Raw genomic sequence first — 286930 nt, 5'->3', positions numbered from 1 at the left:
CAATGAGACAACTGTCCACAAGACCAAAATGACACAGACATACTTTAGGTCACCGGGAGAGATCTGTTTGCGCCAAAAATGCGTCGTTTGGCGCCACAACTTTTTTCTCTAATGCTACGTTTGCGCCACCTGTTTTAAAATTACATGGTCTCATATGCGCCAAAAATAAAACATACGATTGCGCCAATTAGAAGAAAAATTACTTCCCTCCTCCTTTATTCGGACTTGGAACCGACAGTTTACACGGCAAATTTTTTCTTTTCTGAAACATACTTTCTTCTTACTGCTACTGCATGATAACTTCCCAATCAGTTAATGTATGTAGTAGCTTATATAAACTTCACTTTATTGATTAAAAAGACAAACATTGAAGGGTGAAATGCATAAGACAGTTCATAATAGTTCATGTGGAATGCTTCTGCTCCATTACTGGTACGTCTTGAGATAGATAGAGTTTCAGACCATACGGGTCATGAGAACAAAGCACTGTGTCATCAAAACATGTGGCTATAACATAATCAGCAATTTAAAACTTCTTTTCTTATTCTCTTTTGATATATCTTGTCTTAAAGATTCAGCAAAGCAATCAGTTTTTTTCTCTCTCTCTCTGTACATGGACTGTCTAATGCATTTCCAGTCATTTTTTTACAGATGCTTATCTTCATGGTGAGATATCTCCGACTCCAACATATGATACTTTTTAAGCCAAAAATAGTTAAAAATAAATACCAATCATTAATATTTATGATAGATATGTATACGGGTAAATTGGCCTTTACTCCTTTCTTTTGTGTGTCTCTCGCTACCTCTTTCCTTTCTGCCACTCCTTTCTCTGTATCTCCCTTTACTCTGTCAGCCACCTCGATTAGGGTTAGGTTTCGGTTAGAAACTTAGCTTTAATTGTTAGTTTTGTATGATTCTCATGAGTTGACCTGAGAGGAATTTGACGTTCATGGTTTCATCCTTAGCCTTCAAATTTTCGACTTTGACCGTTCCTGATGAAGGAAAATCCAGAAGAACGCTTTGGACGCATAATATTTTTTTAGAGTTGCTGTTATCATTTTTTAGGATAAAGACTAGGTTTTGAGTTTCAGGGATAAGGTATGGGGGAGTTACAGTTGGTTTGAAGTTTAGAGTAAGAGACACGTAAGTAGAGTAAGGTTTGCCTAGAGTTAAGATAGGGAAGGGTTATTTGAGTTAAATAAGTGTCGAGTTACGGTTACAGTGATAAGGAAGTGTTTAAGGTTAGTTTTTAGGGTAAATGGTAGGGTATACGTTCTATCGAGGATTTTTATTGTAAGTCTTACTACGCAAATCATTGGTTTTACACTATATTAAGTCGGGTCTAGTGTGAGGTCTACGGTTTTTGTCATGTTAATCATAAAAATAAAAGGTTGAAGTACGGCTTATGATTTGAGTCTACGGTCTAGATATAGGAAGATGTGGTACTAGCGCCAATGAGACAACTCTCCATTCAAATAGCAATTTATAAAAGTGAACCATTAGAGGTTAATGTACGGTCTTCAACACGGAGCATTGGCTCACATCGAACAGCAAGCAATAAAGGGCCCAAAAAAATACTAGTGTATAACCATTCAAACGGGAAAACCAACGGTCTAATCTATATAACAAACAAGAAGCGAGAAACACTTATGAACCACATAAGTTCAGTATTTTTGTGTTTTTACTTTTTATAAATAGACGAAACCCACTGGGGTTAGATTCCTGACTAATGACAGGTGCGAACAATTGCAGCGGGATTAAACGAATTATTAAAATGGGTTTATATTAAAGTTAGGGTTAAGGTTTGGGTTTTGGATATCCTTTCTCTATATGTTCCACCAAAAAGTATATTGAATTGAGTATGCATATGTTAATAATTTAATTTTTGATGTAACGCGTCTTCTGATTGGCTGACGTTTTTTTGTTATGCGCCCATAGACATAATTTAGTTATGTGACCGTGACGTCATCAACGTTTTTTCATGGTTTTCTACGGTTTAAAATGGAATTTAGAATTAAATTATAAGAAATAACTGTAATATTTTTTCTGTCTATTCGAAATAACATAAAAAATGTGGTGCACACTGTTAAATAACCCGCTACGCGCGTTATTCAGTGTGCACCAAATTTTTTATGTTATTTCTTCATAGACAGAAAAAATATTAGAGTCATTCCTTAAATACTTTTTTTACAAAAGTTTCTTTGAGCATAATTATTTGACATTGTTGCATTAATGTATATTGGTTAGATACAACAAAGCAGAATTAGCTATACAATTTAATGATTGTTTGTAAAACGTTTAAAAAGTAGAATAATTATGAGAACTCCGAGAAAATTCAAAACGGATAGTCCCTTATCAAATGACAAAATCAAAAACTCAAAGTATACATCAAACGAATGGATAACAACTGTTATATTCCTGACTTGGTACAGGCATTTCCTACTGTTATTCAATCCAAGACTTGAAGGAATAGAATATATTGAATCCCGAAACTTTTGTAAAATATTTCGGAATTTTATAATTGATCAGTTTCTTAAAATTTTATATTTAAACACAGAGTGTCTAAATTTTCAATCTGGGAATTATTGTGTTCTTTTCTGATTTAATGTCATTTTGATTATGCATAATATTTGCCTGCTGGTATGAAAGTATATCAAAACAAACGAAGAATAACTTCAAAGTGGCACAGAATTAGATTGTGCGATCCAAGAAATAGTGTGACCGTACGTGAATTACTGAATTTACCGTTTTGATTGCTTATGTCTTTTTTAAGATCATGTGGAAGCATGTAGAAAACGACGAAGAAACGTCTTTTTATTCGTTAAAATCGTGATTTAAAAAAAATTCAATCTTCATAAAAAAATAACATTTGAATAAAAAAAAAAAAAAACTGCGATATATATATACTGACAAAAAAAAAAAAGATTGTAAATTGCTTGATAGTTTTTTTTGTCTAATGTATATGAATACAGAGATATCTCATACATGGAGACATATAATACGTATTACTTTGTATTATATGTCTCTGAAGAATATTATAAACACTATAGGCTAGATAACATATAAATTTTCAATTTGTACTAACTGTTTATCGATGGTATTTATGTTATTTACGGTAAAGAATAGAGATTCCCCTTGACTGCCTCTCTGAAATTACCCAATGAAAAATCTCGTTTCTGTTTTTGTTCGGTGATATATCAACTTCCGGTTGGAGTTGCCATCGACGCTTTATAAAACATTCCTAAGAAAAATGTGACATGGTACAAGATTAAAGCAAAGACAGCACATAGTTTAAGACATTTGAGTATTTTACCACTATCTATCATGACGAATAGAAAGACACCTATGTGATTTCTTATAGAAATTACCCCCAAAAAAGAAACTTTACTGAAAAGTTCCAAAACCGGTTCATCAGGTTCAACCATTTCTGACTGCAATGACAAATATGTTGTAAAACCAAGATCATATGGAAATGGGCAAAATGAAAAAGTCATTGCGTATTAAAATCATCAGCATGGGAAATGCTGAAGCTGGAAAGGTAGTTTACTGTTACTGTTGTTTATTTTTATTTTGTAGAGCTGCTAGGAATCCGGGTCCTTCCGCCCTGATTCTGGTTCGCCCTAGTTTCTGTTCGCCCGAATACCTGTTCGCCTCGAGTCCGTTCGCCATGATTTTATTTTTTAGTATAGTGTTGTGTTGTGTGTATATAATTGAATGTGTTAAAGTCAGTCTTCAATTTGGCCGAATATTTACGATGTATCATGTTGTTTATAGCTAGCTACTACTAGGACTAGGTTATAAGTTTCTGTACATTTCAGGACTACAAGATATTGTGGCTTCAAGGTATTGCCTTGAGGACTAAGTTTGTATAGATCTGTATGTAATAACATTACTAGGAAATTTAAGTTTCTGTGAATTTCAGCACTACATTGTATTTTTAAATGTAAAACAACTGAAGACTAAATTATTTGTATGTAATTGAATATGTTGAAGTTTACATTCACCGAATATTTATTTATGATGTATATTCTGTGGTAATGCTATTAGAAAATAAGGTTCTCGGAATTTCAGCACTACCGTGATTGTATTTTAAAATGTGAAACAACTGAAGACTAAGTTGTTGTCTTGCTGCTACGAGGATAAGTTTCTGTGAATTCAAAGACTACAAAGTATTTGACATAAAACAACTAAAGCCGGACTAAGTCTATATTTAACTTTATTGATATATGTTAACAATATAAAAATATTCAGTAACAGTTATAACAATTAAGATCAATTCCGAACTGTACTTCGCACATCTTTATTTCCTAAACGAATATTTAAAAGCACTAAATTTGAATTACTATTAGTGAAACAAATACCAAAAACACAGTCACACTGCTGTACATTGATCACTTGTCATCAGTGTTTTTACCCATCCAAGCTGACTATTTTATTTGAGTAAATGTTATTTTCATTATTAATCCATCAAAGACAATTCATATAACAATCAGTGATATCAAAGATTTCAAATGATACCTTATCAGCAATCAAAATTTTGGCAAATATTCTGTATTGAACTTTTAATAGATATACATATGATAAATTTCAATATATATATATTTCGTTCATTAATGTAATACAAAAATGTATATACATATCATTAATGAATATAGGGCGAACGAACCCAGGGCGAACGGACTATCAGGGCGAACAAACACAGTGCGAACGAACCTAGGGCGAACATGTAATCAGGGCGAACGATCCTGATGCTAGCTGCCCCTTGCCTTGGCACAGCCTTGCACGTGGGTCTCATTGGGGTCTAAGCGTGACGCGGGATTGCCAATTTTTTTTGTAAGCATGACACGTGAAAGTCAAATTATTGTGTCGGTAAAACGGGAAATGAGGTCTTGCGGGACCCGGGAAATGACAAAAAAATGAGAATTGCTTACGTACATAGTGTAAGCGGGATACAGGAATCTTACAAAACAGTAAGCAGGACCCGGGATCGGAACTCCCCAATGAGACCCCCTTGCACAGGGGGTGCATATCATATTATAGATATTTTGGGGCAGACATATTTGCGCTATAAATACAATGTATAACACATACCAGTTGATTGGCATATATTTCTGCCTCCTCTGTTACTTGTTTTTGTAGCCCATTACACTCCATTTCTAAGCAAAATCAAATTATCTGCACTTACATGAGGCAGGAATTACCTGTGAATGGGGACGAAGTCTGTATTTTTTTTTTTTTTAATTCAATGTTGATGTTGATAAAAGAAACGGAAATACCGTAACGTTTTCGATATTGGTTCTGTTGTTAGGGATTTAGTTGTGACGTTATTTAAGTTATGATGTAATATTCAATGCAAACAAAGAAAAACTGTTATCCAGGTAATGTTTTTTCATATCAAACAATTATTAAAAATGATTGGGTGTTGAATTCCTTCCTACTTGTTGATATGTTGATAAATATACATTGTATTCAAAGTCTCATGCAAACAAGACCAGAAACGGAAGTAGATCTGAAAAAAAAAGTTAACAATTTTGAGTTCATTAGTAGAATGAAAAATTCGGGAAATTTTCCCAAATTTTTTTGTTTTTTCTATCGTAATTGGGAACCTCATCCCCATATTAACCGAACAAACTAAATCAATTGTATTATGAAATACACACCAAAAAAACCAAAACAACTTACATGACTTTTAAACATTGATAAATAGGAATTTATTTAACGATAAAAAATCGCCAGAATTTATGAAAGACATTGAATTATGATGTCTTGGGCTGAGTGGTCTAAGTCGTTACATGACAGTGTATTTCCTAGCCAAGGTGTAAGGTTGTTAGTTCGAACCCCACTGGTGTGCGCTTGACTCCAATCTTAATTGACTAGGATTGTCAGTTTTCCTATCGAAGGTTGGTGGTTTTCTCCAGGCACTCCAGTTTTCTCTACCAATAATAACTGGCCGCCACGAAATAGCCTAAATGTGGTGCTTATAAGCTATTTCAAATCAAATCAGTGTTAAACAACATGTAAAGCCTCATACTAACAGGTTCCTATGTTTTAATTCTTTGTGATTACCTTTTTTGAAATTCAGTTCAAAAGTAATTAAAATGTAATTATTTATTTTTGCAACTGAATGTAAATGTATTTTAAAATGAAACCAATCAGTTTTTATGCCCCAGTAGAGGGGCATTATGTTTTCTGGTCTGTGCGTCCGTCCGTTCGTTCGTTCGTCCGTCTGTCCCGCTTCAGGTTAAAGTTTTTGGTCAAGGTAGTTTTTGATGAAGTTGAAGTCCAATCGACTTCAAACTTGGTACACATGTTCCCTATGATATGATCTTTCTAATTTTATTGCCAAATTAGAGATTTTACCCCAATTTCACGGTCCACTGAACATAGAAAATGATAGTGCGAGTGGGGCATTCGTGTACTGAGGACACATTCTTGTTTCAAAATTTTATTTATCATAATTAATTATATTGCAAGTAATTGATCTGGAATTTACCCCATTTAAAATGATAAAATTGCTAAACAAACTGCAACCATCTGGTGTTTAAATTTAATATCAATCAAATTTGCAGAGTAAAAGTGGCACAGAAATATTCAATTCAATTTCAGACCATGGCCAGTTCAAGTGTTATTTGAAATATAAATAATATGATTTTTGTACACAAACTCATACATGTATTTCTGACATTGTTTTGCATTGTACATAAATTTATAATTCATAATGTGTTTTAAAATATATTCTCTTTTTATTTCAGAGTTGTATCATCAAAAGATATTGTGAGAAAAGATTTGTTCACAAATACCTGGCAACTATTGGAATTGATTATGGTGTTACTAAGTATGTCAATGTTACATTTCTGTAGTTTTAATTCAGCTTGATTGTCTTCATAGGGCTGTCTGCCATTTTCTAAATGACGCTGTATGCTCTTTTTTAAGACACCCTGCTTTTTTTGCAAGTCTATGCTTTTATTGTCGTATCATTTTGATGAAAATACTGTTATTTTCCTCACATTTTATTTAACTGTTCATCAAAATCTCAAACAATTTAATTTCGATGGGTAAAACTTTATCAAAAACATTAAAAAAACATTTCCCTGAGGAATCCATCTTTTGTTGATCAGAAATGTTCCCTGAAAATAGCCGAAGTGGAATTGCGAACTTGATTTCCAAATGCTTAATCTGGTCTTTATATTTAAGCGTCAAATCATGTTATAACTGCCTTCATTTACAGCATGTCTTCTTTAAAGTTACGCTAGATGCTTTTAAGTTAAAAGTGTTATACATTTGTTTCGAATGTTATTGAATTTGATATGAAAGTAATTAAACAAATTCTCACTTTTACAGAGTCAACATTAGAGATAAAGAGGTTAAAGTCAATATATTTGACATGGCTGGACATCCTATATTCTATGAGGTAAGTTAACAATATGTCAGGAACACCAGTGACGGATCCAGCCATTTTAAAAAGGGGGATTCCCAACATAGAGTAAAGGGGGGTTCCAACTATATGCTCCCATTCAAATGCATTGATCGGCCCAAAAAAAGGGGGGTTCCAACCTCCAGAACCCCTCCTGGATCCGCCACTGAACACACAATATACATTGTACATGTAGACCATGTGATATGCGGAATTAAAAATCCTTATTAACAGACTGGTATTTTCTCATGAGGTGAGTCTCTTGGTCTGTATTTCAAAAGATAACATCCAATATATGATTTACAAAACGTTTTTCAGATGGAATAAATGTTTATAAAAACGTTTTTAATGAACTTTTCTTTACTATGGTTTATTAGATTTCATATGGGGTTCATGAAGTCACATTTACTTTTAATGGTGAAATGCATCTATTAATGTTGATGCACTTCAATTACATTGTTTATTTTTTTAACAAATCTTGACAGGAAAATTCCTGTGGTTGAAATATTTGTTCTACTGTACACTTCTAACCCTCTACAAATCAATATCGGCCTCACCAAAAAAAGAAAGTAAGTAAATTTTATTTAGAGATGGCATAAACATACATAATAACAGACAAAACATGAGCCCTGATTAGCTCTTTATCCAACTTTCACATAAAAAATCATGCAGCATCATGCAAATGGAAATCGATTTTTATTTATGGGCATGTGTGAACATCTTGACACTAAATATAAAAAAGAAGATGACACTAACCATGTTAGAATGAGTGAAACTTCAATTTTTATGTTTTTTAGGTAAGAAATGAGTTTTACAAGGATACTCAGGGAGCCATTATTGTATTTGATGTATCAGACAGGAGTAGTTTTGAGGCACTGGATTCCTGGTTATTGGAGCTGCAGAATGAAGTAGGGAACCAGTCAGAAGTAGATAACATTGCAGTCTGTGTTTGTGCTAATAAGGTATTGTTATTATTTTTAGTTGTCCATTTGATAAACAATTACTCTAAATTCATTAATATTCATTGGATACCAATTTTCGTGGATTCCATGGGTACAGGAGAACCACCAGTTTAAATGTTCAATGAATTACCAATTTTTTAAAGGAAGGTATGCCGACTTTGCCAAAATCACAAAATTAAATATCTACTAATATGTAAGCTTTCCTTAAACCACAAAAATTGATACCCACAAAAATAAGAGTATTAGCCAGAGACCATTACTTATCATATTAAAATGTCACTAGGCTACAATGTAATATATTTCTCTGAATTTACAAAGTAATTTAATCAAATACAACAATTGAAGCAATGCCTTTGAATTAACATATATATATGTGCTGTTTACTATATAGGATTAAAAAAAAACGTCTAAATATAAGTACATGTATTTGGAATGTATTTTTAACCTTTGAACTCATTATTGTTCTGACAGGTGAGCCCAAATGAGTCTGTTGTATTCACATTTTATAATTTTTACATTTTGTAGTTTGATGATGTTTCCTCATTCATAATTGATATATTTCTAATCTTTTTAGACTGATAAGAAGAGAGTGGTTGATGAATCTGAAGGTAGGATATGGGCTGACACAAGAGGTTATCATTACTTTGAAACATCAGCACAAACAGGGGAAGGTGTCACAGAAATGTTTCAGGTAAAAACTTAAAATATCTATAGCTTATTGATAAGCTTTTAAACAAAAGAAATTTTAAATTTACTAAATCAACCTGCTTACAAATAACAAGATGTGATATGGTGGCCAATTAGACAACTAACACCAGACACCAAATAGCTTCCAACAATGAGCAAAACCCATATTACATAGTAAACTATAAAAGACCTCAACTTGACAAAATTTGAAAAGAGAAACCAAAACAACCGGATTTATGCCATTACAACAAACAAAATTTTTTTTTATGACAACACAACATATTATAACCTATTGCATTGGTTGCAATCATTACCATGATTTCCTAGTGAAAAAAAAAACGTGAAAAAAACTTATTTCACTCCGCCTTCAACAATAGGTGAAGTTGGTGACATAATATCAAAGCTAATTGTAAATATGTATAAAAAGATATAGTTCCCTACATTTTCTGTTTTGATTCCATTAAAAAGCTTATTGTCAATGTAATTTTGATATTGAATAACTCATCAAAGAATTCAAATATTGAAAAATACTGATAATTAACTTGTGCACTACGCACATCCATGAGGGGCGTAAAGGGGGGTATCTGCACGAAAGAACGCGAAATAAAATTGCCATTTCACGATGAACGAACAATTAAAAATGTCTTGCATGTTGATCTTTTTACCGATTTCAAGAAACACGGTGAATAACAAACCTTTTTCACGGCTGCACGTGAAATAAAAATGGCAAAACATTGCAAGAAAATAACCCTTTACCACCCTCATCCATCAATTGATGTTTTGAATATTTTTCTATACTGTGGATTCATGTAATCTTCGTGGATTGAGGAAAACTTACATTTTTGTGATATTTGATTTGGTGGATGTGCCAATCTCTGCATTCAAACCTTATAGAAGAGGGTTTGGATGGGGTGAAATGATTAAAGAATTAAAAAATGAAGATTAGAGAATAACGGGCAAAAAAAATGAAGATTAGAGAAAAAAGGGGTTAAATTTTTGAAGATTAGAGAAAAAAGGGGTTAATTTTTTAAAGATTAGAGAAAAAAGGGGTGAAAATTAAATGTTTACAGAATAACAGACCCCCCCCCCCTTCCTATCCAGACCCTCATAGAAATTTGTAATTTGTTGAATATTTGAATTTGTTGTTTATCTGTACCCAAGAAGCTCACAAATATTTTTATCCAACAAAAAATAATGAATCCCCAGATGTTGAATTCTTTCATTAGTTTTTCTATAATTTATTTGTATCTATAGAACTTATTTGAGGGCGTTGTATCGGCAGTAGAGAATGGTGGTAAGAAAGCACCTTTCACCACACAGTTAGGATATTCAAAGGATCAAGTTGAGGCTATACAGAAGCTTAAAGCAGCAAGGAGTGATTATGAGAGGCTAGGTGTTAATATAGGAGCATCAAAGTATGTAAAATATGTTTTATTGTATGTAAGAATAATTGTACTTTATGTGAGGTAATTGTCAAATAGACTGAAAATAATCAAAAACTTCTAAAGGTCAGTAGATAGTCTTCAACAAAAGACAGGGGTTAAACATGGTGTTAAGCTCTAAATCTTATCAATTCTATATAGCATTACTAATGCAGTTTCTTAGATTCCTAAGAAATGGTGTTTTATATTTTGAGTTCTGATTGAGTGAACTCTTGTTTTTTAATCATAATTTTAATAAAAAAAAAATGTGACAAATTGAAATTGAAATTAAGGTTTTAATTTTCATCAACAAAGATTAGGAGCAAACTGAAAACAATCTAATATATTAGTTTTATGACTGAGGGTGTGGATGGGGTTAAATGATTAACGAATAATCCCTTAAAAAATGAATATTAGAGAATAACAGGCAAAAAAAAATGAAGATTAGAGAAAAAAGGGGGTAATTTTTTGAAGAATAGAGAAAAAAGGGATGAAAATTAAATATTTACAGAATAACAGACCCCCCCATCCAGACCCTCATGACTTTGTGTGAGTTGAAGGATAAATTTTGGACCTATTCTACTATTATGAGGATTTTGTCACCTTCAGTGGATTCATTATTATTCGTTAGATACCAATTTTCATGGTTTTCGTTGCGACATGTGAACCAAGAATTCAAATATTTAATGAATCACACGTTTTCAACAGGTTTTGGGCCTAAATTAATATATTGTTTGTTTCCCCAATCCCGACTCTGCCAAGTGTGGCTAGGTAGTAGGGAAATGATTTTATTTTTCCAAAAAGCTTGAACATTATTGGACGATCCCGCAATTCTGAAAATCCAAAATGAATAAAATAATACTTGACTTGGTTTTGTCAATAAGATTTTATGAGTAGCACCACTTTTGCGGGGTTGGTCGGGATTGGGGAAACAAACAATATTTTATTTTAGGTCTTGTATGCAGAGATTGTCAAAGCCACTAAATCAAATAGCCATCAAATGTTTTCCTTAATCCACGAGAGTTGATACCCACAAAAATAAATGATTCCATAGTTTTACAGAAATACAAATCACTTATTATAACAATTAACTTTTTTTTCAGGGACGAAGTAAACAAAGCATACCGAAAATTGGCAGTATTGTTACACCCAGATAAAAGTGTAGCACCAGGTAGTGAAGAGGCTTTCAAACTTTTAGTAGCAGCAAGGACTACATTGTTAAAAAAATGTTCATAACACACATTCAATATTATACAATTACTGTCTTTTGATGAGGTAAATATGCGGTTTTATTGACTTTTGAAAAATGATATTCACTAAGGCCGACGGCCGAAGTGAATATCAGTTTTTCAAAAGTCAATTAAACCCCATATTTACCGAAACAAAAGACAGTTATTGCTTTATTCCATATTCCGAGAGAAGAACATGTATTTAAAGAATAAAATATACCAAAACAAATTTTACATGAAACATTTAACCGTAATGTTGCATGTAAAATCGTGTGACGTTTAACGCGGTGAATAACACTTTCTCAGGTGAATATGCTTTTTTATTCAAAATCCAATTCATATAGAGAAACCTAATAAAATAATACCAATATGGAATAATAGTTGTTGATTACCGTATATAGTGGGTTATTTTAGCAGGTGTAAAATTTCACGATTTTGAATGAATAAGGTATTCAAAATATTTTGGCGGATTCAAAACTTTTATCAATACCTTTGCATGTGCACATTTAAATTGGCTGAGTTTATTTTGGAGATTTTGTTCTATTCGCAAAAATAAGTGAAAATCTACACCTCACGAAAATAACCCCGCTATACAGTATTTTATTTATAGGTTACACAGTCATTAAACCTGTACTTAATGGATTTTGAAATTTAGAAATGATGTTAAATTTCACCAATTGTCCCAAGTATCTTTACAAATGTTTTCTAGTCCAATGAAATTTTTACATTCAAAATGCAGTTCTATTTCTCAATAGAGCAACTTGCCTTTAATGATATTAGGTTTTTAAAACAATCCTTTTAATTTAAAGTATATATAAAATGGATCTGAAGAGCAGGGAAAATATGCAAGGTCATCATCTGTGCTATTTAGATAAAAGCTATTGAAAATTGGCAGGAAATGATTCTTGTATAAATTTTTCATACAATGAACATAGGCTTATTTTTCTTTCATGAACTATAAAAATATAAGAAGATTTTAGAAAATAACAATTCAACCAACATGTAATAAATCTATGATGAAAAGAAAAAGCATTGTGTTACCAAGTAACAGTTTTAATGGCACTACATGGATAAAACCAAAATGATTAGGAATATCTGACAAAAAGGCAAAACACAAGAAAAAGGGAATATCCTTGATATTGTGCAAACAATTTGAAAGATTTTTTTTCTTTTCAAAAACTGTTAAGATTTTTGTACTTTACTATAAAATTTACAAAACTTCTCTCTGTTAGTTTCATAAACACTCTTAAGATCTCTTAGGAATAAGTTTCTACACAAAAAATAATTCCTAAACCATTTTTTTCATAACTCTAGAAGAACTGGCAACCATTATAACTGCATTCATTATAAGTTTCAATAAATCCATGAATACTGTGATATTTTGTTATACATTTTTGTTTTAAAATCGCTAATTTTATAGGTTTTAGTCATAGAAAACCACAATTAAAATATATGTTATAAATATTTGTCACAAATGAAATAAAGTGTATTTGCATGTACTAAACTGTATAATTTAACTTCTAGTTGATGTAAAAGAATTAATGAGTTATTTTATGCATTTTATTTGATCCTTTAATTGAGTGTATCATTAAATCAGAATTTGTTTCATTGTTTGTTTATCATTAAATAGTAAAATGTGTATTCTTGATAATAATTGAAATTGTTTTTTGTGAGGCGAAACAAAATCTCATTCAGGACTGAGACTTAAATAAAATATTGAATTGAATTGAAAAATTCAGGCCATTCATTAGGAGGCGGTACCCGGTACTTTTACCCTCCTATGCTATTGACAAGTACCGCCTAACTGTAGGAATTTTTTATATAAGATATTCATGGAATTAATTGAAAAGTACCACCTAGAAACGTGGAAAGTACCAGTCAACATGAAAGATAATGAAACCCCTGCTCATTTTATTTTGATGTTTAATTGTAAAGTGAGTGCTATACTATATAGAAGTTATTTTACTGCAGCTTGTGAATTGAGTTTATGGTCTTATTCTGTTTTATTCTAATACAAAATGTTGCTTATTTTATACTCGATTCAAGCTTTCTAAATTAACCTACAAGTTGTTTTGTTGCTTGGATATTGTTCAGTTGCAATTAAGTTTCATTGATTTGTTTCTTCCAATCCCTGAAAATTGGTGGAACAAAATTGCTTCGACTGGGTATTTCAACCATATCTTTGATGCATTATAATGTTATTTATAGATTATCGGTGATCATCTCAACGAGATTGTTTTTCTTGCTTGAGCCGGGACGGTGAAAGCGAGAAAGGCAATCGAGTTGAGATGAACAATGATAATCTTTTTATCGCTATTTTACCTATGACAACGTTGTCAATTTCATGTCAATTTCGTTAACGCCACGTGCATGCTTAGTTTCTAGCGATAATTTTCTATCTCAAGCGAGTAGCATGATATGAAAATGATCACAAAAAGAGATCAAAGGAAAAATGCACAAAATAGCGATAATGCCCTTTAATGATATTATTGATCCCATCAATTTGCATTTTTGCAGGAAACATCATTGGTGAAACTTTCTTACAAACTTTGATTGGAATCCATAAACAAAATATATAGTGTTATCTTTACCAGTATTCAATAATGTCTTTTGTTTGTCTATGTTTGTACTTACTAAGAAAATTTTTGCAATACAATGTACTAATTAAGTTAACTCTGTTGTGGTGTTTCACTGTTTTTGATGTATTAAACAAAAATAATATATGTAAAGAAATTCAGTGCTTTCACAGATCTTTAAGTAACATGAATTGTATACATAAGTGTAATATAAAACAATTGATTGACATTTACAATATTATATTTATTATTTGGAAAATTAAAATTAAAAATTGACAGATTATTGTAATAGTTTTTCTCATTATTGATCTTCATTGGTAAATATAAGGTGCTAAATGCCTCCACATTTAAGGTGGTACCCAACACTACAGGGAGATAACTCTTTAAAGTCAGCTAAACGTTTTAATTACATTGTGTTGTAAAAGGAATATCAAGCTTCTCAATGATCAAAATTGGTGTTTGTCAAATTGCTATATAACCAGTGTAATTTTTCTGACAAAACGGTTGGTTCAAAATTTTTATATTATTTCTAAAGTGTCAAAGTATTTACTTTGACAAAATTTTATGAAAATTAAACGAGTCAAATTAATTTTAGTGAAAGTGTTGGGTACCACCTTAAATAAGTTTACATAATTTGAGGTAGATTTATGTCCCTTTGTTTGTTAAGTTGGTGGTAAAAATGTGTAAATTCCATCATATATCAACCAAATTCAGCTTATGATACAATGCTGCTAGAGTCTAGCCTACTCTGAAATAGTTGTTCTCTAAACAATATAATTTTAATTAATAATTCATTAATATTACTTAGTTAGGCTCTTTTAGCAGATTTTAGCCTGAACCCTCCACCCCCTGGATTCGCCAATGGTACTATATTACTATTACCTGAGATTAGATGCTACTTTGTTGAAGTTTTATAATTAATTTATTGTAATGTTTTTTATATGCAAAATAAAAATGAATTATTTTATAAATTTATGTTTCTACATTGTATTACCAAGGAGGTTATAAGCAATAAGAGTATGATTTCCTACCACTTGCTGGTGTAAAACAATGGTTACTGTAAATTCAGAAATTATTGCATGTATTTTTTTTTTGCCATTTTGACATTTTAGACTAAAACACGATTTTAATCTTTTACAAAAATTTTCTCCTCTAAAACTACGCCAACAAATTTAACAAAACTTTTCCACAATCTTCAAATGGGTATCTTGTTTGAAAATAGTAAAATGTAGATTTTGGCTTATAACTCTGAAACAAAAGCATTTAGAGCAAATCTGACATGGGATAAAATTGTTTATCAAGTGAAGATCTATCTGTCCTGAAATTTTCAGATGAATCGGACAACCGGTTGTTTGGTTGCTGCCTCTGAATTGGTAATTTTAAAGACATTTTTGTCGTTTTTGGTTATTATCTTGAATATTATTATAGATAGAGATAAACTGTAAACAGTAGTAATGTTCAGCAAAGTAAGATCTACAAATAAGTCAACATGAACAAAATGGTCAGTTGACCCCTTAAGGAGTTATTGCCCTTTATAGTAAATTTTTAACAATTTTCATTAATTTAGTAAATTTTTAAAATTTTTACAAAATATTCTCCTCTGTATCTAAAGGGCCAAGTTTATTTAGATAGAGAAAATTGTAAGTTACAAGAATGTTCAGGAAAGTAAGATCTACAAACACATCACCATTACCAAAACACAATTTTGTCATGAATCCATCTGTGTCCTTTGTTTAATATGCACATGGACAAAGGTGAGCAACACAGGCTCTTTAGAGCCTCTAGTTTGCAATAATTAAAACATCACAATAATTTCTGAATTTACAGTATTCTAATTCATATATTTTCTACAAACACTTGATTTCTGTAAACCAACTTATTTTCGCAGATACTTTATTTCGCGTTTGATCTTTTCTAGTTCTCTTCGCAGCTATTTAATTTTGCGATTTTCTACTTTTTTTTATTTAGTGTAATAAGGAAAGATTTACATTTCACAGATTCGCGATATTTTCGTTATTTTTTTACTTGTGCATGTCGCAAAAATAAGTTGGTTTACAGTAATGTTTTTTTTTACCAATATGTGGTTTGCTTGATCTGAGTTCTCTATTGGTCAAAATTCAAATAAAATAGAAAAAGAAGATGTGGTATGATTGCCAAAGAGACATCATTTCACAAGAGACCAAATAACACAAAAATTTACAACCATAGGTCACTGCATGAACTTCAACAATGATCAAAGTCCATACCACATAGTCATCTATAAAAGGCCCTGAAATGAAAGTTGTAAAAGGATTCAAAAGAGAAAACAACCAGCCTTTTTATATACTAAATTATGAACAAAAAACAAAAAGGTAACACAGCAACAAACAAAAACCACTAAATGAATTGGGACACCATTTTTGTCTCGCCTTGAAGGAGTCAAAAAGCGAGACATCAGTATACTGTTTCTGGCGTCTGTGATGGCGACAGCGTCAACAATGTATTAGTTTGTGATTAGGTCTAGTTTATGGTAAACCACATGTGGTAGGTCAATCATATGTGGTATGCAGTTGTATAAGCATTGGCACATCTCATTTCAATGGAGAATATTTGGCCCTGCCCCCTCAGTCATGGTCTATTGACTTCAAAACTTTTGCTTATTTTACATGTATTAGTTTTTGATTAGGTCAGTTTATGGGAAACCACAAGTGGTAGGTCAATGATATTTGGTATGCAGTTGTATAAACATTGGCATATTTCATTTCCATGGAGATAAATTGGCCCCACCTCCTCAGTCATGGTCTATATACTTTGAAAATTTTTGTAAGTTATCATGTATTAGTTTGTGATTAGGTCAGTTCAAGGGGAACCACTAGTGGTAGGCCAATGTTAATTGGTATCCAGTTGTATAAGCACCATACAATTACTACTGAATAACAAGCTCTCTACTTGAGGTGGTACATGGAGAATATTGTTGGGTTTGTAACTTTATATAGATTACTTAAAATAAAAAAACATATTGTGTATAAGTGGTTTAAGTCTTAGATGCAATGATTTTTTTATCAGTTGTTATTGGCTTTGAGCTAGCTGTCAGTAACTGTGAGTACTTGCAGATCTGTATGTGGTGTTTCTTTGTTGTATGGATGTACAAGAGCCACTGTGTTTTTGTGTTATGCTTTTTTATTAGTTTCCATCTGATGAGTTCAGCCTTTTTAAATCGATTTTTAATATTATTCAGCAATTTTTCCATTTGTATAGGGGCATAACTGAAGATCTGTAAAAGTGACACCATTGAAATCCTTACTTGATCTGTGTTTTGTGGTAATAAGTATTGTGTATGAGATTCCTAACATTTGGTTGAGGCAAACTTAAGTTAAGAGAATGGAAACAAAAAATTCTGCTGTCTTTCCATTTGTAAAGGGTCAACTCTTAAAAGGTAAAAGTGACACCACCCACAGTGGCAGATCCAGAAATTTTCATAAGTGGGGGCCCGCTCCAGTCACGCTTCAGTGATTCCCTATATAAGCAACCAAATTTTTCCCAAAAAGGGGGGGGGGGGCTGGCCCCTTGCCCTCCCCCTAAATCCACCTGTTACCCAAATGCAAACTTAAGTTGTTCTTTGTTGTAATAAGCATTGCCTGTGCGTTTCATATCATTTGGATGAGACAAACTAAAGAGACCTGAAACCAATTTCAATATACAAGAGTGAAACTTAATGGCTCCTCGAATAGCTTCAAACAAGGGGAAGCCCATTATACCTTACAAAACCAAATGCTTGACTATATAATATTAACAAATGGAAGTAGTGGGAAACAATTGTCATATTCCCGACATTATTTAATATCTAGCCGCCAAAGTTTGTTCCCATATAGAAGTCCTCACACATTCACTTCACCTTAAAAAGTGGCTGAAATATAATAGCACTACTTGCTGATTTTTTAGAAATAAAACATTTTCATAACTTTTATATTTGTTTTAAATGCAGCTTTCTCATTTGAAACCTCTTTTATGACTATATTTGTGGGTATAAATCTTTGTTTTGTTGTATTTTTAATATTAAACTAAGTATCAACAAAAAATAAACAAATATAATAAGTTAGGTGTATTCTCTTCACATGTATTGTTTTTTTACAATAATATACAATATACATAATTTTTTTATAAAAGTTTCAAGATCAATAAAATTTGGTCCATAGTACAAATCGTACAGAAATTGCTTTAAAATTGTATCACAGTTCTAAAAATAGCCAGGTTTTCTTCATGAGCATTCAATGAATCTTCTGAAATCTTCTAATGATATTTTGCCTTCTGGATTTGATGTGCACTGTCTAACAAGCTGAAATAGAAAGAATTGAAATCTTACAATACAGAAAGACATATGATAAGGAATTTATCAACAAAACTATTCAGAAATTTGCTTCAACCAATCAGAAATGTTTAAAATAATTACGCTCTTTCACAGACCCACCAGACAAGGCTTGTAAAAATGCTGTCATGCCAGTACAAATCATCTCTAATTATTCATGTAATCTAACTAAAACTTTCATGAAAATTCAGTTTCAGGTCTGTTAATTCAAATATTTATTGAAAAGACTGTAATTGCTATTCGGAATGAGTAGTTTTTGCTGTTTATCTTTAAATCTTCAACACAGTTGTTCCATTTCATATTTATCATTTGCAAAAGTTTTTTTTATCAATAATCCAATTCACTATTTGTCACTTGGATACTCTTGTTTGCTTTTTAAGGGGAGATAACTCTTGTTTGCTATTCAAGGGGAGATAACTTACTTCATTGATAACATCATCATCTACTGGCAGTTGTAAGCTTCGGCACATTGCTCTCATGTCATCTCCACCAATATATCCTGTTCGATCTTTGTTGTATCGGAGGAACATTGTGTCAACTCTTGCCTTGTCTGTTATAGCAATCTTTTTTAGCTGAGCTCGTACTTGTTTGACTAAGATTTCTAAATCGCCAGGACTGGATAAAAAGATAATAGTTTAAATTTTATATCTCTATAAATGATCGTGATTAAGTTTATGCTCTAACTTGAAGGGCAGTATATTAATTAATTTTCAATTTGTAATCAATTTTGTTTTTTCGAGATATTAGCTAGGTAAAAATAGAAAATAATTAAATAAAATATTCATGTGTGACCATACTGGTTTTGTAAGAAATGTTGTTGATTTGTGATCATAGCATGGAAAAATAAAATTAAAGTTTGTAATATTACATTTCTTTGCCCTATGTGCCATAAGTCATAGCAAGACTAGTAATGTTACATGTATTCCATTTTAAAAGTTGATTGTAATTTCAAATAACATCCACAAAATTTGTCCCCTCACCTTCTCATGACTTTCATTGGTCCTCCTTTGACTGTTTCCATTGGTCGTGTTGTCAGTCTTTCTCTCAGTGTCTGAACTGTTTCAGCTAAAATATAAAAAATAAGATGTCAGGACAAATGTTTAAAATATTCTCTTCAGTGATCTTAATATAGGTTAATGAAGTCACAACAGTACACGAAAAAAATAAAATCAACATATGATCAATGCAAATAAGTAATGCAAAAAATAGGTACGAGATGAAGAAGGTCATAGAAATCTGAAGAATAAATATCTGTCAGATAAATGTACTAGTCCATTTAGAGAGAAGAAAAAGTTATGTTTATCAAGTGTAATATTATTCTAGACACATCTGTGATAGTGTATAATAATGTATTGCTATTTCATATAAGAAATTTTAAAATACAAGTTTACTTTAATTAAATTTCCTGAGAAAGTTATATTCACAGCTTTTTATTAGTTAGAAAACCAAGTGGATTAAAACTAAATAATCTTTTTGTGTCAAATTAAAAGTAATTGTTTTTTACCTGGGAATTGTGCAGAATGGTCCTCCATATACTTGAGCACATATTCGTCTGCGTTTGTGATGACAAATCGGTGCTTAAATACATCAATTACAGCACCAATGTAAAAGTCTTGTGGACCATAGAATACAGGTTGACCAGGGGCACAGCCTGGCTTGGCCACTCGTGTCCTCTCCAAAAACTTTCCTCCAATGATTCCAGAGTTTCGTACTGGTGGTTCATAGATTGTCATCATGTCGTCCGCTAAACGATATGAAACGATGAACCTCCTTCCTCTGTCTTCAGGTCGGACTGAATCCTAAATTAAAAATAAAGAAATATCAATTTTAATTTGCTTGGCATTACAATTCAGTAGAATTTTGTTATTTCCGATGGTCCAGAGAGACTTTTTGCACTAAATGCAATTTTGTTGATAAATAATTGAGCTGCTGAATGTTTGTATAGTGTGTTACAAGGATGTCCTATTTTGAAGAGGATTTTTTTCATGATATAAAAAAAATGCATGTAGATATCCAGTAAATGGTAGATATCTGATAGTTTCTGTTTGAATCTTTTCATATTTGTTTTAAGACATGAGACAATTTCGATGGCTTTGGATATTTGTGTCTTGGTGTGTTGTTTCAATGACTCCATAATTTACAGTCATTATGAGTATTTAAATACTTTATTCAATACTGTTTCAAACTCAACTACTAAAGCAGGTCTATATTGTGATAAAATAAAAGTAAACATTAGGTTCTCCTTCTCATTTTAATGAACAGAATGACTTACCATTGTGGCTTCAAATCTGAGTACTTTATGATCATTTTCCAACATTTTGATGAAATCTTTCTTGGGTGGTTGTGGTATAAGTGATAGACATGATTGTAAGGAATCTTCTAGTGAACCAAAATTATTGTATGGTGGAATTTCCTGCAAAATAATATTAATGGAATTATTACACAAGTAAAGAACCAATACATTGTTGAAGGGTAAATATTCATAGAATGAACAATAGGATGATTTATCTAGAAGAGAAATTACCTAGACACATTTTCATTTTGTATCTTTTATGTTCAATTTTGCTCTTTGTTGGTGAATTGTTTACTTATTATATTTTTGCACTTTAATAGCAGAGTCTGTACGTCATTTCTAGTGGAAACCATAAAACAAAGGGAGATGTTATATTTCACTTGAACATCTTTCAATAAATATTTATATTCTATTTCAAAATCCTTGCTTTGAATATTTTTTGTTTCAATCAAATATAGCTTTACTTGGAAGTATTTTTTTGGATTATTTTCACCTCTGTAGCTGTAATCCTTTCAGTACTATTGAAATTTTGAAAGTTCTATTTGGTACTTGAAATGAAATATTTTTTTACGATGTGTATGCATTGAATCTGCCTGACAATATTTTATATTAAAACCATTTAAACAAAGCCTATAGAGACATTGAATAATACATACCATTTTTGGTAGATTTTTCACTTTTTCTTGCACATCTACTGTATTAAAGTCTGTAATTCCAAAGTTTTGATAATAAAATGCCTTTGTAAAATTATCACAGTCATAGACCAAAAACCTTCTTCCATACACAGTGACAGTTTCACCGATTTTGAAGTCTTTAGGTGTATAATATTGTTTGATTTCATGGTCTGATAACTCCATTACAACAGCTGGGAAAGATGATTCTACATTATATCTATTTTTTGGAACTTTGTGTCTCCCTATTAAAACTGGGAATGGATCTCGGCCATCATTGGCATTATGTACTTCTCGGACTTCTAGGGTATCATCCACTAAGTAATACTGTAAAGGAAAAAAGACCAATAATTATTGACATAAAACAAAGATATATGTGTATAAATGGTTAAGAGAACAATCTTGATTCATAATCATTTTCATTTGTCACATAATAGCACCTTTAGTTATGTGGAAAGAATGTCCTGAATAGATAGAAAAGTCTAGTCTAGTTTTGAATAAATGAAATAGCTAGTAGAATAATATTCATACAAGTCTTTGCCTCATAGTTTTTTTCAAATCATATGTTTTTTTAAAAGAAAATTGAAAATGTGCATAAAGTTTCTAAAATTAAGATTTTAGGAAAATCTCAAAAAATTACAACAAAAACTAACAGCATACATGACTAGCTTTTTTTTTGAAAATATATCAGAGGTTGCGAAATCATACTAAACTTACATGGATAACAAATGGTCTCATTTCACCAAACATTTGATTTGTATCGTCCCAAACAACATACAATCGTAGGACTTTTCTGTCAAGTTCCAAGAACTGTTTCTTGGCATCAAATGCTGAGGCAGTGGTGTATGTTCTGAGTGCAGCTTTTTCCTTCCTTCTATCAATGTATGGATCTGAGGGTAGATTCTCTCCTGGGTTCACATCTAAACCTTCACTTTCTAGGAAATTCTGAAAGGGGAGATAAATATAACATTACATTTTATATTGATTAACAAGCATATATTATATAATGGACAAAATATTTGAAATTCATAGCTTCTTGTTTGTTATCTTTATTTGTCAATAATAAGACTGAATGTTGACCTCAGATGACCTTGTTGTAGACAAACATTGATGGGTTGTTGTCTCATTGATCTTTTTTCAACATCTCTTTTTATACAAATCAATTTTCTATATTTTCAATCAATGAATATGTTATTCATTAAAAGTTCATCAAATAAATGTAAATTACAATTGCAATGGAATTATTCCAGTCAAATCTATCACAATCTCTGCTATAAGACAATAACAATCAAAACCAAGGAGTAAACAAAGACTCACAAAACCAAATGACATTTACATCAACAATTATAAATAATAAATACGACACAAACTCCTTTAAAAACGAGGAGTGAAATCATGTGTTGCGGAAGGGAAAGCATTTCCTGCACCGACTAGGCTCATTAAAATCACATTAACCAGCTGTTTTAGTCCTTACCGTGGTGAATTGGTCACAGTTGACAATGCGGAATATTTTCCCGTAAAATGTGACATTAATACCATTGTTCAGATCCTTCCAATGCCAATTATCTCCCTGGTCATTCTTTGGTAGCCTCTGTCTCTTTATCAGCTTTCCTGAAATATGAAAATTAAATCCATTCATGTCTAGGCCATGTATATACTTAAAAATATTTTGGTTTGCCCAAACATCAAGACAGTGGGTAGGTATTTATGTTTTTATAGTAAGTAATGTTTGTTTTTGTGTTTTATTTGGTAGCAGTTTTAAATGTCTTAAATAATAACTCCTTTCTAGCAAATCGTTTATTCTTTTAACCTACCTTGTGGCATTCCTGAGTTTTCTACATGTGGCTCGACCACTGATATACTATCATCTTCTAGATAATAAAAAATATCTACTGGACGAACTCTAAAGTACTCATCTGGAGATTCATGGACTGTCTGTTTGAAATAAGCATTGAATCTCAGGACCTAAAAATATAAAGACAAAGAATACATTAATTAGAGACTTGTACTTTAATTATACTTGTACTGTTTTTTGAGTTTTTTTTTAACCAAGTTTACATACATTCATTTGTACATATACTGATAAATGCAAAAGGTACAGGTTGACAATTTCATTTTTTACTTGAAAGGCATTTAAAATTGAAAAGAAATTATAAAATAAACTTATTTTCTTCAAAAAAGTAAGAACATCTATCCCTCCATTCTATTTTAAAAATTCAACCATCACTGCTCCAGTTATTTAACGCGTGAAGAATACTTTTTGGTTTCAACCGTACCTTTTTGTCCCAAGCAACATGACCAGGAACAAAGTCTTCTGGTGGTGCTTGTTTGGCTTGACCATAAGTGAGTGTTGGACTGTAGTTGGCCAAATCATCAAGTTCCTGTTCAGACAATTGGTTGTAGACAATAGGTTCTCCACCAATTCCCACTTCTGGTCTGCCTGGGATGGAATAACCATTCTTGTAGTTCAGTGTGTGACTTCTGTGATGTTTCCATTTCTGCAAAAGATTATGAATAAAATCAATGAAAATTGGTCCTAGATACATTTTTATTTTTAAAAAAATTAGCTACATGTACAATGTACAGTGGACAAAGCCAAAGCATAAATATACCTGCCTATAATTGTAAACATTGAAGACAGTACTAGTGTCATCAATATGTTGGTGGGTTTTTGTCTGGTAGATATAATCTATTCACCTGTTTTAATCATTTGTTAAATACTTCTAAACTTTTGTCTGATTGCTTTTATTTACATTGAAAATAATTATTATTTTAATGAAGTAGAATTTCTTCAGGTAGAACCGCAAACAGAAGCAGTATCTTACAAGCATTTTATACCTACTTTTAACGCAATACGGTGTTCCTAAGATAAGAAACTTATACATCTTATCGCTATTTTGAAATCTGTGCTGCTTTTGACATTGTCGTCATACGACATCCCTTTTCCAATGTGGATTCAGATATTTTCTATTGCGACATTAATAAATTTTACGAGAGCCTTTGTGGTGTCCAGTAATGACGGACAAATAGCGTTGAGGTGTATTGTATACAGGGGTCGAATTTAAGCTTTTAGTGTACTGGCCAGCCGGACCAGTGGACTTAAAATCTACTGGTCCTGCAAAAATGACATTTATTTTTGATAACCACTAAAAGATATGACAGATGTTTAGTTTTATTTTCCTCAGCTGCTTTCCTCTTCTTTATTCCAGTAGTTTTTTGTGCTGTTCTGTTTGTTCATGAGCAAGTACAAAATCTTATTAAAATTTGAAGATACATGTACCATTACAAAATGCTTTACAATGCATTACATTACGATCGACTTTACAATTTAACCATTCAAGATCTTTTTCCCAGGATATTTTATATTTACGTTTCCCTTTGTCAGTTTGAAAAATCTTCCTATTGAATGTCACTTAATTAATTTATTTGTTTTGACAGGCGTTTTAACTCCATCCAATAATTTCCACATTTTCTGTTATTGTGTAGTGCTCCGGCACAAATTCTACTGGTCTCCGACCACCGGAACAGCGCCAATTTCGACCCCTGATTATATACAAAAGAAAGAGTATATGATTTGATTTTCCCTTCATTTCAAAGAAATGGCATTTTTGACCCAGTGTCAGAATACAAAATCACGCTTAATCACCATGATCACCAGATTTGTCACATTGTATTGTGTTGAGAATTTATTGCATTTGACTTACATCTTTACAATGCAAATAATTTATGTGTAGTGGTGATGGCAGGAAAGTTATCTTTTGTATCATCTTGTAATCATTTTTCATCTAACAAATCTCACTTTTCAGTAACATTATTTTTTTAAAGAGACTTACCGTTGGATCTCTGAAGTTATTTCCAGGGAGGAATGGTAGTCCTTCCATCTTATTTGTTGGTTGTTGTTAAATTGCAGAGTGCAATGTTAATTCTATTTGGTTTCTCACAACAACCGTACACATTCAGACACTGTTGCTGATGGTTGCTACGCAAACATATAACTCGTGAGATTTTACGAGAACGACCTGTTGACGCGACATCTATCGGTAGCCAACCTTTCTCGTCTCACATTTGAAGAGTTTACCGAAAATGAAAGTCTGGCATAAATTTTGAATATTTTGAACACCCCATGATCATATGCTATGGAAGAGGTTATTATTATTTGATTTTGACACTCGAATGTTAGGATGAAAAGTTTTATTAGGAATAAATTACAAACACGAAACACTTGATTCATGAGTAATTCCTAATTGTAAAGAATTTTGTTTCAAACTCAAATGTTTATGTTTGACAGTTTGTCTGTCAAAAATTAAAAAAGAAACTGGTGTAAGCTTGTCTCAACACTTAATGTCAGTCGTCTAGTCCGGAAATATATCTTTTGAAAAGGCAATAATATAATAACACAATCTAATTATGTCATGCACTGTTTCATCATTTTGTTTTATTAGACTGTTAGAGAACAAGAACATACATGTACATGTATCTACTCAGTCTCATAAAACAGTGTGAAAACTTTCAAAAAGATCACACTCAAGTTATTGTTTGGGAACCAAGATGTCTTTGAAGAAAATTTTTTTCCCATATATACTATTAAACCCCTACAACAAAAATAATATAGAGTATAATACACCTTCCTAAATTAATCATAACAAAATTCATTTAAGAAATGATAACTTTTCTTATGGACGAGTACACTCTACAAGTGATTTCACACAGTGTATCAAAACAATGCAAATAATTAAAGATATTCAAGAACTGCAATATAACCAGACAAATTATTGGTTGTACAATTCTAATATTAAAATTTATTTATATCTTTTAAATAATGTCAATCTTTACTTGTAAAGCCAGTTAAGCTGAAATATGCATTAAGAATTATTCACCCTTTGCAATCATTTAAATGAAATTTTCATTCCTAAATTATAATTCAGGGAATGGAAGTCGAATCTAGAATAGATATTTTAAAATTGACCTTTTTTTCCCCCATTGTAGTACCTAGCATAGGCTTAGGGCTAATTAATCTTTATGGTTAGGTTAGGGATTTTCTAAGTTAGGGTTTAATATAATTATTACATTGGTTGCAATGAAAGTTTTAGACTTTCATGACTACTTCAAAGTATTTATTTTTATTTTATTTTATCATGTTTATTTTTTCATTTTTTTTATATTAACCTCATACCTTTAATCAAACCATTACCTAATTTAACTTTCAAGGGACCATAATCAATAAAATCAATGAACAAGACTAGTGTTATCACCCCTTTGAACACGACAGGCATGTAAGGTATTGTCTAATTACCATTTTTTCAATTACCTAATTTTAATTATAGAATTTTATAAATTACATTATTAAATTACCTGTAATTACCTGATACCCAAATGAATTACTATAATAATTCCTGATTTTCAAGTATTTAAATTTTCCAACTTCTCATAATTTCTTTCCTTTATTACCTGTAAATTAATTTGAAAAAATGGAGTTATTAGAAACCTTTCATAATCATTGTACAAAATGACATAATACATTTTAAGTCAGAAAATGTTTGCATTATTGCATTCATATTCTTGCATAATTTTTTTTTTAGGTAAAATCTTAAATAAAGAACACAAAAAGAATCTAAAGTAACCTTTGACATAATTTATGATGCCCCCCCCCCCCAAAAAAAAAAAAATAAACAGTCCTAAGGAATGTCAAATTTTGTGACAAAAAATGTGTACTAGATTGATAGGAAATTGCAATTGATCCTTCAGTATGTAAAAAGAAAAAAAGGAGTTTTACTTAAAGTCATATGAAACAAGTGACTCGTGAAAAATAATGTTATTCCAATTCTTGAACCAATGCAAACATACCTCATAAACTGAGTGTTCTGTGCACGATTTTGTCATTTTTTTCGCATAAATTTTGTATAATTGTCTATTTTTTTTCAATTGGTCAGTGTTGTTGTAAAAATATGGCAGGTAATTAAAGTTTGTGTTTTTATAGCGAAGTTTAACGATTGTCACCTGTTTGTCAACAATCAACAAAAAGCATGGATATTGAGAACGTGTTTAACATGTACAATCAGATAATAGCTTATTTCAGTGACAGATCCATGCATATTGCGATCACTGTATTTTTACGAGAAGGGTCACTCTAAAGTCACTTTGCATACAGGAAATATGTCCAGCAAATTGCTTCCTAGAAGCAAGCAATTAAAAAAAAGTAAACTTCTTCTGAATGTGGAAAAATTAAAACTTTTCTTCAGAAAAAAGTATATGTACATAAGTTTGATAATGAAAACTATCCATTTTGTTGTAAAAAGACATATGCTTCATCTTTTTTAATTTCAGGTTTCATATGACTTTAAGGATATTTTTATGCCCCATTTATGGGCATTATGTTTTCTGGTATGTGTGTCTGTTTGTTCGTCAGTCTGTTCGTTCTTCCGTCTGTTCGTTTGTCCGTCAGTGCCTTTGTCCCGCTTCAGGTTAAAGTTTTTGGTTGAGGTAGTTTTTGATGAAGTTGAAGTCCAATCAACTTGAAACTTAGTAAACATGTTCCCTATGATATGATCTTTCTAATTTTAATGCTAAATAAGGGATTTTATCCAATTTCCACGGTCCACTGAACATAGAAAATGATAGTGTGGATGGGGCATCCATGTACTTGGGACACATTCTTGTTTATAAAAATGATAAAAAAAATATATTTATCATACAAAAAATAAATCATATTTGTACTTGAATAATGGCTAACTAATATGATTAATGATAAAAAATTAAAACAACAAGTTATATAATTTCATGCTTTCAAAGGGCTTTTTTGGATTTACCTTCATCAGGAACGCTCAAAGCCAAATATCATGAATAGTTGAACGTGAAAGATTTATCAGAATTAAAACAATTTAAGAGCTACATGTATGTATATATGACTTAAAAGAATCTATAAAATAGCCAATTCATTAAGGCTGACTTTGCTTAAAGGAGTTTTAAAATCTTAGTTTTATCAAAATATATAAATAGACAATATCAGAAAGGATTGTAATATTTCATGTCGGTTCCAAAGTACTGAATACAGAGCTGATGATATCCTCAGGGACTGATAGTCCACCAGCAGTATTTTCCAACAAATATTTTTCTCCAAACAAGTCAGAAACTTTACAATCATGACAGTGATGAGCTGTCACATGTGACCATTTCTCATGTCTATCACTTATTTCCTGTGTTCGAATACTTTTTATTTTTAAAAGTGTTCAATGAAGAAACAAATACTTTTTTCACATTTTTGTCACTGACTTAATATCTTTATTTTTCAGGGTATACAATCTCTACCTTTGATATATAAAACAAAATAGTTCAGTGAGGTGATCCTTGTTCAGATCCTAGCCTATTTCTATAACAGCAAAATGAATAAATTCATTTACCATACATTACTTATGTAGTGTCTATTAAAAAAAGTGTACTAAACAAGTATAGTAATTCTAATACATAGATATAGGAAGATGTGGTATGAGTGCCAATGAGACAACTCTCCATCCAAGTTACAATTTATAAAAAGTAAACAATTATAGGTCAAAGTATGGCCTTCAACATGGAACCTTGGCTCACATCGAACTGAAATTTATAAAGGGCCCCAAAAATAACCATATTGTGACTTTAAAATTGGATGAGATACATTTTCATTCAACTTATGAACAAAGGAAGATAACTCCAATTTATATTTGTGAATTTTAAAAGTATCAAACTGATAGTGCTCAATCATTACCCTCACATAGCTGAGAAGCCTTTTGTTTGTCAGAATGACTTCATATTTGGCCAGAGGCTTGACATTGATGAATTATAACATGTCAATTTTGAGCTCTTATGAAACAAATACATGAATATTAAATTTTATTTAATTTTACTGATTAATGGAATAAGCAATGATAAGTTTTTGGTCATAAACTTTTCACTTGCACTCTAACAGTAGCAGCTATAACTGTTTCTTTTTAAGCCTTTTTGATATTTTTTATGGCCCATTTATGGCCCATTTATGGGCATTATATTTTATGGTCTGTGCGTCTGTCCGTTCATTGTCTGTCTGTTCGTCTGTCTGTCCCAAAGTCCAATCAAATTGAAACTTAGTACACATGTTCCTTATGATATAATCTTTCTAATTTTAATGCCAAATTTTACCCTATGTTTACGGTCCACTGAACAGAAAATGAAAGTGCGGATGGGGCATCCATGTACTAAGGACAGTTGATGCTTGTTTGTTTTACATTTTTATTTCTTTTATTCATAGGTCAAGAGTGGAATGGTTTCTTTGCATGATGGGAAATCAAGACCCCAGCCAGTCAAATTGCATCTTACAAATGATGCCTTGATACTACTGAAGGAGGAGCTGGTTCCCATTTCACAGGAAACAGAACATCAAATGAAAGATTTGGTAATGTATTTCCAGCCTTTATGTCCAATACCTCAAATTTGAAATCCCTATCTTTTCCAAAATTTTTCAATTTTTCTTGCCATAAGAACAAAAATATATAGAACACTCAAGAATAATCGATTTTTTAGCAAGAAAATAAAATGACCTTTTTCATGCTAATTAATCTAAATTCAAAAATTGTTGTTAAATTAAAATCTGAATTAAAATAAAATTCACTCAGCCCTTTAAGAAAAAAAAGGTTATAGGATTGATTGTTGGTGTTTTAGATACTGTCAGCACTATCGGCTATGTTGTGGTGGCTATGCTGCGGAGGCTATGTTGTGGTGGCTATGTTGTGTTGGCTATGTTGTGTTGGCTATGTTGTGGTGGCTATGTTGTGGTGGCTATGTTGTGGTGGTGGCTATGTTGTGGTGGCTATGTTGTGGTGGCTTTGTTGTGGTGGCTTTGTTGTGGTGGCTATGTTGTGGTGGCTATGTTGTGGTGGCTTTGTTTTAGTTGTGGAGGAAGCTGGAGTGCATGGAGAGATCTACCAAAATTCAGCAGAAAAAATTGCAATCCTAGTCAAGTGAGAGTTAAACACATCTGCCACTTTCAGGGTTTGAATTCACAACCTTGTTGTTGACAGGATAAGTATCACAAAATTAACTACATAGATATAGGAAGATGTGGTATGAGTGCCGATGAGACAACTTTCCATCCAAGTAACAATTTATAAAAGTAAACCATTATCAAGGTATGGCCTGACCTTATTGAAATTAACTAGATATAGTTTTTCACAGGTTAGAGAAGTTTCTATCCTAAGAGAAGACAACTCTGGATTAGGATTAAGTATAAAGGGAGGAGCAGACCATAACTTACCTCCCCTGATTTCTAAGTTATTACCAGGCTCACCAGCAGCTAGGACAGAACAGTTGTTTGTTGGAGATGCAATCATAAAAGTAAGACATTTATGGTAATTAAGAGATGAAATGAGCTCTCCCTACAAATGTGGCTAGGAAATATAAAAAAGAAGATGTGGTATGATTGCCAATGAGACAACTATCCACAAAAGACCAAAATGACACAGACATTAACAACTGTAGGTCACTGTACTGCCTTCAACAATGAGCAAAGCCCATACCGCACAGTGAGCTAAAAAAGGCCCCGATAAGATAATGTAAAACAATACAAATGAGAAAACTAACGGCCTTATTTATATAAAAAAAAAAAAAAAAAAAGAACAAAAAACAAATATGTAACACATAAACAAACGACAACCACTGAATTACAGGCTCCTGACTTGGGACAGGCACAGAGGTAAATAATTTGGCGGGGTTAAACATGTTAGCTGGATCCCAACCCTCACCAATAACCCTCAGTACATGACAATCATGTTTCTTTTTCACAAATGTACCATACAAGAAAGTCTTCATACAAAAAACATAAAATGTTTTTTTGGTTTTTAAAAACCGACTTCCATCGTCTTTTTTTTAAAAGTAAAAACAGTCATCTAATTGCAGAAAAGTAAAACATAGAATACACCTGGTTAAACGATGCCAAAGAACAATTATTTTATTGAAAAAGACGTACAAATTTCTGAGTGCCGTATGTTAAATAGAAAGACTTTATTTATAATTAAAAATTAATTTATAGGCATATGTGGCTATTAAAACTCATATTGAAGGAAATATAGACAGTCAGGGGCTTTACTTAAACAAGTTATTTTTTTTAAGTTACTTATATAAGTAATTTTTGTTTTTAAAAATAATAAAATTACTTAATAGAGTTATTTCAATTTTATATAGAACATAGTCATAGACTAAATGTAGTTTTCATCAATTTTTACATCATTTAAAATAAAGAATGAATTGGATTAGATAGGAGTATAGAGATAATGGGTTACTTTAAAATTTATGACAAAAATATTACTTGAATAAGTTATTTTATACATTTTTGAAAAGAATTAATAATTAAACTTATAAGGAACACATGTAACTGATTTGGGTTACAAATTATAAATAACTTCAAGTCTTAATTAATTTATAAGTATCTTTCTATTTATATTAGTCTAACTTCAAGATTTTGGAGGAAAATGATAATTTAATAGTCCCACAAGACCAATCTTTGACCCAGAAGCTTGGTATGAAAGATAAGTGCTTCGGAAAGTTAATTAGTGTTTCAGAAGAATTAGATTTTACATGTCATAAGAAAAATAACCAGATGTCTGTGAAAATTTGTTACAGTTAGTAAAATCTGTATTATTGGACACCTATAAAAATATTATTCAGAAAAGTTACGTATATAAGTAATATTTAAAATAGCCTCGTTTTCAACATAACTTGTATAGGTAATTTTAATTGTTACTTGTTTAAGTAATGCCCCTGACTGATAGAACTCAATCCACATGTATTTAAAACCTCAAAGTTCCTCACCATTAAGGTTTTATTGATACTTAATGTCTTAGTTAATCTTTAAGAATGCAGGTGTCACACATACTCAAAATGATATTTGAATAGATACTCAAAATGATATTTGAATAGATACTCAAAATGATATTTGAATAGATTATCAAAATGGTATTTGAATAGATACTCAAAATGATATTTGAATAGATACTCAAAATGATATTTGAATAGATACTCAAAATGATATTTGAATAGATACTCAAAATGATATTTGAATAGATACTCAAAATGATATTTGAATAGATACTCAAAATGAGATTTAAATAGATACTCAAAATGAGATTTAAATAGATAATCAAAATGATATTTGAATAAATACTCAAAATGATATTTGAATAGATACTCAAAATGATATTTGAGTAGATACTCAAAATGATATTTGAATAGATACTCAAAATGATACTAAAATAAGTTCTACCTACCTATCTAAGTTTTATTAACGAGGATGGAATCATATACAAAACACATGTACTTATTTGGCTTTATGTAATGTACCTTTTACACTACTATACTATTGTATATGTTTCAGATAAATGGAGAGGCTTGTGACAAAATGACACACAGTGAAGTGATGACAACTCTAAAGAATGCTGGTTCTACTGTTAACCTAACTGTTAAATATTTTAAACCAGCAGCTCCATTCCTGAACAAGATGATGACACCAGGTATCAGACATGTGATTCTTCTGGCGGAAGTCAAAATCTCCCAATTTTTAAGCCTCTTCTGTCCCTTCCATTAATAATTCAAATGTTCCCGTTTTTTTTATTTCAAAATTTCAATACCAAAAATTTGGTTGGTCTCTATTTTCTATCACCATCAGTGTCAACATACATTATGTTTTTGTGGAACTGATGAAGGCAATTTTTACCTGTAAACTAAAGAACTTGTATAATTATATGGCTTAAATTGTCAGCTTATTTATCAACTATCTTTACCTGAGGCTTACTGCCATTCTGTAAAAAGCTTTGTGTATTTAAAAAAACTTTATAAGAAATTTCGAGTTACTTCCCTTGTTTTGTCATATTTTAAGTTACCCTCCTTAATTTAATGAAAATTGATAAAAGAATATAAATGAAATACAACTTGAACAAAAAGTCATATAAGGATGGTAAATATCTTAAACCAAATAAGAAAATATTATTTTGAAAATTCTTTGAGAGAAGGACAAAGAAGAAACTTTTTTTTTTTTGAAACTTATTTGAGAGATCTATACTTCTTTTCAATGTTTAAATTGCAATTTTTAAAACATGAATTGGCCATCTTTAGTGACAGTGCTTATTCTGGCAAAATAAAAATTTGATAGAAAAATAGAAAAATGGATTAACACTGTTAAACATGTAAACAAATATTGGATGATGCATCTGAGAAATGCACTAGAAATGACAAAGATGAGGAAAGGAAAATAATCTCTGAACAAGTCAACATTAGTAAGTGATATTCTGTCCTTTTATCAATCATTATTATATATAGCGACCTATTTCTAGTGTTAATATATTCCATTATACCTCTTACAGATAGTCCAAGTTACAACAATCAAGACAGTGGTAGTCAGGTGAGTCAAATTTATAGGTTCAAAAGAGAAACTTTGGTATTGGAAAAAAAAAATGTCTGCCTTGACTTGCAATTTCTGTCAAAATGACCCTCCTGAAGGTGGAATCTGTTTGTGAATAACAACTCAAAAGTAATTTATTCTGTTCGGGATATTCGGATAAAGGTCAAAATTTCGCTGTCAGTACGTCGACTGAGCATGCACCAAAACATGTAAGAAACGGACCAATAACAGTCTCTGAATTAGAATATTTTCTAAAATTTGCATTTTCAGTGTAAGCAAGATTGATTCAAGGACAAAGGAGAAGGTTCATGAAGGGTTAAAATTGGCCCTAAATTTTGTAAATCGGGCCAAACAATTACAAATTTCAAATAGAAATAATTGTGATAATATTGTTAAGACTAAAATATACTTTTTTGGCACCTTCCTTTAAATTTTTTTGAAGCTATAACCCCTTAATTATACATTTTTTGTATTTTAGGTTGATTTTGGTCAATTTTGTCCAAAATTTTAATTGTTTTTTGGCATTATTAACCTTGCCTGCCATCCACAATCCAAAAAGTTTTTATATTGATGAATTCTATATCACATTTGGAATCTTTTGGTTACAATACGCTTGGATCGTAGGTGGCAGCCAAATTTTTCCTAAAGCTTTTAGGTCTGAGAATTGCCCAAAGTCATCATAATTTAACAATATATTTATCATCATTTTATATACAACTGTAATCACATGACATGAGTATTAAAATTGAATTTATAATAGTATTTTATAACATATTTCAGTGTAGAGAAATGTTTCCTGGTTTAGAGAGACAATGGAGAGTCTATGTTTCAATACAGTTGTTGTTTGCCTATTTAACAAGATTCTGTCCTGGTACAGATAAACTAAGGTTAGTTATTTATTTCACAGACAATTGTTCTGTTGTTGAATTTGTTTTTAGCATATGAACTGTAAAATATAATATCGATGAAGTTATGGAATTAAAGTCAAGTATTGATGTAGATAGATTTCTGACATAAGACAAGTTTTGTTATGCACCTGTCAAAGTCTCACATAAGGTATATTTTTGTCTATCCATGCACACAAGTACGATTATTTCTTTATTTAACTCCAGTATAATTGATCTTCATAAAATTAACACCAAGTTGAGATCCACAAGGACTGGCTGCTTTTCAATTTTAACGATTTTAAAATTTATTCCAGTATTATTTTGCATACTTATTGTTTGGGTTAAATTTTTGTTTAATATGCATAGAAACTATGCTTCATTGCATAGATTTAGATACATTTCTTTCTAACTTTTCAGAACTAATGCCTTTGAAGTGATTGGTGTAGATGGTTCCTCAACAGGTGTCATTCATTGTGATGACAGTCATTCATTGGCTGATTGGATCAGAGCAATATCCAGTAATATTTCATTTCTAATTTCAAAAATGGTAAGTGCTACAACCTAGATCAGGAATTGAGTATATATATTTCTATCAAATATCAATTTTTGATATCAATTTTGCTTTCTTTTGATTCTAAATCAGTTGTTTATTTTGTTAAAATTGTAAAAGCACTACATCATTGATACAGAGTAAAGAGGGCAAAGGCTGCCAATAGCTCAAATGCCAGAAAAAGATTTTTGTTATATAAGAACTGAAAGTATATCTGATTCCAAATTCTGAACTGAGAAATGTAACGATTTGATAACAACTTTGTTATTCTAATTGCAGATAAGAATGAGTAACAGACTGTTGATACCAGAAGAACAGGTTGGTAGAAAATTTTAGGTGCCAGCATATATATATATATATATATATATAGATATAGGAAGATGTGGTGTGAGTGCCAATGAGACAACTCTCCATCCAAATAACAATTTAAAAAAAAAGGTAAACCATTATAGGTCAATGTACGGCCTTCAACACGGAGCCTTGGCTCACACCAAACAACAAGCTATAAAGGGCCCCAAAATTACTAGTGTAAAACCATTCAAACGGGAAAACCAACGGTCTAATCTATATCAGGATGTTTGTTTTCTTGTGTGAATCGTTTTACATTTGTCATTTCAAGGCCTTTTTAAGTTTGTTATAAAGTATGGGATTTGCCACTTTTTTAAGAGCATGCAGTGAACTGCATTTGTTTACATCTTGGTCATTTGGTCTCTTCTGGAGAGTGTCTCATTGGCAGTCATACCACATCTTCCTATGTTTTTATAAACCAACAATTACATTCAAAACATCTGCCACACAAATGCCTTGAATTCAGTTCCTATTTTTGATTGTTAAAAATTAGTATTTAACAATTGGTTAAGTAGTTCATTGTTTCGATGAGTTTAAGTTGCCATTCACCAATTTAAAAATCTAAAAACTGTGTTCTGTCTGACATGCCATTAATTAAATACAGGCATTGTTTTTATGTTGGAACAAAATATAAAAAGAATAGTGTAATGCTTGCCACCCATTCTTTTGCATATTAATTTCTGACTTAGACATGGTTATACAAGTGGGAGATCTAGCTAGCTATAAAACCAGGTTTAACCCACCATTTTCTGCACAAAGCCTGTAATATAACAGTTGTTTTCAATTTAGTCAGACATAGTCTAGCAAGTGGTTTTGTCAAGGTTTACAGACTTTTCCCCTTTTGAATTTACAGTGAAGATTATTTTTTTTTTTAAGGTGGTACTTAACACTACAGGGAGATAACTGTAAAATCAGCTTAACGTTTTAATTACATTGCGTTGTTAAGGGAATATAAAGCTTCTCAATGATCAATATTGGTGTTTGTCAAACTGCTATATAACCAGTGTAATATTTCTGATAAAATGGTTGGTTCAAATTTTTTGAAATTTTTACATTTTTGTCAAAGAGTCAAATTAAATACTTTGTCAAAATTTTATGAATATTAAACAAGCCAAATTAATTTTAGTGAAGGTGTTGGGTACCACCTTAAGACTATAATGGAACATTGTGTACAGATTCCCTAATCGTAATCATTAACACCCCATAAGGAAAGATTTTTCCAACATCATTGAAAACAAAAATTGAAAAATTAGTTTTGTGACTGTATAATTGTGTTTTCTATTAATAGATACTGATGATGAATTGGATGCATGAGCGAGTTTCCCCATCATTACACAGACCAGCATGGAAACCAAAATTTGTAGCTTTAAAAGGACCGGATATTTATCTCTTTGACTATCCACCAGTAAGTGGCAGAAGATTTGAAATTCATATATACACAAAGGGGTACACAGCTACTTTTGCAAAGGTACTATTTCTGTACAAAAAAACTGTAATACTGGAAATCTACTTTTAATATTCAGTACTATTTTGTTACTCAAAAATTATTGTAATAGTTAGGTACCTGTATTTTACAGTACTTGATTTGTGCTTCAAATTTAAGTACTACAGATTTTTGGTAGCAAGGTATCATTTTCAGCATATTTAAAGTTTGTCTTTAAAAATCTCCAAAAGTTATGATGTTCAAACATGGAATATTGTGATCATTGTTGGTATTATTTTTGTACCAATATTTTAAGTACAAATCAAGTACTGGAAAATACATGTACCTTAATATTACAATAATTCTAAAGTAACGAAATAGTACTAAATATTAAAAGTAAATTTCCAGTACTACAGATTTCAAGTACAGAAATAGTACCTATGCAAAAGTAGCTGTGTAGAAAAGAAAGTTTTGAAGTAGGATAGACCTAAAATATCCAGTTATGTTGGTGAAAAAATTAAACGAAACTACCTTTTTTGTATAATAAATCCTTTGACTTGCTAGATTTTCATTAACTATTTAATATTTAAAGATAGAACTTCATTAGAAAGAATGTTATTTTTAATAGGAAAAAGACAGCATGAAAAAATCATGACACTGACCATTTAAATAGATAAATTTTTGATTGTCAGTATCGTTTTGCAGACTATCCACTATGTTCCAAAAAAGACTGAAAAAAATCTTATTTGTTTGAGTGTTCAAATTAAAATGACATAGATAAAGAAAAGTTTCAGAAAATAAATTTGTTGATGCTGTAAAATTTAGCCTTATGGAGGTAGCTAAGACTACTAAAAGTTGATATAAAAAAGATTTTGCCTTTATAAATCTTAAACTTTTAGAAAAATAAGCCTATCAGTGTTTTTAGAACCTCACATACTGCATTTTCTATATTTCAAAGAATTTGAGAACTTTGTTATTACATCATGAGTTCCAAGTGGTAAATTTTAAGTTTTCACTTCCAAAGTTATACATAATTACTGTAAAACTTTATGATTTTTCAGATGCAAACGAGAGACTGGGTTAGATGTGATACAGTGTTCAAAGTTTATGAATGTATGCTGCAGATTTGTAAGGTATTGTTGGTTGGATCAAAATCCAACTCTATACTTTTTTGTTGCTTTAAAATTGTAAAAATGATAGTATTTGCAAAAAATATTTTTTCTAATGCAATTTGATTTCACCTATGATTTGATCGGCTAAAATTCTGCTTAATACGAATTGACAATCTACATGTTACAAATGTATAACAAAATGCCTAAATATTTATGTGTAAAAATATCCTAAATATTTTTTTCTTTTCCAGCAATAAATTATACACTGATTCAGTAAAGAATTTACCTGCATAATAACTGTTTATTGTTTAATTCAGTTGAAATTTAGAAAGTACAAGTCAATATATATATATATTACAATGTATTGTATTTTTTTAAGCTAACTTTTTATTCAACATATGTTCTTGAATAAAGCAAAAAGGCATTTATACAAGTAAAAGATGGGAAATCCCTTATTTTGCTCAAATTATGTTTAGGATAAAGAATTATTAGATGACAGACAACACTGTTGTAACATACTGGCTGGAACTGGAGAAAAACTTTACCTTAGTACAGAAAGCCGAGCAGAGCTACTACATCTCGAGAAGGCTTGGTACAGAACTAATCATAGCAGTATAACAAGATTAAAGGTATGTCTGAAGTACCATAAATACAATGACCTAGGTTTGCTTGGTACAGAACTTATAGAAGTATAACAAGATTAAAGGTATGTCTGAAGTACCATAAATACAGTGACCTAGGTTGGCTTGGTACAGAACTTATCATAGAAGTATAACAAGATTAAAGGTATGTCTGAAGAAGCATAAATACAATGACCTAGGTTGGCTTGGTACAGAACTTATCATAGAAGTATAACAAGATTAAAGGTATGTCTGAAGTACCATAAACACAATGACCTAGGTTGGCTTGGTACAGAACTTATCATAGAAGTATAACAAGATTAAAGGTATGTCTGAAGTACCATAAATACAATGACCTAGGTTGGCTTGGTACAGAACTTATCATAGAAGTATAACAAGATTAAAGGTATGTCGGAAGTACCATAAATACAGTGACCTAGGTTGGCTTGGTACAGAACTTATAGAAGTATAACAAGATTAAAGGTATGTCTGAAGTACCATAAATACCTAGGTTGGCTTGGTACAGAACTTATCATAGAAGTATAACAAGATTAAAGGTATGTCTGAAGTACCATAAATACAATGACCTAGGTTGGCTTGGTACAGAACTTATCATAGAAGTACAAGATTAAAGGTATGTCTGAAGTACCATAAATACAATGACCTAGGTTGGCTTGGTACAGAACTTATCATAGAAGTACAAGATTAAAGGTATGTCTGAAGTACCATAAATACCTAGGTTGGCTTGGTACAGAACTAATCATAGAAGTATAACAAGATTAAAGGTATGTCTGAAGTACCATAAATACAATGACCTAGGTTGGCTTGGTACAGAACTTATCATAGAAGTATAACAAGATTAAAGGTATGTCTGAAGTACCATAAATACAATGACCTAGGTTGGCTTGGTACAGAACTTATCATAGCAGTATAACAAGATTAAAGGTATGTCTGAAGTACCATATATACAATGACCTAGGTTGGCTTGGTACAGAACTAATCATAGCAGTATAACAAGATTAAAGGTATGTCGGAAGTACCATAAATACAGTGACCTAGGTTGGCTTGGTACAGAACTTATAGAAGTATAACAAGATTAAAGGTATGTCGGAAGTACCATAAATACAGTGACCTAGGTTGGCTTGGTACAGAACTTATAGAAGTATAACAAGATTAAAGGTATGTCGGAAGTACCATAAATACAGTGACCTAGGTTGGCTTGGTACAGAACTTATCATAGAAGTATAACAAGATTAAAGGTATGTCTGAAGTACCATAAACACAATGACCTAGGTTGGCTTGGTACAGAACTTATAGAAGTATAACAAGATTAAAGGTATGTCTGAAGTACCATAAATACAATGACCTAGGTTGGCTTGGTACAGAACTTATAGAAGTATAACAAGATTAAAGGTATGTCTGAAGTACCATAAATACAATGACCTAGGTTGGCTTGGTACAGAACTTATAGAAGTATAACAAGATTAAAGGTATGTCGGAAGTACCATAAATACAGTGACCTAGGTTGGCTTGGTACAGAACTTATCATAGAAGTATAACAAGATTAAAGGTATGTCTGAAGTACCATAAACACAATGACCTAGGTTGGCTTGGTACAGAACTTATAGAAGTATAACAAGATTAAAGGTATGTCTGAAGTACCATAAATACAATGACCTAGGTTGGCTTGGTACAGAACTTATAGAAGTATAACAAGATTAAAGGTATGTCTGAAGTACCATAAATACAATGACCTAGGTTGGCTTGGTACAGAACTTATAGAAGTATAACAAGATTAAAGGTATGTCTGAAGTACCATAAATACAGTGACCTAGGTTGGCTTGGTACAGAACTTATCATAGAAGTATAACAAGATTAAAGGTATGTTGAAAGTACCATAAATACAATGACCTAGGTTGGCTTGGTACAGAACTTATCATAGAAGTATAACAAGATTAAAGGTATGTCGGAAGTACCATAAATACAGTGACCTAGGTTGGCTTGGTACAGAACTTATCATAGAAGTATAACAAGATTAAAGGTATGTCGGAAGTACCATAAATACAGTGACCTAGGTTGGCTTGGTACAGAACTTATAGAAGTATAACAAGATTAAAGGTATGTCGGAAGTACCATAAATACAGTGACCTAGGTTGGCTTGGTACAGAACTTATAGAAGTATAACAAGATTAAAGGTATGTCTGAAGTACCATAAATACAATGACCTAGGTTGGCTTGGTACAGAACTTATCATAGAAGTACAAGATTAAAGGTATGTCTGAAGTACCATAAATACAATGACCTAGGTTGGCTTGGTACAGAACTTATCATAGAAGTATAACAAGATTAAAGGTATGTCTGAAGTACCATAAATACAATGACCTAGGTTGGCTTGGTACAGAACTTATCATAGAAGTATAACAAGATTAAAGGTATGTCTGAAGTACCATAAATACAATGACCTAGGTTGGCTTGGTACAGAACTTATCATAGAAGTATAACAAGATTAAAGGTATGTCTGAAGTACCATAAATACAATGACCTAGGTTGGCTTGGTACAGAACTTATCATAGAAGTATAACAAGATTAAAGGTATGTCTGAAGTACCATAAATACAATGACCTAGGTTGGCTTGGTACAGAACTAATCATAGAAGTATAACAAGATTAAAGGTATGTCTGAAGTACCATAAATACAATGACCTAGGTTGGCTTGGTACAGAACTAATCATAGAAGTATAACAAGATTAAAGGTATGTTGGAAGTACCATAAATACAGTGACCTAGGTTGGCTTGGTACATAACTTATCATAGTAGTATAACAAGATTAAAGGTATGTCTGAAGTACCATAAATACAGTGACCTAGGTTGGCTTGGTACATAACTTATCATAGTAGTATAACAAGATTAAAGGTATGTCTGAAGTACCATAAATACAATGACCTAGGTTGGCTTGGTACAGAACTTATCATAGAAGTATAACAAGATTAAAGGTATGTCTGAAGTACCATAAACACAATGACCTAGGTTGGCTTGGTACAGAACTTATCATAGTAGTATAACAAGATTAAAGGTATGTCTGAAGTACCATAAACACAATGACCTAGGTTGGCTTGGTACAGAACTTATCATAGAAGTATAACAAGATTAAAGGTATGTCTGAAGTACCATAAATACAATGACCTAGGTTGGCTTGGTACAGAACTAATCATAGAAGTATAACAAGATTAAAGGTATGTCTGAAGTACCATAAACACAATGACCTAGGTTGGCTTGGTACAGAACTTATCATAGAAGTATAACAAGATTAAAGGTATGTCTGAAGTACCATAAACACAATGACCTAGGTTGGCTTGGTACAGAACTTATCATAGAAGTATAACAAGATTAAAGGTATGTCTGAAGTACCATAAATACAATGACCTAGGTTGGCTTGGTACAGAACTTATCATAACAGTATAACAAGATTAAAGGTATGTCTGAAGTACCATAAATACAATGACCTAGGTTGGCTTGGTACAGAACTTATCATAGAAGTATAACAAGATTAAAGGTATGTCTGAAGTACCATAAATACAATGACCTAGGTTGGCTTGGTACAGAACTTATCATAGAAGTACAAGATTAAAGGTATGTCTGAAGTACCATAAATACAATGACCTAGGTTGGCTTGGTACAGAACTTATCATAGAAGTACAAGATTAAAGGTATGTCTGAAGTACCATAAATACCTAGGTTGGCTTGGTACAGAACTAATCATAGAAGTATAACAAGATTAAAGGTATGTCTGAAGTACCATAAATACAATGACCTAGGTTGGCTTGGTACAGAACTTATCATAGAAGTATAACAAGATTAAAGGTATGTCTGAAGTACCATAAATACAATGACCTAGGTTGGCTTGGTACAGAACTTATCATAGCAGTATAACAAGATTAAAGGTATGTCTGAAGTACCATATATACAATGACCTAGGTTGGCTTGGTACAGAACTTATCATAGAAGTATAACAAGATTAAAGGTATGTCTGAAGTACCATATATACAATGACCTAGGTTGGCTTGGTACAGAACTTATCATAGAAGTATAACAAGATTAAAGGTATGTCTGAAGTACCATATATACAATGACCTAGGTTGGCTTGGTACAGAACTTATCATAACAGTATAACAAGATTAAAGGTATGTCTGAAGTACCATAAATACCTAGGTTGGCTTGGTACAGAACTAATCATTGAAGTATAACAAGATTAAAGGTATGTCTGAAGTACCATATATACAATGACCTAGGTTGGCTTGGTACAGAACTTATCATAGAAGTATAACAAGATTAAAGGTATGTCTGAAGTACCATAAATACAATGACCTAGGTTGGCTTGGTACAGAACTTATCATAGAAGTATAACAAGATTAAAGGTATGTCTGAAGTACCATAAATACAATGACCTAGGTTGGCTTGGTACAGAACTTATCATAGAAGTATACAAGATTAAAGGTATGTCTGAAGTACCATAAATACAGTGACCTAGGTTGGCTTGGTACAGAACTTATCATAGAAGTATAACAAGATTAAAGGTATGTCTGAAGAAGCATAAATACAATGACCTAGGTTGGCTTGGTACAGAACTAATCATAGCAGTATAACAAGATTAAAGGTATGTCGGAAGTACCATAAATACAGTGACCTAGGTTGGCTTGGTACAGAACTTATAGAAGTATAACAAGATTAAAGGTATGTCTGAAGTACCATAAATACAGTGACCTAGGTTGGCTTGGTACAGAACTTATCATAGAAGTATAACAAGATTAAAGGTATGTCGGAAGTACCATAAATACAGTGACCTAGGTTGGCTTGGTACAGAACTTATAGAAGTATAACAAGATTAAAGGTATGTCGGAAGTACCATAAATACAGTGACCTAGGTTGGCTTGGTACAGAACTTATCATAGAAGTATAACAAGATTAAAGGTATGTCTGAAGTACCATAAACACAATGACCTAGGTTGGCTTGGTACAGAACTTATAGAAGTATAACAAGATTAAAGGTATGTCTGAAGTACCATAAATACAATGACCTAGGTTGGCTTGGTACAGAACTAATCATAGAAGTATAACAAGATTAAAGGTATGTCTGAAGTACCATAAATACAATGACCTAGGTTGGCTTGGTACAGAACTAATCATAGAAGTATAACAAGATTAAAGGTATGTTGGAAGTACCATAAATACAGTGACCTAGGTTGGCTTGGTACATAACTTATCATAGTAGTATAACAAGATTAAAGGTATGTCTGAAGTACCATAAATACAGTGACCTAGGTTGGCTTGGTACATAACTTATCATAGTAGTATAACAAGATTAAAGGTATGTCTGAAGTACCATAAATACAATGACCTAGGTTGGCTTGGTACAGAACTTATCATAGAAGTATAACAAGATTAAAGGTATGTCTGAAGTACCATAAACACAATGACCTAGGTTGGCTTGGTACAGAACTTATCATAGTAGTATAACAAGATTAAAGGTATGTCTGAAGTACCATAAACACAATGACCTAGGTTGGCTTGGTACAGAACTTATCATAGAAGTATAACAAGATTAAAGGTATGTCTGAAGTACCATAAATACAATGACCTAGGTTGGCTTGGTACAGAACTAATCATAGAAGTATAACAAGATTAAAGGTATGTCTGAAGTACCATAAACACAATGACCTAGGTTGGCTTGGTACAGAACTTATCATAGAAGTATAACAAGATTAAAGGTATGTCTGAAGTACCATAAACACAATGACCTAGGTTGGCTTGGTACAGAACTTATCATAGAAGTATAACAAGATTAAAGGTATGTCTGAAGTACCATAAATACAATGACCTAGGTTGGCTTGGTACAGAACTTATCATAACAGTATAACAAGATTAAAGGTATGTCTGAAGAAGCATAATCACAATGACCTAGGTTGGCTTGGTACAGAACTTATCATAGAAGTATAACAAGATTAAAGGTATGTCTGAAGTACCATAAACACAATGACCTAGGTTGGCTTGGTACAGAACTTATCATAGAAGTATAACAAGATTAAAGGTATGTCTGAAGTACCATATATACAATGACCTAGGTTGGCTTGGTACAGAACTAATCATAGAAGTATAACAAGATTAAAGGTATGTCTGAAGTACCATAAACACAATGACCTAGGTTGGCTTGGTACAGAACTTATCATAGAAGTATAACAAGATTAAAGGTATGTCTGAAGTACCATAAACACAATGACCTAGGTTGGCTTGGTACAGAACTTATCATAGAAGTATAACAAGATTAAAGGTATGTCTGAAGTACCATAAATACAATGACCTAGGTTGGCTTGGAACAGAACTTATCATAACAGTATAACAAGATTAAAGGTATGTCTGAAGAAGCATAATCACAATGACCTAGGTTGGCTTGGTACAGAACTTATAGAAGTATAACAAGATTAAAGGTATGTCTGAAGTACCATAAATACAATGACCTAGGTTGGCTTGGTACAGAACTTATCATAGAAGTACAAGATTAAAGGTATGTCTGAAGTACCATAAATACAATGACCTGGGTTGGCTTGGTACAGAACTTATCATAGAAGTACAAGATTAAAGGTATGTCTGAAGTACCATAAATACCTAGGTTGGCTTGGTACAGAACTAATCATAGAAGTATAACAAGATTAAAGGTATGTCTGAAGTACCATAAATACAATGACCTAGGTTGGCTTGGTACAGAACTTATCATAGAAGTATAACAAGATTAAAGGTATGTCTGAAGTACCATATATACAATGACCTAGGTTGGCTTGGTACAGAACTTATCATAGAAGTATAACAAGATTAAAGGTATGTCTGAAGTACCATATATACAATGACCTAGGTTGGCTTGGTACAGAACTTATCATAACAGTATAACAAGATTAAAGGTATGTCTGAAGTACCATAAATACCTAGGTTGGCTTGGTACAGAACTAATCATTGAAGTATAACAAGATTAAAGGTATGTCTGAAGTACCATATATACAATGACCTAGGTTGGCTTGGTACAGAACTTATCATAGAAGTATAACAAGATTAAAGGTATGTCTGAAGTACCATAAATACAATGACCTAGGTTGGCTTGGTACAGAACTTATCATAGAAGTATAACAAGATTAAAGGTATGTCTGAAGTACCATAAATACAATGACCTAGGTTGGCTTGGTACAGAACTTATCATAGAAGTATACAAGATTAAAGGTATGTCTGAAGTACCATAAATACAGTGACCTAGGTTGGCTTGGTACAGAACTTATCATAGAAGTATAACAAGATTAAAGGTATGTCTGAAGAAGCATAAATACAATGACCTAGGTTGGCTTGGTACAGAACTAATCATAGCAGTATAACAAGATTAAAGGTATGTTGAAAGTACCATAAATACAATGACCTAGGTTGGCTTGGTACAGAACTTATCATAGAAGTATAACAAGATTAAAGGTATGTCGGAAGTACCATAAATACAGTGACCTAGGTTGGCTTGGTACAGAACTTATCATAGAAGTATAACAAGATTAAAGGTATGTCGGAAGTACCATAAATACAGTGACCTAGGTTGGCTTGGTACAGAACTTATAGAAGTATAACAAGATTAAAGGTATGTCGGAAGTACCATAAATACAGTTACCTAGGTTGGCTTGGTACAGAACTTATAGAAGTATAACAAGATTAAAGGTATGTCTGAAGTACCATAAATACAATGACCTAGGTTGGCTTGGTACAGAACTTATCATAGAAGTACAAGATTAAAGGTATGTCTGAAGTACCATAAATACAATGACCTAGGTTGGCTTGGTACAGAACTTATCATAGAAGTATAACAAGATTAAAGGTATGTCTGAAGTACCATAAATACAATGACCTAGGTTGGCTTGGTACAGAACTTATCATAGAAGTATAACAAGATTAAAGGTATGTCTGAAGTACCATAAATACAATGACCTAGGTTGGCTTGGTACAGAACTTATCATAGAAGTATAACAAGATTAAAGGTATGTCTGAAGTACCATAAATACAATGACCTAGGTTGGCTTGGTACAGAACTTATCATAGAAGTATAACAAGATTAAAGGTATGTCTGAAGTACCATAAATACAATGACCTAGGTTGGCTTGGTACAGAACTAATCATAGAAGTATAACAAGATTAAAGGTATGTCTGAAGTACCATAAATACAATGACCTAGGTTGGCTTGGTACAGAACTAATCATAGAAGTATAACAAGATTAAAGGTATGTTGGAAGTACCATAAATACAGTGACCTAGGTTGGCTTGGTACATAACTTATCATAGTAGTATAACAAGATTAAAGGTATGTCTGAAGTACCATAAATACAGTGACCTAGGTTGGCTTGGTACATAACTTATCATAGTAGTATAACAAGATTAAAGGTATGTCTGAAGTACCATAAATACAATGACCTAGGTTGGCTTGGTACAGAACTTATCATAGAAGTATAACAAGATTAAAGGTATGTCTGAAGTACCATAAACACAATGACCTAGGTTGGCTTGGTACAGAACTTATCATAGTAGTATAACAAGATTAAAGGTATGTCTGAAGTACCATAAACACAATGACCTAGGTTGGCTTGGTACAGAACTTATCATAGAAGTATAACAAGATTAAAGGTATGTCTGAAGAAGCATAATCACAATGACCTAGGTTGGCTTGGTACAGAACTTATCATAGAAGTATAACAAGATTAAAGGTATGTCTGAAGTACCATAAACACAATGACCTAGGTTGGCTTGGTACAGAACTTATCATAGAAGTATAACAAGATTAAAGGTATGTCTGAAGTACCATAAATACAATGACCTAGGTTGGCTTGGTACAGAACTTATCATAGAAGTACAAGATTAAAGGTATGTCTGAAGTACCATAAATACCTAGGTTGGCTTGGTACAGAACTAATCATAGAAGTATAACAAGATTAAAGGTATGTCTGAAGTACCATAAATACAGTGACCTAGGTTGGCTTGGTACAGAACTTATAGAAGTATAACAAGATTAAAGGTATGTCGGAAGTACCATAAATACAGTGACCTAGGTTGGCTTGGTACAGAACTTATCATAGTAGTATAACAAGATTAAAGGTATGTCTGAAGTACCATAAATACAATGACCTAGGTTGGCTTGGTACAGAACTTATCATAACAGTATAACAAGATTAAAGGTATGTCTGAAGTACCATAAACACAATGACCTAGGTTGGCTTGGTACAGAACTTATCATAGAAGTATAACAAGATTAAAGGTATGTCTGAAGTACCATAAATACAATGACCTAGGTTGGCTTGGTACAGAACTTATCATAGAAGTACAAGATTAAAGGTATGTCTGAAGTACCATAAATACCTAGGTTGGCTTGGTACAGAACTAATCATAGAAGTATAACAAGATTAAAGGTATGTCTGAAGTACCATAAATACAGTGACCTAGGTTGGCTTGGTACAGAACTTATAGAAGTATAACAAGATTAAAGGTATGTCGGAAGTACCATAAATACAGTGACCTAGGTTGGCTTGGTACAGAACTTATCATAGTAGTATAACAAGATTAAAGGTATGTCTGAAGTACCATAAATACAATGACCTAGGTTGGCTTGGTACAGAACTTATCATAGAAGTATAACAAGATTAAAGGTATGTCTGAAGTACCATATATACAATGACCTAGGTTGGCTTGGTACAGAACTTATCATAGAAGTATAACAAGATTAAAGGTATGTCTGAAGTACCATATATACAATGACCTAGGTTGGCTTGGTACAGAACTTATCATAACAGTATAACAAGATTAAAGGTATGTCTGAAGTACCATAAATACCTAGGTTGGCTTGGTACAGAACTAATCATTGAAGTATAACAAGATTAAAGGTATGTCTGAAGTACCATATATACAATGACCTAGGTTGGCTTGGTACAGAACTTATCATAGAAGTATAACAAGATTAAAGGTATGTCTGAAGTACCATAAATACAATGACCTAGGTTGGCTTGGTACAGAACTTATCATAGAAGTATAACAAGATTAAAGGTATGTCTGAAGTACCATAAATACAATGACCTAGGTTGGCTTGGTACAGAACTTATCATAGAAGTACAAGATTAAAGGTATGTCTGAAGTACCATAAATACCTAGGTTGGCTTGGTACAGAACTAATCATAGAAGTATAACAAGATTAAAGGTATGTCTGAAGTACCATAAATACAATGACCTAGGTTGGCTTGGTACAGAACTTATCATAGAAGTATAACAAGATTAAAGGTATGTCTGAAGTACCATAAATACAATGACCTAGGTTGGCTTGGTACAGAACTTATCATAACAGTATAACAAGATTAAAGGTATGTCTGAAGAAGCATAATCACAATGACCTAGGTTGGCTTGGTACAGAACTTATCATAGAAGTATAACAAGATTAAAGGTATGTCTGAAGTACCATAAATACAATGACCTAGGTTGGCTTGGTACAGAACTTATCATAGAAGTATAACAAGATTAAAGGTATGTCTGAAGTACCATAAATACAATGACCTAGGTTGGCTTGGTACAGAACTTATCATAGAAGTACAAGATTAAAGGTATGTCTGAAGTACCATAAATACCTAGGTTGGCTTGGTACAGAACTAATCATAGAAGTATAACAAGATTAAAGGTATGTCTGAAGTACCATAAATACAATGACCTAGGTTGGCTTGGTACAGAACTTATCATAGAAGTATAACAAGATTAAAGGTATGTCTGAAGTACCATATATACAATGACCTAGGTTGGCTTGGTACAGAACTTATCATAACAGTATAACAAGATTAAAGGTATGTCTGAAGAAGCATAATCACAATGACCTAGGTTGGCTTGGTACAGAACTTATCATAGAAGTATAACAAGATTAAAGGTATGTCTGAAGTACCATAAATACAATGACCTAGGTTGGCTTGGTACAGAACTTATCATAGAAGTATAACAAGATTAAAGGTATGTCTGAAGTACCATAAATACAATGACCTAGGTTGGCTTGGTACAGAACTTATCATAGAAGTACAAGATTAAAGGTATGTTGGAAGTACCATAAATACAATGACCTAGGTTGGCTTGGTACAGAACTTATCATAACAGTATAACAAGATTAAAGGTATGTCTGAAGTACCATAAATACAATGACCTAGGTTGGCTTGGTACAGAACTTATCATAGAAGTATAACAAGATTAAAGGTATGTCTGATGAAGCATAATCACAGGTAATCATCTGCAGTAATTAGTAAGCTTATCAACTCTGAGGTTATGAGTTCAAACATTGGTCATGGCCATATGTGTTTACTCTTATCTGAATTGTCAGTTCTCCTGGCAAAGGGCGTTTTCAATAGCCGACCATGCGAGGGCTGTTTATCAAATCAAAATCATTATAAACTCCCATCATCATTGTTGTCTCTAAGAACACCAGCTTTCTCCACTAATAAAAACTATTTACAATAATAGCTGAAATTCAATTAAACACACAAACAAGCAAGTATAACATTAATTGTATTTTTATTGTATAAACCTAACATACAGTTTATAGTTTATAATTATTAAAAGCCTATTAGAATATTTCCATGATAACATTTCATATTTAATGTAAGGGGTTTCCTCTTTTCCAGCACAAGACATTTGGTTGTACATGGAGAGGGAATTTATGTGGACTGACATTAGATCTGGATTCAGGATTTTCTCTGTATGATAATAGTACTAAAGTATGTAGATTCAAATTCTATGGATTCATTGTTATTTATGGAAAACCAACTTTTGTGTATTTTGTGGGTAAAAGTAAATCACATATTTTTAAATATTTGAACAACAAAAACAAAAAAAAACACATTTTCTGCAGGCTCATATGTATTCAGACTTTGGTTAAATCAGGAAATTAAATATCCACGAAAATACAACTTTTCCTCAATCCATGCAATTTTGTATCCACAAAAATTAATGAATCCTCAGGAGCTTTATTTCAGAAAAAAATGAAAGAGGGCGCCACCAATAAATGTCGCCTGCTATAAAAAAAAATATGTCATCACTGATATAAATGACAAGTCAAACAGTACAGAGGGGGGATAGGACCTTTATCAGGACCCCTCCTACCCTCCCTCAGTACATGTAGTAAAACATTATCTTATAGACTTTCAACACAAAATCAATCATATATATAGAATAAATAGGTAGTTTCGTTTTTGATACTGACTATATCATGTGGAATATCTGGACAAGCCCGTTAGGGTGAGTTAAGATATTCCACATGATATAGTCAGTATCAAATACGAAACTACCTATTATTCTGTTTATCGGTAATTATGACGTCACACAATGTATTGCCTAATATTTTCAGTGATACAGCCAGTACGTTGATCCTCTAAAATATTAGGCAGTAAAATCAAAGGGAAAATATATGAATAACCGATAAGATCAGTATAGCAGGCAAGACATTTCAGCATGTACTCTTTTTTTTATTGTAGAGGCTGAATATTTACAAGAGTTTTATAATGTCACAAGATCATTCAGTGTTTTAAACTGTTTAACACCAAGGTCAAATTTGAATATATTAAACCTCCATGTTAAGTTCTTTCAAAGATAATAGTGTTCTAAATGTATAACTTTAAATTAGGGTGCTGTTAAAATAGTTTAGCAGTATGGTCACTCTGACCATCATTTAGGAGATAACTGTATTGTATTTTAAGCTCCGACGGCATCAATTGGGGATTTGATGGTCGCAAATTAAGTTTACTGGCGACGCGTTAGCGGAGACAGTAAACGGGTATTTGCGACCATCAAATCCCCAATTGATGCCGTCGGAGCTTAAAATACAATATTGTTATCTCCATTCTAATGAAACTGACAGAAAACAACGTTAAAACATGTATTTAAAATCTGTCATATGCCGTCTGCGCTTGCGCGTACGTCCCATAGCATCAATTGTCAATTGATGCCATGTAAGAAAGTGACGTTATCCAATCAAAATGAATGTTACAAACGTTGTTGCATTAGAATGTATGTTTGATCTCAAAGTTCAGTTGAAAGTGACCATAAAGTTCTCAGTGTAAATTGCATCTAGCGCCATGTCATAGTTGCCTAACAACTTGCAAAAACGTGTTTTTTTGCCAATAAAAAGTCTAAAATCATTTGTAAAGGAGATGTAAGGTGTACACAAAATCATTTAGATATATTCTAGATATACATTTCTATAGTTTTCAATGAATCAAGTGTTTAATATAGCATATCTTGAAGAATTTTTGTTGCCTTCAGAATTTGGCATTGATGACAGATCTCTAGTTTTGTTCACAAGTTTATAAAAATCATCTAAATTATTTAAAAATAAGGGAATATATCTCCCTCAGATGTATATTAAATCAATAAACAAAAACAAATATGGTATACAGCTATTTTTGTTTTTATGTTTTACAGAACTTTCAATGGACATACAGATTTTCCCAGCTGCGGGGCTCATCAGATGATGGGAAGACACGACTTAAACTTCATTTTAATTGTGATCCTCCTGGTTCAACAGAAATTAGGGTGAGAGTATAAAATTGAGAATGTAAATTGGGATTATGTCAAAGAGACAACAACCCATCCAAAGAGCAGATAACAGTCAAATGCTTCCAATTGGTCTTCAACACAGTGAGAAAATCCTGGACCCAGGAATTCTGAGTTCAGAATAGGTAACAAAAGAAACTAAGCAAAATGACAATGATACATAAGCTCACAAAGGACTACTAACAGTAGATGTATAATTTAAAAATGTATACTGTATGTATTATGAAATATGTTGTGATTTATATTGTGCATAATATGCTCCTGTTTCGCAGTCTTCTGCGGCTGAGTTTTCTTTAATAAACTATAAACTATAAACAGTTACTAACATGTCAGCTCTATGACTGTTTAATATCTAATTGCCTCCCCTGTTGCTTTAGACACTACAGTAAGTATGACCATATCAGACCGGGGGTCAATTACATGCCAAAGTAATAATTTATATTTCAATTACATAGATTTCTAAATGTTATTTTAAATTTCATCACAGTTTCATTGATATTCAAATGTAATTACCTATTTGAAATTATACTACAATTACATTGTCAATGTTTCTGAACCTTTATCAAGTTAAACTCAAAATAATGATTTCACTTTTTATATTGTAGGAAATAGAATGTACTGGACTCCACACATTGCTGTACTCAATGAATGCTTTCTTGTCTGCCAAACTTGCTTCTGTGGATCCAACGTTCTTATCTAGTTATTAATTCACACACTGCTAACTCAATGATGATATCTTGTCAGCCAAACCAGCTTCTGTGGATCAATTATTAATCCACACACTGAAATACTCAATAAATGGTTCTTTTAATGAAGCTGGCTGCTGTGGATCCAAAATTATTATCCAGTTATTAATCTACTATTGTGATGTTAGGGAATCCCGGCGAAACAAAACTACCCATAATTCATAGCTTCCTGTTGATGAGTGCTATTATATCTTCCAATATATTTGATAGATTTTTATATGTGTGCAGGATAGTTATCATTCGTGTTTTGCCTTTGTGTTCACTTTTACAGATTTATATGAATATAACAATAGCAGGGGGTGCAGGGTCACATTGATTTATTTATGGTGTTTAACAGCCTTTCTTGGCTATATCATGACAACTAGTTTTTAAAGATAAAGAGAGTTGTTGAACCCTTATAGAACCACAACATTGAGCAGGAAAACTAGCAATCTTAGTCAAATATACAGCTATGAGCATGGTTTGAACTCACAATCTCAGGGGGGTCTCCTTGGGGGGTTCTGATCCCAGCTCCCGCTTACTGTTTTGTCAAATTCCTGTGTCCCACTTACACTATGTACGTAAGCAATTCTCATATTTTTGCAATTTCCTGTGTCCTGCTAGACTTCATTTCCCGTTTTTCACAGCACAATAATTTGACTTTCACATGTCACGCTTACCAATAATTCGGCAATCCTGCATCACGCTTAGACTCCAATGAGACCCACTCTCAGTGTTGACAGACCAGAGTCTAATAAGATCTGAGTCAAACATACAGCTGTGAGCAAGATTTGAAACTCGTAACCTCAGTGCCGACTGGCTATCTCTGTAGATGGACTACTTATACCACAATAGCCATAGCTGAGAGAAAAACAAATAAAACAAGTATGCAGGGAATAGATACATGGTGAAAGAGTAATGCTTGATGTGACTGGTTAACATTATTGAGCTATATATAGATTTAAAAAGATGTGGTATAAGTGGTATAAGTGCCAGTGAGACAACTCTCCATCCAAGTCTTAATTTATATAAGTAAACCATTATAGGTCAAAGTATGGTCTTCAGCACAGAGCATTAGCTCATACCTAACAGTAAGCTCTTAAAGGGCCCCAAAAATTACAAGTGTAAAACCATTCAAATGGAAATAAATATTAAAATTGCTAAAAGAAAATTAGTTGCTTCCCAGTATAGCAGGGACTGTTAAACTAGTTTCGTAAATACCCAATCTTACATGTTTTTTTTTTGTAACCCAGATTTGTTTTCAAATTGATTTATGACTTTTGAACAGATCTAGAGGTATACTCTGTTACTTTTATTTACAAACCCAATTGGTGTTTATTTTTAAGATAATGAAAGAAACAGCTATTCTGATCCAACTTATATTTATGCATAATTGTTTTGTGTTAAGTCCTTTCTTGCCAGCTTTGTTATGAGTTACATTTGTTGTTATTTAATTTTGTTAAAGTATTCATATGGAAAAAGTTTCTGATTGAGAATTTTCAATATTATTTATTTTTTCTGTTATTTTTTTTTTCTTTATCTCAGACATCTTTAAGTGCAGAAATAATAAATAATTTGTATATTATTTGTATTCTGAAATATAGAGTTAAAATTAACATTTGTTTTTTTATATTTCATCCAAAATATTTATGGTTTTTGATACTTTTTAAAATTACTGATGTGTTTTAAGGGGTATGTTAAGGGTTTGTGCGGAGAAAATATTTTTTTGGTATGATATTTGTACTCTGAAATATAGAGTTAAATTTTAACATTTTGCTTTTTATATTTCTTTAAATTATTCATGGTTTTTTGATATTTTTAATTTTTTTAATTGTCTTTGAGGATACTTGTTGATAGCCATTTTGTATATGTAACTACGGCAAAATTAATGTCTATATTTTCAGAGTGAATGTTATAACATTGTTAGCTCTGTTTGTTACTTTATTAGTTAGTTTGGTTTTAATTGACATTTTGTAATACTGTATATCAGGATATTTTTAAGAGTGTAAAATTTTGTGATTTACATTGAATAAGGTATACAAAATATTTTGGCTGATGGAAAACTTTTTTTTACAAAACAATTGCATTTGCACTTTTAAATTGGTGGAATTTTACTTTTGAAATTTTGTTCTATCTTCGAAAAAAATAAGCGAATATTGACACATTCTGCCAATAACATGAGGTTGCAATAAGCTTGATTGACACTAATTATAAGTGTCAGTAGCTTTTTGCTGATAATATGAATCTGATACAAATATTTATACATATTTTACTGTAATCACAGAACATCCACAATGCAAGGACTACTGTGGATTCATTATAATTCATTGGATACTAATTTTCGTACATTTCGTGGGTACAAGGGAACCACAAATTTAAATGTTCCACAAATTATTAATTTTGAATAGAAATGTATGCAGACTTTGCCAAAAACCATGAATTAAAATCCTATGAGTATACAAGTTTTTCTCAATCCACGAAAATTGGTGCCCACAAAAATAAATGAATCCACTGTATAAGATTTCCAAAAGTGAGTTACATTATACAGATTGTCATACAAGTGAAGGTGAAAGGCAAAGATCTTTTTTATAGTAAGAACTGTTTACTTTTATATCGCTTATACAAAAGGATTGTTGAAATAATTTATTTGGTTGAGTTTTTATCATTGTTACTTGTATAATAACATTAGCATTATTTATTTACAGTATATGTTGTGAACAGGTTGTTATTCTGTACAAGTCTGACCATGACCTTCTGTCTTAAAGATTGAACAAAGTTGATGTTTTATTTTTACTAAAAAATATACTTCAACATACCATTCATCACTGTCTTCTTTGACGTAAAACCACCTTGGTGGTCTCAAAGTAGCCTGTTGGCCTCCAGTACAGCAGGTCGTGGGTTTAAAACCAAAGACTTCAAAATTGATATTTGCTGCTTCTTCATTAAGCATGCAGTATTAGGGAGTAAGAACAAAAACCTGTCAGTTAGAGTCAGAAAAAGCTGCCGGGTATTAAAGGTGATAAGTCTTCCTGTGTACTGTTTATACCTTGTTTACTATCACGTTAAAAAATACAGCTCAGTGTGTCGGTCTAATTCAATGCAGGATTGTATTTCATACTGCACTAACATGTTCTCATCCTGAATATGTACCGTAAACCAACTTATTTTCGTGACTTTCAGGAGTAGAAAAATAATGCTAATATAAATCGTCGAATATGCAGATCTTTGATCATTTCTTATCAAACTATAACAAGTTAATTAGAAAATCAGGAAATTAAATAGTCATGAAGTGGCCTAAAAAGGGTAAAAGGCAAAATATTGTATCTGTGAAAATAAGTTGATTTACAGTATAAAGTGAAACCTGGCTAAACCGAACCTCTTTGGGATTAAAGATTTTGTTCAGTTTTGGTCGCTGTTCGGTTTTATCAGGTTCGCAACGCATACAGTTTGATATAAAGGTGCTTACAATCATGTTTGGTTTATACAGGTTTTTTTCTGTTTATGCAGGATTCGGTTCAGCCAGGTTTCACCGTATTAATTTGCTGTTCAGACAATAAGCAGCCATCCATTATTATCATCATCTTTGGTATTATTGTTATTAATTCTCAGATTTTGAGTACACAAAAAATGGAAAACATCACGTTTAATAATTTCATGCATCCGAAGCGCTTTTCTGGATTTACTTTCATCAGGAATGCCCAAAGCCAAACATTTGAAATCCGAAGATGTATAAGTACTGAACCCGTTGAAGAGCTATATGACAAGATATCTTTGTATCAATTTTATGTGTACACATTAGTTTGAAGTTATTTAATATGAGGTCAATAAGATTTATCAAGGAAACAATTTTTATTGTCGTTGTGTACATGTATACCTCTTTGTTTTATCTTATTAAGTTTAGAAGTTCTCTAAAACTTATAATTGGTATACAAAATAACAACTTGTAAACAACATTTACACACAGAAGAAATGATTTTTATTTATATATATATATATATATATATATATACGAATATTGTGTACAATCATATAGTTATTGCTTTTATATGAAGTTTAGCTTTAACACTGTTTTGTTTTATAATGTTACTGATATTTTTATTGTGTTTATTTGATATTATGGATGTTATGAATAAAGATTTACACATGTAAATATTTGATTGTTTTGTGAAAAAATATATCGAGTCCGACACCGATACCAATAGTATATAACGAGGTCCAATTTGTCAGCAATCATCACGAAAAAACGATGAGTCAAAGAATTCAACTTTATATATAGCTAATATAGTACAATGGTGTTGATTAAAAATTACACCACTCTATGCCCATTTGTTTTCTACGTAATTAATATTGCCAATAATTAAGAAGTTCCGGATCGAGTCCGACACCGATACCAATAGTATATAACGAGGTCCAATTTGTCAGCTGTCATCACGAAAAAATGATGAATCAAAGAATTCAACTTTATATATAGCTAATATAGTACAATGGTGTTGATTATAAATTACACCACTCTATGCCCATTTGTTTTCCACGTAATTAATATTGCCAATAATTAAGAAGTTCCAGATCGAGTCCAACACCGATACCAATAGTATATTCACCTGTTACCTATTACCTTATCTGTACGTTCCGCATCTGACATGCGCACAACAAGAGGGTGTATTAAGAATTTTGCTGTATGCTGTTGAGTAAAAAATACTCCATTCCAGGCCCTTTTGTTTTCCAAATTATTAATATTACCAATAATTGATAAGTTCCAGGTCGATGAGTTCAAACAGAAAGATTTTGAAAGAAGAGAAAACTGTGCATGTTATAATCTGCATGACTTTATCAGATGACAATACCAATACTAAAATAAGGCATAAGCATAGTTATATACTTTAATTCAGTCATGGACCTGCGATATCACGGGTATCTTCTAGTTTCTTTATAAGAATCATATATTATTTCTTACGGGGATGTTGGGAGCATGTCTATTTATGTTTTACATAAATAAGGCCGTAAGTTTTCTCGTTTGAATTGTTTTGTGTTGTAATTTCGGGGCTTTTTATAGCTGACTCTGCAGTATGGGCTTTGCTCATTGCTGACAGCTGTACGTTGATCTACAGTTGTTAATTGCTGTGTTATTTTTATATGACCGCAAACAAATTTTTGAGTCGTATAATGCTATCATGTCGCTATCATCTGCGTCATCGTCCGAAGAGGCATTTAGTTTCCAGAAATAACTTTTAAATTAGTTTTAGTTAATGGATCTCTATAAATTTTTACCAGAAGGTTCAATACCACTTAAGGAAGGTTGGGATTGATTTTGGGGGTTATGGTCCGATTAGTTAAGTAATTAGAGGGAAAAAATGTCCTCAAATGAGCATATTTTGCAGTTTTCAAACAATAACTTGTGTTGAAGTGTATAAATCTCTCTGAAGTTTCCATACAATGAAGGGATGGTTAGTATTGTCTTTGGGGGGATTATGGCTCAAAATGTTTTACAATTAGAGGCAAAAAAGGGGGAAAACTAGGTTTGAAGAAGAAATCTTTAATTTCACAATATTGTGCAATAGATTTGTAAGATCTTAACATTTGTTTTGTGTCAGAAACTCATATTATGTATTTTTTTTTATCACAATCCAAATTCAGAGCTGTATCAAGCTTGAATGTTGTGTCCATACTTTCCCCAATTGTTCAAGGTTCGACATCTGCAGTCGTATAAAGCTGCGCCCTGCGGAGGACCTGGTTGTCTCTTGTGGAGAGTTATCTCATTGGCAATCATATATCATCTTCTTTTTTATATTGGAGGATGCTTACAGCTTTTTAAATAGGCTCTTCTTAGCATTCTTGGTTAACAGCTCTGTAAACATCTGGTCTATTCAAATACACCTTGCATGAAACTTTACAAAACTGAAATAGATAAGAAACAGAACTGGTTGAAATGTCTCCTCAAAAAGATAATGGTCATTCAGATATTTTCTAATTACAGTTACTGATTATTCTTTTTTGATTCAAAAATATAATCATATTTTATAATTAGATTATATAATTTGAAATAGTTTATACTATATAAATTGATACACAAAAGCCATCAAGACAAAAACAACAGTCAAGAGTTATTTTAAAGTTTAAAACAAAATATTCATCAATTTAAACTATGTGAAAACTATATATACAGGGGTGATTTAGTTTCCTGCCAAAAAAAAAACAATAATCATAGTAGCAGTATAAAAAGCCAATTGATGGCTTAAGTAGCATAATTGTCTAATTTTGTTTCAATATTTCAACCTATTTCAAATATTAAAGAACCTAAACACAAATTGAAGAAACTACAGTATACTCTGAAAATAGATGGCTTTCACATGCATTTACTGGTATTTCTTTTATGCTATTACTATATTTCTTTACAAATATCATATATTAATTCTTATGGGGATGTTGTGAGCATGCTTGGTGGATGCTCATAGCTTTTTAAATAGGCTCTTTTAAGGTAGATAGGGTGTCTTCCTCCATTTGGAAATACCAGAAAACAAGGTCTTGATCTTAAATAGAATGTGCGAATTTTGAGAGTAGTAGGAAACTCATGTGTAAGAACTTTCATTTCAATCTAGAAAATGACATATTTTATCATATTTATGGTTGTATTTTACAAAAAACAGAAAAACTTTTGTTTGATTAAATATTTTCAAACTTTGCCACATAAGGGGAGGCAACTCAAATGCAAGGGCAGATAATTCAGATAAAGGTACTTTTACAATATAATGTGTTAGGAATTTACGTATTTTATTATGTAGCAAGAAAACAGGTCTGGTGACCTCATTCTTTCTTTTTCTTAACTGAAAGCCTACTATTAAAGCTATATTCTCATATGTAATCTCAAAATTCTATGGTGTAGTTTACGCTTTATTGCAGAAAATTGGGTTTTCCATGCATAATCTATACAAAATCTGCCAATTTTGAACACTGTGTAGCATGAAAATAAGCCCTGTCACTCAGACCCATTATTTTTATTATTAAAAAAAAAGCATGATATAAACTACATTTTGGCAAATTATTAAAAAATTCTATGGATTATAATTTAGACACCCCATCTACCTTGAGCAGTTTTGGTTAGCACCTCTGTTAACATCTGGTCTATTCAAATACACCTTGCATGAAATTTTACAAAACTGAAAAAGATAAGAAACAGAACTGGTTGAAATGTGAAGTCTCTTCAAAAAGATAAAGGTCATTAAAATATTTTCTTATTATAGTTAATAATAATTCTTTTTTGATACAAAAATATAATCCTATTTTATAATTAAATTATGTAATTTGAAATAGTTTATACTATATAAATTGATACATAAAAGCCATCAACACACAAACAACAGTCGGGAACTATTTTTATAGTTTAAAAAAACAAACTTTTACTCAATTTAGAGGAAGCCCATTGAATATATTTTACAAAACTACTCCTATTTTAAAACATTCTATTGTAGAGTCAGACTTAAAGAGGCTCGTGGGTACAAGAATTTCAGCGAAAAATTTAACATTTGTTTTTTTCATTACAAATATTATTTATGACACTATTAGTTATTACTCTATGATATGGTACAAAAATCAAACACAAATATAGATACGGTTTGGCCCCAGATGACTTTAAAAATGTTTATATCATTGAATAAGCTTCAAATTATCTCCCTTTGGTACAAAAATGCCATGTTTTGGCATTGAAATTGAAATATCTTTTTTAACTCATCGGTGACCTATATTTTTTATTAAAGTTTTTAAATAAATCTGCAAGCCCCTTAAACACCATTTCTTTGATTATCTTTTGTACGCAGATTCACAAACCACTCCCCAATTAGACTTCCAAGATTATTTATCTAGGAATTTAGACAAAAGAGCAACAATATTCCGAGCAAAGGAAAAGGTACTTTTGTAGATGCTTGCGTTGAGACCACGACTATCTGGCTTCTAACTTCTACAGCTCAAAAGAGGGTTAAACAAAAACTAAATTAAAATGAAAGGATATTGGAAGATTTATCCAAAAACATAAATATTGTTATAAAAAAAGCCGACAAAGGTTAAGTTATAGGCATTCTAAATGATACAAATTACCATAAGAAGGCGCTGGCCCAACTCATGGATGAACGTTTTATGTTGATGCTAGCACGAACCTCACCACATTATACACATTTAAAATCAACCATACTTTACTCTCTTTACTTCGAAAACCTGAGATCCACCAATATATCTACAATTACTTTTATCAATAAAAACGAATGTATCAAAAATTTACCAGAAGGTACTATTCTGGCAACAACGAATGTCACCTCATTATGCACCAACATTTAAAACCAAGAGCCTACATTTAAACAAAATGTCTAACCAAATATCGAACTAAAGAATTATAGAATAATAGAACTACTTAAAATAGTATTTCACCGTAACACTTTTACATTTAACAATAGAACTTACCGACCAAAGTGACCATGTCTTTTGCAAATATCTTTATGGTACATTTAGAGGAGAAACTACTAAGTGGATTCGTTCTTCATCCATTCTACAATCTTAGGTTCGTTGATGATATTTTCATCATTTGGACGCATGGTAAAGAATCATTTAATTGGATCATACAACACACACACGAATGCTCAGCGAAAAGCAATCAAATTCACAAGTTGTATTCTTAGACACTTGTGAAATTCCGCAAAACACTTGGCATAGTTGAGGTTAAACTATACACGTAACCCAGTGATACCCATTCGTTCCTCTGTTAAAAGGATAATTTTGATATTATTTGTCTAATAGTCACAAGAAGTGCTATTGTATTGTGTCCGCCCGAAAATGAAGAAAAGATGAAAACTATGTGGAAAGGACCGTTCCGTGTTATACGAAGACTTAATGATGTTAACTATTAGATTAATGCTTGTGGAAGACGAGTTATCATCTTTTTTTTAGATTAATGCTTGTGGAAGACGAGGTATCATCTTTTTTTTTAGATTAATGCTTGTGGAAGACGAGGTATCATCTTTTTTTTAGATTAATGCTTGTGGAAGACGAGGTATCATCTATTTTTAGATTAATCCTTGTGGAAGACGAGTTATCATCTTTTTTAGATTAATGCTTGTGGAAGACGAGGTATCATCTTTTTTTTTTAGATTAATGCTTGTGGAAGACGAGGTATCATCTTTTTTTTAGATTAATGCTTGTGGAAGACGAGTTATCATCTTTTTTTAGATTAATGCTTGTGGAAGACGAGTTATCATCTTTTTTTAGATTAATGCTTGAGGAAGACGAGTTATCATCTTTTTTTAGATTAGTGCTTGTGGAAGACGAGTTATCATCTTTTTTTATATTAATGCTTGTGGAAGACGAGTTATCATCTTTTTTTTATATTAATGCTTGTGGAAGACGAGTTATCATCATTTTTTATATTAATGCTTGTGGAAGACGAGTTATCATCTTTTTTTTTATATTAATGGTTGTGTAAACAAAACTGGTGATATAAAACGATACAAATATTATGCCTTATGATAAGTTATAGTTTTAAACTGTTGTATTCATTATTGTTAAGAAAAAAATGCTTTTAATCTTATTTAATTTTTAGAATAACAACAAAAGAAGACACATTTAGACTACGACAATTAAAAAAAAATGACATTTTTTACATTCAAGGCTTTAAAAGGCTGGTACTACCTAACTTAAGTGAAGAAAAAAATGAGGGAAATTAAAAAAATAAATCTAGAGGAACTGTCTGACTATATGGTAAATGCAATTGAACAAACAGGCCATGGCGACAGAGAAAGTGTCTTAACACAACTTTATAACGGTTTAGAAAACAGTATTCAATTGAGTATATAAATTAAATGGGACATTAACATTCAGCTCAGTGGCCATAAAGGCAGACCAAACCTTAGCAGGAAAATTTTATGATCCTTGGCATGGGCATTGAGTGTGGATACATCCCATGGCTAATAATTATAATAGTATCCAATTTTCGAACATCATAACCACTGTTATGTTTATTGAAATATGATAAAGTCGAGAAAACGGAAAGTCAGGCCTTAAATTCCACATACGTACGTGTTTACCCTTGACTTATAAAGGTATGTATTACTAATAACATGTCTCAAGGTCATTGAACAAATGATGATTACTTGCCTACATACTTAAATATACTTTACATTTAGTAATTAACACTGTAAATATATATTTGCTTGTGTGTGCTCATGAATAAGTAGCATGCGTTTTCTGCTATACTGTATTATTTTAAATCCATTTGTTGATATTTGATTTATACCTTGTATACATGCTATATGGAGAGAGTTTTTATAGGCTGTGACTGTTGCTCAATCCTTTTCATGTCTTTATGAATAAAATATGTTTAAAATAAAACCAGATGCTCCGCAGGGCGCAGCTTTATACGACCGCAAAGGTCGAACCCCGAACAGTTAAGGCAAGTATGGACACAACATTTAAGCTTGATACAGCTCTGAATTTGGATTGTGATTAAATAGTTGACACAACATAGGTTTCTGACACAGAATGAATGTGGTCTAAGAACTTAAACTTAAAAACTTAAAAAATTTAAATTGGACATTTACCTATAATATTATGGTCCAATATCCAAAATCTAAATACATGATTAGATTCAACATATCATAGAACCCCAAGAATTCAATTTTTGATGAAATCAAATAATGTTCAATTTTAGACCCTTTAGACCTCAATGTGGACCAATTTAAAACCGGGCCCAAATATTAAAAATCTAAATACATGGTTAGATTCAGCATATTGAAGAACCCCATGTATTCAATTTTTGTTGAAATCAAACAAAGTTTAATTTTTGACCCTTTGGACCTTAATGTAGACCAATTTGAAAACGGGACAACACTGTACAATTGAATATTTCTTGCTATTGCGCAAAACTGTGCAATTGAAAATAAATTTCTTGCTATTGCGCAATACTGTGCAATTGAAGATTTCTTGCTATTGCACAATACTGTGTAATTGAAGATTTCTTGCTATTGCGCAATACTGTGCAATTGAAAATTTCTTGCTATTGCACAATACTGTGCAATTGAAAATTTCTTGCTATTGCAGAATACTGTGCAATTGAAAATTTCTTGCTATTGCACAATACTTAATATAATAATTTTGGACCCTGATTTGGACTAACTTGAAAACTGGGCCCATAATCAAAAATCTAAGTACATGTTTAGATTTGGCATATCAAAGAACCACAATAATTCATTTTTTGATGAAATCAAACAAAGTTTAATTTTGGACCCTTTTGGCCCCTAATTCGTTGGGACCAAAACTCCCAAAATCAATTCAAACCTTCTTTTTGTGGTCATAAACCTTGTGTTAAAATTTCATAGATTTCTATTAACTTATACTAAAGTTATTGTGCAAAAACCAAGAAAAATGCTTATTTGGGACCTGTTTTTGGCCCCTTATTCCGAAACTGTTGGGACTAAAACTCCCAATATCAATTCCAACCTTCCTTTTGTGGTCATAGGCCTTATGTTAAAATTTCATAGATTTCTGTTTACTTATACTAAAATTATTGTGCGAAAACGAAGAAAAATGCTTATTTGGGCCTTTTTTGGCCCCTAATTCCTAAACTGTTGGGACCAAAACACCCAAAATCAATCCCAACCTTCCTTTTATGGTCATAAACCTTGTGTTTAAATTTCATAGATTTCTATTTACTTTTACTAAAGTTACAGTGAGAAAACCAAATGTATATACGACCAAAAAAAAATCAATTTTTGCGGTCGTATAAAAATAAAAAATTAAATCAAACTCAAGACAGGTGAGGTGATCTAATTGCATACATTTTTTTCTTTATATATATATATATATATATATATATATATATATATTTTTTTTTAAATATAGTAAGTGTCTTGTTTGCATTTCTATGCAATAAACAACCGTACAGGTGGTAAATTTGCAATGGTCAATCTTTGTTAATATATTTGTTCGTTTCTTGAGTGATTAAGATAATAACACAATGTTGACTGCTCTACCCTATTAATTACATTTTTACCTATTGTGTCTGTTTTGTTCACACATTGTTGTCAATATAATGGATTTTTATGCGACTGTCATACAAGTCCTTTTAAGAAATGCTTTAGTCAGCACATCCTATTGTATTATTTTTAATATGAGAATTCATTTCCGTTTTCATATCTGACACGCTAATTATTTTGATTTTTAATGGCAGTGACGCTTATAAAAGCATCATCTAACAATAATTTGGAGTTGACAAGGAACAATAAGGGTAATGTTTTATTTGTTTTATTTGTTGATGTATATATGAAATTCATTGCACAATGTCCAAGAATTAGTTTGGTTTCATGCGCATGCGCTAATATTTATCATTAAACAGCGATAAATTTTACTCGAGATTTATATAGGATATTTTTTCATATCCTTATTTCATCTATTAACTTATGATATTTTTCTTCTGTGTGAATAAATAAAGTAGATTTAATGTTTCAACTTTATATTGGTGTGAATATGATTTTATAAACAACGGTCAAATTTGATTCGAAATTAGCTATAAAAAGCAAAATATTACGTTTAATATATATAGATTAGCATTTCCCGCAAATACTCCGACTTTTATATAAAATATAACTTGCAATTTTTATGTAGTTTTACCCTTGTCCGTCATTCCGTAATTCCGTAATTCCGTCATTCCGTCATTCCATAATACGGATTTTTGTTCTAACTAAACGCCTTCAGATATTGGGCTGTTTTTTTTTAACCATGATGAGTTACAGATCAAGTTAAAGTTTCGTTCCGCTCCGCTAATTTTTGCCGAAATTACGGGCTATGGACTTTGATAAATTGTAAGTGAAAATCACAGTTATACGGACTTTTTTTCTAAACGCTTTCAGATATTGGGCTGATTTCTGGTACGTGAGTTACTCATGATGAGTTACAGATCAAGTTTAAGTTTCGTTCCGCTCCGCTAATTTTTGCTGTTATTTCAGGATTTGGACTTTGATAAATTTTTGAAAATCGCAGTTATACGGACCTTTTTTTTTAAAATGCTTTCAGATATTGAGCTGATTTTTGGTATGTGAGCTAACCATGATGAGTTACAGATCAAGTTTAAGTTGCGTTTCGCTCCGCTAATTTTTGCCAAAATTGAGGGTTTACAACTTTGAAAATTGTTGAAAATCACAGTTATACGGACTTTTTTTCTATACGCCTCCAGATTTTGAGCTGATTTTTGATATGCGAGACAACCATCATGTGTGTGTACATGTGTTATTGAAATTGCAGATTTTTCAACTTTTTGAGAAGGGGCCATTCGTGTCTCAGTGTCTGAGCAGAAAGTTGATGAACCAGGGGTATGTCAAAGAACGTCTCGTCCTTTTTCTAAAAAAGTTCATCGGAAGGTACCCAGAACTTGTTGATAAATATTCCGTATCAACTTCACAAATAATACACGATGGTCTTGAAGTATAGATTTTGCGTACTGACGTTGTTCATCATCTTAATAACGTGTTATATTATTCATTTATTTGTCTTAATTAATATTACTTTTACTGTTAAGTCTGTTTTTTGAGATATCCTTTTGACGTAACTCTGTGCTTATGTATCCCATCATACTTGGAACGACAAAATTATTTTATGATGTGACTCTGTACCTATGTATCTTGTCATACTTTGAATGAGTTTCGTGGTCTAGTGGTTAACACCGATGGCTACAGTGCTGAAGGTCCCAAGTTCGATTCTCACTCGGGGTGCTAAAAATATCAGTACATCAGAAGGGTAATTTTTACCCTCTCACACACATCTCTGGTACCCACACCGGAGTTTAAACTAGAATGGGTACTTTGGGGGCCTCGGTTGGTCAAAGTTGTCCCCTACTTTGACCTGGAGATCAATCTTCTGATATCTCTCTGGTTTGTCTGTTTCCACCGAGTGGCCCGGTGGTTCTCTTCGAGTACTTCGGCTTCCTCCACCATAATAACAGACTTCCCGGTGTCCTTCACGTTCCCTTGGGCGGTGTCGGGTGGGGATTGTTCTGGTGGTGGGATAATATTGTAAAGGACACATCTCCATTAATCCTTAGGGAGTGTACATGGATCCGCTGTACCCTTGCAGTCAATCAAGGGCTGCGTCTAAATTGGCGGAATCTCGAGTACATACAATGACAAAATTATTTTATTTATTAATATTACTTTTACTGTTAACCCACTTTTTTTGTGATATACATTTAACGTGACTCTGTACTTATGTATCCCGTCATATTTTGAACCACACTATTATTTTATTTATTATTATTACTTTAACAGTTAAGTCAGTTTTTGTTATATCTATTTTGCGTGACTGTATTTATGCATCCCGTCATACTTTGAACGACACAATTATTTCATGTCTACCTTTGCGAATTTCAAACGCGCAATTTTACACCAGTACTGAAAACCCTCCTTTCTTGATGGGTGCATTTTACACAGACAAATAAAATCGTATAATATAATCAAAATGAGGATGTTAATTTGATGTATGCCTTTTTGTGCTTCTTCGTTACATTTGGTGTTTTTATAGTGATTAAGATGATAACACAATGTTGACTGCTGTACCCCTATTTTTGACATTTTTACCCATTGTGTCTGTTTGTTTTGTTCACGCATCGGTGACAATATAATGGAATTTGATGCGACTGTCATACAAGTGAGAGGTTTAGCTAGCTATAAAACCAGGTTCAATCCACAATTTTCTACATTTGAAAATGCCTGTACCAAGTCAGGAATATGACAGTTCTTGTCCATTCGTTTTTGATGCGTTTTGTTATTTGATTTAGCCATGTGATTATGGACTTTCCGAATTGATTTTCCTCTGAGTTCAGTATTTTTGTGATTTTACTCTTTTTTTTGACACACCTAGTTTTTTCATAAAATGATGAAATTTTAATAAGTTCAACAGATAAGAAAATAAAATGATGATTTAGCTGAAATATTTCGGTCGTTTAATGTTTGAAAATTGTAAAATTCACGACGGAGTAAAGACGTTTATATTGAATTATATGAGACTGTTTTGCAAGTGAGAGGTTTAGCTAGCTATAAAACCAGATTTTATCCACCAATTTCAACACTAAAAAATGTCTGTAACAAGTCAAGGATATGACAGTTGTTATCCATTTGTTTGATGTGTTGGAGCTTTTGATTTTGCCATTTAATTAGGAACTTTCCGATTTGAGTTTTCGTCGGAGATCAATATTTTTGTGATTTAATTTTTATTAGTATTGTTTTATCTTTTTAGAATTAAGAAAAATTAAATTTATGTGAATATACGTACATGCATGCATACAACCAAGGATTAGACAAACCCATTGTTTTATATTTTGTCTGGTCATACAGAGTTCTAGCATATATATTTCAAGAAAGAATTATATAAAAACTTTATACCAAATAACAAAACTTAACATATTCATAATTATATTCCAAATAAATTTGTCAACCGATTCCTAATAAAATTATGATAAAAACACACTTTTTAAGGTTCCTTCATCCTGTTCCCACACTATTTTGTTTGATAAAAAAAATTATTTAACAAAACTTCTATTTTCATGTTGGAATAGAAAGGATCTCTAGTGATTTAAAACTCGCGAGGAATAGGAAGAAGACACCTTTTTATACTGATGTGTTTTGCAGAGAATATGTATAACAAAGACTTTTGCTATTTTCAAAATATGAATGATTCTTATTTCATAATTTGTCCGTTACCGTGAGCTAACTAATAGTAATATCTTCCTCTAAAAACACACACACTTCTCAATGCTATACATTGTTACTGTAAATTCAGAAATTAATGCGAGGTTTTTATTATTGCGAAAAATGCGACTGAGTTGTCAACGCAATAATTTATACTTGCATTTTGAAATATTTTATATGAATTTAACAGGATTTTCTCAAAATCGTAAAAATTAAAATCGCATTTAAGTCTAAAATGACAAAATCCCAATAATAAATGCACGTAATAATTTCTGAATTTACAGTATTAAGTTTTAAGTACAATTATAACAAAAATATTTACACTTTATCTTCTTTATCAACTACATGTTCCGCATTAACCAACAATGAGCCATTTTCTTAAAACTAGAATACGATTGTATTTAACGTTTCGCTCTATGAACAAAGTGTAGTAGTCTGTCGAAAACCAGCTTATTTTCTGTAATGAGGAGCAAATATATATAATACATGCTCAGCATTACATCTGTAATAATCGTCTAACAGATGTTTTATTTTATTTTTCATATTTTTTGGAAACATTAGTCTATAGTCCATATTTGTTATGCATTTTGTATGTTAATGATGTCTGTGACATATTTTGATTTCTGTTTTTTAAAAGTTGACTTTTCGTAAATTGTACCCTTTTCACTAGAGGATTTATATTTTTGTCTATTGAGTGACCATTTAAGTAAAACATGATATGTTGTTCTTATTTAATAAATGTTTATACACAAATGTCTATACTACATCTCTATGCAATTCAAACTGGTAATTTTTAAAAAGCAATGTCCGAAAAGACAATATAATAATAATGTATTCCGTGTTATCTTTAAACATTCATATCTAAAATACGACATTAATTTACCAGTATAAAGAACCAGTCATGTTAAAAGTTCACGCTCCTAATTTTAGCCTTTCGTTATTAGCCCATATATTTGTTTCAATCAAAGATAAAAAATAGATAAAAAATGTTACAACAGTATATCATGACATATTTTACAATTTTTTATGCAGGTGAGTTAATTTTGAATTATTTCTCATAGAATATAAAATTATTGTAATGTCTTCTGTTGGTTTCTATGACAACGGTAAATAACAATTAGATACATAAAAAAGATTCAACATTTCTAAATTGGCTTTCCTGGAAAAAGTCGCGTGAATGTAGGCATACAGTTTGATAACGTATTTAGTTTGACAATCAAGTAAGTAAAGATACATTGTTAATTTTTATTTTCCATAGTATAGGAAATTATTTCTGTGGATTCATTATTATTCGTTGGATACTACTTGTCGTGGATTTTATGAAAACAGGTGAACCACGAAATTAAGTATTTATCGAATTACAAATATACAGATTTTGATAAAACCGCGAAATCAAATATCCACGATAAGCGAGTTTTCCTCAATCCACGAAAATTTTTACCCACGAAAATAAATGAATCCACAGTAGTTTAATTTGTCATTTTATTTTATGTTTTTTACCTTCAAAATATGACTTTATTTAAAGTATTTTTAAAACATATTCGTAAATTAATTTTGAAAACAATTTTTTAAACTTCAATATGGGCTTAACAATGTTAAATCCAACTGTAACTTTGATATATATTGATTTCAAAGAACTTTTGATAAATTTAACTAACAACAAGAATGTGTCCATAGTACACGGATGCCCTACTCGCACTATTGTTTTTCTATGTTCAGTAGACCGTGAAATTGGAATAAAAACTATAATTTGACATTAAATTTAAAAGATCATATCATGGGGCACATGTTGATTGGACTTCAACTTCATCAAAAACTTTAACCTGAAGTGGGACAAACGCACGGACGAACAAACAGACGAACAAACAGACGAACAAACAGACGAATGAACGCACAGACCAAAAAACATAATGCCCCTCTACTATCGTAGGGGGAACATGAAAATCTTATATTCATATATTGTGCAGGACACTGATATTATACCTGATTAAATCAATTAGCAGTAATTTTGAAAAGATAAATAGGATTCTTTAAAAAAAAATATGCAAAATTGCAAGCTCACTTAAGTTTCCTGCCTCCCAATCAAACTTAGATTTGACCCAAAATCAGCCTTGTGAAAAAAAAATAGTAAAGACATTTTTAATATGTTACAATAGGCATTAAATCCTACTTCTGCTGAATTATTCATTTGAAATTGTTGTAAAATTCACTGAAAAAAGGTTAAAAAGTTGTCATATATGTTTTAGCCTAATTCAAATGAGACTCTATAATGAAAAAAATAACAAATCAATAGTGCTGAACTCTTTTGTTTCTTGATATTAAAATATGTAGATGTGGTATGATTGCTTTAATATCGTTACTTTACAAAATTTTCCTTTGATCTTACTGGCTGATAATTTTTTATCTCAGCACAGTATTGTGGTATGAAAAATTATCGCTAGAAACTAAGGGTGCACATGCCTGTTGTCAATGTAATTAACAAAGTAGTCATAGGTAAAATAGCGATAAACAGATTATCATTGGTTCTCACTTGAATAATTTATATAACTTAATATCTGCACCTGTTGATTAGAAATATAAATGCATGAGACTATATATCTATGGCATGTTTCATAAACTTATAAGAATTGTATGTGACTGTCAATAAGTTCTATACATTTTGAAAAGAGGTACAAAATAAGTTTAAATAAGCAGAAACTGCCCATGTAAATCTTAAAGATATGCTCATTAACAACCTCATAAAAGCAAAGTTTGCCTAAGTATTAAAGACTGACCTTTTCATCTAGTTCATCAAGACATTTCTGAACATCTTTCTTTTGATTTTCTAGCTGCCATAATGTTGCCGTAATACTGTCTAATTCTCTCTGTAACATTTACTTCTTCGTTCCTTATCTTAATATCATCATGGGTCGGTAGGTCATCTCTTTCTAAGTTTAACTTCTCTCTGAAGAAAGATATGATAAATGTTAAGGAACTCTATCATTACACCTAAATCCAAAGTCATGATTTTTAGCAATTCTGGCAGACTTCTTTCTACTCAATTTCATTTAAATAATACCCCCCCCCCCCTAAATGAACACAAAAATATACCTATTTGGGTGTCAAATTTAGTATTAATGGCAAATTTACAGATGCCCAACATGAAATGTATAATAAAGGCCTTATTCAAACTAAAAAAAATGTTTCTCAGGTCATAAACCAAAAATAAAAACTCTTCTTCATGTTTTTGACCATACAGTTAAATCAGTCTTAATGTATTGCAGTGAAATATGGGGTGACATTAACCTTCATAAACTAAACACTCAAGGGAATAACTATTTCAAAAAAACTATGTGGAGACCTGGCTGTAGAGAAGGCTCATTTAAGCTTTTGTAAATTTATACTTGGAGTAAGTAAAAAAGCAACACATATTGCAGTTATGGGTGAACTGGGCAGATATCCGCTATTTTTGGAGGTTTTATTAAACATGTTTAAATACTATATACGTTTAAAAAAATCTGATGATTTATTATTGAAAGAGACTTTCAACCTCTCAAAGTCTCTATATGATGAGCAGAAAAAGAGCTGGTATACAAGTATTCAAACTTTATTTAAATACTTTAGTATCAATGAAAACTATGCACTTAATTTAAAGACAAAGTTAAAAAACTATTTATGCAAAAGGATGCAATCAAAATATGATTTAATGTGGCAAACTGAGCTTAGTAACGATTTCAGAGGCAATAAACTATATGGGAACAAGCTAAGAACTTATAGACTTTTTAAAAGCAGATTTTGCTTAGAAAATTACCTTTTGCAGGGAAATTTTAAATATAGAAATTACTTAACAAAATTCCGTATCAGTGCTCACGATTTAGAGATTGAGAGGGGAAGGTACAACATTCTGACAGTGTCAGAACGTATCTGTAGATTGTTTGGTACTGAGGTTGAGGATGAAATTCATTTTCTCCTTCAGTGCCACAAACTTTCAAGTATTCGTCTTAACTTTATAAATGAAATAAAACAACGGTTTAAAAAATATAGTGGTTTAGATATTAAATAACAATTTATTTGGCTTATGTCTTCTGAAGATATCTTCATACTCCAGAAACTCGGAGAATTATTGCAAAATTTATCCTCATTTAAGAAAGTTTCCTTAAATGATATATAGATGTAGTAATGCCCATTGAACCCCCTTTTCTTAACCTAGTTATATTATTAAACACTGTGCTTGTTGTATTATTCTACTTGTCTTAATAAATATTTTTTTTATAACATTTTGTCTTAATCATATTGAATCACTTGTAATCATTTGTATGTAATTAATGTTGATTGTTTTGCTCCTTGTGGGCGCTTTGATTAGCAATAAAATATATTTGATTTTGATTTTGTGTACTAAGTTTCAAGTTGATTGGACTTCAACTTCATCAAAAAACTGCCTCGACTAAAAACTATAAATTGAGTTTTATAGGAAGCTAAGCCTGGTTTGGCAGTATTATAGTTACATAGTGTGTTAGTGACCTAATACGATATATACAGGATCAGTGAACTCTATATTGGGTTAGAGCAAATTTATCTTACATACTATCTTTATTTGTTTAATTTAAACTAGTGTTGTCTCATTTTTAATCATACCATATCTTCTTCTTTTTATTTTAAAGTGTTCAAGTGTTCAATTTTAAGAACCTACTTCCATGTGTCTGCACCAAAAAATTAATGTCAACAATAACAATTTAACATCAACAACCTTGATATAACAATATTAAGGAGGCTCGAGGGTATAAAAATTTCAGAAAAAAATTAAACATTTGTTTTTCATTGCAAATTTTATTTATTACCTCAAGTAGTTGTTACTTTATCATATGGTACAAAAATCAATAAAAAAAATCAATCCGTGTTGGCTCCATATGATTTTTTAAATGTAGATTTCATTGAAAAAGCTACAAATTATCTCCCTTTGGTGCAAAAATGCCAGTTTTTTGCATTAGAATTGAAATATCCTTTTTAACTCATCGGTGACCTATATCTTTTATTAAAATTTTCATATAAGCTGTAGTTAAACTAAACTATTGTAAAATTTGAGCGATTTCTGTAATTAAGTTCTTTTTTATTTCAATATTACCTTTATTTCTCCTATTAGTTCAACAGAAAAAAGGCACCTTTACAAAAATGTATGCTTCTTTCGAAGGCAGATTGTGAGCATAAATGAACGGTGACCCCATTATTTTATTTTATTTTTCTATTAAGTATCATTTATAGAAAAATATAGCGAAATCCGATATTGAATAAAAAAAAAAAATGATTTAGACCCGCGAGCCCCCTTAAACTGAAATTTTAATACATTTAAATAATCAAATAGTGCCAAAATCGTAACTCAACTACTAACCGTGTATTGAAAAGCCCTGCCTCCCTACTAACCTAATATTGAATATACACGGTCTCCACGCGGACGCGTTTGACCAATCATATTCCTAGTAATGTAAAGGAGGTAAGATAATTGTTTAGAGAAAAAATATGTTCTTGAATAGAAAGTTGATATGCACTACTATTATATTCAAAGGTCAAAACACTTGGCGTGCGTCATATTTTCAACATTTATATGCCCTGAACTTGTTAGAGTTTAAACTTATACTAAAATTGTGTACTACTTTTCGCTAACTTCAGAAATAATTTTACACCGCAATAGTACTTTTCGCTTACTTCAGAAATAATTTTACACCGCAATAGTACTTTTCGCTTACTTCAGAAATAATTTTACACCGCAATAGTATGTTTTTATACTGGTAACAGTCTCAAGTTTCGTCTCTATGAGATGAAACATAGAGATTATATCTGGGAACCAGTATGTCAACAAATCAAATGATCTATTAATATTATATATCTCCCCAAAAGAAGTGTGGTTTGAGAAACAGCTGTTTTTACAAAGTGCAACCTATAATGATACTAAACAGGAACTGCGTAATCACAAAAAATATCAATATTGGATAATAATGCATTTTTAAACATGTTTCAACTGTTTATGCATGTTTCAGCTATGACATCCGTTAATTCTCGGCTTATAAATTTAATAGTCTTTTGGAATCCTTTGCCTCTCTTTGAACTTGTACATAGATATTGGAATACCTGTTGTTTGCAGTCTACAGTTGGTGAAAAAAACGATATTGAATTTGTCATTTGAAACAACATTCCTACTTTGTCATGAAATTCCACGTATATCGTCTGGTATTACAAATAGTATTTGGTTATCAAAAGCATACTTGTAAATAGTTTTTCTTAACGTCGTAACACAATATGAGCTTTGAAGTAGTAATGGTGGAATATCGGGTTCATTGATGTATGATGAGGTTAATGCGAAGATATGGGAGATAGTCAAATAACCCTGTTTGTGTCGGACCTTTCTTATAAAGCTTTGCCAGTTGAACCCCTTTTTGACCGACAAATTAAAGTGATTTTATATATTTAGTGTGGACCTTTATGGATGCGCTGCGCATTTCCGGTTCTCACCTACAATGATAAATTTAATTGTATTTTTAGGAAAACAACAATTTGTGCAATTGCTAACGTCAAGAAAATAAATCAAATTATTAAAGTTCCAAAAAGAGACCATTATAGCATTGTTTAATAGCTATAATTCTATATCGTCATGGTAAATAATTCATGATTCAATTACGACGTTCTTCTTTAGCTTTGGATACAATAAAACATGGCTGCACGTGATTGAAGTCACAATTGAAATTGAATTGATAGATGAATTTTGAACAACTCCGGTGATCAAAATGGACATTTTGTTGGTGTTTCGCGCTAGGGAAATTAAATAAAAACATTATAAAAGTAAGTTTAAATGTGTCTTTTCTTTTTCATTGTCAAACTGTCGATTTTCTATAACGTTTTTTGTTCTTCAAATCAAAATGCTGACATTGCGAGCATGTATAATAGGTCCGCATCGAAGGAAGTACAAAAGTTCAAAATATTCCTATTAGAATCGTAAAAATTAGCAAAGAACATGGCATGAACGAATTATTTCTTAATTTGAAATTTTATCTAGAAATATATACAATATATTATGCCTTTATTGAACCAGCTTCTTATTAATATTCGATCCACTGTCTGGCATAGCGGCTTAAGAGTTAAAACAAATTTACTATTGGATTATCGTCTTTCCGTGCTCTAATCCGCTTTTAAGAATCTAAAGGATTCTGGGTAATATTTTCAAATTGTACACCAAAACGTCGTGATTGGTTAAAAACGTCCTATATAATGGAAATTCATCCAATGACGTGACGTTTTTTATTTATTTTGGGATACGAACAATGAAATAACCCATTGTCCTTTAGATTCTGAAAAGACCAATTCAACGAGAGCTTCTACGTATACAGTGACCCGTAAACATGACACATCTCGGAAGAAATTTTACATCCATATAGCGCATTAATAAAGTAATCACGTGATGAAAAAGAATGGAAAAAGATAACAATCGATGTTAAAAGACAAAATTTGAATTCACCAAATCACTACACAACTGTCATCACAAAGTTTTTTCCCCTGAGAACGAGTAGAAATATAAAAAGATAAACATCACTCATCACTCATCACTAAAAAAAAAAAACCGAATGTTAAGCAGCACTTGAATATTATTTAGAAATAATTTAGTTCAACTGCATGCATTAATTTGATAATTTTCAAAACATTAAAGTTACCGAAAAATTGTTTCAAATAACTTTGAAGGAATACATTTTGAGAAACAAATCGTGTTTAAAAATCAATTTAAATCGACTTATTCTTTTTATACATCACATTTATACGAATATAACTTTATTTTAACAAAATGTGATGTCAGTATGTGTTCATCTAAACATAGTAACTTAGTACACTAACATTCTGTTTATTTAAACTTAGAAGTAAGTTTGACGTTATTTCATTGGACGAGAATGTGTTATTGAAAGGGAGTGGTTGGTCGAAGAGTTTTAAATAAACGCTCATTTCCAACCCAAACTAGCTTTATATTGATTTTTATGTTAAAAGCTCTATTGTGGTGAGTTACCTTTGGATATATACAACATAACTGATATTGTAACATTTAGGTCATCTCAAAACTAACTAATATAGTTTAATTTTTTCCAGCTCTTCAAAAGATGATTTACAGTTATCAATTGAACCTTCAGAAGAATCAATTAGTGTTATTCGGAATTCACGATGACATTATTTTATGTAGTTAAGCAATCAGAAAATTACCTTCTATCTTAAATCAGTACCATTCGGAAAAAACAATGACATTATTTTACGTAGCTACCCGAACAGAAAATTACACAACATCTGAAATCCGTGTCATTCGGAAATAACAATGACATTATTTTACATAGTTAACCGAGCATAAATTACCTAATATCTTAAATCATTTTTATTCCGAATTGACAATGACCCTGTTCTTTGTAGTTAACAGAACAACCAATTATCCGATATCTGAAATTGATAAAAACATAACAGCACGGATTGTACAATATATTTTGATTTTCTATGTTTTTCTTTACACGTTACACTTCAATACACGGATCATATATGTAATACTTAAGAATACAAAGCTACGTATTCCTGGGAACGTTATTCTATGCTTTATTCTCATCACCGATGTTGCAATAGTTACGAACTTTGGAATCACAACAGTTTGTTTTACTTTATACGAAAACGTACAGTTGTCCAAGCTGTCAGCAGGGACCATTCTGCTTTTAGAATTATTTCTTACCGGAACACAGCGTTGGTATTTAGCCTTGGCATCACTGGAGAAAATGTTTTACTTTATCAAAGTTTATCAACATACAAAAGTTTTCGGACATAGAAAGACATTGGTATATTTATTGTTAATCACTGTAGTATCATTCATATTCTCTTTTATAACTGTCATTTCAAATAATGTTGTATATAGACCTGACAGACTGATGTGCAATGTGTACTACTCATTCAAAAATGCCGCGATTACTGAAAAAATTACAATGATTATCCGACTAACCGTAGAAATATCTGTGTTTATTATTTCAAGTTTATTTTTATTGATAACTTTTGTCTTTTCTTTCATCATAGCAAAATCAGACCCCACCCTAGGTCGTAAAAGATTAGTCTGGATAAGAATGATGAGGAATTTCCTTTCCTTATTTTCTGTATCCTTTGTCATATTTATAGGAGCGATTGTCACGAAATTTTCGGCTGATTTCGATTATCCACTTTTGACGAGATCAGGTACTTTATTATATATGCTAGGGTCACCATCTCTGAATCCATTTATCATATTATACGGAAATGTACCTGTGAGAAAAGCGTTTGTTAAAAAGAAGGATTTTATTACAAATTATGACCAAAACGTCATAGGGAATTCAGTGAGTGATTGCTGATGAATGATAAAACTTTTAAATCGATTGTTGTTTGCTGATTGACAAAGATTGTACCGTGCGAAAGTGTTTGAACGTACAGCGAGTACGAAATTTTTGCAACAAGATAAATACAAATAAATCAAGTATCAATAATTCCTGAGCTTTGAAAACTGTTTTATAAACACAAAATCGTTGTGTATGATTTGTTTTTGTCTGATTTTTCGCAATATGTGGAGATTACTCAGAAAATTTTCTTTTAATGCAGAAAAGTTTGAGGAATTTCAAGGACAATATTATAAAAGTCTTTAATCTATTTTCACATACTGGTATATAAAACATTTAAAAAATAATTCAATACAGAATAAGTTGTTCAACTGTAAAATATAAACCATCAATTTTTTATTGATTAAAAAAATAAGAAGACGGGGTAATTGGCAATAAGACAACTCCCCACAAGGACGTACAAGACACAGACGTTTTTCGAATATCTTTTGAGAAATCTATTGACAAACATTTTCTGAAGCACTAATTCCATTTAAACATGACAAACATAACATGCATATCAAGACGAAAAGATGTTGAAGGAATAGGAAGATGTATTGCGATTTGTTGTAGATCAAACGCTCTACAGAGATTTAGTTCACAGACTGTATTTAGTTTAATGTTATATTTGGTAATTCTCATCGGATTTTGTCAAATTTGTTGACGTCTTTTCTATTATATTCATGTGTTAAGGTAAAGAAAATTAATCACCGCCTTCATTTATTAAATTTGATTTTGTTCAACGTAATCTGAACGATGTTTACGTTTGAAGTTAGATTCAAAACAAACCGGATATATAATATAGTTAATTGCTATTAATTACATGTAGTATTGCAATGTGCATTGTTTTTAAATGTAATATCAGTATTTAGTTCTATTATAATCTTAAATCAATCTTAATTCTATCTTATTTTTGAGATATAGTTTTTCAAATGTAGGGTGTGTCTATTTTCTGTATTTTTTGGTCTTTGTATTATGTATTCGGGTTTTGTTTTCTGTAATTAGTTAAGACTTCAGTTTTATCATGTATATCTTTTTTATTCATTTGATGAAATTTAAATGCAATAAATTGTTCTAAATAATAAGGATGTTCTTATCACAAGCAGAAACCCTAGCCGTATTTGGCACAACCTTTTTCAACTGTTGATCCTCAGTGCTGTACAATTTTGTTCCCTTTTTTGACTTTCGAACTTTTATATCTGGGCGTCACTGGCAAGTATTGTGTGGACGAGGCGCGTTTTTGACGTATTGAATTTTAAACCTGATGACTTTTGTTATCTATTATTCATGTGTTTCTTTGCCTAATACGTTCTCCTATTCATTTGTATTGTAGTCCTGTAATATTATTTTGTCACTTTAATGTTATATTTAACATTGCCATTAAAATGCGAGGTTTGGCATGCCACAAAACCAGGTTCAACCCACCATTTTTTTCTTTAAAAATGTACTGTACCAAGTCAGGAATATGGCCATTGTTATATCATAGTTCGTTTCTGTGTGTGTAACATTTTTACGTTGTGTCGTTTGTTTTCTCTTATATTTTAGTGTGAATTCACATTACTGTGAGACGTGTCACGTTACTTTTCTATCCCAAATTCATGTATTTGGTTTTGATGTTATATTTGTTATTTTCATCGGATTTTGTCTAATGCTTAGTCCGTTTCTGTGTGTGTTACATTTTAATGTTGTGTCGTTGTTCTCCTCTTATATTTAATGCGTTTCCCTCAGTTTTGGTTTGTTACCACGATTTTGTTTTTTGTCCATAGATTTACGAGTTTTGAACAGCGGTATACCACTGTTGCCTTTATTTCCCATCCGAACGCACGATTCATATTTTGAACCGAACACATGTATTCCACCTACGAAACCTAAGGCAGCAATTACCTTTCCCCTAGTCTTTGGTGTACTTAAACAATCTGTATTCACTGCCTAAAGCCTAACAACTGATTAGTGGAAGATATTAGCAAGCAAAATCAAGGGAATTGTGCAAATGATGATACAAGCATGAAAATTAGCACGAAGCATCATTATTATATACTTTTTAAGAAAAAACTGCTAGCCATAAGAAAATTTCATTTTTTAAAGATGGCCACCACCTTTTCTAAAATGGCTGATTTTTTTTCAGATTGAAATACTTATTTTTCTGGAAAACGTTTTCTTTGACCGTCTCAGAGTAAAAAATACTACCAGGTTTGATGGATACCTTCTAAACATGTGACTTTTGTACTAGAAAAAAATATTTGACATGTTCTTGGTTTGCGCATGCGTTAAAATGTAACAAAATGCACACACACACATTTGAATTATATAATTACATGCTTAGCGCTTTTGAATTTCTAATGATGTTATGAATTTCGTCTGGCGTATTAAATTATAATGCTGGTGCCTTTAGTGACTATTTTAAAATTCTGAGTGATATATTGCGTGATAGTGAATGGACATGTGTTACACGGAAGCCGATATTGCAACACATAGAATAGCAGATGCTTTTCATGTATGTTCAAATGTAATTAGGAATAGATACGCGCATCAGATAACTTCATATGTGGTTTGCTTGAATTGATAATGCCAGCCGTTATGAAAGCATTAACACAGAACATATAGTTCATGACTCTGTGACGTTCAAGTATGACTGTGATCAACGGGTGTAAGGAAAGCGAGTCATATTGACCATAGTTTATTTTTGGCGTTCAATTATGAAAAAAAAACTTCATGCTCCTTCGGTAGTACGCTCATTTCACGAGTCAGATATCGTAATTTACAAACAGTCCATATCAAGCATGATACCAATGTTGGTCTTGATCGTGTAAATACTTCCCAGCTATCCCCTTGTAACCGTGAAAAAGCAGATACACGAAAGATTGTCAATGATAAGCATACTGCTGAAAATGGTTGTAAAAAGTCATTTTAAGTATTACTGACAGAGATATAGTAGTATTAGGAATTGCAGTGCTCGCAAGATTAGGTTTGAACAAATTGTGGATAGGTTTTTGAAGGAATAAAAACTTTCGACTGCTTCCTGTATATGTCATATAAAATGCGTTTGGTCCTCATGTAGCAGCTTTCCTTTTCCTCCATGCATATAGTGAATGTGACACTGAGTCGGCATTTCATCGGAAAGTGAAAAGGTCAGCTTGGCAGACATTGGAAGTATTGTCAGATGTAACGAACATTTTTGCCCGATTTTTGTATGAAGACATAGACATGGACATCACAGAAGTATTTGTTTGCATCATATACGGAAACATCACCGTTTGCTGTTAAGGAGGCACGATTAAAATCGTTAGAAAGGAAGCAGCGGCCTTGTTATGCTATTCCGCCTACCACAAAATCATTATGATGACCTGTGGTAGGCGGAATAGCATAATCTTTTGGAGCACATCAGAGGAGAAGCATACATCAAGGTGGACATGTTTGGGCTCGTCTGGATTTATGCATTCGACAGGTCCATGTACCAAGTCCATACTTGCCAAGTGACATGATTTTCGCGTGTTATAGATGCTTTTTCAACGATTTACACGGGTGGATTTTGTCACATGGCGTGTACACGCTTTTCACCACTTTACTCGCGATTACACGCTTTTTCGTTCTTTCAATTTTTTGGTCGTTAGTGATATCGCTATTCTCGGAATTTTTCCTTATTCGGCGACAAATACCGAAAATCTCGAAGTAATTGTTTGGCTGCCATTGTTTGTTTTTCTATATGAACGAACAGCAAAAGGTAAGTAGTTTGTTATTAGTTTTAACGATTTTGTGACTTCCTTTCAAATTCACTTTTTATTGGGGAAATGTTCAAAGAAATATGTCGCTTTCAGGGTCTGTACTGTCGTCTAAACCGGTGATTATTAAGCCAAAACGATGTGTACGTACCAAAGATTCAAGATTTATAAATCATATTTTGGAGTTCGAGTTTAAATGATCGAGTGACGAATTGTGCATTTTATGTTGCAATGATATAAACAATACACATGAGAGCGGAAATACAGTTTAGCTATTGAATAAGCATGCAACATGTTTATGAATGGAAACCAAGTTATAAAACATTTTTCTTTTTCAATTTCAGTTTCAAATTTAGCCAAAAGATTTCCACAGGCCATGGGATGACAATATCGCAGAACTGTTGGATCAGCTCTCATAGTGCCAGCTATCTTCTGTTAAACTTACCAGTTTTGACAAGGCAATAGCAATGGGAGCAATTGCAGAGATGAAAGATGACATTTTGCATTGCCAAAAAAAAAAAAACAAAAAAAAACACGACATTATGACATTCTTCCAAAGCTTGATAAAACTAATTGAGTTGAGCCAAGTATCAATTCTTACTGAGAGAGAGCACTTTCAATTATAAAGAAATTTTCACTGAATTCTGATCAGAACTTGACAATGTTACATTTATATTGTGTGCTGTTACAATGTATCAAATAAATTTAACTAAACTTGAAACTGGCAGTTGTTTTCAATATGTACCTATATATAGCTAGTGGTGTTGCTTTAAAAACAACATAACAGACGACTGTAGGATACAATAAAAGTTTACAGAAGAATATATATTGTTCTTTTATAATAACACTTTTGTATAATGTGAAATAATGAACATTACCACATTCATATTAAAAAGTCTGCATCTACGTCACGCGTTTTCACACGCTTTTTGACATGTCATGTCATGTCATGACATGATTTCCTATTGTCAGAGGTTGTCAAGTATGACCAAATCATGACCACAGGAGTTGGGTTAAAGAAAAAAACCCAATGATAACTGGAAACCAAAAGTAGACTGATCCTCATGTCATGATTTTTTTAAATGCGGATGCTAGAAATTCAGCTGTCTAGGTAACTGTAAATGCTACCTTTCAGGCGTTCCGTGTACATGTTTGTGTATTTGTAACTGTAAGATAACTATAAGATAAGCAACCTGTCTTTCTAAACAAACTACATATGCATTTGAACTTACAAAAAGCAGTTATTGCTCTTGTTAAGTTGATAGAAATGATAAAATTGACATTTTCCACATTTTGCCGCCATTTTTAGACCGGAAGTCACTCTTTTTCTTCATGTAGGTATTGGTTTTTCAGTACTTTAGGAACCCTTTTTAAAGTTTTATCAAAACTGACATTGGATTATACCTTTTACATAGGTTTCTAATGACTTACGAAATATAACCAATTGGATATGACGCCATTTGCAAAATGAGAAAAAATGAAAAATTTTTATGGCCAGCAGCTGACTTTTTTTTTATTATCATTTTGTCCACCCATATACCAAATTTCATGCTTGTATCACGATTTGCACAATTATGTCCATAATATCTCCCACTATATATGATCACCGAGGCTTTTATTTAACGTGTTGGTTAATTGTGATCAGCTGCGGTCATCATGCAAACACTTTTCAATTTTTGTAAAGTATATGTGGTACATGGTGGATATTTTGTAGCTTACTTTCAAAGTCTTTATTGAAATTGTTCATGTTATTGCGTCGTAGGTTTAATCATTTACTAGAACACACCCGCGAAATCGCGGGCATATACAGCTTGTGAACTGTTGTAGGATGAATTTTTGTAAAAGATATTATGTATGGAGAATTACATAAAAGGTATCTCCCTTTTTCCAAAGTCCGATATTTGTTTCCTTTCTGTTAAATTCAATTATATTCGTGTTTCTGGCCTACGACCACAATTATTCTTCTCCTTTGCTACAATGCTTCCTTTGGTAAAAGTCAAATCAAATTAAAAATTTGCACCGATTCAAACATGAAATAAATGTAACTGCTTATATATAGACCATTATTAGTCTAAAAAATATGTTTCTATGACAATCCATCAGTGCTTTTTTTGAGAGCCTTATTAACATGCCAATGGTAGGATTTGAATCATGTATAAATGACTAATACCGACTAAGGCTAATTTGAGGGGTTGTCGATCGGAGGGGGTCCTGATCCCGAAATCCTGGGCTTAAAACCATGAAATTCAGAGATGCAGAATTTAAAGAAATTCATATCCCGAAATCGAAAAATATATTCCCGAATCCCGTAAGGATCAATCCCGAGCTTAAAAACACCCGATCCCGACGCCCCGAAAAAGGTCTGCCAAATCACTATTTTCCCTTTTAACAATACATTTTTATGCCCCAATTATGGGCATTATGTTTTCTAGTCTGTGCATCCGTGCGTTCCGGTTTGTAGGTCGTCTGTCCGTCCGTCTCGTCCGTCTGTCCCACTTCAGGTAAAAATTTTTGATCGAGGTAGTTTTAGATGAAGTTGAGCATGTTTTACTTATTTTAATATATATGCAAGTGGTATGACCCCTTAAATAGTAAACATTTCAAAGAAAACAGTAAACAGAATCAGGGACTTTCTATACTAACATAGAAATTCCCTGACAATATACAGAGTCTCTATATATTAAAGTAGTATAATCGTAGTTTACATGAAGAAAAACGCGAAAAATAATTGTCCTAAGGAGGTATAATAGTTGTGGTTCTTGCGATCTAAACACCATGATATGGAGAACACTCTGATTGGCTTATCTATTTTTCATTTTTGTTATCTATCATACGGTTGGTTGTATTTGTGCATGTTTCAAACAGGAAGTCTAATCTATGACTAAAAGTCAGTCTGATGACGGAATCATATCCGGACTCCTTTTTCGTCGTTTTTCTCCCAAAATAACTCAATCTGAAAAATCATAAGAATGGATGACAAATGCAACTATGCATGTTACCTATAGGACACAGAGGCATGATGATTGATTTATTGTGGAAGGAAGAGAAGCGACACACAAAATGAGGTCTTCTCGTTTAATAGTATAGATAATACCAATAAAATTGAGAATGGAAATGGGGAATGTGTCAAAGAGACAACAACCTGACCATAGAACAAACAATAGAAGAAGGTCACCAATAGGTCTTCAATGCAGCGAGAAACTCCCGCACCCGGAGGCGTCCTTCCTCTGGCCCCAACAGAATATCCATACTAGTTTAGTGATAATGGACGTCATACTAAACTCCGAATTATACACAAGAAACTAAAATTAATAATCACACAAGACGTACACTATGCCACGACCTGTGAGAATACATATTTCATCGTCATTTATTGTTTGTTTTTTTTCTTTTTGTCTCATTATTTAATTGAGATCAGCTACAAATATAACACACAGTGTAAATTCTATACGTTCTATTTATCTGGTATTTGTTGTGTAATGTAGAGGGTGATGAATATGTAAATAAGTGTTAAACCGTTATTTTTGTGATTCATAAAGACATGTTAAACACCTATATCTTTGTTCTTATTTTTTTTTTTCAATTTCAATATTAGTCAAAATACAATTACAATTTTTTTTAAAAAAACCTTAAAATAGTAAAATAACAAAAAAAAAAAAAAAAAAAAAAAGAGCCAAACGAACTCACATGAAAATTTAACTGTCTCGAGTGGATAAACATCGTATCGCACTAAATGCAGTGGTAGAATCTATAATTAAACTCACCTGCCGGATCTCCGACCTTTGATTCGATTAAAAGGATATTATTGATTTCAATAGGCCAGTTCCGGGAAACGATTTTCCGACAAATATGTCATGTGACTTCCATCACCACGTGACAAAAATGTATGCATAGAAATTTCAGAGCAAAGGATGAAAAAGTTTTATTTTATACTGCACAAAATATTTGGGAAATTAAAATCTAAAAGGATGGTCACCCTCCCTCAATCATACGCCAATCCCGATTATGTATTTACGGAACATTAATTATTTTTATACTACTCTACAGAATGACGATTAAAAATGTTCTGGAAACTTTTAATAGAGCAGGGATAAAGACGCGCCTTCTATCTGGTAAATGAAGTCATAAAGGCGTTCGAAATTGACGATCTTTTCCGGTGAAAGACATGATTCCAGAAATGACCTATAGGAACGATCATTGCCATTTGTTTACCAGCGTTATATGCAAAATTACAAGTTTGAATAACCCGTAAATATATGTAAGAACATGTTGGTTTATGATTAATTAGTCAAAATTCTAATGAAACTAATCAGTGTCAAGTAAATTATAAGTCAACTTCAAATGACCTCATTAGGTGACTATGAGGCAGAGAATAAGAAATTAATTTATATTTTGTGATCATTTCTATCATTACCAGAAATCATTACTTGTCTCGTTTATGTTTTTCACATATCGCATTCAATTATTAATTATGGACAGATCCTCTTCAAACTTTAAACTCTAGTAGAATGAGGTGGTCATATCTACACTGTTAGTGCTATGTTTGTATTTAATTAAATGGTCGTTTGGTAAAGCTGAATGTAGATATATTTGCAGCAACTCTTTTAAAGCCTTCTTCTCTAATGAGAAAGGTAAATATGCTAGATATAACTACTGGAGATGTGATGAGATGATTGAAGCTGTTAATTTTCTCCTTGATAATATTTATGTACGTTTCGGCAACAAAGTTTATCGACAGGTTGTAGGTATCACCATGGGCACTAATTGTGCCCCTTTAATAGCAGATTTGTTTTGTACGGTTACGAATCACAGTTCATGACTTAACTCAGTAAGGACCCGTCGAAATTGCATTTAATTGATAAATTCAACAACACTTACCGTTATCTTGATGATGATATTTTTTCGTTAAATAATAAAAAAATTTCTCAATATACTGCGGAAATTTACCCCAAGGAACTTACTTTAAATAAATCAAATTTATTCGGTAATAACTGTCCTTTCCTTGATTTAGATATTTCGGTTTTAAACGGGAAACTCCACACTAAAATTTACGACAAAAGAGACGATTTTTCGTTCCCTATTGTTAATTTTCCATTTTTAGATGGTGATGTTCCTTCGGCACCATCTTACGGTGTTTACATTTCACAACTTGTTCGCTATGCCCGTGTCTGTTGTGACGTTTTTGATTTTAATGAACGCAACCTATGTATTACTGGTAAATTATTAAACCAGGGATATCGTTGCCATAAATTACTTAAAACCTTTACTAAATTTTTCCATAGATATAAAGATTTGGTTTTGAAGTTTGGTTGTACCTGTAGAAAACTTATTTCAAACGGGATAGCACATCCTCATTTTTACGGAAATGTTGTTAACCGTGCCCGGAAATTTAGAAATGATCCATGTAAACTTGTGGCTTCTCTAAATAAACTTAATCTAAAATGTTACCTATTCAACACTGTAATAAGATCATTGAATATTGTTTTTATTTGTATAAATATTGATTTTGTTATCACTAAATTAAAAGCTAACTAAATGTTACTAGTATGTTATATGCATATACATATTCATGGATCTGCAATCTGTCGATACCTGTAACTTGGCATTGCACAAGGTCATGTTTTTCTCTGGCTGTTTATGACGTCTTTACACTAAATCCATTGGATGTTGGATGTGTACGGATTGATAGTTTAGTCTTAGTTGCATGATTTGTTTTATTAGTTGTTAGTGGCTTTGAACTAGCTGTCAGAAAACTGCGAGTACTCTCAGATCTGTTCATTGTGTCTTTTTGTGTCAGGATGTATAAGTGCCGGGCCACGACCACTTGTATTTTTGTCCATCTGATGAGTTAAGCCTTTTTCAACTGATTTTTATAGTAAGTTCTTATGTTGTACTGTTATACCACTGTCCCAGGTTAGGGGAGGGTTGGGATCCCGCTAACATGTTTAGCCCTGCCACATTATTTATGTATGTGCCTGTCCCAAGTCAGGAGCCTGTAATTCAGTGGTTGTCGTACAGTGCTACATATTTGTTTTTCGTTCATTTATTTTTACATAAATAAGGCCGTTACTTTTTTCGTTAGAATTGTTTTACTTAAGAATTGAATGCTTCTTTTTGTAACTTTATTGGGGTGTAGAAGCGTTGACCGAAGTACATTTTGTATGAAGCGCGGAAGCGCTTCATTCTAAAAATGTGCGCACAGTCAACGCTTTTACACCCTATAAAGTTACAAAAAGAAGCATTCAATACTTATAATTACATTTTTTAAGCTAGGATCATGAAAACACGATTTACATCAAGTTTGTATTTAATTTACATGATGTGCACTTTATTATGAGACCTCGTGTCATCATGGATGATAAGTTTTGTTGTGTAATACAACTGCTTAAAGAATAACACGTGATGTGCAGTTAGCCTATCATAATAACGTATTATAATGAAATATACATCTAATTTTATTATATTGTCTTATTCGGGCCTTTTATAGCAGGACTATGCGGTATGGGCTTTGTTCATTGTTGAAGGCCGTACGGTGACCTATAGTTGTTAATGTCTTTGTCATTTTGGTCTTTTGTGGATAGTTGTTTCATTGGCAATCATACCACATCTTCTTTTTTATATTGTAATCACTGGGGATTCTATTGTCTTATGAAAGTTTTGAATGAGATGAAAGATTATCAAGATGTATCTTGGTGTCTTTTGATGGCTATTATTCGTTTGTTTCTATGTCCTACATTTTCTCCCATTTATTTATTGTAGCCCTGTCATTTTAATGTTATGATAAACATTGTCATTAAAGCGGGAGGTTTGGCATGCCACAAAACCAGGTTAAACCCACATTTGTTCTTTCTTAAAATACCCTGTACCAAGTCAGGAAAATGGCCATTGTTATATTATAGTTCGTTTCTGTGTGTGTGTGTTACATTTTAATGTTGTGTTTCGGTTGTGTCGTAGTTCTATTATATTTGATACGTTTTCCTCAGTTTTAGTTTGTAACCCACATTTGTTTTTTCCTTATCGATTAATAAATTTCGAACACAAGTATACTACTGTTGCGTTTATTTACCGACGCCGTTGACTTCTTAAGGCGCGAGAATAACTCATGTTGCAGTCGTGTCGTATAATTAAACTAGTATTATCCTTCTTTCTAGTGTGTCATCTTGACTTAGTGCGGATTCCTATTGAAGTAGATATAAGAAGTGCCAATGAGATAACTCTCCACCAAAGTCACATTTTTTTAAAGTAAATATGAAAGGTCAAAGTACAACCTTTAACACGGAACCTTGGCTCACACTAAACAGCAAGATAGAAAGGGCACAAAAAAGTAGTGTAAAACCATTCAAACAAAAAAAAAAACAAAAAAAAAAAACAAAAAAAACAAAAAAACAACGGTCTATGTAAAGACTTTACCGATAAACACTTAAGAACAACAGGTTCCTGACTTACACTATGGGCTGCATATTTTGCTAGTGATGCTTACCCTGTCAGCAAATACAGTTTCGATCACTCTTTGTTTCTATGAACCCCTAAATATTTGTTTTCTTGTTTGTTCTGTTCGCTCTAAATGCATCCATGATACATGAACATCAGTCAGAAATAATAAAAAAAGTAGTTTATAGCTGTTCAACAGTCATAAATCGAAAACCACATTTGCTGTTTTAAGCCGAACCATTAGATAAAGGCAACAGTAGTATACGACTGTTCGAAAGTCGATTGACAGAAAAATAAGCGGGTTACAAAATAAACCGAGGGAAACACATAAACTACAAGAGGAAAACAACGAAACGAGCGGTTGTCTGCTCTATGGTCGGGTTGTTGTCTCTTTGGCACATTTCCCATTTCCATTCTCAATTTTATAGTTCTTTTTCCTTGGTGGGTTTGGTGTTTCTCAATTGTACTTTTTTTCAAAACAGTGTATGAATGCATATTGTTCGCTTTTTAATGAGGTATCGTTTTCGTCATGGTTTTGTCTTTAAAGAGCTACTTCACTATATATATTCTTTGGTTTTAAATATCAATTCCACCACGAGTCTATTCTATTTCATCCAGTCTTACTTACGATTTGTGTAGTTTTCTGTTCTAAGAACGGGCAAATGACAACTAAAAAAATGATGAACATGTTTTTAAGGAGAAGTAATCATTTGTTTCAGATTCTATTAATAGCCATAACATGGAAAAAAGTAAATTAACAAAAAAACTGAACGCCGAGGAAAATTTAAAATGGAAAGTCCCACTCAAATGGCAAATCAAACGCTCAAACACATCAAACGAATGGATAACAACTATCATATTCATAACTTGATACATGCATTTTCTTATGTAGACAATGGTGAATTCAACCTGGTTTATTGCTGCGAAATCTCTCATTTTTACTTCATTATATTGACAACGATGCGTGAACAAGGAATATTTTACTATGAGTACTCAAAACGTGTACAATATCCTCCCCCTATATTGAATGTGATGGTTTGTTTGATTTAAATACGTGAAGTGCCTATCTTTTATAACATATTTTTTATTATTTATTGAAAATCATTCAACTCAGTTATTAAGAAATAATTGATGCAAGCTAAACTTTATTGTAGTTTTAGAATGGGTAGGCATTATATTCGTGATTATTTTTTCCCGAGCGATAATGGGGGCTCAATTAACACGAATATAATGCTTACCCATGATAAAACTACAATAAAGTATAGCTTGCATCAATTATTTCGATTCAGAATAGGACAATTAAGATTATTTCTGTGTCCGATAAGTATAAGTGTAAAAGCGTTTGTTTAGGCTCTTCCATGAGCCTCCCTTTTTTGTTTGTAAAGAAATACACGGCTGGCAATGTGTTTTTTCAGATGGAGAAGTTTGAACAGCCAGCACGATCGGTTGCCGTTTCTAGGTCAAATATGTCAATTTTGGAATGCAACACATTACAGTCATAATAAATGAATTAGTAACATCATGTGCACTATTTAAGAGTTTGAAAGTGTTTTTAAGTTAAGGAAACATATTAAGTGCATGACAATTTGATAAATTCATTATTCTGAAGAAGTAAATATACGTATGTGCAAAGAATTTTTCTTGGATGTAGAGCATGGGTTTGTTCACATAGCGAAAGAAGCACGTCATATTATAATTGGCATTTCACCAAGACTGAGTTATCAATTACTATGTTGTTTATCATATCACAAAAGTATAAATTATGGAACAAATATCCGAGTTTAATGATCTACAAATAATTATATAGACAATCGAATGCAAGGACACTTAAGGTATATCTCACGTGTTTTGTTACAGAAATGCTTGCTATGAAAAAAAACTTAGTCAATAAAACTAGATCGAAGCTGCACCAACTAATAAAGTAAATCTATAATTGATTCACGTTGATTTTGTTTATTCTTAATCATATGTATTTTTATTTTGACTCAAATGAAGGAGACTAAAATATTTTACTTAACGGTGTTGTGTATCAAGTCAATTAAATCAACGAAGAAGGTGAAATATTATGAGTCTCCTTTATTAAATAAAGGCAATTGAAGTATACAGCTGTTCAATAGATTTAACTAAACAATGCCGGGTCTCAAATCAAAAATGAGAAAAACAACAGAGCACAATCAAAGGGAAACAAATTGCGTTTCGAATCTAGCCAAACCTCTCGCTTGTTTAAAAACACCCTTAAATGACAACATAACATGCCGAGCAGCAGTCAACAGATATCACAAAGACTCCAAACAAAGAACTCACTTTTCAGAAATAAACACCTCTTTGTACTAGAGTGTGTAAATTTTGTACATCAGGAATAATTTTATACAATACACTGTTACAGTCATAAAGATAAACATTAAAAACGAGAGAATAAAAGTCTACGAACAGACCATTAACAAATGAAATATTAATAATTGTTAGTTTTATAATTGTGTTGTTTCAATTTGGTCAAATTGACTTTGCTCTTATTTAAGGAACTAAGCATGTTGATGTCATTCCTCATTTCAAATGTAAATGACATCATATGACAATTAAAACTTTGTTTTGATACAGGTCAAAATGTAAACTCTTAAAACGGCATTAACTTATTACATAACTATTGTAAAAACTAGGCCTGCAATCAAAATAACATGAAACTGCTTGGCCATTCTTACTACACTAGATATAAAGTATGGTATGCAGTACCAATGATTTTGAAGGGGGTCAGAAGAACTGAGGACTGTTGATATTAGTCATTATAAGAGTATTATATTAGAATGTTAAGAATTTGAAGAGGAAATAAAATGTTTTTGAATAATATGTCAGTACAAAGTATCTATACTTTTAGTTTGAAAATATAAAATTCAGACAAAAATTTAGCCATGATCAATCCAGAATCGACGCTCTTTCAATCGTTTATTATTATCATTCTGTCACAATAACTCAAACAGTTACCTTCATGATATTTTTTGCTTTTAAATTAACAATAGGTTAAATGCGAAAACTGAGCCAGGGGAACTGTCCATGTGTAATTTGTAAATTTCAGTTCATTTGCACCAAATTTTTATACTTCGTTTCTCATTTCTATTCCCCCTTTTTTGACATTATGATGCCTAAATCAAATGTTAATGGTGTTTAAATCACAACTTTTCCGATATGCCCGCGTCTCATGAGGTTTGAGATTTTAATGAACACGATTTATGCATAAAGGATACGTTACTTTTTTTTTTTTACAGCAAATTAAATAAAATATTTACATAATTGTTTCATAGATACGAAGATTAGGTTTTGTAAGTGTGACTGTACACGTATAATCAGTATTAAATCATTTTGTTGTCTGCAACTGGTGTTTATAGAGTTCCTTAATTCAGATCGATGGAACTAGTTGATGATTTTCTCCGTATCATTAGCCATATTTTCTAGGAGCAATTTTCACTAAAGTGCATAACCACCTATGAAAAAGGCAGTGATTCATTACCCTTTTGTTATGTGGATATTTCTGTTTCTGTGATGTTGAATATTAAGCTCCCAAATTAAGATATGAACCATGTAAACTCAATAAAGATTTGAACTGTGTAAACTCATTAAGTTTATTGGATTTTAATTGGTTGAAACAATACAATAACAAAACTAACAATTATTAATAATTCGTTTCGTTTGTGGATTTTTATTAACTCGTTTTTAATCTTGATCTTTATGACTGAAACTGTGTATCGTATAAAATCATTCATGATGGACCAAATTTACACTCTCTAGAGTCTTCTGTAGACGAAACGCGCGTCTGACGTATTATAATCTTGGCACCTTTGAAAACTATATAGTACAAAGAGGTGTTTATTTCTGAAAAGTGTGTTCTTTGTTTGGAGTCTTCGTAATATCTGTTGCCTGCTGCTCAGCACGTTATGTCGTCATGTTTTTAAATAAGCGGAAGGTTTGGCTAGATTCGACTAGCATTTATTTCCTTATATAATGCTGTGTTGTTTCCGTCACTTTTGATTTGATACTCGGCTTTGTTTAGTTAAATCTATTGATTTGCTGTATACTTCAATTGCCTTTATTTGATATAGATGAATTATAATATGTCACCTTCTTCGTTGACTTCATTAAGAACAAGACTTGAAACACAACAACGCTAAGTGAAAACAGATTTATAGGTATTTTATTCTTTATTTTGTTTTGTCCTCCTTTGTTGGAGGAGTCAAAATAAAAATTCATAAACATTCACATGATTAAGAATAAACAAAATCAACGTGAATCAAATATAGACTTATTTTATGAGTTTGAATGTCAACTCTGGTATATTTTCCCCCTTTTGCATTGCATTACTGGTGATGGAGCTTTGATCTAGTTTTATTAACTAAATGTTTTTCATAGAAAGGATATTTTTATATTGCTATTTGCAACACTTTCTATAAAAGTGCGACATACCTTGAGTGTCCTTGCATTCGATTGTCTCTATAATTATTTGTAGCTCGGGTATTCAATCCTTAATTTATACTTTTGAGATATGATATAAAACAACATAGTAATTGGTAACTCATTCGTGAAATAATGCCAATTACTGAGTTAAACGATCTTCAATTAATCACAGAAAATATGTTATAAAAGATAAGCACTACACGTAATCAAATCAAATAAACAGTAACCTTATAAATAGAGTTGAAGTTATTGTACACGTTTTGAGTACTCGTAGAAAAACATTCTTTATTCACGCATCGTTGTCAATATAATGGAATATGATGCGACTTCCATATTAGTGAAAGGTTTAGCTACCTATATAATCAGGTTCAATTCACCATTTTCTACATATTAAGAAAATACCTGTACCAAGTCAGGAATATGACAGTTGTTATCCATTCGTTTGATGTGTTTGAGCTTTTGATTTTGCCATTTGATTAGGGACTTTCCCTTTTGAATTTTCCTCGGGGTTCAGTATTTTTTCTATTTCATTTTATCTATGTTATGGCTATTAATAGAATCTAAAACAAATGATAACTTCTAATGAACACCATGTTTATGTATTCCTTAGTTGTTATTTGTCCATTTTCAAGGCATAAAACTACACAAATCTTCATAGTTCTTCCAACCAAAAGTAAGTAAGACTTGATGAAACAGTATGGACTTGTGGGGGTATTGATATTTAAAATCAATGGATATCTGGCTTATTTTTCTGTCAATCAATTTTCGAACAGTCGTATACTACTGTTGCCATTATTTAATGTTTCGGCTTAAAAAAGCAAATGTGGTTTGAACAGCGATAGACTACTTTTACCATTATTTCTGACTGATGTTCAAATACCATAAATGCATTTAGAGCGAACAAACCAAACCGAAAAACAAATATTTAGGGTATCATAGAATCAACGCATGATAGAAACTGTACAGATTGAGCATCACTAGTAATTTATGCAGGAAGTTTAAGTCAGGAATCAGTTGTTCAGTGGTTGTCGTTTGTTGATGTGGTTCAGAAGTGTTTCTCGTGTTCAGTTTATGTATGAATTAAACCGTTGGCTTTCTTGTTTGAATGGTTTTACACTAGTTTTTTTATGTCCTTTATATCTTGCTGCATTGTGTGAACCAAGGTTCCGTGTTAAAGGTTGTACTTTGACCTTTAATATTTTTTTTAACAAATTGTGACTTAAATGGAGAGTTATTTCATTGGCACACATACTACATCTTCTTATATCTACTTCTATAGGAATCCACACTCCGTCAAGATGACACAATAGAAAGAAGGTCAATACTAGTTAAATCATACGACACAACTGCAACATAAGTTATCCTCGTGCCTTAAAAAGTCAGCGGCGTAGGTAACATATTATCTTTCGTCTCATTCAAAACCTTTATCAGACAATAACATCCACGGTGATTCCAAACGAAGCACAAACGGTGTAGATATTACCCCCTTAGTCTACTTGAGTTTAAAGTTCAAGGAAGATCTGTCCATAATTGATAGTTGAATGCGATATATGAAAAACATAAACGAGACCATTTAGGATTTATTATTTCTGATAATAATATAAATGATCATAAAATATAAATTAATTTCTTATTCACTGCCTAATAGTCATATACCATTGTGTAGGTAAATCAATTTAGATTCACGGCATAATAAGTTTAAGTAGGTTTGACAACCGAGAAACCGAAAAAATAACGGGAATTTCGGACTGGGTGTCATTTTTCAAGAAAAAATAATTAAGTACCTTGTGTTATATTAAGGTATATAGGAAATTTGTTTTGGGACAAGTGCCTGTGGCTTAACGCTCACCAACTGTTTTGGTTCTTATACATCTTCTGCTTAAACGTTAAGCGTTCCTGATGAAGGTAAATGCAGAAAAGCGCTTCGGACACATGAAATTATTAATTTGTTTTCATTTTTTTAAATGTTCCATGATCATTTTAAATTTAACAGAAAGTATGTATAATATATACATATCCATAAGTATATTACCATGAAGGGTTTTACACTAGTAATTTTTGGGGCTCTTTATAGATTGCTATTCGGTGTGAGCCAATGTTTCGTGTTGAAGACCGTACTTTGACCAATAATGCTTTACTCTTATAAATTGTGACTTTGATGGATAGTTGTCTCTTTTGCACTCGTTCCGTATCGTCCTATATCTATATGAAGTAACAAATATGTTTAATGTTTGTATATGCATTTCATTTATGTATACATTGATGTGTTTTAATCAGTCTCAAGTATCACTTTTTAGAGTGAATGATGTATAAACTTTCTTTTACCTTTTATATATGTACATGTTTAACAGAATTCAAACCAAACGTTATGCAGAGATTTTTTCAAATTACCAGACACACAGAAACGAAAGACCTTCCATATATAAATCAAAATGGCAGTAACTTCCAAAAAGAATATTTTGATCGGTTGGTATTTCGACATTTATTTTTCAATTCATTTTTACATTGTCTGATTCTTACAAAGACTGGCAATTAACTGTCGGCTGATTTTGAATTATATTACGGAAATATTAACATATTTAATACCAAAAGTACAAGTTTTACATTTTGATACGCCAGACACGTGTTTCGTCAAAACAAGACTCATCAATAATTGTTTTTCCTATAGCTTATTCCTACCTTATTAAATACTTGGAAATTTCAGATTATCACAATCAAATACTATTCATACCGTAAATCTTTTAACATCTAGATTTTAAATCAATTTCTGAGGAAATAAAGTGTTTAAGAATGACAAAACTTGTCAAATTTTATTGCTTATTCCCCATAGCAAACAAAAATATCATTACGACTTTGAGCTTAAATTTGAACTATATTGGTTTAACCCTTGCTACCAAATGATTACACTATTGTAATAACGTTAACCAAAGTATTGAACATATTGTATTTTGTCATGCAAATATATAAGATTATTATTTTTAGTTCGGTTTCATGTTTTTACTTCCAGGAACTGAAACTTATTTAAAAGTGTCATATTCAATACAATAATCTTTTGTGCTTTGAATTGGTTATTTTTGTAGAATCTAGTATCTTCAGAGATTTCATTATGGTTGCATCATGAAAAAAGAGAAACAAATACAAGAGGGTATTGTTTTTTTTTAATTTCATAAAAAAAAACGTGTCCATGAACCAATCTTAGCAAAACCTTTTAATATTATTGCCTATAGGATATTTTATATTTTATAAATAGTCGTGTCCATAAACCAATCTTAGCATTTCCGACATATATTGTTGCCTGTAGGTTATTTTATTACTTGTCGGTATCGAGTTTCTACAATTATTTTCCATAAATCGCCTTGTATACGTTATATGCAATTTTATTTCAATTACAGGCTTATTCTATCATTGCTTTGTTAATGCATGATTTGGTGATTCATATATATAGCATGTTTCGCCTATATATATTTACTTTAAAATACATATTTTATCTTGAACTGTCAAAACCTGATTTGACCTTTTCTCGTTAGATTGTTGTTAATTGTATAATTTTAGACATTTATTTATTTGAAAGGATTTTCCGCACGTAAATGATCTGTGGTAATCAACTGGTTGTCTATGAATTTTGTTAATTTGATGATTTTACATCTGGTGTTTCGGATATCATTTAGGTCAAGTTCGACCAAGGCCGTTCATCCTCGTCAGGTGCCCTAGCCTATTTTTTTTTTATTTACTGAAACATTTGATTATACTTACTTTTTAATTGTTTTCAATACGTTTCTGTCGTGTAACGTATGAAATGTAGTTACATTTTGGCTAAATTAAATGTAAAGTTGTTTTAGCTGCCAGGAGCTGATTCCTTATTTGAAAGTTTAATAATCAAGGCATTAGTATGCACTACATATAAAATTAATATTTTGTGCCTTAAATTGGACAATTTTGTGCATCGGTGACGCTCAGATAAAAAATAGTAAAAAAGCCAAACAAGAACTTAGTAGAAAAGATTGATGATCCCAAATTCCAAAAAGGTTGTGCCAAATAAGGTTATCTATGCCTTAATTAAGAAAAATCCTTAGTATTTCGGATAATGGTTATCTTAGGCAACTTTTTCTAAATAAAGTTTTTCAGAAGATACTGATACCTTGTTGATAAAATATTCAGTATCAACTTCAAAAATAAACATGATGGTCTCAAAGACGTTTTGGGTGGTTCGGTATTTATACATCTCACCTTTTGGTATTATGCTATGGTCATTTTCGTATTCTGATCTTTTATTTTCGGTTATGTGATTTGTCTTTAAAGTGTTTACATGCCATTTGTTTCTATTTGTTTCTCCTTATTGACATTGTTGATTTTTATTATAGTGATTAGGATGATTACACATTGATGAACGCAATACCGCAATTTTTGGCATTTGTACCTATAAAAGAGGGACGAAAGATACCAAAGGGACAGTCAAACTCATAAATCTAAAATAAACTGACAACACCAAGCCTAAAAATGAAAAAAGACAAACAGACAAACAATAGTCCACATAACACAACATAGAAAACTACAGAATAAGCAATACGAACCCCACAAAAAACTAGGGGTGATCTCAGGTGCTCTTGAAGGGTAAGCAGATCCTGCTCCACATGTGGCACCCGTCGTGTTGCTTATGAGATATCAAATCCGGTAAATAGTCTAATTCGATAGATCACATTTATGAAAGAGAAGGGGATTGTAGTTACGACGTAAGGAACATATCCGATATCATTTGTGAAACGGTTATTCCATAACGGTAAACCAAATCCAGATGGCGTCCGTAAAATATACGGAGAGATGATTTCAACTTCACCATTTGGATTTAATAGCTTCCTTGTGAGCAACAACCCTCGATCAATAAAATCATGATAGGAAATGCAAGCACGGGAATATCGTATCAATTGGGAGATATACATACCGTATGCAGGTGCTGCTGGAATGTTGCTAATTATTTCGAATAATGGTTATGTTAGGCATCTTTTTCTAAATATAATAATATAATGAAAGTTTACTTTTTACACAGATTGTTGTTAATATAATTGATTTAAAGGCGACTGTCATACAAGGTTTAGCAAGCTTTAAAACCAGATTTAATCCATGATTCATCTTCATAAGAAAAGACATGTGCCAAGTTAAGGGCATGACAGTTGTTTTCCTTTCTTGTTATGTGGGACCTTTTAATTTTGACATTTGACATTTATTAAGGGACTTTCTGTTCTAAATTTTCCTTGAATTCTGTATTTATTTATTTTTTACTTTGAACTAAATTTGTATATATTCCTATTGTGTTATTTTGATTGATTTTGGATTCCTGCAGAACGAGATGAATAAATGAATGGAGATCCTGATCCTGTAGACAAATTATCAATTTGTTTATGTGATTCTCAAAATATTTGTTGTTGCCTTGTTTTGTATATTCTAAAAAGATTAATGGTATTCAAACAACAATCGATTAAAATTTTTGAACTTTAATGTTTGGTTGGGTTTATGCATCTCTATCGGAAAGATTTTGATGACAGTGTTTTCGTGCCTATTTTTTTGTTATTCCACCAGGTATCTTTTTTGTTATGGATTTTATCTTCAAACACCCTCTTGTTTATGTACATATTTTAAATATCAATTCAAACGCTAGTTCATAACATTTCATTCTTTGTAATGCGATTATGAAATACAAAACTAGACAGCCGTCTCTTTGAAGAGGAGTTATATGATCTTTTGTACTATAAAAATATAAATGATTACAGCTAAAGAAAACATACATATGTAATTAAGGAGAAGATACCGTCTATCAGAAATCTATGTATTATTTGTAGATTAAGTACGTGTAATGAACACCTTTGATGATATCTTATCAACAACATGATTGTATAATTAAATGTAGATCATTCAACGCAATTTTTTTTTCATATCACGACTGAACTTCAATTTGATATCATTTCTGAAAGGTACTGCAAGTGAAAGAACACTACAGAAATTTATCAATTTATGTTATTAATTAAGTTTGTTTTGTGGCATAATCATACATGGTATGCGTACTGACACTCAAAATATTAGGAGTTTTAAAGCACTAATATTTATTTATAGTACAACAACAACTGAAATTAACATAAACAAAATAAAAGGTCCATGTCCTTATTTTATAGATGTAGGCTATTGGAAATTTGATGGAAAATAAGTCTCTGTAGATTGTTTTTCCTTTTACATTAGCGCTTTTTTCATTCAAATATATGAGAAGTTTACAAGAATTTGCAACTATTTGTGTTATAATGGTGAAAAGACAAGGAGTGATAAGCAGGCAATTTCTTAAATAGCACTATATCAGATAAGGATGTTTGCTCCTCTACTTTTTGAATTTTTGCCAGATTTTCGGAATCATGAAAAAAAGTTGCCCACTAACCCCTACTTTTCTTTTCATATTTTTATTAAATATTATTTAAAAAGCCGTATTCCAAAATCTAATGAAATCTTTACTATTTTTTCATAGTTTTTACACAAAAAAGTGCCAATGTTAAATGTAAGAAAAATCTAGAGAGAATTATTTCCCACCAAATTTTCAATGGCTTATATCTCGATAACAAGCACTCGGACCCACCATTTATTCTGTTTTTTTAGTTTCTTTATTTATATACTATCAATTTATAACAGTCTTTCAAAAAGCTTTTTATTTTAAAACAGAGTAGGGAACAACCTTAAACCAGATGATTATGAATATCTAACAAAACGAAAAATGTGGATTTTTGACTCAATTTATAATATAATATTGACACGACAAAAATCAATAAACATGATAACAAAGGTAAATTACAATGTTATACGTGTTCCATCAACAAATTAACTTAAAATTGTACGTTAAACTTTCATAAACACAAAAATTCGGTTTTTGAGTTTTTCTGTAACTGTTTTATTCCTATTTATATATTTTTTTATGGTAATTTCTATAGAACAATTAAAGTTTAATATAACCTGTTGACACTCATTGATGCTGTTTAAATGGGATGCTAACACAAAGAGTAAATATAAACAACTATAAAGAATAGAAAAAACAGCATAAGGATAAATATAATTCGTCTAAATAACAGCACGGCCGGAATCCGAACTCATGCTACTGAGATATCGTGTCACCAAATCGCCTTGCACTATGCCCGACGCTCTAGTTCACTCGACCAGCTAGGCTCGATAAAAATCTATCTTTCGGTGGCGGGGTGTTAGCTTTCCTCGTCAGCTTTAATCAAGCGTCGTAATTCAGTAAATGATATATATAGCATGCAGATTGAATGTATTGATCAGCTGAAGTATCTATTGTAGATGACCTTAAAATTGATTAATGTATGATGCAGTCACATAAATTATTATATAATTATTAGTATGTCTGAACAAGTGACAACTCTACTACATATTTTATCCATCGGATCACCAGTATGAAAAAACATTCTGTATACACAACTCGTATATATTTTGTATAGACATGACAAGACAAGAAAAATACTTTATTAAACATATGCATATATAAAAGGTAAACCAAAGTTTATACATCATTCACTCTAAAAAGTGATTCGAGAGACTGATTAAAAACACATCAATGTATACATAAAAGAAATGCATATACAAACATTAAACATATTTGTTACATAATATAGATGTAGGAAGATACGGAATGAGTGCCAAAGAGACAACTATCAATCCAAGTCACAATCTATAAGAGTAAAAAATTATTGGTCAAAATACGGTCTTCAACACGGAGCATTGGCTCACACCGAATAGCAATCTATTATGAGCCCCAAAAATTACTAGTGTAAAACCATTCATGGTAGTATACTTATGGATATGTATATATCATATATACTTTCTGTTAAATTTAAAATGATTAGGGAACATTAAAAAAATGAAAACAAGTTATTAATTTCATGTGTCCGAAGCGCTTTTCTGCATTTACCTTCACCAGGAACGCTAAACGTTTAAGCAGAGGATGTATAAGTACCAAAACAGTTGGAGAGCGTTAAGCTACAGTCACTTGTCTCAAAACAAAATTTCCTATATACCTTAATATAACACAAGGTACTTAGATAATTGTTTTGAAAAATGACACCCAGTCCCGAATTCCCGTTTTTTTTCGGTTTCTCGGTTGTCAAACCTACTTAAACTTATTATGCCGTAAATCTAAATTGATTTATCTGCACAATGGTATATGACTATCATTGTTTTCGGGAACATTAGTAGCAGGCCTCAGAAGTCGGTCAACGGGATTTTTTTGCATACGTCTCAAGACTTGTCAACACCCATTCCGCATGTAATTTTATACTGGTTTCTCATTGGTCAATCGTCTGGCTAAAAATAAATGTGGGAAATTTTGGTCAATATATAACTCAACATTAGTGTCGTTGTGTACACGTGTGTTTCATAACAAAATGAATGTCAAACAGCTTATAGCATTGAATGAGGTAAAAAATGGTCATAACCTTTTGCTTCTGGGGCAAAGTGGAACGGGGAAGAGCCATTTGGTCTGTACTATAGAACAAGAACTAAAAAACGGGGGAAAACAAGATGATGACATCAGGTATCAGACATGTGATTCTTCCGGCGGGAGTCAAAATCTCCCAATTTTTAAGCCTCTTCTGTCCCTTCCATTAATAATTCAAATGTTCCGGTTTTTTTTATTTCAAAATTTCAATACCAAAAAGTATGTTGGTCTCTATTTTCTATCACCATCAATGTCAACATACATTATGTTTTTGTGTAACTGATGAAGGCAATTTTTACCTGTAAACTAAAGAACTTGTATAACTATATGGCTTCAATTGACAGCTTATTTATCTACGATCTTTACCTTAGGCTTACTGCCATTCTGTAAAAAGCTTTGTGTATTTAAAACAACTTTATAACAAATTTCAATTTACTTCTCTTGTTTTGTCATATTTTAAGTTACCCTCCTTAAAATAATGAAAATTGACAAAAAAAATCTAAATGAAATACAAATTGAACAAAAAGTCATATAAGAATGGTAAATATCTTAGGCCAAATAAGAAAATATTATTTTTGGAAATTCTTTGAGAGACGGACAAATAAGAAACTGTTTTTTGGAAAATTATTTGAGAGATCTATACTTCTTTTCAATGGTTAAATTGAAATTTTTAAGACATGAATTGGCCATTTTTAGTGACAGTGCTTATTCTGGCAACTTAAAAATTTGATAAAAAAATAGAAAAATGGATTAACACTGTTTGATAACTAATTAAACATGTGAACAAATATTGGATGATGCAGCTGAGAAACACACTAGAAATGACAAAGATGAAGAAAGGAAAATAATCTTTGAATTAGTAGCTAGTTGAGTGATCAAGGTTCTTTAGGATTAATTCTATACTTTTATCAATCATTTTATATAGTGACCTATTTGTAGTGTTAATATATTCCATTATACCTCTTTGCAGATAGTCCAAGTTACAACAATCAAGACAATGGTAGTCAGGTGAGTCAAATCTATAGGTTCAAAAGAGAAACTTTGGTATTTAGAAAAAAATTGTCTGCCTTGACTTGCAATTTTTGTCAAAATGACTCTCTCGAAGGTGGAATCTGCTTGTGAATAACAACTCAAAAGTAATTCATTATGTTGGGGATCTTCGGATAAAGGTTAAATTTCGCGGTCAGTACGTCGACTGTGCATGCACCAAAACATGTAAGACACGGACCAATAACGGTCTCTGAATTAGAATATTTTTGTAAAATTTGCATTTTCTGTGTAAGCAAGATTGATTCAAGGACAAAGGAGAAGGTTCACGAAGGGTTAAAATTGGCCCAAAATTTTTAATGCTTTTTAGATCGGGCCAAAGAATTATAAATTTCAAATAGAAACTAGAATTGCCATTGCAAGCAATAGCGGAAGTCACCCTTCCCCTATTGCCACTAAGCAGCAACCATTTGAAAACAATTTAACAGTGAATGCAGATCAACGCATTGCGATATATCGTTCTGTAAATTTTCAGTACATTTTGAGCATTGTCAAAAGTTTCACATTTCTTCTGTTTCTATGGCAACGGCAGCCATTTTGAAAATTCCGAAGTCAAAAGTCTCATCTACACATGCCAGTTAACAATAATATTAAGTTTCATTAAGTTTGGAGCATTTTGAAAATATTTGACATTTCTGCAGTTTCCATGGCAATGGTGGCCATTTTTGAAATTCCAACTTCAAAAGTCTCATGCAGACTTGACAGTCAACAAATATATTAAGTTACATCAATTTTGGAGCATTTTAAAATTTTTGAAATTTTTGACATTTTGGCTGGTTTCTATGGTTACAGATACCATTCCAAATTTCTAATGGCAGATACCACATTGGTACATGGGAGCGAACATACTATCAAAGTTTCAATGGATTTGAGCTACCATTTTAAGAAAGTAAATGCCACTTTGAGGTTTTTGAAGCATTTTTACCATTTTTGACTTGTTTCCATGGTAACGGCAGACATTTTTGATATTCTAATGCCAAATTGCATATGTACCAATGTTGCTCATCGTTACTGTGGAGTTTTATTAAATTTGGAGCATTTTGATATTGTGGAAATTTTTGATGTAGTTTCCATGGCAACATGATAGTTCCAATGATTGCCAAAATCATCCAAAACCAGTATATGCCCGGATCCTACATTGTATCAAAATATAATGATTCTGAGTCTAAGCATCTCCAAATAATTCACCAAAACCAAAAACTAGAATTTTTCACAATTGTTCCGTTTCCATGGTAACGGCAGCCATTTTTAATGGTCTTAAGACCTACAGAAACCCGAAATTTTGTGTTCCCTATTATACTTAACTATCATTAAGATTGGTTCCATTGGCTCCGAGAAAACTGCCGGACAAAATAGGTGGAATAATAATAATAATAATACAGAAAAAGAAACAGAGGAAAAGCAATATGTCACCCGACATTGTCGATCGGGTGACATAATAATTATGATAATACTGTTAAGACTAAAATATACTTTTTTAGCACCTTCCATTAAATTTTTTTAAGCCATGACCCCTTAAATATACAATTTTTTGTATTTTAGGTTAATTTTGGTCAATTTTGTCCAAAATTTTAACTGTTTTTGGCATTATTAACCTTGGCCGCCATCCACGATCCAAAAAGTTTTTATATTGATTCTATATCACATTTGGAATCTTTTGGTTACAAAATGTTTGGATCGTAGGTGGCGGCCAAATTTTTCCTAAAGCTGTTAGGTCTGAGAATTGCACAAAGTCATCATAATTAAACAATATATTTATCATCATTTTATATACAACTGTCATCGCATGACATGAGTATTAAAATTTAAAATAGTATTTTATAACATATTTCAGTGTAGAGAAATGTTTCCTGGTTTAGGGAGACAATGGAGGGTCTATGTTTCAATACAATTGTTGTTCGCCTATTTAACCATATTCTGTCCTGGTACAGATAAACTAAGGTTAGTTATTTATTTCACAGACAATTGTTCTTTTGTTGAATTTGTTTTTAGCATATGAACTGTAAATTATAATATCTATTACGTTATGGAATTAAAGTCAAGTATTGATGTAGATAGATTTCTGACATAAGACAAGTTTTTTTATACACCTGTTGAAGTCTCACATAAGGTATATTTTTGTCTATCCATGCACACAAGTACGATTATCTCTTTATTTAACTCCAGTATAATTGATCTTCATAAAATTTAACACCAAGGTGTCATTCATTGGCTGATTGGATCAGAGCAATATCCAGTAATATTTCATTTCTCATTTCAAAAATGGTAAGTGCTATAACCTAGATCAGGAATTGAGTATATATTTCTATCAAATATAAATTTTTGATATGAATTTTGCTTTCTTTTGCTTCTGAATCAGTTGTTTCTTTTGTTAAACTTGTAAATGCACTACATCATTGACACAGAGTAAAGAGGGCGAAGGCTGTCAATAGCTAAAATGCCAGAAAAAGATTTTTGTTATATAAGAACTGAAAGTATATTTGATTCCAAATTCTGAACTGAGAAATGTAACGATTTGATAACAACTTTGTTATTTTAATTGCAGATAAGAATGAGTAACAGACTGTTGATACCAGAAGAACAGGTTGGTAGAAAACTTTAGGTGCCAGCAAACATGTTTAACCCTTCAACATTCATTAAGTGCCTGTCACAAGTCAGGAGCCTGTAATTCAGTGGTTTTCATTTGCTGCTGTTAATTCCAATTGTTTTCATTTACCATTTTGTATATATACTCTACTGGAGAGTGTCTCATTGGCAGTCATACCACATTTTCATATGTTTATATAAACCAACAATTACATTCAAAACATCTGCCACACAAATGCCTTGAATTCAATTCCTATTTTTGATTGTTAAAAATTAGTATTTAACAATTGGTTGAGTAGTTCATTGTTTCGATGAGTTTAAGTTGCGATTCACCAATTTAAAAATCTAAAAACTGTGTTCTGTCCTGCCATTATTCAATACAGGCATTGTTTTTATGTTGGAACAAAATATAAAAAAAAATAGTGTGATGCTTGCCACCCATTCTTTTGCATAATTTACTTTCTGACTTAGACATGGTTATACAAGTGGGAGATCTAGCTACCTATAAAACCAGGTTTAACCCACCATTTTCTGTACAAAGCCTGTAATATTACAGTTGTTTTCAATTTAGTCAGACATAGTCTAGCAAGTGGTTTTGTCAAGGTTTACAGACGTTCCCCCTTTTGAATTTACAGTGAAGATTATTTTGTTCTTAAGACTCTATTATGGTACATTGTGTACAGATTCCCTATAACACCCCATAGGGAAAGATTTGTCCAACATCATTGAAAACAAAAATTGAAAAAGTTTTCTATTATTAGATACTGAGGATGAATTGGATGCATGAGCGAGTTTCACCATCATTACACAGACCAGCACGGAAACCAAAATTTGTAGCTTTAAAAGGACCAGATATTTATCTCTTTGACTATCCACCAGTAAGTGGCAGAAGATTTGAAATTCATATATACACAAAGGGGTAGAAAAGAAATTTCGAAGTAGGATAGAGACCTAAAATATCCAGTAATGTTGGTGAAAAAATTTAACGGAACTACCTTTTTTGTATAATAAATCCTTTGACTTGCTAGATTTTCATTAACTATTTTATATTTAAAGATAGAACTTCATCAGAAAGAATGTTATTTTTAATAGGAAAAAGACAGCATAAAGAAATCATGACACTGATCATTTAAATAGATAAATTTTGATTGTCAGTATCGTTTTGCAGACTATCCACTATATTCCAAAAAAGACTGAAAAAAATCTTATTTGTTTGAGTGTTCAAATTAAAATGACATAGATAAAGAAAAGTTTCAGAAAATAAATTTGTTGATGCTGTAAATTTTAGCCTTATTGAGGGCGCTTAAACTACTAAAAGTTGATATAAAAAAGATTTTACCTTTATAAATCTTTAACTTTTAGAAAAATAAGCCTATCAGTGTTTTTAGAACCTCACATACTACATTTTCTATATTTCAAAGAATTTAAGAACTTTGTTATTACACCATGAGTTCCAAGTGGTAAATTTAAAGTTTTCACTTCCAAAGTTATACGTAAATTACTGTAAAACTTTATGATTTTTCAGATGCAAACCAGAGATTGGGTTAAATGTGATACAGTGTTCAAAGTTTATGAATGTATGCTGCAGATTTGTAAGGTATTGTTTGTTGGATAAACATCCACCTCTACTTTTCTGTTGCTATAAAATTGTAAAAATGATAGTAATTTGCAAAAAATATTTTTCTAATGCAATTTGATTTCACCTATGATTTGATCGGCTAAAATTCTGCTTAATAAGTATTGACAATCTACATGTTACAAATGTATAACAAAATACCTAAATATTTATGTGTAAAAATATCCTGAATATTTTTTTCTTTTCCAGCAATAAATTATACACTGATTTACTAAAGAATTTACATGCATGATAACTTTTTATTGTTAAATTCAGTTGAAATTTAGAAAGTACAAGTCAATATATATATATTACAATGTAATGTATTTTTTAAAGTTAACTTTTTATTCAACATATGTTCTTGAAAAAAGCAAAAAGGCATATACAAGTAAAAGATGTAAAATCCCTTATTTTGCTCAAATCATTATTAGGATAAAGAATTATTAGATGATAGACAACACTGTTGTAACATACTGGCTTGAACTGGAGAGAAACTTTACCTTAGTACAGAAAGTCGAGCAGAATTACCACATCTTGAAAAGGCTTGGTACAGAACTAATCATAGAAGTATAACAAGATTAAAGGTATGTCTGATGAAGCATAATCACAGGTAATTATCTGCAGTAATTACTAGCTTATCAACTCTGAGGTAATTATGAGTTCAAACATTGGTCATGGCCATATGTATTTACTGTGATCTAAATTGTCAGTTCTCCTGGCAAAGGGCGTTTTTAATAGCCGACCATGCGAGGGCTGTATAGCAAATCAAAGTCATTATAAACTCCCATCATCATTATTGTCTATACGAACACCAGCTTTCTCCCCTTATAAAAACTATTTACAATAATAGCTGAAATTCAATTAAACATACAAATAAGCAAGTATAACATTAATTGTATTTTTATTGTATAAACCTAACATACAGTGTATAGTTTATAACTATTAAAAGCCTATTAGAATATTTCCATGGTAAAATTTCATATTAAATGTAAAGGGTTTCCTCTTTTCCAGCACAAGCCATTTGGTTGTACATGGAGAGGGAATTTATGTGGACTGACATTAGATCTGGAGTCAGGATTTTCTCTGTATGATAATAGTACTAAAGTATATAGATTCAAATTCTATGGATTCATTGTTATTTATGGAAAATCAACTTTTGTGTATTTTGTGGGTAAAAGTAAATCACATATTTTTAAATATTTCAACAACAAAACAAAAAAACACATTTTCTTCAGACTTTGGTAAAATCAGGAAATTAAATATCCACGAAAATACAACTTTTCCTCAATCCACGAAATTTTGTATCTAAAAAAATTAATGAATCCTCAGGAGCTCTATTTCAGAAAAAAATAAAAATTGGCTTCACCAATAAATGTTGAGTCTGTAATAAAGGAAATATATCATCACTGATATAAATGACAAGTCTATACGATGCATGTAGTAAAACATCATCTTATAGAATTTCAACTTAAAATTATGGCAAGCCGTTCTCGTCAAACCTATGTTTAAACCATTTTTCGAAAAATTTACACACTGAGAATTACAACAAAGCACACTGAGATTTAAAAACTTCAATACGCACACTGAGAATTGAAAATTACACACTGAGAATTGAAAATTACACACTGAGAATTGAAAATTACACACTGAGAATTAAAAATTACACACTGAGATTTCATAAAGACGCACTGAGATTACAAAAATGAAAAATGCACACTGAGAATTGAATATTACACACTGAGAATTGAAAATTACACACTGAGATTTCAAAAAGACACACTGAGAAATTTAACTGCAGCTGTAATCCTTTTACAGTTTGGAATTACAAATACAAGTCCAGTGTCTGTGACGAACCTAATTTATACTTAATCAGTCACTACTAGGAAGAGGGGGTGAATTTCTCGGTAACAGTTACCAGGAACAGTCTATACTTTGTTGTATAGAAAGTACCTGCAGTCACAAATACATATTATACCATCTGACTTAGGCCGTGTTCACATTGACCTAAATTCGTGTTGTGTTATTGTAACTCACACGTAAACTAAACACAATTACGTTCACATTGATAAAACTCAATGTTTACATGTAGTTTAAATCATGTTTTGTCTACATGCAGTCGATATTCAATGTAGGCCTTGTGTAGGTTAAGTGTACACAAAACTAGGCATGGAAAAAAATAATTTTACCATGTATATTTAAGGAAGAAACGATTTTTGAATAAAATTGGATGTTTATGACAATTATTAATAAAGTTCTTTACAGAAATATTTGTTTAAACTTGATACATTAAACTTTACGTAGCTTTATTAACCCCTTATCAAGACTCAAAGCATTATCATTGCAAAACACATTATTCATTTGAAAAGGTCTTCCCGAATCGACTGAGTGTACACAGAAATATTTGCCACTGAGCTTCACTCAAACAACGATTCATTTATAAATGCATTTCTAAAAAAGTGTAAGGTAATTTTTTTTTGTCTAGTATCTCAGATCCGTTAAAGCACACTTAGAAATATAATAAAAATACCTAATCCCTGTTGCAAAATACTCCTCGTAGAAGAAATAACATTTGAAAGAAAAAGAAAAAATAGAAATATATTGGTCCTTAAAACATCACATTTTTTTTCTTCGTTTGTAAACACGCTACTGTAGCCTACATTTTCTAATGCGTAATCGAGACATCTTTATTATCTTTAAACTACTGCACATCATCAAAATGGATTTCATACAGGAGGGGGGGGGTGGTCATAGTTTTTTTCTGCGCGAATGATTTCATTCAGTTTTTTTTCGATGCTAACAATCAAAAATTTTTTTTCTCAATATTTAACACCATAATGTATGGGGAAACTCTGAATTCAGATCTATCTTTTATCATCTGTGTGACCAGAATATTTAATATGAAATTGGGAATAAGAATATTTTTCAGGGAACACTCCATCCCCACCTTTTTTTTTAAGTCAAATGATCGTTCCTTAACTGCTAGAAAAGTTGTCCGAGAAATTTGTATTCGGTTTTAAGAGACATATAATACTGTAGTATATGTCTCTGGTTTTACGTAATGAACATTTAAATGACATATAGTTTACAATTGTGAACAAATCGTATGTACAGGTAATTAAACAAGGTGTATAGATGTGAACAAATTTAATGTGAAACCAGTGTGCATTACGGTAAACTAATTGTAAACATGTTTACTGTACATGGCGTTTGGTGTGAACACGGCCATATAGATATACATAGAAAGATGTGATATGAGTGCCAATGTCAGAGATAACTCTCTATCCAAGTAACAATTGATAAAAGTAAACCATTATACATGTAGGTCAAGGTACGGCCTTAAACACAGAGCCTTTGCTCACACAAAACAACAAGCTGTAAAGGGCCCCAAAAATTACTAATGTAAAACCATTCAAACGGGAAAACTTGGAACTGTCTGATCTACATAAAAATGAGAAATGTTTGTACATAAATATTTATATCATGAATATAATATTGGCAAGATATATAATAGCACATGTAAATTGACATTGCACATATAATCAATAGTTAATACTTTTTATGCCCGTTAATTGGACTTATTATGGTATAACTTTGACTGTATGTCTATCATTCTGTCAGATATGGCATTGAGAAGTTATTGAACTTTCATTTTTGAAACAGCAACATGCGCTCATGGCGAAGCTGATCACTTGTCTCTTACATTGCAAACTACATGACATACAATGTACAAATGTATGTACCAAAACTCAATTTTAGGCATTATATTTCAGTAGAATTTTGGATTAATAATGTTGCAAGATTATTTGGTAAAATAAGGGCTCAAGTAATTTACTATCAAATACATAAATGGGGCATATGAAAGTCAATCTAATGATAAGTTTCCCAAATCAAAAACATTGGTGATATATATATATATATATATATATATACATGTATATATCCTTCATACATGTCATATGTATTATCAACATGCATATTACAATATCAGGTGTAGTACATGTATCATCTATGTCAAGCTCTAAATTGTTCCTTATTATTCGTATAAACTGGGAATGAATTTAACAAAAACAGCGGTTGTCATTTATTCTTTTCTGCCAAATATGTTTTTTGTAAATTGTTTTGATATGAAAATATGCTGTCTGTCTGTCTGTTGTCATTGATTCTTGCCTGTCAAATATTGTTTTTTTGTAAATTGTTTTGATATGAAAATATATTGATTTTTGTCTGTCCGTCTCTGTCTGTCTGTCTGTCTGTCTGTCCGTCTGTCCTTAGAAAATTCACACAAATAATCCATTTTGCACCTTTTTTAATGATTGGTACAAGTATTTGTATGTACTTTTATAATGACAGGTTACATATCAAGTACAAATTTTGTTACGTCTGATTCAATCAAACATGTCTAATACTCAGTTTTCACACCTTATACATATATAATTATTTATCATGCTTGAAGATATTGACTTGATATGTATTACAATACACCATGCCAAGTTATAGATTATTTTAAGTATAGCATTTTGTTCCAGTATAAAGAAATTTTAAGCAAGAGGGGACTATGTATTGTTATGCAGGATACTATACTCCATCACTCTCATAATTATTCTCATGATTTAAATTCGTTATTTTTAAAATGAGTAAGGTAAATTAGAATTTAAATTAATCAATTTTGTTTACATTCCAATTTTAACCATGCAAGCGAAATAGAAATTGTTCTCAGGGCGGGAATACATGTATTTTTAATGTTGAAATTTGGAAATCTAATTTTAAGTTATCATGTTAGTATGTACATACATGTACATGCATAGTTACATCATTGTTTTGCACACATCATGCACATGAGTAAAAGGAGATCGGGATTATATATCAATGGGACATCAACCCAACATTATTGTTGATTGTATTAAAATTGTTTTAAAATTGGTTTTGATTATGTTGTTTTAAGATGTTTTTTTCTTTCTGTCATAACTTGGTTTCTGTTCAAAAGGGTTATATTTGTATATTTAACAATGAAATTTTTTCATATTTTAGGTTGTCCAGGCTATTTAGTGAGCACATACTTCTGAAGCTATTCGTTGCTGGAGCAGCATAACCCATATGTACAAGAAAACAGGCCGCCTATGAATGAAAATTCAGCAGTCGAAGCTACTTGCCGTTTAGCATGACACCAATGTTTTTTTCTGTTCATGTCCTGATCTGAACAAATCTTGATAGAAGTTGTGGAGAAATTTTAAACTTAATTAAACATGTACAAAATGTTTCAAATGGATAGAAATTAAAGTACATAATTGATAGGATAGGATATAGGACAAGACTGAATTTCCAGGTTTTATAGTGCAAATATTCATGTGTGGATTTGGTCGGTATATTGAACTTGTAGTTACATACATGTAAGATACTGAATAAAATGTCAGCGAAATTCAGAAAAAAGGAAGTTTGAAAGGGTACATCGCAGTAAGAGAAAAGTATTAAGATTCACACTGCAAGTCCTAAGCTACCTATACATGTATCTGTGAGGTAGAATGAAGCTCCAAATTACATAAACTACAATAGTTACTTAAGTTGGATACTTTGTTAAAAAGGAAACCGATTAACAACTTAACAAACTTGAAAGAATCAATGCATGTTTTCTGTAAGAAAAATCAGAGACCTCCACCACCAAAGTGTCAGTTTCTGGAAATGATAGTGTATAAGCGACGATAGAGAGAACCTACCAAAAATAAGAATTATGCTATTCAGGGTAGATATTAGATGTGTTGATCTTGTTTTTGTGAATAAACAATGAAAATTATAAGCCAGAATAGAAGTTACCATTCATAGAATAGTACAAGGACAATGATATGGCTACTTCTGCTGTTAACTGAAAGTTGATATGTTTTTGCCGAGTCAACTGGTATCAATGATTTTATGAACTATAAATTATATAATCATTATAATGATTTGAATGTCATTATGGGCTATTAAAAAGAGATGTAAAGGATTTAGTGTCTTATTGCATTAAAACAAACCAAAAAAGCTAAACTTTTGTGTAATTTACACTTGAAAAAAAGATCGTGATGGGTTTTTTTTTGTTAAAAATTGATAACAAGTTATTCTGTCATCACCTTTCAAACCTGACCTACATGTAATTAAACTTTTTCGTTATGACTAGGATTTGTGTTTTTTCTAATTTAAAGCCTCCAGATCAGGTACTATTGGACCAAAATACTGAATAACGGGCATACTTACAAACAAATGAATGTTCATCAGTAGCATGTACAATTTCCAATAACATTACATTTGCATAAATATGCAGATCCAGCACATGTCCGTGCTTATATTTCATTTTGAATATTAAAGTGCATTTAAAAGCAAGTGCCAGATATAATCATGGAAACAGTTTTAAAAACAAAACATGCAATAAGCAGTTTCAAATTGGAGGATTTGGATTTTGAATCAAACCATTTTTTTTTTCATTTGTGAAATGGAGCTTTCTATGAGAGCTTTTAGTACTTTGATTATTGTTTTCACTATGATTTTGCTTTGAATTAATAAGAAGCAGCAGCTGAAGTATAATATCACTCAAAAAATATATTTCTAAATATTTGCCGTTGTGGATTTTTTATATTTCTTTAAGTTATCATAGTAGTTCATTTATATGTATTCACCTTTTCTATATTTTAGCATTTCTTCAGGTCCTAAATTTTGTAAAATAGCCAATTCCTCAAACACCTGTTTAATAAACATAGAGATCCTACTATAAAAAATCCAATATATATTTATCATGTGCATTGAACGAAATAGATATTTTTCATGGCTAGAACTAATTATTTGGTGGATTAAAATCAATAAAAAAACCCTTGAATTTGGCTTTTTTCCCGTAAAAAAAGGGTGAAAATAGATGGCGCTACTAAACGCGTCTATCCGATAAAATTTAAGCAAAATATTTTTCAAGTGATATTGGCATGGCCTAAGTGTTGTGTGTACCAAATTTAAAGAGATTCCGCAAAATTCACTCCTGGACACTTTTGCATGGTTTTCTATGAGACAAGCTCTTAAAAGGTATGTGCAGAAATAATAATTGATTTGTATAATATTTGTAGTTGGAAATACAGAGTTAAATTTTAACATTTTGTTTTTTATATTTCATCCAAAATATTTATGGTTTTTAATACTTTAATTATTGATCTGTTTTTAGGGGTATTAAAATGTTTTGTGCAGAAATAATAAATGTTTTATTTAATATTTGTAGTTGGAAATATAGACATAATAGAGTTGAATTTTAACATTTTATTTTTTATATTTCATCAAAATTATTCATGGGTTTTTTGATATTTTAATTTTATTTTATCTGTCCTTGAGGATACTTTTTGGTAGCCATTTTGTATATGTAACTACAGCTAAACCAATGACTTGATTTACGTAGTGAATGTTATAAAATCATTAGCTCTGTTAGTTAGTTTGGTTTTAATTGATATTTCGTAATACCATATATATAAGGTATTTTTGAGGGTGTAAAATTTTATGATTTACATTGAATAAGGTATACAATATATGTTTGCGGATGGAAAAAAACTTATTTTACAAAACAATAGCATTTGCACTTTTAGATTGGTGGAATTTTACTTTTGAGATTTTGTTCTATCTTTAAAAATTGGTGAAAATTGAAACATTCCGGCAATAACATGATATACAGTATTTTGAGATTGCAATAAGTGTGATTGACACTAATTCGCCTTTTCAGAATCTGAAAGACTATGGATATCTCATTGTTCGTACACCAAAATGAAAATAAAGTTATGTCATTGGTTGAATTTCAATTGTTTGGAATGTTTTTAATCAGTCACAACGTTTTGGTGTACGCTTATGTACTATAAAATTTCCAAAAGTGGGTTACATTATACAGATTGTCATACAAGCGAAAGTGAAAGCCAAAGATTTTTATAGTAATGACTTTTATATCTCTTATACGAAAGGATTGTTAAAAATAATTTATTTTGTTGTTTAAATCATTGTTAACAGTATACTAACATTAGCATTATTTATTTATAGTAGATATATGTTGTGAACTGGTTGTTATTCTGTTAAAGTATTGTAAATTCAGAAATTATTGCAATGTTTTTATTATTGTGAAAATTATAATCACGATACTTTAAACTCACCTTTTTTATATGAATTAAACAGATAATTCACAAAATCACAAACATTAAAATCGCAATGTAGTCTGATATGATAAAATCGCAATAATATTGCATGCAATAATTTCTGAATTTACAGTAAGTAATTGTATAGACTTTATGTACAAGTCTGATTCTGAACTTCTGTCTTAAAGATTGAACAAAATTGATATTTTATTAAAAAAAATAATATACTTCAACACACCATTCCTCACTGTCTTCTTTGACGTAAAACCACCTTGGTGGTCTCAAGGTAGCCCGTTGGCCTCCAGTACAGCAGGAGGTCGTGGGTTTAAAACCAAGACTTCAAAATTGGTATTTGCTGCTTCTTCAATAAACATGCAGTATAAGGGAGTAAGAGCAAAAGCTGGTCAGTTGGATTGAGAAAAAGATTCCGGGTATTAAAGGTTATAAGTCTTCCTGCGTGCTGTTTATATCTTGTTTACAGCTCAGTATGTCGGCCTAATTCAAAGCAGGATTGTATTTCATACTACACTAACATGTTCTCATCCTGAATGTGTACTGTAAACCAACTTATTTCACGAGCCACTTTTTTTCGTGACTTTCAGGAGTAGAAAAATAATGCGAATATAAATCAATGCGTATATGTAGATCTTTGATTATTTCTTATCAGACTACAACAATATAATTAGAAAATCAGGAAATTAGATAGCTGTGAAGTGGCCTTAAAAGGGTAGAACGCAAAATACAGTATCTGCGAAAATAAGTTGATTTACAGTATACAGTGAAACCTGGCTAAACGGAACCTCTTTGGGATTAAAGATTTTGTTCGGTTTGGAATTCTGTTCGGTTTTACCAGGTTCACAACGCATACAGTGTGATATAAAGGTGCTTACGATCATGTTTGGTTTATACAGTTTTTTTTTTCGGTCTATGCAGGATTCACTGTATTAATTTGCCTTTGGACAATAAGCAGCCATCCATCATTATCATCATCCTTGGCATATTAATTATTCTCAAATTTTGAGTCCACGAGATATCTTTGTACAGTGAAACCTGTTTTAACCAAACCTCTTCGGGACTTAAGATTGTGTTTGGATTTTGGCCAATATTTGGTTTTATCAGGTTTACAACGCCTACAAATTGATATGACAGTGCTTAAGAACATGTTTGGCTTATACAGGTTTTCGGTTAATCCAGGTTTCACTGTATCAATTTCATGTGTACACATAAGCTTGAAGTAATTTAATATGAGGTCAAAAAACTTTATCAAGGTAAACAATTTTTATTGTCATTGTGTACATGTATGCCTCTTTGTTTTATCTTATTGAGTTTAGAAGTTCTCAAAAACTTATTATTGGTATACAAAATAACAACTTCTAAACAGCATTTACACACATAAAAAATGATGTTTATATATATATATACGAATATTGTGTACAATCATATAGTTATTGCTTTTATATAGTTAGTTTTAACATATTTATTTATAGTGGATTGGGAAACAAGTTTTGCAACTTATATTAATTCCTTTCCACTTTGCGGGTGCGAGTGCTGCCTTGTAGCGGCATAAGCCTACTCTTTTTCGAAATCTACAAGGGTGTCTTTAACGTGCAAGAGATATGGCTCTCTCTTAACACGGGTCAGCCATTTATCGTCCCCTTCCGACGGACTATCGGGAATCGAACCAGGAACCTTTGTGTTAGTAGTCCGATGCACCAACCACTACACCACGGCTCTCTGCTTCTATATGAAGTTTAGCTTTAACACTGTTTTGTTTTATAATGTTACTGATATTTTCATTGTGTTTATTTGATATTATTGATGTTATGAATAAAGATTCACACATGTAAATATTTGATTGTTTTGTGAAAAATATATATACAAGGGTGATTTAGTTTCCTGTCAAAAAAAAAAAAAAAACAAAAAAATAATCATAGTAGTTGTATAAAAAGCCAATTGATGGCTAAAGTAGCATAATTGTCTTATTTTGCTTAAATAATTCAACCTATTAAAAATATTAAAGAACCTCAACACAAAATGAAGCAGCTCTGAAAATAGTTGGCTTTTACATGCATTTACTGCTATTTCTTTTATGCTATTAATATATTTCTTTAAAATAATCATATATTAATTCTTACAAGGATGTTGCAGCATGCTTGGAGGATGCTCATAGCTTTTTAAATAGTCTTTTTTTCAGCAGTTTTGGTTAACACCTCTGTAAACATCTGGTCTATTCAAATACACCTTGCATGAAATTTTACAAAACTGAAATAGATAAGAAACATAACTGCTTGAAAAGAAATAGCAAGTCTCCTCAAAAAGATAAAGGTCATTAAAATATTTCCCATATTTAAAATCAACCATACTTTCCTCTACTTACTTCTAAAACCTGAGATCCACCAATATATTTAGAATTACTTTTTGGACAAAGAACCGAAAACATCGCAGTTCTACCTTTTACCTTAAATACACAAAACTTTTGTGGATGGTTTACCACCAGGCAGACCAATAATCAGTGACACAAACTGCCCTCCTGACAAAAATCAGTATCTTTGTAGATATAAAACCATTAGTCCCTCTTATGAAGTGTTTTGTAAGAGACACCTCTGACTTTATCAATAAGAACGACAAAATGAACGAATGTATCAAAAATTTACCAGAAGGTACTATTCTAGCAACAACGAATGTCACCTCATTATACACCAACGTCTAGAGGCTACATTTAAACAAAATGTCTAACCAAATATCGATCAACAAGATGGCTGAATGTTTGAATAGTCAGAGTGTATGCCGTGTATTTTGTCTTTTATTTAACGTCTGTATATACATGTAGTGTGAATAAATCTTTACTGTTATTTTCTACAAAGATGGTGTTAGGTTTTAAACTAGGAACGCTCGGAATTCAACGTTTACAACAGTGGTCTTCGTATTTGGCACATTTGGAATTTTGGATCCTCAATGCCCTTCAACTTTGTACTTGTTTGGCTTTAAAAATATTTTGATATGACCGTCACTGATGAGTCTTATGTAAACGAAACGCGCGTCTGAAGTCTATAATTATAATCCTGGTACCTTTGATGAATAATTATAGAATAATAGAACTACGTGAAGTAGTAATTCACCGCAACACTTTTACGTTTAACAATAGAACTTACCGACCAAAGTGACCATGTCATTTGCAAATATCTTCATGGTACATTTAAAGGAGAAACTACTAAGTGGATTCGCTCTTCAACCATTCTACAACCTTATTGATGATATTTTCGTCATTTGAACGCATGGCAAAGAATCATTTGATAGGATCATTCAACACACGAATCCTCAGCGAAAAGCAATCAAATTCACAAGTTGTATTCTTAGACACTTGTGAAATTCCACAAAACACTTGGTATAGTTGAGGTTGAACTATTCACTTAACCCACTGAAACCCATTCATACCTTGGTTTGAAGGATAATTTTAATATTATTTCTGTAATAGTCATTAGAAGTGCTATTATATTGTTTCCGCCAAAAATGAAGAAAAGATGAAAACTATGGACAGTTCCGTGTTATTCGAAGACTAAATGATGTTAAATATCAGAATAATTTAATGTTTAAGGAAGACGAGTTATCGAAACCTATCAATTAAATTTGTTTAGAAAGTGCAATCGATCCGATTATTGCACAATTTTACGTTTTTGTCGAGCCTTCGACTTTAGTCGAAAACGCGCGACATATATAGCGATCCTACATTCCATCGGCGTCGTCGACGTCCACAAATATTCAATCCTGGATTTCTACCAAACTTGGACAGAAGCTTGTTTGTGACTATAAGATAGTATTCAAAAGGAAGTTTTGTAAAATTAAAAGTCCATTTTTTCCGTATTTTACTTATAAATGGACTTAGTTTTACTGCCGGGAAATATAACATTCACTCTATGGTTAAAGTTTTTAAAATTTTAAGAACTTTCTTAAACAATCCTAGATTTGTACCAAACTTGGACAGAAGCTTATTTATGATCATAAGACAGTATCCGGAGGGACATTTTGTAAAAATTAAATTCCATTTTTCCCATATTTTACTTATAAATGGAACCCTTACGAATTTTTAGCATTTGGATCTGGCGATCGTCCAATACCTTTGTGTAAACACTCTTATTTATTAGGTGATCTTGGTACATCATGAGACATTTACAGTTTCTATCAATGTATGATTCAAAATTAATTAAATGAACCTGTTATGGCTCCCCTCTTCTGGATAAAATAGTTTTGACTATTGCTCCTTCCTTTGCCTTTTTTCAAAATTGAAATTTCCAAATATGGAAAGAAAGTGTTCAATTGAATACTGTTTTCTAAACCATTATAAAGTTGTTTTATGACACGGTCTCTGTCGCCATGGCCTGTTTGTTTAATTACATTTCCCAAAAAGTCAGACAGTTCCTTTTAGATTTTTTTTTCATTTCCCTCATTTTTTTCATCACTTAATTTAAGTAGTACCAGCCTTTTAAAGCCTTGAATGTAAAAAAAATGTGTTTTTTTTTAAATTGTCGTAATCTAAAGGTGCCTTCTATTGTTGTCATTTTAAAAGTTAAATAAGATCTTTTTCTTAACAATAGTAAATACAGTTTAAAACTATAATTCATCATAAGGCATAATGCAAGTATCGTTTTATAGCACCAGTTTTGTTTACACAACCATTAATATATAAAAAGATCATTTAACCGGTATCCCATGGCTAATAATTATAATAGTATCCAATTTCCGAACATCATATATAACACTGTTTATTGAAACATGATTAAGTCGAGAAAACGGAAAGTCAGGCCTTAAGTTCCACATACGTACGCGTTTTACCCTTGACTTATAAAAGGTATTTATTACAAGTAACATGTCTCAAGGTTATTGAACAAATTATGATTACTTGCCTACATACTTAAATATACTTTACATTTAGTAATTAACACTGTAAATATATATTTGCTTGTGTGTGCTCATAAGTAGCATGTATTTTCCGCTATATTGTATTATTTTGAATACAGTTGTTGATATTTAATTTATACCTTGTATGCATGCAATATGGAGAAAGTTTTGATAGGCTGTGACTGTTGCTCAATCATTTTCATGTCTTTATGAATAAAATATGTTTAATATAAAAAAAATCAAAAATCAAACTCAAGACAGGTGATCCAATTGCATACATTTTACTTTATTTTGAAGATTTTTTTTAAACATAGGAAGTATTTTGTTTGCATTTCTATGCAATAAAGAAACGTACAGGTGGTAAATTTGCAATGGTTAATGTTTGTTAATATATTTGTTCGTTCGAGTGATTAAGATAATAACACAACGTTGACTGATGTGCCTCTATTAATTACATTTTTACTTATTTTGTCTGTTTGGAGTTATACATTGTTGTCAATATAATAGGTTTTTATGCGACTGTCATACAAGTAAGAGGTTAAGCTAGCTATAACATGTAAAAAAACAGGTTTAATCCACCATTTTCTGTATAAGAAATGCCGATACAAACTCAGGAATATGCCAGTTGTTATTCATTCGTATGATGTGTTTGAGCTTTCGATTTTGCCATTTGATAAGGGACTTTCATCTTTTAATTTTCCTCAGATTTCAGTATTTTTGTTATTTTACTTTTTATAGATATAAAGAGGGAAATGCTTCCGGGTATTACCGACATTCTTATAAATGTGATTTAGTCCAGAATTAACCATGATTGGTCTACGTCGTCAGTGCACAAAAGTAAAATAATTATGGACGAATGTTAACCCACATCCTTTTAAGAAATGCTTTCGTCAGCACATCCGTGAATAAAAAGTATTGTATAATTTTCAATATGAGGAATCATTTCCGTTTTCATATCTGACACGCTAATTGCTATGATTTTTAATGACAGTTACGCTTATAAAAGCATCAGAGATCTTTCCACCAAAAACAATGAATTTTTATACGAAATTTGTAAAATTAAGTTTAAAATGTCATTTCAATCGTCAAATGATAGCTTATTGTACGCTGATTCCAAAAATATATGGTTTCTATACAATATTTTTTAAATAAGGGAGATAATTTGTTACTTCCGGTTTGAAAAATTTTACTTTCGATAATATTTGAATATTTAATTGACACTGATTCCAAGAATATCTGGTTCTATATACTTTTATATTAATAAAGTACAAAAAATAGCTACTTCCGGTTACACAAGGTCACTTCCGGTTATTTTTTTCAAGGTTAAATGGTTTGATACCTTTTGTCAAAAGTCTCATGGCTTTATCATGTATACATATGAGGTAAAAGCAAAGGTCAAAATCTAGAACGTCAAATTAAGCTATGACCTTGAGATCAATTTCAAGGTCATAAACCAAGGACCTCAAATCAAAAGACCATAGGTCTTAATTATATTTGGTTAATGAGTTATATCACCATACGCATATTTTTAAATACAAGAGGGGAGAAAACTCCCTTTTACGTTCAACGTACCTTTGCAATCAAAATTTACGTGTTACGACATGTTGCAACTAACAATTTAGAAAAAATAATATGTCGATATCTTATACGGTTTCTGGAAATGAGTGAAAATAAGCCAAATTCAAAAATTAGAATATGACCTTGACCTTTGACCTTGACCTTATTTTAATTTTTTTGCACGAAAGACCTGAAATCAAAAGATCCTAGGTCTCTATCACTTATGGTTTACAAGATAGAAATGCATATCACTTATATCAAATGCATAAGGGGAAATAACTCTCATATGAAGCGTTCATATTGCTTCGGTCAAAATAGGACAAATCATGCGAAGGATATACGAGCAATTTTATAAAATAAAATTTGTCGTAATCTTTAACGGTTGCGAAGGAGTAGTGGACACAAGGAAAACAGTGTTTGGGGAGATAACTCCTACAAAGAAAAGTATTCAGTTACGCAGGGTAAATTTCAAAATTTGCATAAACTGTTCGATATCATATACCAAATATCTAAGCGACATATTGCGAAATAAATTAAGAACAAAATTAGGCGGAAGAAAAAAAAAATAATCAGAAGAAAAACAATAGGTCTTTCCACAGAAAAGTGGAAAGACCTAATAATTTGGGGTTGATAAGGTACAAAAAGAGTAATGTTTTATTTGTTGATGTATATGACGTTCATCGCACAATGTCCAAGAATTAGTTTGTTTTCATGCGCATGCACTAATATTTATCATTAAACAGCGGTAAGTTTTACTTTAGATTTATATAGGATAATTTTTATATCCTTTTCATCTATCAACTTATGATCTTTTTCTTAATGTGAATAAATAAAGTATATTTAATGTTTCTACTTTATATATATGATTTTATAAACAGCGGTCAAATTTTATTCGAAATTAGCTATAAAAAGCAGAATATCCCGTTTAATATATATAGACTAGCATTACCCGCAAATACTCCGACATGTTAATAAAATATAACTTGCAATTTTTTTTATTTCAATGTTGGAATTTTATGAAACTCAACAGATGAGAAAATAAAATGATGATTTATCTGAAATATATCTGTTGTACTTCATCGGTCTTTTAATGGTGGAAAATTGTAAAATTCACCACGGAATATAGACGTTTATATATATGGAATTTTATGAGACTGTTATACAAGTGAGAGGTTTAGCTAACTATAAAACCAGGTTTATTCCACTAATTTCTACACAAGAAAATGTCTGTACCAAGTGAGAAATATGCCAGTTGTTATCCAATTGTTTCATGTGTTTGAGCTGTTGATTCTGTCATTTGATTGGAGACTTGTCGTTTTGAATTTTCCTCGGAGTTCAGTATTTTTGTGATTTCACTTTTTATTAGTGCGATACGAGATAACACGAAGACATATTTACTATTATATGATATAGTATATTGTTTTATCTTTTTAGAATTAAGAACAACTAAATTTATGTGAATACATGTACATGCATGCATACAACCAAGGATTTGACCCAATTTTTTTTTATATTTTGTCTGGTTATATAGAGGTCTAGCATGTATATATCTCAAGAAAGAAAAATTATATAAAAACTTTATACTTATTAACAAAACTTAACATTTTCATAATTATATATAATCCAAATAAATTTGTCAACCGATTTCCAATAAAACTATGATAAAAACACACTTTTTAGGGTTCATTCATTCTGTTCCCTTACTTTTTTTGTTGAAAAAAAACCCAAATTATTTATCAAAACTTCTATTTTCATGTTGGAATAGAAAGGATCTCTAGTGATTTATAAGACGTTGGGAATAGAAGGAAGACACCTTTTTATACTGATGTTTTGCAGAGAATATGTATAACAAAAACGTTTGCTATTTTCAAAAAAAAATTCTTATTTCATAATTTGTCCGTTACCGTAAGCTGACTATTAGTAATTTCTTCCTCTAAAAACACAATAACTTCTCAATGCTATACATTTTTATTAAGTTTTAAGTACGTTTATAACAAAAATATTTACACTTTATCTTCTTTAACAACTACGTGTACCGCATTAACCGACTATGGTCCATTTTTCTGTATAAACTGGAATCCGCTTGTATTTAACACTTCGCTCTATGAACAACGTGTAGTAGTCAGTCGATACCATCTTATTTTCTGTAATGAGAAGTAAATATATTGAACACATGCTTAGCAATACATCTGTAATAATCGCCTAACAGATGTTTTATTATATTTTTCATATTTTTTGGAAACATTAGTCTATAGTCCATATGTGTTATGCATTTTGTATGTTAATGATGTCTGTGACATATTTTGATTTCTGTCTTTTAAAAGTTGAATTTTCGTAGACGTCGCATGCAACATTTTCATAAGTTGTACCTTTTTCACTAGAGGCTTTATATTTTGCATGTTTTGGTGTATTGAGTGACAATCTCAGTATATTTAGATATGTTGTTCGTTTCAAATAAATGTTACACATATGTCTATACTACATTTCTATATAATTTAAGCCGGTAATTTTTAAAAAAGCAATGTCAGAAAAGGCAATATAATGATAATGTATTCCGTGTTATCATTAAACATTCATATTTAAAATACAACATAAATTTACCAGTATAAAGAACCAGTCATGTTAAAAGTCCATGCTCCGGGTTGTTGCCTTGCGTTATTTTATATATTTGTTCCAATCAAAGATAGAGAATAATAAATAAAATCTTACAACTGTATATCATGAGATATCCTACAATTTTATATACAGGTGAGTTAGTTTTGAATTATTTCACATGGAATGGGAAATTATTGTAATGTCTTCTGTTAGTTTCTATGACAACAGTAAATAACAATTAGAAACATAAAAAAGATTCCACATTTCTATATTGGCATTACTTGGATAAGTCGCGTGAATGTAGGCATACAGTTAAATAACGTATTTAGTTTGACAATCAAGTAAGTAATGGTACGTTGTTAATTGTTATGAAATTATTAGTTTGTCATTTTATTTTATGTTTTCCCCCCTTTAAAATATGACTTTATTTAAAATATTTAACATATTCGTAAATTAATTTGTAAACAATTTTTTAAACTTTGATATGGGCTTAATAGTTTTAAATCCAACTATAATTATACGTTTTCATGTGTTATCATAGAAAAATAATGCTATTATCTAATCTTTGATAAATAAATGTATATAATGATATAGGAATTTTAAAGTTTTTTTTAATTTAATTTTGTTTTAAAATGACTTTACTTGAAATGTTTATTTTTTTCGACAACACAAAAGATTTTTTTTTAATTTTATCTTAGATATATATTGATTTCAAGAACTTTTGATAAATTCAACTAGCAACGCAGTTCTATTCTATTATGTTTGAGAAATAAATAGACAATAATTGTGCATTGACTTGACATATCAACAATATGAGGTTTAGAAACGGGAAAATGCGAGGCTCTGCCGAGCTTTTTCGCCGTTTCATGCCGAATCCTCATATCGTTGATATGTCAAGTCGAAGCACTATTATTGTTTTTATACTGCAATCTAGAAAACACATTTTCACATTTAATATTGGGGAAAATCCTCTTTAAAAAGGCCTCATATCAAGCGGAGAAATATACAACACAATGAAATGTACATTCCCTGTTGAAACCCGAAATCGATGGTGAATGAATTCGTTTGAGTATGGACTAAAAGATCAACAATAAGCATAACACATAATGATTTATAGGTTTCAAACAAAACATATTAACAAGTGAAATAGTTTTTTCCAAAAGAAATTAAAAGAAAAAAGTTTCAGTCGTTCCACGCATCGTTGTATACATTGGAAACAAGAACAAATTGAAGAGGTCGTATGAATAATTAAATATAGTTTCCGCAATTTCTATCTAAATATCCACGAGGAAAGTGATATGTGGTCAGTGACTGTATATGACATAGAAATATACAGTCAACGCATTTTGACTGCTCAAATAGAGCGAGTGCAGTATAAATGACATTTTTATCTTTTTTTCGATGTATGAAAAATAAAAACAGTAATAGTATACTGCAGTTTAAAATTCAGAAATCGATTGAAAGAAAACAAATCCGGTTTGCAATCTAAAACCGAGGAAAACACATCAACTATAATGGGTAAACAACGAAATAACAGAGAAATGCAACAAAAAGCAAACAACAATGTAACATACATAGAAAACGAACTATTAGATAACATCTACCAAATTCCTGAATTGGTACAGGACAAGCTAACAAGTAAATATCAATCATCTTCAGTTAATAATACTGTTTTCATATATTATTAATCCTTAATGCATAAGAGAGACGAAGGATACCACAGAGACTTCAAACTCATAGGTCGAAAATGAACTGACAATGCCACGGCATGAAAATAAAAAGTTACTCAGGGGGTGATCTCATTTACTATAATTTACAAAGTGCAACCTATATTGATGCTAAACAGGAACTGCCTAATCGCCAAAAAATATCAATATAGGATAATAATGCATTTTTATACATTAATCAACTGTTTTATGAACTAATAGCCCAACGGCAATTCTGATCCGGATCTAATTACCTTTCCAGGACACCTTAGATTGTCACAAGTGTTAGCGTAGTTCGTACTTCTTAGTCTTTGGTTTTCTATGTTCTTTGTGTACTGTTATAAGTCTTTTTCTTTTTATACGCCCGTCAAAATTTTGACTGCATGTATTATGGTTTACAAATGTCCGGCGTTCGTCTGTCCGTCTGTCCGTCCGACGTCCACATGTCACACCGTAACTTGAGAACCGCTTATTCAAATTTCATGAAACTTAACATAGTTGTTTTTTATGATGGTCAAACGATTTGTATACTTTTTGGTGAAATAGGATTTAAATTTTTTGAGTTACAGGACTTTATAACTAAAACAGGGGTGTATATTTTTTCACATGTCGCGTTGTATCTCAAAAACGATTTATGATTATTGCTTTAAACTTCACACAATTTTTAATTATATTAGTTGTCAAAGGTACCAGGATTATAATTTAGTACGCCAGATCTGAAGATCTGTGAACTTTTTGGTAATGATTCAAAATTTTATTTAAGAGTTATTGAGGTTTTTTTTGTAAAAAAAGAGGAAGTGGGTTTTCATATTTCGGGCCATATCTCATAAATGATTTATGATTATTGCTTAAAACTTTACCCACGTCTTAGTTATATTAATCTAAAGATCTGTATACTTTTTGGTGATGATTCAAATGAGTTTTTTTGTAAGAGGTTTTTTTAACATATTGCATCGTATCTTAAATACCATTAATTACTATTGCTTAAAATTTTTCACACTTCTTAGTAATATTAATCTAAAGATCTGTATATTTTTTGGTGATGATTCAAAATTTTATTTTAGTAGAGTTACTGCGTTTTTGGTAAAACCGCGCCGTATCTCAGAAACTATTGAATAAAACTTCTCACACAAGACGAAGGGCGTATCATGCGCTCATGACGCAGCTGTTTATCTATATATGACGACGGTCTAATCTCGAATTAGAAATTTAATATCTTTTTCTTTCGCCTCTCCTTGAACTGGTACATATATATTGGAATACTTGTTGGTTGCAGTCTACAGTTGTTGAAAAAAGATATTAAATTTGTCTTTTGAAACAACACATCTTTTTTGTAATGAAATTCCACGTTTATCGTCTGGTATTCCAAATAGTATTTGGTTATCAAAAGCATACTTGTAAATAGTTTTTCTTAACGTCGTAACACAATATTAGCTTTGAAGTAGTAATGGTGGAATGTCAGATTCATTGATGTATGATGAGGTTAATGAGAAGATATGGAAGATAGTCAAATAAACCTGTTTGTGTCGGACCTTTCTTATAAAGCGTTGCCAGTTGAACTCCTTTTTGAACAACAAAAGTGATTTGATAAAAATATTTAGTGCGGTTATTTATGGATGCATTGTGTATTTCCAATTCTCACATTTTTAGGAAAACAACAATTTGTGCAATTGCTAACGTCATGAAAATAATGCAAGTTATTAAATTTCCAAAAAGAGACCATTCTAGCATTGTTTAATAGCTATAATTCTACATCATCATGGTAAACAAATCCTGATTCTAAAACGGTGTTCTTCCTTAGCTTTGGATACAATAATCCATAGCTGCACGTGATTGACGTCTAAGTTAAAATGGAAATGTCTGTTGATTTTAAACTCCGGTGATTTCGTTGTTGTTGCTCGCTAGGAAATTAATTGAAAACAGTATAAAAAGTAAGTTTAAATGTGTCTTCAAATCAAAATGGCGAGATTTGGAGCATGTATTATAGGATCGCTTCGAAGAACACAAGTCTAAATATTCCTATTAGAATAGAAAAAAATTAGCATAGAGCATGGCATCAAAGAATTATTTCTTAATTTGAAATTTTATCTAGAAAATATTGTATATATTTGGACTTCATCGAACCAGCTTCTTATTAATATGAAATACACAATGTGGCATAGCGGCTAAAAAAGTATAAAAAAGTTTTTTGTTTTAAAATTTTATTGAAAATATCGAAAAGAAAGGACAAATTATGTTTTCATTTTAGCAACAATGATCCAGTTTTTTTAAGATCCCGTACTTTGGCGATCATTCACTTACAAAACAAAAAAGCTTAATTTTTTTTTATATTTTGTTAGGTTTTGCATAGGTTTTACATATACCATATAAGAACGAGTAGAAATATATAACAAAAGATAAACAGTACTCTATCTTACTCTTTTATCGCGTGATCATTATTTATCAAGAGTACGGTCAATAAATTTCGATACCTAAAAACCAAAGAGCAGTACCAAATGTAAAAGAGGGACGAAAGATACCAAAGGGACAGTCAAACTCAGAAATCTAAAACAAACTGACAACGCCCTGGCTAAAAATGAAAAAGACAAACAAACAACAGCACACATGACACAACATAGAAAACTAAAGAATAAACAACACGAAACCCACCAAAAAACTAGGAGTGATCTCAGGTGCTCCGGAAGGGTTAGCAGATCCTGCTCCACATGTGGCACCCGTCGTGTTGCTTATGTGATAACAAATCCGGTAAATAGTCTAATTCGGTAGGTCACATTCATGAAAGGAAGGAGATTGTAGTTACGTCGTAAGGAACATATCCGATATCATTTGTGAAACGGTTATTCCATAACGGTCAACCAACTCGTGATGGCGTCCGTAAAATTTACGAAGGGATGATTTCAACTTCACCATTTGGAACTCTTGGTTTAATAGCTTCCTCGTGAGCAGCAACCCTCTGTCAAGAAAATCATGATAGAAAATGCAAGCACGGGAATATCGTATCAATTGGGAGATATATACCCCGTATGCAGGTGCTGCTGGAATGTTGCTACTTAGAAATGGAAAGTTCACAATTGGAAAGCTGAAATCATCTCTTTTGTCGTAAAGTTTGGTTTTCAACCGACCGTCATTGTCAATTTCTAGATGTAAATTTGACTTAGTTTAGTATAAATGCTTTGACAATCTTCATAACATTAGAAATACCAGAGAATTGTTTAAATGACAAAAGGATTACATTTTGTGAAACGAATCGTGTTAAGAAATCAATTAAAATCGACTTATTCATTTCTAGACTCCAAATTTATTCCAATATATCTTAATTTTAACAAAATTGTATGTCAGTATGTGTTTATCTAATCATTGCAACTTTGTACACAAACATTCTGTTTATTTAAACTTAGAAGTAAATTTGAATTCATTTCATTGAACGAGACGAGGATGTGTGAATGAAAGGTATTGGTTGGTCAAGGAGTTTTAACTTATTTCCTACCAATTTTATATTGATTATTGTTTTAAAACCTCTATGGTTGTAATTCACCTTTTATTATATAGAAAGTAACTGATATTGTAACTTTTAGGTCATCTCATAACTAATTCAGTATAGTTTATTTTTTTCAGCTCTTCAAAAGATTATTAACAGTTATCAGTTGAACCTTCTGAAGAATCAATCACGATGACATTATTTTACGTAGTTAAGCAAACAGAAAATTACATAATAGCTTAAATCAGTGTCATTCGGAAATAACAATAACATTATTTTACGTAGTTGCGTGAACAGAAAATTACCTAATATCTAAAATCAGTGTTATTCGGAATTCACAATGACCCTGTTCTTCGTAGTTAACAGAACAATCAATTATCCGATATCTGAAATTGATAAAAGCATAACAGCACGGCTTGTACAATATATTTTGATTTTTTATGTTTTTCTTTACACGTTACACTTCAATTCACGGATCATATATGTGATACTTAAGAATACAAAGCTACGTATTCCTGGCAACGTTATTTTATGCTTTATTCTTATAACCGACATTGCAATAGTTACGAACTTTGGAATCACAACAGTTTGTTTTACTTTATACGAAAACTTACAGTTATCCAAGCTGTCAGCAAGAACCATTCTGCTTTTAGATTTATTTCTTACCGGAACACAGCGTTGGTATTTAGCCTTGGCATCACTGGAGAAAATGTATTACTTTATTAAAGTTTATCAACATATAAAAATTTTCGGACACCGAAAAACATTGTTGTATTTATTGTTAATCACAATAGTATCATTTATATTCTCTTGTATAACTGTCATTTCAAATAGTGTTGTATGTAGACCCGACAGATTGACATGCAATGTTTACTACTCTTTCAAAAATGCTGAGATTACTGAAAAAATTACAATGAGTATCCGCCTAACCGTAGAAATATCTGTGTTTATTATTTCTAGTTTATTTTTACTAATAACTTTTGTCTTTTCTTTCATCATAGCAAAATCAGACCCCACACTAGGTCGTAAAAGATTAGTCTGGATAAGAATGATGAGGAATTTCCTTTCCTTATTTTCTGTATCCTTTGTCATATTTATAGGAGCGATTGTCACGAAATTTTCGGCTGATTTCGATTATCCACTTTTGACGAGATTAGGTACTTTATTATATATGCTAGGGTCACCAGCTCTTAATCCATTAATCATATTATACGGAAATGTCCCTGTGAGAAAAGCGTTTATTAAAAAGAAGGATTTTATTACAAATTATGCCCAAAACGTCATAGGGAATTCAGTGAGTGATTGCTGATGAATGATCAAACTTTTAAATCGATTGTTGTTTGCTGATGAACAAAGCTTTTGCCGTGCAAAAGTGCTTGAACGTACAGAGAGTACGAAATTTTTGCATCAAGATAAATACGAATAAATCAAGTATCAATAATTCCTGAACTTTGAAAACTGTTTTATAAACACAGAATCGTTGTGTATGATTTGTTTTTTGTCTGATTTTTCGCAATATGTGGAGATTACTCAGAAAATATACTTTTGATAAAGAAAAGTTTTAGGAAGTTTAAGGACAATATTATAAAATGCATTTGTCAAGGAAACAAAATCTCGTTACACTACTTAAAGTCTTTAATTTATTTTCACATACTGGCATATAAAACATTTAAAACATAATTCAACACAGAATATGTTGTTCAACTGTAAAATATAAACCATCAGACGAGGGTAATTGCCAATAGGACAACTCCCCACAAGGACTTACAGGACACATACGTTTTTCGAATATCTTTTGAAAGATATTGCGAAATCTATTGCGAAATCTATGGAGAAATCTATTGCGAAATCTATTGAGAAATCTATTGACAAACATTTTCGTAAGCACTAATTCCATTTAAACATGACAAACATAACATGCATATCAAGACGAAAAGATGTTGAAGGAATAGGAAGATGTATTACGATATGTAGTAGATCAAACGCTCTAAAGAAATTTAGTTCACAAGCAACTACACAATCAAGAGAAAGACAGACTTCCAATCCGAACACACGATTCGTATTTTGAACCGAACACATGTATTCCACCTACAAAACACAAGGCAGCAATTACCTTTTCCCAAGTCTTTGGTGTATTTAAACAATCTGCATTCTCTGTCTAAAGTCTAACACCTGATCACAGATGCATTTATTTAACGTTTTGGTTAATTGGGATCAGCTGCGGTCATCATGCAAACACATTTTTTAATATTTGTAAAGTATATGTGGTACATGATGCATATTGTGTAACTTACTTTCAAAGTCACAAGTTATTTTTTGAAATTGTATATATTATTGCTTCGTAGGTTTAATCAATTGTAAAACCAAACCATGTGACCGCCTGTGAGAATACATATTTCATTGTCATTTATTGTTTGTTGTTTTCTTTTTGTCTCATTATTCAATTGAGATCAGCTACAAATATAACACACAGTGTAAATTCTATACGTTCTATTTATTTGGTGTGTGTTGTGTACACCATGTCACAACCTGTGAGAATACATATTTCATCGTCATTTATTTTTTTGTTTTTTCCTTTTGTCTCATTATTTAATTGAGATCAACTACAAATATAACACACAGTGTAAATTCTATACGTTCTATTTATTTGGTGTGTGTTGTGTAATGTAGAAAGTGATGAATATGTAAATAAGTATAAAACCGTTATTTTTGTGATGCATAAAGATCTGTCAAACACGAACTATATATCTGCTTTGTCATGCTATTTTCGTTTTTTTTTCTTTTTTCCAATTTCAATATGAGTCAAAATAAAATTTCAAAATTTTTTTAAAATCCTAGAAATAGTAAAATAAGTAAAAAAAAAAAAAAAACAACCAACAAACGATCATTTAATTAAAATTAAAATAACGGAAAGAATCTTATCAAGTGGCCAAAACAAAAGCTTAAACACAAACGAATGTTAAACAATTGTTATATTCTGGATTAAGTACAGACGTTTCATCAAGTGGAAAATGGTGGATATAAATAAATTCATCATAGAAACCAGGATTGAATTTTTTTATTCACGCCAGACGCGCGTTTCGTTTACAAAAGACTCATCAGTGACGCTCGAATAAAAAAATGTTAAAAAAACAAATAAAGTACGAAATTGAAGAGCATTGCGGACCAAACATTCCTTAAAGTTTTGCCAAATACAGCTTAGGTAATCTTCCTGAGGTAGAAAAGCATTAGTATTTCACAAATTCAAAGTTTTGTAAACAGTTAATTTATAATTATGAACATATTAATGATAACTCAAGTCAACACATAAGTGCGGAGTACTGGACTGGTGATACCCTCGGGGAATTGAAACTCCACCAGCAGTTGCATCGACCCAGTGGTTGTAAATAAACTCATCATAGATAAAAGGATTGAAATTTTTTATTTACGCCAGACGCGCGTTTCGTCTACAAATAACTCATCATTGACGCTCGAATAAAAAAAATGTTAAAAAAGGATAAGACATTGTTTTGTAGTTAGCTAAACCTCTTACTTCTATGACAGTCATATAGCATTCTGTTATATTGACTACAATTAATGTGAAATCCAAAAAAAATGACGTAATAAAAAAACCATTTTGGTATGACATTCAATATTGTGTGTTAATCAAAATCAGGACAAAAAACATCTGTTTAAATAATGAAAAACTAAATGGTATATAAACACTCTTGAGACACAGCAAATACGAAAAAATGACTAGAATACAAAAATGACTATTGGAAGTGGGGAAATATATAAATTGAACTCCAATATCTATAGCCAGTTTATACCTATAACTTTGACAGCATCATTATAAATCAAGATACATCATCAATTAACGGTATTCTAACTTTATTGTAAAAAGTTTTATAATTTGCAATCATACCACATATCATTATCGTTTTAAGCATTTAATCGAGAATTGTTTAAGTCACTTAAGTGAGAAAATGTTCATGCATTAATGCATATTGAGGACGAGGTCAAATACATAACTTATTATACTACACGTTTTGCAAAGTGCGTCCATCGGAATGTATGGAAGACGATATATAAAACGATTGAACAATGAAGGTATATTTTATTGTGTATAAGTCTAAGTACTTTACAGAAGACATCATATTGAACGTACCATTCAAACTTGCTGTATTTTATTATTTATACATCTAGCACATAAACTATAAAAAACACCATTCTTTTGGGTTTGTTTTTGTTAAAATTCAGGGTTTATGTTGTTCAGTTGTTTCCCTCTGATAGTTAAAGTGCTTCCCTCGGTTTAAGCTTGTTGGCAATATTTGTTTTTGCATAATCGAATATATATAGATTTACGTTATTTGAGCGTCACTTATAAGCTTTTTGTATTCGGTACGTATATATATCGAACACAATTTTAATCCTGTTTATACACACCTGCCGGATCTCCGACCTTCGACTCGATAAAAAGGATATGATTAAATTCAATAGAAACAATTATTGCCATTTGTTTACCAGCGTTATAAGCCAAATTACAAGTATGAATAACCGGTAAATATATGTTTTCTGAGTAAACGCTAAGAACATATTTGTTTTTAATGAATTCGTCTAAATGCTAATGAAACTAATCAGTGTCAGGTAACTTATAAGTCAACTTCAAATTACCTCATCAGGTGACTATTATGCAGCGAATAAGGAATTAATTAATATTTTATGATAATTTATATGAATACCAGAAATAATAGATCATTAATTGTCTCGTTTATGTTTTTCATATATCGCATTCAACTATTAATTATGGTCAAATCCTCTTTGAACTTTTAACTCTAGTAGAATGAGGTGGTCATATCTGTACCGTTTGTGATATGTTTGATAATATTGTATAATGAATGTTTTCATATATAATCTACTACATTGACATCATAAACACGATACAAAAACAGGACACAGCAACGAAAGATAAGAAGTTTTTTTTTTGTCTTTTGATCTATACTTTTTTTGTATTTATGATTGGAGTCGGAATTAGTTTATATTTGGCGAAGAACGATAGATTAACATTGGTGAGTTGTGACATATGTGTCCATGTACGGATCAGTAGTAAGCACTTCGCTGTTGATATGAAGATCAATTATATGGTCATTTGTAGAAATTTGCTATTACAATACTATGAATTTTTCGAAAAACTAAAGATTTTCTTATCCCAGGAATAGATTACCTAAGGCGTATTTGGCAATATTTTTTGGAATTTTGGGTATTTAATGCTCTTCAACTTTGTACTTGTCTGCCTTTCAATCTGAGCGTCACTGATGAGTCTTATGTATACAAAACGCGCTTCTGGTGTATTAAATTATAATCCTGGTACCTTGATAACTAATTAGACAGATAATGAATGTTTTTCTGAATTGGGAGTGAGGTATGCTAAGAACAAAAACGCAAGAATTCTACTTTAAGATTGGAAATTAAGATGTCTAGTTAAGTAAATTTCTATACCACATAGTCCTTTACAATAGTTTTATGAACATCACCTTCAATTGACCAACAGTTACAATTTAGTTTCTTTAGACGCGAGAATAACTCATGTTGCAGTCGTGTCGTATAATTAAACAAGTATTATCTTACTTTCTATTGTGTTCTCTTGACTGAATGTGGATTCCTATGAAAGTAGATATAAGAATATGTGGTATAAGTGCCAATGAGATAACTCTCCACCAAAGTCACAATTTGTAAAAGTAAATATTAAAGGTCGAAGTACTACCTTTAACACGGAACCTTGGCTCACACTAAGCAGCAAAATATAAAGGGGACAACAAAACTACTGTAAAAAAAATCAAGCAAGAAAACCAACGGTCTAATCTATATAAAAAATTGACACGAGAAACACTTATAAACCAAATCAACAAATGACAACCACTGAACATAATTTAAGGGCTGTATAATTTGCTAGTGAAGGTAAACCTGTCATCAAATCCAGTTTTGCTAATGCTCATTACTTTGTTTCTGTAATCCCCTGAATATTTGTTTTTGGCTTGGTTTTTTTCTGAATGCATTGATGGTATTTGAACATGATTAAGAAATAATGGAAAAAGTAGTATATCGCTGTTCAACAGTCATAAATCGAACACCGTATTTGCTGTTTTAAGCCGAAACATTAAATAAAAGCAGTAGTAGTGTACGACTGTTCGAAAGTCGATTGAGAGAAAAATAATCCGGGTACAAACTACAACCAAGGGACACGTCGATTGAGAGAAAAATAAGCCGGGTTACAAACTACAACACATCAACTATAAGAGGAAAAAAAAAAACGAAACACACAGCGTTCTTTTTCTTTGGTGGGTTTGGTGTTTCTTAATTGTCATTTCTTTAAAAACAGTGTAGGAATGCATATTGTTCGCTTTTTCATCAGGTATCGTTTTCGTCATAGTTTTGTGTGCTGAAGAACTACTGCACTATATATATCCATTGATTTTGAATATCAATTCCACTACCACGAGTCCATTCTATTTCATCTAGTCTAAATAAAGACTAAAAGACCAATACATCTGTCTTTACTTGACGTTGTTGTGTTTCATGTCTTCTTAATGAATTCAACGAAGAAGGTGCAATATTATAATTCATCTATACCAAATAAAGGCAATTAAATGACAACATAACGTGCCCAGCAGCAGGCAACATATATAACGAAGACTCCAAACAAAGAACACACTTTTCAGAAATAAGCACCTCTTTGTATTAGAGTGTGTAAATTTTGTCCATCATGAATAATTTTATACCATACACCGTTACAGTCATAAAGATAAGCATTAAAACGAGAGAAGAAAAATCATCGAACAGACCATTAACAAATGAAAGATTAATAATTGTTAGTCTTGTAATTGTATTGTTTCAATTTTGTCAAATTGACTTTAACCCAATATCTAACTTTATTTTTATTGAAGGAATTTAGCATGTTGGTGGCATCCTTCATTTCAAATGTGATAATCACATGAAAATTACAACTTTGTTTCGGTACAGTTCAAAATGTGAACACATGAAACGGCATAACTATTGTAAAAACTAGGCCTGCAATCAAAATTACATGAAACTGCCTGGCCTTTCTTACTACACAAGATATGAATTATGGTATGCAGTACCAATGATTTTAAAGGGTATCAACAGAACTGATAACTGTTGATATTAGTCAATCTAACCAATGAAGGAAGAAAATCGTAGCGTTCTGTTTTTAAAAATTTTGCTACTCCATGAGGTCCGCCTTAAATGTTTTGCTTAGAAAAATTAATTTGCAACAATTTTTTATTCCGAAGACATCTACATTTCTTGTCTGTTTTACTGACGAGCCAATTTCAAGAATCTTTAATTTAAGTTGTTGTTAAATTGTTCACGTTTTTTTTTAACCGAAAGTATTTCAGCACACAATAATCAATCAAACATTTGAACGGACTTTTACATTACAACCCTTTTTTTTGTTTTGGAGATAATTCGTCATAGAATTCTGTTTTCAACAAACTTATTTTTTACAATAGAAATTTCGCGAAATGTGACTGATTAATTCAACACAGGATCTCCTACCACACATACTAAAGTTTCCTTTTGCATAAAAGGTGTATACTCAAAATTAGGTGACCAATCGCTCGTAGAAATATGTTAAATGATACAGATAGCATCGAAATGAAATACTTCTATGTTCTCTTCGCGACACGTCTAATTCAGCTTGAGGTTGGATCTGATTTGTTACACTAATAATAAAAAAACACGTTATCAATTGATATCAATAAAATCTATGAGTTTACATGGTGCAAATCTTCATTGAGTTTAAATGGTTCATATCTTAATTTCGGAGCTTAATATTCAACATCATAGAAACAGAAATATCCACATTACAAAAGGACAATGAATGCAGTCTGTTTGAAATTCATTTAAAGGCATATCTAACTGGTAAATTTCCGCATACAAATTAGAAAAATTCGTGACTTGACAACAAAAATATTGATAAGATTATTGTGTAAAGTCTATATGACAAAAGATTATAAAAATCTGCTATAATGACACAACATTCTGTTATGACTATTTTACTTTATATTCTTACCACTCTAACCTTATTGTGTTAGTGTAATAAAGAGACATGTATACCAAATACCAAATGAATTCGGAAAAGGGAAATACCAAACTCCAAGGGAAATTAAAAACGTCCCTTATCAAGTGGAAAATCAAAAGCTTAAACACATCGAACGAACGGAAAACAACTGTTATATTCCTGAATTGGTACAGTAACTATCGTTGTTGATTAAACCTGAAATTAGAGCTAAAATATACATAGAAGTGCAGTATTTTTATTATTTTACTTTTCTTTATATTCTAGGAAGATAATAAGAAAAAACATCTTTGGATTTTTATTATTGTATTTTACATTATAAAAGCATTAGATTAGAATGTTAAGAAATTGAAGAGGAAAAAACGTTTTTGAATAATAAGTCAGTACAAAAGAGGGACGAAAGATACCAGAGGTAAAGTCAAACTCATAGATAGAAAACAAACTGACAACGCCATGGCTAAAAAAAAAAAAAAAAAAAACACAGTTCGAAAATATAAAATTCAGACAAAAATTCAGCCATGATCAATCAAGAATCAACTGTTTTTCAAGCGTATTTTTTTTTTATCATTGTGTCACAATAACTCTAAAAGTTATCTTGATAATATTTTCGCTTTAAATTATCAATAATTTTAATGCGAAAACTGACCCAGGGGAACTGTCCCTGTGTAATTTGTATATTTCAATTCATTTACAACAAAACTTTATACTTCTTTTCTCATTTTGATCCCCCCTTTTTGACATTATGATGCTTAATCAAATGTTAATGGTGTTTAAGTCACAACTTTGCGATATGCCCGTGTCTCATGCCGTTATAGATTTTAATGAACACGGTTTATGCATAAATGATACGTTATGGAGTCAACAATTTTTTTTCACAACAAATTAAATGAAATATTTACAGAATAGTTTCATAGATACAAAGATTAGGTTTTGTAAGTATGACTGTACACGTAGAAGCACTTTGGTACTGACATGATTTAACGATATTTTCTAATATTGTCCGTTTATAAATTTTGAAATTATTCAGACACTAAGGTTTCAACTCCCTCAGGCAAAGCTGATTTTAGATGAATTTGACTATTTATTTTAGGTATTTTTGTCATAAAGCTCTTCAACGGTTTCGGTACTTATACATCTTCAGATTTCAAATGGTTGGCTTTGAGCGTTCCTGATGAAGGTAAATCCAGAAAAGCGCTTTGGATGTATAGAATTATCGAACGTGTTGTTTTCCATTTTTGACATTAATTTATGGCTCAAAATTTATAATGGTACACGAACATAACGAATATAACTTGTGTTTACTTTCCTTTTCCAGTAGTTTAATATATAATTTAGTTTAAATGCACTCGAAAATAAATATTTAATGAAGCTGACTCCCGAATTTGCTATCATTCAAACCAAACGTTATCTAGAGATTTCGTCGAATTACCAGACACACAGGAACGAAAGACCTTCCATATTTAAATCAGAATGACAGTTACTTCCAAGAAGAATACTTTGATCAGGGGGTATTTCGACATTTTTTTTTTCAATTTATTTTCAAATTGTCTGATACAAAGACTGGCAATTAATTATCGGCTGATTTTGATTCAGATTATCATATTATATTACGGAAATATTAGCATATTTAATACCAAAAGTACAAGGTTTATAATTTGATACGTCAGACGCACGTTTCGTCTACATAAGACTCATAAGTATTTTTTTTCCTAACTTTTTTTCCCTACCTTATTGAATACTTGGAAATCTCAGAATATCACAATCAAATTCTATTCGTAACCTAAATCTATTAACATTTAGATTTTTAATCAATTTCTGAGTAAATAAAGTGTTTAGAACGAAAATTCATGTCAGTTCTATTGTTTTATCTCCTAAGCAAACACAAATAGACAGTATGACTTTTAAAAAAAGCTTATATTTGTACTATATTGGCTTAACCCTTGCTACCAAAGGATTGCGCTGTATGTAATAACCAAAATATTGTATTTTGTCATGCGAATATATAAGATTATTATTTTTATTTCGGTTTCATGTTCCATTTTGTTTAAAATTATGAGTTTTGACATTTTTAGCCGGAATGTCTGTTTACTTTTCATAGAGATTAATGTTAATATAATTGATTTAAAGGCGACTGTCATACAAGTGAGATTAAGCAAGCTACAAAACCAGGTTTAATTCAACATTCATCTTATTAAGGATGAATTGTGCCACGTCAGGGGTGTGACAGTTGTTTTCCATTCGTTGATGTGTGATCTTTTGATTTTGCCATTTGTTAAAGTACTTTCTGTTCTAAATTTTCCTCGAATTCGGTAATTTTGGATTGAGACGTGGATCCTATAAACGAATACTAAAAGTGTTTCTACGATTCTTTAAAGATTTGTTGTTGCCTTGTTTTGTATATAGATTGATGGTATTCAAAGAAATATCGGTAAACACTTTAAACTGATATTATCAAGATGCTTGATTTCTTGATTGACAACATATTTGTTACGTTCGGAGGACATGTTTTTCAACAGAATGTCGGCATTCCAATTAGAACAAATTGTGCCCCTCTACTTGTCGACTTGTTTCTTTATTATTACTGGCTGACTTCATGCAGGAAATTTTTAGGAAGAAAGATAAGAAGTTAGCAATATCCTTTAACTCTACTTTCCGCTATATAGATGATGTTCTTTCACTAAATAATTCAAAACTTGGTGACTATGTGGAACGCATCTATCCCATCGAACTAGAGATAAAGGATACTACAGATACAGTTAAGTCGGCCTCATATCTTGACTTACATCTAGAAATTAACAATGAGGGTCGGTTGAAAACAAAACTTTACGTCAAAAGAGATGATTTTAGCTTTCCAATTGTGAACTTTCCATTTCTAAGTAGCAATATTCCAGCAGCACCTCCATACGGGGTATATATCTCCCAATTGATACGATATTCTCGTGCATTCCTATCATGATTTTCTTTATAGAGGGTTGCTGCTCACAAGAAAGCTATTAAACCAAGAGTTCCAAATGGTAAAGTTGAAACCATCCCTTCGTAAATTTTACCGACGCCATCACGAGTTGGTTGACCGTTATGGAATAACCGTTTCACAAATGATATCGGATATGTTCCTTACGTCGTAACTACAATCCCCTTCCCTTTCAGGAATGTGACCTACCGAATTAGACTATTTACCGGATTTATTATCACATAAGCAACACGTCGGGTGCCACATGTGGAGCAGGATCTGCTAACACTTCCAGAGCACCTGAGATCACCCTAGTTTTTGGTGGGGTTCGTGTTGTTTATTCTTTAGTTTTCTATGCTGTGTCATGTGTACTATTGTTTGTCTGTTTGTCTTTTTCATTTTTAGCCATGGCGTTGTCAGTTTATTTTCGATTTATGAGTTTTACTGTCCCTTTGGTATCTTTCGTCCCTCTTTTAAGACTTAGTTGTTTGGTGGGGTTTGTGCTTCTCTATCGGGAATATTTTGATAACAGTGTTTTTGTGCCTATTTTTTTTTATTCCACCAGGTATCTTTTTTGTGATTGGTTTTATCTTAAAAAAACTCTTCTGTATATGTACAGATCTTAAATATCAATTCAAACACTAGTCCATAACATTCCATTGTATGTAATACGATTATGAAATACAAAAATAGACAGCCGTGCACTCGTCAAGTTAAAATTTTGAAGAGGAGCTATGTGATGTTTTGTACTACAAACGGAAAAATGATTACAACTAAAGAAAACATAAATATGTAGTTAAGGAGAAGGTACCATTTATCAGATTCTATGATATTTATTACTATTAATTCTCTAAAAAACTTGAAATCTATGTATTGTTTGTTAATCAAGTACGTGTAATGCCTACCTTTGATAATATATTATCAACCAGATGTATAATTAAATGTAGATCATTCATCTCAATTATTTTTTCATATCATATGATATAGTTCTGATCATTTCTGCAAAGTACAAAAAGTGCAATAACACTACGTAACTTTATAACTTTATGTTATTAATTAAGCTTGTTTTGTAGCATAATAATACGTTGTCTGCTATTGTAATTCAAAATGACACTCTGTTCAAAATATAAAGCGTTTTTAAGCACTATTATTTATTTATAGAACAAAAACAACTTAAGTAACCATAATAAAATTAAGGTCCATGTCCTTGTTTTTGAGATATAGGGTATTGGAAATTTATTGGGAAATGAATCTCTGTATATTTGTGTTCTATTTGTTGATTTTGATATACGATTGTGTAGTTTGCATTTAAATGGGGAAATAATGGTAAGCCGGCAAATTGTTAAATAACACTTTATCAATTAAACCAGAGGATAAATAAAATTAAAAAAAAGAAGCGAAAATGACGAACTTTGAACTTTGCACTTAATATGTATGCTGACACGACAAAAATCTGTAAACATGATTACAAAGGTAAATTATGAAGTAATAAGTGTCATTACAACACATAAAATTGTTGTACTTAACTCTTTCATAGATACATAGATTCGTCTTAGGAGTTTGTCTGTAACTGTATTAATCTTATTAATATATGTTGTATGATAATTTTTATAGAACCCTTAAAGTTTAATATCACCTGTAGAAACTCATTGCTTCTGTTTAAATGGGATGCTGACACATATAGTAGATAATAATGATGAAAATATAAAGAATAGAGTAAAACAGCATAAGGATATATATAATCGTCAAAATAACAGCACAACAACGTTAGATTTGAGGAAGCAATTTTTTTTTTTCCCTGGTCGGGAAAAATTCGAACTCATGCTACTGAGATATCGTGGCACAAAATCACCTTGCACTATGCCCGACACTCGAGCACCTAGGCGCGACAAAAATCAAGCTTTCGATGGCGGGGTATTACCTTTTCTCATCAGTTTTTATCAAGCGTCGTAACACAGTACGTGATATATGAGGCATGCAGATGGAATGTTTTGATCAGCTGAAGTATCCATTGAAGAGGATCTTAGAAAATAATGTATGATGCAGTCACAGAAATGTATATAATATTAGTATGTCTGACCCAGTGACAACTCTACTACTCTGCCACAGATTTTATCTATCGGATCACCAGTGATGGTGATACAAGGCTGAAAACACATTATGAATATACAATTCGTATGTTTATTGAGACAAGACTAGACAAGACAAATACTTTATTAAACATATACATATATAAAAGGTAAACAAAAGCCTATACATCAGCCACTCTAAAAAGTGGTACGAGAGACTGTTTATAACACATTAATGTATACATAAAAGAAATGCATATACAAGCATTAAACATATTTGTTACATAATATAGATATAAGAAGATGTGATATGAGTGCCAAAGAGACAACTCTCCATCCAAGTCACAATTTATAAAAGTAAAAGATTATTGATCAGTACGGTTTTCAACACGGAGCCTTGGCTCATACCGAACATGCCGAATAGCAAGCTATAAAGGACTCCAAAAATTAATAGTGCAAAACCATTCATGGTAAAAACTTATGGATATATATTTATATATATATATATTTGGATACTTTCTGTGGAGATGACTTAATAAAAATGTTTTCCTGACGTAATTCGAGTAAGAGAGAGTTAAACATGCCGTCATAATGGATGGCAACGCGAACAACTGATATAATTGCCTTAAAATTTAAGAAAAAGATAATTTGCATCCTTGTCCTCTTATAAAGGTAAATAATGTGTAGTTCATTACTACAATTTAGTAAGATTTTTTTTATAAGAGCCTGCTTGTATAACATATTCAAATATGGTGAGTCATATGATAAAATGACTCAGTTTCGACTTGATGGTCATTGATAAACACCATCTACAATTACATTAAAGGAAAACTAGAGTAAAATTATAAAGTCTCCATGGGTCTCAATGATGCATGACATTATTATTGATATAATTAAAAGTATAAATTTTCACTAAATTGTTTGCGTAAATCAAGACTTATTGTTCGTCAATTCAATAATAAAACCCTAACAAGACATCCGTTACATCACACTTAAGCATGGAAACATTTATGTCTCTGGTGGCGGGGTAGGTATACTATTCCTATTGATCTGTATACCTGGAAATATAAAGATGTCTTTATTAAATATTAGAGGTACTACATTTTGTACATTTAAACTTTGGTGCATCAATATCCTGTGGATTCATTCATTTCTTGCGTACCAATGTTCGTTGATCAAAGAAGTGAGTATTTTCGTTGATATCCGACTTAATGGTTCGAAACATTTTTTTTCACATGTAAGCCCATACAAATCATTTTTTAGTTGGCTTCAATGAATACTCAGTGCGGTGACCTATAGTTGTTACTAGTAGTACGCGTCTTGTGATATGTAGTAGATACATACTTTATATTCACAAATACATAAGTTTTAGGGTAAACAGATGCAGTATGTAATATGAAGTACAAGTTAATGATGACATAGATGTATAATAAACGGTTAAACTAAATATGAAGAAATCAGTATGGTGCTTTACGTTTACAAGGATGGACCAACCTTTTTATTAATACACATAATGAATGAACACAGTTTTATTAAAACTGACTGCTTTTTTAGTATTAAAAACTGACTCTTCTTTTAATTTAAAAGCTGATTACTACCGTCATAATATTCACATATGACAAAAAAACGTCATAACGTTCATAATCTATATATTTTGTCTTTCAATGCAACATGTTTGTATTGTTTAATGTCTATCGTTTTATAATTAATATGCCTGCCTGTCTGTTTGTTTGTTTGTTTTGTTTTGTATTTTAGTAACAATCCTATTGTTTTGATTTTAGACTAATAAAATTCTTATTCTTAATCTTATTCTCCTAATGTACAACATCCAATACCTCTGGACAAAGAAGCCAATGCCATGTTTCTTAAATCGATATTGTCTATCACATTATTGATCTTGCCATCTTAAATTTAAAGACGACACAAAGTAGTTAAACAGAATATCCAAATCCAAAGTAAGTTAAAAAAGAGGGGAAGTCGTTCCGGCCCCAAGTTGTCCCGGTCACGTAACAGTATAATGAACAATTACTCAAAAGTCGGAGGTATATGATTAAGGTTAAGTGTCAATTTACACATGCAACAGTTGTGTGAATTTCGCAGATCGGAGAAATACTAATTAGGAAACAGTTTTTGAGGATCATTGACAATGGGTAATTAAACTTCTGATAAAAGGAATTTAGCAGATCAAGCAATATTTCTCAAACAGTTTTATAATTTTTAAACTTTTATGCATTTTTTTATCGTGTTCCTTTGCTATTTATTGTTTATAACATTCTTTCATATTTATGAACTGCATGTTAAATACATATAACTTTTATCCATTGCAAATATTATTTTCTAATTGCAGCTTGGTCGACTTTTAAATGTAGAAGGAATCGACTTGGTGGCAGATTGACTTTGGTCGAACTGCATTGCAGTCGGATCGTTATATAAGCGTGCATAGAACATGATTAAATCAAACGTAAATTTTAACAACATACTAAACGAAAGAAAGACAGTTGTCACATCACCATGTCAGCACTGTGCTACAATGAATTTTTTTGATGAAACTGTTCCAGAGTTTTAACAAGTACAATCTTAGTATATTAAATTATGACGTTACTGATATACAATTTACTTAAGTATGACGTTGGTTATATACTCATATACATGTACTTATAAGTCACATTTTAATTTATCTACGTGGGGGATGACGATGCGCTAATAAATAATCATAAATTTTGATTTACTGATTGACTGATGTTTAACATGGCGGTCCGTTTTTAGAGGGAGTAGGAGAGAACCACCCACCTTTGGTAGGAAAATAAACATTATTAGTCAATTAAGAATCAAATGCTCCTGCAATGTGCGGGGTCACGAACTCACAACGTCAGTGACAACACATGTTAAATAATACTAGTACTGTTATAATTATTTCACTACAAAATGATAAAATTTTATTCCAATCTGCCAGAATTATTACCTGTGTTCTGCACAATCCAATCAATATGATAGGGCACGCTTTGATAAATACTAGGGAACTGGTCTACACGGCATCCTCTTATACCAAAGCTAGTTACTCCAACCAATTCCCATCGACCGTATTTATTCTGACATACTAAAGGACCTCCTGAATCTCCCTGCAATTAAAAATAGAATTACGCAAATTAACATCTTCTTGTGAATGGCATCTGTAAAATGAATACTGCAAGATATTTCGTCACTCATGAATCGTTTCAACAACGTGATCAACACTTGAAAATGAGTCACATAAAGCTAATGTGTAAAAAAAAAATTTGAACTCATATAAGATTTAAACATATGTCTGATTTCTAAGCCTAAAAAAATACTTGTTGGTTTTCAATTAAATATGTGATTTAAAAATGGGACTATAATGTTTTTAACACTATTATTTGCGCGAAAAACCCGAATTTTTGTCATCTCTGAACATTTGTTCATGCCATTTTGTTGAATTTTGACCAGAACGTTCGAAGTGAAGGGAATACACATCAGGTAAAACTACGTTTATATAATATATGCAAAAAAGTAAATCACAAAAATATTGAACTCAGAGGAAAATCCAATCGAAAGTCCATAATCACATGACAAAATCTAATGACAAAACACATCAAAATCGAATGGACAAGAACGATAAAATGCTGTATACTTTCTATTTAACAAGGGGTGAGACTTTAATAAAGTATTTGTCTTGTTTTGACTTGCCCAGTGAATGAAATAACTCTCCATCCAAGTCACAAGGGAATGCATGGTCAGTTTGATTGTATAATAAAAAAAATGTTTTTTTCTCTCTTTTTGTCATTAAATTGTTAGTTTATTTTCGGCTTATGAGTGTGCATCACTTTAGTATAAGCCCCTCTTTTATTCATTCTTACGTTACATGATGGAGCATACGGGTTCTTATTTTCAACACAAACAGATGTCGGTGGTAGATTAAGTCCAATGGCTTGATAGGATTTGTTACATCTGTCTATGTCTACGTTGACATCTACTCGTGCCTCCTGTAAGTTGTCTGGTGTTGATGATACTGAAAAAATGTAAATATAAATTGAGAAGGGAAACGAAGAAGATGTGAAATTGACAACAACCCGACTAAAATGCAAAAAACACTCCAAGACCACCAATTGGTCTTCATTACAGTAGAATTACAAAATTAGAGGCTCTCAAGAGCCTGTATCGCTCACCTGAATCTACCTGGGTTTTTGAATTCATATAAAAAAGATAAAATTTGGCTAAAAAGTAACAACACTTGGCCAGAACCTCATTAGGAAAGGAACATTTATGCTATGTTTGGTTTCATTCAATTCAGTGGTTCGCTAAAAGAAGAAATGTGTATGTATTTCCCATAGCGTCCTATGTTGAACTAAATTCCCCCACTCGCGACCATCTTGGAAGTTGGATTGGCGACAAAGTAACAACACTTGGACAGCATCTCATTAGAAACATTCATGCTATGTTTGGTTTCATTTCATTCAGTTGTTCTCTAAAAGAGGACATTTGTATGTATCTCCCGTAAGTTCTTATGTTAAACCAAGTCTCCTGCTGGTGGCTATCCTGGATGTTGGATCGGCGACAAAAGTAACAACACTTGGTCAGCATCTCATAAGGAACATTCATGCTATGTATGACTTCATTCCATTCAGTAGTTTCCTAAAAGAAGACATTTGTATGTATTTCCCATATGGTTCTATGTAAAACTAAGTCCCCCGCTGGCAGCCATCTTGAATGATGGATCGGCTACAAAGTAACAACACTTGCTTAGCACCTAATAAGGCCCATTCTACTAGGTTTGGTTTCATTCCATTCAGTGGTTCTCTCAAAGAAGTCATTTGTATGCATTTCCCTTAGGGTCCAATGTAAAACTAAATTCCCCGCTGGCGACCATCTTGGATGATTGATCGGCTACAAAGTAACAACACTTGGTCAGCACATCATAAGACCTTGACCGAAACCTTTAACCTGATACTCACACTTTCATTCTCTATGTTCAATGAACCGTGGTATTGGGGTTAAAAGTCTAATTTGGCATTTAAATTAGGAAAATCATATCATAAGGAACATCATAAGGAGCATGTGTACCAAGTTTCAATTTGATTGGACTTCAGCTTCCTTAAAAACTACCTTGACCAAAAACTTTAATCTGAAACTTGCACTTTCATTAACTATGTTCAGTGGACCATGAAATTGGGGTTAAACGTCTTATTTGATTTTAAGTTAAGAAAGATCATATCATAAGGAACATGTGTACTAAGTTTCAAGTTGATTTGACTTCAACTTCATCAACAATTACCTTGACCAAAAATTTTAATCGAAAGTGGGACGAACGGACGAACGGAAGGACGAACGAACGAACAGACAGACGGAGGCACAGACCAGAAAACATAATGCCCCTCTACTATCGTAGGTGGGGCATACAACATGATATTTCTTTTTACAAATGAAATATGATATTTTATACTTTCAAAATCAGCTATGAAATTTTAATACAGCGAAAACTTTTATACTTGTATTTGTATTATTCAAGAAAATTGTTAAATTGTCTCTCATAACTCTTTATAGAATGACTCTTGTTATTAACTTGTGTTTTAATATGCTGTATATGCTATATATAACAAGTGTTGAGACTTTATTAAAGTTTTTGTCTTGTCTTGTCTTGTCTAGTGAATGAGACAACCGTTACACGTCAAAGTACACACTGATACCTAATAGTAAATACGACAATCGTGTTGTATAAGATATTCCTGGTGAGATTGATATCAATAATGGTTGCGACGTCTTTTTTATATGTCTGCCATCACAGAATTGATATCAATCACAGTTGCAAGGCTTTATCAAACTCTTTGTCTAAATTGTGTCATGTCATAAAAAAAATCTACATTATGTAAACAAAGTTTAACGGTTAAGTGTATATAATATAGTTTTACTGGTGTCTGAGGTTGTAACGGATGTGGTAGTGGAAATGTCATATGGTATTTGCAATTAACACTGAAATTTAAACTTACAAATGTTGAATGAAAATAGAAGATAGTCATCTGCTTGTTGCATTTATAAAACAGCATTATTCTTAAAATATTTCGAATCAATATTTGCCAAAAAATCGGAATGACACTTATACCGGAAATCATTATATAAAAGGTATTAAGGTTATAAAAGTCCAGTTTAAAAATAATCTATGAAGAAGATATGCAAATACAATTTCATATTGTCCGCTTTATAGGGCCTTGTCAAGATGAAATGGAAAACTATTCAAATGAGATAAACAACGCATAATTTATGAAAAAAATTCGGACAGGCAAGTATAATGTAGTAATGTTTAACACATCTACATCGGTCAACACTCCCCTAACATAGAAAAAATATATAACAGCAAACCATTAGATTAATCTGTATGTAAAGACTGATACATATCAATACTGATTTCGTCTATCAAATTAAAAGACAGTTGATATAAAACAATACGAAGCATTAAAACATATGACCCCCCCTCTCCCAAAACAAAAATGCATTTGATACCGTGTGCAACATCTTCTTTATATCCCCATCCCGTAATATAACAGTTTTCAAAACTTTCATGGATTTCTGTTGCTAGACAGGCAGGTCTGACATTATCATTGAAGTAAGCTGCTTGTGAAAGCCTCAGTATTGCAACGTCTGACTTCCATCCTGTACTTCTTCCAGTATAATCAGGATGAGATATTACTTGAGCTACTGATATCCTTTGTCCTTGGTCGTCGGGCCCCAACATTTCCGATTCTTTGACTTCCCCAACATGAATCATAAAGGAACTCGAACTCCTGTAATTTAGAATCAACATTAAGTTACCAGTGTTAAAATATCGTTTATCTACTCAGAATATTGAGATCAATAACATTCTAAAGATGGATCCACATGTACTCCAGATGAAACGAGATCAAACACATCGGTCGAGAAGTGTCTCAGCTATGCATGCAACACCCGCAATGCCAAACCATATACAGTCAAAATAACATTGTCGAGAATAAGCCATAATCCTTCAATTAAATTAAAGAAAAAATGTTTAACACAAATATCGAGCTCCAACGAAAAAAAGTAAAGACCTTAACACAATATAAAACCACACACTAGACTAGTATATAAAGCAAAGGAACAACTCGATGACAATTGTCATATTCCTAACTTGCTGCCGAGATTACTGAAGCATATATAGATGTATAGATCAACCATTTCGTGATTGTGTCCATAAAAGTTACAGAGTGTACTTTTTAATGTATCTTCCTCATAATTCTGTTGGAGCAGTTTCTGCGTAAGGAGCACACTTCTGTATATGAAGTTTGTATAGTGTGAACATGCACGAGCATATTTTATCATTTGAGATCACAATACGATCCCATTCCCTTTTATTTTTATAAACGAAATGTTTCACTTTAGCCCCTTATTTTATGTGTATTGAAGTTGTTCTTAAATATCGGTTATGAGTTCGTATCCCATTGGAATGGAAAACACCAAAAGAGGCCAGAAAATAAACAAAGTGTAACTGAAAGTACGATTGGAACAGTTTGAACCTTTAAAATTTTTTCAGTTTTAGAGATTTATTTAACTGCAAAGATATTTCATTTTAACATGTCTGTAGTTAAAATCATTACAAAAAAATCTTACTCTACACAATGTGCTGCTGTGATTGCGAAGTAAGGGTCAATTAACGTGGCACCACATCCAGAACTTCCATCCATAAAGAACAAGATTTGCCATGGCCACTCTCCTTGGACAGCATCATTACCATACAGTACATACGAGCCAACAGATGTCGACGAAACGGAAGGAACTCCGCACTCTATAATAGACAGAAGAAAAATATTTCGGATGTATAGAAAGAGGTATTTAATGTCAAAAAGAATATGGGTTACATGTATGTGTAACTTTTGTTACATTTTGTTTCATTTGACGACCTGTTAAAATTGCTTTTTTTGTTGGTGTTCAACAATGTTATATGGTTTTTGCGTCAACACCTTTGATTTCGTGTTCACATTAAGACAGTTTTTTTTATTTCTGTGTACTGTGGATTCATTTATTTTCGTGGGTACCAATTTTCGTGGATTAAGAAAAACTTGCATATTCATGGATATTTAATTTCGTGGTTTTGCTGAAGTCTGCATACAAACCTATAGAAAAATTATCATTCGTTGAATATTTAATTTCGTGGTTTGACTGTACCTACGAAATTCACGAAAATTGGTATCCAACGAATAATAATGAATCCACAGTATATGTTCGTGTTGTGCGTCCAAAAGTTATAATTATGAGCCCATTTTCTGAGTTTTACAAAAGACGTACGTTTGTATATTTTGCCTTATACAATACCATTGTTTAAGCAATAATAATATACAGTAAAAGCTTACAAGCAATAAAACGCTAATATTTACATTGATATAAAACCTTATACCATATCAACCTACTAGTAAAACATAAATCAAATTTATGAACATATAACAAATAAAAACCATATGAAAACAGCGATTTTTAGCTTATTTAAGGAATGACTGTAATAGCGGGTTATTTAACAGTGTGCATCACATTTTTATGTTATTTCGAATAGACAGAAAAAAAAATTAGTCATTTCTTATAATTTAATTCTAAATTCCCTTTTAAACCGTAGAAAACCATGAAAAAACGTTGATGACATCACGGTCAAATGACTAAATTATGTCTATGGGCTCATAACAAAATAACGTCAGCCAATCAGAAGACGCGTTACATCCAAAATTAAATTATATAAACATATACAGCAAACAGAAGAACCAGTACCATATTAGTTTGAGAAAAAGGAAATATATCGGTACATACATTTTTATCGAAGTATAAAAGAGATCATCAACCCATAAGTAAATTTATGTACATGCACTGATTCTTTTAAAAGTACTAACCTATGTCCCCACACTGGAGAGTTAATGCATTACATGACCTGAAATTATATACATTATATAATGAATTATCTTTATTTTTCTTCTCTCATGTGTCTCTTGCAAACTATGATGATTGGTTTACCCGAACCAAGGATTGCACAAACGTAGTCTCTCACTCGATATGAATCAAATAAAGCATGTAAATACGACAACAGTACATTTTAAGATTTGAATTTATTTTTATACAAGTAACAATATCTCCAGCTGACTAATGTTTTGCAATTCAGACTATTTTGAAAATTTAAATTTTGTTTATGGTGTTTTATAATGATAGATAAACTCACATTGGTTTTAGCCGATTGATTTATTTTTTTATTAATTTATCACAAAACGTAAGTAATATTTTCTGTATTAATATAATAATACATAAATGACCTTTTTTAATATAAAAATCGATCTGTGATTAATCGGAACAACCAAGAAAGTAATCTTTGATTTATATGATTATACAGACAGTAAAAGAATGACCCTGCTTTTGAAAATAATCAGATGCACGCCTTAGTGGCAATTACACGTTTATATTAAAAACGAATTGTTTTCATAACGCTGTCTGAAATGTACGTATGACGTCATGATGTGTTCTGTTATACCGTATATAAATATAGAATAACCATACATTGTCTCGAAATATCAATGTTATTTGTACAAGGCTTAGAAACAGGTAGAAAGCGAGGCTGTGCCGAGCATTTCTACCTGTTTCGGGCCGAGTACAAATAACAAATTGATATTTCGAGACAATGCATGATTATTCTTTATATACTGCAACTCTTATAACTGTTCTAAATAAAGTATTTAGGGTAAAAACCATCATTTCTTAATTTTGAGCAGAAGACGTAAAATTTCCGCGAACCTGTATGTTTTATTGACGTCATAAATAAAACTCTACGGAAACACATTGTCAACGTCATAAACAAAGTGATATACAGTCAGTGACTGTATATCACATATGAATATACGGTCAATGCAATTTGACTGCTCAAATAGCACAGCTGCAGTATATAATTGTTTTAGCGCTGATGCTTTATCGTGGATATCAAGAAAAGTTCATAAGATGCCCGAACCTTATAAAGTGTTATTTTAATTTATGAGATAAACTATCATACTTCCATTATGTGATGTGCAAAATGTAGATTGAAGACGAAAAAGTCATCAAGACTGCAGGCAGTTATAATTTTTTTACATGGTGGATAAATTTGTATGTGTTCAACTGACGACAACGAAGTACACAACATGTGAAAGATTTTCAAAATGTATATTTGATGTCATTTATAATATCAGTACAATATACTATATCAATCTGAGTGATTATTTTCTAACAAAGTCAATGATATGTTATTACTTTGGAATTACTTTTTGACCTTTTAAACAGTATTAATGCATTATAAACAGTATTGATTCTTATGTTGATATGACAATCAGTAAATAGGTAAAAATTTTAAAGGTCAAAATCTTATGAAATACCTTATTTTAGGCTTTTCAGCATGAATAATTCTTTGTATCATTGATACGACAATAAATGTATATACCTACATTTGTGAAGATAATACATAGTTTGTAACAACGCCATTAGGATTGGAGCCAGGTTGAGCGAGGAATCCGTCATTTATTGTTACTCCAGCAGACTGACTGTTGAAAGAGCTACCGAAAAATAAAAAAGATAAATACTTATTATTGTTAAATAAAAACTACAAAACAACAATTGCAGAATTATGTTTGCTATTCATTCTCTTTGTATATTTACAAATGTGTCGTTGAGATACATTTGGCTTATGACACATGTATGACGATCAAATCTGTTTTCGTTTTTTATTTTGTAAAAATTTCACAACATTTATCATGTTTATATGTATATAAAAATAACGATGATGAATCTACATGTAAATCAATTCAACTGTTAGGACAAAAATGTTTTACAATATGAAATGATTGTGTGTTAAATTAAAACCAATACAAGAAAAACGTGTTCAGTTTACATAAAAAAAACTACATTGTCTAACGTTTAGCGTTAACGTAAATTAAATATTTGCATACCCATATCCTGTTATACTACAAAGGTATTCTGCTAAAGTGATATCAGTGGTATAACATAACAAAATCCATGTTCCATCTCTATATATGGAGATTTGGCCATTACTGTCTCTTTGCACTGTAATAATAACGCAACACGTATGGTAGTGATGTTAGATAACAAAACTTATCTCATAAAGAGTATTGACAAGTTGAACGCTCCATCCTAACTTGAAGAGAATCTGACTAATAATAAAGTTCCTAACAAAGTAATGACTGACAGATAATATTATTCAATTTGATCATTACTGACCCAGGATTGCACTTAGCTTTGGCTTCCACAGTTGCATTACCTAAATTTCTTTGCTACTTCCATAGAAGTGAGAGGTTTGGCTAGCTTTAAAACCGGGTTTAAATTTACCATGTTCTACATAAGGAATTGCCTATACGAGATTAGCAATATGACAGTTGTTATCCATTAGTTTTATGTGTTTGAGTTTTGATTTTGCCATTTGATTAGGGACTCTCCGTTTTGAATTTTCCTCGAAGTTCAGTATTTTTGTGATTTATGTTTTTTTGGCATGGCCTTTTGTTGTCCTCAAAAATCGAGAGAGAGTTGGTTTTATATATTATTGAACTCAACTAAATGCAAACAAAAGCGCAATTTATAATTATAAGTGTGTCCCCATCATGTACATTTTGTACGTTGATTACTATTTTCAAAATCAGAAATCGAATCTGAACCATTTTAACAGGTCTAAATCAATAACGTTTACAAACTAAACACAACTTTATATAAGACCGAATTGTTCATTAGACGTATGTAAAGTATAAAAGTTTCAGGAAAATTGACATTTAAATGCAAAACCTTCATTTTTCTGAAATTTTAAACATTAAAGATAATCTTAATTGGCTAGTATTTGAAAAAGAAGTCGTAAGTCAAATAATACAGTCGAGCAGTTTAATGCAGAATTGCATGTACATAGTAACCGTTACTTTCGTTGTACTTATCCAAGATTCTTCATGTTCATTATGAATATGAGATTTTTTTCGTCAAAATATCATTTTAGGAAGGAAATTGATTACAATTCCCTGTATTTTGGCAAAATCGATTGTTGTAGGATTGATGAAATAAACAAAATTATAGACCTATTTCTTACAGAATTAAATACATCACCTCACATATGATATTAAAGTAACATACCACATCTGAATTCATCAGATTTATCATCGCACTGTGGCACTCCATCACAGCGGTTAATCAAAGGGACACATTCATGGTTACTGCATTCAAACTGATCATTACCACATGATGCTGAAATAGAAAACACATTTTCCTAAGAACTGCGATACACACAAATATTTTATTGCTTCTTTGATGGAATTTTACGAAACTTTCTTGGTTATATGGCGTTTTGTATCGGTGGATGATGTCGGAGTGCACTGAAAGAGCCATGGTTTTGGAAAGGACAACTGACGTCCATTGTTTATTTACATTGGAGATAATTGCAAAAGCGAATTGTTGATAGACTACTCACATGTATACGGCTTGAAGCTTCAGTTAAACGTTGAGTAATATACAATTATGATATAATTAAACACATTTTTACTAGCGGTTATTGATGTGTAAACCGGAAAATTACCTCACGAACTGAATAAAAGTCCCTTTTCTGTTAATTATGTGAGTAAGAGCATCAGTTTACACATCAATCACCTCTAGAAGAAATATGTTTCATCCTTTTTAGTCTTAAGCCAAATATTTGCGATTTTTAATTTATATTTTTTATGTAATGCCTACTATGATTACTATCAAATGCACAATTGACAGGTGGTAACGAAGGAGTTGGCCGATATATTGGATTTCTAAAATCCATAAATGTCTGATAAATAAAACAGAATCTAAAATGGATTTGCACCTACCTCCAAAATGAGATATCCTAATCTAAATCGTACAGGTACATGTAACGAAATAGTCTTTCCCTTGAAAGTTTTCAATAGTATGGCGTCATGTTTTTCTATGACGTAAATTCTCTAAATCAGTCACGAAATTTCCCGGAATTTTATTTAAATTTAGATTTTATACATTTTCGAAGCTTAAATGCATTATTTCTTTTTTTATACATATGCATTAGGATATGAACATCTGTTATGTCTTTGGGTTTCAACCTCAATTTGCTGAAAATCCCGGTATTCTTGCATGCATGAGTATCGCGCATGAATAGATCACATTGAAAGTTACGAAAGTACTTGTAGTTTCGGAAACATGATTTATCGACTTGTAAAACTAGAGAAAAATTCTAATTGACCAATCCAATTCAAGTATTTATAGATATGCAAATCATATGAGAATTATTCAGATATACACTTTAACTGACGGCATTCATTTTAGATAGTTTTGTATGCTTTAGGGTACATGCATATTGATTTGTTTGATCTTTGTTTATTGGTTCTTTGTATTACATTTTGTTTTATAATTTGAGTAGTTGTTGTTATCATATAATACGTACTATAAATATTGTGTTAATCATTTTTATGTATCACGTCAACACAGACCAATTGACGATAAAATCATGGTCTAAAAAAATGAATAGTTTAAAAAAATTTCACATGTCTTACATATTAAAGCACGTTATATAAACACTATCATAAATAAATCTTACATACTTACCTTGATAATTAAACGAAATGTACAGGACCAGGTCACATTATAAAGAGCAGTATATATTCACTTACCGCAATTCTGTTCATCAGCTAAATTAGGACAGTCTACATTCCCATCACATACTAAATCCATGGAAACACATGTCCTCTCTGAGTCACCACAACTGTACTCGTTCTCAAAACATTCTAAAAGATATACGCAACACAAACTGTTAACTGAAAAGAATATGTGAAATGTGCTACATTGTCCCAAAGAATGACATATACAAAGTTGCACTATTTGCATTCTGCATTTATATACGTACCCGCACGAACGAAGTTCTAACTGACGACCTTGGTGTTTACTGGCTAGTGATTACAGTAGACTAGTAACTACTTAGATCACTCGGCCTCCCAGGACACGTGTTTTATCTAAATAGCTTTTAAATCGACAAGTGATATATAAGTTTTATTATCAATCATATTAAAAAAAAAAAATAGTAGTAGTACCATACTATACTATGCAAGATTTGAATTTCTGACGATTTATTGATATGTCACATCAATATTACTCTAGCCGCCAAGAATTGTATACTTTTTTCAAATTTGAATAAATCTGAAACAACAAGTACATAGAGAGGCTGACAATAACCGATTTGAATGTTCTGACTTAGCCCATGTTAGTGTCAATTCTCTTGGATAGATGATACATACATAACTAGAAAAACAAATTATTACTGTGATGGCCAACCTAGTAAACTCCCTTAGGAGTTTATTCAATCAAATCAGTTTTTGTTTGTTACCATGAAATATTTCTTGATTTGTAGCCGATTCATGATATTCGAACGGCGGGTAACAACTGTTTCCTAAATCTATCTGTTATTGTACACGTTTTGTGAAGTAGCGTAAATGAGTTAGATTATTACAATACATAGCCTTGAACTAGAATCTGTGTCGTACACTAATTGCACAATATGAAATATTTTCTTGCTCATTTATATACCTCTTTATAATCGTTCTCAACTAAATGTTTCATTTTTAAAACGCTTAATCACTTGGAACCGCACCCCAAGGACAATTGTTTTTTAATATTATTTGGCCTGTCCACTTTAAACACTTGTAAATGTCCGCTCACAAGTTAAAATTGTACCATGAACATATAACAAACCTTAGTTGTCTTCCTCATTGCTAGCTACATTCTATCTGAAAAAAAATGTCAGATTGAAAGTTGTCTTGATCCTTCACAAGTTTTCTCATGAAACTACAAGTAGGGGACGCTCTATGAATAGCTTAGCAATATACCCTTATTGTAAGTAAAGAAATAACATACCTGTATTTGAACAATCTAAAGCTACTACATCAGTAGTGCTGGAACATGAAACTGTGGCTTTAGCACAACTTCTTAGGTTATCTTCGGTACCGTCACAGTAGAAAGTATAACCAAATCTGGACCTCTCCACTCGGCCTTTACCGTACTCTGACAATGTATGCATTCTCGAATTACTGCAATAAAATATTGGATAGGGTAAAGTTAGCTTAAACAGATCATACCAAACATTTGATCTTGGAACCATGTTCTGCATTAAATTTCACAAGGGTTTATAAGGATATATACAGTTTACAATGTTTAAAAATGTAAGTTCTGAGTCAGGCATATGACAACACTCCTCTTCACATATAACATAGTTATGATTTTTATTTGCTGTATATATTTTATGTTTTGATGTCGTTTAATGCATTGTACATCAGGTGTTGGCTTTTTATATTCAGGTCAGGGACTTTTTGTAGATCGCTATGTGGTATGGGACTGGTATTTGTAAATTCCCGTATGATGACTTAATTTGCTATTATTTACGTCATTTGTTTCGGTGGAAGATACGGTTTAATTGAACATCAATTGACTCTCACACTTACTTGTATCCAAGTTGTCGACAAGCCACTACGGCATCATCTTTGTCCCAATATTGATAACCGGAACAGACAGGTGAAAAGAAACCTCCTTTATCATCTAGTATCTCTAATCGTCCTGTTTTATTAGTTTGTCCACCCACCAAACGAATAAATGCCAGCAATTCATTCTTATCGTTAGAAAGCGTGTAGTTCCCTGAAAATATTTAATCCAAAATATTTAATTAGAACAATTTTTATAGTTCATTCCATTCAATTAATCAAATTTTATTTGACGCGTACTGTAATTAACAGGATAATAACGATTTGTCGTATGCGTGTGCGGCTGTGTAAAATTAATTGATTGTAAGTTTGAGTTGAAAAAGTTACAGCTATAGTTTGATAATAATACGCGGGGATGCAGTTTTCGGTATCCATAAATATATACTAGAACACACCCGTGATATCGCGGGTCTGTGACTGAATTAAAATATATAACTATGCGCAAGACTTATTTTAGTATTAGTATTGTCATCTGATAAAGTCATGCCGATTTTCTCTGCTTTCAAATCTTTCTGTTTGAACCCGTCGAACTGGAATCAATTATTGGTAATATTAATTATTTGGAAAACAACAGGTCCTGGAATGGAGTATTTTTTAATCAACAGCATTGTCCTATATTAGTTATAAATAAAGTTGAATTCTTTGATTCGCTGTTTTACGTCATGCCCGCTAACAAATTGAAAACTGTACCTACACGCCTTATTTTTAGTCCAGATTTTTAGTATTCGTATTGTTATCTTAGAAAGTCTTACTGATTAAAATACTACAATATGTAACAATTTGACAATTTAGTAGTGTCAACCCTGTGACTATGACCCGTGTATATAGCATATTAATCCTGAATACACCGTTTGTTGGTGCGCCTGTCAGATGCGGAACGTACAGATAAGGTAATATGTAGCAGGTGAATATACTATTGGTATCGGTATCGGACTCGACCCGGAACTTCTTAGTTATTGGCAATATTAATTACGTAGAAAACAACAGGGCCTGGAGTGGTGTAACTTTTAATCTACACCTTTGCACTGTATTAGTTATATATAAAGTTGAATTCTTTGATTCGTCGTTTTTACGTGATGACAGCTGATAAATTGGACCTCGTAATTTTAGTATTATAGATTCTCTTAATCTTCGCAACTAATCACTATCCCGTAGTAGTACAATGAAAGTTTAATTCAATGTTGCATACCCTATCAGTAAATGTATGACTGAATTGAATTACCATATTAACCGGAATACAAAATGATAGTTTCTAGTAAACTTACCACATGTATAAAAAACACCATCATGATAATATGGACTGATTTACAGTGCATGGCCTGTTATTTACATTCGCAAGATCAAAGTTAGAAAATTTAATCAACATACCACATTCCCCTAAGAACGTCATGATATGATCCAATGCTATGTCTCCCTGGAAACCATTTCCGTCAATTGCATTAAATACAATCTAAAAATAACATAATACAATAACTTTATGCAACTATAATCCTTCTGCATTCTGTAAAAATGTGTATGCATTTTTTGTTCATAAAGATCTTCATGTGTTTTAGTTCTTATACATCATTGTCTTAAACATAATCGGCTTTGAATGTTCATAACCGGGCCTGTTTTAAGGTATTTTTCGTGACTTAAAATAATTGCTCTTCAACGTCGTATTTTATGTGGCCTTTCAAACATGTGTTGATTTTTTATTTCGAGGGTCACTGATGAGTACTTTGTAAACGAAACGCGAATCTGGCGAACTGATTTAAATGCAAGTGGTTATGGTGAGCTAATATGCACGCATGCATAACATGTCTATTATTAAAGATTCAATCACAACCAAAATTATCATTCTGGAAATAAACTGACCTGATGATTTTTCAAATATCGCGAGCAGACCTGGGGTAATTGAAAATTTAATTGTAATTAGCTGAATTACATTGCTTTTTTGTCATGTAATAATGAATTACTCTCCAATTACTTTGAATAGCATTTAAAAATGGCATGAAATGGAAATTTAAACCATTTCGGCTCTTCTGGCTAAACCTGAATTGTTTTTCCCTTCTTTTAGATTGCACTTGGTACTTTTATTTTTCTTAATACATTTAAAAAGTTTTAGTCAACCGTTGTTTCGTGCAGCAAAATCCATAGTGTTTACTGTATACATTAATTTGACAGAAAATGAAGATATCAAATTCATTTAAGAATTACTGCATCTGTGTTAATTATTTTTCTTTCACGTTGTTTATATATATAATTTTATGAATTTCTTAAGATAACCAATACCGCCCTAAATTGGACGCTTCACATGATTTTCAACAATATACCTGTAGATTATCTCTAGGCTGAATATAGAGATTCTGAAAATACCATTGGTTACCCTGGTCTGATGATTTGTTAAAAATGGTTTGATTGAATCCCGGAGTTTCCAAAATAACTTCTAATGTTCCCATGGTGTCGCCGTACATATGGTAATAAAACGATAAACAAATATCTGTATCTGTAAAATACAGTATATCACAACATAAACTCATCGACGGCATATTGCTGTATGATCCATGACAAAAAAAGATGATCAATAATAATAAAGAAATAGAAAAGTTTAATTGGATATATCTATGTAGTGTTGTGCGTTTCCTCCTTTATCCTCTACCTTGCTTGTTTTAATTACTTAGTATGAAATTATATGTTTTGTTATTTAATGTTATTGTCATTCAATTCTGAAGCTGATTAACCGTCCTAGAAAAATAAACAGTATGTATGTTGTTTTTTTCAGTTTTGTTCATTAATACGTAAAGGAGTTCAGTATGACGTCCATTTTCTACATTTGAAAATGCCTGCACCAAGTCAGTAATATGACAGTTATTGTCCATTCGTGTTTGATGTGTTTTGTCATTTGATTTTACCATGTGATTGAATTTTCCTCGGAGTTCAGTATTTATGTGATTTAACTTTTCACTGAACTAGTCCATAATATTGTTTAGGGTATAGCTGAAGTCGGCTTGCGGGATTTTCTCGCTGTGTTGAAGACCATTTGATGGCATTCGATTGTTTTTTTTTTTAATCGGTTTTTTATCTCTTTAACACATTCCCCACTTCCATTCTCTTTTTCATTAAGTTTGACTTCAGCCTTTTTGAACTACCTTGGAGGTCGGTATTTTTGTTCATACTTTTTTTTTATGTAAACATATCTTTTTGAATATTCAAACTATAAATTGCATTCTCCATACTCGTATTTTTAATGGTATCTTCCAATTAATATTAACCACTACAACTTAAATTTAATTCCAATTAAGAATTATATTATGTAGTATACCTGGATTCAGAACAGCTGATATATATCGAGCATGTTCCCCAAATGACATAGATCCCGATGAGGTCTCTATGTATAGATAATAATCACCACTAATAGCTTGATCTGGTCCTGTTCCTGTTGAGCCTGTTGCGCCCTACAAATTTTTGTAGTAGTAACATAATCATACAAAGAAGAAAGCAAAGTAAACATGTCCGACGGAAGGGGCAGTTAAATCAAAGGTACAGTGTTCAAGGAGTACCACGCTCTTTGCTTGTTTAAGATCCTCCTCATCAAGACTTTTAAGTGACCGTTTATTTGAAAAAAATACGTTTTGGCTTTGATAAAATGTTTTGTGGTTTTTGTTATTTGGTAACTTAGTTTTCATTGTTTGACTTTTGTCTAAAATCTGTCAGAATTCATATTCAGATGAGTTGAGTAATCTTTCAAATAATATTTTATAATGTGTCCTGATGTTTCGTATTGTTACACCACTGTGAAATTTAGAGCCGGATTACACGTTCAAACCCAATTTATTTGTCTTCAACTGTCCCGAGTCAGGAATATAATGTTCAGACGTTTGCTGATGTGGTTTATAAGTGGTTCTTGGTTTAATATATTAGACCGTTGGTTTTCTTGTTTATATGGTTCTACACTAGTATTGTCATTTGTGGACCTTTTATAGCTTACTGTACGGTGTGAGCCAAAGCTTACTTTTACAAATTGTGTTTTGGACGGCGTTTTGTATCATTTGTGCTTATACCACATCTTCTTATATGTAAACGATATATATTTTCGTTGCACAAATATAATTTTGACATTTGAAAGAAACACTGTAATATTAACAATATCAAAAGAAAACTATTTAAACCAAGGACGTTTCAAAAATTAATATATGCCACAGAAAAAAATCAATTGACAATAAGATTATGTCTAAATAAAAAGCCGTAAAGACATATATATTTCATTACAATCATACAATTTCACATAAAATGAATTTGCTTTACAGTATATCAAACTGCAATATGCAAACAAATGAACCCAACAAATGAGCAATGAAAGATCCGAAAAGACATTTGGGTCAAAATCAACTATGATTCCAACCATTGTTTCATTATTGTTTTGTGTGTGACTATGCAAGTATTAACAACATTGTAGTCATATCATTATAAATCACCAAAACTATACGTTTATATCTGTACAAATTAAAAGATCTGCAAATAAAGGCAACAGTAGTTTATCGCTGTTCGAAATTCTTAAATCAATTGAGAAAAAACCCAAATCGGGGTAACAAACTAAAACTGAGGGAAACGCATCAAATACAAGAGAAGAACTACGACACAACAGTATACTAGATTAAAATGTAACACACACAGAAACGAACTATAATATAACAATGGCAATTTTCCTGTCTTGGTACAGGACATTTTAAGAAAAAAAAATGGTGGGTTGAACCTGGTTTTGTGGAATGCCAAACCTCCCGTTTTATAGCGATGTTAAACATAACATTAAAATGACAACATTACATGACAGGACTACAATACAAATAAATGGGAGGACATATAGGTCAGAGAAACACACGAATAATAGCTAACATAAGATATCAGATTTAAAATTTAATACGACAGACATGCGTTTCGTCCACAGAAGACTGACCAGTGACGCTCAGATGAAAAAAAGTTTGAAAAAGTACAAAGGTGAAATTATAAAGAGTATCATGAGCGACAAATACGACTAGGGTTTGTTTCGTTAAAAATAAACAATATCAAACTATTGTATGTACTCTTTACATAGAATGTTTATTTTTCACCCCTTTGAATTATACGGAAACAATTTCGATTTCCCCTCTTAATACAACCTCAGTCTCAATCATAACTAGGTCGATTACAATAACAGTTTTGTGTTCAGTTAAAGAGCATGTTAACGCGCATAAAAAGATTTTGTAACAAAATGAGTATACCTAGGACAAAAACACTTACAGTATTCCTTTTCCAGTCGGCATCGTCTGAACCTGACTTGTCGTTATAAAACAAACAACCAGCCTCTGTCAACGATTCAAAAGTACATGCACTTATCACATTATCTACAAAAAAGAAAACAAATTTTATGTTGCAATATAAACGACGAAATACCTTATGTGTTTATGTATAAGTCTTTTAGGTCTGTTTTCTAATTATAAGATGTTGTCAAATAACATTAACTTTTGAAATCATATCTCAGTGAAAACTTGATCTAAGAACGTGTTTATTTTTGTTCAGAACGAAGAAAGCATATTATTATAGTGAATTGTCAAATAAACAAATTACAAGGGAAGTGAAGACTTTGCAAACATTCTGAAAAAGTACTTCAATTTCGTGGGTATTAATTTTCGTTGTTTGAGCAATATTAACATGTTCGTGGGTTTTTTAAATTCGTGGATTTTAGTTTTCTAAAAAAAATAATATTTAAAAATTGTAGCCCTTAGAAACGAAGATTACAAATTCTCTTGACTGAGAGAAATTGCAAAGTAAACATTGACCTGTGTAGTAATCACATTGATAAACCCGAGATAGAATGCTGAACAGATTAAAGACCACCAAAGGTGTTAATTAGGCCATGAACATGTCACCCTAAGAAAACAGTTACATAAGCAAATAATAAACGTTTTTTGAATGGTAAAAATAATTCTTATCAAAAGCAAGACCAGTTTAAAGTTATTATATTCCATATGTTCGAGGATTAGGAGTATATAAAATGAACACTTTGTCATAGCATATCAATACAGGAAATCTTACTTTCATCGATATTTTTTTATGAGAATTATAGGATCAAAAGTTGTACAATTTAGGTTTTCAAAGATTAAACAGGTATACCCTTTTCTAATTTTTTTCATAGATATACAGATGGGTGCGGTCCTAACCTTGACAAAAGTTAACTTAGAGTTAACTTGTTGACTGCTTTCTAAGTTAACTTGAGAATTTTTAAGCAGTCAAGCAAGTTAACTTCGTCGTTGGTGGACCAGACCTACGGTCTGCTTTTTTAGGACTGCTGCAGACCTATCGACAAGTCTGCTCCAGACCAGACCTGTGGACAAGTCTGCTTTTCACCAGTCCTGAGGACAGGTCTGCCCCAGACCAGACCTGTGGACAAGTCTGCTTTTGACCAGTCCTAAGGACAGGTCTGCCTCAGACCAGACCTGTGGACAGGTCTGCTCCTGACCAGACCTGAGGACAGGTCTGCTTTTGACCAGACCTGTGGACAAGTCTGCTATTGACCAGACCTGAGGACAGGTCTGCTTATGACAGATTATCGTTATAAGAGTTTTCATATCAGACTTGAGCTTTCATTAAAATATGTAAACAACATTCGCATTGTTTTTCCACAGATATCATTTATTATTTACTCGCTAGACTCTACTAGATATTATACAAATGCTCTCTTTTATTTGATATACATGTATTTTTATATAAATAAAAAATGGCTATACGATCACAGAGAGTTTTTTTTTTATTAGAAGGCGGATAGAAAGGTTATCCAACGCATCGGAACAATATTCTTATATCACGGGATATCGGCAACATTGTCTACGTTACTTCGTTCCCCGTTGTTTACCTGTCCCTTCCTAAATTTTACTTTATGCATAAATTTATACTTGCATGGATATTTCATTGATATTCAACTTGTTTGCATTGGATTTATTATTCTATTTCCCGCAGAATATTCTAAAAGAAATTCTACAGTGTCCGTAAGCATACGATGTGGTAAAACTATCAACAATCTCGTCAAATTCGTCAGATTTATCGAGAGATTTGTCATTGCCGATATTTATATGGGACGTCCTAAAATTATACTCAATGCGCACTTTAATGAAATAGTTGCCACTTGACGTTTAACTATAAACAAAATCAATCAACCGACATAATAGATTCCAAGAAGAGAACCTCGTATACTTTTTTTTATTAAATCATTGTAAATAGTACAAATGAATTCAGACATGTCAGTGTTGGTACTTTGATGATGTGGCATAATAGTTTTGTTTTACACGTACACCATCATGAACTCCTATATATGATGTGACTGTTATTATAAATAAAGAGATGAAATTCTGACATTCTCAATTTATTCAGAATATGCTGGTATATAGATTTACAATTTAAAGTTCACATATGGTCAGTTTTGGTAATGTGGTCAAATAATTGTGTTGTACAAGTCAGCTGGAGGTATCAAAACTACTGAAATTTTGTTACGTATCAGTATTTTAAGTAAAAAGAGGACATGCTGGCACCCTTAATTTAGGTGAACCAAAATTTTTTGTTATTATATTGCAATTTTGCTGTCCATTGTCATGATTGTATTATACATTGAATCCTGACATAAAAAATATGGCTAATTAATTATGCGGGTATATAGATTTACAAATTAAAGTGCACATATGGTCAGTTTTGGTGGATGCGGTCAAATAATTTTGTTGTACAAGTCAGCTGGAGGTACAAAACTACTGAAATTTTGTTACGTATCAAAATTTTGAATAAAATGAGGACATGCTGGTATCCTAAATTTAGGCGAACCAAAATTTTTTGTTATTATATTGCAATTTTGCTGTCCATTGTCAGGATTGTATTATACATTGAATCCTGACATAAAAAATATTGCTGATTTACTATGCGGGTATATAGATTTACAAATTAAAGCGACAAATGGTCAGTTTTGGTGGATGCGGTCAAATAATTTTGTTGTACAAGTCAACTGGAGGTATCAAAACTACTGAAATTTTGTTATGATCAATATTTTGAATAAAATGAGGACATGCTGGTATCCTAAATTTATGCGAACAAAATTTTTTTGTTATTATATTGCAATTTTGCTGTCCATTGTCATGATTGTATTATACATTGAATCCTGACATCAAAAATGTGGCTGATTTACTATGCGGGTATATAGATTTACAAATTAAAGTGCACATATGGTCAGTTTTGGTGGATGGGGTCAAATAATTTTGTTGTACAAGTCAACTGGAGGTATCAAAACTACTGAAATTTTGTTACGTATCAGTATTTTAAGTAAAAAGAGGACATGCTGGTACCCTTAATTTAGGCGAACAAAAATTTGTTGTTATTATATTGCAATATTGCTGTCCATTGTCATGATTGTATTATACATTGAATCCTGACATTAAAAATAAGGCTGATTTTCTATGCTGGTATATAGATTTACAATTTAAAGTTCACATATGGTCAGTTTTGGTAATGTGGTCAAATAATTTTGTTGTACAAGTCAACTGGAGGTATCAAAACTACTGAAATTTTGTTACGTATCAATATTTTGAATAAAATGAGGACATGCTGGTATCCTTAATTTATGCGAACCAAAATTTTTTGTTATTATATTGCAATTTTGCTGTCCATTGTCATGATTGTATTATACATTGAATCCTGACATAAAAAATATGGCTAATTAATTATGCGGGTATATAGATTTACAAATTAAAGTGCACATATGGTCAGTTTTGGTGGATGCGGTCAAATAATTTTGTTGTACAAGTCAGCTGGAGGTACAAAACTACTGAAATTTTGTTACGTATCAAAATTTTGAATAAAATGAGGACATGCTGGTATCCTAAATTTAGGCGAACCAAAATTTTTTGTTATTATATTGCAATTTTGCTGTCCATTGTCAGGATTGTATTATACATTGAATCCTGACATAAAAAATATTGCTGATTTACTATGCGGGTATATAGATTTACAAATTAAAGCGACAAATGGTCAGTTTTGGTGGATGCGGTCAAATAATTTTGTTGTACAAGTCAACTGGAGGTATCAAAACTACTGAAATTTTGTTATGATCAATATTTTGAATAAAATGAGGACATGCTGGTATCCTAAATTTATGCGAACAAAATTTTTTTGTTATTATATTGCAATTTTGCTGTCCATTGTCATGATTGTATTATACATTGAATCCTGACATCAAAAATGTGGCTGATTTACTATGCGGGTATATAGATTTACAAATTAAAGTGCACATATGGTCAGTTTTGGTGGATGGGGTCAAATAATTTTGTTGTACAAGTCAACTGGAGGTATCAAAACTACTGAAATTTTGTTACGTATCAGTATTTTAAGTAAAAAGAGGACATGCTGGTACCCTTAATTTAGGCGAACAAAAATTTGTTGTTATTATATTGCAATATTGCTGTCCATTGTCATGATTGTATTATACATTGAATCCTGACATTAAAAATAAGGCTGATTTTCTATGCTGGTATATAGATTTACAATTTAAAGTTCACATATGGTCAGTTTTGGTAATGTGGTCAAATAATTTTGTTGTACAAGTCAACTGGAGGTATCAAAACTACTGAAATTTTGTTACGTATCAATATTTTGAATAAAATGAGGACATGCTGGTATCCTAAATTTATGCGAACCAAAATTTTTTGTTATTATATTGCAATTTTGCTGTCCATTGTCATGATTGTATTATACATTGAATCCTGACATAAAAAATATGGCTAATTAATTATGCGGGTATATAGATTTACAAATTAAAGTGCACATATGGTCAGTTTTGGTGGATGCGGTCAAATAATTTTGTTGTACAAGTCAGCTGGAGGTACAAAACTACTGAAATTTTGTTACGTATCAAAATTTTGAATGAAATGAGGACATGCTGGTATCCTAAATTTAGGCAAACCAAAATTTTTGGTTATTATATTGCAATTTTGCTGTCCATTGTCAGGATTGTATTATACATTGAATCCTGACATAAAAAATATTGCTGATTTACTATGCGGGTATATAGATTTACAAATTAAAGCGACAAATGGTCAGTTTTGGTGGATGCGGTCAAATAATTTTGTTGTACAAGTCAACTGGAGGTATCAAAACTACTGAAATTTTGTTATGATCAATATTTTGAATAAAATGAGGACATGCTGGTATCCTAAATTTATGCGAACAAAATTTTTTTGTTATTATATTGCAATTTTGCTGTCCATTGTCATGATTGTATTATACATTGAATCCTGGCATCAAAAATGTGGCTGATTTACTATGCGGGTATATAGATTTACAAATTAAAGTGCACATATGGTCAGTTTTGGTGGATGGGGTCAAATAATTTTGTTGTAAAAGTCAACTGGAGGTATCAAAACTACTGAAATTTTGTTACGTATCAGTATTTTAAGTAAAAAGAGGACATGCTGGTACCCTTAATTTAGGCGAACAAAAATTTGTTGTTATTATATTGCAATATTGCTGTCCATTGTCATGATTGGATTATACATTGAATCCTGACATTAAGAATAAGGCTGATTTTTTATGCTGGTATATAGATTTACAATTTAAAGTTCACATATGGTCAGTTTTGGTAATGTGGTCAAATAATTTTGTTGTACAAGTCAGCTGGAGGTATCAAAACTACTGAAATTTTGTTACGTATCAATATTTTGAATAAAATGAGGACATGCTGGTATCCTAAATTTATGCGAACCAAAATTTTTTGTTATTATATTGCAATTTTGCTGTCCATTGTCATGATTGTATTATACATTGAATCCTGACATAAAAAATATGGCTGATTAACTATGCGGGTATATAGATTTACAAATTAAAGTGCACATATGGTCAGTTTTGGTGGATGCGGTCAAATAATTTTGTTGTAAAAGTCAACTGGAGGTATCAAAACTACTGAAATTTTGTTACGTTTCAATATTTTGAATAAAATGAGGACATGCTGGTATCCTAAATTTATGCGAACCAAAATTTGTTGTTATTATATTGCAATATTGCTGTCTATTGTCATGATTGTATTATACATTGAATCCTGACATAAAAAATATGGCAGATTTACTATGTGGGTATATAGATTTACAAATTAAAGTGCATATATATGGTCAGTTTTGGTGGATGCGGTCAAATAATTTTGTTGTACAAGTCAACTGGAGGCATCAAAACTACTGAAATTTTGTTACGTATCAGTATTTTAAGTAAAAAGAGGACATGCTGGCACCCTTAATTTTGGCGAACAAAAATTTGTTGTTATTATATTGCAATATTGCTGTCCATTGTCATGATTGTATTATACATTGAATCCTGACATTAAAAATAAGGCTGATTTACTATGCTGGTATATAGATTTACAATTTAAAGTTCACATATGGTCAGTTTTGGTAATGCGGTCAAATAATTTTGTTGTACAAGTCAGCTGGAGGTATCAAAACTACTGAAATTTTGTTACGTATCAAAATTTTGAATAAAATGAGGACATGCTGGTATCCTAAATTTATGCAAACCAAAATTTTTTGTTATTATATTGCAATTTTGCTGTCCATTGTCAGGATTGTATTATACATTGAATCCTGACATAAAAAATAATGCTGATTTACTATGCGGGTATATAGATTTACAAATTAAAGTGCATATATGGTCAGTTTTGGTGGATGCGGTCAAATAATTTTGTTGTACAAGTCAACTGGAGAATCCGGGTCTGTTCGCGCCCATTCATGTTCGCACCCACTCGTGTTCGCCCCCGTTCACTTTCGCACCCTACATGTTCGCACCCAAAGTCCGTTCGCACCCTACATGTTCGCGCCCAATTTTAATTGGTTTTGTGTTTAATAACTTTGTAATAAAGTTTTGGCAAATATTCTTATAAGTATATTTGTTGTCATTGTCTCAAAATAAAGTGAGACAGCATTTTTTTTTAGTGTTGAATAAATCATTTTGGATAGTGTATTGTTCAAAAAAAAAAAAAAATAATCCTTTCTAAATAAAGTGGGATTCTGTCAACGTTTTATTTTGTGTTGAATAACTCTTAATCATGTTTTGGTTAGTGTATGCCATAACTTTGATTCATTGACTTGTTTCAAAATAAAGTGAATTTCTGACTACGTTTTTTTTTGTGTGTTGAAATTTTTTTTATCATGTTTTGGTTATAATAGTGTATTGCTAAATTTTATTGTTTCATTGTTTCAGATCAAAGGGACCTGATACCGTTAAAAACAATTATCTTTTGTGTTTTTCATTTAAAATCTTCACTGTTTTACTCATACCAAGCTAAATACATTCAGTTAAAGCAATTTAAAACAACAATCATGATTTTCCAATTATTCAACTGGAATTTGAATTAAAATTGGGCGCGAACGTGTAGAGTGCGAACGGACCTAGGGTGCGAACGTGCGAGGTGCGAACGTGTAGGGTGCGAAAGTGTATTGGGCGCGAACGGACCTGATACCTCAACTGGAGGCATCAAAACTACTGAAATTTTGTTACGTATCAATATTTTGAGTAAAAAGAAGACATGCTGGCACCCTTAATTTAGGCGAACAAAAATTTGTAGTCATTATTTAAATGAATTAAACTATTGCTGATTGTGGCTGCATAGTTCAAGGATGTATAACTAACAAGGACGTATACACCTAACATCAAATATACTTCTTTTCAAAAATATACATAATATGATTGAATTGGATCTCGGAATATATATATATATATTCAGTGCCTGTTATCATTGTAACCGAGATCGTTTTTATAATAGATAGATTGTCAGATCACAGATAAATTTGTGTTACGTTCTGTGCGTACTTATTTTCAATTATTTGTGTTTAATCCTGTTCATAAAACGGAAGTATTAATTTTCAAATTACTTTATTTTCGATGTTTCTACTACGAAACAAAGATATTAAAAATATTTTTTTTTAAATCAACGAAGAGCGGTCCCGGTTACAAGTTAACTTAGTGTTGACCAGACCAGTCAAAAGTTAACTTGGGAACAGGTCTGGTTTTGATCGGATTTGTTCAAGCAGAAGTTAACTTTGTGGCAGGACCGGTTTCCAAGTTAACTTATGTTAACTTTATGACAGGACTGGTTCCGAAGTTAACTTATGTTAACTTATGACAGGACTGGTTCGAAGTTAACTTATATCAATAGCGGACCTGTTTCCAAGTTAACTTTTTGGCAGACATAAAAACAGTCCTAGGTCCAAGTCCGCTTTTCAAGTTAACTAGATTTTGGTCCTAGGACTGGTCAGAGCAGTCCTATATTCGGTCACAGGTTAACTTTGACCAGTCCAAATGACTGGTTATCAAGTTAACTTGCTGTACAGGTTAGGAGTGCACCCATCTGTAATGATTTGGTTTTGAAGTTTGGTTGAACCTGTAAAAAACTATTTCAAACGCGATAGCACATCCTCATTTTTACGGAAATGTTGTTAACCGTGCCCAGAAATTTAGTACTGATCTTTGTAAACTTATCGCTCCTTTAAATAAACTTATTCTAAAAGGTTACCATGAATATTGTTTTATTTGTGTAAATATTTATTTTGTTATCAATAAATCAAAAAACAAACTGAATATTACTAGTATGTTATATACATATATTCACGTTCATGAATCTATAATCTGTCGATAACCGTATCTTGGCATTTCACAAGGTCGTGTTTTTCTCTGACTGTTTATTGCGTCTTTACACTTAATCCATTGGATGTTGGATGTGTACGGATTGATAATTTAAGATGCATGATTTTTTTATTAGTTGTTAGTGGCTTTGAACTAGCTGTCAGTTAACTGCGAGTACTCTCATATCTGTTCCTAGTGTCTTTTTGTTGTTGGGATGTACAAGTACCCGGTCACGTCCACTTGTATTTTTGTCCATCTGATGAGTTAAACCTTTTTCAACTGATTATTTTAGTTCTTTTGTTATGTTGTACTGTTATATCACTGTCCCAGGTTAGGGGAGGGTTGGGATCCCGCTTACATTTTTAACCCCGCTACATTATGTATGTATGTGCCTGTCACAAGTAAGGAGCATGTAGTTTAGTGGTTGTCATTTGTTTATGTGTAACATAATTTGTTTCGTTAGTAAGGCTGTTAGTTTTCTCGTTTGAATTGTTTTACATTGTTATTTCGGGCCTTTTATAGCTGACTATGCGGTATTGGCTTTGCTCATTGTTGAAGGCCGTACTGTGACTATCGTTGTTTATTTCTGTGTCATTTTGGTCTCTTGTGGAGAGTTGTCTCATTGACAATCATATCACATCTTCTTTTTTCATATAATCCTGCCTGCAGTTGTAGTTTATGGTGCGATTGCCCTATAAATACTAGTATAGTATTTTCGGTTTTGGCGATATTCAATATATCCTCTAGATCATATCAGTAGCTTAACCTACATGGGGATCTTTCCATGTCTAGATTTAGACAACGGTTGTTTAAGTTCGTTGGAAACTAAAGGTCGTGGATAAAGTCATCCACAAAAACCACGAAAATTGGTTCCCCACGAATAAAAGTATTTTCACAGTAATACGTTATTTTTCGCGACGTCAAATTACGACTTTTTTGGAAAAGATGTATTTTTTTAGGTATTTTAATCAAAACCGAAGACACAATAAGTATGTACTTACCAGTTGAATTGTCAACGTTTTCAATGTCATCTTTATATGTAACAAGAGCTGTAAGATATTAACATAGGGCATTCAGCTACCAATTTTCTTTCAGATCAAAAAACAAAATCATATAATATATACACGTTTGCCCCAAAACGAAATGTTTGATTAGATGAAATTAATCTAATGTAATTAATTGAAATAGATATTTTTCAAAAATTAGATATTAAGATTAAATGAAATGCTTAGAATTTTCTTCCAAATATTTTTTTTAGTACATGTATTTAAAAAAAATGATGCGTCTTTTTATAATATGACAGACGGTGACCTTTGATAAAACATATCTGACTTATTTTGTTTAATTGATAATTCTAATGGTTTTCCTCTCATTGAGGTTTCAGGATTTAAAATCAACTAGATTAAATCCAACTAATATTTAAGTTCCCCCCTATAATATGACAAAATCGGTTAAATTTATGTTTAACATGTCAAATTATCAGCTGAAAATTTGTGTTACATTCAATTAAGTTACCAGAACCATCTAGCAGCGAAAAGTCTACAACACAAACCTTCATCCGATCCATCCAAACAATCTTTGTAGCCATCTCTGGTAAGAAATCCTGGGATACATACTCCAGAATGTACACATTCAAATTCATTTCTAGTATTATTACAATCTACAATGAAACAAATACAGTCCATTATTAAAAGGTTTAAGAAACAGCACATTCAAGACTGCACATTCTCGGCATTAAATTATTGAAAACGTTTTGATATTCATAAAACATTAGCAAAAAAATATTTAAAAAATACACCATACCTTAGACTTCGTTTTTAGAATAAATTGTTACATACGAATGGATTTAAACAAACACCATAAAAATTACATATCTAACATGATCCAAAAAGTACTGTGGTAAGTTTATTTCTTACGCTAACAATCCAGATAGTTTAAAGTGTCTTTTAAAATACACATCAAAGAATAAACAAATGTTGATATATGGTAGTAGTTTACCAGAATGACATTAGGGTTTGTAAAATATTTTGAAATGAATGATCAATTTTGCTTTAAAAGGCTTAAATCGAGTTTAATATAGATTATGTTTTTAATTTGAAATTTTCTTAGAGAAGTTAATTATACCATTCCTCCATTAAAAATAATATTATGATACATTTTAAAAACTCGGATGAATTTGGTAATGGTATAAGCCTATACGTATTTAACTGTTAGTATATACTTGCCATGGTTTGAACAATTAACTCCTTCTGTGAAAGAAACATCATCAATAGCGACGATGCCAGGACTTAAAAATGAGACATCCCCATATGCGACAAACTCAATCCTTGTCACCCCAGCGGGTAACCCAAAATATCCTTCCTTCCATTCATCTCTTTCAATATAAATTCCGTTTGCGTAAAACACCATTGACCGGGTACCAGTTATCTGTACATAAACTTTCAGTTCTGCTGACACACCACCTTCCATATTGTAGTAAAATTTGACACAACCACCATGTGATGTTACAACAGGTGGGGAGGTCAAAGTTCCAGTCTCTCTCGAGTCAGAAGAGAAAAACATGTAATGACCTGAAGTTTAAAAAAACATTTGATGTGCTTATTTTGTTTACGAAAAAGTACTAAATATTTTTGAATAGTTTAATAATATTTGTATATCTCTTTACTAATGTTAAGAGGAAGGCGGATTTCATACAATATTTCACGTTAAAATAGTTCGTTGCTTGATCTCTTGATGTATGTCATATTCGTAAACTGAATCACAAATTGTTTGCCCCAAAACGTTTTATCTTGAGTGTAATCCTATAACAATATGCTTTTATATCTAAATCATACTGAATCTGAATGATTGATGCACATTTGCTGTATATAAACAAATAGATTTCAGTCAAATTATTTCTTTTCCATATTGTTTAATCCTCCTTTTTGGTCACATATACTCATCACACACATGTATTCAATTAACAATAATACGTACAATGCCTGCTACTATAATGTGCTTTAAACAACTAATGAGTCGATGCAAATGCTTGCGGACATTTTATCACGAGGATTTTACCAGTCATGTAAGGAATACTCCTGTGCTGACATGAAATATAATTGATACAGTAATCTTTTGTACATTTTTTTTACAAATTATTTCCAAATACTATGATTGATCTACCCAAGGTCGTATTTGGTAGGACCTAGTCGTAATATTTTGTTTTTCAATGTTCTTTACTTCAATAAAATTTTATATTTTACCTGTACCATTTTGACCAAAAGTGTGATCAACAGCGGGCAAATGATGAACAAAAGCATCTCTCCAGATAAAATGGCTTCCAAGTAAGTACCCACAAGCATACTGCTTTTCAAAGTCGCAATTGATAGCAACAGCTAGAATATAAATGTCATTAGAATATTATTACACTAAATGGGTCTGCATGCAGAAATATTTCGCAAAGGTTTATATATAGTTTGTCCACAAATACTCAATTGGCAGCTTTGTGAAGTATAATAATTATCACAGCGAGAACTTTTTTGGGCAAATAGTATGTCAAATAGATTTCATATTGATATTTGAATCATTCGATATTTTTTGGCGAATCGAAAGTCTACTGAATTATTGTAAAGGTGGAATAAATATATGTTTTAATGCTAACAATTTATGAAATGTTAGAACATTTGCTAATATTGACCATATCGGTGCTTGCTCTTTTCATAATTTCAATTTATTTGCTTCAATATTTTAGTCAGGCAGTCATACAAACCGATACGGCTAAGCTGGTCTAACAAATACGCACCCTTGTTCAGTGAGCATACATATTTTACATTTGATATTGTTGGTCGGGAGAGTGCCAGGTTTCTGTACATAGTGAATCATGATGTTAACGGCTCATTCATAGGTCAATAAAATGTTCAATCTTAAACCATGTCAACTCAGATTTAAGGTAGATAGGGTGTCTTCCTCCATCTTGGATTTTGAAATACTAGAAAAATAAGGTCTAGACCTTTGATGAAATGTGCAAATTTTTATAGTAGTAGGTAATTCATGTGTAAGAATTTTCATTATAATATAGAAAATGCCATGTTTGATCATATGTATGATTGTATTTTACAAAAATAAGAATATTTTGGCTTGATTAATTTTTTTCCAACTTTTTCAAATAAGGGGAGGCAACTCAAATGCAAGGGCAGATAATTCAGATAGTGTTACTTTTACAATAGAATGTGTGTTAGGAATGTACCCATTTTTTACATGTAGCAAGAAAATGAGTCCGGTGACCCCATTTTTTCTTGTTCTTATCTGAAAGCATAATATTGGAGCTATCTTCTCATATTTGATCTCAAAATTCTATGGTGTGGTTTTCGTTTTATGGCGGAAAAATGGGTTTTCCATGCATAATCTATACAAAGTCTTGACAATTTTGCACAACCTGTAGTGTGAAAATAAGTCTGATGACCCATTCTTTTTATAAATGTTTTAAACAAGCAGGATATGAACTACATTTTGGCAAATTATTAAAAGATATAGAATCCATAATGTTCTATGGATTATGATTTAGACACCCCATCTACCTTAAACCTAAATAATGGCCTTATTGCTTTAATGTACAAGACTTGAATAAATATGAAATATTCTCACTTGACGTTAAAAAGATAATCGATCTGTATAATACTTGTTTCATTTGAAATAGTTTTCAAGACAGACTCTAAGATTTGATCAAAATCCCGACTTCAAATATTCGAGATATGATCTGATTCAAGAAATTGCACACGTTGTAAATGTATGCCAGCATTTCACATTTTATTGTCTGTTATTCGAATAGGGAAGAAAGAACATGTCTATGTTTTTTCGCGTCATTAGGTAGATATTATGGACAAACCCCCCTTTCGTAAGTACAGACTACTCACGACATTCAGCTTCATCTTCACCAGAAGGACACTGCAATATGTGATCGCATTCCACTTTTTCCGGTATACATATACCATCATTATGGCAAGGAACAAGATCACCAGGACACACTTATAGAAAAAAATAATTATTGACGTATGCTGTGATTAACTTCATAATTGATATGTGAAAGATTTGTAAGTCGTTCTATAAAACGTCAAGAAGTCATCGGTTAAGCTTTTAGATTATGAAATTAAATCCAATTATGTTTTATTTTTCAACTGAAATGTTAATGAACTATCATACTTATAACTTCAATTATTTTAAACCAAATTACAAAAATAAACGACGCACACGGTCTTGTGCTTAGAACATGACCCCTCTTTATTCTAAGAGGAAGAGACAGTAAGTATGTGTCTATTAGATTCTGAATAAACCATTTGATAAAATCATTTGTTCTCACTTAGAAAGTAGAGGACACGCTGCAATAATTAAATTAATCTTCTGACCAAATGTGATCTCATTGTAATAGAAAGTTGCAGTGAAATGTGCAACTAAAATATTGTACAGACTTGTCAATTTCAGTGTCTCTCTAACTATAGTGAGTAAATCATATCAGTTTGTTCAAATTGTGTGTGTCTTCTTTGTGCATTCCTATCTCATAATCATTGTATTTCACCTTATTCATAAACATATTTCAATTATAATTCGTACAAAACGGGTTTTGAATACTCATGTCTCTATTTCACGAAATCGTGAAAGAGATTTTTAAAAACTTGTATTTTTAAAAAGTAGATGAAAGACATGATTGAAGACAAGTCCTGTTAAAGTTAGTGTTTTTATAGAGATACATTGATCAGATTCAAGTAGTATAGCATGAATACATAGATCTAACTAACTTCAGTCAACATATTTTGGACAGCAAGCATGCATAAAAATATACCTCAAATGCATATAATCATTGACGATACTTGTAACACCTTTTATACCGGTAATGTTGTACGGGCAGAGTCGGACCATGCTTTATACAGTGTACTTATTAAGGACTGTTTCTGTTGATGAATTATACATTGTAAAAAAAATTGATGTAATATCATACCCAAAGAAGGACATTCTCCAGGGGTTAATCTGACGTCATCTATTCCGAAGTATTTTACATCATAATTGTAATCGCTTATCAAAAAGTTGATTTTAATTTCTCCTGGGTCAACTGTCCACTAAAAACATAAACCATTTAATAAGTAGTTGATTGCAATTATAATATCATTTACTTTATGAGTTTAAACACAATGATGACAATCAGTTAATTTGCACTTACAAATGGATAAATAAGAAACACTTCAAACTTGACTTTAAAACATCCAAAAAATTGATTGTAAACAATAACAATTATTATTAATTAACTACACTGTTATTGGACTTAATATGATGAAAACTGCCGATGCAATATAAGGTGTAAACTTGGCCAATACAGAATATATATATAACTCGGCCAATATAGATTTTGTTCTGTATTGGCCGAGTTATTCTATATTGGCCGAGTTGACACAAATACAGGATTTCGGAACGTCTCTAGTTTTTACATCGAAAGTCACGACAAACACAAACTGAAACTAAACATTTGTTTGGAAGACGCAGTTTTCATTTAGTCATCATAAACATGCTTAAAAGTTCAGTATGGTATATATTTCAGACTAAAGACGGTCACATTCATTTAAAATCGATTTGAAAGCAGACGATGAAATTGTTTCAGGTTTGGGGAACGGGTAGATTATTACAAAGTTCATTTCTTGACGAACTCCATTGACTGTTTTTTTCGTTTTTTCTTGTAAACTGTCATCTATTTTTAAACCTGAGCCAGGCATATGCATTCTGCAATTATGCAAATCTTTTTTCTTTGGTCATTTGGCTTATGGATAGTATCATTTTCAACTCCTACATTATTTGTTTTAAATATATTCAACTGTTCAATGAGGGTCGGTTGAAAACAAAACTTTACGACAAAAGAGATGATTTCAGCTTCCCAATTGTTAACTTTCCATTTCTATGTAGCATCATTCCAGCAGCGCCTGCATACGGAGTAAAGATCTCCCAATTGATACGATATTCCCGTGATTGTATTTCTTATCATAATTTCCTTGATAAAGAATTGCTACTCACAAGGAAGCTTTTAAACCAAGAGATTCAAATGGTGAAGCTGAAGTCATCCCTTCGTAAATTTTACGGACGCCATCACGAAATGGTTGACCGTTATGGAAAATTGTTTAACAGATGAGATCGGATAGGTTTCTTATGTCGTAACTACAATACCCTTCCCTTTTCACGAATGTGACCTACCGAATTAGCCTATTTACCGGATTTGTAATACCATAAGCAACACGAAAAGTACCACATGTGGAGCAGGATCTGCTTACGTTTCCGGAGCACCTGAGATCATTCCTAGTTTTTGTTTGGGCTTGTATTGCTTAGTTTTTGACTTTTCTATGTTGTGTTTTCTGTACTATTATTTGTCTGTTTGTCTTTTTATGTTTAGCCATGTCGTTGTCAGTTTGACTGTCCCTATGGTATCTTTCGTCCCTCTTCTATTCACTTATTGGAATTTAGAAACGAACACGTGCCCTTATACGTAGTTTACAAAAATACAAACGTGTAAAAGATTAAACGTGACAATTTAGTATGCAGCAAATTTTGTTAAATGTGTGTTACTTTAAAATTCACTTCAAATTGTATCTCTAGGTGGTACTAGTATAAGTTTTCTAGAAAATATTGCGCATTTTGTGTTTTCATATGCGGTTGGTTCAAATTATGTTATATCTGCATCACTTTTGAGTTTTGATTTTGAAATATTTTTTCAAAAAAGTAAAACTGTATTAAAACTGCAAACATCAATAAAATAAAATTTATATTGAGTGTAAACATTTTTATACAATTCTTTTTTTGAATAAACATTTCATTATACATTAAGACTTATTGTGTATTTATTACCTGAGCTGGTTTCCACACATTAGACAAGTCTGTAAGAGTTGCATCTGTAAAGTTTGTTCTGGTATTTGTGAAACTGTTCCTCGATTTGTATTCAATATTAGATTCAAATAGGTTCACGTGACCTATATAATACATTGACAGACAGGAAATGGTTGACACCTTCTGAACTGGTGAGTTAAAACTGAAACTATATCCCAAGTAACTAACCATTCCATAAAATGTTCCTGGAAAACATAATTTAAGATTGTTTATGTTAAAAACCTAAAGCTTACAATGTAAAAATATGTAAAGCAACATTGATAAATCGTGGGAACACTTTTTATCCGTCATACATAATAATGTTTGGCTTCCAACATGCCGCAATTTAGATTAGGTTATTGACATGCCAAAGATATTTTATATACATGTACACTCATAATGCCCTGAAATCAACAAGTAAAATTATGTAAAAAATAGACGAATAATTCAAAATGTGAATTTACTTGATATGATCTTGTTCTTTAGTGTGTTTGAGCTTTTGATATTGCCATTGAATTAAGGACTACCCTTTTTGAATTTTCCTCGGAGTTCAGTGTTTTTGAGATTTTACTTTTTAATACTTTATTTGGAGAAAGTTCTTTAATGGCTTTAACTGCTTCATTTGCAGCAAGTACTCTTACCTGATCCATTTTGATATGTGTGATCATATATCCAGTCTTGGTATATCACTTGCTTGGCATTCATAGTATCACTATTATACCCACACATGTATGTATCTTCAAAATCACAACTAACACTGCTTGCTAGAGACAAAAAGAAACAATGTGCCTTAGTGTAATAAATACTGTACGTTAGAATATACAACAAGAAACTAGAGACTCCACATACAGAACTTGTGTCGCTCTCAAAGGTATTATATGTATAAAAATAAGAAGATGTGGTATGATTGTCAATTAGACAAATCTCCGCCAGTGACCAAATGACATATAAATTAACAACTACAGGAAACGGAACAAAATTAAACAATAAGCAAAACCCATACCGCATAGTAAATTGTAAAAGAGCTCCGAAATGACAAATATCTCATAATCAATATATGTATCTTTAAACAATCTAGACCAGAATGAAATTTATGATACAAATTACAAATCTTTTTTTGTTGTTGACAGCAATGTGTGAACAAAATACAGATATAATTGGTGAAAATGTCGAAAAATAGTGGTACAGTGGTATAATCACTTAAAAACTATCAAACATGTCAAAAGAGAAAAAAAAACAACGTCATAAAGACAAAACACATAACGCATAAGTAAAAAACAACAGTTAACTTTTACATATTGTAACTTGGATAAGAGTAGTCTCATTGGCACTCATGCTACATCTTCGTATATCTAGATGATGAAAATGTTCATACTCACATAGTGTAATGCATCCTGAAGTTGAAACATTGAAGTTATCCAACCCAACCTCTCCGTTTGACTTGTATACCATCATACGGTAATGGTAATCTGTGTTGTTAATAGGCAATTCAAACTGGACGGTTTTCCAGGTATTTCCAGTGTCTGTATTTGTGCTCCAAACGTTAATAGAACTCTCATTTCTACTGGATGATATTTTTGTTACATATATAGACAGATATCCTCCGAAGCGTTGTGGAAACTTGGTATAATATTGAAAAGTTATGCATGTTGGTGAAGATACTGTCATTTCGGGTGATAATAGAATGGATTCATTTGTGTAAGATGCAGACCATATAAATCTTCCTGCAAACATAAACACTTGGAAATATGACCTTCTGTCAAACATAAAATTTAGTTAAAGATTGTCAGATTGTTTGCAAGCAGTTCATATATTTTATATAAAGAAACAACGGATGCCTCATGTGGAGCAGGATCTGCTTACCCTTCCGGAGCACCTGAGATCACCCCTAGTGTTTTGCTGGGGTTCGTGCTGTTTATTCTTTAGTTTTCTATGTTGTTTCATGTGTGCTTTTGTTTGTTTGTCTTTTTTCATTTTTAGCCATGGCGTTGTCAGTTTGTTTTAGATTTATGAGTTTGACTGTCCCTTTGGTATCTTTCGTCCCTCTTTTAAGTAGTATTTCATCACTAGTATTCTTTTCTACGTGCACTTTGTTTGATTTTAATAAGTAAATAGAATTCCAGTTTTCCTGTTTTTTTTCTTAATTAGATTGTCACATTTTCTTCAATTATGTCCCTTTAGCATAGCCCGTCCTTATTGAATGACATTTCTGATTTAATATAAAATAAAAGTCGTCTATTCCATTATGTCATAAAAACCCCTAAGCATAGATGTGTAAGTAAAACCCATTTTTAATGAAATTTCAATGTTTTGATAAAAACAATTCTGATAGTTAAAACTTCCCATACATTTCTTTAATATAAAGAAATCTTTCTGCTTATCCAAATATAAAAACAAAACAAAACAATGCAGTTTTTTTTAACATAATGTTGCATTTACTACTGTCCTAAATAAAAGTCTTTTAAATGTTCTCTTCTAGCGTCACTTACAAATTGTTTCAGACAAAACGCACGTCAGCCGTTTTTTATTAAACGACTGGTATTTGTCAAGTTTTTTTGGATGTGCACATATCTTCTTCAAAATAAAAGCCAAATTGATTGATAACTGTACGGGTCTTCAAGTGTTCAAGCGCAAACTCCTTTCATGTTTAGCCGAGTGGGTGTAAGAAAGGATGGACTTCCTTAAATGTGCATTAAATCTGAAGTTTATACATTTAGTATAATAATACCCAATAAAAAGATAACCATTTGCCAATGATTCTAACTCAAGTTATTACAAAGCATTTACCGTTTGTAGTACTAGCCTTTGCGGCAGCATTGTCAGAGTGATGTAATACTGATACCCAACTGCCTATATTTGTCAAAGATGTCCCATTTATGTATCCACATAGAAAAGTACTATCTTCAAAATCACATACCAAGCTTTTATCTGTGAAAGAAAAAAGGAAAATCACATAATAGATTGTTTCTTTATGTTTGGAATTTCGAGTGTCAGTTCAGAAAATTGCTTCGGACGCATGCTGTTTTTTTTATCGTGTTTTATTTTTCATTTACGAACGATATCACCAGTGAAGAAAAAAGTATTGAACAATACAGAGAAGCTAATTATTGCTTAAACATGATATCATGTTATATACTAGTAGTGTTCCGATAATAGAAATTCTCAAAACCTAACCGTTAAAAGCCATGCAATAATTGCTTAATGCCAAACGCATTGTTTTAAATTATGCTGTTATACTGTGGATTTTTATTCTTAAAAACCAATTACAAAAAATTTCAGTGACTTTTATTTTTTCTCACATCTTTATTGGACACAGGCAAACAAAACTTAATTCGTGATGGTTTAAAATTCATTAGATAAGACGTTAAAACGTAACGTAGTTAAAGAATAATCAATTTTATAAAATTAAAGGATGCAAGAAGCCAATGTTTTTTAAGCTAGTTACCAATAACAGTGAAATTTTGAATATGATACATATGTGTCTAGCACTGATATGTTTTACGCATTCAATACCTGAACAACTGCCTTCAGTAACATATATGTTATCCAGTGCGATATCACCATTACTTCCCGAGACTTTGGTTGCTACAAATTGAATTGTCTGTACTATATTTGTTGTAATCGGAATACAGTCCTTGGTCCAGTATTGACTCTGTTCTCCTGTTCTGTTCCAAAGTTTGGTAGCAATAGACGAAGCAATGCTTTGTGACTGGATATCCAAAGTGCCAATATCGGTACCCCACATATTGTAAGAGAAATGCAAACTGCTTGGATTATAAATGATGAATGAGGGGAATGATAAATATGTCATGTCCCCCGGTTGTCCATTGGAGCTCGCTGCATACATAAAATGACCTGAAATAATAATAAAATATTTAGAATAAAGCACTGCGGTACAATTACTTATACCAATGATATAACTGTATACTTTAGACAAATATGCAAATATACTAATAACAGATTATATGTCAGTATTCAACACAATTGAACACAAAAATAGTAAATTGTTAATCTGATAAGTTTTTACAGTTGCATCTTTGCTGTAATGTCTGTAAGTTGTCAAAGCTAAAATCAAATAATTCTACTGTTTCAACAAAGTATATTGAGTTGACTGCTTTGTGGATTATAAAATAGGACAACAAACAAAACGAAAAAGCAATAATGATAATATATGTCTGTCTATCCATCTATCAGTCTATTAATATGTCCATTTTTTTTGTACTTACTAGAACACACCCGTGATATCGCGGGTCCGTGACTGAATTAAAGTATATAACTATGCGCAAGCCTTATTTTAGTATTATTTTTTATCTGATAAAGTCATGCCGATTATAAGATACACAGTTTTCTCTGCTTTCAAATCTTTCTGTTTGAGCCCGTCGAACTGGAACTTATCAATTATTGGTAATATTAATTATTTGGATAATAAAAGGTCCTGGAATGGAGTATCTTTTAATCAACAGCATTGTCCTATGTTAGTTATAAATGAAGTTGAATTTTTTGATTCACTGTTTTATGTCATGCCCGCTAACAAATTGAAAACGGTTCCTATATGCACCTTATTTTTAGTCCAGATTTTTAGTATTCGTATTGTTATCTTAGAAAGTCTTACTGATTAAAATACTACAATAGGTGTAGTCAAGTGAATAAATAAACACTTACCATTAAAGTCCCCATCTGCATCGCCATAGGGGCCGGTCATGTCTGACGGTGTCCTCCCTCCTCGTCTAGTCCACTGATAGTTGGACCCTGTGGTACTATTTGTAGAATACTTGCAGGAATTTTGTCCCTCGAAACTGCATGTTACCTCATTCAGGTGGTCTGCAACAGTTTTGTCATTATATTTATTTTACTTTTAAAAACAGAAATGTGACCTCATACTTTTTTAAAGTAAGATACTCTTATAACATAAATTTTCATGAACTATTTTTATTGAATGACTACTATTTATTTTTTAAATGTTTTTAAATAATAACTTTTAGTCAAATAAAAAATTTCAGCATTGGAAATCACAGTCTTCTTTTATCATGAAATCTCACCTGCGCATATACCATCTGAAATCGTGACATCATCAACAGCAAATACTGAGTCACACCCCTCGCCCAATATAGCAGTAAACGTGATTGATAATGTAACATTTTCTCTTGGAAGGTTAATACAGGTAAAGGACCAATCATTTCCTTGTGAGGAATTGATGGAAAACACCTATCAAAAGATATAAGCTATAGATTATCGAAAATATAAGCATGTCAAGTAACTGTCATTTTGACTGTAGAGATTCAACAAACATCATAAACGTTGAAATATTTAAAAAAGACAAAACAACTTATATCTCGTTTTGCCAACAAACCCATAAAAAGAACGTCTGTAATGTAAATTAGATTTATTCATTGAAAGGTATGATCTTATGATCTGCATACAAATTTACTTGGCATGAGAATAATTACTAGTACGATTTCCTCTTTCCTGGTACACTTTTACTAATCGTCATTTGTCCTTTATCAACAAATGATCAAGAACTATGATGATTAACATATTTAAACCCGTCACATTCATTATGGGCTGTTTATAGTATTGTTGAAAGTTGGCTTTGAGCTTCATACAAGTACAAATCATATCGTTAATTTGCTTCAGTTAAGTTATATCTAGCGTTTTGAAAATTGTTATTTTGTTATAAATGATATCAGTTTTGCACATCATAATGGGTCACAACGTTGCAATGTTGTAAGTATTCTGGTCAAAATAGTTAGTCTATTGATTGATATTTGTTTCATTGACAATGATTTATGATCCAGATCTTTTTGTTGTAAATAAACCTCCTCAATTTCTTAAAATAGGAATTTTCAAATTTTAAATGACTAATGTTTATCCTACCGTAATTACATACCTTTTGAATAATATATCATAAAACATACGGATTTTAGAGAGGACTCTATAAAATGTATGAAAAGCAAAGTGATAAAAGCACCATATAAAAAAAATACACAGTTTTTCTAATTTACTAACCTCAGTTGACACTACAGGATCAAGATGTTTGTTTACGTAGACTCTAAATGATCCAGTATTCAAGCCATTCATATAGTAGAAAAATGATGCTGTCTTTGATATTGATGATTTAATTTCAAACAAGGGTGTCGTTAGACTAGCTTTGTCACCTTTACTTTCATTCGCAAAGGGTTGACAACTTGATGTGTACATGTATCCTCCTATAAAATTGATATCAATGACTCTAAAAATGCAACTTCTTAAAAGGTACAGATGCATGGTAATAGTCTTCTTTGTAGATAATGAAGATATTTCACAACATAATCATACTGATTTCAAGCACATTTATTACGCTTGATTCAGGCATTGAGTTGAAATATAATTCGTATGAATTTAAAATTACTCAGGATTTAAATGGTGATCTCATCTGCCTCAATATCTTTCTTTTATCGTGTTTATGCCGATAACTCTTGCAAAAACACCACTAAACTGTTAACCAAATAGGGACTCACACAAGAATAAATGGGGTCACATTCAAACCATCCTTTAACAATAAACGATAATGGGAATTAGCCGTTTCAGAATCTAAAGAATCATGGGTAATTTCATTGTTCGTACCCCAAAATGAAAATAACGCCACGTCATTGGTTAAATTTCTATTGTTTATGACATTTCTAACCAATCAGAACGTTGTGGTGTACACTTTTGAAAATATTACCCAGGATGCATTAGATTCTGAAACGGCGAATTGATAACGTGTGTATCTTTACACTTTGCTTGAATTTTATGTTGATTTATTTATCCCAGGAATGTAAACCAGTCAACAAAAGAAACGATACACGACTTTTTTTTTCAAATTAAAGACGATATTTTTCGTTTTTAAGACCAATATTTAAGTTAGTAATACTAAATGACCATGGAAATATAAATCCATTTAAAAAAAATTACTTTCATGACGTCATTTTAAGAATTTTTTTTTCTTGACAAAATTTACATAAAACGACGATTTAAAAATTCAGAAGTTCAAACTAATAAAGCCAACCTCTCATTTAAAGGTAAAGGCAATGTTTGCCATCATTTCTTTTTAAAAAATTCATACACTTTCTTCGTTAATTTGTGGAAGCAACATTCGGCCCCACAAGAAATCTTAAAAATGTATACATTTTCAATTGATTTACCATAAACAGCATGGTAGACAGCATGTGTAAAGTGAAATTAAATAAACGGTAACAATCTTAAAAGTAATCAGAAAGGTGCCAAATTTACAATGTGTTGTTTTTATATTTAAAGCATTGATTTGAGACGAAAAAAAATAATTTTTTTTTTTCATTTTTTGAGATTTCAAAAAAGACTTTTTTTTTTTACCAAAAATTAAAAAAAAAAACCCCATTATGAACATAACTTAATTAACATATTGAAAATGTTTACACGAATTTGGAAATTCATTTAGTACTTAGAAAATTGTGTGTCGATTTTTCATCCAATTTCCCGCAAAACAAATTTGCACCCTATGATCGTTAACACGAAATTTAGTTTCTTTCCGGCAGGTTTTGATTTTCATTAATATATGCTCATACATTGAAAATGAAAGCTTTTTGAAATAGTCTATCTCATTTTGTTTTATATTAATACTCTTTGATAGATTTTATTCCAAAGTCGTGTATCGTTTTTTTGTTGTTGTTGAATAGTATATTACCTTAGCCGTATATATGTTGGCTCAACTTTTTGAAATAGTGGGTCCTCAATGCTCTTCAACTTTGTACTTGTTTAGCTTTACCACGTTTTTGATCTGAGCGTCACTGATGAGTCTTATGTAGAAGAAACACGCGTCTGGTGTATTAAAGTATAATCCTGGTACCTTTGATAACTATATACCATTTAATCTACTATGTATATATTTGTTCTTCTTTTACAAATGTGTCATTTCAACATCGATCGGTAATGTAACGTATAAGCTTTTTTTCTGTCTTGGCTTTGTGTATTCGGCGATAAATTAAAAGCAAGTGATGTTTTCCCAGTCGAAGCACCGTCTATCACAAAGTGAAGGGTCGAATGGAATTTTCAAAGTCCGTTATTACCTTATGTTTATAAACATTTTTAAACGCTTTTCAATAATAAAACAAAAGCAAACAAGAACTTACCGTTGCCTGTTTTCTCTGTATCATCAATTATTGGTACATTCTGTGTAAAATTATAAGCCAAGTTGTCTGTTTTCCAATGCCAAGAAAAACTAGAATCGGAAACTTTCGTATAATGACAATATGTTGCCGATTGGAAATCACATGAAGCAAAATCTGAAATATGATGTTTCGGGTAAAAATATTAATTGTTATCAATCAATTGAAAATATAGAAAAAGAACAGGTTCATGTACAATTGACTATACCGCATGCAACTATGAACAAATACAATGCAGGTGGCTCGGGTGATTTCCAACATCTTAGGTTTTGAAGAAGCGAAAAATAATTGTTTTAGATTTTTATGACGTGTGCAAATTTTCAGAGAAATATTTAGTTAATGTGTAAGACGGTTAATGACAATTATTTTAACGGCTTTATTTAAAAAAACAAACCCAAAATATTTTTGTTTAATTCATACTTGTACAAATAAGGGTTGATAACTCAAATAGAAGGGAAAATAACTCAGATAAAGTTATCTTAAATAGAAAGTGTTTCAATTTACCTATCTTAATATGTAGCAAGAAAATGAGTCTTTTTGTTTTTCTAATCTTCAAGCATGTTTTAAGAGCTATCTTTTCACATTTTATCTTAAAATTCTATGGTGTATATTTTTTTCATCACATAACATTGGAATTTTCATGCATAGTCAATACAAAATCTTACAATTTTGATCAACTTGTAGCGTGAAAAAAGTCCGGTGGCCAATACCGTGTATTAAATTTTTGAAAAAAGCATGATAAAAACTTCATTTTGACAAATTATTGAAATATTTTATGGATGTTGATAAAGACGCCTCAGCCACCTTAAATAATATTGGCTTGAAAATATAATTACGCTATTCCAAAGTTATATTCAAGATCGTGACTTGAAATCGGGAATATGTCAACGAAACAACAACCCCCCAAAAAAGAACAGACGGACCTTATATTGCCCCCTAATAAGAAAATGTGTACTAGTTCAGTAAAAATAGACGTTGTACCAAACTCCAAATCATATATATCAACTAAAATTAAAAAAAATAACATAAAAGTCTAACAAACGCAAAAGGCGCCTGACTAGAGATAGCTGCAAAAATGCGGCGGGGTTAAACATGTTTTGTGAGATCTCAACCCTCCCCTTGACCTCTAGAAAATGTAGTATAAAGAAACACAAAACAAAACGCACACTAAAACTCAGTTTAAAAGAAGTCTAAGTCTAGTATAATGAAGGCAAATATTTATTTTGTTTTTTTTATACTTACGTGGACAACCTGTTTCGATCAATTCAACATCATCAACATCTATATCATCTAGATATGAGGAACCTCTTGTTGCAATAAATTCAATATCACCATTTGATATATTCCCTGTTCTGCTATATAACATTGATACACAAACCGGTTCCCATGATCCATATGTGTTAATGTTGAGACTCTCGAAAATCTGCTCTGTTTCTTCATTGTAACTAAGTTTGATCTGTAGCATTTGAGTTAAAATATACATTGCAAGGTATGTATGTCAAACATGTTAATTTGATTGTAATCATAGAGATTTTTGCGTGTAAACTGTTGGTATACATCAATAAGACATCACATAATTCAACAAAAAGCATCAACATACGAGCTTCATCAATATTTGTTGAATGTTACGCTATACGACCAAATACAGAGACTACTAGAGAGAGGCACAATATACAAAAGGGAAAATCAAACTCAGAAGTCAGAAATAACAATACAATGGCCTTAAACGAAAAAGACAAAAAAAAAAAAATAAAAAAAATAACAGTTCACAAACACAATAAAGAAAACTAAATACTGAGTTACTCGAACCACCAAAAAAAAAAATACGTTGGAGTGATCTCTAGTTATCTTGCAGGGTATGACCTCATAAGTTTACCAAAGTTATAATATACAGATTTATTAGATATCTTGATAACTGATACGAATTTATTTGTATTAGTTGCTCTTACAGCTTAACAAGTTTTAAACTGCATATTCATTTGATTTATGTCATATTCGTGAACGTCCATTCGAAATTTGAAAGTTATTTGAATTTAAGCTTCAAATGTTGTTTAATTTCGTTGCATTAAAAGCAATTTAAACTAAAGGATTTGATTAATAGCTAAAAAGGTACAAATGTTCAATTGAATGATTTGATATAATTTTGTCTTATGCTCTATTTTCTGTTGTTACGAATCATATTCAAATGATAAAAAACCCGACAGATTAATCATTATACCTGTAAAGAATTAGACACTGAACTGTTTGTACGTGCTGCTGTGTTTCTGTACTTGAATTTCATGTTCTTCTTGGATGAAACATTAAGTCGCATGGAAAATTTCGCTTTGTCGCCGAGCTTTCCAAATAGTGCATCAGCTCTCATAAATTTGTTTTCTGTGTTATATATTAAAGTACATTCTTATAACATATATATGATTATATAAATCCTTATTTAAGTGGTCTCGGTCTTGAATTACATTACATGTTTGATATACTTATCTGCTGAATTTATTATCTAACCACAAACAATCATTACTGACATTTAAACCTTGTCTTTCCTCATGTCCATGTAGTGTCATCCGCATTTTGATAAATATATTGATAATTTAAAAGAAGAACATTATAATGTTATACAGAACACATTTCATGATATGTAGTGTGCAGATTTATGGTAGCCTGTTCGTCTGAGTTCGCAGAGTGTTTGTAAAGAAAAGTAAATGCAACAAGAGCATGTAGAACTGATATGAATATTTTATTTGGAAATAATGAATGTACCTTTCAAACAAAAACATTCAATAAAGAACTGGTAAATCAAGTAAATAACATGTATATATCTATAATACACCGAATAACATAAAATTACCTGTCGTGTTGTCATTAGTTTTTATCCACTGAAATGGTATTGGATCAGCAATTGATGTTGAACATTCAATATTTACATGACATTTCCTATCGAACTGACATGCGCCGTAGGGAAAAGGCTCTAATAGAATAAAAGAGTTCTAAATCAATAACCGTTTTATATATATACTAGGCAAAAAAAAAAGAAACGTTACATTGGTTTTTAATTTGAAAATATCACATATATTAATTTCAAATATTGTCATGATTAAAAGTAGTAACCTGAATGATTTATCTATCAAATTTACTCATTTATAAAAATATCGGAAATGACTTGACGTCATTTTCTGATTTTAAACAAAAAAACATTTTTTTTCAAAAATTTACCTGTATAGAGTTGGAATCGAGTTATCCTTTTTGTCGTTTATTGTGTCGAACACGATTGTTAAGGGAGTTCGCTTCTCAGTTTCAAAGTAATTAACTTTTTAAAACACTAGTGTATGTAGATAGGGGACTGATAAAGGAATCCAAAGAGCAAAACAAATATATAGGCCACCGTGCTTGTTTTCAAGATATTAGTTTTCAAAAACTGTTAAAAAATAATTAAAAATTTATAAGACTTTTACAGATGCTTATCAATATAAATGTAAAAGATTTACAAAAAGAAAAATGGGGGTCACTGGGCAAATTTTTTCAAAGCATTTCAATGGATCAAACCAGAGGATTCCAAAAATCTGAGAAAAAATATCAAACATGACAAGCCAGCTTCCTTAACAAAAGGTCGCATTTAAAAATTGAAAAAGTTACACGTAAAACAATGCCCCGTCTACGCCAAAATGAAAGAGAACGAGCTATTGGAATATTGGCAGCAGGAATGACTCAAGTGCTGGTTGCAAATCATTTTAATGTCTCTAGAATGACTATTGCAAGGCTTAAGACTCGTCTTAGATATACTGGCACAACAAATGATCGCCCCCGTAGTGGCAGGCCACGTGAAACGACGTTTCTTTTTTTGCCTAGTATATATATCACATAGTTTTATACTCTGTTGCATATTCTGTTCCTATCTGTTTAGATTTGTGGAAAAGTCTGAACCTTCATGTAACTGCAAGATCTAATTATATTTGGACCCCAAAACATAAACCTTTAACAACAATTGTGGAAAAAAATCAGGGAAATCCATTGAATGAGCATTCGTAACTGAAAACTTATAGCCCGTTAGTAATGCTAGTTCCCGACATGATAAAACATATTAAAATGAAATCAATATCATTACATGTACACAAATCTATGAATCGTTGTCATAAGTAAGATAAACATAATGATTACTTGATTTTTTCGACAAGATTGGCAATGACGAACGAGCCTCTGGTATCTTTCGCCCCTCTTTCATACCCATAAAACATTTAAACATATGCAGCTTTTGTGACGAACTTACTTGGACATGGTTCCGCTTGATACATTTTTATATCATAAACATATGCCATAAGACTGTTACTAGAAATAGGTATTAAAGAATATCCTGTTACGATCAAACGTCCAAGTAGTGATGGTGGTAAGTCTATACATGCACTTGTTTCATCAGAAACAGCATACCCAAGATCAACAATTGTATATACTGTATATAGCCGGAAGTGTAATCTTTGAGTTGATGACAAGATCTTAAACTTGACTCGTATACTGCCACCAGACATTGTTGAAAATGGGTTTGATATCAATTCTGCTGATGTATTACCGTTGTATGAGTACAAGGCATACCCTGAAAATAAAGTTTTGATAAACTATTTGCTACATGTTAATCTATATTCCTCAATGTGTGGTTTCCCAATAGAGTAACTATTTCATCTGCTCATAAATTATTTTATTGTCAATTAATCTCAAATCTATAAATTCTCTTTCAGTGGTTCTTTTTGGTGACTGTTATATCAATTTTCTTATGATTTACGTTTTTGCACTTAATAGATCGAAAATCATGTTAACTTTGTGAATACTCTTCTGTACATTGAAAAAGCGGAACGTGTTTGTGGCCTTTTATTTTTCATGGGTTTAATTTATATATTTGTGAATAGGTGTTAGTTCAAACAATAGACACGAAACATATTGCTTTTAATCAATGCTAGAAACAAACAGAACTATCATTGAAGTAATGTACAAAATGAGACTATCCTAACAAACTTTCAATGTTGATAAACACAGTTGTGAGATAGGGATTTGCAGTATAAATAGTTTGTAGTAGATTTTGGTATTCTATCATATGTAAATATTTTTTGCTCCGATATAAATTTTAGATTTATCAAATTGTGTACACAAAGACAAACATAGGGGCCTTTACCATGTTTACTCTTGATAAACACTGTTTGACAACGGATTAGCACATTTGTTTCTGGAATCATTTTTAAGATGCCATCTACCTTTTTTAGGGTTGAGTATATGCTGCCTGATCATATTTTTGTCTTTTGTTCTTTGATATTTATATTATGATTTTTTTTGTCAAAATGTTTTGTTTTTAAGACATTTTTTGGCACGCTCCTTTGATATTTTTATTACTTTTTCTCAATAAAGGCAACAGGAGTATATATTGATTCAAACGTGAATTAAAGCAGTTATGTCCTGAAGATCAGCCCTACCGTTATTGACAAGGGACCATCCATTTCCATAGTTATTGGCTCTATAAGAACATACTCCTTGGTAGTTATATCCAAACGTGCAGTCAATCCCTTCATTATCATCAACTTGAAATGGAAAAATACTGAAAATTACACAACTTCCAGAAAACATGCAAACAAATGTAAGTTTCAATAATTCTTTTCCTATCTTTTAAGATTAAGGCTTTACCTCAGGAATAGATTACCTTCGCTTTTTTTGGCAAACATGTTTGGTCCTAAATGCTCTTCAACTTCGTACTTTATTTGGCCGATTTAAAATTTTGGATTCGAGCGTCACTGATGAGTCTTTTGTAGACGAAACACGCGTCTGGCGTAACTTCAAAAATATCTTCGAAGATATGTCTTACAATTAAAATCATTCTCTCATATTGTTTACAAAAATAATACATGTATGTTTAATGTTATACCTACCACACTTTACTGCAGATAAATAATAATTAGAAGTTATAGGCGTAATCCCACAGTCGGTAAGCTGTGTTGTTGCTGAATCACAAGCTACTTCATGATAAGATAAACCCGATTCATAATAACTGTTCTCGTAAGTGCCAGAGCTAGAATATAAATAATGTTTAATCTGTATTCGGTTTCAGTTCTCTCAATCTTAAAAACAAAATGGCAAACAATAAGATACTTTAAAGACAATTTTATTTTAATGTATATACATGTATATTAAAAATTGCATAAAGTTTGATTATATTTGTTTGAGTTTTTGGTGTTGATTTAAATAATACTCATTTAAAAGACTACTGACAGTTATGTCATTCACAGTAAAGTATTGACAATTATGAGCACCTTCATGACGCCATTTCCAGATAGAGGGGATCGCCAGTAGTCTGCATGATTAAAGTTCACGAAGCGTATTCATGATCGTCATAAGACAGGCTAATTTAGGAATATTTATTGTTTCGTATGTTCATAATAACAATTCCCTAATAACAGTTTTGTTTTATTTGCTGAATAATTCGTGCAACAAAGCATCGTATTGTTAACCGCTCGCTTAATACGGGAAGGAGGTGCCGATGCCCATAAAACCACGAATGATGTTCACTTACATCAACTATTTTTTTTTAGAGAAAGTGGTCTATTGAATGAAATAAAGATATTCATAATATAAAAAGAAGGCAATGCAGTGAATAAAAAAAAAAACAGCCACAATTTAAAAAAACAATTCCAAAAATGGGAGGAGACTGTTTGGTTATTTAGTTTGGTAATGACTATCATTGTACTTTAATTGACGTAACTGCTTTTATTGTACATTTATTGTAATGACATACAGTAATATTGCGCTCATATCATAGAAAAAACTGATCATATCATTCAATTTGATAACAACGAGTAATAATGAAAAGCTAAATAACGGTTTACAAAACATAACAAACAAGAATGTGTCCATAGTACACGGTTGTCCCATCCGCACTATCATTTTCTATGTTCAGTGAACCGTGAACATTGGGTAAAATCTCTAATTTGGCATTTACTTGAGAAAGATCATGTGATAGGGAACATGTGTACTAAAATTTAAGTTGATTGGACTTCAACTTCATCAAAAACTACCTCGACCTCGACGGAATTTTACACCGTTGTTGAAAATTTATACATTCATTCGGCTGCGCCTCAGGGTGTATGAATTTTCAACAACGGTGTAAAATTTTGTACACCCCTGATTAGACCAAAATAACTAATAGAACATACTAAATGTCTAATGATACCTTAGTTGTTTAGTTTGTGTTGCTTTTCCTGAATACCAAATCCTAACATTGCTATCAGATAGTTAATTATGTCTTAAGACATCCAAAATAGCCTTCACTGTGGGGTTGGGTGACAAACAAAGTTCAAAAATGAGTATACATACAAAACACAAAAATGGTAGGTCCGAACTGTATTGCGATATAACGTTGGTATTTACAATGGTAACAAGAAAATCTTGAAAAGAGGTGTATGGTGCAAAGTTGTAACGTGTATGGTGTAATGGTACAAGGTGTATGTTGTAATGGTGTATGGTGTATGGTGTAATGGTGTATGGTGTTAGAGGGAAATTTACACCATCCAAGGACTGTAGGTACCGGCCAAAGACATCTCACAACAGCAACATAATCACAGTGCATATCCACAATGATGTTGTTAGAATATTTTTTATCAAACATAAGTTTGTTCAAATAAATACTCTAGAAGATATTCGCACTTACCTGTATCCCAAGTACTGACAGACCAATGTAGGACAGTATGTTTGCTCATTACAGTAAAGATAACCAAAATGCCCATTGGCCACCATTTCTATTATCCCATCTCTCTCTGATATTGTTGGTATAATTGCCAGATGTGAAATGTTCACTTCAACTGTAATCAATATTAGACAAAAAATCGAATATCATGATTAATTCTTAGTATGTAAGCAGTAATGGACTTTCTTTGGAAAAAAATCGCTTTTCGCTATCATAATAAAATGCTTTATTTGTACTTGTAGAAAACAGTGAAGATAAACACTATTTATTTGAGTGTAAGCATGTTTAAATTATAACTTATATATCTTTACCTCCGCATATTACAGATGCATCTTCACTATGTCCACAGTTATGGGACCCCCATCCTCGGTTGGTACATTGTGCTATAGTTATTTCACTCCCAACACAGTTTACATCGTCTAGCCAAATTTGACCACTTCCAGCTCCATAATATGCACGTTGTTTAGCAATAGCACCATTACTGTTAGTAAGTACAATATATTTGACAAACACCACAGTGATATAGTTATAGTAGTTTTTAGTATTTAAAAGTAGAGAAAATACCAGTCTTTCAAAAATCCATAAGTTCCTCCAAATAAAAATTACGAGGGGATAGTACTTTGTTAGATATATGTTCATTGATTCTGTCCCTCTGATATCTTTCACCCTCTTGTGGCAACGAATGTCCTGACTTAATAATGTAACAGCTATAAATAAATTACGTTCCTCAAAACCTAAATAAAGGCAATAGTACTAGTATACCGTTGTTCAAAAGTCACAAATCGATTGCGGTAAAACAAATTCGGGTTTTAAATTAAAACCTAGGAAAACACAACAACTTTAAGAAAGACAACAAAACAACAGAAACACAGAAGTACAACAAAAAACAAGCGATAATGCAACATACATAGAAAGGAACTATTAGATAATAAACGACATTCTCCTGACTTGGTCGTGACATTTTGAGTAAAATTGTGGTTTGAATCTGGATTTGTGGGTAGCCAAAAATCGTGCTTTTATGGCAATGTTGCATATACAATGAAATATAAAACATTACATGACAGGAATACAGTACAAATAAATGCAAGAACATTGAGGACAGAAAATATATAAATAAATTATATAATAGTTCATTTCGACATGTTACATGTGTTAACCACAGAATATCAAGTAAACCGTAAAATATTTTCGGACAGTATATAAAAACAGCATAATAGATAAGCAACTTATAGTTGTGAAAAATAATCCCGTAAAAAGGGCAAAAGAAACATCCCCGTTCAAAATGAGACGATTTTCAATGGGGAACGGAAAATCGTCTCTTTTTTTTTTGTAAATCTGGGTACATAATTTCCGGTATAACTGTAATAATGAATCAAGATTTATTGCAGGCTATATCAGATTTTGATAAAGGTCGTTTACTATGATAAACTTCTGTCGTATATTTTGAAAAATCTTGATAATTCAAAACAGAAATATCCCAAAAGGTCATGGTACGTGTTTTGTTTTTGTTATTGATCATTTGAATGTTATTTAAAAGGATATTTGCCATATACTGGTACCCGTGTATTTCATTAAAAGCAGTATAACCGATCACAATACTTCCGATATATAACGAATCAAATGTCAAGTTAAAAAAAGTGTCGATGCTTTATGTGTTTACTGTGAATGACATTGTACACGTGCAATATAAATTTTAATTACAAAGTTCTATTCAATCGATCTGATTTAATAATAGCATTTACGTTATCATAACTAAATTTCTAATTTGAAGCAAGTAAGTCATATTGAATGTCAAACCACAACTTAATACAAAAAAGGCTTTTAATCAATGAACACACCTCTGAAAATTATTTTTCTGAAAACTTAATGTAATTACGTCCAGTGTTTTGTAGGGTTCTTTTTGTGGAAGCAGAACATTGATCACATCTAGTTTGAGTAGTGTTTACATTCAATTTGATCAATTATATATACATTGAAGTTTAAGTATGTTCTATATTAAGTTTATTAAAATTCATTGTATGCCTCAGAACACAAAGAATAATTGGTAACACTTATGTACCTAAATATTAATTACCTTTTCTTCCCAAGCATACGGCAGATAACTTGAGCATCATTGTTGTCCCAACCGTCATCACAAATTGTCCCCCACTCGTTATTATAGAATATTTCTACACGACCTTCATGTTCACTGCTGCCACCAACTAATCGTACTTGTACATCATTTGTTATCTGACTTTCTAAAATATTGATTTATTTGTTAACTTTTTGTATCGAACATGTTGGAGAGATACAATGCAAGTTTTGCTCATTTTGATTGTTGACAATGACTACGTTTCCAATTATAAAAATTAGAAGTCCTTTTGAATTCTGAACACTCGACGTTTCTCTCATTCCCGTGTACACATTCCTGCATGCGAAATTTAAACATCATTAATATTGCACATGTTACACTTGCTTAGAAGTTTTTTTTTATATAAAAAATCTGTTTATTATTCACATTTTTACACCGATTCCATATCGATGTGACGTTTTTCTTTTCCATGTGCCATTCATTATTTTCATCAGGTTCATGTGCAGATATGTGGTCTTTGTAGTATTTTTTTTTTTGCGTTTTAATTTTTGCATAAAAAACTATTCTGAAGGTAAGACTACGGACTAAATTTTCTAACACATGTTTTTGTTTTTCTAATGCCGAAAATTCGATACCGTGCATATTTGTCGGATTATTTTACACAAGGCATTTAAGCCTCAGTCCCACTAGACCACGATCGAACCACGCTCATCGCGATCTTAAATTAATTCAGATCGTCGTGAGGTCTCGGTATGAGTGACATGAAAATGTTAATTGTCGTTGTTTTCACGATGATACTACGTCCCCGTTACGCTTCTACAACGATCCCGCTATGATTATCATGATCCTATAAAGCTAGGTTCACACTGCCGATCACATCAACTCAATCAAGACAATTTATGAGATCGGGAGACTGGTCTGACTCAATCGACAAGGATGTTCGGGATAGTCTATCTTGCTCGTCATCGATCTGACTTTCTACCCGAGAGTTTTTGACATGTCAAAAATAATCGAGTGAGGACCAAGAAGCAAGTCACTCGAGAAAAGATCGATAATTCATCGAGTATCGGTCGAATTGATCGGGAAAGGATCGTGTAGAAATCGAGTTTGGTCGGAATACAAAAATTTTACTGATCAGTCCTCGATCATTTCGACCTTTGCTTGACTAATGCCCGATCATTTTCATATTAACTCGACCAGTGTCTGATCGCCTCCAGATCACTGCGACTTCTATATTTATTTTATCACAGACCAACTCTTCCAATACCCGATCCCTTCGCGACAAAATTCGACCACTCTTCGATCTCTACTCAGCCATACACGAGAACACATGACTGCTACACGATTCTTTAAAAGTGTGTGCAGATCTGATAAACTTTTATAACTCTGTCTTTACTTTTGCAAGAAGAGGTAACATTTTAAAAGAGAGGCAAGACAACAAAGGAACAATCAAACTCAAAGGTTGAAAACAAAGTGATACAGCCATAGAAAAAAAGAAAACCGACGGGAAGACGAACAGCAGTCCACATAACGTAGAAAGCTAAAAACTTAGCATCACATAACCCAACCAAAATTGGGATTAACTTATGTGTTCCGGAAGGGAAGAAAATCCTGCAATTATAGAACCGGCGGATTTTTCAAAAATATTTGTGCAATTACATTCATTTTCAGACTGCTGATGACTAAGTTATCTTTCAAAGTTGGTTTATAGGAAAATCAATACTATATTGTACCTGTTTTATGGGCTATTTTCCGTTTTGTCTGTCGTATATGTCCGTTTGTCTAGAAATGTTTGTAGTGTAAAACAAAGAAGATGTGGTACAATTGCCAACGAGACAGCTCTTCGCAGAACACCAAATGACACAGTAATTATTAACAACAACTGCAGGTCACCTTACTGTCAATAGTTTTCATTCGAACTTTTTACAGGTGAACTTTTTGACATAATTTCACACAAAAAGGAGATTTTATTTTTATTTGGATCGAATTTCTTTCTTACACTAACGATACAAGCAGTTCAGCGTGCACACATTTTGATCAAGTGTTTCGAACATACTTTTGCAAGGTTTGCATAAACTTTGACAAACTATACACTCGCTGCAAATGCGTCTACAGTATGTCGTTTGTCGAATTGTTAATTCAAACAATGCATTTCTTTTAAACTTTAACATTAAATCAATTATCTAAACGTGTTTTTGCTTGTCATAACTCAACAAATTGTCTAAAATTACTTAAATTCAGGTATTATCCTCCTTTCTTTCATAAAATAACAGCTATGAAAGAAGGGTAATACCTAAATTTGAGTAGTTTAGACAATATTTCTTTTAAAGCACCACATGTGGTCGTCGTGTCAGCCGCTGCCTCACCTAGATTTCTCGGCGCCCGTTGCTGTCTACACCTTCTTGTTCGTCTTTTATGCACTCTTCAAGCTCCGTCACACCTATTAATTTATCCCTCTGAGCTCTTACCACCTTGCCTTCAAATCCAATTGCTTTATTTCTATTTAGATATTTTAACTGTATGATTCCACTCGGACTTTCTACTGAATATAACCAAAGAAACGGAGAATGTGTCCATTGGACACTGATAAAACCCCAGTTAGCATATATAACATTATAAAGGGTCATTACTCAAGAACGGCCACCCAAATTCGCATTTCAAATGTGTTTTATGGTAATAAGCATTTTGTATACGGCGTTTCATTAATTTTGATTGAGGCAACATAAAATCATAGACCGAAAACTAATATTGTTGAGACGTACGCATATATTTACGGACTGACAAGAGTAACACGTAATGCCCTCTCCGAAGCGGCGGGGAATAAAATATTCGCACGTTTTAATACTAAGATTTTGCATACCCGACCAATTCCCGATTATCCCTTCGACCCATATACGATCAAGTCGATCTGGTCTGGTCGAATTTAGACTGAGATCGTGAAAAATTATTTGGTCTTGAGCTAGTCGAATAAAGATCGTGTAAAGATCGTGAATTGATCGGAATGATCGAATAAGCATTCATTTTGTTGTCGGGATGGAGTCCAGATAGAGTCATAAGGAGTCGTGAATTGTCGAGTTAAGGTCGTGTACAGTCGGATAGCAGTCGGGTAGAAGTCGTAAACAGGCCCGATCAAGAATTCGGTTGAGCTTGGTCGTGGAAATTTGGACAGTCGGGATCATCGAGTTGATCTGATCGGCAGTGTGATCACATTATCGCTACGACCATACCACGAGCTATCCGATTGCAACACGATCTTACCAAGTTTATACTGCGATTATAGCCCGTTTTTACCACGATTATACTACGTTCATACCGCAATCTCACTACGTTCTAAGCAATAACGTCAACATCGTGTTCCGTATCAATACTCCGCAATTTTGCGCCTGTCCCAAGTTAGGAGCCTCTGGCCTTTGTTAGTCTTGTATGATCTTTTTTTTAGTTTCTTGTGTTTAATTTGGAGTTTAGTATGACGTTCATAATCACTGTACTAGTATACATATTTTTAGGGGCCAGCTGAAGGACACCTACGGGTGCGGGAATTCTCGCTACATTGAAGACCCATTGGTGGCCTTCGGCTGTTGTCTGCTCTATGGTCGGGTTGTTGTCGCATTGACACATTCCCCATTTCCTTTCTCAATTTTATGTTCCATTCCTTCTATTGCTGATTAATACTTAGATTTCTTGGAAACAACACAGTAATGCCACCAAAGATTACCATACCAGTTGGATGTGTTGATAACGGTAAATGTTGAGGCTGAGGGAGCTTTGACAGTAACAAATCCTGATCCAGCAGAGATGTCGGACCAAACAATTTAACCTGAATCACAACCAGTTGCTGGTCCATCAAGCTCAAATCACGATGTTTTAGTGAACAATAGCAGAGATGACACTGATGTGTCAAGCATGGTTGTGGTGCCTTAAGAGAAAAAGGACAAGAGATCCAAATTGCAAACAAACAAAGTAAACTTTGAGGTGCTTTGATATATTTTATGTGAAAATGACAATGAGCATGATGGTCGTAGTATGAACGTAGTCATATCGTAAGAAGATCGTGATAAGGACGTCATGGGCGTGCTATATTCGTACTATGGTCTTAAACAGCGTGGTGCAAACGTGGTATAGTCGTAGTGGAAGCGTAGTTGGGTCACTGTGAGAACGTAATTGTCGTAGTAAGGTCGTAATAACGTCGCTGTGACATCGTAGCGCAGTCTTTCCGAACATAATCGCGCCTTTGCTCCGCTTTCGCTACGATGGTATTGCGACCTTTTCGATCTTACAACGACCTTACTGCGCTCTAACTACGCTTCTACTACGACCTGATTTCGCTACGATCACTCCACGATTGTTTTGAACATGTTCAAAGTTGGCCACGCTCATCACCATCTTGAAGACCTCAACACGACCATGATGCGACCTTACGATCGTCAAAGTTTTCAATTTGTTCTCAGATCGTAGTGCGATCGTGGCCTAGTGGGACCGCCGTATTCACAGTGGAATTCTTTACGCCAAAATTTTAATAGAATGCAGAATAACGTTGATTGTGATTGTTCAAAGGCCTGCAGTGACTTTTATTTACTAAGTGGTATTTTACACAATTTTTTGGAAATCTTTTGCTTGTAATGATCTCCAAAACTGTGTTTCTGCCTCATAGCTGTTGTTTCGGTTGCCACTGATGAGTTTCATTTCAACAAAACTGACATCTGGCTTAAAAGTAAAAAAATCAAGTCTGGGATCTCTGTTGGATTGTCATATTTACATCGTGTTGTAATCTGTTTGATAGATTTCTAATGTGCAATTATACCACTCATTCTTATGGCATAATACAAGTGTAATTCACGGTTATTTTATATTGACTGTCTCTGCGAATATTGATGGCAATCTTACCTGTAGTTGTGGCCTTTGTACTGTAATTTGCAAAGTAATCTGAAAAAAGTCTTAAGTATTAAGATCGTTTGACATGTTATATGTTTTTTATCATTTCAGTTAAGGTATAGCATAGGACATACTCTCGTGCTTACTACAAAATTGCAATACAAATGTATTTCTTAGTAAAAAAGTTTAAACCTTTAACAGTTTAGAAATGTAAATTGTAGGACGTTCGATTGTCTATAATTGTTTACATTCACTTTGTTTGAACTTTGATTAATAGTTGGGTCATTGGCAATCGTATCACATGTCCTTATTTTTATATTGTTTAATGTGTGATGTCTCGTGCATATCAGTGTGACGTCTCGAGCATATCAGTGACGTCTCGTGCATATCAGTGACGTCTCGTGCATATCAGTGACATCTCGTGCATATCATTGACGTATCGTGCATATCAATGACGTATTGTGCATATCAATGACGTTTCGTGCATATCAGTGACGTCTCGTGCATATCAGTGACGTCTCGTGCATTTCAGTGACATCTTGTGCATATCAGTGACGTCTTGTGCATATCAGTGACATTTTGTGCATATCAGTGACATCTTGTGCATATCAGTGATATCTTTTGCATATTAGTCGACTCGGTGCAGATTGACATAAAACGTGACGACGTTGCCTGTTTACATGGTTACATGACGTCATTGTTTCATATAATTGAGTATCGTGTATTTCCATGATTAAGCGAAAAGTGTGAAGGAAAAGCTTTAAATTTCCGACAAAATACACGAAGTGATAAGTAAAAATATCGTACAAACATAGATAAACTCAGATAAATGAATCAGCCTTCTCAGTGTCCGTTTGTCAACACTTGTATGACTTTATTGAATCAAAATAATTGCATCAACATATCGAGTTTTCGTTAGGAAATTGTTTGATAGAGCTTTACAGAAAAGGTTCCTTTTGAAATTTGTGATGAATATAAATTAAACAATATGGTAGTGGAAACTTCGTTTAACAAAAACGATGTCAATTTTGGAGATATTAAGTATTAAAATGCTAGTTAGAATTGAACATCATTGTCATTCATTCATTCTGTTGAAATTGGGGTGATATTGTGGAAAAATATTGTTGTTTTGTTTTAAGGAAAAAAATTGAGACAAACAATCACAAACAGTCACTATCTGTTTGAAATGATTTTCATTAATTTTAAATTTTCTTTGTTATCATCGTCAATCTGTCATTTGACTTGTTAAACATGTTAAAGGAAAAGGTAATTTGATGTTCACTGACTTGGATCATCAAGTATTCATACACATACCTGGTAATGTAATACATCTATCTTCGTCTCGTAGTATTCCACAGTAGTAAATTAAATCATATTGGTTCGACATTGTAGCGTTGTAATCACAGGTTCCGGAATATAATGTTTCAAATGCATCTAAAAGTATATTGCAAACGGGCATCAATTTATGTTTTTTTTTATTCCTTTGCCAAGTTTTGATTACATCTTCAATATCTTCTATGAATGGTCATTCATTAGATAGTGAGGAAATGGAACTGAAAATCTTCAGACAAAGAACACATATAATCTGAAGAGACCAATAGTCTGCATAGTTCAGGAATACGGTATACTGCGTTAAAGATGGTACAACATACTGAAACTGACATTGAAAATTTCAAAGGGAATTCAATAGTTGAATGAGAGAAACTGTAAAATAACAAAAATACCGACACCACAACCGAAAGTCCTTTATCAAATGACAAAATCGAAAGTAAAAACCCACTAAACGAACATAAAACACTGTTAACCTACATTGTATCACTATGACGGTCGTAAATAATTCCATTATATTGACAACAATGTGTAAGAAAAGCAACCCGACATTACATATGAAATGTCAAAAATTGAAATGAAGCAGTCAATTTTGTGTTCTAATCTCAATAATTATAGAAAACAAATATGTCAACAAAGAAAATATAATACACATGTAAGTCAACACAGAAACAAAAAAGTATGTTTTGACGATTGGAAATTTGTAATTTGAACGCGTGTTATGTATGTCTGAGTAAATGTTTCATAAATATTGTTTGAAATTAAAACGTTTACAATTTGTTTATATAACTATAATAATATCATTATATTGTTGTTGTTATAGTACATTTCAACAACATATCATTATGGCGAAACAACCAGTACCTTATTGACGCAGAAATTATCACGATAGTCTGAAACAGCCATGGTTATATTTGGCAAAACATTTTGGAATTTTTAATTATGACTGCTCTTTATCTTTTATTTTTATGTGTTTTCTTTTTTTGTTGTTGAATGGAGCGCTACTGATGTACAAAATTAAAAAGCTTGTACCTTTTATAAGTTCTCACAAAAATTTGGTAAATATTTTATTAGCAAACAAACAAATTCCCCATTTCCATTTTCAATTTTATACGACATTTTTTGCACGACATTATTTGTTGACGTTAAAAAGATCATAGACTTACCGATACAACTCTTTTGACAAACTTGCTTGGTGTCACCACTCAGACATACAGGGAATAAAGTAGAACACATCAGATTTGTAAATAGCATTTCACATGCACGAACAGAGTGTCTAGACTGACTATACATGTAGTTCCACATTGTGAATACTTCATTATAATCCTGATGACCAAACACATTGGGAAACATTGTGAACGTTAATCCAAAATGGCTAGTACACACCGCCGTGTAATGTTGGTAACAAGTATCTGTTAGTATAAGATAAAGATTGATGGCATTTAGCTTCTTTAATATGATCATATGTTGTAATAAAGGTGGTACCTAACACTACAGGGAGATAACTCTGTAAAATCAGCAGAATGTTTTGATGACGTTGTGTTCATAGGGGAATATCGAGCTTCTCAATGATCAAAATAAGTGTTTGTCAAACTGCTATATAACTAGTGTAATTTTTCTGATTAAACGGTTGGTTCAAATTTTTTGAAATTTTTATATTTTTGTCAAAGGGTCAAAGTAAATAATTTGTCAAAATATTAAGAAAATTAAACGAGCCAAATTAAATTTAGTTAAAGTGTTAGGTACCACCTTAAACAGATGCTTCATAGTTTTTTTATGTTCATAATTGTATCATGCTGATACATATTGTGTTTTGTCTTGTTTTCAATCAAGACAGATATTATAAGTTTGATTGATGATTTCTTTTCAGAAACATCATTCATAAGTTATCGATTTTTTAAATGTGTGTTAAACATATTAAAATAATTAACCTCTTCAATGTATACGCCTATAACATACGCAATTATATGACTTTCACATTGATGGGAACTAAATACCTTCACTCGTATCTACTAGTAGAAAAGTGTTCTCTGATATGTTGACAATTTTCTTGGAAAATATTGTTGCCAAGGTTTCCTACTACGGATTAATAAAATGTAAATATAACAGATAACTTCATTGTGATACATCATATGCATTTTATAAGTTGTTTAAGAATTGCTCAAGATTACTGAAACAAATGAATCTGTCAGAATCGGTATTCATTGTCTATAAATTGCAGTTCGATAAATTACGTACGCGTATTACCAGTGTTTACAATATTTTATTCATGTTTAATCATAGGAAATTATGAAATTAGTAAACAACGCATTGTCTTGTCCGTCTTTTAACTTATGTGTTTGGATATCCTTTTGGTATTTTTCGCCTCTCTTTTATAAAATAAGTTATATGTCGAGTAATAGAACTTACTTGAACTTAAAATATTTGTTGTTGATTCTAGAGCCGAAGCTGTTGTTTCTTGGACAATTGCACTGGATGTAAGCCCTGATTCATATAAAGTCTCATTCGATTCTAGAAAAATAGGTCTAAATTGTTATCTCATTATACTGTTGTAATTTTCACCAATGCAGTCGAATGCCTAATAATTGAATTACATAGTTGCATACTATTCCAAAAATCAGTTTGGCCGAGGCAATCTTAAACGTTTATTTTATATCCGTATGAAATAAATGTCTAAGAATGCAAATGTTCTCCATGACATAAACAAGTGGATGTAATAAACTAAATTTTCATAGATTTTAACCTGCAGAAACAGAATCATATAGCACCTAGTGATGTTTCTACATTTGAGAAAAATATAATCGTACCTCATACTCCTTTAAGTGTACTAACTATGTGATAATCATAGAGCGTCAAAACGAGCTCTTATACACATAACCTTTTACGATAAGGTCAGAGTAATGAAAGAAAGAAAATTTGCATAGCTACACAATTATGAAAACTAAACGATTTTCCTAGTATATAGGGTAATAAAAGCGTACACATATTTTTTTCTAAGCGTGCTTCGGTAAACAAAAATTACAAAGATTTCTACTAACCTGCACAATTCCCTTCATACACGAATATTTCATCAATAGCTACAGCTGACATATGGCCTCCAGCAATAAATTTCAGAGAAAATTGTCCAGCTTTTACAGCAAATTCACCTTTTTTCCACTGCAGATTATCAACTACCTGATATTCAACCAATGAAAACACTTCCGTAAGTTGGAAGCTTGAGTTAGTAATAATTTTCAAAAATGATGACGAGTACTTGTGAGGTCTGACAAAAGCGTAATAAAATTCCACACATGACTGTATATTTGTCTGAAGAGATGGAGAATTCATTTCTTCGTCAGTGTATATTCCATGTAAGTTCCCTGCGTACATGTAGGATCCTAACAAACATGACAAAAGTATCAAATACAAAAGACCGATAATGTAATTCGCCGTTTCAGAATCTAATGCATTCTGGGTTATATTTTCAAAAACGTACACCAAAACGATGTGATTGGGTTACAAAGTCACAAGCAATTGAATTTCAACCAATTCATTGACCTGGCGCAATATATTTTCGGGTACAAACAACAAAATTACCCATAATCATTTAGATAAGAAAATGGCGAATAGTAGAATAAATGTGGCAAATATTATAATCAGATATTAATGGCTTTTTTTTTATAAATGAGGGCTTAATGTCTTGATATATGTTTACTGTTAATATATATCTACTGTTAATATATGTCTACTGTTACCATATGTCTACTGTTAATATATATCTACTGCTTGGATATCCCTATGGTATCTTTTGCACCTCTTTTATAAGAATTGAAATATTAGACATTTAACCATGATCACTTATAATTAAAAAGACTATAAATATATATATATATATATATTCAGTTTGGACTGAAGCCCATTTAAAAAGGCAGCAGTAGTATACCGCTGTTCAAAATTAATAAAACCCATAATTCATAAAATTCACAAAATTCATAATTGATATAGATTTTTTTGTTTTTATTCCTTATAATTATCAGGTTCTCATTTGAAGATTTTTGTTGAAATCACCGTTTTAAGGTGGCACTAAACAACCTGACTAACATTAATTTTGCTCCTAATACCACCTACAAAGAAACAACTTAATTCAATTGACAATTTCTCAGAAAAACAAATTCTGGTTGAATTTTATTTCATTTGATGAATACATGTAATTTTAATATGCTAAAAAAGAAAACGATGATAACATCGATGTCGAAGCAAACCCTCATAAGCAAAATATTTTTTATCAATTTACATACTTATGGAAAACACGACAGAGAGTGCACATTATTAAATTCAAACCATCTTGTTTAAATTCAACTAAATAACTTAATTTTATCATTATTGTCAGTAAAGTAAATATTTACCAGAAGAATTGTTAATGGTGTGATCCGGCAGGTAGAACTCAGACATGGAGTCGATTACACTAGGCCTCCAGGAGCCAAAGTCATATTCACAAAGAGGAAGCTCATTAAATGAACAGCTAATACTGTAATCTGCAAAGGTAGAAAATTACACTTGACATGCACTTGACAGAGTAAGCCTTTCATTAAAAAAAAAAATCATCCGTGTGCTTTCTGACCATTGAAATAATAATTTAAACGCGAGAGATTACTGTATTACGTGTGTGTGTGCAATTTGTCAACACTGCTTTTGTCTTTATGTAAAAAAAACCAGTCTGTTTCATCAACCATCAGATGTTAATAAAGTTATATGCTCATTTAAGATTAAAATATGAAGCAATATCTTTAACGAAAACAGAAAAAAGTCATACGCCTCTTTTTTTTAACTGTCACTACTATGTCGAATACTAAATTTATTTAAATTCGGGACCTCGGGATTTCAGGTTTTTGATCCCGGAATTTCCGGATCACTACACCTCCGACCCCCCTTTCTTCACGTACCATACATATGATTTCTTGGAAAACACCAAGACAAAATTAACGAGTATGTTAGTAAACTATTACCACACGATAATTCATCCTCTCCATCCGAGCAAGTCCATTGTCTATCACAAACATGCAGCTCAGGTATGCAAATATCATCAGCGGCACAATTGAAGTAACCATTTCCACAGCCTTATGCAGCATATAAGTATGATATCAAATTAGGACATAAAAATGTATGCAATTGTATTCTATTAATATCGTAGAAAATTAAAAGTCAAACTGAAATCTAATCGTAGTCAATACAAATATAAGAATTAAAGAAGTGGTTTGTTGATTCAAACATCTGCAATGTAGAGTGGGGTGCTCATATTCGCCAGGGACACAATTTCGCCGTTTTATGCTTTTGAGGTGTAAAACTTTAAAGGATTGCTGAAATGGAAGGAATATGCTGGTTTATTATCTTTTAATGACAAATGTGGTTAACCGTTGTCTCTTATTGATAAAGCACGTAAAAGGTGTATTTTGTTTGAATTATGACGGATATTTATATTGTACTCTTCTATCTTGAAGTTTCAAGCTGTCTCATTTTCTTATCATAATATTTACAGAATTAATATTACATTTATTCATTTTATATTCAATGAATCAGAAAAATAGACGAACGGCTTATATAATCATAAACCACTCTCATTGATATAGTTGGGATAAATTATAAGGTTTCTAATGAAAACCGATAAAAACATCCGTCAAAATGAAAAGTAAGCCCCTTTTAAAATTAATTACAACGACGTTGTAAAAATTGTAAAAGTTCATTTTATTTAGTAATTGTTTTGTTAAAAGTCACATGTACAATATTTCTAACATTTGTTTATACACAGCGAGTTGTCCTAATGAAAAAAAAAACGGTGCGGTTTATAGGATTGCTAACGTGACTATCATCCAACAGCGTCGACCTGACTTATGTGTAAGCAACATCAAGTTATCTTACTTCCTTTATAATAAACATACAGCCAGTATTTAAAGGTCCTTTTTACTCGTTTTCTAAATAGTTTTTAATACTATTTGTAACGTCTAGATAGGCACCTACGTTTTGATATTGTAATTATCCTGTGTCATAGATCAAACTTATTTGTTCAGTGTATTTGTATTTGTTTTTGTTTAAAAGTATTTTGATTGAGACTTAGCCATTTTAACTGATATTTAATAGTATGTCTTTTCATGTTGAAATGTTATGCTACCGTCTCAGGATAGGATAAAGGTCGGCGTCTGTTTAAACTTTTAAAGACGCTGCATTTTTGTCGTTTCACGTTTTTTATATATATAAGACAGTTGGTTTTCCTGTTTAATGTTTTATATTAGTCATTTTGACGCCCTTTATAGCTTGCTGCTTGGTGTTATCTACGGCCCCGTTTTGAAGGCCATACTTTCACCTTTAATTGTTAACTTTTTTCACACTGTTACCTGAATGGAGAATTGACTCATTAGCACTCATACCACATATGCGTATTTATAATATAAGCCATTAAGACAAATTAAAAAGTTGAAAAACGTTATTTAAGTATAAGGTTATAGCATCTTACCATCACCACATTCTCCAGACTGTATAGAAATATTATCTATTCGTAGATACCCATAGTAGTAGTAGGAATTTGGAAATAACATCTCAAAGGCAATACTGTAATTTCCAGCGGGAACGTTGATCCTATATTGTTTCCAAAATGATGTCACTTCCATACTGTTTATGGTGTGTAATGGATGAAGTAGGCCTTTACTGTCTTCTAAAGTTATCCTTAAGTTACCGTTGGATATATATTCTGATGATTTAGTCAAAAAGGACAAACATGACACTGTTGTTATAAATTCGAAATGAGACTGCAGTAAATGAAAACCATTTAAGTAGATTGATATATGATGATCTCCATCTGAAGTTGAGAAAAAGCTTGAGATTTCAAATGAAAAACATAAATCAAGGCAACAATAGTATACCGCTGTTCGAAATTCATAGATCGATTGAGAAAAAAACAAATCCGGGTTACAAATTTAAACTGAGGGAAACACAATAAATATAAGAGGAGAACAACGACACAACGGGAATAATAAAATTCAACACACACAGAAACAAACCATAATTTAACAATGGCCATTTATCTGTCTTGGTACAGGACATTTTAATAAAAAAAAAATGGGTTAAACCTGGCTGTTTGGCTACCCAAACTTCCCGCTTTCATGGCAATATATATAACATTAAAATGACAAAATGAAATGACAGGACTACAATACAAATAAATGAGAAAACATACAGGATAGAGAACCACAAAAAATAACTATCAAAAGGTACCGTGCTTATATTTTAATACGCCAGACGCGCGTTTCGTCTACATAAAATGTATCAGTGACGCTCAGATAAAAAGTTCGAAAGCCAAAACAAGTACAAAGTTGAAAATCATTGAGGACCAAAAATTGCAAAACGGTGTGCCAAATACCGCTTAGGTTATCTGTCTGGGATAAGAAAATCCTTAGTATTTATAATAGTTCATACTTTTGCAAACAATAAATTATAAAAGTGACTAAATAATAAATATACATTTTAACGCCGAAGTGGTGACTAGCTACAGAATAAAAACGAATACGTTAAACAACTTAAATCTGCACATGAAAAAGGGAACATCCGAACAAAGTATTATACGTTAGCCGAAGACATCGACGCACAAAAATGACGTCACATTTAATTTCCAAATTTTAATTTTTTTTAAAAACATTCCTATATATTATAAGTTAAAACAAAATGATTCAAGGTAAAACAATACAGCAACATAAAATATATTTAACAGAAATAAAAATAAATGACCCCATAACATGTTAAGTTAATGTATATAAATATATTTATATACATTTTTAGTGAATGATTACGAGTTTAAACTAGAGACTGACCTGTGTCATTTACTCTGATAATATTACTGCCTGTAAGTCTATACTCGCAAATCCTTGGGGACTCAAAGTCGCACGAGATTGAACCAGCTGCAATTAAGCAATTGAATCAGATAAAAAAAGTGTAATATTTTATAGCTCACATACAAATAGACTTTTAAAAGTTGATAGATACAAGATAACTACTTGAACTGCAGGATACCAATTATCATGATAAAATGCTGTTCAGATTTGTTGTCCTTGAAATAATATTTCTTTTATATCATGTGACAGTACGGATACTGTTTTATTTCAATGTGTTGCTGTAAACATAAAAAAAAAATTTGAAATTAAGGTACCTTCACCTTCACCATGTCTATTGTCTGTTCATAACATTAAAGAGCTTAACAGTCTAGGTAAATACCTTTATTTAGCTGATAAGATTCGTTTTTCATAATATTAGACTTATATTTCATTATCTATACTATTTGTTGTCATTCTCCGTCATTGATACAAACTGTTTGTAATGTATAAAACATGTATGTAACTATTCACTGATATTTGTATATGTAAATTCTGTAAGCTGTATTGCTCCTGAATAAAAGACTATTATTATAAAGGCTTTCAAACTATCACAAACTGAGTTTGTGTGATATCAATAGATAACGATACATAAATCCTAACAATTCGGTTTTCTCAGTAAAAAACTTACCACACGACTTTTCGTCGCTACCATCATAGCAATTGATCATTCCATCACATACATAGGATTGCGGAGTGCATTGCAGTCCAGATGCACATCTTTGTTCACCAGTCTCACAATCTTAGTAAAAAACTTACCACACGACTTTTCGTCGCTACCATCATAGCAATTGATCATTCCATCACATACATAGGATTGCGGAGTGCATTGCAGTCCAGATGCACATCTTTGTTCACCAGTCTCACAATCTGCAAAATTTATTGTATTTATTTATTGTAAATATTTGTTGGATTAAAGTTTGTTTTATACCTAGTTTAAGTGTTATTGGGAAGAACATGGCACCAGTAGCATATGTTAAAAATAAGATACGTTCAAGCAGTAGTAGATGTCAAAACAAGGACCCCATGACCTTACTACTTAGTGGCAAAGCAAGAAATATAGCACCATAAGTAAGTGTCAAAGCTGTTGGTTTTCCCGTTAATATGGTTTAACACTAGTCATTTTTCATAGCATACTGTTCGGTGTGAGCCAATGCTCCGTGAAGAAGACCTTAATTTGACTGATAATGGTTTTTCTTTTACAAATTTTAACTTGGATGGAGAGTTATCTCATTGGCACTCATACTATATTTTATTATACATGTATCTACTAACTATTGGTTTAGGAAATCTATATCAGTGATTGATTAATCAAAGCACACCTACCAACTTGAGAACAATCTCCTTTTGAGAGAGTAACATTGTCGATTCCTGCTTCCACACTCCCGCCTACATTTGTATTAAACGGTTCCAGAAGAAATACAAGGAAAGTAAATGTTTCCCTTGTCTGGTAAAGAAAATGTTTCCAATTATCTGCCTTTTGTAAACTGATCTTCGTCGACTCGGAGTTTCCGCGATAAAGTATAAGCGTTAAATGTGCATTTGAACTTGCGGTAAATATGTATTTGAATTGAACACACTGGATATCATCAGTAAAATTATTGCTTGGAGATACCAAAGCAGAGCTGATTAATCTAACGGGAGTACTTTTCATGTAATAGTCTGTAAAACAAGATAGAATAGATTAAACAAACAATTGAGTGAACATGATAAAGTATAAATAAATATAACCCATTGGTTAAAGTATGTTTTGTAGGAGACTGTTTTATGGACAGGCAACACAGTTATGACAGACGATTTTGATAAAACAATAATAAATGAGAATTTGTGTCTGATAACCATATTAAGAATTTAAGAAATTATTTCAGTAGCACTAATTAAGTTGTTTACAACTGAATTTGTATTCCAAAACATCGTTTTCGGATTTTTATGAATATCTTGAAATGCTAGCCTGAATGATAAATGGTTGTAATGTTCCAGATAGAAGGTCAGGAGTATCCAATTCAAACAAAATAGTTGATTAACAATTGAACATAATAATAAGTAATTATTTGATAGATAATAAATAAGATACACTTGCAAAGTAGCTAGACAAGTCCAAATTCTTTGTTTATTTCTCTTTTTATGTGTAGTTTTCATTTGATCTTTCACGATTTCAAAATGTCTTTGGTGGTATTAATTCAACATTCAATTGATGGTGTTTACAAACGAATGAAAAAACCCATTTAAAAATGAAAAGTTCACACCTATCATTTCGACTTCGTTTTTTATTAGGCCTGCCTTATGTTTGATTTCAAATAACTCATCATCGATACCATGATTGAAATTTTGTATTTGCAATAGACGCGTGTTTCGTCAAAGGAGAGTTTCTTTTAAAACAAAGAATTGTCCTTGTAAAGCAAGAAAAAGATAGTCCTGTAAAACCACAAAATAAAACAATATGATTTCTATCTTAAAAAGAAATAACTCAACTTAGGTATATAAAACTAGACAATATTGTGCATGAATTTAGTTATGATCTTAGATATGCAAATAACTTTCCGAAAGTGCATGTCTCTATCAAAGACAAAAATCTTTTTTAGTTCCTAATATATTTTTTTAGTTCATAATACTAAATATTATTTTATTTTAACATACCACCAGTCCTTGCACCATATGCTTGTCTTTCCCAGGCACCAGACGAGTAATATCCGCACAATACTGCATCATCAAAATCGCATGTCACTGACTTAGCTAAAATATAATCAAACACTTGCTTTCACAGCACTTTGTACTAAAAATCTTAAAAACTGATATCGTAGAAAAATATTAAAACTGTTGCAATTCAGTCACAAGGAAGAAGAAAGTGAAGTGAATTTCTATCATTTTTTTCAATGCGTATCTTTATTAATTAACTAAAATAGTATTAATTGAAATCCGAATTATTTTCCCTGTCCTAAATGTTAATCTAATAACGGAAGAAATTCACAAAACGGCAAAGTTGATGCCAACTTATAAAATGGGCGTGGCGTAATGAATAAAACTGTTAACTTCCAAATTGTAAACCTAAATAATTACCTGGACACGCATCAGATGACAACACAACATCATCAATGTAAACATCAGCATCACTGTTTGATGATGTACGTCCAGCCTGGATCTTTAGGCTGACTGTCTTTGAAGATGATATAGCTAAGCAATAATTCTGCCAGGCAGATATATACGGACTTGTTGGCATTACTGATGTAAAATTATCCTCACTGCTGATTGAAAACATCAAATTTCTTTCGCTTTTCCAATTTTCAATTAGATAATTGAAATGGATATACCTCATAGACGATATAAATTTGCTTGGAAACTCTATCAGCGCTGTATCGCCTATCTTTCCTAACGAACCATTGGCTAATAAAAAGTGATCTATAGAAATGAAAATAATTAGTTACCAATGTGGCAGTAAAAAACACTAATGGTTAAAATCAGCAAAAAGACAGAATTACTGACTTAAGGAGGTAAAATAAATCAACGAACATTTCAATAAATCTGGGTTGAAATCATTTCTACAGATATAGTTTTCAGTTTATGATCCAGTTTTGGCAACCATTGCAGTAATTATTCTATTATAAAGGATATTGACGATAGTTATCAAAGGTACCAGGATTATAATTTAGTACGCCAGACGCGCGTTTCGTCTACATAAGACGCTCATATCAAAATATTTATAAAGACGAATTACGTTAATTGATCAATTGAAGAATACGTAACAGTTGAGGACAAGTGGACGTTTGTGGTGACGATGTAACCATGTTTATATATAACAATACAGTACAGAAAAAATCAAATACAGACTTCGTCCTATATCTATATACATGTAGATAAACGGACAAATCAATCCAGCTGTAAAGTCTTAGATTATTATCATACATACTCTATGGCAAAGAAATATTTGAAAAATATCTTTTATAGACATTGGAGGTTGTTTTCCTTTACAAAACTCACCATAAATTGTTTTACAATGTTTCAAGTGTGTGTGATTTCTATACAGTTTAATATCTTGAAATGTTTTTTGATTTTGTTTCTTGTTTTATGGTGTTTTGGATTGACATTAATCTACACAATACAGTTTAATGAGAACTTATTCTATCACAAAACTGTATAATAGTCAATTTTACCTGTACACTACATTCAATTTAAGAATATGAAACACAATCAGTGTTATTTCCCTATAATACATTTGTCTAAATCGCAGTTAGTCAAAGTATAATATGACACTGTAAAAGTTGTTTCATATGTTAACCATTTCTTACAGATTACTGTTCCAATTTTTTTTAATCAAAACGATGATATATAGTTTTTACCAGCTTAGTAAATTGGCACATTTATCTCTTTCTCTGATTTTTATAACATGTTCACTTGCATTGTTTTGTATTAAACTCTTACTTCCTATAAGTCGTTGCTTTGTCCAACTGTAGGTATGCTCGGTAGGACAATTGTCTGGTGTAGTGATATTATATCCGCATGAATCAGATGGCTCAAATCTACACATAGATTCATAAATACCTTCTGTAAAGATAAACTTGTGGTTGACATGAGGAAAGATAAACTGAATATATCAGTTCAATTAAGAAAACATAATTGTTTTTCTATGAATGACATCTTCGCTAACTCAATTATTTAAATACATGAAAATGGATATCACTCAGGATATAATTATAACATTTACATTGTACTCAAAATCTATATAGTTATGTTATGAAAAACAAAATGTTCAAAACACACATGAATTCAAGCACTATGCATCAGAAAAATGATTAAGGCAAATATTTTTCAAGTCAGCTTTTTGCCTCTGAAATGCCAAAAATATTTGTTTTATTATTTTATTTGGTTTCCAAGGATTAGATTATAGCAAAGAATTTCAATTATTTAGAATAATATTTGGTTTTGAATAAGATATTGACAGTAAAACATGTTAAAGTTTACTAACAAAAAAGGTATGACAAAAACGTGAAATCTAAATCGTATCCTTATTTGAATTCAAGTATTGTTTCGATACTACATCTGAAGCTCTGGGGATTATGAGTACTTTTCTGAAAATGATAAAATATTCAAAAATTTTAAGTATAATTGACAGCTACGAGCAGGTCGACTAATATGTATAAAATTGACTCACTAATCATTTTTGCTGAACATTTTACAAGTAGGTAGATTTCATAATTAAATGTTAAAAACGTCGTTTTGAGGTAACATATCCCGATTAGAAGTCGATCGGCAGTTGTGGCTAGTTGTGACTAATTGATATTCCTGTTGTTCTTATCTTGCTGATTATGCTTTACGATTTCATTATGTCTATTAAAGTTTGCAAGGTAATAAAGAAAAATGCAAATCTAGCCAATTTAAGGGAGTTGGCTTCTCATTTTCAAAATAATAAACTTTTCAAAACACTAGCATATATTGATAGGGGATTAGTGAAGGAATCAAAAGAGCAAAAATAAAATATATAGGTCACCGTGCTTGTTTTCGAGATATTGTCATTGAAATTTTGGCGGGAAATATTCTCTCTTGACTTTTCTTAACTTTATCATTGACAGGTTTTAGTCCTCAAAGACTATTAAAAAATAATTAAAATTTTATAAGACTTTAACAGACAGCTTATTATTATACATGTAAAAGATTTATGTAAAGAAAAATGGAGGTCACCGGGCAAAATTCGTTAAGGCATTCAAATGGATAAAACCAGAGGATTCCGAAAATCTGACAAAAATTCCAAAACATTACAAGCAAGCTTCCTTAAGGTTGATTATTTTTAAGTTTACGATAACGGAAACGTGTACGTTTATGTAAAAAAACTCACCATGACAACCAAACATTGAAACATCAATATTATCAACTGCAGTTAACTGACTGTTCGAGCCCCTGCTTGTATGTACAAAGATGATAGCTATAGTCCCAGTTACTGCACCTAAATTTATACATTGTCTTGTCCATCGATCAGCTGGGCTTGTTGTTGTATACAGGAAATTAATATCACTGTATTGTATATCATACATAGTATCATTTCCAGACAGGGTATTGATATAACCAATCTCAAACCTGGTGAACTGAGTATTTAAGTAATCAAATGAAACACTTTCGCTACCAAGTGCTTGAAAATATTTTGAGAACAGGAACGTTTGTGTACCTCCTGTTGAATTATCACTCATAACATAGAAATAATTTCCTACAAAAGAAAAATCTACTTAGTTATATATTTGATGATTCTGTTTTAGATATATTTCAAACGTTTAAAAATTATTTGTATATAGCAAGAACATTAAAAGATAAGTTGTTTCGTTGTATGAATCATTACTTGATATATACATTGATGTACATAATATAAACAAACGTAAACAATGACAGTGTCACTAACCAACTATTTGCGAAGATTTTCGGTTTGTGAATAGTTTGTTTGTCAATTAAGGTTTTTCTGATACAAATGATTTCAAACAGAATGTATTACCCATAGTATTGTCACTTGAGACTTCAGTACGCTGACCCTTGACCCATTTCACTCCATTAGTACTTTGAATAGTTGCAAAGTCACATGTTCCGTAGGAAAAGTCACATGATGCATTATCTGAAATAAGATAAACATAGAGTATTGGAAGTAAGTATTCAGATACATATATAGATATACTATGTTCCCTGTTCTCAGGATATTTATTATCAGAATAATCTTTTACGCTCGCATAAAGAGGAGGGGGGGGGGGGGGTGACGCGTTCTAGTTTTAAATCAATATATTTCTTTAATAATTTGCCAAAATGTAATTTATATCATGGCTTTCTCAAATATCGGATCAAAAGTATATTTCACAGGGCCTTTTTGAAGCGTTTTTAGATTTTCTATAGGTTATCAATAGAAAACACAATTTTTGGAGATAGAAAAAAAAGTAAACATTGACATTTTAAATAGATATTTCATGACATTAAAAGAAAAAGTAAGGACAACAGAACTCATATTCTTGCTAAGAAACAAATCAGTAAATTCATAACACATTCTAGTATAAAAAGGAGTAAGTTCGGTAAGGGCCATATTTGGCCCCAATTATAAAGTTCCTAGTTACAAGACAATAAAGGTTTTAAGTTGCCTTAAAGACATGTTAGAAAGTTAAACATAAATGTTTTTGTCAAAGTTTAATTCTAACACGCTGATTTTTACATCCAAAAAAGGTCAAGATAAGGGATTTTGTTGAAATTTGACAAAATCAGCTAGATTTCAACCAAATAAAGGACCAGGAAACAAAGAGCGCAGGCGTCGACAAGCTTAAGATTTAAATAAGACATGCGAAATGTATTCACAAACATTATTTTAAAAGATCTTTGTTGTCGATGTATGCGCTCTATGTTACCTGTCCAATAATCTATGAAAATTTACCCATTTTAATTGTTTTTTTTCGTGAAAAATCATTATGAGTACAACTTGTGACGTCATAATGAAACGCAGAAACGTAAAATTTTCAACAAAATGGTTTATATCCTAGCTAGTCCATGTATTGGCTATAATTGTTTGTGATATTGGTCGATAAATCCGAGTTTGAAATTTACGCTAAAAAGGGGCCATTTTTGGACCTTATCGAACATACTCCTTTACTGTATATGAGTTATCTCTACCTAAAAAGTTGAAAATATTGAATAAGAAAGTAGAATCTGTAATTGTAAAAATACAATCGCATAAGTTTTATTAAACGCATATTTTTCTCCCCATTTAAACGAAAAGTCTAGCAAATATATCACATTTGTATCAAATATCAAGACTAATTGTTTAAAAAAAAAAATAATATTACAATCATGAAGATGATGGAAAACACCAGAATTACCTCAATGTGTTATAACAATATAATATATTTAGTCTATATTTGTTTTGTATAAGTAACAAAAGCATTTAACGTGTAAACGGTTCTATACTGCTTTCAGTTGTACAAAATTAGTTCAACAACGGTGAGTGTGGCACTCACATAAAGGTTTTAAACTCGTCTTTCTCTTCAGCCTGAAGAGACACATTTTAACATACATCATTGTTTGAAATAATTTGACCTTTAGAACGTTTCACTTTGACTTTTCCCATTATTCCCTTTTTATCGTTCCAAACTGCAAAACGAATAAATATTGATTAAGTTGAATGTCCTTAACAATTAAAGCACCTAGTGTAAAAGCAAGTCGCAATGCTCCGTGAAAAATATTTATGTATCCAAATGACAAAAAAGCCTGCACATCCTACATTGCCTATAAAACATAAACAATATTAAACTTACGTGGGCAATCATGTTCTGTTACAAGAATGTCGTCAATAGCAATATCACCCAGCATCCCATTACCTCTAATTGCTATGAAAGTAATTTCTGTTTTCGTCCCAGCTGCTATTGTCAGAGGAACACAGACTTGCTCCCAGTCGCTATTCTGGCTACCAGTCAAACTCAGAAGTGTAATAACGGACTGATCGTTTTCGTTTTTTGCTTTTACATGTAATGTACCTATGTCCTTTCCAAACATATGATATTTAAACAGTACATTCTGACTTTCAGTAGAGTTGAATTGAGGGAAATTTAACATTGAAACATCACCAAGGTTTCCAAAACAAGCATCAGCATACATGTAGTATCCTAAAAGGCAATTTTTTAAGACTATGTTTATTTGATTATACGACTAGTATTCGTTTTACTTCTTATTCAATCTATACATTGAGTGTAGTCAAATATTAACATAAATTTGTATATTATTCCACTTTCAGTTTAATAAACGTAACATGATGGTTGTGAAATACACTTATTACCGTTTGGTTTAAACAAGTAGAATCTTCAGATAATAGCATAACAGTTTTAAGAACTGGGTATTGTTTAGAAATTTACATTTATTTCTTCTGTCGTTATTCATCAACTCTAACTTTTGCATGATATATCTACTCGGTCAGTTACGTTATAGACTTATAAGACAGGTCTCATCTTATCATATTTCGAGGGACGACAAACAAACGACAGCATATGGTTTAGATAGCCTAACTTTGTACAGTCATAACATTGATTTAATTCAACCAAATAACGTTTGCACCAATATCTCCTTTATAATATTTTTTTGAAAAATGTTTGCTGTGATATTTTTATGCTATAACCCCGCATTATAAATCCATATGTCAATTGAAAGAGTAAGGTCAATTTATCATTCAACAATTGTTCAAGTGGATACAAATACCTTAGTTCACAGCAAATTTGTCTTATAATAATTTCTCAGCTTCTTTAAACAATATAAAAGAAACATTTTTGACCCAGAGTTTTAAGTGCTAAAATTGAAATCATCTTTAGTAAGTTTAACGGACGCTGATTGACCATAATGTAATATCTGTGTCGGGATGACAACGATATTTATCAGCAACTGTTGTTATTACAATGATTTTATTCTTATCTCTGGTCGAGTAGAATATCCTAACCCTTCCATAGCATCCTTGTTTTTTTGGTGGGCTTCGTGTTTTTAAGTTTTACTGTTCTATTTATGATGTCTGGTATGGTTTATTTTTTTCGTCGTCTTCAGATATATGCCATTTTTTTCATTTCCTCTCAGATTGGTTAGTTTTTAATGTCCCCAGTGTATTTCGGTCTATTCTAGGAAAGAATGTGTAAAAGAGCACAAGAATTTGTATTTGAATCGTTTTCGTTTTTTTTTTTTATCTTTTAATAATGTTGGTTTCTTTTGGGCTTAATATGATTTTCTATTGTCCGTTTGGTATCTCTAAATATATTTTTGGTTTTCTAAAGCACATAATATATAACGTAATAATGGTTTACCGCCATTGGACGTGTCAATTTTCGGTCCAGTTAGTTCTGTAGGTGTTGATCCAGAATGCCTTACCCATCTATACATTTGTGATTGATTTGTTACATCATACCCACACATAAATGTCTGACTAAAGTCACACAATTCTTCTAATATCCCATCTGTTAATAAATTTGAAAATACTTTCAATGTTTAATGTGTGAAAAAAGGTAAACAACTAAAACAATACGTAGGTATATTACGCAATCAGCAAATAAGGGTACCCTAGTAAATTTTAAACGGATACAGACATTTAATTTCGTCCGAATGTCTAAATGTTGCAAAAATGGCCGTCGTTACACTAAGTTAATAAAAGGTTACTTCTCTGAATTAGAGTTAACAGCAAATGTGAGCTAATAAAAGAAAAGTAATGGGTATTTTGGTGTGAAGCAGGATCTGTTTACCCTTACAAACACCCGAATTAATTCCCGGGTTTGTTATTGTGTGTGTGTGTCTAGATGATTAGTCTTCTACATTGTTTTTTGTTGTTGTACGTTTCTTTTGGACTTGCGAGTATGAATATCAAATTTTTATCTTTCGCTGCTCTTTGTCAAATATACAACCTTTAGCATCACATTGAATGACTACAGAACCTCCAAGTTCATGACATCAAATTTGCTTTAAGTTACTTTTGTTTAAACAGGAGGAGTGTTCAGTTATGTAAAAAACATTAATCCTGCCACACTTGGTTGTGCCTCAGTTGAATCCGGCACTTTTACAGTTGTTCTCTAAATGTATATATTTTTATTTTGGACATTACGCAAGTATTGTCTCATTCAAGCAAACATTCAATTCAATTGATAGTAAGCTTAGTGTAACTCTAATAAGTGAGATGACTTAGTATTATAATGAAGAAAAAAAACTTTTCGAGGTTCAATCTTTAGTTGTATTTTGTTTAATCTAACGGTTTTGTTTGATTGCATTTGACTTCATCATTGGTCATCATCACAATATCCAACTCATCATTAATGCAAAAAATTATATGTAAAATAATTAATGCACAATATGCAGAATTCAAAAAAAAATAAATAACGTCCTTACATCGGCAGGGATCCTCAGAAACTGTTACATTGTCTATTGCAATAACACTATTCCCATCACTGCTTGCTGTTGCTATAAATTCAATTGACACGTTTGTGTGCTTTTTAAAAGGAACACATGACAACAGCCATCCTTGATCTTGTTCTCCCTGTTTAAACCATAACGAGGTCTTCTGACCACTGTTCATTATAGTAGAGATATTTAGAGATCCGACATTTATTCCACCGAAGTAGGAGTAGAAATGTAACGTTGATATTGATGATGATGAAAACACTGGGGAAATTAGACTTGCTGAATTTCCCTCTGTCCCATTACTGTTCTGGTAGAAGAAATATCCTAAAAAGATTTTACAATTTAACTTATACAGTAAAGGATATAAAAGCATGTGTATTCCTGACGGCACTATACGATTATCAATAACTGTGAGCTTGCATAAGTATAACAATAATGTTTAGGTTATACATGTAAAATAAATAATTGTTTCTCAAATTGATCTCAAGCGTAAAACAATCATTGGTTTAAAGTGTGTATTTCTTTCTTAACATCGCCTTAGCTGAGAAGTTACAATATTGAAACTCTATTTTGATTTGTTCTGATATTTTTGGAAGATTCAGCCCTGCCTGTTATTACTTCAATCTAGAAATACTTGCTCTTTGACAATTTTTTCAATATAAAAAAGTATCATCTTTTTCAGTTTTAAAAACTAGCTTACCGTAAGGAGTTCCAGAAACATCAACAATAGGTAAGTTCTTTCCATGTGTAAATTGACTTTTATAATTCCATGCATGCATTCCTTGTACTATAGCTATAGTATAGTTACAGGCTGCACTTGTACTAAATGTGCAATTTACTCCAGATTCTTCCTCATCAACCGGACATACAAATGTTGTGGAAGCTGATCCTGAAACATATAACAAGAACGAGCATGTTTTTTAAATGCATATGCTTACAATCAAGTATTGACACTAAAATTAAAAATGGGTGGAAACGGAGATAAGTTAAAGAGGCAAGAACCCGACCATAGAACAGACAGCAGCCGATGGCCAATGTAGGGAGAAAATAACGCACCCGGAGGTGGTTCTCAGCTGGTCCCTAATACTTGATCAATAAGATGTACTAGCATGTTTATGAATTGCCATAAACATATTAAAATAAAATCAGAAGATTTAGCCTACATAGTTCTTATATTTGAATAAAGTAGCATTAATTTTTAGTGAAAATTTATTTTTACGATAATTAAGATATAATTCAAAAGTGTATAATAACCCCTCTCTGTGACTAATGAAAGATCACTCTGGTTAATTTTCCCAACATTTTACAATTATGGCGACATAATATTATTCGGTTTTCATTAATAGTCTTTAGAAAAGAGTTAAGATGTCATATATAGGTTCCAATCATAATTTTTCACTAAAGCTTTTGACATTTTTAAAGTGGTGGTTAAGGTGTTTCGAATTTGTGTTTGTACATATTGTGTCTTGTGTGTGCTTGAGTTAGAAGGTGTTACACTTCATACATGTATTTGTCTTTAGGGATTAACTACTGTAGATAAATTAAGACATTACAGATCTGACATAATTGTATACACCTGTTATAGCTATAAATGCTTTAATTGGTAGCAGGATTAAAGCTGTTGTAGATGTTTATATAATGCCTACAACTTGACAACAGAGTGAATCATGTGCTATTCACCTGCATGTTTTACCTCAAATTAAAAGTAAAGGGAATATTTATGTATAAATGTATTACAAAAATACGGCTTTAACTGTAAACAATATCATGATCTTTGGAATCAGTGTCAAGTAAACTATCAAAGAATACCGGATGTGACATTTTCAACCGATAAGTGAAAAGAAATATCTCATAATATTGTAAAGAAACCATTTTTTAATCAACATACAATAAGCTATCATTCGACGTTGGAAATGTAATTTTAAACCGAATTTTAATATTCTTATATCAAAATAGATCTTCATGGCTGGGGAGACCTTCAATTGTTCTCTGAACATTTGGTTTTTAATTCGATAATTTTTTTGAAATTGAACATAGTGCAATGGGATGTCACACTCGCATACAAATAAAGCATTAATCTAATTAATTATCACAACCTTCGTAATCCGGCGCTTCAATGGAGATTATGAATTAACAATATCACCAACCGTTGTAAATCTATAGGATAGTAATAGCTATTGAATGCTAACTCACAGTGAAGTATATTTGTTTGAACTTTACTAGGCAAAATTCGCGAACAACTAAGCTTTCATAGCTCATACTTAAGGTATTTACACATTAATATGATATAGTATTTAAAATGTATATGCCGCTAACACAATACAATTCGTATGCTTGCATCAACTTACCCAAATAAAGATTTTGGGATGTATAAGTACCCGGCCACGTCCACTTGTATTTTTGTCCATCTGAGGAGTTAAACCTTTTTCAACTGATTTTTATAGTTCGTTTTTATGTTGTACTGTTATACCACTGTCCTATGTTAGGGGGAGGGTTGGGATCCCGCTAACATGTTTAACCCCGCCCCTTTATTCATGTTTGTTTGTGTGTAAGATATTTGTTTTTCGTCCCTTTTTTTATATAAATAAGGCCGTTAGTTTTCTCGTTTGAATTGTTTTACATTGTCTTATCGGAGCCTTTTATAGCAGACTATGCGGTATGGGCTTTGCTCATTGTTGAAAACCGTATAGTGACCTAAAGTTGTTAATGTCTGTGTCATTTTGGTCTTTTGTGGATAGTTGTCTCATTGGCAATCATACCACATCTTCTTTTTTATATATAAAACATTGTGTTACTTTTCTTCATTTTATATCAAATCATATTTTCAACGTACTAGGATTTTCAAATATGTTGGACGCGAGCATTATGAAGGAGACAGTACTCGGAATGATATCAGAACTGTACTTTTAAATATTTAAATGTAATGCTACCTACCGCATGTTCCTCTTGTTAGTTTAATTTCATCTAATGCAATATCACCTGTATAAGATGAGCCACGCATGCCAACAAATTTTACCTAAACAAACATAAGGTATGAAGATCAGGTTGATATCAATGTATTCTTATGTTCTGCAAGTTATGATACATTTATGACCAATCAAAAGATCTTTCTTATTGAAGGATTTGAGTCACAAAAGACATTTTTGCAGCTGAAACGAAGTACATGTACAATGTAATTACCATCAGAACTGAGTGTACCTTGAAAAATCATTGAAATCTCGGTTTTTGAAGTGATATGTTAATATTAATTAGTATCAAAAAGAAGATGTGGTATGATTGCCAATGAGACAACTATCCACAAAAGACAAAAATGACACAGACATTAACAACTACTAGAACACACCCGCGAAATCGCGGGCATATACAGCTTGTGAAATGTTGTAGGATGATTTTTTGTAAAAGATATTATGTATGGAGAATTTCAGAAGAGGTATCAAAAGCCCTCTCCATTTTTCCAAAGTCCGATATTTGTTTCCTTTCTGTTAAATTTTATTATTTTCGTGTTTCTGGCCTCAGACCACAATTATTCTTTGCCTTTGCTACAATGCATCTTTTGGTAAAAGTCAAATTAAATTGAAAATGTCCACCGCTTCAAACATGAAATAAATGTAACTGCTTATAAATAGACCATTATTTCTTTTAGTCTAATAAAATATGCTTCTATGACAATCCATCAGTGTTTTTTTTTCTTTCTTTTGAGAGCCTAATTAACATGCCAATGGTAGGATATGAATCTTGTATAAATGATTAAGAACGACTAAGGCTAATTTGAGTGGTGGTCGGAGGGGTTCTGATCCCGAAATTCCAAGCTTAAAAACATTAAATCCCGAGATGCAGAATTTAAAGAAATTCATATCCCGAAATCCCGAAATCGAAAAATATATTTCCGGAACCCGTAAGGATCAATCCCAAATCCCGAGCTTAAAAAACACCCGATCCCGACGTCCCGATAAAGGTCCTGTCTCCCTCTAATCTCTACCCTATTTTCATTTTTGCCAAATCACTACTTTCACTTTCAACAATAAATGTGTATGCCCCATTTATGGGCATATGCTTTCTAGTCTGTACATCCGTGCGTTTGTTCGTTCGTTTGTCCCTTCAGGTTAAATTTTTTTGGTCGAGGTAGTTTTTGATGAAGTTATAAAATTGAGAATGGAAATGGGGAATGTGTCAAAGAGACAACAACCCGACCAAATAAAAAACAACAGCAGAAGGTCACCAACAGGTCTTCAATGTAGCGAGAAATTCCCGCACCCGGAGGCGTCCTTCAGCTGGCCCCTAAACAAATATATACTAGTTCAGTGATAATGAACGCCATACTAATTTCCAAATTGTACACAAGAAACTAATATAAAAATAATACAAGACTAACAAAGGCCAGAGGCTCCTGACTTGGGACAGGCGCAAAAATGCGGCGGGGTTAAACATGTTTGTGAGATCTCAACCCTCCCCCTATACTTCTAACCAATGTAGAAAAATAAACGCATAACAATACGCACATTAAAATTCAGTTCAAGAGAAGTCCGAGTCTGATGTCAGAAGATGTAACCAAGGAAAATAAACAAAATGACAATAATACATAAATAACAACAGACTACTAGCAGTTAACTGACATGCCAGCTCCAGACTTCAATTAAACTGACTGAAAGATTATGATTTCATCATATAGTCCACTCAACTCGAAACTTAGTAAATATAGTGCCGATGTGGCATCCTTGTACTATGGACACATTCTTGTTTCCACATGTTTTACTTATTTTAATATATGCAATTGGTATGACCCCTTAAATAGTAAACATTTCAAAGAAAACAGACATAATACAGAGAGTCTCTATATATTAAAGTAGTATAATCGTCCTCTCTAAGGAGGTATAATAGTTGTGGTTCTTGCGATCTAAACACCATAATATGGAAAACGCTTTGATTGGCTTATTTATTTTTCCTTTTTTGTTATCTATCATACGATTGGTTGTACTTGTGCGTTTTTCTAACCGGAAGTAATATCTATGACTAAAAGTCAGTCTGATGACGGAATCAATATCCGGACTCCTTTTTTGTCGTTTTTCTCAAAAAAATAACTCAATCTGAATAATCATAAGAATGGATGACAAATGCGACTATGCATGTTACCTATAGAACACAAAGGCATGATGATTAATTTATTGTGGAAGGAAGAGAAGCGACACACAAAATGTGGTCTTCTCGTTTAATAGTATAGATAGGTCACCATACGGCCTTCAACGTTTGATTTTGTTGTTGTCTGTGTACGACATACATTTGTAAGTCTTTTGACATTTTGACATTAAAGTAGTATGGGAGTATAAATTTTGAATGATAAAATATTGTTCATACTTGTCAGAACGTAGTTTATATTGATATATGTACAAAAATATAACAAAAAGGTAAGATCACCGCGGATCAGAGATCTCAAGGTACAGATGACAAAAGGAGACATTTTGTATTGAATATACAGAGGGATCATTATGTGATTAGAAGCAAAACTGAATGAAACTATTGAAAACAGACAGATTTATATAATACATGATAATATTAAAAGAAAAAATAGGGTTACCGTACGTTTTTGTCAGGCACAAATACAAAATATCAAAATTCAAGTTAGACTCTTTCAGAAAACACACTATTTCAGAGTAACACCCTTTTTGAATGCCAATTTATAACACTAAAAATCAAGCATAATAATCTACACTTGAAGTTTAAATCTTAGACATTTGTTCTTTAAAATAAATTCATATTTGGTATCTGCATTCCTGCATCACATTTTGCTAACTGATTGAAAATTTGCACCTTATGTTCTCTGTTTTTACAATCGAAGATGGCGAAAGACGGTCATACTACCTAAAATGTCTAATGTAAAAAAGAAAGGTTCTAGATTTGCTATAAGTGCTATTTTAATAGCTTGCTCGTTAGAGTTCTGAACAAATAATTGCAAGATTATTTTTATTGTTTGTCCAAAATCATAAATCAACTAAAGAGAATATTTGTTTTGTTTTGAAAGACTTGTATCATTCTTTAAAGTTTTTCTCACAATACACAATAATTGCGCTTTTAAATTGTATAAAAGCTTGTTGTTTTGCATAATGTATAAGTATTTATGTGATTTTCTGTACTAGCATCCGTTTCGAAATGCTCTAACTTGATTAAGATGTGTTATAGAAATACATAACTGGACTCATTTATTCAAATATTGTAAAAAGGACTTCAGTACAAAATGAACAGCGGCAAGTTGATTTAAATTTAAAGAAAGAAGAAGTTACCTCTAATCCGAGTAATGGTGATATATCCAAACTAACAAAATGCCAAATATTTCCTTGGTTATTCCTGCTTGACCAGATAACTGTTCCGTTTTGGCTATAACTGCTCACGACCCTGACCTGAAGCTCATTTATTGTATCACCGTACATGTGGTAGTAAAATGATAAACATCTCGGCCATACTGAAATGACAACACACAAAATCATGTGAATTTGTTAAAAATGTTTTTTTCGTATTATCTATACTTTATATGGCTTTAAAGTCTTCCTCGTCCAATTTGCATCGTCTGATATTTTCTATATATTGAAATTTTATGTTCTGGTATAGCACACAAATATGAGGGGGAGGATAGGGGGTACCCTTCTCCCTTCTCCCACCTCTCTTCTCCTTTCTCCTACCCCTCTTCTCCTTATTTTATTTTTTTTAATTTACCGGAAAAAAAGAGAAATATTTTATTTTTTCATATTTTATTTTTTTCTCCAACTTTTTCTCCTTTCTCCCAGCCTTCCTCTCCTTTCTCCTTTCTCCTACCCCCTTTCTCCCTGTCTCCCTTACTCCTGTCCTCCACCTCAAATATGGTAAAACCTTTGCGAAATTCATATTCGAAAAGAAATGATTATTCACTTTTTTTTGTTTAATAGATAAAAAAATATTTAATAAGACTTAGTATGCCTTTCCTAAATATTAATATACTTTACAAGTTTGCATCTGCACATTCAGTTATATTTATGTGTACTGAATGTGTGTTGTTTTTTTATTAACCAATGTTCATAAGTATCTAGAAAAAATGGCAAACATTGAACCCCTATTTGTCACATTTAAATTTTAAGTATCCTATTACGGTTTAAATATTCACAATTAACATGTGATCACAAACTAACTAAAACCACAAATTGTACTTGATATTGCACGAACGGACTGACTGGTGCATAACAGGACAGGGAACATTAGGCCCCTTTACAATATTGCCCTAGGATATAGAAGGTACATTCGTGTTGGCTTTAAAAAAATATGTAAAGGCATCCAAACGAGATGGTTTAGCAGTTTAAAGTTTAATAAAGAAAATGACTTGTTCCAATCATCACTGTTCGACAAACTGACGAAACGAATCTTTACAGATATTCAAACTATGAACATTGGCATGTCAGTTACTCTGTAGGTGCACTTACAAATTACATCAGATGAAAAAAATATTTTTCCAAGATATGTCATATACTGAGAAAGTCTTTATAAGAATTACGCTTAATAAAGACTTATTCAGTTATTGGCATTTAGTTTCAGGGTTCGCTTATCAATACATTTTTTTTAATTTGGTTAATCAGCACGTTAAACTAAACTTTTGACAAAATTAAATGCAAAGCCAAAATCATGTGCACATGCTTTTGTTTTCATATACAAAGATATCTACAAACACATACCAACACTCAGAATAATGTTGAAATTATTACATGGAAAATGACAAGGTGCAACAACATGTTACTTGTTGAAATATTTAAAGAATGAAAAATGCTGATAACGTCATAGCGAAAGCAATCTGAATCTAACAAAACTTATCTAGTGAAATTTGCTATTCAAAATTAAAACAAACATGCAGATGGTCTGTTTATCTTTATCGAGGTACATTTAGTAGAAGCTTGTAGAACTTGAATTGCGAAAGAAATGTTTATCTTTGAATATCGAGTGGGGAATCGTAAATTCGAAATACCAAATTAAAACAACACTTAATCTTCAATGATACACATACGAACTTGAAATATGTGTCAACTTTGATTATCTGTTCTTGTCAACAGTGATAAACAATATAAACAGAACATGTAGATAAAGATACTGCTAAAACGACTTGAGCAGAATTATGATATATATGCGCTCTATAATGTAGTTTTACCATCAAACGAAACTGAAGTTTTCAGCTCGGCTGCATCTCCTGCGGATCCATAACTGGTTTCTAGATATATGTAGTAACTATTTGTGTCATTATCATAACCTCCACAGGGACCAGTATAACTTGATCCAGTACAACCCTGAGAAAATATTAATATAGATAAGGTCATAGATCTGTATCGGTAAATACATTCTGGAATTTATATTTCAGACTAAATGGAAACATGACCGTTATAAATTGTTACATTTTGCGAAATCTTGTACTAGTATAGTGAATAATATTGTATCTGTAATTCTATCTTCAGAATCTAATAAGTTTAGGCATTTTTTTGGGAAATGTTATTTATCGATTATTATGAAATAAGGCCAAATCAAATTCAAGTAATAGTATGCCATCGTTACTATATGCAATAGCATTCGTCTTCATAAGTTAAACTGTAAAATTTTATATTGTATAGTATCCAAATACTCTAAAATTGCATAGTATTTGATCGACGACAAATTTGAAATTAATAAAATAATAAATACTTTATGTGTGGTAACTATAGACGAAAACGTTATTGTTTATCTAATGCAGCCCATAATGATTAAAACGCTATATATGATTGTCCTGAAATAATTTAAGGTGGTACCCAACACCTGAACTAAAATTAATTTGGTTCGTTTAATTTTCTTAAAATTTTGACTAAGTATTTACTTTGACCCTCTGACAAAAGTATAAAAATTTCAAAATATTTGAACTAACCGTTTAATCATAAAAAAATACACTGGTTATATAGCAGTTTGACAAAAACTTATTTTGATCATCGAGAAGCTTTATATTCCCTTAACAACACCACGCCATTAAAACGTTCTGCTGATTTTACAGATTATCTCCATGTAGTGTTAGGTACCACCTTAATTTATAATACACTTTGAATATGCAAATATTGGTACGCTTATCTCTGCCTTTGTTATAACACGTTTGCAAATCGAATACATATGATCATGAATAGTTGTCGCTATAACGCTTTTAATGAGATAATTGGTTTTAACTCTCTGCTAAAATAATGAAAGCAAAGACCATTGTCAAAGAAAGTATTAGCATACTTTATAATTAATAAAACAAAAAACTTACATTTCTGGTGGACCAATTCACTCTACTAGTAGAAAAGGGTGTCAGGAAATTACAGACTGACTGGAAAGAGCAATAATACTCAGATCCGTACCCACCTGTTTACAAAACGATTACAAAGTTAAGTTCATAATTAAATTATTTTTATGGAGACAAACAATAAAAATATTCAATTGCAGTATTATCAAGATGTATTATCAACAAAACATTGCAGTTCTCAGTATCACATTGCGAATTTTCTGTTTCCTGATGAGCAACATACGACGAGGTCCGGTAAATATTCTTGGTTATTGCATTTGTTCACGTTAATATGCACATGATGAATATTCAAAATTAGTTATTTGTAAGAAAACAATTTCTTACCAATTAGAATATTTATAGCTGTTTAAAATCAAATAACGGGAAATAATGTTTCAATTAATGCCAAAACTTGATATACTTATCCAAGCTTTTGTTGATCCAGTTTATATATGGGTCAGTTGAAAGAACCATGGTACTAATCGAGTGCAATAATAAGACTGACAGACATATGGACAGACGAGTCAAAAACATTGTATCAGACGAAATTTTGGGTGGTATAAAAATACCCTGCCTCCTACAAGCAATTTACATATTTTAAGATCCAAATCCTGGCATTGTTATATATTTCGTTTCTGTGTGTGTTACATTTTAGTATTGCGTTTCTGTTATTTCCTCTTATATTTGATGTGTTTCCCTCAGTTTTAGTTTGTAATTCGGATTTATTTTTTTCTCAATCGATTTATGAATGTCGAACAGCGGTATACTACTGTTGCCTTTATTTAGATACATATACAAAGTGATTATTACAAAACGTCAAAGACAGGGGGATAAGAATACATATGCAAACGACATCAGAGAACCTAAATAAGTAATAATCGATTTTATCTCAATTAACTTTATCAACCGTTGGATATAGTTTTCTGACTTTTTCTTTTACCCAAAAAGCAAATGTTGGTCTTTACAAATAATTGCCTTTCCAATGATGAAAGTGCTTATATTACTGCAATAATCAATAATTCGTGAACTTGATATCATTTGAAAGCCCTAGATTTACATAGTTACACTCACCTATTTTACATCTAACACCAACATCATGATCATGATTGCCAGGACCATTCAAAGAACGGTAACAGTTTTCTAATCTTGAGTTTCCACTAGAACAGTATACATAATTAAACCATACTGGCACATCACTGTCAGCATTTCCGAAGTATCCATAGTTAAATGGCATGGCACCGTCTCCACTGTGAACAATGACATTTCTTTAATCTGTTTACAATTCAATTTAGTGCTGGGATGGTATATATTAAGGTTTAATTAATGCCATACTCTACTAAACAATCATCAATATCTTACCATGTAAGAAACGTTTGCGTTGTAATAAATGGCTGTTGGCGTATCATTATTTATGCATTAACATAAATGTAATAATAATACGGTACAAATGTATTGCATCAGATGCGAATTAAGACAACTAATGATTCTGTATTGGTGCTCGACGTTGAAGTCAATGAATTTACTATCGGCCAGTCAATAGAAAGCCTAGTTTACAATTCAAAATTTCTGGATCCCAACAATGTAATCGTGAATGAAGCCTTGTTGGGATGAATCATAGTCATTTCGTACCATAACAAAAACAGCATCCATGAGGTAAACGTGCCAATTTCATATCTATAGCCTCAATGATGACATAATGTCAGTCTCACTATGAGGAACCTTTTACACAATTCGTTTTCCCTGTAGTTTCTAATGCGCTTTGCCTTTAAATATGTGATTAAGCCTCTGATTAAGTTGTGATTCGAGCGCCACTGGTTAGTTTTCAGGACTATTAATTGATTAAGTTTTAATATAACACCTGTATCCTAAAGTTTGACAAATGACACCAGCCTCTCTATATGTGAAACTAGAGGTTGCTATAGTTCCCCAAAGTCCATTCATTTTTATTTCCACTCGTCCTTCTAGGCAGTTAGAGCCATTCACAAGTCGGATTTCTGTAAATCAAGACAATCTATATATATGTTACCTTATTTCATTAATATTTATGACAACCATCCCTCTCAGTCTATTTTTTGTAGGTCTGAAAGTGTGCGATTGAAACAATCTAATTAAAATTAAATCTCTCACTCGCTCATTTTTTAATGCTTGGTTGCTGCGCAGCGACCAAGCATTAAAAAAATGAGCGAGTGAGAGATTGAATTTTAATTAGATTGCGATTGAAACTAATCAGGCTAGATATCATTATAGAGTTTGTGTTTTGCAATTAGTTCCTTTTGTTTTACACACTTTAACATTCCATGTTATACACATTTTCTTTTCAAATGGTTGGACGTTTGCACATGCAAAATAAATCTTTCCAGAGAATCATTTTTGATGACGGATCGCTTACTCCGTTTTGTTCCGATCAAATTCTTTTTTCCCGTTATTTTGTGATGTAAACATTTAAATTTATGTGCGGAATGAATGTTCAATAATTTTTATTTCATATGAATCTTAAAATAGCAAAGACTTCATTTTACATCAAATAATAAAATTTCATTAAAGTAATATCACTTGTTCTGTAATGCTTTTTTGTAGTCTCCAAACGACAATAACTAATTATTTGCATACATGTAATGTCATGTAAGTAACAAAAAACAGTGTTGTTAAGAACATTGTTGAATCGTCGGCTGAAAATTATTTAAATGATAATTCGTTCTTAAGTTGTACTGTTATGCCACTGTCCCAGGTTAAAGGGAGTGTTGGGATCCCGCTAACATATTTAACACCGCCACATTATGTATGTATGTGCCTGTCCCAAGTCAAGAGTCTGTAATTCAGTGGTTGTTGCGTGTTTATGTGTTACATATTTGTTTTTCGTTCATATTTTGTACATAAATAAGGCCGTTAGTTTTCTCGTTGGAATTGTTTTACATTTTTATTTTGAGGCCTTTTAAAACTGACTATGCGGTATGAGCTTTGTTCATTGTTGAAGGCCGTACGGTGAACTATAGTAGTTAATTGTCATTGAGGTCTCTTGTGGAGAGTTGTCTCATTGGCAATTATACCACATCTTCTTTTTTATATCAATGATTTGATGTAAATTATGAATATTGATATATACATTCTGTGCACCGTATCAATTTACCTTTATTATACAAGCCTTGTGTGTCAACCTAACCATTTCAAAGTATTTTCCACCCTCAAAAACGTCTGTACAAACTCTGATGACCATAATATTATTCTTGTTTTCTTGTTAGGATAAATATGTTTCAACAAACAATTAATACTATCCTTTCAGTTCCCTTAACATGCTTAAGTCAAGTTGACATATTTTGTTGTTACCTACCTATTTTACTAGTAGTTGATGGGGTTGTACTTTCTTGGGTGAAATCTGTTGCGATAGGACTACTAAATATTGTGCTTGGAGTACTTGTCAATAATGTATCTGACGAATAAATTAAGGTTTCAAAATAAGTCTTTCTTATAGGTTCCTTTATTAGATTTGATTATGGAATATAAAACAATGCAAAGTGATCTACGTACTTGACATTCAAAAACACCATACGGGATCTTCAATACGAAAAAGATTGCAGTTATATATATATATTGAGGCACCTGTGTCCTGTTATTCGACCGGTATGGTTTATTTTTTGTCATTTCATGCAGTTACCTAATCTTTTGTTGGATATCTGGATTTGCCGTCATCATCGATTTATGAGATTTTGTAACATCAATAAACTAAAATGTTACGTCCACTCTGTGAAGTATTTTTATTTGTATCCATCTCATGAATTAAGCCCTTTTCAATTGATTTTATATTTCGTTCTTATGTTATAATGTTACACCACTGTCCCAGGTTAGGGGGAGAGTTGGGATCCCGCTAACATGTTAAACACCGCCCATTCTGTATGTATGTGTCTGTCCCAAGTCCGGAGTCTGTAATTCAGTGGTTGTCTTTTGTTGATGTGTTACATAGTTATCAAAGGTACCAGGATTATAATTTAGTACGCCAGACGCGCGTTTCGTCTACATAAGACTCATCAGTGACGCTCATATCAAAATATTTATAAAGCCAAACAATTACAAAGTTGAAGAGCATTGAGGATCCAAAATTCCAAAAAGTTGTACCAAATACGGCTAAGGAAATCTATGCCTGGAATAAGAAAATCCTTACATATCTGTTTTTCGTTCATTTTATGTACAAAAATTAGGCCGTTAGTTCTTTCGTTTGATTTGTTTTACATTTGTCATTTGGAGGTAATTTATAGCTTACTATGCGGTATGTGATTTGCCCATTGTTGAAGGTAATTCGATGACCTGTAGTTGTTAATTTCTTTGTTTTTTGTCCCTTGTGGAGAGTTGTCTCATTGGCAATTATACCTGATCTTCTATTTCATATTAATTATGACCTCACGCACTGGTACAAAGAAACATAGCCCACGCCATTCGTTTCAATTAATATTTTTTTTTATTTACAAAGAAGATTTTTTTTTCAATTGTATTCCTCAAAAATGGTTCCAATTGAAGTTTGTTCTATAATGATTGAACTAGCAAATGTTTAGATAAGTGGGATGAGTGGGAACATTGATTAAGCAAGCATAATTTTATGCATGCAATACATTTCGTGTTGGTTTCATTGTTTTCATCACAAAAAGAACTTACAGTTTTGACAATATTGTTCATCAAATCCATTGCTACAGTCTTCAATCCCATCGCACAGATTATAAACAGAAATGCATTCCAATACTGGTGAGCATTGTATTTGGTCAACAGCACATCCTAAGTATATAAAAAAAGAAATCTTTGGAAATCAAAGGAGTTGTTTCTCGAAGGGTTAAATCTGGCCCTGTTCTTTTATTAAATCGGTCCGAAAAATTACAAATTTTACATAAAAAAAACTATTAACACAAAAATAAATATTTTGCCACCTTCCTTCAAAAATTATGAAGCTATGATCCCTTAAATAAATACTTTTTGTATTTTAAGTCAATAATGGTAATTTTTTTCCATATTTTAAACGTTTTTGACAATTTCGACACCTCAAAAATATACACTTTGACACTTGAACAAAAATATAAAAATTATAAAAAACAAAATGAACCATACACTTTATCGGAAAAATTTCATTTGATAAAGTTTTGCCCAACACAAATTTTGATTATTAAGAAGCTTTACATTTCCTTAACAATGGGAAGTGACGTCAACTTCCAGCTGATTTTTTATTTTACAGAGTTATCTCCCTGTAGCATATGTAGTGTGTATGTACCACGTTAATATGATACTGGTAACAAATAAAACATCATTAGTAATCCCTATTTGACTCTGCTGGCTACGAATTTATAATAAGTCGGTTTGGGAATACGTCACCGAAACTATTTTTTATAACTAAAACCTCATATTCGCGGGAGGGTTTGTCAGCCATCACACCAGGTTAGAATATCCTGTTCCAATTCAGGAATATGGCAGTTGTTATAAAAAAGTCAGTTTCTATGTAAACTGGCGTTTTTGTTTTTGATGGATGTTTGTTTCAACTATATTCCTGATATAACTGATGTGTTTCCTTCGGTTTTAGTTTGTAAACAGGATTTGTTTTCTCTCAATCAATTAAGATATTTCAAACAGCGGTATACAACTGTTCTCTTTATTTTTTAGCACCGAAATCCGAATGTTCTCATCTTAGATTACTCGATATTGCTTTCAATTGTATGTTAAGCAAATAATACGTCTGTTGTTGTATACCACTGTGGAGTATGACTTGCCTTTGATATATGATGTATAAACAGCTCTGAATCCTGATTTTGTAATGCTATAATCACTATAAAAATAAACCACCATGCTATTGTTTGTGGATTCGACTTTTCTTTCTTCATCAATTACCCCTCTTAAAGTAAGCAATAATGGATACAATGTATTTGCTCCATCATAAACCTATATGAAAGAAAAGACATGTAATTTATTTAAAAGTGTGTCATATACACGTACCTGTAAATACAAGTATGTCTGTTTAGAATATGCCTGCATTCTATACCAATTGTGCTTCCATAATTCACTTTTTATCAAATTTTAAAACCGATTGCTCTTTCCAACTAGATATAAACTTAATGAAAAAGTTGAAATTATGGCATTATTAAGAATTTGACTATCAAATACTTATTATTTCTTTTCTGTTACATTACTTCATATGTACCCGGAACCCAGACTATGATGCTAAGTCTATTTTGCATATAAATACAATATTAAGGCAACTGTTGAACCACAGATATTTTAATACGTGTTTTACATCCCTTAAACATATTTTGAATGTTGGTGGGTTGCAATGTTATATGACCTATCTGACCAAATATAACAGGCTTATGATTTACTTTAAACAAAAATGTGGCTCTCAACTACAACCCACTCATCTGTGGTGCTTCAATCAAAGGTGAATTTATCTTTAAAATCTTTAGATATTTGCCATAACTATTCATAAAAATTCAGCAATGATCGTCGAGGTCATTATGTACTTCGGTTTGTTCGTAATGCTTTCATTTATGCATATTGACGTTTTTGGTTAAATGTATTTTATCTTATCTTGTAGTCACGTTGTCTGCACCAACATTTCAAAGTTTGTTGTACATGCAATTGACAAAGTGTGAGCTAAGTAAACATGGCAAAGTGTTCCATACTCATCTATTTTCTTTCGATAATATTTTGCACTTACTTTGACGTTATCGCAGCAGGATTCTGTATTGAAATCTGTAAACGTCAAACTTATGATGTAACCCTCATGACCATTAATATAATAATAACATCTCTGGTCGTTAGGGTAGTTGTATGGATAATTTGGCGAGGTTATACTTCCTTTCCATCCATTGTAATATCCAACACAACTTCCTGTCAAAAAGACATGTATGTTTAAAACGATTGATTGATTGCTGTTTCCCTAACGTCTAAAGGAAAATATTTCCCGAATGTTCAAAACCATATTTTTAATGAAAAAAAGCAATCTCTTTAAATAAATACAAAATAATATTCATCTCTCTTCATGTATCTTAAAAAAAATCATGTATGTACATTAAAGTTCTTTGGTAAAGAAAGAAAGTAGTAACATTATATTTGTCTCATTATTTTTCACATGTTACTTGTTTCAAAAGAAACCAGTTCAAGATCGGCGGAAGCTTTATAACATATTTTCATCGAGTACGTAAATTTCGTCATATTTATAACGTCAAAGTGAAATCACCAAGGAACCTTTCTGCACTCAAGTGTCATGATTATATTATCCTGTTTATTTGTTAATAACAGTTACATTATTTTGTAATGCTTGAATAATTGGTGCTCTCGGAGACTAACAGTCCACTAGCAGAGGCATCGACAAGTGGTAGTAAAAACATGAACGTTGCACATTTCGACAATCAATGTCTCTTCAATAATGCCTAAATGAAACAAATAAGTTAGTCAAAAACATTACATTTAGGCAACCTTTATTTGCCATTCTCGAATTCTTAAACGCCCTTTATCTTTTTCTTCACCTGTTGGTTATATATATGTTATATGAGTATTTGGACCATACGCGTATGGTCATGACCATATGGGTATATACTCATATGGTCCGACCATACGCGTATGGTCCGACCGTACTCATATGGTCGGGGTACTTTACACGTTCAATTTTTAAACTCTTCACAAGGTATGATCCTTCTAGTTGTTACGTAATCAAAAATGTCATTTTATCATATTTCAATAATAAAAAAGATTAATCAAATAAAATTTACTAACTATTTTTAAGTGCAATAGGAAGATGTCAAAATCAAATGCACATATTGTAAAAGGAAGTTTTGTTACTTTACGTATACCGGGTCTAGTGATTTACCACGTTTATTGTGTAAACTAGATGACATCACTGGCAAGGACCACAGTTTATTTAATTTGATGTGTAAATATGGTGTCCTGCATTCATGTTACGATATTAGAGATCTAGAGCTTCTTAAAAACACCGTAGACACATCGGAATGGCCTGAAACATCGATATCACTGCACGCAGCTGCAAAGAAAACTAGCTTGTCACTCGCAAGCAAAATGTGTATTGAAAAAGTTCGTGCACAACCAAGACTGCAAATGCAGAAAAGATATGGTACCGTTATTGACCGTGTGGAAGTAAATGCATGCAAAAATATAATAAGCGATGATAACTAAGATCAATTGACTGTGGTATCTATATTTTATGTTTATGCAGCCTTTGAATTGTAAAATTAATACGTTACCATAATTTTTTTAAGATAGAGGTCATGGTATTATTGAAACGTTTCTATTGCATATTTGAAAAAAAATATCTATATGGTCCAAATACTCATATTGTCCAGCCCGTGAATAACCAAACGAGTATAATACTTATATGGCTCGACCATACGCGTATGCTTGGACTTTATGAGTATACGCATATGGTCATGACTATACGCGTATGGTCCGAATACTCATATGGTCCGGAACATATAATCAATAAACGTTTGGTTCGTTTGATCTCATTTCTTGATTGGTCAAAATTCGATTATGACGTTAAATTTTCTTGCTTTACTCTAAATTACCTATTATGGCGTCAAGAAAAGGCAACCTTCCCTGATGACATCACATAGAAAGGACATTTATTTTCATAGATCATTTGAAAAGAAGGTTTGAGATGTCTGCATTTGTATTTTCAAATATTTAAAGAAACAAATTCCACCACCAAATCGATAGTACGATATTTATCCATTCTCGACAGTTAAATTGCGAGACTCGCGTATCAAACTTCGTAATTTAATTGTCTCGATTTGATTAATATCGTATTACACTCGACACTATCATACAATCTTTATTCACTTTACTATATAATCCATTAATAGTAACAACAACCTTTGTTTTTATTCTCTTGACAAACTAAAACAACATGTACAATGTCTCGCTCTTTGTTCCGTTCTTACCTTGTTGATCTGAAGTTGTAGGTGATGATTCTGTCGACGGCGTTGAGAGGTTGTTAGAAACTAAGAATAAAAAATTAAACCATGTTAAATTCATGATCATTTGTTGAATGGCCTTTTTAAAACGTTTTTCCGGGCACTCCAGCTGCCTCCAACGATGTCATTTACCGCATCAAAACAGAAAATGAACGTTGGGAGTGCGTTGAACACTAATCAATCAATCAATTACGTATTATTTAGGACATACTTCTTACATACGCTATGATTACAATGTTGTCTTGTTCAATCCGACAAACTTAGATAAAGGCAAGTCAGTGTTCGCCTGTATTAAATATGATTCTAATTAAAAATCTCAGATGTAAGACAACTAAGATTCTAGGGCATTGGTCAATTCATATACTAGTTTCTTGGTATACATATATAGAATGAAATAAGCTGTTTCAAAACAATGCCTGTGTTAAGATAAGAATAAAGAACTGTTTGTTGTTTTAATTTTTACGCCAGAGAGATTTTAAACACATACATATAGTTAATTTTTGTTGGAGCTTATCTGTACATAAAATCAGGATTTTAACGGCCTATCTATGACGTATATACATTTCATCTATTGGATTTTGGTTGTGTACTGATTGATATTTAAGTCTTAGATACATATTTTGTTATAAGGTTTTATTGGTTTTGAATCAGTTTTTAGTGGTTGCATGTTCTCCCAAATCTTTTGTGTTTTTGTAAACTGTTTTATGTTAGTTGTATTGATTTTGGTGGGTTTCATCCCTTTTTATCTGATTTTCATAGGTTGTACCTAGGTTGTGCTATTACATCATTCTTTCAGTAGTTGTCGCTTGTTGCTATATACATGTATCACATCAATTTTGCGTTTATTGCTTTGTACATAAACCACGCCGTTAGTTTTCACGTTTTGGATATTTTTATAGCTTGCTGTGCGTCGTGGATTCAGCTTATTGTTGAAGGCCAGCCAGTGACATATTCTTGCCTGCATCTACGTCATTTGGCGCATATATGAAATTTCAATCCTAGTATCTATGATGAGTTTATTTGGTCCGTGGTGGAGAGTTATCTTATTTTATACTGCACTTGTTCTATTTGAGCAGTCAAAATGCGTTGACCGTATATTTCTATGTCATATACAGTCACTGACCTGATATCACTTTTCCTCATGAATATTTAAATAGACATTGTCTAAATTATATTTATTTATTCACACGACCTCTACAACCTGTTCTTGCTTCCAATGTAAACAACGATGCGTTTAACGACTCAAACTTGTTTCTTTTACAATTTTTGGAAAAAAAACATATTTCATGTGTTAATATATTTTGTTTGCAACCTATAAATCATTATGTTTTATGTTTATTGTTGATATTTTTGTCTTAAAACAAACGAATTCGTTCACCATTGATTGCGGTTTTTAACAGGTAATTGTGTATATTTCATCGTGTTGTATATTTCTCCTGCTGTGTGTTATGAGGCCTTTTTAAAGGGGGATTTCCCCCAATATTTAAATCAAATAAATAACATTAACACACTAAACAACAATTGAAAATGGTTTTCGTAGATTGCAGTATAAAGACAATAATAGTGCATTGACTTGACATATCAACGATATAAGGATTCGGCCCGAAACAGCCTCGCATTTCCCTGTTTCTAAGCCTCATCCTTATATATTTGATATGTCAAGTCAATGCACTAGTATTGTCTATGTGAATCACACCGTCTGACGTTAACATTAAAATATAACAACCCTTTATCGTAACTAACTATTCCGTTATTGGTCATATTAGTGATAACTGTACTTATTAACATTTTAATCCTGGTATCTATGATGAGTTTATTTGGTCCGTGGTGGAGAGTTATCTTATTGGCAATGACACCGTCTGACGTAAACATTAAAAAATAACAACCCTTTATCGTAACTAATAAATCTGTTATTGGTTATATTAGTGAAAACTGTACTTAATAAGATATATCTGCATTATCCGGAAAGGTAGTATTCATCTTTTAGTAGAACTAAGTTCAAAAAAGATTATCTCAATGTAAAACATCAGTGAAATATTTGTTGTGTTTATTCACTTACTAGAAAAATCTAAAAACATGGCATTGAATCCTCTCATAACAACTGATCCGTCGGTGTAAAAAACAATAAGCATCTCAGCAGAGAAAGCTGTTACAGGGTTTGGTAGGGAACTACCACAATACTTCGCTAGGCGATGATCTGTTGACGAACTCCCGTCATATATCTGAAAATAAACGAACATGATATCGTCTTTGATAGCTATATGAATATGCATATATAATCTCATTAAATTTCAGAGAACACATCCGTTTTTGAATATTCTGTTTCTATTCGCCTGTTACCAAGATAGGCAGGACCTGTTTCTGTTCTACTAAACTTCCGAGAACGAAAGAGCTCTAATAACATGAATAATCAATTAAAGTATGTTTTCCATCAAAATTCGGGATAAGGTGTATATTTGACTGCTGTACGCCATTTTTTCCCTATTTTGGCCGTTTGATTTGTTTACAAATTGTTGTGAATATAATTGAATTACATGCTACTGTAAAGCATGTGAGAGGTTTAGCTAGCTAAGCAACAGGTTTAATCCAACATTTTCTACATAAGAAACAGCATGTACCAAATTAGGAATATGACAGTTGTCATCCAATTGTTTGATCTGTTTTAGCTTCTGATTTTGCCATTTTATAAGGGACTTTCCATTTTGAATTTCCTCGGGGTTCAGTATTTTTGTGATTTAAATTTTTTAGTTGGATTGTTCTCCGCTTACACAGTTTTTTTTTCTCTTCGACACATTCCTTATTTCCATCCTCTATTTTATTGAAATTCTGTGCTTGAACATGTTTTGACAGTTTTCGGGTCATTAAAGGGACATTCAGTTTAGAATTTTCCCCTAGTGTTCGGTATTTTTATGACTTTACTTTTATTTTACATAGAATGAAAAACTCTTTATTCAAACTGATGACCAATTTCAGAATTTAACATAGAAAGCTTTCCTGCTACAATTAATGGGTTTTATTTATAACGAATGTCTTTCTCTGAGATGGTTTCTCCCCGAATATAATGTGTTTATAATATATACAAGTTTAGAATGTTTTCCTAAGGACAACATTGTCAATCACAGATATAGCTGTGGGAAAAAGAACAGCAACAAAACACCACAAGTGTTATAACACTAATAATATGGAGTCTTTTCTTGATTCTGTCAGACCTTTTTCACTAAGCGAATCATGGCTATTGTGAAACAAATATTTTGCATTGTACGTACATTTGTATAATCACTGTGTCTAAACCACACCGGCAAAATTTGCTCGGACTCGATGGTATCTAACATCCGGCACAATGACGGAACACCAATAGACAAAAGAAAGGTAGGTTTCTCCTTATTTTTTTATTTGTTTTATGATATCGAAAAATATATATACATATACAACTATTTTCTATTGTGAGATGCAATATTTTCTACAACCGTTCTATATTAACGGAGAAATAAGTCAAAATGCATGTCAAAATGACGAATTGAGTGAACCTTGCCTCGAAATTGTTTAATTTCTCGTTAAATTGTTCACATTGTACGGAAAGAAAGGTACGGGAAGATAGATATTGACACGGAGATTGCAAATTTAGTTATTATGAGCATCTCCATAATTGTATCTCTGTGTATGGAACGAAAGAAATGGGTCATGTCAAAATGGAACTGGCCGGTTTCGTCAATGTATACAACCCGGTTTCGTCATAGATTTCAAAATGCATAACCCGGTTTGGTCAAATAAAAAAAATCATAATCGCATTACATTATAATTGTTTATTTAATTTCAGCGTTCAAATGGAGTTTTGTGGGTCGTTGGAAAACAAATTCGTTCACCGGACAACGGCTTATTATTTATATGAGTCTCAGATTCAAATAAATAATAAGCAAAAACTTGAATTCCTACTCTTATAGAACACAAATATTTTAATTTACTTTGCATTCCGAAATTTTTTAACAGCATATTGAGATTAAAGCTCTCTAAATATGCGTTTTCTATATGAGTTATGGGAAAATATGTTGAACATGTTTAAACTTGAAATTAAAGTTTACGGTCTTAAAAATCGAAACACACAATTGATATGTGATTTTTTCGCACAAAAGGATGGACACCTTTATAAGTAATCTAATCATTCTATGTATGTAATCTTTTCTACAATCGTTAAAAATAAATCTTCTTAAGGATAAACGTTGATAATAAGACAACTGTATATGCATTCATAATCGACATAGAAAATGAATGTAGGATTACAACTACCATGCATTAAAATATTTTTTTTATCCCTTATTTTAACTATACTGCTATGTACAAATTAGTATAATAGTATAATAGTCTCAGGTCATCGACAAAATTCAATAATAATTATTTTGTTAACATTACTAAAACAAAACGAGTCTGTACTGTCGCCGTTGTGTTATGATGATCGTACACTGACGTTGGTCAATATATTTTGACAATATATACGGACAGACGGATTTAGTTTATTTCAAAGTGGACGTATTATTTAAAAATGTCTATCAACATGAAAAATTCATACAAATTCCAAGCGACAACAACCCGACCATAGAGCAGAAAACACCTTAAGGCCACAATGGGTCTTCAATGAAGCGAGAAACTCCCGCATCCGGTGGCGTCCTTTAGCTGGGCCCATAATAAATATATATACTAGTTCAGTGATAGTGGACTTCATAGTAAACTGCGAATACATGTATATTTATTATATTTAAGGGATAATTTTAACTATGATACAAGTTTTGGCACACATCGCGCATTTACTATACAGGCTCTGTCATCGGACGAGTTAAGGTTTTTTCATCATTTTTTATTATTTGTACTTTTGTTGTACTGTTTGTGTCAGCGACAACACTTTGACTCATTCCATTCCCGAATCACATGCACGCTTGTAATTCCACGGTTGTCTTTGGTTGCTTTATACCATATGCGTTTTGAACATAAAATAGGCAGGTAGTTTTCTTGTTTGAATTGTTTTACATTTATAATTTAGGGCCCTTTTGCAGTTTGTGTGTTTTTCTTATTGTTTAAGGCATACGCTGACCTAAACTTGATTAATTCAACATAATTTTTGTGTCCAAAAGAAAGTTGTCTCATTGTCAATGTTTATGGGATAAGTGGTTACCGTCACTTCTTCTTAATAAGACCTAGATATAAATGACGGTCATGTTTTGCAAACCAACTTCTATTCACATTGAAAATACAAAACTGTCAGATGTTGTTTTCGAAAGTTATCTTGAAGTTTCAATTGAATTTGAACTGTACAAAAAATGAATTTGAACTGTAAAAATAATGTGAAAAACATGCCTATGAAAATAAATGTGCCTACCAGAAACGGGGAGAAAGTTACAAATCTCACTGCTATGATGCTTAAGTGTGAAAACTCGTTTTAGTGCGCAAGTAACACAGTATATATAGTACCAGAAAATCTGGCGGGACTGCATGCATGATTAATTTGTGCAGAACAGTATAGACTATAGTCAGTTTGGGACTGTTCGTCAATGATTGAATGCATAAATGTATTAATAATTGATAGTAAATATTGTAAACTAAGTGTATATAATATAGTATAGTAAATTAAAATTATGGCACAATCAAAACACATCCTTTTATTTTTCATCTTTAAAATATTACTATTATAAACAAAGAAAATATAATAATGTTACAAAATAATTAGATACCAGTATTTGCTATTCAGTATTTATATTTTATTTAAAATTAGTTTGAAGTTAAGTGAAATAAGAGATACGCCTTTCATTAGGAAAATGTGTATTATCATAATTAACTATGTCCAAAAGTGCCCGTTTAAAATAGATTTTAACACGCCAAGTTTACTTTACAATAAATATATATTTAAATTCTCGAAAGACAATGTTCAGATCCGTGCCAAAGTTTCTTTTCATAAATTGTTTGTTCAAAAAAAACAAAAAAAACCGGGTGATATATATAGACGAAACCGGGTGATTGTGTAGTAACAACATTGACGAAACCGGTTTATTTTAATTTGACATGACCCTTTTCTTTCGTTCCATACACAGAAATACAATTATTGAGATGCTCATAATAACTAAATTTACAATTTCCGTGTCAATATCTTTCTTCCCGTACCTTTCTTTCCGTACAATGTGAACTATTTAACGAGAAATTAAACAATTTCGAGGCAAGGTTCACTCAATTCGTCATTTTGACATGCATTTTGACTTATTTCTCCGTTAATATAAAACGGTTGTAGAAAATATTGCATCTCACAATAGAAATAAGTTGTATATGTATATATATTTTTCGATATCATAAAAAAAATAAAAAAATAAGGAGAAACCTACCTTTCTTTTGTCTATTGGTGTTCCGTCATTGTGCCGGATGTTAGATACCATCGAGTCCGAGCAAATTTTGCCGGTGTGGTTTAGACACAGTGATAATGCTTCAAGTATTTGAACGAAGTATTGTCACAGTAACTCTATTTGATTATACAGACAAAAACGAATGAATTCTCAAACTATTAATTTGGATAACTGCGAAGTTATAATATCGGAAAGATTTTTAATAGGAAATTGTGTATCACAAATATTTATTTGATGTCCGTATTGAAAAGATCTTGATATTTTAATGGGACTACTTTTAAAAACAAAGAGACCTAACGATCATAATCATTATTTTTAGATTTTTCCTTATGGTTAATTTCTTCTCAAAAGTATTGTCTTCAAAGTTCTCTCTGGTCATTATAGTTTCAAAATTATAGGCAATAACACAAACTATTATCCATATGAGCCAAGTGTGTTTAAAATAGCGTCATGATTAACGCTAGCCGTATAACCATTTTTTTTTTACAAAAACTGACGACCACAATATATAATGAGCTTTTCATGCAGTTTTTGTAAACTGTGTTACTTTTCCACATGCACACCATATCACACATGTTCATTTAAACAACTTACTTCAACATAATCATAACATGATCCACTGCTCCTAGCCTCGACTTCAAAATCAATGAATGACAACGTTATTGGTAACATCAATGGACTCTGTATCAAATAATGACAAGTCATTGAATTCGAATAGTCTGCTGGATAATTCGGGGATTGTATCCTTCCATTTGATGCGTTATAGTTTTCATTACATGATATCTCTGAAATTCAAATTGAAAAGAATAATGTTAAGAAACTGAGAAATTGTGTTAGTTAACATTGATAATATGACTTGCAAGGTCTAAAAGATATGTGTTCTTCTATCTCAAATCACCAGTGTAGGCTCATGTTTTTGTCGTCATATGCCTTTTGTTTTATTTCGCACTATTTCATATAGAAAGGTGGTGTTAGTACAATACTAGTATCTGTATAATCTCTTCCTGTTTACTTTATTCAAAACTCTCTACGATTTACATTGACATATCACAAAGACTACCTTACATTACTGTATATTTTTCTCTATATTAACCTTAAGGGCATACGATACAGTTACAGGAGAGGTAATCACGTTGCTAACGTAAATTGTTATTTTCGAGACGTCAAACTATGACTATCGGGGAAAAGATACCGTTTTCGAATGATTTATCATTCAAACTTATTTAACTTGAAAACGAGTTCACGGACCCCTCTTTTTTAAAATGCCATTTTTTTTTATTAAGGTAACACGATACCGAATGGCATATCTCCCGATTTCCAAAATTTTTGGCATACGTGTACTTTGAATCGGGTTACATCGGAATATGTAATAAAAAATGGGGTCACCATTTTTGTTTTTTTGTAATTTTCATAGGAAAACGTCAATTTTGGCGACAAATTTACTTAGGTATATAGGGGAAATGCCTTTTTTCGGCTTACCTTTTTAGATTTTCGAATGGATGGCTATTTTCTTATATACGGAGAAAAACAAAAAACTAACATAATATCCAGGATTGCATAGTGAATCCATACACGTATAGAAACTCATATGTCACCATCCTTTATTTTGAAATAAATGGCTTCAAAGTTGATCGATAGGCCTAGAATTTGACCAAAAACGTGTGACGCTATGGTGTACGGAATATAACGTTATTCCTTCTCAGAGAAATGGAGAGAAAAATATGTGTCGGGATCTGAATGAGTACATTTTATTTTCATTTCCCCTGTCGACTGTCGTAAAGTTCCCAGTAATGCAACATAAAATTCTACTGAATCAGATATAATTTTATTTCGTCCTGCACATGGAATTTCACTCATATGAATTAATATCAATATCGTCCGATTTTCACATCAAACGAGCATATCATGACTTGAAACTTGCGTGAACAGGTTCCATGTGAATCTTATGATAATAGTTCATGCATAAATCACCGGAATTTTGTACACTTTAAATTCACGTAAATATTTGAAATAAAATTATTTAAATAATATCTTTGTTCTAAAATTTGATTAAAACCATAAAAAATACCCGTGATGCAGAAATATAGTATTTTTAAAAAATTGATTCATTTAACAGTTTTTTTAATTGCTCGGTTTGATGGTTGTTTAACGTTCAGTGGCAAATAGTTCATGCATGTTCGGGACGATACAATACAATTTTGAAAACAGTTGTTTATAAAAGACACATTTGATGCACCAGTCAAAAAAGATTTTGTGAAATTTATGAGGAAAAATAATGATCATGATAAAATACACATTCCAAAAAATAAAATAACAAAACTCCAAGAAAAAATCAAAACGAAAAAATCCCTTATCAAATGACGAAATCAAAAGCTGAAAAACATCAAAAGAATGATAAACAGCTGTCATATTCCTGACTTGGTACATACAATACATGTAGTATAGTGTACTCTGCGTTATGTAAATGTGTTACTTGTTTGCTCAGGCCTAAATTAAAATATTGTTTGTTTGCCCTTTTCCGACCCTATGTTTTGAAACAGGGTAGGTAGGTAGGTAAAATATTTTATTTTTTTCCCAAAAAAAATAATTTGGCTCGGTATATTTTTTGTCATGGGTAGGCAGGTAGGTATAATATTTTATTTTATATTGCAAAAAAACATAAAACCCTGACGGGTTAAAATGCAAACATAGTACATTGTATACACAAGTGACAAGAAACATAATATACAAAATCTGCATAATGTCATTTTTGTCTGTTTTGCTTTTGCTAATAAGTTGATGGGACTAGTAGTATAATAGTCCCAGGAAGTTTTGAAAAAAAAAATATCATGTAGAATGTGAAGTTAATTCATATGCAAGACTACTTTGTTTTCAAATATCAAAATATAGAGCTGTGCCGCATATTTTCAACGTGTATATGCCTGGAACTTTGAAAAGTTTTAACCTGCACTACTATTCTGTACTACGTACCTTGTACGCTGACCTCTACCTTAAGGTTTTCTGTATATTATAAGCGATTACTTTGTCCTGGTAAAATATGTCCGGGCAGAGATACATTACTAGTAGAAAAAGTCCCTAGAGTGTTTAAATTTTCGTGTGTGTCTGTGTTTCCAATAAAAATGCTACAAGACTTGAACTCAATTCTGAATCTGAATAAGTACGTTGCAGGGCCAGTATATATGGCATCAGTGGCAACGGGAGAGAGGCGCTGGGAAATTAATCCAACGTTGTGAGAGCAACCAAAGTTTAAAGCTCTCAATTGTCTTAGTACACACGAGATTGTCTGGTAGTCTATTCCATTCGGGTACGTATTCTACATCGCAATTTATAAATGATCTGTTTGGAAAACTTGGGAGCTTTTACTGCCAAATATTCTCCACTTTACAGGCTTTTGCCACCTTTGGTTCATGTCAGATATAAACATGATAAATAATACAGCAATGCTGGTCTAAGGCATCTTTAACATAATCATCCTGATCTACGGATCACAAAAGGCCATCCCTACTGTACATAGAATACTACGTCCGTTTACAAAAAAGTTTGTACACACGTTGACAATTTTGTATTAAACGAACTTTTTTGTAAGTGAACCCTGCTCTCCAAGTATAAAGATACAGAGTAACGTACGTCATATCTGGCTGCGAAAACGTAGCTCTATTGTCCTTTGATATTTTTTTTTTTGCCATAGATCTATGGTCCGCAAATATCAAAAATCATCAAAAGGACCTTAAGAGCTACGTTTTCGCAGCTAACGTCATATCATCATGTTTTCTCAGGTAAGCGGAAGAAGGGATCCCGTAGACCGCCCTACGTCACGATTCATGAATTATGCATATTCTATTTATAGGCTATTTATAAACGATTCTGAAAATACTTATTCTAAAAATAGAATATTCTCAACATGTACAACTATTAAAAAAAAACAATTCAAAATCATTAACTTTCATGAAACACGGTGAATTTGCTTTATTTATATCACATGAAAAAAAAGGAAAATGTACCGCATTACAGTAGCATATCATGCATATATATCATTGTGCAAATATATATACAGATTCCTTTTTAAAATACACATGATACATTTCATATAGATATGATCAACAGTAGTATTTAGTGCCTTAATTATGTTGTAAAGACCTGCAAATGTCACATGCACGTGGTCCCATGGCTTTGGATATACTATGGAGTTACTAATATTTTTATTATCCGTTTAACATGTTAAAAGAGTATTTTTATGTAGGCAAATTGAAAAAAAATGTAGCTTACACGTGTTAAACATGTTACACGTACTAAGGCTTTACAGGAGTGTGAGAGGGTGTTTAAACTGGTCTGCGTTTAACTCGAATAATTCAAGCCCTTTCCGTGTCCGATTTTCTCCCACACGAGGGCTTGAACTCCTTGTGATCATTGGCCGCGTCGCCTGCTCTCTGTGAGAGAGAGCCAATCAGCGGCGATCAGGATATGAGTCTGCGCAACTCTCTTGAAATTGTCTTACTAAACACGTGTGTTCAATTAACACAAATCCGATAATAATTATTTAACATCAATTAACATCAGTTTACATCATTTATCATCAATTAACATCCGGAACTCCTCCTTCTTTAGCTGCCAATTTAAATCAAAATTCCCATATTGCAAAGCGGTGTGAATTTTCCGGTTGACGGTCTTGATCGAGGAAGACGTTCAGGCGTTAATGTAGCCTTCGTAGATCAGCGGAATATAACGACTGAATTATTCGGGTTAGTCTGCGTTTAAAGAAACGAATCTGTAATTTGACCCCCTGTTGTCTGACCATTCTACTATAGCTGGACGTTCTATAGGAACCGTTGTTACTTGTTTACAATAAAGCTACTGTTAGCATGGTTAGGGCGTTCTACAGGATCCCCTGGTCGTTCTACATGATCCCCTGTAGTCTGAACCTCATATATCTACTACAGAACGTTCTATAGGATCCCTTATATTGTTTGTTTATCATGTATACACTAAAGGACGTTCTCATGGTTCTACAGGATCCCTTGTTGTCTGAATATTATATATCTACTATAGTATAGAACGTTCTCTATAGGAACAAGTTTTTGGTCAGGATTCTTCTGAAAAAGCTCATACCAAATTTATGAAATATATTTTTGGTGTAAACAGAAAGTCAAGTAATATAGCTGTAATGTCAGAGATTGGTAGATATCCTATGTATTTTACTATAATTTTATCAATGTTAAAATATTGTCATAGACTGGAACGTTTGAAAGAAGGATTATTATTTGATGCATTTATATGTTGTAAACATACAGTTACATAGTTCTTATGTAAATACATGGTATTCTATAGGGTAGATTATATTCAGAAAGAGATTGAATTACCAAATTTTGACCAATTAATTGTTTTTATGGCAGTATGTTAAAAATAAACTATGTAAAAGTTCTTTCATATTTTGGAATAAACTGAAGCATCAAACCATTAACTCCGAAAAAGGGAAAAAATTGTTTTAAGAAAGAAAAATATTTAGAATTACAGGACTTCAAAAAAAAGAAAGTCAATTTGTAAATTAAGAATAAGCGCTCATTTTAAAATTGAGACAAACAGATATTCAAAAAAACATATAGAAAGATCTGAGCGTCTTTGTTCTAATTGCTCATTCGGTAAAGTTGAAGATGAGCTTCATGTTTTATTAGAATGCCCTCTTTATGATATTCAAAGGGACGATTTTTTCCAAGACATTTCTAACAATTGTTATTATTTTATAAATTTAAATAAATCTTCTAAATTTCTATGGCTCTTGACCCAAGAAAATGTTACTCTATGGAAAAACTGGGCTGTTATATTGGTGACTGTTTTGAATTAAGGAGATCAGGTATGAACACTGACACTAAGTCAAGTAAACAATTTGAGAATAAATACATATATAATGTAATTTTATTATTCTTTTATTCACAATATATATGTGGTTTTTGGCTTGATTCTGACCAATGCTTATATTCCAAATATATATGTATATGCCTCTATAATTGTTGTTGTTACCAATTATGTAAATCAATTGTATCTGATTTTATACCCTTTATGGGCCCTGTAATTTTGGGAAAAAATATATATAGGATCCCATATTGTTTGTTTATAATGTATATACTAAAGGGCGTGTTCTCCAGATCCCCTGTTGTCTGAAAATTATATATAAACTATAGAACGTTCTATAGGATACACTATTGTTTGTTTTTGATGTATCTACCAATCTAAGAGAACGTTCTATAGAATCCCCTGTTGTTTGTTGTTCAGGTTTATGGTATAGGGCGTTCTACAGTATCCCCATGGCGTTCTGCAGGATCCCCTGTTTTCTCAACATTATTTATCTACTATAAGACGTTCTATAGGATCCCCTGTTGTTTGTTTTTCAAGTGTATACTATAGGGCTTTCTACAGGATCCCTTAGGCGGTCTACATGATCCCCTGTTTTCTCAACATTATATATCGACTATATGACGTTCTATAGGGCCCCCTGTTCTTTGTTGTTCATGTTTATACTATAGGGCGTTCTACAGTAACCCCTGTTGTTTGTTTATCATGTGTATACTAGAGGACTCTCTACTGGATCCCTTGGTCAGTCTGTGGGATCCCCTGTTTTCTCAACATTATATATAAACTATAGAACGTTCTATAGGATACCCTATTGTTTGTTTTTGATGTATCTACCAATCTAAGAGAACGTTCTATAGAGTCCCCTGTTGTTTGTTTATCATGTGTATACTAGAGGACTCTCTACTGGATCCCTTGGTCGGTCTGTGGGATCCCCTGTTTTCTCAACATTATATATAAACTATAGAACGTTCTATAGGATACCCTATTGTTTGTTTTTGATGTATCTACTATGCTAAGAGAACGTTCTACCGGATCCCCTGTTGTTTATTTTTCAAGTGTATACTATAGGGCGTTCTACAGGATCCCATAGGCGGTCTACAGGATCCCTTGTTTTCTCAACATTATATATCTACTATATGACGTTCTATATGATCCCCTGTTGTTTGTTGTTCAGGTTTATAGTATAGGGCGTTCTACAGTATCCCCTGGGCAGTCTGCAGGATCCCCTGTTTTCTCAACATTATTTATCTACTATAAGACGTTCTATAGGATCCCCTGTTGTTTATTTTTCAAGTCTATACTATAGGGCGTTCTACATGATCCCCTGGACGGTCTACAGGGTGCCCTGTTGCTTATGAAAATTATGCATTTAAGATAGGACCTTCTAAAGGTTCCCCTGTTGGTTTTTTTTCAAGTATATACTATAGGGCGTTCTACAGAATACCTGAGCGATCGATCAACAGGATACCCTGTTTATAAAAATTATGCATTTAAGATGATACTTTCAATAGGTTCCCCTGTTGTTTGTTTATCATGTATATACTATAAGGCTTTCTATAGGATCCCTTGGTTGGTTTAAAGGATCTTCTCTTTTCTCGACATTATTTATCTACTATAAGACGTTCTATAGGGTCCCCTGTTGTTTGTTGTTCATGTTTATACTATAGGGCGTTCTACAGTATCCTCTGGGCGGTCTACAGGATCCTCTTTTGTTAAAAAATCATGCATCTGAGATAGGAAATTCTATAGGTTCCCCTGTTATTTGTTTATCATGTATATACTATAGGGCTTTTAAGATGCCTTGGGCGGTCTGCAGGATCCCCTGTTGTCTTAACATTATATATCTTCTATAGGACGTTCTATAAGACCCCCTGTTGATTGTTTTTCATGTTTATACTATACGATTTTCTATAGGATCCCTTGGTCGGTCTGTCGGATCCCGTTTTTTCTCAACATTATATATCAACTATAGAACGTTCTATAAGGCCCCCTGTTGTTTGTTGTTCATTTTATACTATAAGACGTTCTACAGGATCCCCTGTTTTCTCAACATTATATATCTACTATATGACGTTCTATAGGGCCCCCTGTTGTTTGTTGTTCATGTTTATACTATAGGGCGTTCTGCAGGATCCCCTGGACGGTCTGCAGGATCCCTAGTTTTCTGAACATTATTTATTTACTATAAGACGTTCTACAGGATCCCGTGTTGTTTGTTTTTCAAGTGTATACTATAGGGCGTTCTACAGGATCCCTTAGGCGGTCTACAGGATCCCCTGTTTTCTCAACATAATATATCTACTATAGGACGTTCTGTAGAACGCCCTATAGTATCCACTTGAAAAACCAACAACAGGGGATCCTGTAGAACGTCTTATAGTAAATGAATAATGTTGAGAAAACTGGGGATCCTGAAGACCGCCCAGGGGATACTGTAGAACGCCCTATAGTATAAACATGAACAACAAACAACAGGGGACCCTACAGGATCCCCTAGGCGGTCTACAGGATCCCCTGTTTTCTCAACACAATATATCTACTATAGGACGTTCTATAGGGTCCCCTGTTGTTTGTTGTTCATGTTTATACTATAGGGCGTTCTACAGTATCCCCTGGGCAGTCTACAGGATCCCCTGTTTTCTCAACATTATATATCCACTATAAGACGTTCTATAGGATCCCCTGTTGTTTGTTGTTCATTCACTGGACGGTCTACACGATCCCCTGTTGTCTGAACATTATATATATACTAAAGGACGTTCTATAAGACCCCCTATTGATTGTTTTGAATGTTTATACTATAGGTCGTTCTACAGGATCCCCAGGGCGGTCTACAGGATCCTCTTTTGTTAAAAATTATGCATCTGAGAAAGGAAATTCTATAAGTCCCCCTGTAGTTTGTTTTTCATGTATATACTATAAGGCTTTTATGATCCCTTGGGCGGTCTTCAGGATCTCCTGTTTTCTCAACATTATATATCTACTATATGACGTTTTATAGGGCCCCCTGTTGTTTGTTGTTTGTTGTTCATGTTTATACTATAGGTTGTTCTGCAGGATTCCCTGGACGGTCTGCAGGATCCCTAGTTTTCTCAACATTATTCATTTACTATAAGACGTTCTACAGCATCCCCTGTTGTTTGTTTTTCAAGTGTATACTATAGGGCGTTCTACAGGATCCCTTAGGCGGTCTACAGGATCCCCTGTTTTCTCAACATAATATATCTACTATAGGACGTTCTATAGGGTCCCCTGTTGTTTGTTGTTCATGTTTATACTATAGGGCGTTCTACAGTATCCCCTGGGCGGTCTGCAGGATCCCCAGTTTTCTCAACATTATTCATTTACTATAAGACGTTCTACAGGATCCCCTGTTGTTGGTTTTTCAAGTGTATACTATAGGGCGTTCTACAGGATCCCCTAGGCGGTCTACAGGATCCCCTGTTTTCTCAACATAATATATCCACTATAGGACGTTCTATAGGGTCCCCTGTTGTTTGTTGTTCATGTTTATACTATAGGGCGTTCTACAGTATCCCCTGGGCGGTCTGCAGGATCCCCAGTTTTCTCAACATTATTCATTTACTATAAGACGTTCTACAGGATCCCCTGTTGTTTGTTTTTCAAGTGTATACTATAGGGCGTTCTACAGGATCCCTTAGGCGGTCTACAGGATCCCCTGTTTCCTCAACATAATATATCTACTATAGGACGTTCTATAGGGTCCCCTGTTGTTTGTTGTTCATGTTTATACTATAGGGCGTTCTACAGTATCCCCTGGGCGGTCTGCAGGATCCCCAGTTTTCTCAACATTATTCATTTACTATAAGACGTTCTAAAGGATCCCCTGTTGTTGGTTTTTCAAGTGTATACTATAGGGCGTTCTACAGGATCCCCTAGGCGGTCTACAGGATCCCCTGTTTTCTCAACATAATATATCTACTATAGGACGTTCTATAGGGTCCCCTGTTGTTTGTTGTTCATGTTTATACTAAAGGGCGTTCTACAGTATCCCCTGGGCGGTCTGCAGGATCCCCAGTTTTCTCAACATTATTCATTTACTATAAGACGTTCTACAGGATCCCCTGTTGTTGGTTTTTCAAGTGTATACTATAGGGCGTTCTACAGGATCCCCAGGGCGGTCTACAGGATCCTCTTTTGTTAAAAATTATGCATCTGAGAAAGGAAATTCTATAAGTCCCCCTGTAGTTTGTTTTTCATGTATATACTATAAGGCTTTTATGATCCCTTGGGCGGTCTTTAGGATCTCCTGTTTTCTCAACATTATATATCTACTATATGACGTTCTATAGGGCCCCCTGTTGTTTGTTGTTTGTTGTTCATGTTTATACTATAGGGCGTTCTGCAGGATTCCCTGGACGGTCTGCAGGATCCCTAGTTTTCTCAACATTATTTTATTTACTATAAGACGTTCTACAGCATCCCCTGTTGTTTGTTTTTCAAGTGTATACTATAGGGCGTTCTACAGGATCCCTTAAGCGGTCTACAGGATCCCCTGTTTTCTCAACATAATATATCTACTATAGGACGTTCTATAGGGTCCCCTGTTGTTTGTTGTTCAGGGGATCCTGCAGACCGCCCAGGGGATCCAGTAGAACGCCGTTTAGTATATAAATAATAAACAAACAATATAGGGATCCTATAGAACGTACTATAGTAGATATCTAATGTAAAGACAACAGGGGATCCTGTAGACCGCCCATGGTATCCTGTAGAACGCCCTTTAGTATAAACATGATAAACAAACCACTGGGGATCCTGTAGAATGTCCTATAGTAAATAAATAATGTTCAGACAAAAGGGGATCCTGTAGACTGCCTAGGGGATCCTATTGAACGCCCTTTAGTATATAAATGATTAACAAACAACATAGGATCCTATAGAACGTCGTATAGTAGATATATTATGTTGAGAAAACAGGGGATCCTGTAGACCGCCCAGGGGATCCAGTAGAACGCCCTTTAGTATATAAATAATAAACAAACAATATAGGGATCCTATAGAACGTCCTATAGTACATATATAATGTAAAGACAACAGGGTATCCTTTAGACCGCCCAAGGGATCCTTTAGAACGCCCTTTAGTGTATACTTGATTAACAAACAATAGGGGATCCTATAGAACGTCTTATAGTAGATATATTATGTTGAGAAAATAGGGAATCCTGTAGACCGCCCAGGGGATCCTGTAGAACGCCCTATAGTATATAAATGAAAAACAAACAACAGGGGATACTTTAGAACTTTTTATAGTAGATATAGATTTTTAAACAAATGGGCATCCTGTAGACCGCCCAGTGGATCCTGTAGAAAGCCCTATAATATAAACATAAAAAAACAATCAACAGGGCATCCTGTAGACCGCCCAGGGGATCCAGTAGAACGCCCTTTAGTATATTAATAATAAACAAACAATATAGGGATCCTATAGAACGTCCTATAGTAGATATATAATGTAAAGACAACAGGGGATCCTGTAGACCGCCCATGGTATCCTGTAGAACGCCCTTTAGTATAAAGATGATAAACAAACAACTGGGGATCCTGTAGAATGTTCTATAGTAAATATATAATGTTCAGACAAAAGGGGATCCTGTAGACTGCCTAGGGGATCCTATTGAACGCCCTTTGGTATATAAATGATTGACAAACAACATGGGATCCTATAGAACGTCTCATAGCAGAAAAATAATGTTGAGAAAACAGGTGATCCTTTAGAACGCCGTATAGTATAAACATGAAAAAACAATCAACAGGGGGTCTTATAGAACGCCATTTAGTACATATATAATGTAAAGACAACAGGGTATCCTTTAGACCGCCCAAGGGATCCTTTAGAACGCCCTTTAGTATATACTTGATTAACAAACAATAGGGGATCCTATAGAACGTCTTATAGTAGATATATTATGTTGAGAAAACAGGAAATCCTGTAGACCGCCCAGGGGATCCTGTAGAACGCCCTATAGTATATAAATGAAAAACAAACAACGGGGGATACTTTAGAACGTCTTATAGTAGATATAGATTTTTAAACAAATGGGCATCCTGTAGACCGCCCAGTGGATCCTGTAGAAAGCCCTATAATATAAACATAAAAAAAAACAATCAACAGGGCATTCTGTAGACCGCCCAGGGGATCCAGTAGAACGCCCTTTAGTATATTAATAATAAACAAACAATAAAGGGATCCTATAGAACGTCCTATAGTAGATATATAATGTTAAGACAACAGGGGATCCTGTAGACCGCCCAGGGGATCCTGTAGAACGCCCTATAGTATAAACATGAAAAACCATCAATAGGGGGTCTTATAGAACGACCTCTAGTAGATATATAATGTTCAGACAACAAGGGATCCTGTAGAACGCCCTTTAGTATATACTTGATTAACAAACAATAGGGGATCCTATAGAACGTCTTATAGTAGATATATTATGTTGAGAAAACAGGAAATCCTGTAGACCGACCAGGGGATCCTGTAGAACGCCCTATAGTTTATAAATGAAAAACAAACAACGGGGGATACTTTAGAACGTCTTATAGTAGATATAGATTTTTAAACAAATGGGCATCCTGTAGACCGCCCAGTGGATCCTGTAGAAAGCCCTATAATATAAACATAAAAAAATAATCAACAGGGCATTCTGTAGACCGCCCAGGGAATCCAGTAGAACGCCCTTTAGTATATTAATAATAAACAAACAATAAAGGGATCCTATAGAACGTCCTATAGTAGATATATAATGTTAAGACAACAGGGGATCCTGTAGACCGCCCAGGGGATCCTGTAGAACGCCCTATAGTATAAACATGAAAAACCATCAATAGGGGGTCTTATAGAACGACCTTTAGTAGATATATAATGTTCAGACAACAAGGGATCCTGAAGACCGCCCAGGGGATCCTGTAGAACGCCCTTTAGTATATACTTGATTAACAAACAATAGGGGATCCTATAGAACGTCTTATAGTAGATATAATGTTGAGAAAACAGGGGATCCCGTAGACCGACCAGGGGATCGTGTAGAACGCCCTATAGTATATACTTGAAAAACAAACAACGGGGATACTTTAGAACGTCTTGTAGTAGATACATAATGTTGAGAAAGCAGGGGATCACACAGACCGGCCAAGGGATCTCGTAAAAATTCCTCTATTAGATACTTCAAAAACAAACAATAGAGTATCCTATAGAACGTTTTATACTTTATATATAATGTTCAGACAACAGGGGATCCTGTAGAACGTCCTTTGCTATATATACATGATAAACAAACAATATAAGAGATCCTATAGAACGTTCTGTGATATAGATACAATGGATAAGCGTTGATTCTTGAAAAAGAAACCATGAGCCCGCAGGGCGAATGGTTTGTTTTTCATGAATCAACGCTTATCCATTGTATCTATCACTTAAACTATTGTGATAATATCTTTTGAAAATTAATGCCTATTCTTAATTAGAAGGTATTGTAAGTGAGTTGAAATAACCATGTAATCGTGTCAGACGAACTATTACAATAAATAAGATATCACAATTAAATGGTTAAAAAAATACAAATATATTATAACACAGCACGTCTGGCCTGAAAGATCTTCATATCATCAGGCATCCGAATGTTATCTGTTTTTACAAAATAAGACTAAGACATATTCGAACTTATTTCTATTTGAATTGATCTTAATGGAAATGGCGAATGTGTCAAAGGGACAACAACCCGACAAAAACATTATATATAGTGCATATAATAAGTATGTTTCCGAAATTTCTAGCAAAAAGCCTAATTCAAGACATATCACGATTTTCTAGCATAAGAATTTGCGAATTAAAATTTGTAAAATTATGTAGTAAAACAGATGAAATCATATAATATAAATTTATAAAACAAAAATGGACCAATATTATGCAATCCAGTTTTGTTTTGTTTGAAACATATGGAATAGCCAACCATTATCCGATAAGAAACGACCAAAACGCTTTTTTTTACACAAATTATCCACTAACATTCAAAACAAGAACAAAAACTGGAAATCTTGACTATTGGAACAACAAAGAGAATTCAGGGATTCGAACCTAAACAGACAAGATCTTAGCTTTAACTCATTTATCGTAACTACGAAACCTCGTGGCTACCAACTCATACTATACGATTACCTATTATGTATATATAAAGGTAGAAGCCATGTGTGTCCGTTGTACCGATGTATATCATATATTCATTTATATATATAAAATATACTTTTAAATCGTAACCGATTGGTAGCCCAGAGGTTTCGTCGATATGTTAATGTCAGTAACAAGTTTCACAATGTATGGACGGGTTCGATTCCCAGTGAAGGCATATAGAAATTACAAAAAATAAAGGTAAGTTTTTAAAAATAATTCCATTAGTGAACAGAAATCAGGAAATTAGTCAATTCAAACTAAATGATATTAGGCACACAAAGGAAACAATAGAATATAATCTGGTGAGTCCATTTCAGCGACGGATTTCGGAAGCGTTGATTCTAGAAAAAGAATCCACTGTAAATGAATAGGCTGACGTCACCACAATGGTTTAAATAACTATAAATATAAGGTTCAGACAACAGGGGATCATGTAGACCGACCAGAAGATCCCGTAGAACACCCTAATAGAACATGTAGCTTCATTATAAACAAATAACAGGGGAAACGAAGACCAGCACCCCCTTCCCCACCGCCACTATCACCACCCCCTCACACCCTGTAAAGGTAATGTCTCGTTTCTAAGAACGTGTTAGCTACATGTTTTTTTTTATCAATTTGCCTACATCAAAGTACTCTATTAAGCAGATAATAAAAATATTATTAACTCCGTAGTATATTCAAAGCCATGGGATCACGTGCATGGGACATTTGCAAGTCTTTACAACATAATTAAGGTACCAATACTGTGTGTCATATATACTAGTATGTGAAATATCATATATATCTCAAAAAGGAATATGTATTTGCTTAATGAGGGCACAATGATATATGCTACTGTAATGCGGAACATTTTCCTATTTAAGTTCACGTTGAACGTGAAATAATTTCTGTCATGAACGTTGCACGAAAAATAAAGACTTTAAGGTGAACCTTTTGTGACTGAGTCACTGTCCTCTTGTATATATGAAGTCTTTGTTTTACTTAATATTCCCTATTTAGTGTGTACACATAATTTACAGCTTTTAGAAAAGTATATATAAAGATATCCTGAACTTTAAAAATGCAAATAAAGGAACAACATCATTGGTCTTACCGCCTTATCATTTCTTATCACGGAAACAAAATTATATCAATTTCGTTCTTGTCCATGTTGACGATCCCTGTCTAGTGTTGTTTTTTTTTTTTTTGAAAAATACTGAGCACGCAAAATAAGCATTTGAATCACGAAGCACGTATAAAATTTACATAAGCAGAACATATTGAACATGTTGAACACCTCGCTGTTTTGCACGACTGAACGTTAAATAAAAAAGTAAAAACACGTTGAACGTGAAATAAAAAAAAACCAATCACGTACCACGAAAATAACCCTCTACCACTCTCCATGAAAGTTAATGATTTTGCATCGTTTTTTTAAGATAGTTTTACATGTTAAGAAAATTCTATTTTTAGCATTAGTATTTTCCGAATCGTTTAAAATAGCCTATAAATAGAATATGCATAATTCATGAATCGTGACGTAGGGCGGTCTACGGGATCCCTTCTTCCGCTTACCGTTTTCTCAAAGCGTTCAACATCGATTTCAAACAAATGCTTTGAAACTCTATATGCAAGTATGCATGTCAAACGCTCACGAGATACCAAACGGACTAGACCTTATACGGTAAAGATAAAACCCGAGGATTCCGGTAAAAAAGTTTTGAGCGGGAAATACAAATATAAGATTTTTGGTAGGAACGAAAAGATAAAATAAAATAAAATCTTGCTGGTAAATACAAATAAAAGATTTTCAGGCGGAACGAATTGACAGGGTCGGTCGGTAAAGGGCAAACAAACAATATTTTAATTTAAGCCTCAGCAAGTTGGCCAAACCTTGCAAACTGTTAACCCGAATAATTTAGTCGTTATATTCCGCTTACTACATTAAGTAAGTAGGAGAGATCGATTACGGGGAGGGACTGAATTATTCGGGTTAGCAAACTGTATGCAAAATTTCACAAATTTCAACATTCTGTCATTTGTGAAAAATTATTTACATTACAAATCTTGAGATCATATATGCATTTTTTATATAAGTAAAACAACTGCGAAATTTAAAAGTTCCAGCTTGAAATTCAACCTGTATCAGATGTAAGCCGGAGTCTGTACTCTGTGTGCCTTTGTATTTTTATCAAAATGCCTAATCCAGCAGCCTGTCATGAAACAAAAAAGAAACTCCAGACGATATGCGCACCTATAATATGAGTAGTAACACCAGGCACATAGTTTTAAAGCTGAAGCAAAACTACTGTAGTTCTAAATAATTAGCCGAATTAACTCTATATATACTAAGTGCGGGATTAACGGTCGAACGGACAAATGTAAAACAATATGATGATACGTGCTTTATAAGTAATTTGGTGACAATGCATATTTTTGAATATGCAGTTCATATAATGGAATGGTAATTTGGAGATCTGAAATGTAGTAGCAATGTAAGAAGGATAGCATTTCCGTCATTTCGTCTTTGGTGGAAACTTGACTGATTGGAAATTTTACCGCATCTCCTTATATTTCATAATGGTATGAATTTTCTAGAGAAGAGCAAAAGTTTTAAGACTTAAACTAATATTTACCAAGAGACTGAAATGTTACTGTGACAATTATACTAGACATACTCAAAATTTTCCAACGTTTACTAAAACTACAAATAAGAAGTGTAAAGATACTATTCCAATTAGCATTAGTCACGATTTTCTTCATGTCTTTAAGGTGTTGATGTCAGTTAATTAATGCCCAGCTGTTGCTATCTTATAAATTACATATCACATATCTCCATTTATCATTCTATCAGCCAACTTTTGTACAAATAACATGAACATGTACACAATTTTTCTTTTATTTGTACTTGTACTTTTACAAATAAAGTCTCATGTTACCCCACTTCCAAAATGAGCAAGCGGTAACGTAAATATTTAGTTTTGCGTAACTGTTCAATTTTGGTCTTCCTCGCGATCTGCGTTTAAACTTTGTCGAATTTTTTGAAAAAATTAGAGGCAATGATTTAAATTTTAACAACTAAAGTTCCAAGTGACGGGGGTAAATTGTAGGATTGATTGCTTTAATTATTGGTTGGTTAACGTCCAGTGGAAAATAGTTCATGCATGTTCAGGACGAGAACAAGTTAACAATAAATACAATAGGTAGGTTTTGCAATAGAGGCAGGGCATCCGCGATGATGGTCGGGAAAATTTAAACTGACGCTATACATATATATATATATATATACTTGTATACTTGTTCTAAAAACTGATTTTAAGAAAGAAACTTTCCGAGCATTTTCCGACGCCTATTATGCGAGCAATGTGGCCCTCAGAGCCCTAAAAGGTAACTTTGTTAATTTTCTTTCAGTCGTTTTGCCTACCAACTTGTACATGTACATTATTTCCAACTAAAAACTAAAAAAACACCGAATACCTGTGCAAGCGTAAATTAACACGAATATAAAATCTAAATGATTTCAAGATATAGCTTTCTTACAGTCTGCTGCCGTTTGAATAATAAAAAGTCAGCCGTTTGCATGTAAATTTCGAGAAAAAAATTATAACGGAATCAGTGAACACGGAACCGGTCTGACTACAGCCAGCCCCAACTATCAACTTGCGTTTGTAGACGCAAGTGGATACTCGGGGCTGGCTTTATTCAGACTGTAACGGAACCTGAATTTTGTAATTTAATTTCTGTCGAATCAAGTGCCCATGTATTTCTCAGCCTTGAAGTTCGTTAACTTTCTAATGCTTCATTCCGATGTTGCTGTCCGTCCTGAGTAGACGTGGTTTATACGATTACAAAGCTGGCACTGTATTTTAAAATATTTCCAAAACTATATCGAATTTACTCTGTACAGACCAATGAATTTCAGAGACTGTTTACACATGGAACACAGGAAAAGTTATTCGGCTAAATAACCACTTTTTTAATATTCCATACAAACAAACTATTTTCTGTATGATTTTCAACGTCTGCTTGTATTGTGCTTTCCCCCCTAATTATATCCGTATTCTCATCCAAATAAATTTCAATTTTGTCCGAGCGGTGTTTTTGATGACCATATTAAAACGAATTAATAGTTGTAAAATTCCCCGTTTTTTTTCACACATCATCCTAAGCTTCTATGAATTAGATTTCTACTTTCAAAACAAAATTTCATGGGGATACGGCGTGAATCATGAATAAGTACTTATTGCAAAAATAAACCAAGGTTTACTTTTATAAATTGTTATTTGGATGGAGAGTTGTCTCATTGGCACTCACACCACATCTTCCTATATCTATACCAAGAATAAAAATAAAGTGATAAAACTGTGCCTGTTATGCATAAGAACATATATAGATAAAGCGTGCAGATGCTTAAATATCAAAGAAACAGAATATTTAAAAAGTAAAGTAATACTTTTTAAAGATTAACAATGAGCGGAATGATTGCCGGAAAACGATAAAACAATCTATGTCAAATAACCGCTACGTATTGCATCAAAACTCTCGGCACTCTGCATCTAGGGAAAGTTACCGTTAAAAATGCTACACAAAACCCGCTGAATTGGCTTATCTGTGTGAACGTTATTCGATAACGTCAGAAACGATAACTCATGGCGTAACGTCATTCGGTATCGTGTTACCTTATGTAGCAAGATTATGTGTGCTAATTTTCATGAAAACGTAAAAAGTGCATTTTTTTTAAATTTGATAAATATACAGCAAAAAATGATGTTTTTTTTCTACATTCATAAACATTTGATAAATTTGAGTTATTTCTGAATAAAAGATGTATAAATTTTTAGAATACTTATAAAATACAGAAACTACAAGTTATTTAACAAAAAACAGTTAGTGTTTCTCTTTTATAACAAACAAAATATGTCTTACTTTCGAAAGGGAAAATACGGCAACAAATCCAAATTTTTAGCAAATATGCAAAATTTCGACCTCATTTTACTCAAAAAGTAGCACAGGAAGGTATTTTTTTTACTACATATTTGATTTAATCAGGTGAAAAATAGTCTATATGGGAATTTTTATCGAAATGTAAATACGGGATCAAAACTGTATCGTATGCCTTTAATACATATAAGGAGATATAGTAGCATTGCTTAGATCAAATAGAGAATATATAGCAACTGACGGTTACATTACATCTCTTCGTAAATTTTACGGACGCCATCACGAGTTGGTTGACCGTTATGGAATAACCGTTTCACAAATGATATCGGATATGTTCCTTACGTCGTAACTACAATCCCCTTCCCTTTTATAAATGTGACCTACCGAATTAGACTATTTACCGGATTTGATATCTCATAAGCAACACGACAGTTGCTACATGTGGAGCAGGATTTGCTTACCCTTCCGGAGCACCTGAGATCACCCTAGCTTTTGGTAGGGTTCGTGTTGTTTATTCTTTAGTTTTCTATATTGTGTCATGTGTATTATTGTTTGTCTGTTTGTCCTTTTCATTTTTAGCCATGGCGTTGTCAGTTTATTTTCGATTTATAAGTTTGACTGTGCCTCTGGTATCTTTTGTCCCTCTTTTACGACCTTCACGCATGAACAAAACCCATACCTTATAGCAAGCTATGAAAGATTGCAACATGACAAGTTTTATATTGTTAGGACTAATAAAATACATCTTTCTGTTGCTTTATCATCTAATATCACTTTAGATTCTTGTAGAAAGATGCTACATTTCTACTAGCACATGTAATACGATTTTATGAATTTATTGACAGCGAAGCTGGTGGTTTGCCTCCTTCCTAACCCACAATATTCATTATCAAGTATGTGAAGTTTTATCAAGTGTGTGTTTTGAACTATCATATATATACCACGTGGCTGCAACGTAGAAGAGGTGTTCCCTGTAACATGTGTTGTAGATTCAACATCAATTGTCCCTTCTAGGGTTGTTATATCTGGTGATGAACCTAAATCTAAAAGAAATGACAGTATTTACATGTTAGCAATCTTTTTTCGTCTTTTGTTGAATAAAACTTGAATTTTTAATTTGATAAAAACAATAATTTTTCGAAAATTTCTTGAAAGGATCTGTATGAGAAGATTGGATGTTTGAACGTCTTAACTTCCAGTTGCGCATATGTCCTATGTCTTACTAGACGATTCGTATATGTTATAATTTGGGTTGAACATAAAAAACATAATTTGCATTGTCAATCTAGAAATTGAAAAGGTATTTTAACGAGTAACAAGAAGCATCGGATTTAAAGTCTCCAGGGCGAATGACCTGACGTGACATCCCGTAGGATTAAACAGACACCAAGTCGAACTATCAGCAAATTACGTTGTTTGTCTTTTACATAATGCTTACCTATGACGTGTAAGTCAATTTGATTATCACCAACTGCAACTGACACTATTTTCTTGACCATACTACTATCAATCATCATAGTTGAACCATCTTGCATTATAAAATAACGAGCTTTTAATATTATGTCAAATGTCACCATTACATTACCACCAAGTTCACTGGAATAAAGTTAAAAATACATTTACTAATTCATGTAAAAAAAAATAAAAGATAGAAATGAGTACTCCGTTCTCATTACCTTCTCACAAACTTGTAATTGAATAATTAAGGTGGTAACCAACACTTTCACTATAATTAATTTGACTCGTTTAATTTTCATAAAATTTTGACAAAGTACTTACTTTGCCCCTTTAATAAAAATATACAAAAATCACAAATTTTGAACAAACCATTTTATCGAGATATTACACTGGTTATATAGCAGTTTTACAAACATCAAATTTGATCACTGAGAAGCTTAATATTCCTTTTACAACACAACGTAATTAAAACGTTTAGCTGACTTTACAGAGTTATCTCCCTGTAGTGTTAGGTACCACCTTAAATAACATTTTATTCTACATAAACAATGTGAATGAAATCATAATATAACTGCACATACCTTTGTCATCAATGAAATTAATTACCTTCTTATAAAGTAACAACATGCGCATGTCAGATAATATCCTGGCATTCAAATATTGTGTTATCTTTATGGCAAAGCAAGAACCTGTATTTACCTGACGTTCCGCAAGACCGTTTTTTCATAAATCTGTGAAACAGGCATGTGACGTGACATACTTGTTGTATTGTCCATTGACGTCATGTAATTCTGTATTGCTATATTCATCTACGAAAAAGAAAATAATATGTTTAAATTTTCAAATTAGATTTTTTTTTCAAATCAACACAGCGAAAAAAACATTTATAATACACAAAACTACTAGAACATAGTAGATTCTAAACTTTTAAAACGCCAACAAAAAATGCTTTCAGTGCACCATCTAATGGTACCGAACTTCACAGTTTTTGACGTTGTGTGTTGAGGGTAGATATTTGATAGTGCTTACTTTATTCACGATTTGAAAGGGGTATTGTATTTGTTTAGTTGTATACCGAATACTGACATTTAATGCCTTCGAGTTTTAGTGTGTTTTTTGGTTGTTGTCTCAATGACATATCATTCATGTATCTGATATGACATTTAAAAATAATGTTCTAATCTCATGTTGATGATTTTTGTTTTTGTAAATTCAAGGAAAGATATAATATGTATATAATAGCTCTATGGGGCATACTCTTTTTAAAAAGAATTAATAATGTTATTAATGTAAGAAAACAAAGGTCGTGTTCAAAATTATATGACACAACAAAGATAAATATTAGTGGACCACTAGTCGGTATGTAAACATTCTTTTGTTTATATCAAAACTATGCAGATGATGGTTTATTTATAAACATAATGGTACCTGGTTAATAGTATATATCAACTGTTGATATTCTTGTGAGCTTGAGTTAGTGAAGGCTGATACCCAGGTCATATTTCTCATTACTGCCTGTACTTCAAACACAACCCGTGATTCCATGGTTGGAAAAGTTGTGAACTCAGGATCAGTAGTGGTAGTAGAGTTTATATTACTGGGTGTTGCAGTATTAGCATGTTCCATGGTAGTGGTAGTAGAGTTTGGTGTAGTATTAGCAGGTTGCATGGTAGGTAACGGAGAGTTTGTTGTACCGGATGTTGCCGTATAAGCAGGTTGCATGGTAGTGAATGGGGAGTTTGTTGTACCGGATTTTGTAGTATCAGCAGGTTGCATGGTAGTGGATGGAGAGTTTGTTGTACCGAATGTTGCAGTATTAGTAGGTTGCATGGTAGTGGATGGAGAGTTTGTTGTACCGGATGTTGTATTATTAGCAGGTTGCGTGGAAGTAGTAGTAGAGTTTGTTGTACCGGATGTTGCAATATTAGCAGGTTGCAAGGTAGTTGATGGAGAGTTAGTTTCACCGGATGTAGTGACTGTTGTTTCGTTAGAAAGTAGTGGCGAAGTTGTTGGTTGAGTAGTAGTAGTTGTTATTGTCGGTTTTGTAGTTGTTGTCGGTGAAGTAGCTGATGATGGTGTTCTAGTAGTTGTTGTTGTTGATTGCTGTGTAGTAACTAGCGGTGTAGTAGTTGTTGATGCATTAGTTGTTGTTGTTGGTTGCTGTGTAGTAACTGTCGGTGTAGTAGTTGTTGATGCAATATTTGTTGTTGTTGGTTGCTGTGTAGTAACTTTTGGTGTAGTAGTTGTTGATGCAGTAGTGGTTGATGTAGTAGTTGTTGTTGTTGGTTGTTGTGTAGTCTTTGTCGGTGTAGGAGTTGTTGTCGTTGTTGTCGGTAAAGTAGTAATTTGTGTAGTAGTTGTTGGTGCAGAAGTTGTTGTTGGTTGCTTTGTAGTAACTGTCGGTGTTGTAGTTGTTGTCGGTGAAGTAGCTGATGATGGTGTAGTAATGTTTGTTGGTGTTCTAGTAGTTGTTGGTGCATTGGTAGTTGTTGGTGCAGTAAATGTTGTTGTTGATTGCTGTGTAGTAACTAGCGGTGTAGTACTTGTTGATGCATTAGTTGTTGTTGTTGGTTGCTGTATAGTAACTGTCGGTGTAGTAGTTGATGATGCAATAGTTGTTGTTGTTGGTTGCTGTGTAGTAACTGTCGGTGTAGTAGTTGTTGATGCAGTAGTGGTTGGTGTAGTAGTTGTTGTTGTTGGTTGCTGTGTAGTAGTTGTTGGTGCAGAAGTTGTTGCTGGTTGCTTTGTAGTAACTGTCGGTGTTGTAGTTGTCTGTGTAGCAGTTATTATCATAGAAGTTGTTGTCCATGAGGTAGTTGTTGGTGTTGCTGTTGTCTTTGTGGTAGTTGTAGGGATAGTAACAGTCGGTGTAGTAGTTGTCTTTGCAGCTGTTGTTGTCGGAGAAGTAGTTGTCGGTGATGTAGTTATCGGTGTTGTTGTTGTTATCTTTGTGGTAGTTGTAGGGGTAGTAGTTGTTTTTGGTGTTGAAGGTATTGTTGGTGTAACAGGTGTTGTCGGTATAGTAGTTGTTTGTGTAATAGTTGTCGTTGTTTTAGTAGTTGTTGTTGGTGTTGTAACTGTTTTCGATGTCGGTATAGGAGTTGATTTAGTTTTAGATGTTATTCTAGTAGATGTTGGGGTAGTTTGTGTTGACAGTGTAGTAGTTGTCTGTTTTGTTGTTGTTGTTGTCACTTTTGTAGAATTTGCTATTGTTGGAGTTATATCTGAAAAAAAAACTTTTGAAGAAAAAAAGGGGATTCTGAAAGCGTTTGCTTGAATATCAAAAGGTTTTTTGTCCTTTTTTTAAAAGCTGAAGTCCAAATGTCGAGTAATTAAAATCGAACATGCAAATTTCAGTACCGGATATTTATCCAGTGAGTCAAGTTAGAAAGTATATGTAAGATTGAGAATGGAATCTGAGGACATGTCAAACAGACATCTGTCTAACGTAGAATAAAGAAACGCATATCAATACGTTCAGTAAAAATCAGTTGAAAAGAAGTTCGAGTCCGATGTCAAAATAGGTAACAAAAGAAACTAGGCAAAATGACAATAGCAGATAAATAAACAAAGGACTACTACCAGTTAATGACATGCCAGCTATTTGCCTCAAAGATTATTTCTTCATTATAGTAAAATCAAGTACAACCCCTCCCGTTAGGGCTTTAATATGAAAAAATCAAACGAAAGGCTGAAATGGGTATAAAAGACGACATAACATATCTTATACAATTGGAGATTCAGATGTAAAGATTAGCATTGATATTCGTACATTCAGCACTAAGAAGAATTTGTATTAGATTACACTTTCATTTTAATACTATGAAATATACTACGCAGTTATGAAATATTGAAACATAATCTTCTTTGACAATCCTAACAAAAGATAAAAGGTATCGGATTTAACTTCCTCATTCTTACTCTTTTGGGTGCATATTTATGAATACATTTTGCACATCATTGATAAATAAGGTCAATACATTTAAATCCGTTTAATTAAACGAAAGAAGATAGAATAAAACACTTTTGTTGTGAAAGGTATGACAGTTATAAGAGCTATAAAAACTCATTAAAGATACTACTATTACATATTTAATACCGTACCATTATATTATTATGTCAAAGGAATAGTTAGTATCTGTACAATATTTCAAGTTCTAAAACGCTGGGCAAAGTCGTCCATTAATTAAATAAAGAAATCGCAATAATGTTTACCTACCTGCAAATGATATTTTCTGTGTGTCTATCTCGAAGTCTTTGACCTCCTCAACAGTACCACTTTGTACTACTTGTACAAATGTAGTAGCTATTATTCCTTCGTTCATGTCTACTGTAACACTAGATTCATTCAATTCTGGATTTTTAAAGATGAGATCAACAATGACTTCAGTGCTACCTTTCCTAAAGGAAAACGTATTCGATCAAATTCAGTAAATTTTGATTTTATATCATTCAAAATCATTTAAACACTACAACATGACAGTTTTTAACTGAATATATTTGTATTTTTGTGACAAAAAAAGGTATTTTAGAACTGTCGTTCAGATAATTCGGATAATCACTAGGCTTTGTTTTGCATTTCTTTATCTTTTCTTATGTTCACTTTTTCATGTATGCAAATGTTATCCACAAATCAAAGTCTGCAAACAGAAATATTAACGTTTTGGTGCTCAACGGTATGAAACAGTTGTTATAGTCCGGAATATAAAGATATATTTCCTAAAAAAAATAAGAAATAATTTAAGACAAACGTAATCATGGTAGTTGTTACAATGCTAATACAAAAATGTTACCTGGTGACCAAAATTGTTGACCAGCAAAATTTTTTTTCAATAACTAACAACGCATGACTCCCTTAAAACAAAACTAATAAAAAAGACAAATACCAACAATCAACTCATGGTCAAGATTTCTCGAATTGGTACCAGCACACTAGGTGCAGTTAAACCAGTTCAACTTTGGCACATATTCTCCCTTTTCAACGAAACCATTTATAATACGAAATTTGTCCTGATTGTCAATGTTTAAAAAAAAATAGCAACACACAATCAAAGTCTACTTTGTTCAGCTTTAAGAAAGAGGACCACAATAACTAGAAAATAATAGACAGCAAATACTTTGGAAATCAGAGATTTCGACAATGAATAAAGCACCAATTTCATGTTCGTCGCCAATCACTTTTTCTAATGAAAATGCCATCATTCTAAATAGATATGATTGTATAACTAACATGGAAAATCGTATGTATTCGGTTGAATGGGTTGTTTTAACATGTAATAATACTCAAAATCTTATTCCTAACATTTTGAGAGTGTCTAGCGGTGGTCTCTTTTAAATGTTTCTGTAGTTGAAATTTCAAATTATGTCTCATCAAGTATACATATTGTTTAAGAAAGTTCAAATTTCAATTTCCAAGTTCTCGTCCTGAAATATTTTATATTGGATGGCAAGGAAAAATAAACTTAATTTCTCTTAATATTTAGTTTTGTGGAAACAACAGGCGTACAACTAGTACAAACTCACGAGAACGGCGTATCTAGTGATAAAGACTATATTTTACTGGCATCACCATATAATATAGTTACTGGCTGAAAATACACTTCAAAATTAATCTGTTAATACTTACTTTCAAAGGTCGCACATACAACATAGAAAGCTAACAGATGTGATATATATCTCTAATAGCACGTAATGGTTTCTTCTAATGTTATACTTAGCTGCGGAACTGTAGCTTTCATGTCCTTATATTACTTTTTTACTAGTTGCGGACCTAAGTTCTACGGTTCTAATGTAGCTAATGTTATACTTTATGCTCTTCAACTTTGTACATGTTTGGCTAATCAATATTTCGATTTGAGCGTCACTGATGAGTCTTATGTAGACGAAACGCGCGTCTGGCGTACTAAATTATAATCCTGGTACTTTTGATAACTATTACTTATTGTACAATTTACCTAAATCCTTGGACAATATTCTCGACGTAAAAATCGTTCAAATCACTTGAATGATACACTTTGTCGATCTACAATACAACTATAAAAATTAAATATAATTTCCATGATATTATAATATTTAGATGCGTTTACCTTTCCTTGATACAATGTGTTTATGTATTTAAGAACGACTGTAATATTTTTTTCTGTCTATGAAGAAATAACATAAAAAATTTGGTGCACACTAAATAACGCGCGTAGCGGGTTATTTAACAGTGTGCACCACATTTTTTATGTTATTTCGAATAGACAGAAAAAATATTACAGTCATTTCTTATAATTTAATTCTAAATTCCATTTTAAACCGTAGAAAACCTTGAAAAAACGTTGATGACGTCACGGTCACATGACTAAATTATGTCTATGGGCTCATAACAAAATAACGTCAGCCAATCAGAAGACGCGTTACATCCAAAATTAAATTATATTATAATATTTAGATTTCCTTGTGTTTATGTATTGTCAAATACATCTTATTCGTGATTGAAAACTTATGAATTCGGTTCAATTGAGAACAAAAGCTCTGGCCTTGAAGGCATAAAACTTTGCTCAGTGCTCGGAGCACAAAAATCATGCTCGAAACATGAAATCCAACAATTTGATTGGTTTATTTTCGAGTCTTGAGTACAAAAATCATGCTCGAAAGTTTTATGACCGTGAGGCCAGGCCTTGTCTTGAAGGCACAAAACTTTGCTCAGTGCTCGGAGCACAAAAATCTTGCTCGAAATATGAAATCCAGCAATTTGATTGGGTTGATTTTCGAGTCTGAGTACAAAAATTGTGCTCAAAAGTTTTATGACCGAAAAGAAAATCTGAAGTCGAAAAGAAAAGGAGAGTAAAAGAACGAACAATAAAAATATTTTGAGCAACTTCCGAATAATGATCTTAGCCGAACTTTCCCGAGTCTTTATTTGAATATTGACAAAATGCAAATTAGAAAAAGAAATTGCGGGTATGCAATAACAAAATAAAACCGTTTTTGTATTTTTTTTGTCCCAAATAAGTAGTTTGCAATTCTATAGCTGTCATCTGCAGGCATAAAACTTCTTTTTTTTCGTTCAATGTGGATTTGAACAAAAATCAAGCAGTTTTTTTCTCTCGTTTGAATTGCTTTACATTTTTCATGCTTGCAAAGGCCTTTTCTATGCTGCATTTGTTTTGCTCAATGTTGAAGGCTGTACGGTTACCTATTGTTGCTAGCTTCTACTTCATTTGTTCAATGGCGGAGAGCTGTCTGTTTATTTAAAATGCTTGCATATGGTTCTATCGAATCATTGAAAAACGACAACAATAATAAACGACGCAAATTTACCATATGTGAAACACTTTCTGCTTTTTGTTGGTATTTGGGAGACGATTTATTGGCTAATTCTTCATCCCAAGTGCTGTCAATCGGTATATGTCCTTTGTATATCAATTTCTCTGGTACGTCTAAAAACAAAAGATGCACAACGGTTTTTTTCCATTTGTAATGTTAAGGAGGCTCGCGGGTATAAGATTTTCAGAAAAAAATTAAACATTAATTTTTCATTACGAATTTCATTTATTACCTTAAGTAGTTGTTACGTTATCATATGATACAAAAATAATTCCAAAAAATCAATTCGTGTTGGCCCCAGCGAATTTTTGAAATGTAGAACTTTATCATTGATAAAGCTCCAAATTATCTCCCTTTGGTGCAAAAAATGCCATTTTTTTGGCATTAAAATTGAAATATCTTTTTTAACTCATCGGTGACCTATATTTTTATTGTAGTTTTCGAATAAGCTGTACATAAACTAAATAATTGTAAAATTTTAGCGATTTTTGTAATTTAGTTCTTTTTTTATATCGATATTACCGCTATCTCTCCTATTAGTTCAACAGAAAAAAAGGACATTAACAAAAATGTATGCTTCTTTCGAAGGCAGATTGTAAGCGTAAATGAACGGTGACCCCATTTTTTTTTTATTTCATTTTTCTATTAAGTATTAGATAAAGTTCATTTATAGAAAAATATAGAGAAATCCTATATTAAATAAAAAATTTCATTTAGACCCGCGAGCCCCCTTAATCACATATTCATGATATTTGTTTATGATATATTTGCTCAATACATGTAACTATCTTTTAAACTTATTTCTTGCTTACACATCATAACAATTGATTTGTCAGTGATAGTATTAATTTCATGAGTGAGACAATTTTTATCTCTGTAAAATGTAAAATTTGTTTATTTCAATCAGTTTTTATGTTTTTGCAATATGATAACACATTATTTGTTTCATGTTTATGCTACCAGTAAATTATTTAAGGCATAAATAGTAGGTAGTCTTTTTTCTTCTTTTCTTGATTATTTCTTTATTTTTTGCCCAATTTTCTGTTTTTTTTTATAATTTTTGCCTTTTTCTGTAAATCAACTCTGTTGACGATGTCATTGATTCATGCCGCTGTTTAATGTTTGTTTTTTTTTCTTGATTTTTCTTTTTACCATAGCGTTTGTTTTCTACTTCTGGGATTTGATAGCCACTTGTATCTCCTCCTTTTTATTGTAAATATGCCTTCAATTTCTTATGATATTTTCTGAATATGATTTTTTAACCATTCACTTTAGGATTTTGTTTACATACCATGCTTGTTTGTCGTTGTAGGCGTAGTTGGTGTAATCTGTTCATTTTCTACAAGACAAAAAGTATCAAGATGATGTGAATTAAAGGAATAAAAGCATCACATAGATATTTACATTCAAATTAAATTGCAAGTTCAACGAAACAACAATTCTTAGTACGAACTACATGTAGGTTTGAACAAATTTTAAAAAATCTGAAAAACAAATGCCAATATCAGACAAATAATTAGATAGAAAATCCAGGGTCAGAAAAATTTTTGGTAAACAGTTTTAGAGGGCAAATATGTAGAACAAATAACCTTTGGCCAGACAACTATGATGATTTTGCTGTTTACCACAAATCTCAATCTATAATTACATTCATTATAATTAACAAAAAAAAAAACAATTTCTTATCAAGCAGGACCTGAATGATACAGATAACCCCTTTAAATGCTTTTATTGAACACCCTTCAAATAATTGGGCAGGGGTTTCAATGACCCCGACTAACTCGTCAGGTCTAAGGGGCATTCACCCAATATAAGTTTGCTGAAAAAAAGATTAAATAAAGGCAACAGTAGTATACCGCTGTTAAAAAATCTATGGACAAAAAACAAAATCAGGAACAAACTAAAACTGAGGGAAACGCATTAAATATTAAAGGAGAACAACGACACAGCATTAAAATGTAACACACACAGCAACGGACTAAGCATTAGACACCATCCGATGATTAAACAATGGTTTATATAAAAAAAGTATCAAAGAACTCTGAAAATGGAACATATCCTTGAGAAATTGTAATCACCCCCCCCCCCCCCCCCGGATAAAATAGCAGCCCCTGGAAAAAGTCAGGTCATCCCATTGTAGTCTTACCATCAATAAAAAAGAGAGAAAGAAAGAAATGACACTAACATTTAATTTTTAATCCGCCTTTTATTTTCTGTCTCAATGCAATGAAAGCAAAATATAAGTAAAAATGTTTTAATTTACTTTTGTTTTACTTACGTAGGCTAGTGAAGTACACAGCGACTGCTATAGCTCCACCAACCAAAGTTACTATTCCTATTATTAGGAATAACAGTATGGCACAACGTGATTTCGGTTTGTTTGTAGAAGTTGTTGATAAACTGCTATTGAGCCGATCCTTAGAAGTTGTTTTATGGAGACCCCACAGATACTGACTGGCTAATGGGTCTTGGTAAGGACCGGGAATGTTTTTGTGATTCAAAAGAGAAGGAATATTATTTTGTATAAAGTCCGGTCTATCAGTTTCCCATTTACGGTTGTAATCTGGTTCTGGTTCATAGGAGCAGTGGTTATCATCGACATTGAGGTCCCTACCATACCGGTCATTCTATAATTATAACGAACAATACAAATCAGTAAAGGTATAATAAATTTGAAAATCTTGCAGTATCACATTTGTAACGTATGGCAGCATTTCTTAATTTTTTAGGCAGGTGTCTGGTAACTACCCTCGGTTTAGTTTATAATCTAACTGGAACACATTTAGAGCGTGGTTGAAAGCGTGGTTGAAAGTATTAAACTGTTGTAAGATGATGTTTTGTAAAAGGTGCAAAAGTACTGGGGGACAGGGCAAATTTTTTAGTCGATGACTTTAAGGTGCGTCCGATGCGAAAACAATATTCGGACGCCGTTACCTTCGTTTTCCTCCCTAAATAAACCAAACGACATAATCATGATCGAGGTTGACCAATGCGACTATGCATGGTTATTATAGGACACAAAGGAATGGTGATAATTTAATTAATTGTGGAAGAAGGAGAAGCGACACACAAATGAGGTCTCCTCATTTAATAGTATGGATAAGTTAAATTCATACTTGAAATCAAAACTACTTATTAAATAATATGCAACACTTCTTTGCCAATATCCAAACTTGGAAAACCTGTGAAAATCGTCTAAAGTCAAATAGAAAGAGACCAGATTTGTATATAGAGAAAGCGTATGTGCTTATGCAACTGCCATGAAAATTCTGTCTCCTGATGACGTTTATTTTGTTTATTCAAAATCAGTAAAAACTGAACTAAGGAATATGACACGACGAACAGATTTTCAAATCAGATGTCTAAAGAACAAATATCGAAATTTGAGATACAGGCACGAACAATATGGGTCAATCATTTGTGAAAGAGACCTTAAATAGGTACATTCAATACCCCTTGAATTATTATTACGCAAGGGATGTTTTTTCAAAATGTTCTACAATTTTTATTAAAATTTGTTATATCACATATCAATATACGTTCTTTAAGGTTTTCGGGTAAAAAAGAATATTCCCAATAGTTATTGATGCATTCGTGATCTTGACACACGACTGTCAAGAATAATGTTACCTTCACCACTTCCGAGTTTGTTCCATTTATTAACGGTAGTACATTGAATAGTGTGTCAGACATAGCCCTAGTTAACGATTTACCGACCATCTAGGCTTTAAATGTTGACAAGTGTTATAATATTTTTTTACACAATGTTTATGATAAAGATAAATCCTGTCAAGGAAGCATGGCTATGCTCAAAAGAAATACTCCTGATTTAAATATTTTTATCAATGGGCATTTAATTATTTTAATATTATTATTGTATTTCAAAAACGAGAAATTTATATCACATGATATCGAATATTCATTCGTTATTTAACCACGAAACTTTTAAGTATATTACACATATAGCCCCCATGTTATGACTTGTAAATAATATTATCGCTATTTTACAAAATTTTCCTTAGATCTTGCTGACTGATAATTTCCTTTCTCATCAGAGCCGAGAGATATAAAAACAAATATTGCTAGAAACTAAGGGGGCAAGTGGCCTTGTCAATTAAATTGACATGAAATTGACAACATCGTCGTAGGTAAAATAGCGATAAACATTATCATCATTGGACATCTCAACTCTTTTGCTTTTCTCACTTTCGCCGACCCGGCTCAAGCTAGAGAAATCAATCTCGATGAGATGACCAACGATACTCAATAATTATTTTAAAATAAGAACAAACTCATACATAAAGGCAACAGTAGTATACCGCTGTTCAAAACTCATAAATCTATGGACAAAAAACAAAATCGGAGTAACAAACTAAAACGGAGGGAAATGCATTAAATATCAGAGGAGAACAACGACACAACACCAAAATGTAACACACACAGCAACGGACTAAGCATCAGACAAAATCCGATGAGAAAAACCAATATAACATCAAAACCAAACACATGAATTTGGGATAGAAAAGCACCGTGACACGTCCTATAGTAATGCGAAATGACACTCAAATATAGGAGAAAACAAACGACATAACGGAAACACAACGTAAAAATGTTACACACACAGAAACGAACTAAGATATAACAATGGCCATTTTCCTGACTTGGTACAGGACATTTTTAAAAGAAACAAAATGGTGGGCCGAACCTGGTTTTGTGGCATGCCAAACCTCGCACTTTGATGGCATTGTTAAATATAACATTGAAATGACAACATAACAATACAGGACTACAATACACATAAATAGGAGAACGTATTAGGCAAAGAAACACATGAACAATAGATAACAAAAGGCATCAGGTTTAAAATTCATTACGTCAAAAACGAGTCTCGTCCAAACAAGACTTACCAGTGACGCCCAGATATAAAAGTTCGAAAGTTAAAAAAAAAAAAGGGGTACAAAGTTGTACATCTCTGAGGATCAAAAGTTGAAAAAGGTTGTGTCAAATACGGCTAGGGTTTCCTGCATGTAATAAGAACATCCTTATTATATAGAACAATTCATAATAGATACCAGAATTGAAATTGTATTCGGCAGGCGTGCAATTAGCAGTTGTCTACAAAGGCTTTAAGAGTCGAGCTTTTAAAAAATGAGAAAGCCAAGTGAAGTACGGAACATGAAGAGCATTGATAACCCAAAGTTCTAAAATAATCAATTTTTGTAAACAGTCTTTTCTATAATTTTGACCATATCAATGAGGCTTTATGCGTGAGAAAACGATTGTAATCTACTGAAATTAAATACATGTAGCTATTATACGAAATAACTTTGCGTAAACAAATCAAATACACTAACTTCCTGATTATAAAAATTATATTTTAAATTGACGAATGAAATTAAATAAATGTTATTGTAAAGAAAAAGGTGAATAACCGATCCGGGTCTGTATAGTTCTAACCATAATATTTAAATTTCCACAACGTCGGAACGAGTCTAGAGTATCGAACGATCTCACAATTGATACACTTTTTTGTTATTAACAATGTGTGCCCGTTTCAATGATATGTCAACTGAAAAGGGCTGACTAATGCGCTGGTGATACCCGCGGCGACAAGAAAAGTCCTTTTTTCCAATAATAACATTTTACCGATTGTTAATTCATAAGGCTAGTGATGTATTTATAGTAGAAGACACTTTATTTCCCCTTCAACGCTACTTTTCTTTCTCTTTTGAAGTTTAAAAAGGCGATTCTCTCATTTAATTTGTGATTTGTATCTTGATAATCAATTTATGGGATTTGAACATCGGTAAACTATGCATGAAGGTGGACCATCACTATATATATACCAGATAGAATTGTTTTATACTTGCAAAAATGATGATTAACCATCCTTTTTTTATGAACACAAATATGATAAAAAGTAACGGTTTTTGCACAATTGCCATATTGCCATATTGCCTAATTTTGCATAGTTTTTATTACAATATTTATAAAAATTAAAATATCGATTTTAAAATATACATATGGAAAATAAAAAAAAAAGAAAATGGTGTCATAGAACTTGGTTTCTTGCTACAACTAAAAAAGGAAAATGTATTTAGCATTCCTTGATAAATTAATTTCTGCACAAGCTCTCTCCCGAATTCTCAGTAAGTTGTAAAATTAAGTATAGCAAAAACGAATATTTTGTTTTTGTAAAAACAGTCTAAATGATGCATTAAATCACTTATTTTTCTTTCTTTTTATAAACAATTTCAAACAAAAATTGTATTACTGTTTCACAATTGCAGATTTCAGCAGCAAAGAACTAGACTGATGGTTAACTGCTATTTTTAGGGCATAAATTGCGATATACAGTTTATCTTTAAAAGCTGAATATTTTATATTCTTTACATAGTTGAACTCCCCTGATCATCTCTTCAATTTAATGCCCGGACATTTTGGCCAAATATTCTATATCAATTCAGCTCCTATTAGTTGGTGACTGTAACCTTTCATTTTAGTAAAATGAAGATTTTTTTGAGTCTGTACAATCTTACATCAGAATTACACATTGTTACACAAGGATTTCAAACATTCAACTAAAATTCAGAATTCCTACTTTCCTACCATTCTCTCCAGTTCAGTCTTATTTGTTATACCACATTATTCTATTTTTGTTGTAGTTTAAATTAAATGCATTCGTCTATTTTTTTCGTCATGTGTTTATAATCATATAGGGAGAGGACGTCCCTAATTTTGTTATAACTTGTTTCCAATCTCTTTTGCTACTTTTGCAAATACAATTTGTTACAATTCCACTAAGTTAATTAAAATTAATTCAACAAGATGGTTGTAGTATTTTCATTTAATATACAGTATAGTTATATTTGTTCTAACATTTCTTAAATTTGGTCACGGTATGTCAGGATAACTCTGTAAGAACTCCCTGTGGAATAGTTCTCCTGAAACCATTTTTAACAGAAGCAGTTTTGACTCTATGACATATTATTCTAGTTTGATAACAGATTCTGAAAGTTTACACTACAACAGCTTACATATATCGCCCTTAGATAAGCTCTTGACAGTTCTAACCTAGAACAGATGCTCAAAGTTATATATCTAGAACATATGAAACTCACATCTAGTTACATATCTATTTTTCTAATGTTCTTATCTAATTTAATGATAAAAAAAAATGTTATCATTGTCAATAGGACAACTTTCCACAAATGTATTTTATTACTTGAATTAATTTGAATTACTATTTTTTTTTTAATTCATTTTCTTTGTTTCAATTCTTTTACTAAAAATTCTATTTAACAAGCTGTGATATATAATACTCCATTAATTTTTCGTGTTTTTGTTATTGTTGTTATAAAGCTATAAAAGTAAACACTTATATATAGTTTTGTTCATTTCGTGATTACTCATTTAGTATTGAAAATCTGTGTTAATCTTTAAAATAACAAATTCACTTTTTTGAACTTTATCATTATATTAGCGGCATGTGATAATTTACACACGATAGTCAAAACATATGTATCATAAGATTGTATAATGTCAGATAAACTCGGGTAAAAAAACATTCATGAACTCAATTTTGTAGTCCTTTCCTAATCTACACATTTTACGCGATTATAACAAATATCCCTAAAGTGTACCTCTTACTATAAAAAAAAAGGTTAAATAACAAATACCGAACTCCGATAAAAATTCGAAAAGAGAAGTTCCCTTATAATTAAATGTCAAAATGAAAAGCCCAAACAGATCAAAGAATGCATTACCACTGTCATATCCCTGATTGGGTACATGTGTTTTCTGATGTAGAAAAAAGTTTATTAAACCTGTTTTTTTTTAGGAAAACGAGTTGAACCTCTCACTTATTTGACAATCGCATAACATTCCATTATACATAAACAACAGAGTATGAAACAATAAATGAATAATCAGACATAATATGTAAACATGTCAAAAGTGGGATACTGCAGTCAACATTATCTTATAATCATAATCCCTATAAAACAAACAAATTTGTCAACAAAGAAAAAACAAAAGACATATAGAAAAAGCAAATAAGAATAAAAAATGTCTCGTTAATTGAAATTAAATCATCATTCCAACTACATTATTGAAATCAATATTGGTTCTCAAATCAAAACAAGTGGAAAAAAAATTGAAACTAAAATTGAAACCAAAAAATCCATTTGTTTTGCAGAATCTAGCTTAGCTGTGCTACGGTGCTGAGGCAGCGAAAAAACTTACTGTTTTACATGTGTCATCTGTCATTAAATTTCTAATTTATAGCAAAAAAAATATGTGTCGACAAAAATATTTAAAAAAATTTCGAAAAAGTTTATTCAACTTTATCGAGAGGGTGAAAATCTTAATTATTTCCCGCATGCTGAAAAGGGTGTATTAAGCTTTTTGGACAGATTTATTTTTATGAAATGAAATTTTATCACACTTGCAAGGTAAAGTTATGAGTTTTTACAATCAAAAATAATATATTATAATATAGAATTCTATAGTTCTATCATCTCCGAAAAAAAAAGAATATATTTTGGCCATATTTTGCATCTTATGCATCTTAAAACTAAGAAATTGTTTATGCTAAACAGAATTTGCGCTGAAATACTTAAAATTTTGATCTTTGAAAATATCACATAAAATTAAATTAATTCTTATCTATATATGATATTTCAAAAAGAATCAGTGTTTACTTAAAAATTGAGGAAATAACTATCCTACCGGTTTTGTAATACATGTAATATATAATAATAAAATTGAGAATGGAAATGGGGAATGTGCCAAAGAGACAACAACCCGCCCAAATAAAAAACAACAGCAGAGGGTCACCAACAGGTCTCCAATGTAGCGAGAATGCATCTTAAAAAACAAATGAAATGAGAATGATGTTTAGTACGAGTAAAGATTACGATTAAACCATATATGAAAAAGCATAGTATATCTTAATAGGTAAAATAACATTGATCAATATATTTTCTATAAGAAAGCTCATCGAAAATACCAAACTTGCTTGTACACTAGAAAAAGAGGGACGAAAGATACCAAAGGGATAGTCAAACTCATAAATCTTAAACAAACTGACAACGCCATGGCAAACAAGACAAACAGAAAAACAATAGTAAACATGACACAACATAGAAAACTAAAGAATAAACAACACAAACCCCACCAAAAACTAGGGGTGATCTCAGGTGCTCCGGAAGGGTATGCAGATCCTGCTCCACATTTGGCACCCGTCGTGTTGCTTATGTGAAACTAGACGTGTGTTTCGTCTACATGGAACTCATTGTTGTTGTTCGAAATAAAAATAAATGGTTTAACTTTTTGTAGGTACTTTTGACTTGTTCTAATCCAGAACATGCAGGAAATATTTGCCACTTGACGTTAAACAACCAGCAATCAATCAATCAATCAATCATAGCTTATGGTTATAATTATATTACCTTCTTGCTTTTTCCTCTATCCATGCTTTCAATTGCACAATATAAAATAACTCTCTGTCAAATATTTGCTGGTTACGTATAATGTTTTATATTTCTCTGAATTTCTATTAACATTGTTAACACACCATGTCAACGCCTCTTGTACAATACATCGTTACAATAACGTAATAAAAGTTTTGTTGGACCTTTTTGTTGTGGGTCAAAGATAATGACGTGAAGAAGAAATCCCCACGTGTTCAAAAATATAAAGTAAAGTCAGGTAAATATGCAGTAGTACCTGTTCATTGGAACGTTAATAAAGAAGGACACATGAACCTTGACAATTTTGGTTTATCTGAATTGATTAAAGGTATAACGTAACATATGTTTATTCTTTGTTCTGATATCCCTATTTTGATCAATTAAATTTCAAATCTAAATGATAACACGTCATTTGTAAACAAAACACCAATAATAAATATTTTGATATTATGTTACTAACAAGAAATTTAAAAATTTGAACTGTCAGGTATTATTAAAAGTGCTAGAATTGAACGAAAAGTGACATTGAGTAAACTTAATTTTACAGAAAAAACTGAATACAAGTATAAATGATTTCAACAATCAAAACTCTACATTAAGCTAGCTTTTGTTTGTTCGAATTCCATTAATTGTCAAAGTTCATTATTTTCATTAAATAAAATGCTTTGATATTGACAGAATAAATGGATGCACCATTTTAGGTTTAGATGATGCATGGTATAGCGAAAACCTCATTTCAGACTTGCCTGGTGTATAATTTGCTGTAGGATAACAACGTTTGTATGAGTCTAAAACAGACTTGATGCTCAATTGCATACTTTTTCAAAATGTTCTTATTATAAATATATGATAGATATATTTGTGTCTGCAATTTTATTCATGCAAACCAATTCTTAATGTTTATAAAACATGTATAACGAAAATAAGATTAAGTAGCCACAACTTAGCTATAAAAATGTAAAATTCTATGGTACATGTATAACGAAAAATAATAGAAAAGGTACCTTTTGTAAACCGTTATAGGCCCTATAATGGTTTACTTTTATAATTTTTACTTGGATGGAGAGTTGTCTCAAGTAACGGCATTCAACACAGAGCCCTTGGCTCATATCGAACAGCAAGCTATAAAGGGTCCCAAAAATTACTATTGTTAAACCATTCAAGTGGGACAATTAACGGTCTTCACTATATAAAAACGAGAAACAAGAAACACTTATGAACCACATTAACAGACGACAACTGCTGAACATCAGATTTCTGACTTAGGACAGGTGCAAACAATTACAGCAGGATTACACGTTTTAATGGTACCAAACCTTCTCCCTTTTTCGAAACAATAGTACAATTTAACAACACAGAAAGACATCACAACATAGAAAGACACACTATAGAATATCAATTGGAAGGCTTAACTCAAAAAAAAAACCTAGTTACAAAACTTTACACACAATCAACGAATACATTTGATATGTGATACAATGAAAATACATAGTTAATAAAAATAAGGGATGAATTATTAGTGTTTGGAGTAAATAAATAGGTTTAAACTACGGTAATAGTATAAAACCGCTGTGAAATGTTAAACGTTTTTTTTAGAAAAACATCAACTTTGAAAAAAAATGTCATATCCAACACAGGTTAATGAAAATAATTTTGTTATTTAGTATACATCTCCTTCTCTGTGTATAATCGTCCGTTCAGAAATACCAAGACATTTTCTTGTACATAAATAAAAATTATCTAAAACTTGGTACATATGGGATGAATCTAAACACGTGATCTTCATGTACAACAAATGGAAGTTTTTAACTACCTTGACTGGCTATACAGTACTTGCAAGGTCAGCCCTGGCTTGCGCCTTTTGGGGCATTTAATAATTTAATTTTTACCATATGGTAATTGATGTAATTTAGAATGATAAAAACAAAACAAAAATTATTAAAATAATATATATAGTAAAAATTTGAATAATTAAA

At 32.0% G+C, this 286930-nt stretch overlaps 5 protein-coding genes and 1 pseudogene across 5 annotated transcripts; 3 read left to right on the top strand and 3 right to left on the bottom strand.

The window, feature by feature from the left end:
• Window positions 1-3199: 3199 nt before the first annotated feature.
• Window positions 3200-12944, top strand: LOC143054596 (dnaJ homolog subfamily C member 27-like). The gene is made up of 8 exons (XM_076227611.1): window positions 3200-3541; window positions 6756-6838; window positions 7345-7414; window positions 8215-8379; window positions 8954-9070; window positions 10321-10481; window positions 11591-11739; window positions 12097-12944. Exons 1-7 carry the CDS (start codon window positions 3470-3472, stop codon window positions 11721-11723), a joined length of 801 nt encoding a protein of 266 aa, XP_076083726.1. The 5' UTR covers window positions 3200-3469; the 3' UTR covers window positions 11724-11739; window positions 12097-12944.
• A 5416-nt stretch (window positions 12945-18360) lies between these two features.
• On the bottom strand, window positions 18361-25601 carry LOC143054593 (EF-hand domain-containing protein 1-like). The gene is made up of 11 exons (XM_076227609.1): window positions 25435-25601; window positions 23878-24099; window positions 23416-23566; window positions 23076-23212; window positions 22319-22546; window positions 21587-21928; window positions 20910-21050; window positions 20142-20436; window positions 19618-19702; window positions 19060-19252; window positions 18361-18607 (listed from the first exon to the last, which is right to left on the bottom strand). Exons 1-11 carry the CDS (start codon window positions 25480-25482, stop codon window positions 18530-18532), a joined length of 1920 nt encoding a protein of 639 aa, XP_076083724.1. The 5' UTR covers window positions 25483-25601; the 3' UTR covers window positions 18361-18529.
• Window positions 25602-25626: 25 nt separating this feature from the next.
• On the top strand, window positions 25627-57447 carry LOC143054594 (gamma-1-syntrophin-like). Its single transcript, XM_076227610.1, has 14 exons — window positions 25627-25746; window positions 29859-30002; window positions 30782-30940; window positions 32976-33111; window positions 33961-33998; window positions 34779-34885; window positions 35303-35432; window positions 35715-35753; window positions 37072-37188; window positions 38268-38339; window positions 38795-38947; window positions 50646-50738; window positions 52441-52551; window positions 53178-57447. The coding sequence occupies exons 1-14, from the start codon at window positions 25738-25740 to the stop codon at window positions 53277-53279; spliced, it is 1410 nt and encodes a 469-aa protein (XP_076083725.1). The 5' UTR covers window positions 25627-25737; the 3' UTR covers window positions 53280-57447.
• A 45990-nt stretch (window positions 57448-103437) lies between these two features.
• Window positions 103438-112759, top strand: LOC143053738 (gamma-1-syntrophin-like; annotated as a pseudogene).
• A 30531-nt stretch (window positions 112760-143290) lies between these two features.
• On the bottom strand, window positions 143291-212999 carry LOC143053737 (uncharacterized). The gene is made up of 50 exons (XM_076226520.1): window positions 212894-212999; window positions 212206-212292; window positions 210855-211196; window positions 209353-209463; window positions 208753-208881; window positions 207406-207744; window positions 206777-206878; window positions 205534-205779; window positions 204353-204472; window positions 203051-203089; window positions 198170-198332; window positions 196407-196576; window positions 196060-196210; window positions 194285-194424; window positions 193835-193939; window positions 192646-192966; window positions 191230-191349; window positions 190606-190760; window positions 189630-189843; window positions 188352-188504; window positions 186232-186431; window positions 185265-185430; window positions 184888-185046; window positions 183739-184080; window positions 183013-183153; window positions 181605-181949; window positions 180867-180989; window positions 180208-180431; window positions 178322-178439; window positions 177243-177353; window positions 175593-175724; window positions 174576-174920; window positions 173903-174010; window positions 173352-173399; window positions 163951-164054; window positions 161996-162128; window positions 161007-161179; window positions 160063-160144; window positions 158659-158848; window positions 158075-158247; window positions 156838-156951; window positions 155309-155419; window positions 154129-154243; window positions 153628-153735; window positions 152059-152096; window positions 150794-150968; window positions 149672-149952; window positions 147034-147185; window positions 146124-146280; window positions 143291-144219 (listed from the first exon to the last, which is right to left on the bottom strand). Exons 1-50 carry the CDS (start codon window positions 212931-212933, stop codon window positions 144170-144172), a joined length of 7965 nt encoding a protein of 2654 aa, XP_076082635.1. The 5' UTR covers window positions 212934-212999; the 3' UTR covers window positions 143291-144169.
• A 23-nt stretch (window positions 213000-213022) lies between these two features.
• LOC143053736 (uncharacterized) lies at window positions 213023-285086 on the bottom strand (the record flags this gene model as incomplete). Its single annotated transcript, XM_076226519.1, has 34 exons — window positions 284934-285086; window positions 277760-278108; window positions 276773-276820; window positions 275476-275594; window positions 274125-274192; window positions 272390-272571; window positions 269599-271394; window positions 268870-268979; window positions 268151-268308; window positions 267654-267755; window positions 248346-248536; window positions 243431-243593; window positions 241339-241398; window positions 239100-239272; window positions 238159-238327; window positions 237062-237178; window positions 235746-235844; window positions 234276-234411; window positions 233489-233664; window positions 232403-232497; window positions 231290-231425; window positions 229407-229585; window positions 226066-226147; window positions 223832-224020; window positions 223120-223455; window positions 222051-222200; window positions 220527-220874; window positions 218735-218851; window positions 218090-218455; window positions 216679-216801; window positions 215320-215658; window positions 214900-214995; window positions 213589-213924; window positions 213023-213132 (listed from the first exon to the last, which is right to left on the bottom strand). Coding segments are annotated over exons 1-34 (7242 nt in total), but the record flags the coding sequence as incomplete, so codon positions are not given.
• Window positions 285087-286930: the final 1844 nt, after the last annotated feature.

This window comes from Mytilus galloprovincialis, chromosome 12, assembly GCF_965363235.1.
Source record: "Mytilus galloprovincialis chromosome 12, xbMytGall1.hap1.1, whole genome shotgun sequence".
Taxonomy (NCBI): Eukaryota; Metazoa; Mollusca; class Bivalvia; order Mytilida; family Mytilidae; genus Mytilus; species Mytilus galloprovincialis.
Note: the sequence above shows the minus strand (reverse complement) of the source record. Positions and strands in the feature narration are given on the sequence as shown.

Coding starts and splice junctions, on each gene's coding strand:
- LOC143054596 (XM_076227611.1), top strand. CDS start 3,470: ATGGAAATGGGCAAAATGAAAAAGTCATTGCGTATTAAAATCATCAGC. Junction 6,839..7,344: donor ATTGATTATGGTGTTACTAA/GTATGTCAATGT, acceptor TCACTTTTACAG/AGTCAACATTAGAGATAAAG. Junction 9,071..10,320: donor GTGTCACAGAAATGTTTCAG/GTAAAAACTTAA, acceptor TTGTATCTATAG/AACTTATTTGAGGGCGTTGT.
- LOC143054593 (XM_076227609.1), bottom strand. CDS start 25,482: ATGGAAGGACTACCATTCCTCCCTGGAAATAACTTCAGAGATCCAACG. Junction 23,567..23,877: donor ATGTTGCTTGGGACAAAAAG/GTACGGTTGAAA, acceptor TTATATTTTTAG/GTCCTGAGATTCAATGCTTA. Junction 23,213..23,415: donor AAACTCAGGAATGCCACAAG/GTAGGTTAAAAG, acceptor TTCATATTTCAG/GAAAGCTGATAAAGAGACAG.
- LOC143054594 (XM_076227610.1), top strand. Junction 30,003..30,781: donor AACATCAAATGAAAGATTTG/GTAATGTATTTC, acceptor AGTTTTTCACAG/GTTAGAGAAGTTTCTATCCT. Junction 50,739..52,440: donor TGTATGATAATAGTACTAAA/GTATGTAGATTC, acceptor TATGTTTTACAG/AACTTTCAATGGACATACAG.
- LOC143053737 (XM_076226520.1), bottom strand. CDS start 212,933: ATGATCAATTGCTATGATGGTAGCGACGAAAAGTCGTGTG. Junction 192,967..193,834: donor ATGGTCCCTTGTCAATAACG/GTAGGGCTGATC, acceptor CTTTATTTTCAG/GGTATGCCTTGTACTCATAC. Junction 173,400..173,902: donor TTTGGATGGATCGGATGAAG/GTTTGTGTTGTA, acceptor AATATCTTACAG/CTCTTGTTACATATAAAGAT.